Source organism: Zootoca vivipara, chromosome 7 (assembly GCF_963506605.1).
Source record: "Zootoca vivipara chromosome 7, rZooViv1.1, whole genome shotgun sequence".
Classification (NCBI taxonomy): Eukaryota; Metazoa; Chordata; class Lepidosauria; order Squamata; family Lacertidae; genus Zootoca; species Zootoca vivipara.
The window spans coordinates 91,070,161-91,357,933 of record NC_083282.1 but is presented as its reverse complement, the minus strand read 5'-3'; the positions used below and the strand labels follow the sequence as shown (position 1 = coordinate 91,357,933).

Genomic DNA, 287,773 nt, shown 5'->3' with positions numbered 1-287,773 from the left:
TAGGAAAACAATATAGACATCTGGGAGGCAAATTGCTAACCGTTGTTGCAAAAAATGGATGGAAAAGAGTTGCTGCAAAAAGAGGTGCAAAAATATGTGGGAACCTTCAAAGGAGGGCTGGATTAGAAAGGTTTGGCATGTAATGCTAAGAAATAAAGTTACAGCCTTTAATAAAATAGCACAGGGGGTTGGTCGCATTATCCAATTATAAGAAAGCTGGCAGCCAGTTATGGACTATTGGAACAGAAATAAATCACCAGAATCCATTTAAGACCAGGCTCTACTAGTGTTTTAGAATTCCTCAGTGGAAAACTCTTTTGCTTATAAAATGATATTTGGGTTGGGGCGGGTTTTTTTTCTTTTTTCTTTTCTTTTCTTTTTTGCTTTTCGGCACATGGAATTACTGCTTGTTTAATTCCCTTTTATTTTCTGTTTCTGGCTTTTCAACACCTGTTTCTTATTTGGGTAGCATATGTTTATGGGTTGTTGTTTTTATATTTTAAAAAATCATACAGTAATTCTTATTACTTGGCATACTTACATTTGTAAGAGATACCCTTAACACCAATTTCAAAATCATGATTTTTCACAACAGCTCAGCTGCAAAACCACTTTAAAAAGAAGAAGAACTCATGGCAAATCAGATTTGAGCTTACCAATGAATTCAGTCTGGAAAGCCTCTGCAGCAGTTGGGTAAGAGGTTCCCCCAAAGGTATAGTGCCCAATGGATCCGATGGGCCAAATAGAACCTGCTAGGATTCTTGCAGAAAATTCTGATCCAGTGCAACAATGTTATTGGGCAGCCAGGATGCAGAAGAGACAAGATTCATGAAATGTACTAAGATTGTTGTGCACCTACATTTGTATTGTACACTTAGCCAATGTGATGGCTTCCAGGCTTCCATATGTTTTGGAATAATAATTATAATTATAATTATACCCCGCCCATCTGGCTGGGTCTCCCCAGCCACTCTGGGTGGCTTCCAACAGAACATTAAAATACAATAGCCTTGTTGTTGTTGTTGTTTAGTCGTTTAGTCGTGTCCGACTCTTCGTGACCCCATGAACCAGAGCACGCCTATTAAATACAATAGCCTATTAAACAATAAAAGCCTCCCTAAACAGGGCTGCCTTCAGATGTCTTCTAAAAGTCTGGTAGTTGTTTTTCTCATTGACATCTGATGGGAGGGCATTCCACAGGACGGGTGCCACTACAAAGAAGGCCCTCTGCCTGGTTCCCTGTAATTTGGCTTCTCGCAGCAAGGGAACCGCCAGAAGGCCCTTGGCACTGGACCTCAGGGTCCGGGCAGAGTGATGGAGGTGGAGACGCTCCTTCAGGTATACTGGACCAAGGCCATTTAGGGCTTTAAAGGTCAGCACCAACACTTTGAATTGTGCTCGGAAACGTACAGATTCCGTTTCTGCAAGTGCTTGAGATTTCCTTTTGGAGGGGGATAATACCATGCAGGGGGAGTGTTAAAACATTCAAGTGTTGCCAAATTCTAGCCCTGAAAAATTACATGTGAGGCTTGGGGAGAAACCTCTTCTCTTAACACTGCACACTGGCAATTAAGGGTGCTGGGGTTTAATCGCCAAATAAGAGTGACTGCAGCACAGCTTTTTTAAACGAGGGCGAATTATCCATTGTAGAGGAGAAGCTAAAACAGCAGGGGGAGCCAGCTGTCTGCTGAGATTTGCTAATGCCTTCCACAGGAACACCACACAAAGCCACAGGTAGTAACAGATTTAAAGTGGCAGATTCTTGAGCGATACCTTCATCTTTCGCACAGGAATAACACACCTCCTGCCAGGTGCCAGATGACATTTGCCCACTGCTGAATTATTCCCAAATAATGAACACACACAATGACCCAATCTCAGGGGCGGAGAAATCGAAGCACAAGGAGCCTGGGAAGTGGCTGATCCTACAGAAATCTGCCGATTTGATAATTACAGGAGCTTGCAAAATCAAGTTAATAGCAGGTGACAATAAATGCCTTTGCTTTGACTCTTTGGGGAACTAATGGATCAAAAGGCGAACTTCCCTCCTAAGCCACTCGAAGGGCACTGTAGTGAATCCTTGGGGAAGAAAATGCATTAAAAAAGAACAATCGTGCCAATTCCCCTTTCAGTTTAAAACCCACCAGGAACACAAGAAAAGCTCTGTTGGCTCACCCCTAAGCCCTGTCTCAGCAGTGGGAGGAATTTTCCCGCCTGAGGGCCACATTCCCACCGTGGCACACTTCCAGGGGCCACAGACCAGTGGATCAAATTGGTTGGGACAAGAATGCTAATAAAGGTAAAGGTAAAGGGACCCCCGACCATTAGGTCCAGTCGTGACCGACTCTGGGGTTGCGCGCTCATCTCGCATTATTGGCCGAGAGAGACGGCGTATAGCTTCCAGGTCATGTGGCCAGCATGACAAAGCTGCTTCTGGCGAACCAGAGCAGCACATGGAAACGCCGTTTACCCTCCCACTGTAGCGGTTCCTATTTATCTACTTGCATTTTTTTTTTTTTAATATTTTTATTAACGGTTTTCTCAGTTTACAAAGACGTGTACAATGTCTCTCATAACATTTTTACAGATCAGTTTCAATTGTTGAGACATTGGGGAGGAAAAGGGGGGGAGCGGTAGATAAGGGAAGGGGGTGTGGCAATGTTTCTGTTTTACTTAATGTGTGTGTGGGGGGGTTGTCAGCGTCGGTTGTGCAGGTTCTTTGTTGTGCATTTGTTTTCCTTTGGTGGTGAGAGTTGTTGGGGTTGGCCTAGGATATAGTTTTCTTTTGTGGTTGGCTGTGGTGGTCTGTTTTATGTGAGTGGGGTGGGTGGGTGTTCTGGGTCAGGTTAGCCAAATTGATTTGTATGCTGTTGGTGGATTTCTGTCATTTTCTTGTTGGGCTGTGTATGTGATGAAGGGGAGCCATATTGGTGTGAAGCCGTCTTCTTCTATTTGTCCCCGTGTCAATTTCAACTTATTGGTTAATTTTTCTAGTAGGGCTGTTTCCCATACCGCCTGGTACCATTGGTCCATGCTTACTCCTGACAGGTCTTTCCAGTGTCTGGTTATGGTGCTTCTGGTTGCTGAGAGTAAGTGGGTTATGAGTTCTTTGTGATGTAGATAGGCGTTATTGTCCTGGAAGATGTTTAGCAGGGCCAGTTCTGGGGTAAGTTCTAATGTTTGTTGGGTTATTTTACCTATTTCTCTTACGGTTGTTCTCCAGAATTGTTGGGTTTTGGGGCATTCCCACCACATGTGGAAATATGTGCCTGTTGAGGTGCATCCTCTCCAGCATTTTGATGAGGTTCCTGGGCGTATTAGTGCTAGTTTTCGTGGTGTTAGGTACCACCTGTAGATGGTTTTCAGAGTGAGTTCTTTCCTTTTTGCTGATATGGATTTAAAGGGGGGTTTAGACCACATTCTGGTCCATTGAGTGGGGTTAATCTCGTAGCCTATGTCGTCTTCCCATTGTTTTTTTATTGTGTCTGGGGGGTTTGTGGGATTTTGGAGCAGTATTTTATATATTGCAGATACCATCCCTTTGCCGTGACCCTTTGTTGTTAGGAGGAGATTTTCAAAGGGTGTCAGGGGTCTTGTTGCTGCTAGTTTTATTGCTGGCTTGTTTAAGAGGGCATGTAATTGGTGTTGTGCTAACCAGGGTATTTGGGTGTCTTCTAGTTTATCTTGTATTTCTTGTGTTGTCAGAGGTGTGTTATTTTTGTAAAAGTCTATTAGGCGGTGTAGGCCTTTGGTTTGCCAAGTTTTAGTTTGGATGTTTTGTGCTGCGTGGTGGAATAACGGATGGTAGACCAGGGGGAGTAGTGGGGATGTGGTTGGGGATAATTTGTCCGTTTCTGTTTTCCATGCCTTGAACATGGTTTGTGTGTACCTATTAAGTGTTGTGGGGATCTTTCTTAGTTTGTTTGGGAGAAATGGGTATGCTGTGGTGCAGGTACTTTCAATTGTGTCTCTCTCTAGGTGTATCCATTGTTTTGTCTCGTCTTCCAGTATATATGGGATTATATGTCGAATTTGGTTGGCCCTGTAATATGTTTCTATGTTAGGGATTCCCCATCCTCCCTGTGAGGTGGGGAGGTGCAGGTATTTGGTGCTTATTCTTGGTTTCTTATGTGAGAAGATGAAGGAGTGTAGTTTTCTCTGCCATCTGCGGAGTTGGATTGGGGGGATCCAGATTGGGAGGGTTTGGAATAAGTAGGTTAGTTTTGGGAGAGTGATCATTTTGATCATTGCCATTCTATCTGAGAGGGTGAAGTTCATGTTGTTCCATTTCTTTAGGTCCTTGTTTATTTGTCGCCACAAGGGTTTATAGTTGTGTAGGTATAATTTGTTGAGATTTTTGGTTATTTGTACCCCTAGGTATCTGAACTTGGTGTGACAGAGTTTTATTTTGGTGATATTAGTGAGTTCTTTCTGGGTGTGGGGAGGGGTATTGAAGCACATGGCTTCTGATTTTGCAAAGTTTACTCGCAGGCCTGACACCGTTGCAAATGTGTTGAGTTCTCTGGTTAGGGAGAGTGCTGTGTTTAAGGGGTCTGATGTTGTGACCATTAGGTCATCTGCAAAGAGCCCTAATTTATATGTTCTGCCTTTTATTTCCACTCCTTTGATGTCTGTGGCCGCGCGGATTCGGATTGCTAGCGGTTCTAGGGCTAGTATAAATAGGAAGGGGGATAGTGGGCATCCTTGTTTTGTGCCTCTTTGGATTTCTATGTTATTCGAGTCTATGTTGTTGATTCTGCATTTTGCTGAGGCTTCGGAGTATATTTGTTTGAGGATTTGTAGAAAGTTTGGGCCAAATTTCATGCTAGTTAGTACTGCTAACAGGTATTTCCATTCTAGGCAATCAAAGGCTTTGAGGATGTCTAGAGACATAATTGTCAGTGGGGTTTTGGTTGCCTTGCTGTGTTCGATTAGGTTCAGCAGTTTCCTGATGGGGTCTGTGATATTGCGACCGGGGACGAAGCCGGTCTGATCTGGGGCTACTAAGTTGCGTAAGAAGTTTTTTAGGCGGTTGGCCAGGATTGATGTGAATATCTTGTAGTCTTGGTTTATTAATGAGATTGGGCGATATGATTCAACTTTGAGGTTGTCCTTCAGTGGTTTTGGGATGGAGACTATTTTGGAGTGGGTCCAGGTTTGGGGGATGGGCCCCCCTTTCATGTATCTACTTGCATTTTGACGTGCTTTCAAACTGCTAGGTTGGCAGGAGCTGGGACCAAGCAACGGGAGCTCACCCCGTCACAGGGATTCGAACCGCCGACCTTCTGATCAGCAAGCCCTAGGCTCAGTGGTTTAACCACAGCGCCACCTGATAGCAGGCTAACACACGCACACACACACACACACACACACACACACACACCTCTGCCTTCCATGCAGGCCAAGCAAGGAGCATTGTTGGAGTTCAGGGATATGTTTGAGACAGGCAGAAACACTTGCCGTCTGAAGCAGGGCTAGAAAGGAGTCGCACTGTTTGCTTAGTGGCCCGTCCCTACGGAACTCCCTCCCACTAGAACAGAGTAAAACAGCCCTGTTGTGTTGTTGTGCCCCTCCTGATCCTTCTGCTGAGTGGCGCCCTGGACCTCTGCCCCAAAGCCCTGACGATGCCACTTTCAGTGCAAAAATCCTCAAGGCACCAATAAAAACAACAAAGCATTACTAACCAAAAACAACCAGCAGCGTGCAAGGGAAAAACCTGTAGCTGGGAATCCGTAAAAGGATATCCATCGCCATTCAAAAGCATGAGGGGACAGAGCTGATTTCGCCTGGTACCTAAAGCGTAACAGGTGAGCACGTTTTCAGTTGGCTCTTATTTATTTCTTTAAAAACATTTTATATGGTTTTAATTGTTTTAAATAACATAGAATCATATGATTCTATGGGAGGTACCACAAGGGTCATCTAGCCCAACCCAATCTCAAGCATCCATATGTTGTTGTTGTTTTTAAGTTGTATTGTATTGACATGCCGATGTCTGCCACCCTGGGATCCTTTGAGAGGAAGGGCAGGGGACGAATTTAATAAGCCAATAAATAGCTAGGGAGGAAGTTGCATAGCTTGGGAGCCACCACAAAGGAGGCTCTCTCTTTAATGTCGCCTGCCTGACCTCAGAAGGTAAAGTTGCAGGGAGGAGGACCTTGAATGAAGAACATCATCAGTGGGCAGGTTCCTGTGGATTAAATCTGTCCTGCATCAGGAATTGCGCCTCTGAATTCATTTCCATTAGCACGAGCCGCTTCTCCTGAATACATTGTGATTCACTTCAGCCTTGGGGAATGGAGGCATGCTTGTGACGTTTTTCTCAGGGCTGTTGTGCATAGGAGGCTCCGACACGCCTGCCTTCGCGCCTGCGTTGCTAAGGAAGCGAAGCTGACATCTTGCAGGCAAGAAGTGACCCTGTCTTTGGTTGCTGCCATTTCAGGAAGCGCCAGAGGGAAGCGGGAGAAATAATAAGCCTTGAGCCGCTGTTATGGGGAGCACCAGCCATCGAAACACATGCATTTCTTTATTTACTAGCAAACTCCTTATCTCCAGTGGCAAAAGTAAGTCCTGAACAGGCAGAGCTTTGAAACATATACAGGGAAACAGGCAGTTGCAAGTGGGTTGTTGCTTTTTATGAATCTTGAAAGCTGCTCTACACTAGGTCCATCCAGCCAAGGGCTTCCCAAACTCGGGTCTCCGGTTGTGTTTTGGACTACAACTCCCATCATCCCTAGTTAGCCGGACCATTAGTCAGGGCTGATGGGAATTGTAGTCCAAAAACATCTGCTGACCCAAGTTTGGGGAAACCCTGATCTAGCCCAGCAATGCTCCTTTCAGGGATGGGGAACCTTTGGCCTCCCAGATGATGCTGGACTACAGCTCCCATCATCCCTGACCATTGGCTGTGGTGGCTGAGCTAAGCCATCTAAGCCGTTCAGAATCTCGCTTTGTAAGAATCTCAGTATAAGCAAGTTTCTGGTGCTTATGTGGTGCCTGCAAATACACGGGCCATCAGCAGATAGGAGAAGGGTTGTAGCTCAGTGGCAGAGCATCCGTTTTGCATGCAGAAGGTCCCAGGTTAAATCACCAGGTAGAACTGGGGATATCTCTTATGGGAAACCATGGAGCTATTGCAATGTGGACAGTACTTAAATGACTGTCAGGAGTCCAGGTTCCCAGCTTGATGACACAGTAAGCGTAGATAATTAAAAAGGAGGATTTATTGCAAAAAAAACAAACAAACAGATAGCTCTGGACGGCTCTAACAAAGCCTCCAGCATCATTACTCAAGATGACCCTTCTGAAGACTTCTTCCAGCATTGACAGAAGATATTGGAACTTACGACCTTTACATCTCTTGTTGCCCAGGTAACAAAAGGTCACACAGGTAACAAATGTCACACAGCATACCTTCTCTCTTTTTGACTTCCTTCGTCGTTGGAGCAGCTTTTTAGCTAGAGATGCTTTCAGCCAACAGAGGACACTGGGATTATCCCTACATGGGATAGATCCACACGTATATACTTTGTAACTGAGTCTGCCTTCAGGGATCTAACTGTGAACTGATGATGTGAGTAAACTTCTTTTATAGACTTTACACAAGATTGTGGCAGTTTATTCTTTTAAGAGGGGTATAAGGGAATTACCAGGAACCTAATATTGAGAGGCTTAAACAAGCCTGCAACCAGCTGTCTGCTGTGCGTTTAAAAGGGGAATGTAAAACTCTGCTAAGTTATAGAACTTGCTAGCGCAAGTTAGGAAGGATATTAATAAGCAATATATCCTCTCCTTGAACATTCCCACAATAAGGCTACCAGTAACTATTTAGCCACAATGCTTCCACTTTCAGAGGCTGTATGGCTCTGAATATCAGTTTCTGGGAACTGCAGGTGGGGAGAGAGCACTGTTGCACTCAAGTCTTGCTTGCAGGCTTTCCATGGACATCTGGTTGGCCACTGTAAGAATGGAGAGCGGGACTCAAGAGGCCGTTGACCTGATCAGGGCGGGCTCTTCTTATTTTCTGATGTTCATCCCCAGGAGGAGATGGGCTGGCTTAATCTGGAAACAAGTTGCAGAGTTGAAAGGAAGGATCCCCGACAGCCGCCTACAAGCACTCTTCGCAAAGGCTGTGCAATCTGCCCTTTAATCAGACAGAACTTCATTAGGCCGCGAGGCTGCCGAGTGATCCGTCATCAGAGAACAACTCCACTCCTTCATGCAAAATTAACTAGCCAAGGAGCTGCTGACTGTGCGAACGACTCTTTCCTGGCTTGTAATTACCTCCTCTTGCTTTTCAAAGTGGAGGGGGATGGGGGGAGGGAACCAGCTTCATCTCAGAGAAATCAAGAGACACCTCCTTCCTTGCAAATTTTTTCCATTTTTTTTCTGCCAGTATTCAGAGGGGGAACTCCTGGGGTCTTGGTGGATATGTCACCAAAATAATGACAGCTCAATGTGCTGCGGCAGTGAGTGCAGCAATAGGACTTATTAGGAATGGAGCAGAAAGGGAAAGTGCAAGAAGCATCGTGCCATAATGTATAGGTCTTCGGTGAGGCCACATTTTTGGCAATCCCATGGCCATATAGAAGCAAGTCCCATTGAACTCGGTGGGGTTTGTGAAGATGTCCTGTTAGAACACTGTACAGCCCTGGCCCCTCGTTGTCAAAAAGGGCCAGAAAACTTGCACAGGAAGGTGTGTCACAAGAGAAGGCAACTCCCCGGGCACAAGATGGAGTGATGGGCAACATCAACATCTGTAGGGTACCAGGGCAGAGCTGCCTGCTCTAATTCACAGGGACCATGCATTTGTCCTCATAAAAAGTTGCACCTTCTTTAATGCCCCTTTCTATGTGGATATTAAAGGGGTCCTTCCCTCGGTTGCTTCCATGCTAGCTATTTCCTCCAGAATGTCCAAGGGTGGCCAGAGGATGGACCATCATAGCATTCTTAGAAGGCTGCCACAAGAAAGATGGCAATTCGATAGCTCAGTCAGTAGAGCAGGAGGCTCTTAATCTCAAGGTTGTGGGTTCGAGTCCCAAATTGGGCAAAAGATTCCTGCATTGCAAGAAGTTGAACTCAATGACCCTCAGGGTCCCTCCAACTCTACAATTCTATGATTCTAAATATTTGTTCTCTGCCAAGGCAGGAGTAGATCTAATGGGCTCAAGTGAGAGGGAGCTAGATCTCAGCTGAATGTTAGGAGAAACTTATTGACAGTGGAAACCAATATTGACAATGGAGCCAATTGCCTATGGGGTGCTGGTCTATCACTGCTGGGGGTGCTCTTGTTCTGAATACTCTGCACTGGGTTGCTGGTCTAGACGAACTACAAGGTCACCTCCAACTTTCTGTTCTGATTCTACAAAATGGCATCATTTGCTCACTCGGTTTTTACAGAGAAGCCAGACATTTTACAGAGCACCCAGTTCATTCCACTGTTTCTCACATTATTCTCCCAACTCCTTTCAGATCTGATTTCCTTTCTTCTTCCTCTTCCTCTTCTTCTTCTTCTTCTTCTTCTTCTTCTTCTTCTTCTTCTTCTTCTTCTTCTTCTTCTTCTTCTTCTTCTTCTTCTGAAACTGCAGCATCAACTCATCCAACAGCAAAGTGCTACTGCAGCTTTTGGGGGGTTCCTGTCCCTTTTGTTAGAAGCTTCCTCCTTGCCCCTTTACACTTTGAAAGAAACATGATATTGACTATGAGAATGGGCATTGCTGTTGTTTTTAATGGGGAGCACAATGCTATTGCTTAGTGCCCTGTGGGACTGCTGTTTTCATTCAGCTTCCAGCTTAGTCCAAAAATAATCCTCCTTTGCATCCAGTCGCCTTACAAAAAGGCCCTTTGCAGCATGTGCTTTCTTTGTCTCAGCTTTCATGAGCAAATGACACACTAGGAATTTCTTGAGACACAAATGCATGCCAAGGCTATTTGTGCAAAGTAGCTGTTCACATGACCCAGGAAGCTTTCACCCCACCAAAATGCAAACCACAACAAAAAGGGGAGTCAGCACAGCGAAAATCACATGGACCACTTGAGAACTACCTTCACACATCTATTTTGTTGCATGGAGCAGCCATTGTCCCCGTTTTCCACCGTGTTTACATGCTACCATAATGTGTAGTCTGGCCCCTGATGTCTTCTTGATGGGAGGTATTTGTTCTGAAGTGTCCTTGACAGGAGATTCTGGGAAGGCAGTCCTTCGACAACATGCAACAAAAAGGCACAGATGCCACAAAGAGTAACCGTCACGAAATCCATTGTCCCCGAAAGCTTTTATAAGGAGCATTTCAATGTCACCTGAATGGAGAGAGAGAAAACCAACAGGGAAAGAACAGCTCTCACTCTGCTTTTAAACGCCGTGGCTGAGAAGGGTTTGTAACTTTGTGGGAATAGATGTAAGGAACAGCGTATTAAACCTTCTCCCTGGGAAGCAATAAGTACTAGGTATAATTAGCCACGGGGACGATTGTTAAAGAGCCATGGGTTAAGTGACTGGGCAGGGGCGGATTGTATAAAAGTACTGATTTACCAATTACAAGAATCAAAAGGCGCTTTGTGAATAGCAATTGCCACTCCGAAGCGGATTCGAGTCCCACTGTGTGGGTGTGGAAGCAAGCCATTTTACATGACCTCACGTCTCTGAAATATTGTGTGATATTGTGTGTGTGTGTGTGTGTGTGTGTGTTAATCATGCCTCATTGCCTGGGTTGTTGGGATTCTCTAAAGACCTAAGCAGAGCCTGTTAGATCAGGCCAGTGGCATGCTCAGCCCAGCATCCTGTTCTCGCAGTGGCCAACCAGATGCCTATCGGGAGCCTGAAAGCAGGACCCAGACACAAGAGGGGTCCTTCAGTTCCCAGCATCTGACATCCAGAGGCATACTGCCTCTCGCGGCGGAAGCAAGACACAGTGAAAGTACAGTGGTACCTCTGGTTAAGAACTGAATCTGCTTCGGAGGTCTGTTCGTAACCGGAAACTGTTCTTATCCTGAGGCATGCTTTCACTAATGGCGCCTCCCGCTGTGCACACACACCTCTGGCGCGCGATTTCCACTCGTATCCCGGGGCAAAGTTTGCAGCCAGGAACAGCTACTTCTGGGTTAGCAGAGCTCGTAACCCGCAGCATGCATAACCAGAAGCGTTCGTAAACAGAGGTACCACTGTAGAGTCCTCAAGACAGGGGTGGCTAACCCGTCGCTCTCCAGACAATTCTGAACTACAGTTCCCATCAGGCGCAGACAGCTTGACTGATAACCAGGAAAGGGCAACTACCGGATGGCTAGCAGTTAGGCACCCCTGCAGTAGAAACAGCAATGTATCTCTCATCGTAGCTAAGGGATGCTTTTGATATTAAAACAACAACAACAACAGCTGCTTAGAAAATGGGTAAAGAAGAGGGTACATTTAATGTTTATATCTTATTTGCTTTAAAAATGTACACCCTGCCTTTTCCCAAAGAGGCTCAGAGTAGCTTCACACAATTTCCAGCTGCGTTGGCATGAGTCTGTCTCAAGAAACGATGGTGTGCGCCTCCGGGGTGACTTCAAACCTCTTATGTTAGCAGCATCGAAGCAACCTCCCCGGAGTGCAAGCCTGGGCTTTGTGTCTGGAGGTCCTGGGCTGCCCAGATGACAAGACCCTCCTCTCGGCCTCACTGATATGGTCCAAAGGAAAGCAGCTGGGGTTTGGCACCAGCTTGGCAGCAGGAGTTGCCAGGAGGAGGCAGACAAGATGCCAAAAAAACCATCTTGGGAACTCCACTCAAGATTTGTGTAAGGTTATTAGATTTTTGGTGCTGGCACCTAAATCTTTGCATTATTGTCTTAGGGTAATTTAAATGTTATTACGCCAGCAACATCGCCTTGAATTATGCTTTGTTGCTTGTCTCTGGCATTTTGTATTGTTTTATTTTGCTATGGCTGTATGATAACGCAATAAAGGTTTGAATTGTGTAAGGTTTAAAGATAAAGGGACCCCTGACCATTAGGTCCAGCCACGGACGACTCTGGGGTTGCAGCGCTCATCTCGCGTTATTGGCTGAGGGAGCCGGCATACAGCTTCCGGGTCATGTGGCCAGCATGACTAAGCCGCTTCTGGCAAAACCAGAGCAGCACACGGAAACGCCGTTTACCTTCCCGCTGGAGCGGTACCTATTTATCCACTTTCAAACTGCTAGGTTGGCAGGAGCTGGGACCGAGCAACGGGAGCTCACCCTGTCACGGAGATTCAAACCGCCGACCTTCTGATCGGCAAGCCCTAGGCTCTGTGGTTTAACCCACAGCGCCACTCGTGTCCCTGTGTAAGGTTTACGTCTTAGTTTTTTCTTCTCCAAAAGGCAGTGGAGGTTTAGGACCTGAGTTTTCCTTCTCCCAGACAGTCTACCTTCCCAGGTTGACTAGCCCCGTCTGCCCATCACTTCCCTCTTCAGCCTTCTTGACAATATGGACCCACTACTGGTCTCATCCACTCAGTCTGCTGGAGCCTATATTCGCATGCAAGGGAAACCCCTAATTCACCAAGGGTCTGAGACCCATCGGCTCCCCTCACCTGGTCAAAGCTGTTTCCCGTGCTGTGGCCGCTGTCACATGCTAACAGCTTCTAGGAGCCACAGATGAGAGTTGAGCACAGGGTGGGAACCAAAGGTGGACGGTCTACCCCAGAAGGAGCACGACACCCCATACACTTCCATTTCCAGGTACTCCTCTGTTTTTATCATTGGGTACTCTAGCCTTAGTGATGATATTCCAGCTGAACTATCATCGAACTATCATCACGGGAGGCAGTGCAAGACAGGAGTGCCTGGCGTGCTATGGTCCATGGGGTCACGAAGAGTCGGACTCGACTAAACAACAACAACTCTAGCCTTTCTGGCCTGGTGTCTAGGATACGGTGATGGGTGATAAATGAGGCAGCACTGTGAAAGTTAATTAGTTACTCCTTTACTTTAAAAGTCACTCTGGGATTAATGTCTGCTAACTTCTCTGTTATTAGCTACAAAGCATGTGCTTGTCCAATTTTGGAGACCAGCAATAATCCCTGCGGTAGCATTCTAAAACCTGGAATCTGTTAATAAGGGAGCAGCTTACTCACCAATTAAAAGCTGCAAGGAGGCCCAGGTAAACCAAACAACTTTCTCTAAATTCTTGTTTATCAATGTAAGGTATAAAAAGGTTCCCTTTTTATATCTTACATTGATAGTAACCCAAAGAGGGGATTAAATAAGCCCTGTTCTGTATTTATTAATAAAGATTTACCATTATAGTGGTTGTACCTTATTGGAACTAATTATATATGTTTTAAAAAACTGAAGCAGAACCACCACTTTCAATGCCAGGAAACAGTTCGTTATGAGAAGTTTCTCTGCCCTTTAAACAAACAACAACAACTTACATTTGTAAACTTCAATGCACATTGTATAATAAAGACTTTCTTCTGCGGTGATCACAAAAGGTCTCAGTATATAGCCCCTCAAAAATTAGCCATGTTAATGTAAGAGCTGGTGGTTCCTGCAAACTGGCCTGCTACGCTGCTGTCTTCTCTCCCTGGTGGTTCCCAGGTGTCAGCAACGCTGATTCTCCTGAATTGCCCCTTGCTTTTGCTTCTTACCACTCAGAGATTGGGGTGGCATGAAATCCTATATTCCAGAGTTGGTGGTACCAAGTATCCGGTGTAATATTTGAGGATGTTTTCCATTTGTGTTGCAATTACTATTCATGCTGTCAAGATCATGTTGTTGTTTAGTCGTTTAGTCGTGTCCGACTCTTCGTGACCCCATGGACCACTGCACGCCAGGCACTCCTGTCTTCCACTGCCTCCCGCAGTTTGGTCAAACTCATGTTCGTAGCTTCGAGAACACTGTCCAACCATCTCGTCCTCTGTCGTCTCCTTCTCCTTGTGCCCTCAATCTTTCCCAACATCAGGGTCTTTTCCAGGGAGTCTTCTCTTCTCATGAGGTGCCCAAAGTATTGGAGTCTCGGCTTCACGATCTGTCCTTTTTTTTTTTTTAATGATTTTTATTGAGAATTTTCAGCTTATACATTTTCCATATCATCACATCATACAATATCCTAAGTACAATACAAAAAAGGCACAACCACAAAAAAGAAAAAAGAAGAAGGAAAAATAGAAAAAGAAAAATAGAAAAATACTAAAAAGAAAAATACTAAAGAGAAAAAACAAAAAAAAAAGATTCTTTGTTCACATCTAATATTGCTTAACATATCTGTGACCTCCCCGTTCCTCCCTTATCAAGTTCATTTTAAACCCAACTTTAACAGTTTCTTTGTTTTCAAATTATTCTTATATCAATAATCTAATTCATCATATGGTTATTTATATTCACATTCTTACAATATTCCCTCAATAATACTTAATCAAATATCTAAACTAAACCCCTTAGCCTATACTTTCCCTAAAAAATATTCCCCATTGGTTACTTTCAATGGAAGAAAAAAAAACATAGAAAAAATCTTAATTAATTTATTAGTCTCCCCCTTCATCCCCTAATAGGCAATTCCCTGTAAACCTCGACCAGTTCCTTGTAACAGTCTAATTTCCAACCAATTAATCCATCCCGTATTAAAAAATTCATTATTTTTTCACCCCACTCCATCTCTTGCCCACTCCATGCCCCCTCCCTCTCTCCAATCCTCTTTGTGTTGATCCAATCTCTTTCTCCAGCTCTCTTTCCTCCCTGTCACCTCTTTGCCCCCCCAAAGCCACCACTTGATCAGATTTGCGAACTTTCTCTGGTTATCCAAGCCCAGATTCTGGGCTCCCTCTCTCACTGAGAGTCCAGCATTCTGGATCTCTTGGACTGATGCCGTCTGAGTAGAGTCCATGTCCTTTGCAACCTCTCTCACAGGTTGCTCTGGTTCCTCCGTTTTCGGCTCTTCTTTGTTTTCTTCCTGTGAATCTAACGTATCCTTTAAGGGAAACAGTTGTATCTCCTCTTTAAGATTTTGTATCTGCTTCGTATATTCAGACACATCCTCTCTTAGTTCATACACAAGTTGTAGCAAAAGTTGCATTTTGTCCTTGTCCATTTTGTCTATTCAATTCTATTGTGTTCTCATATTACAATGGCGGGCGCATGTTGTTTTCCCAAAGATGGTGCACAGTTACTTCCCAGATTTACTTCAGTCCTTTTATCCAATTCTTTTCCTTTATATAGTTATAGGCTTGATTAAAAAATCCAATTTCACTGTCCTCTGTTTAATTCAATCACTTCACAAAATCTTGTCAAATCCGTACCCGACTTAATAAGCCAAGAGTTCTTTTTAACACATAGTTCCTTACCGGTGAAATCACAATGGCGACTGGTCTTTGTTCCCAGGGTCTCGCCCTCGGTTTAGAAGGGCTTGTTCCAGAACTTCAAAAAGTTTTGCAGAGATCCAAAATAGAAATTTCCTCTCCCTCACTTGGCTCTGCTCCACCGGGAGGGGGTCCAACTTAAATTTTTTAGCGGATTTTCCAGTCCGTTCCAGCGTTGCAGCTGCGGGTCTGGTGACTGCTTTCTTATCTCGATAAGGGGGGGAAACGACCTCCGTTTCCCTTTTAAATTCCCTTCCCCGGACCAAATCTTCTCTAATTTTTTATCCAAAAGAATTTTACTTACAAGTCCGATCTTTAATCAAATCGGGGGTATCTGGAGCTCAAAGTGGCTTCGGCACGGAGCTTCGCGTTCCAGAGGTAGCAAACTTCCCAAGGCTCCATCCCGCTCAACCGGCTCTTGGCGCACCTCAGAAGGCGCAATCCATGCGGCGAAACGGGACTTACGGGGCTCAGCTGGGTCCCACGCTCCCGGAAAGCTCAATCCGGGGGTTCTCCGGGGGGTCGCGGTGCCCGCGCGACCTCCCCCCTCCTCTGGGTTGCTGGGGACTTTCGGAGATCGAAAATCCCCTGCCGATGCCAATGGCTGCCAGACCGGAAGTCCCACGATCTGTCCTTCCAGTGAGCACTCAGGGCTGATTTCCTTCAGAATGGATAGGTTTGATCTTCTTGCAGTCCATGGGACTCTCAAGAGTCTCCTCCAGCACCATAATTCAAAAGCATCAATTCTTCGGTGATCAGCCTTCTTTATGGTCCAGCTCTCACTTCCATACAGCACTACTGGGAAAACCATAGCTTTAACTATACGGACCTTTGTCGGCAAGGTGATGTCTCTGCTTTTTAAGATGCTGTCTAGGTTTGTCATTGCTTTTCTCCCAAGAAGCAGGCGTCTTTTAATTTCATGACTGCTGTCACCAAGATCATACGGTATATAAGACCAATTCTTTTGACAATACGTTGGTATCACCAAAAAGATTTAGTAATGTTGATTTTGGACAACAAGCAATAGTTTCTTTAATAATATTTACATTTTGGTCCAAATTTAAATTTAAAAAAATATTGCACCAAATGACATTCCCACCACAAATGATCGCATGGGCCAAGTTTATTACAACCCCTCCAATAATTAGGTGGGAGAAAACATTTTTGAAGGAGTGCAATGCGATTTGTATAGTGAGAACATATTTTTAGGGGAGCAATTCCGAAATTTTATTCCAATTCTTGGGAAGAATTTGTGTCCAGTTCCCATATCTTTTTAAGGGGTTCCATAGATCTGTAAGTTACACTAAGCAATACAAAGTACAATTTAGAAACTAATCCTTTCCCCTCTCTTTGTGATAAAAAATAAATAAATCAGATTGTGTTAAGGATCTCGGAGCTTGTGCTTTTACATGTTCCTCTTTAATAAAACTTTGAATTTGATTGAAATAAATCCAGTTCGTGTTATGGTTTTGCAAAGTTAATTTCATTTCGTTAATAGAAATGGGTTGATCTGGGGTACAGAAATATCATAATGTATAGAAGCCTTTAGAATCTCAGTGTTCAAATAAGCACTGTTTCCTGATCATTAAAGCCAGCTAATCAAGTCAGTGCTGCAGGGAGGCCTCGGTTAAACCAACAGGCACCCTTCACAATTGTGTTCTGCGCCAGGGGTGTGTTGGGGGCACTGCCAGTCCAATAGAGTTCTGCACAATAAGATTAAGCAGCAAAGAGCAAATTGGCTTGACGGGTTTATTCAGCAATATTGAGCGAGTAAAGCAAATGGACTCCTTAGCGCATTTCGGAACACCTCCGGCGGAGGTTGAGCTATATATTAAAACAGAAGAAACATCCAACATGGCAGGGGCAATTGAGATTCAGTAGTGGCTCTGTTTGGAACAACAAACAGGATTGTGGCACCTTAATGACTCAGGCCTCATCTGCGCTATGCGTTTAAAGCATCGCCATACCATCTTAAAGGGTGATGGCTTCCCTAGAAACAACCGTAGGGTGTTGAGTGGTTAGGGTGCTGAGAGTGGTTTAACACAGTAGCGTAGGAAGGTAGGGGCAGGGCGCCCCGGGCAGTGCGATCCCAGGGGTGCCATCGCGGCTGCCCACCCCACCCCCAAAACGCACGTCCTGCCCTGCACGCGGCACACCCCCATAACACGTGCCACGTCCCTGGGGGCAGCACGCCTGCTCTCCGCCCCCGGTGGCAGAGCATGAAGCCCACCACTGGTTCAACAACAATAATAATAATTTATTATTTATACCCTGCCCATCTGGCCGGGTTCCCCCAGCCACTCTGGGCGGCTTCCAACAAAATATTAAAATACAGAAATCCATCAAACATTAAAAGCTTCCCTAAACAGGGCTACCTTAAGATGCCTTCTAAAGGTCTGGTAATTGTTATTCTCTTTGACCTCTGGTGGGAGGGCATTCCACAGGGTGGGCGCCACTACCGAGAAGGCCCTCTGCCTGGTTCCCTGTAACTTGGCTTCTCGTAGCGAGGGAACCGCCAGAAGGCCCTCGGTGCTGGATCTCAGTGTCCGGGCAGAATGATGGGGGAGGAGACGCTCCTTCAGGTATACTGGACTGAGGCCGTTTAGGGCTTTAAAGGTCAGCACCAACACTTTGAATTGTGCTCAGAAACGTACTGGAAGCCAATGTAGGTCTTTCAGGACCGGTGTTATGTGGTCTCGGCGGCCACTCCCAGTCACCAGTCTTGCTGCCACATTCTGGGTTAACTGTAGTTTCCGGGTCACCTTCAGAGGTAGCCCCACGTAGAGTGCATTGCAGTAGTCCAAGCGGGAGATAACCAGAGCATGCACCACTCTGGCGAGACAGTCCGCGGGCAGGTAGGGTCTCAGCCTGCGTACCAGATGGAGCTGATAAACAGCTGCCCTGGACACAGAATTGACCTGCGCCTCCATGGACAGCTGTGAGTCCAAAATGACTCCCAGGCTGCGCACCTGGTCCTTCAGGGGCACAGTTACCCCAATCAATCCCTCTTCCCAGAGAACTTAGGAAACTGTAGTTCTGTGAGGGGAACGGGTGCTTTCTCGTGTGGTGGCCCAACATTGCGAGAAGGCCCCAGCTCCACACCCAGGTCAGGCCTGACCCAGGGGCTGAAGCATCAGAGAAAAATGAACTGCCAAACTGCAGGCTCCCAAACCTACACCTCTGACAAAAGAGATATTTCTGCTTGGGTCTCTCCAAATTGATTTTCCAGATCTGAAAATGTGTAAACTGTGGGGTGGGAATATAAATATAGGTCACCTGTGTGGAGTAAATAATAAAAGAATTGGCTGGATCCCTTTATCCAAAAAGTGGGGCTAAGCACACTCTCCAGGAGAGGGCCCCTAGCAGGGTTTAAAATCACCGAAACATCCAGCACAGTGAAGCGTGGGAATAGCAGACCTTTTACATATCCTGTTCTACTCCACTTACCACACTTCCCCTCTCTAACCCTCTTGCAATGAAAAGACCACACTGTTCAGTAAGCTTTACTTACAAACTCCAAAAGTCAGATTCATGCTTTATTCCATGCAGCAGCAAGCAAACACAAGCAGAAATCTGGGGATACAATATAGGTATAGTGAAATGTCCTCTCTCGGTGATAGAGAGAATGAACAAAGGAGGAAACTTAACTTCCTTCCAGATGAGCGGCCTGACCTACCTGAGTCTAGGAATAAATTTCTATGATCTTAACCCCTTCATGTATTAACTAGCCTCAAACTTGCTAGTTATGTTTGAGTGTAATTTCCCACAAAAGCAACTCCAAACACTGGTGATTAACTATCAGGCAGCAACACAAAGTACTCTGTTGCCATCAGGAAACTTACTTAGGTGTGCAATGGAGCACTAAAGGCACAAGGAATGCCATTTACCCAGCACCCCAGATTTGTGGGCTCATCAGTAATATTATCCATCCCCACAGACAGAGATCACTTATATAAATGAATAAATCAGGAGAAGCCCTTTAGATACCGCTGTGTATCTCCTACAGTTATGGCTTCCCACTGCACACTTCCATGGATCTTACCGTACTTAGTGTGCAATTCAGTGTTATTCAGCAAGGTGTGAGCAGGTGGCCACATTGCATTTCCATGCCCCTGGTTCTAGACTCATGTTTCTATTCCTCTGCATGTGACCATGTTAGTGGAATGCTGCTTTTTGCCCCAACACATCTGCTTCCAGTGTGAGAGCCAGTGTGGTGTAGTGGTTAAGAGCGGTAGACTCGTAATCTGGGGAACCGGGTTCGCGTCTCCGCTCCTCCACATGCAGCTGCTGGGTGACCTTGGGCTAGTCACACTTCTTTGAAGTCTCTCAGCCCCACCCACCTCACAGAGTGTTTGTTGTGGGGGAGGAGGGGAAAGGAGATTGTTAGCTGCTTTGAGACTCCTTCGGGGAATCATAAAGCGGGATATCAAATCCAAACTCTTCTTCTTCTTCTTCTTCCTGACAAATACAAAGATGACTGCGGTGGACCAACAGGGCTCACCTTTTTTGGCTGTGGGTGGGTGGGTTTGTGTCACCATCTGGCCCTTTAAGAGGTCCCACCTGTGAGCAATGCAGCAAGGTGGGGCATTCTCAATCTTCTGCCTGATGGGAAGGAAGGAGCCAAGCTACTCTGCCTCAGGCAGAAGGAAGGGATGGGGATATAAAAAGCCTGGAGGCCTTGCAGAGAGGTGGAAGCCCAATGGAGAGAAAGGTGAGAATAGTGAGGCCCCAACATGGGGAGTTTGGGCCCCCACTCTCTTACCAGAAGCCATCTTTAGGCTGCCCCCACCCACCCACTTAAGTCCCATTGCATGGGGCCAGAGGGGGAATGCAAACATCCTAGGTTCACTGAAAACTTCTCCTCCATGAATTTCTTGACTTAAGCCTGTTGAGGCCAAAAGCACTGAAGCAAGACACCCCTAACTCTCTTTGGCGACAGCCTTCTCCAGAACCCTGAAGCCACTCTGGGAGGAGTGCACTGTCTCCGGGGATTGGGGATTTACTCTTGAAGAGGCCAGAGTGGGCAAAATGGAGAGGTGGAAGGTCTGGAGAAGGAGATAACACTGATGGAGCCACCCCTGGAGAGGAGGCCTGCTGGTACTTACCTGTGACAGTAACCCAAAACATGGGGAAGAAGGTGAGTGAAGCGATGCACTTGAAATGGAACCTGAATTGCAGGGTGCTACAGGGGAGCTGGTGCTGCCTTTGACCCTTTGGTCAGGCACGGCCCATGAAAGAGATGAACACGCCTTCTTTGATGTGTCCATTCCCCAAAGATCATCTATTGTGTTGAATGCATCTTTTTAGTTATTGCATTTGAATCTTCTAGGAGTGCCGCCTTATTCTTCCAGCAACACTGGTATGAGGCTAGGCCTTGACTTGCAAGAAGCAATCCAGTGAGCTTCATGGTTGATGGACAAGGGAAACCTTGGGTCAAATCCCCAAGTCCAACACTTTAACTTTGAAAAGTCAGAGAGGGCTTTAATCGCAACATCTTGAAATGTTTCCCAGAAGGAAATTGGTCATGGCTAGACTTGCAGAAAAATATGGTGCATTATGTTCTTGCTCCCTAACCTAACCTCTGCCAAGAGGTTGGTATTACGTAATCTGAGCCCTGCAAGGCCTGGGGAACCACCAGCTTCAAACCATAGGGCAGCCATGATGGATTAAAATGGATGTGACGAAGATCGAAAAGCTCTGTGTTAGTTTGTGCAGGCTGCTTGGGACTCCATGCTGACTGTAGGCATCCTGAAAAACACCATGCCATCAGGATAGTAATATGTTGGAGAACATTAAGAAAATGACAGTGGTGTGTCAGCAAAGGTGGAATCCTAACAATATGGAAAATGGAATGTGTCCAAGTGAGCTGAGTAAAGAAATGGTGGGAAAGCAAAGGTCCCAGTTTTACTTTCCCTCGGACAGATTACGGTGGCAGGTGAATTTGAAAGGCATGATATGTAGATGAGCTTGATCACTCTAGCCTGAAGCAGTTGCCTTGTGCAGAGTCGAATCCATTTTCTGTCTAAGCCAGGAGCAAGGGTACTTTTTCAGCCAAAAGGCCACATTCACTCCTGACCAGCCTTCCAGAGACCATATGTCAGTGGTGGACGTGGGCAGAGCTGTGGACGTGGTTCTTACCATCGTACACCAGGCAACATTCCATCCAAGCAAATGTCAGGAGGTTCTACATGTGCACACCAACATCCTTCCCTCATCCGGCCAAGCGGAGTCCAAGGACCTGTTCCAACCAGGCAAAAGCCTTAAAGCAAAGCAGGGCTAGTAATGGGTGTGGCCTGAGGAGGAGTGGCTTGGGGAATCCCAAGTACAAAGAGAGAGGCCTCCAGGGCTACATTCAGCCTCCTGGATCTGACGGTTCCCCCACTACTGGTCTAAGCCCATGTCAGTCTATTCTGCTTGAAGGTCACCTCTGCTACCTGAGACTAGGCTTTTAGCAGTGCTTTGTTGTGTTGAATTGATGAGACTCAGGCAGGTTCACGCCAACTTCATACTTGGCTCCCTTATACCAAGACTCACCATCTGGTACTGTCTAGCCGCCTTGGCTGACTGCAGCTCAAATCGAAGAGGCATTTCCTATTTTTTTATTGATAATATTAATATTCTCTATTTTTGTAGATTGCTTAGCCTTAGCGGGTTGGTGGGTTGTTGTTTTCACAAACAAGTCGCGTGCCAATTTTGTTAAATAAATAAATAAAAGCTATGTAAATTTGACGTTAACTGGGAGATTCTGGGGACTGAACTGTGGGCTCCTGCCCTATATGCAAAGCCCACACACTGCCTCACTGCCACAGAGCTATTAGCCCTCCCTTTATGAGGAGGATTAAGGCTCTGCCAATGAGCTGCCATTCCTCAGGTGACACCTCACCAAGTTGTGAGGACAAACTCGGCAAACTCCAAGCAAGCTGAGAGTTCCAGCACTTCTGTTGTGTTCCGCTTCTGGTTTTTATTTGGAAATGCAATCTTAAAAAATACATTAAAAAGGCATTTGCACTTTGGAGCACCTGCCAATAAAGCCACTTTGCAAGGTTGTCATTCCAAAACAGAAGTAACATCCCAAGGAAATCATGGTTAGGGTCAGATTGGCTAAAGTTCATGTAACCAATACATTCCAGAAGACTTGGATGTGCTCGGTTTTAAAAGCATCAGAAGAGCTTGTGTTTTATATGTAAAACTTACAACATAGTAACATAGACAGCTGCTTTATCGTTGGTCGATCTAGCTTGGTATTGTCTACACTGACTGGCAGCAGCATTTCAGTGCTACCTGGATTTATACAGCTCCGTTCCATTTGGGCTGTTGTTGTTTTTTTGTCATTTTATGATTGAAGTGGTTTCATATGCCCCCCCCTTTAATAATATAATTTATTAATTTTCAAAAGAAAGAACATAGGCATGAATGTAAACATTATCAAAGTACTAGATTCAGGTAGGTAGCTGTGTTGGTCTGACGCAGTCGAAATATATATATAAAATATCCAGTAGCACCTTACAGACCAGCAAGTTTGTTCTTGGTATAAGCTTTCATGTGCATGCACACTTCTGTCTCTAAGGTGCTACTGAAATTTTTATATATATATTATCAAAGTAGTTGGGTTTTCCCCAGAACAGATGATTGGTGCACAAAGTGTTCCCATAAACCTACATGTGTTGCTGGTGTGTGCCAGCCATCAGGGTGTTCATCTGTTTTATGGCAGCAAAGAAATCCTACAAATCAATAACAGCAGGAGTTGCTGGAGGTTGAAATCTGGGATCTTTTGCTTGCAAGTAATGCTCCACCATTGAGCTATGACCTTTCCTAAACTTAAGGGAAGTTTGCTTTCAGATTAAATAATTGCCCACCCACCCGTCACCCTCTTCGAATTTGAAAAACCCACCAAGGGAAAGAGGTGAGTGCCCAGGTTCATACCCCTGTTCCCAGGCAGTAGCGCACGCACTGCTTTTGGTGTCTCTTGGTGCGGATAAGCAGATGCTGGTTGCCTGCCTGCCTGCCTGTCCCTCTCTCCCCTCACCGGGGATGGCCAGTTGCTATTACATAAGGGGGCTTATGCAATGATCCCCTCCCCCCCCCACTCCCCGCCGTCCACCTCTTTTCGCTGCTCTCCTAACGACAGCATCAGCTAAGCTCCCAGCGTCTCTGCATCCATTCAGAGGTTCAGAGCATCACCCTCGCCTCCCTTTCTTCCTTCTCAGCTTGGGAACCGACACCTCCAACCACGCAAGCTGGGGAGGGGGCGTTCAGAGGAGGGACAGGGTCGTCTCCTCGTTCCAGGTAAGTCGAGGTTTCTTTACAGCCCAGCAGTTCCCCCATCCCCCCAAAAAAATCCAAGGTTGCAAGAGTTGTCAAGGAAGGGAGTAGGGAAAACAATACAATGGAGCATCTGAATGGGCTTATCTCCCGTTCCCCATCCCGCCCTCCCCGGCTCAAGCTGCAGAATGGACTCGGCCGCCTCCCTGAAGCTATGAATGAAATGTTTACAGTCCAAGAAGGGAGCAAGCTATTCCAAAGGGGGAGGTTGGTTTAATGATGGGTGCTCTCGGCTCACCTCGCGCTACGGCGGGGGAAAGAGTTTATCATGCGCGTTATTATTTAACGTCCCTTCGGCGAAAACAATCCGCGCTTGGGAGAACGGCGGCTCTCGTTCGGATTTTGAGAAGAGGTTGCTTTGTCCCCTCCCCCTTTCGATGAGTAAGGTGGTACGGCCCGCTTCTCTCCCCCGCCCCGACTTCCACCTGGTCGCCGCGAGCGGCGATTGGCTGCGCGCTTTTTAAAGGGGCAGGCAGGGCGCGCTTTTTTCCTCCCCTGCGACCTTTCGCTTCTCCCATCCCCCGACGCGCTTTCCTCCTCACTGACCAGCCGCCCTTGTGTGTGTTTCTCTCTTTTTCTCTCCCTTTCTCTCCCCCCCACCTTCGCCTCACACCCAACGCCACCCCCCCCTCCTCTCCCTTCCGCAGTTCCTTCGGCGGCCCGGAGGAAGCGCGTCCGAGGCGGCGGCGAGCCCGAGGACCGGCCGAGCCCCGTCCCGGAGCAGCCGGGCGGGCGGGATGAAGAGGGGGCTTCCCCGGCCGCGGCCACGACGACGGCGGCGGCCCCACCAGCTAGGCCCCGCCGCGGCGCTGCCATGGAAACGGGCGGCGACGGCGGCCGCCGAGGGACACAAAGGGTGCCGGAGCGGCGCTTGAGGCGCGAGCGGGCCGCGCCGCTGCTGAAGGAGGGAGCCGCCGCCGCTGCCGCCGCCGCCGCCGCCATGGAGATAGGAGGCGGCCCGAGCCAGGCGGCGGCTTCCCCGCCGCGCTACCGCCTGGTGGCCGAGATCGGGCGCGGCGCCTACGGCGTGGTGTACGAGGCCGTGTCGGGCCGCACCGGAGCCCGCCTGGCCGTCAAGCGCATCCGCTGCGACGCGCCCGAGAACGTGGAGCTGGCGCTGGCCGAGTTCTGGGCCCTGACCAGCCTCCGCCGCCGCCACCCCAACGTGGTGCGCTTCGAGGAGTGCGTCCTGCAGAGAGACGGCCTCGGGCAGCGCATGAGCCACGGCAACAAGCAGAGCGCCCTCTACCTCCGCCTCGTCGAGACCTCCCTCAAAGGTAGGCTGGGGAGGGGGGCGCCATATACCCCCGGGGGGGGAGGGAGGCAGTGGCCCATCCATGGAGGGTCCACCACCCCCAAAAATACCCAGCCCACGCCCCACCTCGGGAGTAAGTGGCCCACCCCAAGAGAGGCCCCGCCTTTGCTGGCGCTCCTCGGGAGTCGGAGGGGGGCGCTGGGCGAGGATCCTGTGCAAAGGTAAGGAGGCTGCTGCTGCTCTGTACAGGCCCAGCACACGCGCGTGCACGCTCCCCCTCGCTACAGCGGGTCCGCGCGTCCCTTCCCCCCACTTTCAGTTTGTTTTGCTTGTTAGATTTGCATGCAGCTCTGGGGAAATTATCCCCGGAGTAGTTTGCAAGTCGCTTGTGCCTTAAAATGGGGTGCTTAATGCACGGGGCCTAATGCTACCCATGTGTTGGGTGTCTGGGAATGCCTACTTCCTGCTTGCGAGTTTCCAGGCCAGTGTATTTTAATATTTTTGTTGGAAGCCGCCCAGAGTGGCTGGGGAAACCCAGCCAGATGGGCGGGGTATAAATAATAAACTACCGTATTATTTTATTTTTATTATTCCTTCTGGGGGGGGGGGTGAAGGCAGGAGGGTGGGACAGATGCCCCTTCCACCTTTAAAGGCCTGATCTCAACAGTCAGCCTCTTAATATGTTAAGTGGTGTCTGGTGAAAGGAGGGATACTGGAGCTTTGGTTCAGTGCAAGACTCTCTGGGGAGAGAGGGGGGAGCCCCCCCCCCATGGCTGCTAAACTTCCCCTCACTAAACTTAGGTGTGTATGTTCCTAGGGTGCCTTATGTGGAATAATCTTGTGTGGCTACATTCAAGGGATGGGTCCTGCAAACTGCCCTTTGTATTCGTAGCAGAAGCAAAGAGGTGTGTAAATAGAGGGGTTGTGTGGCACAAGAAACTTCTGTATACAGTATGCATACATTTCAAGGTCTTGTACCTTGTGGAGATGTTGGGGGAGGGACAGAGAAATCCCTATAGATGCCTAGTGCGTACATACACCAATGTATTGGGGCCCATGAATGGATCTTTATACGTAATAGGTACATATTTTTAAATCTGGTATGAGAAGGGGGTGCTAAGCATCTTGCTTACACATCCCACAATAGACTGGACCCCAGGGCCAGACCATCTGTGAGATGACTGCCTCAGGTGGCAGGATCCACTGGGGTCGCAGGTCTCAATGTAATACACACACAGTTTCTGATGTAGACCTTCCTTCACCCCTTTTATTGGACCAGCCCTGCTGGACTCCTTTGGTTATGGAAGTATAGTTCAAAGAGCCATGGGGAAAGATGGGCACATCCTCAGTGGGATACGGACAGTCTCTTAAAAAAAACTATCCATGATGGCTAAGTTCTACCTCCAGTGAGCTGCTGTATGCTAAACTAGATTGACTGTAAACATTTCATTCATAGCTTTTCTTATGTTTTTACCACTGAGCTGTAGCTATTCCCTGAGTATAGGAAATTTGCATGTGCTCCTCTTAGGTCCCTTCTCCAAATCCAAGTTGACTGAGTCATGTACAGAGACCTGAATCATTGTGGAGACCTTCCTCAGAGAGAGCACTCACTGTGTAGGCCAGGCATCCCCAAACTTTGGCCCTCCAGATGTTTCGGACTACAATTCCCATCATCCCTGACCACTGGTCCTTTTAGGTAGGGATCATGGGAGTTGTAGGCCAAAACATCTGGAGGGCCGCAGTTTGGGGATGCCTGGTGTAGGCCCTGCAGGGATGAGTGAATGCTCACAAAATACCAGCCCCTTAAGTGCTTTTTTTATTATTCCTCAAAAAGTTTGCTTAACAGTAATGCTTGTGTGTGTGTGTAGATTTGATGGTTCTTTGCAGTCGTTGTCTTTTCTGTGCCCCCGTTTTGCCTTCCTGACTTCGTAAGTTGAAGCTGCATCTCATGGTGGCTTCATAAAAAAAAGTCCTTCAGTAGCACCTTAAAGACCAACTAAGTTTATATTTTGGTATGAGCTTTCGTGTGCATGCACACTTCTTCGTATCTGAAGAAGTGTGCATGCACACGAAAGCTCATACCAAAATATAAACTTAGTTGGTCTTTAAGGTGCTACTGAAGGAATTTTTTTATTTTGCTTCGACTCAGACCAACACGGCTACCTACCTGTAACTAGAATGGTGGCTTCAGTCAGTGCAACAAAGAGCTCCTGGCACACCTAAAGATCTCAACATGATCTCTGGAATGAGCAATTAGCTTGCAGCCCATCTGTAAATGTTTTTCCAACTTTGTTCAGGCCAATCTAGTGTGTGAAAGAGTCGTTTTAATGTACACATGTGCACCCATCTGCTTGTCCCTCATCTCTCCTCTGATAGTAGTTCATTTCCTTTGGGATGAGTAGAGGCCTCCTGGAAGTAGCTTTATTTCTTTCCTCATATCTACCTCTTCCCCCCCCACACACACACACCGGTCTGTATTCTTGTCCCTAGTGGTCCACCCCCACACCAGTCAACCTCGTATGCTGTCAGAAGTCACTGTTGCCAGGCCCTTTGGAATAGCAGGCACCACAATTATGCCAAAGGCTCAGGTGGTGAGGGTGATCCTCTTGGGGTGAGGTGCCTAATAAGGAGGGAAAGAGAGCAAACAGCAACTGAGCTTTCTGTGGGACAATTCTTTAGCAGAATGTTGCCGCAGATTTTCTTTTATTATTTCTCTACATTTAGCGTAAGCCCTCTTTTAATAAAGGGCATTCCTTAGACCCAAGTAAATCTACCGTGCATGGAGAGCGGTGGGGGTGGGGAGAAGAGTGAGCATGTGTGTAGGCAATGTGCAGCCTTGGACCCAGCAGCATCACCCAGTCTGAGCTTGTGCTGGACTGTGTGCTCTTCGCAAGGCATACTGTCAGTGTAGAGAGCTGGCTTATTATAGCTAAGCCAAGCCCCTTCACATGTCGGCTGGCGTGCCACAGAGCCTGCTCTGCTGCGTGCCATGCGGGAGCTCACAAAATGCCCGAATGGGCACCATGGAAAAATGGTGCAGCATCCGTTTGCTGTGCGTTGGCAACCTTTGAGTTTCTTGCCTTATTGCCTCGAACTCACGGTTGTCACTCACTGTTGCCTCGTCAGCACAACATGGGGGGTCACTCAACATTGGAAAGAGAAGGTGATCACTAACTTTCTAGTGTGTCTAACATGGGAGAGGGGTGCTTTTCCCATAGCCGTTTAGCTAGTTTTGACGAATTTTCTGCTAATGTGCACTAGGCGTCTTAGCATAAATGAGGGATTTCACAGTCCAATCCTACACACATTGACTTGAAAGTAATTCTAATTGTGTTCAGCTAGGCTTCCTTTCAGGTAAGTGTGCATAGGGGTTACAGTTTCTGTGTGTGGCTATTTATACCATGAGGCTGTTATTGCAAAGCATGCTCTAAACGGATGCTTATTCCTCATGGCCCATTGATGGCCATGAAATTGCTTACCGTAGTTAATACTTGAGACGGAACAACTGAAACATTAAATTGTTTAGTCTCGGTTATGTTACAAACTTTTTCATGTTTTTCTTTAGACTGAAAAAAACCATGTTTGAGGCATTAATATAACAGAAGGAGCACCTGTGTGGCTTGTAATTTAGTTAATGGAGTGACCCCCACAAGTCCTTCTGATTTTTATTTTCTGAGTGCAGCAACAGTCTCTTCAGTTTCCATTTTCTCACTGCCTTCCCTCTCATCCTCTTGTTCACCTCCAGCTTATAACAGGAAAGAATACTCTCTTTTTCCGCCCGCTCCCCCTGTATACAATCAAATCCTTCTAAAGGCCCACACCCTTGTTGATGTTTTTTTTTTCTTTGTAAAGTTTTCCCTACTTGCTGTTGACAGGGCAGGACAGCCAAGTGGTGATATAGCCTTCAATTACCATAGCAGTAGTCATGGGGACAGACTTGTTTATGCAAATAGCCTGTGTTCCTCACTATCAATCTGCTACCCATTAGGGAGGGTGTTATCAAAGACCTGGAAGCAACTTATCTCTGGTTCTGTTTGGTCATACTTGGCTTCTTCTCTTTGGAAAGGTCTCTTTTGCCCTTGGCTTGCTGCAAGGTGGAGCGACAAGATGCGCGAGAGCCCAAAAGACATTTCAGTAGGAAAAGCAGAAGCAATTCAAAGCTTACATGCAGGAGTGTTATTATGTCATATATTTATATATCACTTAATACTGTCTTAAGTGGTTTCCCAAAATATAAACATATATGTAATCCAGTCATACCTCATGTTACATCCGCTTCAGGTCGCGTGTTTCTGTCTTGCGTCCGATGGCAACCCGGAAGTACTGGAATGTGTTACTTCCGGGTTTCGCCACATGCGCAGAAGCACCAAATCGCGCCGCGCGCCTGCGCAGACACAGCGCTTCGAGTTGCCGTCTTTTTGCGTTACGGATGGGTTTCCGGAACCAATCCTGTACGTAACACAAGGTACCACAGTAATGGAACTAAGAGGCTGTAATACCAAATGAAAGAATAGCATCTCAGAATAATAAAAACATAGTAGCATACTTAGACTTTTAATATGTTTTGAGGGAAATGATTCAGTAGCCTGGCAACAAAATACCTGTACAGTGGATGGAGGATTGAAAAAATGTATGGTCCACAAACATTTGGACCCTTCCCCTCCAACCATAACCACAGAAACAAGAGCACCATCCCTCTCTCCCTCTGGCTAAGGTACATCCACCCCCACAATGTGCAACACTCATCCCACAAAAACATGCACACCACAGGAAAATGCACAGCGCATAGCCTTTGTAATATGGTATAAAATGCTTTTCGTTTCAAAAGCGAAACCAGGTTAGCTTGATTGAACAATAACTTGTCTCCTGAATTTAATAAATTCCATCTGCTGATGGGCTGCATGCTGGTGAGGACTATCTGCCTTCCCATTTGAGCAGCCAGTTCAGTCAGATGGCTCCCAGTCATTGTTTGCAGTGGAACACACCCTGGCAGCCATTTTTGTCATGCTTTTGTGGCTAGAGGCCTTGGAAGAGGGTGCCTAGGAGATAGCTGCTAGTCAGCATGGGAGAAAGTGTATCAAAATATTGCCCACGGGATCTCAGAGTGTTGCTGGAGGTCTGTTCCTGTGAGATCTGAAATCTCGCACAGAAGTCAAAAGTGTGTCAGTCTTTAATAGCTCCCACAATTGGAGAGATTTCTGAAAGCATCTCTAGCTATGTTCATCAAAGAGCCAGGGCATGTCCTGACCTGTTGGCATGGCCTCTAGTGATGGGTTCTACTACTGCAGATCCAGTTTTCACAGAACTGGGAGCCAGTGTGGTGGTGTGGTTAAGAGCGGTAGACTCGTAATCTGGTGAACTGGGTTCGATTCCCTGCTCCTCCACATGCAGCTGCTGGGTGACCTTGGGCTAGTCACACTTCTTGGAAGTCTCTCAGCCCCACTCACCTCACAGAGTGTTTGTTGTGGGGGAGGAAGGGAAAAGGAGATTGTTAGCCGCTTTGAGGCTCCTTCGGGTAGTGATAAAGTAGGATATCAAATCCAAAATAAATCAGTGCAGTTTAGCACTGGGACAGTGCTAGGAAGATGTGCTGTCCAATTGTATACCCCTTTCCCAGGTTCTGATTAATCTTTGTATTCCCCCCATCTTGCTCATTCAGTAATCCTTCTCCTTTCTCTTCCCCCGGCAAGGTGAGAGGATCCTGGGCTATGCTGAAGAACCTTGTTATCTCTGGTTCGTCATGGAGTACTGCGAAGGGGGAGACCTGAACCAGTACATCCTTTCCCGCAGGCCGGACCCGGCCACCAACAAGAGTTTCATGTTGCAGCTGACGAGCGCCATTGCCTTCCTTCACAAGAACCACATTGTGCACAGAGACCTGAAGCCGGACAACATCCTCATCACGGAGCAGTCGGGCGCTCCTGTCCTCAAGGTGGCAGACTTTGGGCTCAGCAAGGTGTGCGCCGGCTTGACTGCTCCAGGCAAGGACGGGGGGAACGATAACAAAAATGTGAATGTGAACAAATACTGGCTGTCTTCGGCTTGCGGCTCAGACTTCTACATGGCTCCTGAGGTCTGGGAGGGGCACTACACTGCCAAGGCAGACATCTTTGCCCTGGGCATCATCATCTGGGCAATGATCGAGAGGATAACGTTCATCGATGCCGAGACCAAGAAGGAGCTGCTGGGGACCTACATCAAGCAGGGGTCTGAGATTGTGCCCGTCGGGGAGGCGCTGCTAGAAAACCCAAAGATGGAGTTGCACATCCCCCAGAAACGCAGGACTTCCATGTCCGAGGGGATCAAGCAGCTCTTGAAAGACATGTTGGCTGCTAACCCGCAGGACCGACCCGATGCCTTTGAGCTTGAATCCAGGATGGACCAGGTTACTTGTGCTGCTTAAACTCAGGTCAAAGTGTTGGTGTGCTTTGAAAACTGGGGTAAGTGCTCTGCAGTTTCTCTCTTCTCTGCACAACTTAGTGGGGCAATGAAGCCATTTTCTGTCTGTTAAGCTGCTTGGGGCTATACAGTGGTACCTCTGGTTAGGAACTTAATTCGTTCTGGAGGTCCGTTCTTAACCTGAAACTGTTCTTAACCTGAAGCACCACTTTAGCTGCGCCGCCAGAGCACAATTTCTGTTCTCATCCTGAAGCAAAGTTCTTAACCTGAGGTACTATTTCTGGGTTAGCGGAGTTTTTAATCTGAAGCGTTTGTAACCCGGGGTACCACTGTATAGACATTCAGTTGCCTACGAATTTCTTCCTTTGATAGCATTTCCACCTGGTTTACCTTGCTTTTTCCCTTTAACAGCCATTGAAAAGATTGTTCTGTGAACCACCCTGAGGACTCCAGGTGTAGGGCGGTATATAAATTCAATAAATAATAAAGGATAATAAAACATAACCTACACCTCTGCTCTCTAATGCTGCTCAAATGGTGCAAGAGCAGTTTGGTGCATGTCTGCTCCCTTCCTTTCTACCTGAATAAGATGAAGTTATGTGCAGTGAATGAGATTAAGGAGCAAGATGCTGAACCACTAAAAATTGGATCCTTGTTGTTACAAGGGTACCATGAGCACTGTATACAAAGGCAAGTATTTGTATGAATTTGCATACAGGTAAAAAGCATTGTTTTTGAAATAACTGCAGACATCATGTTGAAAGAGGCATTCATCCTGTATTCAAGAAAAGGGAGAAAGCCTCTTCCAAGATGTTGCTTGCCACCTGCAGTTTTTATAGTCATGTCAAAACCTTTTTTTAAATGCTCAATTAATCAGGAGTATGTTTAATAGATAAAGACATTTAACCAATGCTCTAATTGGTTAAACATTGCAGCCCTAAAGGCAGCATACTTGATTGCTTCTATGAGAGCAGTAAGCTGCTGTTTGTAAGAAAGGTTGGAGCACTCCCTTCCTTGCAGATACCTTTTACCCTAAAATTGTGAATGCAGTGTCTCTCCTGGGTCAATAACTTCATAGAATCCTGGGTCAATAACTTCATAGAATCATAGAGTTGGAAGAGACCACAAGGGCCATCCAGTCCAACCCCCTGCCAAGCAGGAAACACCAGTGGGTCCTTTGAGGTGGTGGGCTTGCTCTCAACTTTTTTCGTATTGGTGATATGAAGCAAATATGTGTTGAACCCCCCGAGACACTAGTTGCCTTCGGTAGCCAGCAAAGATTTGTGCTTGCAACAAGCAGCAGAGGAAAGGTCAGAGTCTGGTTTGACACCGCCCAGTGCTTAAGGCTCAGGGAAAGTGGAGTGAGGGAAGTTGCTCCTTCCCTCTCCAGCTCTGAGGTGAGGCAATGAAGGATGGAGGGGAAGGGTCACCCCTGTTTTGCACAGTCACAGCAACACACCAAGAGCTGTAAGAAAGCCTCAGTGCTTTCCAAGCATCTCTGCAGACTATTAGGCAGCGGACCCCCATTCTTCTGCAGACTCGGGGCAAGGATGGCAGTGCTCCAGGTTAAAAGATACCCTCTGCACCTGCCAATGACTGCAGCTGTGAGCCCTTGCTTGTTGGGGTAGTGGTCCTGTGATGGTCTGGGTCCTTAAGTAATGGCTTGGGCAATTTTGCCAGACTTTGTTTCTTATCTCCACTTAAGAATGGTGGCTAAGTTTTAGAATTGCCATGTTCAGAGGCAGTGTATCCCTCTAAATAGTGTGTGCTGGGGACAGCTACAGAAGGCATCGAAGTTAGCTGCTGCGGGAAATGAGAATCTGGACTAGATGGACCTTTGGTCTGATCCTTTAGGTCTCCACCCCCATAGTTCTGCCCGGACACTGAGGTCCAGCGCCGAGGGCCTTCTGGCAGTTCCCTCGTTGCGAGAAGCCAAGTTGCAGGGAACCAGGCAGAGGGCCTTCTCGGTAGTGGCGCCCGCCCTGTGGAACGCCCTCCCATCAGATGTCAAAGAGAAAAACACCTACCTGATTTTTAGAAGACATCTGAAGGCAGCCCTGTTTAGGGAGGCTTTTAATGTTTAATAGATTATTTTATTTCATTTTTCTGTTGGAAGCCGCCCAGAGTGGCTGGGGAAACCCAGCCAGATGGGTGGGGTATAAATAATAAATTATTATTATTCTTTATTATTATTGTTATTATTATTCAGCTGTTCCCAACGGGGGTGAGTGTTAATGGCCATTATTAGCTCTGTGATTTACACCTTCTATCCCATGTTCAGGTTCACTGCAGAAAAGGGGCAGTAGCTTCTGAATATGAACATACGGCATTAAATAAAAAACAGCTGAAAGCTTGTCTAGTTCAGGCATCCATTCATTAGCAGCACCTTTGAATTACTGAATTGGGCATTTTTAAGAGCAGAACTATGTGCTTCCCCAACACCTGAGAAGTCTTCCATTCTCCTTAGTTTCTTCACCCAGAACCAATGTTCCCACCCTTCCCTCAGTACAAATTACCCATGGTGCAACTGCTTCTGGAGAGTCCCTCATTAACTTCCTTATAGAGGCTTCCTTCTCTTTTGGCTTCACCAGTCAGGAATGCAGTTGTCCTTGTTTCGCTTCACCTTCGCAGGGCTGAGCGAGGGCCATCCTGCTCTTTTTGCACAGTGCACGCACAGTACTTATAGCTGTGTCCCTCTCACGTACTTGGAGCAAGAAGGCAGAAGCCTCCTATAGAGTAGATGCCAGCACTCCTGACAAATGGCTGCCCCTCTAGCCATTCAGCAGGGCTCGGTCACCATGCTTTTGATTCGACCGAATCCTGCCACGTGCTCCTGAATTGAAAACACAGCAGAGACAGGAATCTTGCTTTCCTTCCAAGCACTGCTTGCAAAACACTTTCACATTTCAGGAATGGGAGGACCCTTGAACCATTTGCAAAGCTATATACAAACAATCTGTTACCAAGGATGTGCAGAGAACTTGGCTGAAATTATGGAAAATGGTTGTTAATTTCAGTAGGCGATCAGAATGCTGCAACAGTAGTTGAATGCTACAGCAAGTGAAGTGATAAATTTGTCTTGGCAGGCCATTTCTTCTCCATTTCATTACACTAGATTGGCACAAGCCAATATTTAATTGGACTGCAAAATGCAAGTCAGTGTGATCTTTAGAGCAAGTATAGCATGAAAAGATGACTACTTAGTAAGTAGCAGTGAGACTTTAGATACCTGAAGGACAGAGAAAGATGAGGCATGATGGGAGCGCTCTCTGCCCAGGGCTGCCTTGCACAACTGGCTAAATTCAGCCCACCAGCCATAAAGGGTTCAAACAACCTTCTGTTTGGCGACTTGCCTGAGACCTCCAAAACAAGGGATTTTTAGGGACCCAACAGACCACCATAAGTGACTCATGGGCTGCGTTTGGCTTGCTGCGTCACAAGTTGTGCAGACCATTGAATTGGCTTCCTAAGAATGAATCTGTCTTCATGGTGCCTCCTCTCTCTGTGCTGAAAGCGACCTCATTCATTCCTACCCAGGAAGATTATGTGAAAGGTGTTCTTGGCAGCCTTTGCCTTCCAATTTCCTTCAGCTGTCGGGACTGTCTTGCCCTCCAGCGTACATTCCAGAAGTTACATAAAAAGGAAAAGGGATGTGCTATTCTTTACGCTCACCAGTTCAGAATGAGCTTAGATAAGAATGTTGTGTGGGGTGTTGCCTAGTGGTGCCTGTTTAGCTTCAAAAAAATCCCTATTGAACGGTTACTGTTCTAAAATAAGACTTGTGCACAACTTTTCCATGGGTTGGCCAGGCTTGGTGTCAGGGCTGTGGCCTATAATTTAGCTCAGTTCTGTCTGTGCTGAACTGTCAGCAGGATTTCAGGCGGAGTTTTATCCCAGACGGTTACCTTCTAGTCATTAGTTTGAAGGTGCCAGTCTTGTCCCTATGACCATCTACCTGCCTGGCGTGCTCTTCTGCATACCTTTATCCAGTCCTATCTTTGATGCAGCCTTTAAATTCCAGGAAGAAAGTACTCTCCAGATGGTGGATTTCTTTCCCTCTGCCCTGGTCAAAATGCACCCTGTGCCCCAAGCTATAGCTCAGGCACCTCCTAACTTCGGCCCTCCAGATGTTTTAGACTACAGTTCCCATCATCCCTGACCACTGGTCCTCTTAGCTAGGGATCATGGGAGTTGTAGGCCAAAACATCTGGAGGGCTGCAGGTTGGGGATGCCTGCTATAGCTGTTAGGAGACATTGCATGCATCTGTGCCCTCAGTACCACTGTGAGACCATGCTTGATGTGGGAACTATACCTTTAAGAGTTCCTAACATCCTCTTCTTAAGCAATCTTCTCCAAGTTTTCTAAGAAATGAACTAAAAATAATTCCAATCCTTCAACCTCCGTGGATAAGCACATGTTAAAATTTCGTCTCAAGTTTTGATCCGTAAGCTAGTCTCTGATGTAATGGCAGCCGTATCTGAAACTTGTAGAATAATAGGGCCATAAGTGAATCCAGTGGGCATGACAAGGATCAAGGAACTTGCAGGCCAGTTAATGTCTGCTCTGCCTAAACTGGTAGAAAGCATTCTTAAGGATAAGAATATTGCATATAGAAAAATCGGTTTTGGCAAGGAATAGCTAACAGGACTTTATGGGCTTTTCCATAGCCCAGTGATAATCTTTAATCTTTTTACAGGGTAGAGGGCACAGGTTGAGTTCATGGAAGGGGGGATGGGGAGGGTTGGCCCCCAAATGTTTGGGAACCACAGAGCTACATAAACCTATGATCTTGATTCAGTATAAAGCAGTTTACTCTGCTTGCAAAGAGGAAGATCTGTCTCACCAACCTTTTAAAGTTCTTTGGGAAACGGGCAAAAGGAAGTACTTCTCCACAGCACGATATTAAACTATATTGCAAGATGTAACAAAGGATTAAGTGGCTTTTAAAGGCAATTATGCTGATTCATGGAGGATAAGGCTATCAATAGCTGCCAGCCATGATGGTTCTATGCCACCTCCAAAATGATGAGTACCAGGCATTGGGAACAGTAGGAGAGGCCATTGCCCCCATGTCCTATTTTGTGGGCATCTAAAGACATCAGGGTAGGTGATCTGATGTGGATGGCTTTTTTCCCCCCTTGCTCATGGGGGTTTGAGAGGGGTGAGGGTATTGGCATCCAAGAACCTTTCAGTTTTCCCTCCTCTCTCTTCTCTTCTCTCTCCCCCCCCCCCCCCCCCGCTTTGGGCAGCCTGTGTTTTTGCCATCTGCAATCACTCGTGCTCTGCTAACATGATGCTGCTGAGTTGCGTAACCAGGCTGTGCCCTCTGGGGGAAATCCCTCCTGCACATCGCTTCAGAATGGTAAAATGCAAACGTAATAAGCACTGCGAGGGCACAGACCTGCCCTGTGGCTGTTTATTCTAAGGCCCAGCTGCCTCTTCCACCCACCCTGGGCCAGAGCTGGTAGCGTCTCCATCCCAAGCGCAGCTGCAGTGAAGAAGAGGCTGCCCTGTTATGTAATGGGCAGGAGACGTGCCACTCTGCATATCCCCCTTGCTTGCTTCTCAGCAAAGGGCCAGCCGTGTGCTCTTAGAAATGGGTGTCGTGTTCTTTGATGGGCACTGAATTCCCGCGGCTTTCATTGGTGAGCTGCTGGCTTCTCATCCTGAATGAATACCCTGGAGAACAGAGACACAGAAAGCTGACTTATAGCGAGTCAGACCATTGGTGCATCTAGCTCAGTACTGTCTACACTGACTGGCAGCGGCTATCAGGATTTCAGGCAGGAGTCTCTCCCAACCCTTCCTGGAGAGGCAGGGGATCGAACCAGCAACCTTCTGCTTGCAAGGCAGATGCTCTCCCACTGAGCTATGGTAGCTGAGGCCAGATTTCTGCAGGCGCTGGAGTTTCCTTGTTGCAGTGCTCTTAGCATACTCATTTAGCCTGGGCCACAAGCCTATGGAGCTGCCTTATACCAGACTATTCAGTCCATTAGCCCATTCATTCTTCCTCGTGAGTAAGAGGTTTGGGGGGTGGGTACATGTCCATTACCTGCTCTACTTACTGAAATACCTTTCATGGAAGAAGCCTGGATTTGAACCTGGGACTTCAAGTGCGTATTGGTCTTGTCCTTAATGAGTGAGCCATATGCCCCTCCTCTTGCATGATTCATTTGCGTTCGAGGGTTGATGTGAGCTGAAAGTCACCAACCTTTGGCTCAGTCGGGGCAATGCTTGTCTCTCATGCTTGTCCTGGGATAAGTAAATAATGTAAACACTCCCCACCCCCACCCCGGTATTATCCCTGCAGCACAATTCCTCAGAGATTCACACTGAACTGTCAGTGACCTGGAACAGGCAGCGAGGAGGAGTGGTTGGAACACACCCTACAATCCCTTGTTAATGTAAAATGGGGAGGCTGTCCTAACTATGAGAGAAACAGAGGCTTGCTTGTTCACATGAGCTCCTGCTGAATCAAGTTTCAGAACTGGAGGCAAGAACTGGTGTGTCCAACCAACAGAAGATGGAGATCTGCTGAGCCAAAACGCCTCTCTGTATCTGCAGTAGGGTTCTTTCCCCCAACTCAAGCTGAAGGGGGAAACAAAAAGATCTCAAAGCTTTGCATTCGCCAGAGCTACTGCTCTGTAATGCCTTTTCTCTTGCTAGTGGTGTTTGAATTCACCTAGACTGTTGCCCTCTGTTTGCTCTGCAAAAAGTGTTTTTTGACACGCAGGAGTGTCTGCCTGTCACCTGTACCCACTTGTATATTAGGCAGGACTGATCCTTGGCATGGCCATTCTTCTCACATGGTCAGGGCTAGTGACTAAGCCTTTCCCTTCCATTGGCAAGACCAGAACCATTAATCTTGCAAAGGCTTACATAAGACTTATTGCCATGATCTAACTTGATGGTTGTCATGTTCACTCCTGTGAATTGCAAGGGTTTGAGTAGACCACTGGGGGGGGGGGGCTGTGTGTGCACGCACAAACATATTGATGCAATTTAGGTAATGGGGTGTTTTTCTCCCCACCCCACTGATTTATACCGGTAAGCATAGGCTGTGTGTGAGATACAGCAAACATACTAGTTTGGGATTATTTCAGTATTTGGAGTTCTGTAAAATTCAGAATTTCTGGGAAGGATCTGAGGTGATGAAAGAGATGAATAGGATCAGGAAGAGTCCTATCATGTTTGCAGGAGTGGGATATATTTGCAGTGACACCAAGTGCACAGCCATGTACATAGAAACCCTCGATACGTCAAAATTAGAGCTTTCGAAATAACGGCGCATGCCACAGGGTCTGATAGGTCAGGCAGTATCTTAAGCCAAAATTTACCTGTCTTTCTGCTTCAGCTGATTTTGTCAAATAGGTTGCCCTGGCTGTTTAAATGTTGTTCTAATTGCAGCAGCCTCACCTGAACCCTCCTCTCTTAAGGGGCCAATTTTAACTGTATCTAAGCTCCGTTTATGAAGCACCTTTGCCAAATCCAACTAGAAAATTGGAGCCTGGGAAAGTGCATTGCCAATTATCGCATACCCTTTAACCATTGTTTTCTGCTTGCAGCTTCCTCCAACTAATTGGGCTTTCCACTAGAGAGTTTGTCACAAGAAACTTGGTTGCTGAGTTTGAATGCTGAAGCGAAAACTAGCCCAAACCTTACTCTCAGGTGCATTTTGTCAGCGAGGTATGAGGCAGGTTGCCTGAGTTATGAGCCCAATAATTGGTTTAATGGCTCTTTATGCTCCCAGCCAGGCTAACCTGAGGTCTGTGCAGCGGTGGCAAAGCTTGCCTTGTCCTGCTAATTCAGTACAGAAAGCAACACCTGGAAGCCCTGTGCCTTTTAGAACTATTAAGCTGCAGGGCTGTTAAATAGAAAATCTGACCATGCTCATCAGTTAATTCTCACCATTGGGAGCTAAGGGCTAAGTGACTTAGATGTGATGTCATTTGTGTTATACTTAGCATTTATAAAGGACTTTGTGTACAAAAGACTGAAAACACATTCTAGGCAACCCCTACAATAGCCCTGTAAAGGGACTGACGAAATAGTGATGTTACTTTAAGAGTGAGCTGGGATGAGATTTGCATTGGGAAAACTCTCCTTCACTTTTACAACACACCAGCTCTCACTGGGGGTATTTTGCTGGGTATAGACTTGTGCAGTTGAGTCCAGCTTAGGGTCAGTTTCTCATGAGATGGCTTTGAGAAGGCGCAAGAGGACACTATGGCATGTTCCCTTCAGTTTATCACTTTATGACTGGATCAAGACAGACACTGTTACATTCATGCAAGTATCAATTGCACAAAATGACTTTTTCAAAAGAAAAAAGTAAAAAAAGCAAGCCCAGCAGGTGCCATCTATTGTCAGTGCTGTAGTACAATATAGGACTTGTGTTTTGTACATCCTGGACTTGGTGGTCAACTGGAAAGCTACATTTTAATATATTACGTCACGATGTTGATTTTGGCATTCTAAGAAGCTGAGTCTAATTTTTGAAAAGTAGTTTCAAGCAAATAGCTTTGCAATTGTTACTATACGGCCTATTACGTTTACGTGTTTCTTTAATAAGATTCTTACCCAAAAGACGGTGACACAAAATGGGGAAGAAAATGCAATTCACAGGGAAGAGGAGGTCAAGGTCAAGGCAGTGTAGCTGCCTGTAAGCCCAGGCCACAAGGTGCTTGAGCAGATGAAACCAGAACTGAAACACTGCGTGTGCACTGGAAGAGGCCAAAATTAGCAGTTCGTTGGGGGACTTTAACTGAGCATGTAAAGCACCATGTACTAGCCAAGTGACAGCGGTGTTGGCGCAGCTTGTATCTCCTGCCATTTAAGGTGGAGGTGAACTGGAACGGTGCAGACGGTTTAATTGTGTGGAGGACAGGACATATAACAACTATATAGAGACTCTTGATTTAGCCTTTGGATGAAGCAAGTGCTCTGAAGTGCTTCTTCAGTGCCTTGCAGCAGTCAGCCAGCTTCCCCTCCACCGTCTGCAGTGTAGAGAGGAGCTGGTGTTTGGCTGGGAAATCTACAAATGCTCACTTTCGGCACTCGGGAGAGAGGTGCCCCCGCCACCAACCATTACAACTCCGATGAAACACTATAATTACACACAGACCCCAGAGAGTCGCAGCGGAGAAGTTACAGGATAAACTGTAGAGCAAAACAACTCAGCCAGCTTTGCAAATAAGTCTGGTGAGACTGGTAGAATGCTGATACACTCGGCCAGAAGCTTGTCCCTCTAATCTCCAAGGCCCTGGGAGGATCTCTTTGCTGTTTCACTGGGACCATTGCCCAGCCTTCTTCTTCTCCTGCCTTAGCAAGCAGAGCGGTGGCTTTGCTCCACAGAGGCAGAAGCTGGGTCAAGGGGCCTGTGGGCGAGGGCGCAGGTGCAGCAGCCAGCACTGGGGAGGTCTAATCTTAATCTGGTTCATTGTTTAAATTGGGCTTAAGTGTTTTGTGCACTGCCTTTGGGGCCCTTGCTTAGGGCTAAAAGGTGGTTTACATATATTTAAATTAATAAATATCACCTTAAGGGGCAGGTGGAATCGCTGAACAAAAGCCAAGGACATCCCTGCCTTGTTAGAGGTGGAGGTGCCTCCCTGATTTCTTATCGCCCACAGTTGCTGCTGGCATCTAACTGAGAGACCTTTATTTCCTGAGGAAGGAGATAGGACCAGAAAAAATTGTTTAGACAAGCCTACCCAGATATTTAGAAAGTTGATGCGTGCTTTAATCTGTTTTTAATCTATTATTATTTTCACTTTTTGATAGGCTGAAATTATTGTTGCTAATTCTTCTCGTTGATAATTTCTATGTTTTATCTTTTTTTGTAAACTGCTTCGAGGATATGTTTCTACAATGAGGCAGTGTGTACATATTATGAAATGAATCATAAAATCGATGGACTTGGTATGCCTCTTCTCTGCCAAGGCTGGTTAGTTTGTTGCCAAAGGAATGCAAAGGGTTTGGAGGCCAACAAATGTAACCAGTATTTGCTTGACCAGAGTTGTCATAATTCATTTTCTTTTTCTCTTTCTTGATTTCTTACCAGGGACCTACAATCTCCACGACTTACATGCCTAGAGGAAAGCTGAGGAGGATCCAGGCCAATCACAAGGATCTCTGGAGACGTTAAGCTTCGAGATTCTTCTTAAAAGTCACATGAGACACCTATGGGGAGCAGGAGCTGTTGTAACCCATTTCATTATTGAGACTCCTAAAAGTTTATCAAATTTATGTTTCCCCCTTCCTTTCCCCTTGTTCCCTTTCCCCTCCTTTCTGCTCACTCAGCTTTGCTGACCAACTAAATCTGTGCACATACTTCTGGAGGATTCCTTTTTTACCTAAACAAAATACGGGGTTGGGATATGCAAAGCAATTTTTTTCTCTACTGCTGCTAAACACCAGAACTCTGGGTCCAAGATCTGTTTTTCTTAGTGTTTGTTTTTAGCTGGAAGAGATTCAGAAAGGATGTTGGGAGACCTAGAGCTGAACACAAATTGTCAGCTCTAGAGGTTGCTGCTTATTTGGGGAACAGAAAACAAGGTGGGATAAACCTTTCTCCCTCTCCCTTTCCTAAAAGTGTTCTTCACCAGTGGAACCTGGCAATAAGAAGTCATGATTACAAGAATAAACGCTCTCCTTTTTTTTTTACGTGGCCACGGGACTACATACAAGCTGTGTGGTGCCTGAGAAACACCTGCAGTTTTGCATGCCAAATTTCACAGGTCAAGAACATGGTAGTATTTGGAGGCGATGAAGAGAGCCCACACGTGGGCAGGTGTTTTTTCTGCCCTTGGAAAGTCCACCAATGGGTTTGGTGGTTTGCTTGGCTGCTTAAATGACCGTAGAGCCTGGACACATCAAACTGATCCCTTAATTTTGGGCTTGGTAGATCTGCCTTGCTGTAAAGAGAGTGCGTATTAAGCCTAGCCCAGCTTGCCCTTGGGGCGTGCTTGTACTAGCAAATACCTATACATAAACCCACTCAAACTCACACTGAATACCCTCCCTCCTCTCCTGCAGTCCTCTGGTTTGAAACACCCTTAACTCTTCCAAATATCCCATTTCCTAGCTGGCCTTCCAGCAATTGTTCTTTAGCTGATCTCTTCCAGCGATGAGCGGGTCTTTACACTAAACTTACCAGCTGCCGCAGAGGGAGCTTCTGATCCTGTCCATCTCTTCTTCCGTCAGTCTTGATTGGCGATGGTACTACTACTATGGGGATGAGGCTGTTTGTTCCAGGCACTGTCCAGACCCATGGAAGTGAAGGGAGCGGCTTGGCCAAGGCAGTGCAATTCAGTCAACACTTGTTGGCGGTCCACTTGCTGGGTTGCCCGCATACCTCCACACTACTACTGAGGCTGATGGCTGTGGCCGTGGCCAGGATTTGTGAGACTCTGGAGGAGATGCTGTGTTGTTTATTCTGCAGCTCTTGGAAGGCCACAAAAGAAGTCTCTGCTTTGCCACTGCTATCTTGCTCTTTGCACACACACCCTCTTTCTGGGTTGTGGGCAGCCACAACCAGGGCACGAATCAACCAGATTCTTCCCTGGATGGTTATTTGTGGCTGAGAAGGCATGCCTGCTTATTTCAAGGCCTACCATTTGCAAGTCCTGGTCTCAACTGGATTTCCCAACACTGGGGATAAATTTGTGTTGAACCTCCTTTGCACACTACCCAGAAAAACCCTCATTTAATTAACTTTTTTTTTTTTTTAGAAAAGAAGGGGGAGCTTTGTTGCAAACTCAGAAGGCCCAGACAAAAGGAGTGAATAGTCTTTGCTACTTGGTAGGTAGGAGAACCAGAGCTGCAAGAAATCTCGGTATAGAGTATAGACTTTTTGCTCTTGATCTACCCTTCAATAATTCCCTTAAAGTGAAGGGAATGGCTGGCCTAGAACAGGGCTGAGGAACCTTTGGCCCACCAGAGGTTGTTGCAGTTCCTATCATCCCTGACCACTTGCCGTGCCACTTGGGGCTATTCTAGCCCAACAATACCTGGAAGCCACCGGTTTCCTTGCTGCTGAACTAGAAGGCTCCAGGTGATGCACAGGTCTTGCTCCTCCTAACCAGGAATACATTTCAACCGGTTAGAACAAAGCAGCTTGAAGTAGGCGAGTCAACCATAAAACAGCCGGAGTCTCATAGCTGCGTTTCTCTTGCTCAGCAATTTGGCCGCTGTTGCTGTTCCACACAACTGTGCTCATGGCCAGAACAGCAAAATGTGTTGATGAGGAGAAACAGTCTGTCAAAAGTTTCATCAAGGGTTGCCTTGAGTTTGCAACTCGGCTAGCTGGCAAGTTTTGAAACCAAGAGATCAGTGAGCTCCTTAGGCTTCCTGCGCCATCGGCTGCTGCGGTGCATTAGTAGGGTGAGGAAGATGGCGTTCCGATTTGGCTTCCCTCAAATCAGAGAGGTTGAGGCACTGGTCAGCCTAGCGTTGACACTACTCCATCAGGCTTCCTCTGACATAGCCTGTGTTAACCCTTTCATATTTCTGAATGCTAGCAGATAGGCGGTTTCCCTTCCCCTTCGCCAGAGCATCTGTGCGTATCGGTCTTTGTCAGAGTAGATTAGTCCTTGCTTCTCACGCCTGCGCCTTTGAGGTGGGGGCAGGGAGGAACCCACAGGAGCGGGTGCTTGACGCAGTCGCTGGGAAAATCTCTGCAGGCAAATGCCAACCCGTAGCCCAGTTCATCCTCGCTGCGTCTGGGACTTCAGGCATACATGCCCCTCTCGTGCTCACGCTGCGGTGAATGCTTGTGGTTTAGTGGTATTGGCTTGACCATAGTGCCTTTATTTGGAGGGGGTGGGGCTTGAAGGAGTCTTGCAGGGGCAGCATTAGGCCAAGGAAGGAGTTTCCCCCTCTCACTTGTATTCCATTGTTGCCCCCCAAATGTCATCTCTTCCCTCTTATTCTCTGGGGCAGCTTTGTTCGGTTGCCCACGAAATACAGCTAAATCTCTTCGGAAAGACCTTAAATGTTTTTGCGTTGTCCTTGTGAATCTTCAGCACACTTCTAGAGGCAGGGCGGGAGATTTGCAAGGTGGCGTCTGAATGGGAGCAGCGTTCCTTCTTCTTTTTTTGAGGAGAACTTCTGCCCGATGAGCTGCCCCCATTTCTGGATGCTGTCCCGTTTACGGTTGTTTGAGTGGAGTCCCATACTGTAGCCTGGTGTTCCACACAGGTGTGTCTCCCAACTTCACTCCTATAGGGATGGGTGGCAAGAATCCTTCAGCTTGGATGAATGTGGCATGGGGATTGCTAGCTTATTCCTGAGAAATGTGAAATATAACTGAAGATCCACATCACAGTTGTTTTGGAGGGGTTGACTGACATCACTTTCATGCGTCGTGTGTATGACTCTACATTAAAACTGTTTACATCCATGTCATTCTAAGCTGGCAGTGTGGGCTCAGACCTGCCACAGACATTGTCTCGTATGGGTGCGGCAAGCAGCAGCAGAAGGGGTGAATTTCACAACTGGCTTCAGCCCATTCCAAAGTCCCCGACCACGACCACCACCTCCCCTTCCTTGACTCCTTCCTGTGTGTTGCAGGCATAGCAGACCCAGCCACAAAACTAGCAGCATTGCTGGTTTCAGCCATCTCTTTTGCAAGCGCGCAGTGGGTGCCGTCACCTTCTGCCGTCACCTTGGGAGGGAGGATGAGGACAGGGTGACGCCTAACCTCACCACAGGGTACAACTGTCCCAGGGGCTATTGCTGAGCAGTTTGTTGTAGCATTCCTGAGACTTAGGACTGCCGCCACCTTGCAGGCTATTTTGGACGTCCTTTTGGGTGACAGCACCATTGGTAGAAACAGGGCCCCCTCTTGCCCTCTTTTTTCCTCCTCCTCCTCCTGCTGCTGCTGCTGCTGTTTTCAGGACTGAGGTGCTAATAATGGGTGGAAATTGTCTTCCTTTTCCCCTGACGCTTTGGTTCCCTCAGGATCCCACTCAGACATCTCCAAACACTGTCAGAGTAGAGCAATAAACATCCCCCCCACTCCTGGTGGGAGAGAGAACACAGTCTCTGTGAATTCCTTGTCTTTCTCCTCCTCTCTCCGTATATGCATTTGTCTAGTCTGAAATTAACCTTGCTGGGTTTCACTCTAGCATAGCTTACAGTTTAAGCCAAGGAGTACTTTTCGCCCGGGCTGCTTTTGGCTGCTGCGCCTGGCTTCTCCTTTCAACAAAAACACATCTCTGAAGCAAACGCGTCTAAGGGACAGGATTGCTCTTACATTTAAACAGACTTGCACCCCTTCTATCAGAGGTTGTATTTGGAAGGGCAGAGGCACAATGAGGGACTTAAATCCCCTCTCTCAGAAATAGACCTCTACCATCCACCATTGGCTTGGGGCAGAGGCTGTTGGACCTCCCTCTTGTGACATATGTCACCGTCTGTTTTCCCCCAATCTCAGTGTTTCTCAAACTTTGGGTCTCCGGCTGTTGTTGGACTACAAATCCCATCATCCCTGACCACTGGTCCTGCTAGCTAGGGGTGATGAGAGTTGTAGTCCCAGCAAGAGCCGGAAACCAAAGTTTGAGAAATGCTTTCCTATTTACTTGAGTCCAAGGTACCTAACTGAGTGTGGGTGACCAGATACCTTGAAAGCTGTTTTTTGGGTGCCCAATGCCATGTGTCCACTCAGCTTGGACCGCTTCCTCGGGATGAGACTTTACCCGGACGACCCAACGCAAGCAGCAGCTTTCTGCTGACTGGAATGAAGGGTCTGTTGCGGAAAGCTGCCCAGAGCTGCCATCTATCTGGGTTGCTTTTCTGCCAGGCGTTTTTAAGTCATGGGACGCCAGTGCTTGATCAGCAAGACGGAAACGCCACCTCACCCCTCCTTGCAGACGGGTGCCCCTTGCTTGGTTGTGTTTCTCTGCTGTAGAGCTTTCCTAGTTGCAAGGAAGCCAAGCAGAAGGAGAATGGGGGACGTATGTATCAGAGGCACAGCTTCTCGCTCAGGTAGCCATTCTGCATTTAGCTGTACCGTTTAAGAGTGTAGGTGAGGTCTCATTTAGGGAAGTCACTTGTTTTCTTTTTTAAAAAAGAACCACCACCACCACCACCTAGGAAACTGGCATGTCGTGGACAAGAAGATCTAGCCGCCTCTGCCCTGGACCAAGTTTTCTGAGCAGAGGGCTTGAGGAGCACTCCATTATGCACCCCCCCCCCAAAAAAAAACCCATCCACACACACTTGCAGTCTGAAATGACGCAGCAAAGGTAGCCCACCTTGGTCTGAACTTGCCATAGTCCAGCCTTCCCTTCCCCCTGCCACCAACCTCATCCCTTTCCTCCCTTTTTTCCGTTTGGTCCAGTTGCGAATGTGGCCCACCTTAAGCTTGACTGGACATGGGTCTTCTTAAACCTGGAAAACCTGCACACACACAAGGGAAAGGGGCGTAAACCCAGACTCCAAAACAGAGTTTCCAATTTTGCAATTTCTCATTTTCCTTTGCACAGAAGCTGGTAACCTAGGACCTGTGTGTGTGCGCGTGTGTGTGAACAACTTTATATGTTGTTGGTTGTTGTTGTTTTTTTAAAGCTATTTGGTTTACTTGGGTTGGTGTGCGACCTTGTATTTAAGTTTCTTGAACACTGTGGAAACCCTGATTGTGTATGAATGGCAGCAGTTTTGTAAATTAAAGAAACGTTTGTGTGAATAAACGTAGAGGATGGGGTTGAAAAGCCATACCCAGTTTTGAGATGAAGTGTCTTTGTCTTTGTGTTCATTATTCCTTTTACAGCTATGTTTGGTAGGCGGGGATCCAGCCATGAGCACTGGGGCATGGGGTGCCACAACACACACTCACTTTTTTTTTATCTTGACCACCTGCAGCAGTGGAAGGGCTTGGATTAACTTCTCTTGGTGACAAGCTTCCAGAAGATGAAAAGCTGCATGTGTGATGCAGCAGCAAAAAAAGCTAATGCTATTCTAGACTTCATCAACAGAAGATTAGTATCCAGGTCAAGGGAAGTCATAGTGCTGCTCTATTGTGCCATGATCAGATCACACTTGGAATGCCCAGTTCTAGGCACCACCATAATAATAATAATAATAATAATAATAATAATAATAATAATAATAATATTTAAGAAGGATGTTGACAACAAGCTGGAACAAGCTGGACAACAAGCAGAGGAGGGCAACCAAGATGTTATAAAGGTTCTGGAAACCAAGCCTAATGAGGAGTGGTTGAAGGAGTTGGGTATGTGTAGCCTGGAAAAGAGGCGACTGGGAGGAGATAGGATAGCCGTCTTCAGATATCTCAAGGGCTGTCAATGGGAGATGGAGCAAGCTTGTTTTTGCGTGCTGTGGGGGGTAGGACTCAGGTTAAAGGAGATGTCAACTAAACCGGGAGGAATTTTCCTGACTGTCAGCTGTTTGACAGTGAAAAAGTCTCCCTTGAAAGGTGGTGGACACTCCTTCATTGGAGGTTTTTAACCAGAGGTTGGATTGCCTTCAGAGAAGGATGCTTTAGTTGAGATTCTTGCATTGCAAGAGGTTGAACAAGATGACCCAAGTCCACAATTCTATGATTCTAGGCAGGGAGGTACACACAAATTGTGTTGCTCTGCATATCTCTACAAAGGGTTGGGGTGGAATTTGGTTAATGGGGGAGAATGGAAGAAAGGGTGGGCATAGGGATTTGGAGAACGGAAAGATCTCAGAAGGCAAGTAAGAGCCAGAAAAAGGGGTGCGGCGAGAGTGTAAGAACAGACTTTCTGATGCAGCAAATGGGGCTGCAGAACCAACCACGATTTGCGAGCTAAAAATGGCTTCATGCACTCTGGGAAATGAACCAAGTGAAAGGAGTTACACAGTGTTGCCTCCAGGCCCTCCCTTGCTTGTCTAGTCTCCATTGGAAACAGGATGCTGGGTTCTTACAGCTGATCCAATAATTACGTTCTTGTTAACACTAACTTTTAAATAGCAGTGGCAGGTTGCAGCGAGGCTTTGGGGATTGTCTAGCTTTCCCTTTGCGGAAAGAATCAATTAGGCCAGGACTATAACAGGCTGAGTAGCATCTGATCCAAATCGGGGCCATGAACCTCTGGAGGGAAAGGTGCAGGGTTGGGGCTCTCCTGAGCTGCTTCAGAAAGTTGCTGCTAAATTTGTTTTGGCCTGGTATGATGCAGCTTTCACTTGCTGCATGCCACCGTAAACGCAAAAACCTCCATCCATCTGAATCTATTTCAAGACGAACCCCTCCTGCTGGCATTTCACAGAATCGGAGAGTTGGAGGGGACTGCCTAGGGTCATCTAGTCCAGCCCCCTGCAATGCAGGAATCCCAACTGAAGCATCCCTGACAGATGGCCATCCAACGTCTGCTTAAAAATCCCCAAGGAAGGAGAGTTCACCATTTTAGGGGAGTGGGGATGCAGACACTCCCAGTTTGCCTCGGTTTGCCCTATCCTGGCCTCTGTTATAAGAGACTTTAACACATTTTACATCTTTTGGGGTGTTGTGAAGTATAACCCCACAGACCTGCAATCGGAACACCTTTGTTTGCATACCACATTTCAGCTTTCTACTACAGTATCTTAGCCGTGGCAATAATCTAGAGCAGGCATCCCCAAACTTCGGCCCTCCAGATGTTTTGGACTACAATTCCCATCATCCCTGACCACTGGTCCTGTTAGCTAGGGATCATGGGAGTTGTATGCCAAAACATCTGGAGGGCCGCAGTTTGGGGATGCCTGATCTAGAGTGACTAGAGATGCAAGGTGCTGTACAAAGGTTTAGAATGGGGGACCCCAAACTAAGGCCCGGGGGCCGGATGCGGCCCAATCGCCTTCTAAATCCGGCCCGCGGACGGTCCGGGAATCAGCATGTTTTTACATGAGTAGAATGTGTCCTTTTATTTAAAATGCATCTCTGGGTTATTTGCGGGGGCTGCCTGGTGTTTTTACATGAGTAGAATGTGTCCTTTTATTTAAAATGCACCTCTGGGTTATTTGTGGGGCATAGGAATTCATTCATATTTTTTTCCAAGATATAGTCCGGCCCCCCCACAAGGTCTGAGGGACAGTGGACCGGCCCCCTGCTCAAAAAGTTTGCTGACCCCTGGTTTAGAAAGATCATTTGTTGCTCTGCTGAACTTTTCTCTGTCCCCAACCACCACTGACATTTGGTCCTCAGGAGGCTAGCCAGAAGCAAATGTGGCCCTCCAGCTACAGAAGTCCCCCCCCCCCACATTACCCTACAAAGACAAGTACTTTCTGATGAGCTGGGTCAAAAGTGCCCCTACCTTCGTCCTCTCCTAAGGTCCTTTGTCTTCTCCTGCATTGTCTTCTGCATTTTTGACCTCAGGGTGTTTGGCTGCACAAATATACCCTCCAAGTCTACAGTGAAACCAAATGGCTCTTACCAACTGCCTTGGGTAATAAAAAGCCACATTAGAAAAAGATAATTGTCCTTTTATGCCTTTAGTTGGGGGGGGGAGCAGATACTCCCAGTTTGGCCAGACAGTACCATAGTTCCTCCAGCTGCTTGGATTCCAGAACTCCACCCTGTCTCGAGTTGAAAGAGGTTAGTATAAACTCATGCCATAACAACCACTCAATTTTTTTCTCTCTCTCTGTTTAATTTGGATGCAGTTTTCCTAGTTGTTCACAGCTTAGTTGGCAGAGCAGCTGCCCTTAAACATGCCAGGATGAATTATATCTATCCATCTATAAACAGAAGGTTCCTCGAATCAGCCAGTTTTTTAAGGGAGGAGAGCTGTTTTATTTATTTGTTACAGACACTTGTATACCGCCTTCCTTTCTCCACGTAGCTCAAGGTGGTATACATGGTTGTCCTCCCCACAACAACCCTGTGAGGCAGGTTAGGCTGAGAGATGGCGACTGGCCCAAGGTCACCCAGGGAGCTTCGTGGCTAAGGAGGGGTTCAAACCCTGGTCTTGGAGGTCATAAAGGTAAAGGTAAAGGGACCCCTGACCATTAGGTCCAGTCGTGACCGACTCTGGGGTTGCGCGCTCATCTCGCATTATTGGCCGAGGGAGCCGGCGTATAGCTTCCAGGTCATGTGGCCAGCATGACAAAGCCGCTTCTGGCAAACCAGAGCAGCGCACGGAAACAGCCGTTTACCTTCCCGCTGTAGCGGTTCCTATTTATCTACTTGCATTTTTGACGTGCTTTCGAACTGCTAGGTTGGCAGGAGCAGGGACCGAGCAACGGGAGCTCACCCTGTCACGGAGATTCGAACCGCCGACCTTCTGATCAGCAAGCCCTAGGCTCAGTGGTTTAACCACAGCGCCACCTGGGTCCCTTGGAGGTCATAGGCCAACACTAACCACTGCAACACTCTGGCTCTCTTTCAAGGTGTAGCTCAGAGCATCCATCAATTCTTGGCACACTTACTGTTCACTCAAGGGGCAGGTGGCACTCATCCACCTGGGAAGGAGAAGGAAAACTCTGGTCCTAAGCCACCTCTGCCTTGCAGGACATCTTCAGGAGAAGAAAAGGCAAAGGAGTAAAACCTACACAAATCCAGCGTGGAGTCCCTAAGACTGTTGGATGGTGCCTTGTACGCCGCCACCTGGCAACTCCAGCAGCCAAGCTGGTGACAAATGTCTTCCTCTGCTTTCTTTTGGACTGCATCAGTGAGGCCGAGAGGGGGGGTCTTGTCTGGGCAGCCTAGCACCTCTCAAGACAGTTGGATGCCAACCTTATCATTCACAGATCAACCGTGTTGCATGAATTGATTTGGCTTTCCCCCATTTAGCTGCCCCACTCAAATGATTTGCAGGGCGTCGTCGTAATGGGTTTGTCCTAACCAAGTAAAACCATTGTTTTTATGTTTGGGTTACAGGTAGGTAGCCGTGTTGGTCTGGATCGAAGTAAAATAAAAAAATTCCTTCAGTAGCACCTTAAAGACCAACTAAGTTTTTATTTTGGTATGAGCTTTCGTGTGCATGCACACTTCTTCAGATACAGTGAAATGGAAGTTTCCAGGCACTTATGTAGAGAAGGGGTGGGGATGGGGAGGGGAGGGGGGATCACTCAGAAGGGTGGTGGAAATGGGTGATTGACTGACTGATAGCTGTTGATGACCGCAAACGACTGCAAATGGTTTTGCATGAAAAAGCAAGGGTTGAGATGGCTGAAGATCGCTTATCATGTATAATGAGATAAGAACCCGATATCTCTGTTCAAACCAGGTCCCTCCATGGTTTTGAGCTTGGTGATAAGTTGCAATTCAGCAACTTCTCTTTCCAGTCTATTTCTGAAATTCTTTTGTAGTAAGACAGCTACTTTGAGATCTTGTATAGAATGTCCTGGGAGATTGAAGTGTTCTCCTACTGGTTTTTCTGTCTTCTGGTTCCTGATGTCAGATTTATGTCCATTTATCCTTTGGCGTAGGGTTTGGCCTGTTTGTCCAATATAGAGAGCTGAAGGGCACTGTTGGCATTTGATGGCATACACAATGTTAGAGGATGAGCAATTAAATAGTCCTGAGATGGTATGTTGGATGTTGTTGGGGCCAGTAATGGTGTTGTCTGGGTGTATGTGGCAGCAAAGTTGGCATCTGGGTTTATTGCAGGCTCTGGTACCAGTGTCCACCAGACTTAACATGGACACTGGTACCAGAGCCTGCAATAAACCCAGATGCCAACTTTGCTGCCACATACACCCAGACAACACCATTACTGGCCCCAACAACATCCAACATACCATCTCAGGACTATTTAATTGCTCATCCTCTAACATTGTGTATGCCATCAAATGCCAACAGTGCCCTTCAGCTCTCTATATTGGACAAACAGGCCAAACCCTACGCCAAAGGATAAATGGACATAAATCTGACATCAGGAACCAGAAGACAGAAAAACCAGTAGGAGAACACTTCAATCTCCCAGGACATTCTATACAAGATCTCAAAGTAGCTGTCTTACTACAAAAGAATTTCAGAAATAGACTGGAAAGAGAAGTTGCTGAATTGCAACTTATCACCAAGCTCAAAACCATGGAGGGACCTGGTTTGAACAGAGATATCGGGTTCTTATCTCATTATACATGATAAGCGATCTTCAGCCATCTCAACCCTTGCTTTTTCATGCAAAACCATTTGCAGTCGTTTGCGGTCATCAACAGCTATCAGTCAGTCAATCACCCATTTCCACCACCCTTCTGAGTGATCCCCCCTCCCCTCCCCATCCCCACCCCTTCTCTACATAAGTGCCTGGAAACTTCCATTTCACTGTATCTGAAGAAGTGTGCATGCACACGAAAGCTCATACCAAAATAAAAACTTAGTTGGTCTTTAAGGTGCTACTGAAGGAATTTTTTTGTTTTTATGTTGTTAGCTTGCAAAGGAGGAGATGTCCAGAAAAGGAAGGGATGTGGTAGGGGAGCTGGTCCAGGGTTAGGGAGCTGGCTAGGCTGAGAAACAGTGACTGGCACAAGGTCACCCACAGAGCTTCATGGCTGCGTCTCCCAGGTCCTAGTCCAACGCTCTTAACCACTACACCACGCTAGCTCTCCCATTTCAAACTCAGCACAAACAGACCACCTTCCTGCCCTCCAGCATAGAAGATCATGGATGTTTAGTGCTGCGTTGCAAAGCCCAGGCAGGAAGAGAGAGGCCAGGGCCATGGGAGCCTGCCAGCAAGCTGGACAGCCAGGCGTTGTGAGGATACCTACGTATTTCCATATGGCTGCAGTTATAATTGGGGTGTGACTCTGGCAGTGTGAAAAGGCCGAGCCACCTCAGCTGGGACGTAACCCTGTGCCTCCAAGGAGGCATTGCACTGCACTAGGAGATGCTTGGAAAGAGGCTCAGCTACACCTGTGGGATTGATGAGACCTAAGGCTCCTTCCAGGCACATCCTTTTGGCGGTGTTGCTTTTCAGCCCTGGGAGAATGGATGCTGCCCAGTTTCAGGTGCCTTCTGGATGACATCGTGAATGCCCTTTGTGGGGGGGGGGGTTGCTCACCAAAGAACAGGGCAGGCAACCTAAGGCCCATGGGCTGGATCCGGTCCAATAGCCTTCTAAATCCGGCCCACGGACGGTCCAGGAATCGGCATGTTTTTACATGAGTAGAATGTGTCATTTTATTTAAAATGCATCTCTGGGTTATTTGTGGGGCCTGCCTGGTGTTTTTACATGAGTAGAGTGTGTGTTTTTATTTAAAATGCATCTCTGGGTTATTTGTGGGGCATAGGAATTAGTTCATTTTTTCTTCTTCAAAATATAGTCTGGACCACCACGTGGACTGGCCCACAGCTGAAAAAGGTTGCTGACCCCTGCCAAAGAAGGTGGCTCACACCCAATAGTCACTTTGGCATAGAGTTGCCAGATCAAGACCACCCCAGCCCCTGAGATTTCAGGGCCCAAGCCTGAGACCTGGGTGTGGTCCCTGGTGCGGATACAGGAGAACGTGCCTTGGAGACAGAGGTTAATTGGGAGCAGGGAAGGACACAACACACCTATGCTATAATTTGCAGCCAGCTCCTGCCAGGCTGAAGCTTCCAAACTGCATGTGGAGTCTTAATATTTTTGTTGTTATTTTAGACAGGGGTGTTGGGGAGGGGTACTACATCTGGTGAGCAATGTGTCATGCTTCTCTTGTGACCTTTGGTCCCCACCCTGCACTCAGCTCTCACCTGTAGCTCCCAGAAGCTGTCGGCATGTGACAGCGGCCACACCCCAGGAACGGCTTTGACTGGCCGGCCAACCCAGGTAAGGGTAGTTGACAGATCTCAAACTCTCTGTGGGTTAGGGGCTTCCCCTGAATGCAAAGGATTGAGTGGACATGACCAATAGTGGGTCCAACAGTCACGAAGGTGATTTCTGCACATGCTGCAGAGGGAAGTGAGGGGCAGGTGGGGCTCGTCAACCTGGGAGGGGAGCCCATCTAGGAGGAGGAAAACTCGTCCTAAACCCCTGCTGCCTTGCGGAATATCCTTGGGAGGAAAAAAGGCTGAAAACACTATGCAAATCTGGAGTGGAGTCCCTAAGGGCAGTTGGGTGGCACATTGTATAACCTCCTTTCTGCAACTCCTGCAGCCAGTCGGGTGTCAAACTGAAGTCACTTTGGTGCTGCTAAAGCATTGGTTTCGCTTCACCCCTGGAGGCTCACTCCATTGCCTTTTGAGACAGATGGATGCCAGCAACAAATTAAAGACCACCTAGAAATTAAAGCTTCCCTCCTGCTTCCTGGAGGGTGCCAACCAACCCAGGAAAGTAACACTTTCATGTGTCGGTAATGTTCACCGATACAAAAGCACATTAACAGCAATATGTATGCTGCACAGGGGAGTTGTATAGGCTGCAGCTCACATTGCGTGGCAAAGCTGCGCTTGCGTCCACATCATGTGTGAACCAGCCCTACACGATCAGGGTCTCAGGATGTGCAGAGGGGCTGGCAAGCAACCATAGTGCTGCCCGGAGGGCCTGCACCACGCAGATCGGCGTTCAGAGTCGCGAACGGTGGCAGCTCAGGAGAGCGCTGCGTGACGCAGACTTCCAGGGGGGTTACATAACTGGCATCGCAGCTGGCAGCTCAGTTGCCTTACGTAATCTGCCAAAGCCGCACATCCCTGGGAACGTGGCCGGTTTGTTTTGGCCGTGCTTAGTGGGCGGGCTTTTGTCTCCCGTCCTCCCATCCCACCCGAGCCAGGCGTTGGAATTGACCAAACACGCAAAAGGCAGCAGCCTCCAGCTCCCATGGACAGACCTCGTCAGCATTGTGTCCTTTAATGGTTTCCGACAATGATCTGAAATGGATTGATTCGGCTCGACTCGGCTTGAATGCTGCTTGTCAATCCCAGCAAGCTGCCCAGCGAGACAAGGCCCTGGCGTGGCTCCGAACCTGGGCCACAGGAGACTTCGCTCGCCTCCCCAGGGCCTCTGATTTCCACCAAGTCGAGCTGGCCGGGGGGGTGGGGTGGGAGGTGGAATCATTCAGTGCCTTGGAAAGCTGCTGTTTATCTGCTCCACTCAATCTTATATCACAAGGGGAGCCTGCAGGATCCGGCCATTGGCCCATCTAGTCCAGCATCCTGTTCTCACAGGGGCCAACCATATGTTTGAGGGAAACCCGCAAGCAGGATTCAAACTACAAAAGCAGCCTCCCCTTCCCCTGTCTCCGTGGAAACTGAGTACAGCCACCTTGTCTAGTAGCCATTGATAGCCTCCTCCTGCATTGCAGGGGGTTGGACTAGATGGCCCTCAGGGTCCCTTCCAACACTACAATTCTGTGATCCTTCATGAGTTTGTCTAATCCTCTTCCAAAGCCATCTAGCTTGGTGCCCATCCCTGCCTCCTGTGGAAGCGAGTTCCACAGTTTAACTACTTGCTACATGAATAAGTCCTTTCTTTTATCTGAATCTTCCAACATACACAGCTTCACTGCATGCCCACGAGCTCTAGAATTAGGAGAGAGTGAGAAAAACTTCCCTCTATTTTCTTTCTGCATGCTATGCACGATTTCATAAACTCCCACCATGTCTTCTCCTACTTGACTTTTCTCTAAACTTTGTTGTTGTTTAGTCGTTTAGTCGTGTCCGACTCTTCGTGACCCCATGGACCATAGCACACCAGGCACTCCTGTCTTCCACTGCCTCCCGCAGTTTGGTCAAACTCATGTTCGTAGCTTCAAGAACACTGTCCAACCATCTCGTCCTCTGTCGTCCCCTTCTCCTAGTGCCCTCCATCTTTCCCAACATCAGGTGTCTTTTCCAAGGATTCTTCTCTTCTCATGAGGTGGCCAAAGTATTGGAGCCTCAGCTTCACGATCTGTCCTTCCAGTGAGCACTCAGGGCTGATTTCCTTCAGAATGGATAGGTTTGATCTTCTTGCAGTCCATGGGACTCTCAAGAGTCTCCTCCAGCACCATAATTCAAAAGCATCAATTCTTCGGCGATCACCTTCTTTATGGTCCAGCTCTCACTTCCATACACCACTACTGGGAAAACCATAGCTTTAACTATACGGACCTTTGTAGGCAAGGTGATGTCTCTGCTTTTTAAGATGCTGTCTAGGTTTGTCATTGCTTTTCTCCCAAGAAGCAGGCGTCTTTTAATTTCGTGACTGCTGTCACCATCTGCAGCGATCAAGGAGCCCAAGAAAGTAAAATCTCTCACTGCCTCCATTTCTTCCCCTTCTATTTGCAAAAGTCCTAAACCAGGGCAGTCAAATTTTTCACACCAAGTGGTCCACAAAAATACAGAACCCGCAGGTCGCACACTGAATTAAATTTCCATCTTGTAAATTGAAGTGTTTCCAATATATTTGACATCATTTAATATCCACAATATATTTAACTAAATATACCTAATTAAATGCACAATTGATTTAATTATCAAACAAATTTAATGCACAAGCAGATGTAAGCGCTTCCATTAACAAGGCTTTCCCCCCCCCCTGGGATGTTGCTATGAGCCGCAAAAGGAGGACTCGTGCACAGCACCTTGACCCGGTCGCTTCAGCCCCTTGATCATCTTCTTGTTCAAGAAGAAAAAGAGCGAAGTTGGCCTGGAAGCTCTTCTTGTGGAGGTGAGGCCTTATCATAGATGATGACAGGGAGCAAGGGCACCTCATCTTAGAAATTATGGCGGAATGTAAGGGAGGAACCTCAAGGAATTAAAGGCGCAAGATGGAAACGCCCACCCGGTTGTTGCACACATGGCTTCTTTGAAACATGGCCTCCCTCCGTCTCTCTGTCCCCTTTCGAACAGGCGGCCTCCCTCTGCTCTTGTTCTCCCAACTCTTGTTCTTTCTTCCCTTCTTCCTCCAGGTGCTGGAAGACCGTAATGCGAACTGCCATTAGCACCGTCCCCCTAATGGCTTCTTTCCCCAGGTCCCTGCATGAGCGTGACGTTTATTCCCTCCAAACCCCTCACAGATCATTAAGCACAAAGGCTCAAAGAACAGGAGCCCTGCAAGGCCCTCTGGCTGGCGTTTTATGAGTTCTTTTCTAGCACCAAAACAAGAGCGAAGAAAAAGTCGTGAAGAATAAGGTCTCTCTTTCCCCTTAAGGTCATCAGGTCTATCCAGCATCGTAACAACGTGAGAATGTAAGAATGGGTCATCTAAGTCGGGCATGCTGTGCAAGAGAGCAACTCTCCCCTCCTGTGGCTTCCAGTAACTGGGATTCAGAAGCATTGCTGCCTCTGATTGTGGCGCCAAGATAGAGCCATCATGGTTAGTAGACCCAGGCCGCCTCAATGGTGCACCTGGTCTGCAGCAGGGGCGAGGGCCGACTTTACCCAGGGGTGCAAGGGGTGCAGGGCACCTGGGTGCCAAATTCTGGGGGGTGCCAAGCGCCCACTGCTGAAGCCACCTAAGCTCTTAACTATCTACCTGTTAAAGGTAAAGGGACCCCTGGCCATTAGGTCCAGTCGTGACCGACTCTGGGGTTGCGCGCTCATCTCGCATTATTGGCCGAGGGAGCCAGCATATAGCTTCCAGGTCATGTGGCCAGCATGACAAAGCCGCTTCTGGCAAACCAGAGCAGCACATGGAAACGCCGTTTACCTTCCCGCTGTAGCGGTTCCTATTTATCTACTTACATTTTGACGTGCCTTCGAACTGCTAGGTTGGCAGGAGCTGGGACCAAGCAACGGGAGCTCACCCCGTCACAGGGATTCGAACCGCCGACCTTCTGATCAGCAAGCCCTAGGCTCAGTGGTTTAACCACAGCGCCACCTGGGTCCCTTTATCTACCTGTTATGAAATAATAAATAATTTTGATCAAGATAGAAAAACAAAATACATATATACCTAGGTATTACCAAAATGTATGCCATTTACCAAAGACTCAATGACAGCGCTTGTCATTCTCAATAGCACCGTGTGCATGAAATTAACTTAATTTGGGGGCGCTGGGCAGATCTTTGCACCCAGGCGGCGCATATGCTAAAGACAGCCCTGGCAGGGGCACTGAGGTCCTGAGGCCAGTCAGTGTCTTCTTCATCAGTCCCTCCGAGCACTATAGAAGCAGAGGAGATTGTGCAGCCCAGTCTTCCACCGCTGGCAAACATTTTGCTTGCTCCCTTCAGTTCACTGAAAACACCTGTGGTCAGGCTGCGTCCCGTTTCCTGGATAGAACTTGGAAAGTTCTGGCGCCAATCAGAATGAAAGGAGGTGGGTCAGCCGCTGAGGATTGGCTCCTAGGGTCACTCCAGAGTAAGCGCACAGGAAGAACACGGGGGAGGAATTTGTTCTCCATGCTCCAAAGCTAGGGAACGGAAGTGCTTCCGCTTCCGGAGTAAGGTGCACATGTTCCGTTACACACAGGAACTTCAAGGGAAACACAACTTAAGTCAATCCGAAATAAGAGATTGGAGCACTCCGAAATAATTGCCCATGAATGTGCAAGGATAATAACAATAATTTATTATTTATACCCCACCCATCTGGCTGGGTTTCCCCAGCCACTCTGGGCAGCTTCCAACAAAAGATTAAAAATACATTAAAACATCAGTCATTAAAAACTTCCCTAAACAGGGCTGCCTTCAGATGTCTCCTAAGTGTCAGAGAGTTGTTTATTTCCTTGACATCTGATTGGAGGGCGTTCCACAGGGCAGGCACCACCACTGAGAAGGCCCTCTGCCTGGTTCCCTGCAACCTCGCTTCTCGGAGGGAGGGAATCGCCAGGAAGCCCTCGGAGCTGGACCTCGGTGTCCAGGCTGAACGATGGGGGTGGAGACGCTCCTTCAGGTATACTGGACCGAGGCCATTTAGGGCTTTAAAGGTCAGCACCAACACTTTGAATTGTGCTCGGAAACGTACTGGGATCCAATGTAGATCTTTCAAGGCTGGTGTTATATGGTCTCGGCAGCCGCCCCCAATAGCACATCCAGCTGGAAGGCTGCAAATGGAGACCTGCATTGATTGTTGCAATGCATCCCTAATTATTATTATTATTACTGCATGTGGTATAAGAAGGGGGCGTGGCTGTGACTATCATGAAGGGACCCTGCACTTCTGAATGAGCCACTACGCAACTGCTCTCTGCGCTGGATCAGACAGACGCATTCAGCTATAGGCAAAGGTGCCACAATGCCCATTCCCAGCATTAATTGCCCTATTGATAACAGAATAAACACCCGCTGCAACAGAGGGGGTAGCAGCAAACCGGTGTGCTTCCAAGCCAGTCCTCCCCTCCCTTGCCGTGTTGCTTATATCTCTGCATTTTTCATTGTTTAACCCTCAAGTCGAGATTGACAGAGACATAACTTTAACCGCCGCCTCCCAGTTGAGGACCAGCAGGGTTGCCATGCCAACAGGAGCACCGTTGGGCTGGCAATTTGTTAGCTCCATCCTCACAAACCTCGCAGGTCACCTCCGTCTCCTCACATCCCGCACAACCTTGACTAGATTCGTTCATCTGTCGCGCTTTGGAAAAGTCCAGATGATTTTTATTTGTTATTGTTTTCATAGAATCATAGAGTTGGAAGAGACCACAAGGGCCATCCAGTCCAACCCCCTGCCAAGCAGGAAACACCATCAAAGCATTCTCGACATATGCCTGCCAAGCCTCTGCTTAAAGACCTCCAAAGAAGGAGACTCCATCACACTCCTTGGTAGCAAATTCCACTGCCGAACAGCTCTTACTGTCAGGAAGTTCTTCCTAATCTTTTCCTTCCTTAACAGCTGCTTTCTTGGTTCAGTTCTGGTTCTTTAACAACTCTGCAGCAGGGAAAGAGTAAACAGTGTGAGACTCTCCCCAGCCCCTCCTACTGGAAAGAAGCTTCACCTATTGAATTTCTGCCTGCAAAGAGATGTTAAAGGAACAGGAGCACAGTCAGGGTTGCGGGAGCAGAGATTCTACCATTTGCCTTGAGCTAAGAGTCTCCACTGTTTTTGCCCTAAATGGATGCAAAAGGCGTTCAGTAAGGCCTTCCAGAATGATCCCTGTTAAGAAATATAAATCATTTTGATCTCTTGTGCTTTCACAGTCTACACTTAGGGCTGACTTCTTGCAAAGCCTCACCCTCCTGCTCTTGAAACTCAGCAGTCTTTATTTTGCAGCTCAGCACTTGCAAAAGTGTCTCTTATCGGCCAGTGTCTTCAGAGAAACAATTCACAGTTTTAGACGAGAAGGGCAAAAGCAAAAAAAAATTAAATGTGGAGATGAATCATAGAATCATAGAACTGTAGAGTTGGGAGAGACACCTGAGGGTCATGTAGTCCAACCCCCAACAATGCAGGAATCTCAGCTAAAGCACCCATGACAGATGGCCATGCAACCTCTGCTTAAAAACCTCCCAGGAAAGAGAGTCTACCACCTCCCGAGGGAGACACTTCCACTGTCTAACAGCTCTCACTATCATAAAGGTGTTTTTTTATATACAGTATATAAAAAATGATAATAATAACTTTTAAAAAGTAGCAGAGATAAAGTCCATTCACTGATAGCATCCTTTGGTTCCTGAATCCAGTCTCATTAATCCAGCTGCTGCATAATGCCATAATGCTTACCTGAGCAAGGAAACTTTCCCACAGTGAAATGACTCACAATTATTCCGATCTTTAACCAATGTTCATGCTCCCCCTTGTGGACATGTGAGTGCCTGCAACCTGAAGCCAAAGCAAGAGGTCAGAGGCTTTTTTATTAATTGATGTATTTTTGTAACAATCATAAATAATTAAGAATAAAAATTTGCACCCCACCAACAAGACCATTCCATTGTAACCATCCAAACTCCCAAAATTTCAACACCCCTTGCGATGGTTTGACCCCTTTCCGTTTTAACAGTACAAATTATACAAACACCCTCCATATCTCCCCAAAATCATTTCTCCTGCATATCCCCCACCTTACCTTAATGGCACATGTTAGTTTATCATTAATATCTGAAAAAGTGTGCATGCACAAGAAAGCTCATACCAATAACAATCTTACTTGGTCTCTAAGGTGCTACTGGAAGGAATTTTTTAAAATTTTCTTTTGACTATGGCAGACCTACCTGTAACTAGAGCTATATCCCACACCTCTTTATACCATTCTTCCATTTTATATTCTGCTTGCCCCTTCCATTTCCCAGCAATAATAATTCATGCAGCTGTCAATAAATTTGTGAGCAAGTCCTTCCTAGCCTGCAAACCTCCCACCCCATCATAAATTTCAGTCAGATTTGTGATTTCTGTTATCACCTTAAACACCCTTTGCCAAAAAAATGTACATATTTACACCCCCACCACATATGAACATAATTCCTTGTTTCCTGGCATCCCCTCCAACATAACACTGAATACTCCTTGTTAATTTTTTAATTGTCACACTTCCAAAATTATGTTGCATGCAAGGGTTTAAAGCAGGCATCCCCAAACTTCGGCCCTCCAGATGTTTTGGACTACAATTCCCATCATCCCTGATCACTGGTCCTATTAGCTAGGGATCATGGGAGTTGTAGGCCAAAACATCTGGAGGGCCGCAGTTTGGGGATGCCTGGTATCGAAAGCCCTGGGGCGAGGACAGACCACAACGTGACTGTCACCCATCACCACTGCCTTGATGTGTCTTAATATTCTCTTATTGTCAGCGGCTGTCCCTGGTCTTAAGGAGGGTCATTTCTGAGCCATGCTACCTGTGGAATTATATGGGCCATTGGCCTGATCCAGGAGGTCCATCTGAGTTTGGTCCTTTTAGCTGGCGTTGGGTGGGACTCAGCCTGGATGACAGCTCTGCCTGTGCACACATCACCTGGCCTGGCCCCCTTTCAGCTACACCTTTGCAGGGGAAGTTGTGGCATCCCTCCCTGGCATGTCTCTTCTTCTGCCTCAGTCCAGGTTCCAACCATCACCCCAGGTTCTCTTACGAGTAGGCAGAAGACCTTTCAGGACTCTAGCTCATAGCTGCCAAGTATCCCGTTTCCGCCGGGAAAACCCCTTTTTTCTTACCGTTTCCCGGCGGTCTCCCATTTAGTTCTTAATCCCGATATTCTCCCTTAAATCGGCTTCTACCGGCGCCGGAAGTCGCTTCCGCGCATGACCGGAAACGCGTAAAAGCGACTTCCGGTGGCGCTTTGCCCTTCTATGGGCATCAGAAAATGGCGCCGCCGGCGCCGGAAGTCGCTTTTACGTGTTTCCGGTCATGTGTGGAAGCGACTTCTGGCGCTGGCACCGCCATTTTCTGGTGCCCAGACTTGGCCGGTATGCTCTAGCTAGAGTTATCTTTTTTTAAAAAAAAAAAGCAATTTATTAAATTTTCAAATAAACACATTAAACAATAACAAAACAATCAACAACAAACACAACCACACACAATAAACACAAAATTTTCTCCTTTTAACATCTATTCAACTATCTCAAATTCCCTGTGCTCTGTCGAGCTTTGACTTCCCTCCCTCCCCACATCTGGTTTTCTTATTCACTCCTATCTCACAGTTCCTTCACTCCCTCTACTTAAAGTCATTTCATAGGATTTATTTCAGTCCTGCAAGTGTCTTTAAACTTCTACAGTTTCTCTCCATATAGTCCACAAATTTACTCCAATCCATAGCTGCCAAGTTCTCCCCTTTTTTTAAGGGAAATTCCCTTATGCTGAATAGGCTTCCTCGCGAGAAAAGGGAAAACTTGGCAGCTATGCTCCAATCTTTTTGGAACCTTGCCTCTCCCTGGTTTCGGATCCTGCTAGTCAGCCTTGCTAATTCCGCATAGTCCATCATTTTCGTCTGCCACTCTTCAATCGTCGGTAACTCCTGAGTTTTCCATTTTTGGGCTAAAAAAGTCCTAGCCGCGGTTGTCTGGACTCTAGCTAGAGTTTTCTGCCCTCTTCTACCACTGCTGCTGCTTATTGATCCCGGATCATTCCCCACCTTTCCCCCTTTTAGTTTATTCATATCAATTATTTGTGCCACACCTTTCAGAATGCAAGTAAGAAAGACACATTAATAAAAGCATTGCAGCATTGTGACAGGATTGGGGGTCAGTCTGGATGATATCCATGGGTCCCTTCCAGACCTGTGATCCTGTATCTGTGAGGTTTAGAATCTACTAGAAGTAAGCCAAGGAACTGGTCAGGTGATGGCCTTAGCTGGCCAGTTAAGCACCGCTATTTACATGTCCAAAGGAGTTGCTCTGTTGCCGTAGAGACAAACGGGAGGGCTTTTCATCAACTTGCCCAGCTGGATGCCACATCATCCTAAAATGAAGAACAATAGGCCAAAGAGAGGTTGAGTTTTGGCTGATGCCAGAAGTTTGCTGCATGCTAGACCCATAACTATGGTTTAAAGATCTCCCTGGGAACCTAACAGCGAGTCAATATATTTCGGGGTGTTAATGTTGAATTATGGTGCTGGAGGAGACTCTTGAGAGTCCCATGGACTGCAAGAAGATCAAACCTATCCATTCTGAAGGATATCAGCCCTGAGTGCTCACTGGAAGGACAGATCCTGAAGCTGAGGCTCCAATACTTTGGCCACCTCATGAGAAGAGAAGACTCCCTGGAAAAGAGCCTGATGTTGGGAAAGATGGAGGGCACAAGGAGAAGGGGACGACAGAGGACGAGATGGTTGGACAGTGTTCTCGAAGCTACCAACATGAGTTTGACCAAACTGCGGGAGGCAGTGCAAGACAGGAGTGCCTGGCGTGCTCTGGTCCATGGGGTCGCGAAGAGTCGGACATGACTAAACGACTAAACAACAGCAATGTTGTGAGCCCTCCTCCATCCTATGCTCAGGATATATATGAGTGTAAACAAAACCATATGAAGACACCACAGTCCCACTGATCTTTGCTCAAAAAAATCCCCAAACCCTGGGTAAGCACTGGAAAGCCTGGAGTCTCTTGCTGCTTGGAGACTGGGGGGCAGGCAACAGTATTAACATAATATGTTCATTGGGATCTGCCCTGTAGCAATGGGTACCTGTATTTTTTTTAAAAAATGTAACCTGGACCAAAGTGTGAGATGGTACAACTAATTATTTCTGCAAGGTCTGTAGCAAGCAGACTTCTTGGAAACCGAAGACAAAGTTTTTTCTGCTTGGTCTGAAGCCCCAGAGGCTGCGATGCACGGGGGCGGGGGTGGGGGCGGGTACAATCCACTTGACACAACAGGTACCAGACGCCTTGACATACACTTCTGTAGTTCTGTAAGCTGATTCTGACTCAGTGGGGAAGCAGGCTGACAAAACTGTTCCCCAGCAGAGCTCTTTTTGCCATGCAGGATTAATAGCCTGGCTCTTTGCTTCTGCCCGAGTGCTGAGAATTAAGCACCTGTGAAGAGAAGTTCTAAAGCCCGGAGCAAATGAGACAATTAAAACCTCATTCCCTTGGCAGAGAACAAGCAGGAGCCCCAAACAAACTCTGGGGTTTTCTTCCTCCTCCTCCTCCCCTCCAGCCTCAAGCTTTGGTTGTTTGATCCCTGGAAGTTCATCTGCCTTTGGAGTATTTTCATGCTACTGATGCTTGCTGGATTGGGGGCAGGGGGCGGAGGAAGGGAAGTGCAGTGGGTGCGAACCGCCCCGGGTGTCACTACTGAGGGGGGTGACAAAATGCCAGGCGGCACTCATCACGGGGCTTGCAGCGCGCCTGAGCCACGTGGCTCTCCTGCGAGAGACGCCGTGGCTTGAGCGTGCGCAGGCTCCGCGCTGCCCAAACAATCTGTCCACTGCCTCCCCCCCCAACTGTAGGGTGGCTGAGTGGGAGGAGGCAGGCAGACTCCAGAGGCCCCGTGGTGCGCCCCGCCTTGCCCCTGTGGGCGGCTCACCCCACCCCTGGGCGCACCGCCCCAGGTGCCCGAGCGGTTTCCTCCGCCGCTGATTGAGGGGGTGGCTGCTCCCCACTTTTCGAATGCTGGGGGGGGGGACATATCCAGCATCATTGCTGGCCACATTCACACCATACATTTTAATTTACTTACTGTGTTCCTTTCACTCTTTTTTTCCTTGGGCGCAGAATTTCAGTGTCGATTTATGCTGCTTATACAAAGGTGCATTTGGGGTAGTAAATTAAAGTCTCGGCTCGGATGACGAGTGCAAAAAAAACAGCATTGCAGAGAGTGCTGCAAATCAAGAAATGGGCACTTTGGCTGGCTTAGCCTGGAGGTGGGAAGCTGAGCATTTCATCCTCAGCTGGTTTCGAGTTTTGCAAACAGGGGCCCACCAGTTACCAACCCCTAGACCCATAGTTCCCAAACCTTTGGGGGCCACTGCCTCCTTGGTTCCATAAACCCATCCCCAGCAGCCCCCTACCCTATAAAAAGCATCGTTCGGAATAGCACTTTGCACGACCCACTAAGGAAGATAACAGCACCATGGAATTCAAAGCGGTAACAATTGATTGCACATTTATGCAAAACCCGATTAAAACTATTGAGTTTAATTACAGTGGTACCTCAGTTTATGAACACAATTGGTTCCGGAAGTCTGTTCATAAACTGAAGCGTTCATAAACTGAAGCGAACTTTCCCATGGAAAGTAATGGAAAGTGAATTAATCCGTTCCAGATGGTCCGCGGAGTAAGCATTCATAAACTGAAGCAAACTTTCCCATTGAAAGTAATGAAAAGTGGATTAATCCGTTCCAGACGGGTCCGCGGAGTACTTAAACTGAAGCGTTCATAAACTGAAGCATGGGTGTAATTGGTTCTGGAAGTCTGTTCATAAACTGAAGCGTTCATAAACTGAAGCAAACTTTCCCATTGAAAGTAATAGAAAATGAATTAATCCGTTCCAGATAGGTCCGCAGCGTTCATAAACCGAAAATTCATAAACCGAGGTGTTCATAAACCGAGGTTCCACTGTAATTCAATAAAATGGATGGACTTGATCCAGTGATACAAGCTTTCCAGTACAAGTCCAATAGCCATTTGAACCTCCAGCACTGCCCCCAGCCGCCCCGTTGCCTCTTATTCCCCCATAAAATACTTGCAAGAAGTAAAAATCCAGACGCAAAAAGTTGCGAGTTTTTTTTTTAATCACCCAAAGAAAGTTGTTGAACTTTCTTGGGGAAGTTTTTTTGTTTGTTTGTTTTTTAGGTGGAGGGGAACTTCCGAAAACCCAGACATTTTGACAATTTCCAGAAATTTCCCACTGACACTAATTCCGTCACTGGGATCACATATGTCTGGACGTTTGGCAACCCTATCGTAAATAGGGTTTGCAACTCCTAGCAAGCCCAGAAATTGGGAGTTGTAGCCCAAATGAGGGGTGGGTGGTCTTTAGGCTTGGGGAATTCATCCCCAAAAACTAGAACCCTGAGATGCAGGAAGAGGAGCCTATTGCAAAAGTACTTGCTTAGAATTTTAAAATCCTGAGCCCAGGCATTTGGGTAGCAGGACCAGACAGGACAGAACTACCACCCAGAAATCCACTTCTGGGTGGAAACTCAGCCACTTCCTTCCTTCCAGCAATATAATATAATGTATCATTGGGATAGGTGGGAGTTATTCTGTTGGGAGTCCTTGCTAACGTACTTCAAAACACCCAGAGATCTAAAGATGTATCTCCTGCCCACCCACCTGTCAGTCCAAGATGTCTGCAGGGCAACAGGTTTGGGGACAGCCACCCCAGATTATTAATCCCCCCTAATTCCTGCCCATATGGATTTCCCAAATCATTTGTCTCTCTGAGATGTAGGTCAAAAGGTGTGTTATGTTTATCATGCCAAGAAGAAGAAGAAGAAGAAGAAGAAGAAGAAGAAGAAGAAGAAGAAGAAGAAGAAGAAGAAGAAGAAGAAGAAGAAGAAGAAGAAGAAGAAGAAGAACTTGATACAGCTACTTTTAGTCTGAAGGCAAGACGACTGAGGACCTCCCCTCATAAACATCCCCTCCCAGCTGTCGCTCGCACCTTCAGGGTCAAATATCAGCCAAGGAAAAACTGGCACACATATGGGCCTCCATCCCTTGGTTCATCTATGCCAGGGGTGGCCAACTCCCAAGAGACTGCAATCTACTTACAGAGTTAAAAACTGGCAGTGATCTACCCCCTTTTGGGGGGTTCAGGTCAAAGTTGTTGAGCTTTTTTGGGAAGGAAGAAGGCCCTTTTTTAAGGCATTCAGATCAAAGTTGTTGTTGAGCTTTTCTTTTTAGGGAGATGGAGAGCACCATTTGGGGGGGGGGTGCAGGGCAAAAAAAAATTGAGCTTCTTTTAGGGGAACCAAAGTTGTTGAGCTTCTTTGGGGGGAGCCAGTGATCTACCATTGATCTACCACAGGCATCCAGTGATCTACTGGTAGATCACGATCTACCTGTTGGACGTGCCTGATCTATGCCAAGGATGGAAACATTAGGCCTGAGGGCCGAATGTGGCCCTCCAAGCTTCTCCATCTGGCCCTTTGGACTCTCCCCAGCCAGACACCCCTACTAGCCCAGCTTTGCATCCGCCTTGAAGGCTTTTGCCTGACTGGGATTTGTCCACGAACTCAGAAAATGCCTCTTGTTTTGCGTTGATTGCTCTGCCCACTTGTGACTTTGTCCCCACCCCCACCCCAAAGAAAGGTTGCCCAGAAGATAATGCAGCCCTTAGGCTGCAAAAAAGGGGGTGTCTCCTCCCCCCCCATGATCTATGCTCTTGACAGCTGGTGCAAACTGGCCCTGTAAAATTGTATTCCAGGTAACATGGAGGTTCTATTTGTGGTGTTACATATCTGGCATGGTCTGCTTCCACATGGAAGTCATCCCTTGATGTCGCAGTCATCCAGTGATGGGAAGCCAGCAGCTTCCCCCTCCCAAGCACGCCGTCCCTCCATCCACATAGAACCACAGAATTGTAGAGTTGAAGGGATCCTGTGGGTCATCTAGTCCAACCCCCTGCAAAGCAGGAATCATAGCTACTCACCTGCTTCTCTTCCTCTCCGACATCCCGACGCCAAGGACCCCCCGGGCACAGCATGCCCCCAAAATGGAGACAGAATGAAGCCACTCTGTCAATTATTTTCCTCTCTCTGTTTTCCCGAGCGCTCTGCATCGCTGTCCCATAAACTCAACTGACATGAACTACGAGGGCAGAGATTGCAAGAGACTTTTAATTTGGGTTCAGCTAGTTCTTCCACCCCGAGAGATCGATTTCCTACGAAGATGAATCGCGGGTGTTGGGGCCCGGCAGACAGGTGGCATCCAAGCGTTTTTGCTTACTCCTGGCATGAGGAAATATGTTTTATTAAGTGTCAGATCAGAGAGCAAGCAAGAAAGGAGGGGAGGGGAGAATCAATCCAGCTCCTTTATATTTTGATCCCGAAGGCAGGAACGATGACACACACTTAATTTTGATTGCAAAAGGTCGGGCTGATTAATGCCTCGGACAACGGCAAGCAGCTCGTTGACAGGGAGATCTCGCTGATAAAGGGGAGCGCGTGGGACTAGACGCCTTCATATAAATTTATATTTGCATTAATTCCCAGAGACTCATAGCCTTGTAAAATTTACTGGGCCAAGTGGAGGTCTGGTGTAATGTCTCTGAAGTTCATTTGTGTGCTGGAACAGGCCCTTTCACATAAATTTATGCATACCCCCAGAACAGACACCTCTGCAAACCTGCAAACCAGCCGCTCAGCTTGAATCTCCATGTTCGCTTCCTACAGATATTTCCAGTTACAAGGCCCATGTCTGCCTTGCAAGCAGAAGGTCTCAGGTTCAATCCATCGACATCTCCAGGTGGGGTTGGGAGATACTGTCTACCAGCTCCATCTCGTACTCAGGATGAGACCCTACCTGCCCGCAGACTGTCTTGCCAGACTGGTGCATGCTCTGGTTATCTCCCACTTGGACTACTGCAATGCGCTCTATGTGGGGCTACCTTTGAAGGTGAATCAGAAACTGCAACTAATCCAGAATACGGCAGCTAGAGTGGTGACTGGGAGCGGCCGCCGAGATCACATAACACCGGTCCTGAAAGACCTACATTGGCTCCCAGAATGTTTCCGAGCACAATTCAAAGTGTTGGTGCTGACCTTTAATGCCCTAAATGGCCTTGGCCAAGTATACCTGAAGGAGCGTCTCCACCCCCATCATTCTGCCTGGACACTGAGGTCCAGCTCCGAGGGCCTTCTGGCGGTTCCCTCATTGCGAGAAGTGAGGTTACAGGAAAGGCACAGGGCCTTCTCGGTGGTGGCCCCCTCCCTGTGGAATGCCCTCCATCAGATGTCAAGGAAATAAACAACTCTCTGACTTTTGGAAGACGTCTGAAGGCAGCCCTGATTAGGGAAGTTTTTAATGTCTGATGTTTTTGTTGTTGTTGTTGTTGTTGTTGTTTAGTCGTTTAGTCGTGTCCGACTCTTCGTGACCCCATGGACCATAGCACGCCAGGCACTCCTGTCTTCCACTGCCTCCCGCAGTTTGGTCAAACTCATGTTCGTAGCTTCGAGAACACTGTCCAACCATCTTGTCCTCTGTCGTCCCCTTCTCCTAGTGCCCTCAATCTTTCCCAACATCAGGGTCTTTTCCAAGGATTCTTCTCTTCTCATGAGGTGGCCAAAGTATTGGAGCCTCAGCTTCACGATCTGTCCTTCCAGGGAGCACTCAGGGCTGATTTCCTTAAGAATGGATAGGTTTGATCTTCTTGCAGTCCATGGGACTCTCAAGAGTCTCCTCCAGCACCATAATTCAAAAGCATCAATTCTTCGGTGATCAGCCTTCTTTATGGTCCACCTCTCACTTCCATACAGCACTACTGGGAAAACCATAGCTTTAACTATACGGACCTTTGTCGGCAAGGTGATGTCTCTGCTTTTTAAGATGCTGTCTAGGTTTGTCATTGCTTTTCTCCCAAGAAGCAGGCGTCTTTAGGACTGAGCTGGATGACCCAATTCTCTGACTTAGTGTAAGGCAGCTTCCTATGTTCCTACGTCTTGCTCCTATGATCTTCGGTCATGGAAGAATGAAAGGCACGAATACAGGAAGGGAGACACCTGGCTTGAGAGCAGTACATGTGAAAAGGATCTAGGAGTCTTGGTAGACCACAAACTTGACATGAATCAACAGTGTGATGCAGCAGCTAAAAAAAGCCAATGCAATTCTGGGCTGCATCAATAGGAGTATAGCATCTAGATCAAGGGAAGTAATAGTACCACTGTATTCTGCTCTGGTCAGACCTCACCTGGAGTACTGTGTCCAGTTCTGGGCACCACAGTTCAAGAAGGATACTGACAAGCTGGAACGTGTCCAGAAGAGGGCAACGAAAATGGTCAAAGGCCTGGAAACGATGCCTTATGAGGAATGGCTTAGGGAGCTGGGTATGTTTAGCCTGGAGAAGAGAAGGTTAAGGGGTGATATGATAGACATGTTCAAATATACGAAAGGATGTCATATGGAGGAGGGAGAAAGATTGTTTTCTGCTGCTCCAGATAAGCGGACACAGAGCAACGGATTCAAACTACAAGAAAGAAGATTCCACCTAAACATTAGGAAGAACTTCCTGACAGTAAGAGCTGTTCGACAGTGGAATTTGCTACCAAGGAGTGTGGTGGAGTCTCCTTCTTTGGAGGTCTTTAAGCAGAGGCTTGACAGGCATATGTCAAGAATGCTTTGATGGTGTTTCCTGCTTGGCAGGGGGTTGGACTGGATGGCCCTTGTGGTCTATTCCAACTCTATGATTCTATAAGAAGGAAAACTGCAGTTCGAAAGAGAACTAAGAGCTTGTCTCACCCTTTATATATTCAATTGATCCCTGCGCTCTGCAGGAGGGGGCCTCCTGCGGGTGCCACCTCACCAGGAGGTCTGTTCCATGCGATGCAGGAACTGGGAGCACCAACCCTTTGGCAGTCTCTCCCGTTGCGCATCAGACAAGGCTCCATCTTTCCTGTCATTTGGCTGCCTGCTGAATACCTTCCTTTTCGCCTTTTTCCGGTGAGCCTTTCAAGCGGAATTCTTATCCTAGTTTGGATCTGTACTGAAATTGTCCTAGACAAGTTCATTACATGCCACCCCAATCTCCAGGAGGCAAGAAAATCCCGGGGTTCCCAGAGCTTCCTTGGGGGTTGGTTTCTTTGGAATGAAGATCAGCAGAGACTGCGGTGTCGAAGGTTTCATTTACACATAAATACAAACTGAGCATAAGACGCAGGTGGTGCTGTGGTCTAAACCACAGAGCCTAGGGCTTGCTGATCAGAAGGTTGGCGGTTCGAATCCCTGTGACAGGGTGAGCTCCCGTTGCTTGGTCCCAGCTCCTGCCCACCTAGCAGTTTGAAAGCACGTCAAAGTGCAAGTAGATAAATAGGTACCACTCCGGCGGGAAGGTAAACGGCGTTTCCGTGTGCTGCTCTGGTTCGCCAGAAACGGCTTAGTTATGCTGGCCACATGACCCGGAAGCTGTTTGCGGACAAACGTCAGCTTCCTCGCCTATAGAGCGAGATGAGTGCCGCAACCCCAGAGTCGTTCGCAACTGGACCTAACAGTCAGGGGTACCTTTACCTTTACTTTTACAAACTGAGCATAAGATGGGGGGGGGCTCAAAGCATGAACACCCCCCCAAGAGATCTTGCTTTCCATTAATTACATCTATGGGTCCAGAAAAGAGAATGTAGGTCTCTCCAGGATGAGTCCAGCAGCCTCCTCTCTTAAATTCTAACCTTCACTGGGGTACAGGACCCCAAGAAGTGGAAAGAGCTCAGGGCTTCATTCAGACAGACACCCCCAAAACCACACCGTGTTTCTATTGTTCATGATTTTGCTGTCGAATCACTTGGCGATGTTTCATGGGAAGGGAGATAAATAAGTTAGAGCTGTTTCACGGTGGGACGGACTCCCTCGGGAGGTGGTGGGCTCCCTTTCATTGGAGCTTCTAAAACAGAGGTTGGATGGCCATCTGTCATGGGCCCTTTAGTTGTGATTCCTGCATTGCAGAGGGTTGGACTAGATGACCCTTGGTGCCCCAGCCCTAAGATTCCATTATTCTAAGTAGGTAATAATTGCTGGTGCTCCCAGAGATGTGTCATAAGCACCCATTTATTAGCTCTAAGAAGAGTCTGCCGGATCAGGCCAATGACCCCGCCTAGTCCAGCATCCTGTTCTCACAGTGGCTAACCAGATACCGGTGGGAAATCTGCAAGCAGGATTCAACCACAAGAGCCCTTTCCCTTCCTGTGGCTTCCAGCAACTGGCAAATGATGAGGGCACCCAAGGCAAGGGATGCAGTCCATGCAAAAGGCCACAGGCTCAATTCTTTTCATTACCAGGTTATACAAGACAGAAGTACTGTTTGGGGGGGGGGGACAGGGGGCAGGCAGGTGTGGGGTAACTGTGCCCCTGAAGAGCCAGGTGTGCAGCCTAGGAGTCATTTCAGACTCACAGCTGTCCATACAGGTGCAGGTCAATTATGTGTCCAGGGCAGCTGTCTACCAGCTCCATCAAGTATGCAGGCTGAGACCCTACCTGCCTGCAGACTGTCTCGCCAGAGTGGTGCATGCTCTGGTTATCTCCCACTTGGACTACTGAAATGCACTCTACGTGGGGCTACCTTTGAAGGTGACCCAGAAACTACATCTAAACTAGAATGCGGCAGCTAGACTGGTGACTGGGAGCGGCCGCCGAGACCACATAACACCAGTCCTGAAAGACCTACATTGGCTCCCAGTACATTTCTGGGCACAATTCAAAATGTTGGTTCTGACCTTGAAAGCCCTAAATGGCCTCGGTCCAGTATACCTGAAGGAGCGTCTCCACCCCCATCGTTCAGCCCGGACACTGAGGTCCAGCGCCGAGGGCCTTTTGGTAGTTCCCTCCCTCCCTCTCACACGAGCCTACGCAGGCAGCTGCCTCTGCTCTCCAGAAATAAAGATTAACTTGGCAAGCTTCAAGTTCTCACAGCTCAGCTAAAGGAAAAACCTCCCAGGAACCAGAAGCCTAGATAGGCAGCAGCGATCCTTCTCTCTGGGCTTTGCAAGGCGAAGAAAGAGGCAATGAGATGAAAGACTTTCTGTTTTGGAGACACTGTCAGATCTTCCCAGGGTTGAAGTTAAGCAGTTTGAAAAAGAGGATTTTGGCATGACATCTAAGTTGCTTGTAGCTGTTCTAACTTGGACCTTAACTGATTCATGGTGGGATGTGTGCCTTCATCGAATACCACCCGTTATGACCATCGTGGGCAGAGTGTCTATTCCACAAAGGCGAGAAGAATAATTCCTGGACAGAGGGAGATTGCATTTTAGTCTGTGCGGCTCACACTGACTTAGCAGCGGTCTGTTCCTGGGCCACGGGGAACCTTTCGCTTTTGATGAATGCTCCCACGCCCTGTCAACGTCCAGATACATGCTTCAAGCTGTCAGCTTCAAAGATAACGACGACGTCCGAGTGGCGCAAAAAGCTGTATTTGCACTATCTCTGATAGGTGTTTACTCTCCACAAGTGACTTGCGAAACAGCTTACTGCGCTCAGTCATCGCTACTCTGAGTGATGATGGGTCAGTGCCCCAGGATGTCGCCGGCTCAATCTAGCCGAATGCAGGATCCGTCGGGTAAAGCGTGGACTGCAGTACAGGGAAAATATATATATATATTATTTGTTTAGCGAGTCTATCTCCTGCCCTTCGAGTTTTTAAATGCACAGGGCAGAAAGATCAAAGAGGTGCAAATTAAAAACCAATAAAACCATAAACCACAGCAATTGTGCAATCACCATAGCAGCATCTGAGATTGATTTCGGCATTCTGTTTTTTTTATTATTAATTATGTTTCTACACCACCCATCCTCCTGAAGGAGCTAAGAAAAAGATATTTAAAATATAAAACCTTTTTTTAAAAAAAGTACGACCAAGCTAAGTTCCGTAACACATTGGAAAAACCAAATTGTTTGTCATTTTTATTCCCCTACTTCAGGGATGGGGAGCTAATCAATGGCCCTCCAGATGTTGCAGGAATCCAACCCCTAGGACTTCTGACCCTTGGCCACTCTGGCTGCACGGCATAATGGGAGCTGGGAGTCCAATAGTAGCTGGAGAGCCACAAGATCTCCCTGCTCAGGAGAACACGAGCGTCTTGGGGAGATGCCAGAATGTTGACAGCTGGGGGGGGGGGGGAGAAGTGCCAGCTCACTGGATGACCTTGGGTCAGTCTCTCTGCCTCTCAACCTAACCTACCTTGCAGGGTTGTTGTTGTTGTGGGGATTAAATGGGGAGGGAGAGAACCATACCCACCACCTTGAGTTCCTTGGGGGGAAAGTTGGGCTATAAATGCAACAAATAAATAAATCAGGGGGGGGGGGTGAGGGTGCCAATCAGGATTCAAGCTACAAGAAAGAAGATTCCACCTAAACATTAGGAAGAACTTCTAAAGAGCTGTTCGACAGTGGAATTTGCTGCCAAGGAGTGTGGTGGAGTCTTCTTCTTTGAAGGTCTTTAACCAGAGGCTTGACAGCAATATGCCAGGAATGCTTTGATGATGTTTCCTGCTTGGCAGGGGGTTGGACTGGATGGCCCTTGTGGTCTCTTCCAACTCTATGATTCTATGAAATATTCCTCCTTGCTCTGTACTTTCTAGTTCTTCTCATGCCGCTCTGCTTCACCACATCAGGCACCTGTAACCCTCATCCCAATACCTGTGCTAAAGGTGTTCTGGAGCCTCCTCCACTAGAAGCAGGTTTGGGACATCGGAATGGAGGCTGGTCGATTTGGTACTCCGCTTGTTTTGCAATATTTGTAAATTCTGGCTTCCACTCAAACTGAACTCGGAAATAGGACTCAGCTGCCTATATATGTTTTCTGGGGAACTGTTGTGGCCAAACACAGCTCTTCAGTTTGTTGAAACATCGCTTTATTGCATTGCAACTATCACTGTTTTGATTATATAGCAGTGAGCCATATGCTGATGATGTGTTAAACTGAACATCTGGTAGGTAAGCAAACCCCTACGAACACATGCTTTTAACAAGAATGCAAAGGGGGCTTTCCCTTTTCTGTTTTGTTTCACACATAGTCAGCCTTCCTAGACTGCCAGCTGCAAGCAGAGGCATACCTGGGCTCCCTTGCACCCTTAGCAAGGAGCTGTATTGGCGGCAGCGCCACCCCAGTTCCTTGAACCCTTGGCATGGAGATGTATGAGCACCTCCAAAGCCAGAAAGAGAGAATGGGCAGGTGAGCTCCTAGCCAGAGTGGAGAGGTGCCAATCTATCCAACCTCTAGGTGCACCCCTGGCTGCAAGACTAGCACCCACACTTATGCTTGTCGTGTGATTTCAAGTCACTGGTTTTCTGCCAATTGATGTCTGCTCTGATTCAGTGGTAGACAGGTTTTCCCAGAGAAAGTGGCAGGAGGAAAAGACAAGAATGCCCCTTGGATCCTCGACTTGAAATCAGGAGGGCAAACGAAGTACAGGTGGACCCTAAGTCTACCTGTTGAATTTGTGGCAGAGGTGAGGTTTGATAGATCAGTCTTGTCTGCAATGACACTAGGGTCCTTCCAGGGAGGTAGGTTTTGTGTGTCCGTGTCTATGTATTCTGCAACATGTCACTGAAGCAATAATAGGGAGTTAGTGGTGGATTTGCACCGGACCGTATCCACACGTCATTTCCCTTCCTTAGCTGTTCTGTGGTCCTTCCCCAACTTTACAGCATTTTTGCTTTCTGGAGGGGCTGTCAGGTTTCAGGGAATCCTATCCCTCCCATGGTGGAATGCAAATAAGCAGATAAACCAGAAGAGTTCTTAGCAAGTAGTTTATTCAATATTCACAGAGAGAGACGAATGAATGTGGTCTCTCTTAGATAATGGCGTTGCTCCAAGTAAATTCCCACCCCCTCAGTCCCTCCTATTCTACGTCACCCCTGTGCCAGCTGATCTTTGCTTTCTGCCTCTGAGCTTTCTGTTCTACTTCTCTCTAGGCACACCTGGTCCTGGGAGGGGGGGGGGTCAGGAATGCTTTCTAGAGACACTGAGTCTGTCAGCTGTCTCTCCCCTGCTGCTGCTTCTTCCTGCTGCTCTCCCAATATTTCCCAGCTTCTCCCCACTGCAGCCTCTGAACCGTGACCTTCTGCAAACCACTGTTCTAAATCTACACTGTCCTCCTCTTCTTGGCAAGGTGCCAGGGAGGGAGGGGGGTCCCCACCATCCCTTCTCAGTCCAGTCCCTGACAGGGGTCTCTTGAGCTATAGCAACAAATAACAGGACAAAACATTAACTGGAACCTTTGAAGTGTAAGTTATGGGACATGCGCTGATTGGAAATGAAGCTGCCTGTCCACCCTGAAGCTTTCGTAGGCACGAACACTTAAACTGGGATAGCCTAAAACCACCTTGATACCATCAGCACACTCTTAACCCTACTTGCCTAGGAATAAGTCCCACCGTATTCAATGGAACTTACTTCTGAGTAGACGTGGTTAGGACTGCCCTGTATGCCAGCTTTCCCCCCTCCCCAATTTGCCTCGATCTCTCCATCTCCCACACAAGTTGTCTTTGGAAATGGCATCCGTTTTCGTAGGAGTTCAAAAGCACACACACGCACACTCGGATGCGGTCTGCATTTCACTCACTAATGGCGATGGAGCTGGGGGGAGGGGTTGAAACAGTGATCCAAAATGTGTTGTGTCAAAGCTGTGGGTTGGAGGTGAGGGGCACCAAGCAAGAACTCCGAAACTGACAAGGGTGGGTTAAAAAGAAAAGAAAAGCGGTGGGCGGGCGGCTCAGAAATAGAAAAGAAAGCATCAGTCAGGTGCTCGGGGAATAGAAAGGTGAAGTGAGTGGGCTCTGGATAAGACATCCAGAGTGGCAGGTGCACGATGGAAACCAATCAGAGGGGGTGGTAGCAGAGGATAAAAGTGTTAAGTCCCCTAGTATGGCTACCCTAGGGTGCTGTTGGTGGGTAATTTCCATGGTACAGCTACTGCCATTTCAGCCCTGGCTACATCCTTTTTCTTACCATTTTTCCTTTGCCAATTCCTTTGCTCCCTTTCCCCCTGCAGTCAATGAGAAGGTGTTAGGACACCTGTTTGTGCAGGGATCTCCTTGATCTCTTGAACCAAGTATCCTGCTCTGGTTGCTGTGAGTTTTGATTGTGTTTTGTATTACAAGAGGAGGAGGAGGAGGAGGAGGAGGAGGAGGAGGAGGAGGAGGAGGAGGAGGAGGAGGAGGCATAGCTGAGAGCTCACTTCCGATTGTGCCAAGGGAATAAGGGCACTCAAGACCCTGTTGATCCATGGCTGCCCCTTCAGCCCTAGCGCCATTTGAATGCCACTAGTGGAACGTCTATACCCGCAGAGTTTTAAATACAACCTCCTAACTTTAAAACAACCATAAGACCACCACCACCCCCGGCATACAAAGAGAATTTTTGTCATCAACACCAGCAATAAGACTTAAAACACGAATGATGCCATCCACCACATCCACAGCACATAGACAAAAATATTTTGACAAAAACATTGCATGCATGACATCTTGCACAAAGTCTCCCTCAGAAGCCTGTACTGGGCGCAGCCTGAGTTGTGTTTGATATACAGCTGCATCTTAAGGAAGACCAAATCTGGCAGAAGAGAAATTAATAAATTAACTTTTAGGATAATTTACTATCCTGCTCTCCTGGCACACAAAATTCTCAGTGGTGCAGGATCAGAGTACTGAAATTTTTTCCCCCCTGGTTTTTTTAAAACCTCTAAAAATCGTTAACTAAAATGTAGCCCTTTTCCTTTTCCCCTTTCTTTCTCTTACAGATATACCTGCACTTAGAGCCGAATCAAACACATCCCCGACACGCGGAAGTGATTTGGAATCCACGTCATGAGACCGTGCTCCAGATGGGCATGGTTCACATTTTATGCAGCTTGGTACGTGCTTGGGCATAATTGCATGTAGGTGTCTCCATGCCAACACCACCCTGGAAGATGTGGCAGTGACATGGATAGATCTCTATGTGATTGGGACAAGAGCAATGAGCATCATCGTGCAAAGGTGGGGGGTGGGAATGCATCCACAAATCAAAGAACAGGTGTGCTCAGAGTATTCTGCAGTTCGTTGCAGCTTCCTGTTACCAATACATCATGGGATAAAGACTCAGGTGAGTGGGAAATAATGTTGCTGTAAGAACATCCGAGCCCTGTTGGATCACACCAAAGGCCCATCTACGGTAGTCCAGCATCCTGTCTTCACAGTGCCCATAAAATAAGCCGAAAAGCAGGGCATCAGTGCTCTATGGTATCTGCCACTGCTGAAAACCCCAGCAGATTTTGAACCCATGTGTGGGACAAGGCTTCCAACAGATGATATTCCTGGCCAGCTCTCACCAGGTCCTACATTTTGGAAGTTCTTAAAACACAGCTTTTTTCCAGGAGGTCCACTGCTAATTTGAAATCCCCTTCATGAGGATCAGAGAGATTCCTTTAAAAAATACACAAAGAGCTCTGCAAGATCACACCGAAGATCCGTTTTGTCCAACTTCCCGTTTCCGCCAAATGCTTTTTGCGAAAGCCCACAAGGCATGAAAGGAACAGGTTGCCCGTGCTGTGAGCCCTCTGGCAAATGGTATACTGCCTCTGAACGGGGAAGCTCCATTTAGGTATCATGGCTAATAGCCACTGATAGGCCTGTCTTTCAGGAATCTGTTTGTCTAATCCTATTGTGTTAAGCAGGTAGTCTATTATTTTAACCAGGACACAAATGAACTTCAGCAGGGCCGTCTTGAGCAGATCACGCGCCCTGGTGCTGAGGGGCGGAGATCGCTCCGCCGCCCGCCCCGCCCTCGCAGGGCGCAATTGGTTTCCGTGCGGCTTTGCCACGCGGCGCCCTCCTTGCCGGGCCGGCGCCAAGCTTACCAGCCCCCCGCCATGGTGCACTGCGCCACCGGGGGTCTACGTAGAGCCGGCCCTGAACTTCAGGGTGGGAATTATGGATTCCCACATTTCAAATTCTAACATGTAAAATGCATCATTGAAAACACTCATTTTCAAAATGCCCTGGATTTAAAACTCATGCAAAATGTCTGGCTCCACACCCCCTGACATTTAAGACTGCTTATTTTCTTTTCTTTTTTCAATGAAGCCACAAAATCATTAAGGCTACAAGATCCTGGAAACAACCCAACATTCAAGGCCAGTTCAGAAGTGGAAAAAGAAAACTTTGCTGCCCTCTTGTGGGAGAAAAAAATGTCCTTTTGTAATCCTTCTGGTAATCCAGAAGGATTTGCACAGAAAAAGGCTTTGGGGCACAAACGGACCCTTCTACTTTTGCAAGAGGTTTTGATGACTATGATGATGGGCGTGGTCAGGATTTTCGTTGCAGGAGCAGAACCTCGCTCAGTTAAGAATTTTTATTGCTATTGATTTTTATTGAGCGCTCCCCCTCCCCCCCCCCCGCTTGGCTAATCCCATGATGATTATAATAATGGGTGTAGTCAGAATTTTGTTAGGAGGGGTAAAATCTCAGTTAGTTAAGGATTATGGTTATTATTTTTTACAGGTTTTAATTGATGGAGGGCAGCTGCCGCCACCCCACCCCACCCCCATGATATTGATGAAGACAACAACTGAATTTTCCAGTAATTATGATGATAACTGAGTTTTCCAGTGAGTCGTAAATCAAGCAACCTGCATAATAATAATAATAATAATAATAATAATAATAATAATAATAATAATAACTGAGTTTTCCAGTGAGTCATAAATCAAACGACCTGCATAACAACAACAGAGTTTTCCAGTGAGTCGCAAGTCAAGCGACCTGTATAACAACAACAACAACAACAACAACAACAACAACAACAACAACAACAACAAACAGAAGAGTTGAAGCGACCTGCAACGACACAGACGGACGGGCCCCTTCCTCATGCCGCCCCCTTTGAGGCCTCCCCTCTCCCCGCCCGCACACCCCAACCCCCCGCCGCCGCCGGCCCCGGGTTCAAGCGCGTGCCTCCCTCCCGTGCGCGGCCTCGCGAGGCCTGCGGGCTCCAGAACGCGGCCGCGCGGAACAATGGGTTGCCATGGCGACGGGCGAGGCCTGCGCGCAGCCCCGAGCCTGGCTCCGGCCCCGGGCCCGGCAGATGGGGGGTGTTGGGTGAGCGGCTGCCCCGGGAGCAACCATGCTAAGCCACAGGTAAGGCTCCCGGGGGGGGGAGGGGGAGAAGCCTCGGGACCCCGGGGGGGGGGCGAAAGCGATGGGGGCTGCATAGGTGGAAGGCAGGGGAAAGGGGCCGGTCATCTGCCCCCACGGTCATGTCTAGGGCATTGGCCATGGGGGGGGGTTGCTCCTCGGCTTCCTAAACTTGGGTCGCCAGCTGTTTTGGTACTACAACTCTCATCATCCCTAGCTAGCAGGACCAATGGTCAGGGACGATGGGAATTGTAGTCCCAAAACAAGAGTCAGCGACCCAAGTTTGGGAAACCCTGCTTTATGGGGGTGGGTGGGAGCCTTTGCAGGGGTCCCCCCTCAGATAATAATAATAATAATAATATTTATACCCCAGCATTTTAATTATTATTAATAATAATAATTTCCCCAGTAATTCATCAAATATTAAAAGCTTCCCTAAATATGGCTGCGGGCGTCAGAAGTGGAAGTAAGGCCGCCTTTTGCAGAAAGGACCTCACCTGTCTCACAGGTAGGGAAGGAGTCAGGTGAGGGAGAATATCTCTTTCCACCTCCACCCAAATCCATAGAGGGGTTCAGGGGGTGCAAAGTGAGGTACCCGCTGAGCCGAAAGCACAGTGGGGCTACAGAAAGCAGGATGAGCCCCTAGGCTGCAATGTTTTGTTCGTTTAATTTCATGAATTGATATGCCGCTTGGTTGTAGCAGGGGGACAGGGATGGGACCGGACCTGACAACAGCGGTGTGCAAAGAAATAGGAAAAAAAAATCACACACAAAAAAAATTGCAAGCATAATTTAAAACATACCAAAAGGTTAAAGCCACAACTGGCACGGATTAAAACAAATTAAAACTGATGCATTTAGTACAACATGGCAGGAATTGTAACTAAATCATACATGACACCTGGGCAGGCTTGTCTAAATAAGAAGGCCTTCAGCCTGTGCCATATATATATATATATATATATAGAAGGTGACTGCCTGATATCAGGGAGTTCCAAAGTGTTTGTGCTGCCACACTAACAATACCACACATCAATATATGGGGGAAAGGAGGGGGCCTCAGATCCTAGGAGGTGGTTCACACAGTCATTTTGCCCGCTGTATCCTTGCATCCATTCTTAATGGGGAAATGTGCCATGTGAACAAAGGTGTTCACCAGACAGTGGCAGGAAGTACACCTTGGTTGTGATTTTCACATTTCACAGTTTTCCCAAGGATTGGCTGGCAGGCAACCACAACTACAGTACTTTCTCCCCCTATGGCTGTGATTTTGATGCACAGGGGTAAAAAAAAAAAAGACTGCAGGCTGGCCCTATGTGCCCTCTGGTTAAATGACCATTGATAAACTAGCAGGGTCCAGTCTGGTTGTTGCAATAGATTGCAAGCTGAAGAGTTTGTGAGCTTGCAATAGATTGCAAGCTGAAGAGTTTGTAAGGGCCTTCTTGGTAGTGGCACCCGCCCTGTGGAACACCCTCCCATTAGATGTTGCATCTTACTTTTAGAAGACATCTGAAGGCAGTCCTGTTTAGGGAAGTGTTAATGTCTGGTGTTTTATTGTCTTTTTAATATTTTGTTGGAAGGTGCCCAGAGTAGCTGGGGAAACCCAGCCAGATGAGCGGGGTATAAATAAATTATTATTATTATTATTATTACTACTACTACTACTACTACTACTACCACCACCACCATTGGAGTTTTACTGAATGGAGGTTGTCATTGCATATGCCATCTTATTAAAAAAATATATCCTACTTTTGTTTTTTGTTTTTAAGGGAATACAGTATATCTCTCTAGAGATCATGGCTGTGGAGATGAGTAAAAAGCTGAAAATACTGAGAAGTGAGAAGGCCTGAAAGAAAGTCATGGAGTTACCATGCAGATGATCCTTGTTGATCTCCCTAGGCTAGCTTTTCTCTACATACCCAGACTTTATCATCTTGTTTTTTTGTATGCCACTTTCCTGCACAATTGTGCCCAAAGTGGCTTACAATATATCAAATGAACAATAGCAATTCAAATACATGAAATAACCATAATCTTTATAAGTTAATGCAAAAGAAAACCCCACATGCAGCATTGCATAAAATAATCTGAATCGCCTAACCTAATTTATTCCCACACTTTAGCCTTTAAGAAAGAGCGCTTTCCACAGGCCCAGGTAAACAGCTGCCACAGAATGCCTCTAGTTTCAAGGACATGGTGCATCTTTGCATCATAAGCTCATCTTGCTGGAAAACCTGCAGAATGTGTCATTCAGGGTCATGTCATCTGTCAGGCTTGCAGGAAACTACTAGTTAGTGCCTGTGTTTCAACTGAGCTAAATGCTCAAGAGTATGTGCCCCTAGTGCTGCCGAGAGAAGAAAACATGCTGTCACAGGAATGTGCATCAGAAACATCTTGCAGCCTTTCAGGGTTGTCCATGGCAGGGCACACACAAATGTTTGCCAGGGAAATACAGTCATACCTCATGTTACGTCTGCTGCAGGTTGCGTCTTTTCAACCCAGAAGTCCCAAAATGGGTTACTTCCAGGTTCGGGACGCACGCACGCGCAGAATTACTAAATTGCGCTTTGCGCATGCGCAGAAGTGTTGAATTGCGTCACACACGTGCGCAGACACAGCGCTTCAGGATGCGGCCTTTTCATGTTGCAAACGGGCCTCCATAACGGATCCCGTTCGCAACCCCAGGTACCACTGTACCTTGTTCCAGGATGAGCAGCGGACATTATTGTAGCCTTGAAGGAATGTTACATTTTGTCTTTCCTGCTTCTGCTTCCCACAAGAATGTGTAACACATCATACACTGTAGATGCACTAAGGGATTGTCTGATGGTGGTAAGGTAGCCTCCGGGAGGAATTAGCTTAGTTACCTACTGGTCACTGCAGAGCTACCGTACATAGCCAGAAGGCCTCTAGCTCCTATTGGTGCAGATTCTCTGTTATCTAAAGGCTGCTGCTTGTCTATGGGCCATGCATCTCTTTCCCTAAGCATGGCTAGTGGACTGGAAGTACACATTGACAGAACTGCTCAGATCCTAGAAAAAAGCATGTGTGGCTTTCCATGTATATTGCTTGACTCCGACTCCCATCAACCACAGCCAGCATGGGTCAGTGGTCAGAGATTATGGGAACGGCAGTCCAACAACCTGTGGACGGCCACAGGCTCCCTACCCCTGCCTTAGGCGCATAGACTAAGCAAGGGCCTCAGAAAGGGGGAGGAGAGAACAGCAGCCAGCCAAGGGATTCAGAGGGATCTAGGGAAGTAGGGTTCCCATAGGGAGTGATCCGGATGAAGTAAAGGGTCAGTAGGAGAAGTTTGAGAGGCAGAGAGAAACCAGGAGAGGAATGGCAAGTGTCCAGGAGCTTCAGAACAGAGGAAGACCCTTATCACATTTGTAACTGGACAAACTTTTGGCTGCAAGCCTCTGAGAACCAAAATTAACAAGAGTAAGAGGCGTTCAGAAGCCACCGCGATTAGTCTTTCAACTGACCTCTTCTTCCTTTGTGTGCCTGTTTCATTCTTGTGTTGCAGCCCAGGCATGATGAACATTGGAACTATTGATGTCTATTTGAACAAGTTAGGGGCCAACCTCCAGACGGTGGTGTACAGCGAAGAGGAGCAGGAGAATGAAGCCTGGAGGATGTACATGGAGAGGAAGAATGTCGTGCTGGAGTTCCTGCACTCAGACCTAAGCCTCCACCTGCTCAAGCGCCATCACAAGAGGATTGAGCTTCTGAAAAAGTGCTCCTACTACATTGAAATCCTGCCTAAGCACTTGGCACTGGGAGATCAGAACCACCTGATGCTCCCCACCACCATGTTCCAACTGATAGACCCCTGGAGGTTCCAGAGGATGAAGAAAGTGGGGACCATCCAAACCAAAATCCAGCTGCTGCTCCTGTCTGACCTGTTGGAAGAGCTGGAGAGAGGTCGGGAGGAGCTGGTCCACTTCCTGGAGACCTACGACATGATGACTTTCCTCTCCAGATGGGACGCTGTCAAACCAAGGCTGTCGAGTCTCTCTGAGCAGATGGATTATTTCCTTGCTATGCTGGTACCTGGGAGGCTGTACGTCAAGCACCGCCTGGTATCGGACGTCGGGATTACCAAGATCCCTCACATCAGGCTTGTCCTGAGCACAAAGATGCCCGTGATGTTTGACCGGAGGGAATCAGTGGCTCACGAGGACTGGGTGAGTCTCAAGTGGTTCGTTACCAGCCAGCAGCCGCAGCTTGAACAGTACGAACTCAGCTTTAAGCTGCTGGAGCCCAGAACACCCCAAGAGCGAGTCCACTGCGGAATCATGCCGGTCACATCACACACATGCGAAATCCACAACCTGTTGCCTGACCGTTTGTACAGGTTCACTGTCAAAAGGGCAGAGACTTACACACTTGTCTATGAACAGTGGCACGATTCCATCCTGCTTAAGACAAAACCGTACCTTGAGGAAGAAATGGAGACTGCTATGTCTGAACCCTGACTTTCCCATCGTAGCAATTCACAAGGAATGTAAAATAAGTCAAATTAAAAACTTATTTTTAAAGGTTTTGCATCAAACCACAAGCTTTTTCTGGTCTTGGGTGGAAATTTGGCAAGCCTCCAGCTGCCAAAACAGTAGTCTGTAGACCACTGAGGTGTCCACAGCAGTGGGGGGAGAATGTCACCCAGTCCAGATTTACCCCCTTTAAGGCACCAGACCCACATCCAAACACCAGCCACCCACACACAAGAAAGGAGTCAGTAACAGTATACCTATGAAGGTAATTTTTGGTAATTTCATGGTGCTGACTGGTAATTCTTAAGGTTTTAAGGGGGACAGACAGAGAGAAATGAAATGAACTTCTGACATTTCCCCAAAACTTTCAAAGCCAGCTGCCTTCAGTGAAGGTCCAGATATCATCCTCATTTCTATTAGGAACTGGCAAAGATGTAATTGGCAAAAACAAGCTTCACAGTGCATTTCTTAACATTTCCTTCCAGACTTCCTGAGATTGTACCAATTCACTTTTTCTTTTTCTTTTTAACTTGAACATGTAGATAGCAGGGAAGACCTCGTTTTGTCTCCTCCTAGTTGGATGGTTGGCCTACGAAATCCTATCCAAAGGGCTTTTGAGTTAGGATCCTATATATTGGTTTGGGGAAAAGGGTTGGTAGTAGCCTTGGTGGGTTTCACTTGTGGACCACATGCAGCTCTGGGTCACATAAGGAGATGTTCTTGGTCTCACCTGGTGTAAATGGAACTCAGCAAGCACCAGTGTCTTTTGTTCTGCAAACTCACCACTGTCTTCAAGATATAGCAGTGGTCTTTAAGATGGCTATTAGTGGTTAGTTTGATGCTCAGAGGCAAAAAGCCATTGAAACGACAAATGAGGAGGCTTGTTTTCACGACCCATTTCAGGACTTTCCACAGACATCTCAGTTCTTTGCAACCATGACATTTTTTAGCCATGAGGGTATTTGATTGTTTTCAATTTATTTAAAAAAATATTTTGTTTGGTGTCACCTTGGGCTCCTTTGGGCGGAAGGGCAGAATAAAAATCCAAACAAATCAATAATCTAGTTTGCCATAGTGAGAAATGGATTTGATGGGGACCTCTGATCTAAATCAGCAAGCCTCATCTTGGGACACTGCCAACCTCCTTTAAACTAGCGACCCAGTGTTTCTCAGAGAGATGCTGGAACTTAAACTGATAGCCTGGCTTGCCTCTTTCCTTCCAGACATGGGGAACATACTCCTGACATGCTCTAATGCAGAGATGGGAGAGCTGTGGACCCTCTGATGTCATTGGAGTCCAGCTCATCACACCAGCCGACATTGCTTATGGTCTGATGATGGCAGCAACACCTGCCTTTTACTTGTGGTCCAGGAAAGAGATTATGGCTTGTGCTCCCTCTTGTCAGCCATATTTAAACATGCTGTTCTGTTTATTCTGCCTTCTCTTGGGTCTCCTCCAAAATTCGCACCAGCTTTATAGGCAACTATAATTTAGAGCATGGTTAGAGCATGGTGCTGAAAATGCCAAGGATGCAGGTTCACTTCCCATATGGGACAGCTGCATATTCCTGCATCATGGGGTTGGACTGGTGATCCTTAGGGTCCCTTACAAATAGTGTTTTATGATTGTTGGGTCCTTCCACCCACTGTGAAGTGTCAGGCGCTTGTTTTATTTCTGAGCCTCTCTAGGCTCCAGACTGGAGGAAAAGAGCAAAGTTTAACTTAAAACACCTCTCTCTTTCACTGGCTTCCTACAAATCACTATTGTTACTTCTCCTGAGCACCCGAAGAGCAGGCAGGTCACTAGTTCTAAATACCGAGAGCCAAATTCTTAATACAGATCTGGTTATATCTCCAGTCCCCAAAAGCATCCATGGGGCTACAGGGGTTAAGTAATTCCATTCCAACTAAACATCCGGAAGAACTTTCTGACAGTAAGAGCTGTTTGACACCCCCCACAAAATGTTTCTATTGTTCATGATTTTGCTGTCAAATCACTTGGCGATGTTTCATGGGAAGGGAAATGAACAAGTAAGAGCTGTTTCACAGTAGAATGGACTCCCTCAGGAGGTGGTGGACTCTCTCCTTCACTGGAGGTTTTTAAGCAGAGGTTGGATGGCTGTCTGTCATGGATGCTTTAGCGGAGATTCCTGCATTGAAGGGGGATGGACTAGATGAACCTTGGGGGTCCCTTCCAACCGTAGGATAGGACTAGAAGAGAGGGAGATCAGCCCTTTCACTCAGCATCATTTTGCCTCTGAAGATGCTCATAATTATAGGTGTCTGTAAATTTCCCCTAAGTGGGCCAACAGCAGTTTGGGGGACAAGGGATCACTGGGAATATGGCGGGTGGGTTTCTCTCGTCCTCCCCCAGCGCCATAGTCCCAGTCCACATGCCCCATTGCCCCAGTCCAGCTGCTTTTTGCAAACATCCAAGGAGGGCAAAGCTATCAAAGGCTACTTTGATACAAAATACTACAAAGCCAGGATGACTATGCCCTCCTTCCACCCATTATGCCTCTGAATCACAAGTGAGCAAAGTGCATGTCCAGCTTGCAGGCTTCCCTCGGACATCTGGTTGGTCACTGCGAGAACAGGATGCTGGACTAGATGGGCCCTGGCAGGTTCCAGCAGGCTCCTCATGTTCTTAACATGTACAAGAACTTCCCAAATCCAATCATAAATATCGTATAATTATTATTATTATTATTATTATTATTATTATTATTTATTATTATTATTATTATTATTTGTACCCTGCCCATCTGGCTGGGTTTCCCCAGCCACTCTGGGCTGCTTCCAACAAAATATTAAAATACAATGGTCTGTTAAACATTAAAGGCTCCCCCAAACAGGGCTGCCTTCAGATGTCTTCTAAAAGTCTGGTAGATGTTTTTCTCTTTGACATCTGATGGGAGGGTGTTCCACAGGGCAGGTGCCACTGCCGAGAAGGCCCTGTGCCTTTCCTGTAACCTCACTTCTCGCAATGAGGGAACCACCAGAAGGCCCTCGGTGCTGGACCTCAGTGTCCAGGCAGAATGATGGGGATGGAGACGCTCCTTCAGGTATACTGGACCGAGGCCGTTTAGGGCTTTAAAGGTCAGCACCAACACTTTGAATTGTGCTCGGAAATGTACTGGGAGCCAATGTATTGTGGGGCTCTTGTGTTGTTGGCTGTTGATTAACAATTAAATAAGCCTGTGTGTGCTAAGGGCATAAACCCTGTAGCTTGGAGCAGAGTTCCATAATTTAACAATGAACTATGTAAAGAAGTTTTCTTTTATCCTGATCCTTCCAACATTCAGTATCATTGGATGCCCATGAATTCTTATTTTACTGTCTCTGCTCCATGCATAATTTTATAGACTTCTGTCATGTTCTCTCTTACTTGCCCTTTCTCTAAACTAAATTTTTTCCCCCAAAGCTGGAATTTTTCCCCATAAGGGAGTTGCTCCACCCCTTTGATTATTTTCGTTGCTTTTTTCTGAACCTTTTCCAACTGCAATACCCTTTTGGAGGTGGGGGTGACCATTACCTTTCACTTTGTGGGGGGTTTATTTAGTTTGGAGCATTTTTTAAAAAATGTGATCCCTCAAGTGAAGGGGCCTTGGCTCAGAGGTAGAACGCTCCTTCCTTTGTATATGGAAGGTCTCAGGTTCAATCTCTCGCCTCTCTGGAGTTTGCTGGGAAGGACTCCTTCTCTGACACACACACACACACACACACACACACCCCAAATAATTCATCACCCCAATCAGAATTCAGAAAAGTTTTATTTCACATAATACAATCAGCATCATTGAAAAAGTTAAGGTTCATACAAACATCACAGAAGTATTTTAATCATCCTGAAAATTGAAACAAAAAAATAGTACAAGGAGCCATAATTTATAGATATTAAAACTTCAAATCTATTAAATTTAATTTCAGGCCCTCAAAAAGGGTGCTTAAGAAATTGTACATGCAAATCCAGTTTTTTTTAAAAAAATACAGTGCATCCTAAAAATGGAATCCAACAGATACAATCAAAACTCAACAAGTAAAGATAGCAGTATATGTATAAAAGCAGCATGTAACTTAGTATTTCTGGGCGTTGGGCTAGATGACCCTTTGGGTCCCTTCCAACGCATACAATTCTGATTCTATGGTTACGGCTCATCTGTCTTTTAGTCCTTTTCACAGAAAAACAACATTTCATGCGCAATCCAGCTGGAAACTCATGAAATGCATGGGGGCTGTGCAAGAGCCGGGCCCCACTCAGTTCATTTGCGGGGCAGGTCTGGACTGTGTGCTTCATTTGTGTTTAAACAACATTTATTGCACTAAAAAGTTTTTTTGTTTCGTTTTTAAATTGCCTCTGCCTTTATACTGATTGTCTTAAGTAGAAATGTATTGGGACGATACACGGCACAAACCTCTAAATACTTTTTAAAATACTCAGTGTTGAACATCTTTTTGAAGCACATACATTGCAGCTATTTGAAAATAAAATTCTACAGACGAAAAGCAAGTGAATTACTTGCAGTCGCTGGATGCTGAGGCTAGGACACAGCCGATTACTGCTGCGTTTTCTCCTCACAATAGACTCCAGGAGGAAGTTCTCCTTTGCGAGCTCCACTGAAATGAATCGGACTTGGAATCACAGAATTGTGGAGTTGGAAGGGACCCCCGAGGGTCATCTAGTCCAACCCGCTGCAATGCAGACTTGTGCATAGGTCCCCACTTACATACACCCCATTCATTTCAGCAAGTATGTGCAGTAGAAGAGCCCAGGGGTTTGTGCCTAGCGGTGCCTTTCCAACATCAGACCCAACCACGTAGAACTGTGGACTACAAACTTCCAGCAGGAATGTATACCCGAGGTCAATGCTACAGGGAAACACAAGATTTTTACCTTATATCTCCTTGCTATAACCTAGCTTGTGTCCTCTGGATAAAGATATTGGTCAGATGGGGGAAAGCGGGAGTCAACAGCTCGCTAACCTAGCAGAAGGGTGAGGGAAAGGTGAGGCAATTGTGGTTTGGGAAGGAGCAACGGTGCAGGTAATAGATTTCTGCCAGGTATGCAGCAGCCACTGTATAAGGCACAAAGTTGGAAGTGGAAGGAAGGAAGAAACAGAGTTGGCCAGGAGCAGAGTAGCTAATGTAGAAGGGGCAGAAAGAACAGAGAGCAGCCCCCCCCCCAAACCTGGTGTCTCCCATAAGAACAGCCCTGCTGGATCAGGCCAATGGCCCATCTAGTCCAGCATCCTGTTCTCACAGTGACCAGCCAGGTGCCTGTGGGACAACCTGCAAGCAGGATTCAAGCACAAGGGCCCCCTCCCTTCCTGTGGCTTACAGCAACCAATCTTACTGCCTTCCCAAGAACTCCACGTTTGGGGCCGCAACTCTCACTGGCCATGTTGGCCGGAGTTGCCAAAACATCTGGAAAGCACAAGATTGCAGAAGGGAGACAGGATGCGGGCGGGGAAGATATCAAGTCAGGGCACAGAGGGGGGGGGCGAGTTTAAAATGAAAATGTACACAGCCATATGCCTAGTCACCTATGACGAGTAAGGATCGCCCTCCGGGTAGCCTGCGATGAAAGCTTTATTTTTCTATTTAATAAAATGTGCCACTTATTTTCTTTTTATGCCGCTTACTACCCATGTAGTAAGCATGAAGGCTAGTGAAAATGGGCTGGCGGCTTTAATTTCCAAGGCTGGCTTAAAAGCTTCCATCACCGTTGCACAAAGAAAGGGCGAGTGAGTACCAGGATACGATTATGTCTGTGTACCGACTTGCTCCTTATTTATGCATCCGCTGCTGTTATTACAAGATCAGGACTCCTGTCCAAAACTTCCTTCCCGTTCCAGAGCAGAATGATTCACGAAGCTGCATTTGCACTAACAAAGTTCAAACATTCACATTTAAAACAATCGAGGTAGAACTAAGGGGCAAAGAGTCTCTCCCCCCCTTTTTTTTTATTGCTATTAAAGACTGCTGGCAATAAGTAAACATTTCTAGGGGGAAAACCCTCATGCTAAGGGAAAGGGAATTCCAAAGGTTTGCACAAGAATTAGGTTTGCTGCTTGCAGAATTCTAAGACCCTCATCCCATCCCACCTGCTGTTAAAAAGCAGCCCCATATATACATCACCAAAAGTGGAGAGGTGCCCACAACCCTCGCTGTTGAAGAAAAAGTAGTCCAGCTTCAGTATGGTACTACAAACATGGCTCAATTCACCTCCGTGGGCTTTGCAGAGCTGGATGAGGCCAGGCCAGAACAGCTAAGTCCAGCAAAAGCTGACTGGCAACTCAGTTTGAGCATCAAGGTCCCTGTGCATTGAGCCTCATGCAGACTTTCTGTTTTAAGGTAGGCACTTAATGGAATGATAAAAGGTAAGCCTTCTCTTCTCTCCTATCGTGCAGTTCACACAACCCGTGTGGAAACAGTGCAATGCACATGGATCCGTTGAACTAGGTTCTCAAAGCCATGCAATATTGGGAGACGGTACCCAGCAAAGCTGGGCAGCTACATTCAGTTATCCTAGCCTGACCCGGCACTGGATTGGAAATGACACCATCAAGGCCCGCACAGAGATCATGGGCGGTGTGTGTGTGTGGAGAAAAGGCTACTTTGCAACACCTGGTCATTCTTGGCACGCCAGGTCATTTTCTGGAGATTTGCACTGCATGTCCAGAATTGCTGGTGGGTCGAAAAGCACAAAGTGTCACAGGGTTTGCAGTTCTACAGTAGGTGCAACTTTTTAAAAGCCAAGCTACAAAAAATATACATTATATTCTTGCCAGGAGGAAACACTTTTCAAGTAAAATTTAAAATGGCCGCTTTAAAAACATTTGTACAAAAAAAGTTCCCCAGGAGAGAGGCCACCCTGAGTAAGTGATTTGGGTTTAATGGCTGTGATGGCCTCATTATTAAAAAAGCAAAAACTTAACCTGGTCCTCTATACATTGTGGTGTCTCTCGTCCCCAATTGCACTAAGCTGGTCTGCTCGTTTTGAGCAAGGAATTGGTGCGGCAATTGGAGCTGGGCTGGTGCAGTTTCCTTTGGCAGGCAGCAGGATCCTGAACAATCCATTTAGGATCTCCTTTTGGTTTTCTACAGCATCCATTTGGACCCCAAAGCAAAAAAGCTAAGATGCACTTCCCAAACTGGACAGGCGGTGTGTCCACAGAGCCACCCAACATTTCCCCCCCTCCCCCAATTCTAAAAGATTCTCTACACATATACACAAAATCAAAAGGAATGCATTCAGAAAACGGCACGGTGTGGCAAGTGGTGCCATCCAGAGAAGGCCAGCTTCCAAGACCTCATGCAGCCCCCATGACCCTTGGTTTACGAGAAGGCAGCATGTCAGAGTCAGGCCCACCCAGGCCCACCATAAGCTCATGCTGCCTGAGCCATATGGTGCTGTGCTGGCCCACAAACTAGTGCAATCACCAAAATAAGGTTGGAGGTCGTTCGTTGTGCTTTCTTCCCGGCTGAATGGCTAAAACGGTAGCGCCTTGCATATTACCACAGAGGCATGTTCTTTGCACGGTAGCCATCTAAGTAGCCGTTCCCATGAGCTAGACAGGCCACTGATTCTGCCTCTGCCAGAAATTATCGTGTCTGTTAAAAAGGTGCCTTAAAAACGCAGATGGGTTCCCCCCCCCCAAAACAGCCATTTGTTCTCATCGGCGAATTGCCTGCGCCTTCATGACCTGGATCTCAGTGGCAGCCGTGAAGCATTTGCGGGTCCTGTAGTGTTCGAGGAGCCTGCGCCACAAAGGGTTGCTCTCCAGGAGGTATCGGTTTCCTGTAAGCAAAGCCGGAAAGGGGGGGGGGTTGGGGGAAGAGAGAAGAGTTAAGCAACAATGAAAAGCAGTCCATCCCTCTCCTCATAGCTTCCTCCTCTTAAGAAGCTTACCTTCCAAGTCCCGGACTGCAGAATCCGGGACCGGCAGCCGTGTGACACCGGAAGTTGCGTCGACGTAACTTCCGGTGTCGCTTTGCCCTTCTATGGGCACCAAAAATGGCCACCGCCGGCTTCAAAAGTAGCTTCTACGCATGACCGGAAGTGCGCCGACGCAGCTTCCAGTGTCGCCCCGCCCATTTATGGGCACCAAAATGGCCGCCGCCGAAACCGGAAGTCGCATCTACGCACTTCCGGTCATGCGTAGATGCGACTTTTGAAGCCGGCGGCGGCCATTTTTGGTGCCCATAGAAGGGCAAATCAGGGGGAAAAATGGCCGCCAGCAGGAGAAAATAACGGAGAAAAACGGGAGACGAAGTGATACGGGGGACCACCGGGAAAAGGTAAGTAAAATCGGGGGTTTCCTGGGGAAAACGGGAGACTTGGCAGCTATGTTAAGAAGGCATCTTTTCAAGCAAGAAAGAGGCTCCACAGCAACGGACTTGCCCACCTCTCACTGTTTCCCTTAAGCCCAACGTGCCTTTACAGGTCACCTACCTATAATGCAGAGCCCTTCCTGTGCCCGGGTGATGCAGACATTGACCTGGTTCGGGTCGGTCACAAAACCCAAGTGCTTCTTCTGCCAGCTTTTGGTAGGCTTCCGGTCAACGTCGGAACGGCCGCAAGACCGCACGGTGGAGACAAGGACGTACTTCCATTCGCTTCCTGGAGGCCAGAAATTGCAACACGGTGAGCCCTGCTCCACCCAGGAACTTTGTAGGAACGCGAGAAGAGAAACCCTCCCACGGTTCAGGCCAAAGTGTCTTCTAGCCCAGCATCCTGGCCTCACAGTGGCCAAGCAGATGCACATTTTGGGGAGCGCATAGGAGTGCAACAGCATCCTCCTCACTTGGGGTTCACTTGGTACTAAGAGGAGAACTGGATACCTCTGAGTACTGACTCAGAGGCATACTGAATACCCCTAACTCACTAGCGTGGGGTGGATGACTCTAGGCCAGTGACTTTTCATCCACAGTTCTGCTCGCCGGCGAGCACGATGAGCACTCCCCAGCTCTTCCCTTTGCCTTGCGCTATCAGAAAAAGATAGCCCCAAGTGGGGTGCACTTAACCTTATCAAGAGCAGTTCCTTGCTGCAGCAAACGGAAGTTACAATCTTTGTTCCCCTGCATTGCTTACACAGCTATGTAGCAGTTGGGAGTGGGAAGAGCAGGGAAGATTAGCCGTAGGGATAATTATAAACGCTTGTGTGCAGACACAGGATGTTTTTCCCAGTGCAGGGTGGCTGCCTCTCAGGTCATAAGAGCCTACTGGGCCAGGCCAAAGGCCCTTCTAGCTCAGCATCCTGTTCACACAGCGGCTAACTAGATGCTCGTGGGAAACCTGCAAGGAGGACCTAAGCACAAGAGCCCTCTTCCCCCCCCCCCGTGGTTTCCAGAAAGTAGTATTAAGAAGGATCGCTGCCTCCAACAGTCATCACGGCTAGTTGCCACTCATGAATTTGTCTAATCCTCTTTGAAAGCCACCTAGGTTGGTGGCCATCGCTGCTTCCCGTAGCAGAGAGTTCCACAGTTAACTATGCACTGCGTGAAGGGCATTAACGCCAGGAAGGTCGTGCTGGCTAAAACGCAGTGCCCCGTGTCACACGGGCGCGACTTACCTTGGCTTTTTTTTTTTCAAATAAATTTTTATTCCAATTTTCCAAATTTAACAAATTAAAATAAAATAAAACAATCTTTTATACCAAACATCTTATATTTCCATCTTATACCTTGCTCTGCCGAGCTATGACTCCCCCCCTCCCTCCATGCGGGTTTCTTATTAAATCCCGTTTTTGCAGTTCCTTTTTAACTTTTTAGTCAATTCGTAGGATTTATTCCAATCCTGCAAGAGTTTTTAAAGATCTACAGTTTTTCTCCATGTAGTCCACATATTTACTCCAGTCCTTTTGAAACCTTGTCTCCCCTTGGTCACGGATCTTGCAAGTCAATCTAGCAAGTTCAGCATAGTCCATCATTTTTATCTGCCACTCCTCAATTGTAGGTAGTTCCTGTAATTTCCATTTTTGGGCTAACAATGTCCTAGCCGCGGTTGTCGCATACATAAACAATACTTGATCTTCTTTTCTAATCTCTCCTCCTATTATTCCTAACAAAATTACCTTGGCTTTTCATGATGGTGCAAACGGTGACATCTCGCAGCCCTGCCTGGGAAAGTTGTTTCTTGATTTCGACCACCTGAGCATTGTAAGGAGTCAGGATGGCAATCTCGGCAGGTTTGGTGGTTCTGTCGAGTGTCAGCTGCTTTGCTATCCTCACCTGAAAGGCAGCGAGAAGACAACATCTTTGTTCACTTCACCCACAACAGCGTGACTCAGAAACAGAACCCAAGATGCACCGGGCAGATGGAAACCTGCTTGAGTCTCCAATTTAAGTCTGGCTCTCCAGATGTTGGGACTACAACTCCCATCACCCCTGACTGCTGACCAGGGTTGATGGGCAATGCAAGTCCATCAACATCTGGCTGCCCCTGCAAAGCTATCCCGAAGCTCAATTTATTTTTATTCATTTATTTTGACAGCTTATACACTGGCTAATTGCAATACTCTCTAAGTGGTACACAAGGAACTTGATGAAGATAAAAATGAGTCAAAATTGTAACAGCAGAGAGCCTGCTGCAATATTTAAAAAAACAAAAATCAAATCACACAAGGAAATAAACTTTAAAATCTGGGTTCTTAACTTCTGATATGTAACTAGCTTTTTCTTTGCAGGCTGAAAAGGGTTTATGCCGGTATATACTTCTTTGGTTCCTCTACTTTAATGTCTTATTTCTTGTGAGTCACAGAAATAGCATGTTACTAGACGACCTGTATAAATACAGCAAATAATAGTGGTACCTCGGTTTAAGAACAGTCCTGTTTATGAACGATTCGGTTTAAGAACTCCGCAAAACCGGAAGTAGTGTCCCGGTTTGAGAACTTCACCTCGGTCTAAGAACGGAATCCGAATGGTGGAAGGGCACCGGCAGCGGGAGGCCTCATTAGGGAAAGCGTGCCTCGGTTTAAGAATGGTTTCGGTTTAAGAACAGGCTTCCGGAATGGATTAAGTTCGTGAACCAAGGTACCACTGTATGAATAACTGCTGGATGGTGGGTAGATGTTGGCATTTTGGGGGTGAAGTCAAACCGCTGGAGAATCACAGCGCCTGCTGTGGCTGGTAACTTGTAACTGCTGCCTTCCATGCTGTTTTTGCTGCAATTGGTAGCACCAAGGATACCTCCCTGGGGTGCAAGACTGGGCAGTGTGTATGGAGGTCCTAGGCTGCCCAGACAACAAGAACCCCCTTCTCAGCCTGACTGGTGTGGTCCAAAGGAAAGCAGAGCAAGACGTTTGGCACCAGCTTGGCTGCAGGAGTTGCTGGAAGGAGGCAGACAAGGCGCCATCCAGCCACCTTAAAGGCTCCAATCCAGATTTGTGTGGGGTTTACCAAGGGTGCCCAAACTTTTTTCAAAGAGGGCCAGATTTGATGTAGTGAACATGCGTGAGGGTCGACATGGTCAATACTTTATTACGGCCATAGGCCCATATCAAGATATCAACACAAAACAATGTACATCGTACAACAGAACAAAACAAAACAAAAGTGAGGGTCGACAAGTTGTTGAGCAATTTTTAGGATTGAAGTTGTTGAGCTTTGGGGGGGATTTTACCCCAGGAAATAAACTGCCACAGAGGCCAGATTAAACCGACTGGCGGGCCGGATTAGGCCCCTGAAATGGACTTTGGACATGCCTGCCTTAGCCTTATCTTCTACCCGAAGATGTCTGTAAGGTAGAGGGTAGATTTTTTCCCCTCGGGGTTTACTCTCAGTGCATTCCTCACAAGGGGCAGCCGAAGGGAGCCAAACCCTGACTCCTTACTCACCACTTGCTCCGCTTCTTCCAAGTTGGCCCGAGAGTTCTCATTGCCATCCTCTGTGGAGACCATGAGGCTCCTCTCTCTCCCCTCTATGTGGCCAAAGATGATGGCGCAGCAGCCGGCCCTGTCCTTGTGGAAGAGGGTGCTGTGGCCTCGGGCAGAGTTGGCACAGGTCTTCAGCCTCCTGTTGTAAAACTCCTCGGAGGGGAACTGGCAGATGTCCTGGTGCTGATGGGATGGAAAAGGGAGGCATTTGTTGTTAGTAGCAGCAGCAGCAGCAAATTTATAAGCCGCTTATGTGCCAAAATGGCTTCTAAGCAGTTTACAAGTCTAAAAATCAGTTATAAAATATCCACACATCATTAACATCCATAAACTATAGGGTTAAACGAGCAAGTTTGGGGGGGGGCACACACACACACAACCACCAGTTAAAGTAACAATTAAAACTATTAGGTGATAAAGTCCAGTGTGGTTGCAGCACAGGCTTGTATAAAGGCATCAGTAGTTTTATTTTCAATCTCTCTCCTGAGGATCCCGACATGGAACCAGCCCTTTCCACGATGCCGGGCATCTCTTAGCCATGACCACTGAACGGAACTGCCATATATAGTGGCATTCTACCTCTGAATACCAAATGTTGGAGAAAGTGGTAGCAAAGGGCTGCAATAATTCATTTGCCGTATTGGCCTGAATATAAGCCGCACCCACAAATAAGCCGCACCTTTAAAATTTGGTGGCTTGGGGGAGGCTTGGGAGTGGCGGGCAGGCTGGGCAGGGTTGCCCCACGCTCCAGGGCTGCTTCCGGGGGGGGGGGAGGTGTGTCGCTTTGCCGGCAGCGTAAGGTCGAGAACATAAGCCACACTTTAACTTTTCATGATCAGAATTTGGGGGGTGGCTTATATTCGGACCAATACGGCATTTACTAGTGTCCTCCTGCGACCCCAGGGCAGCTATCAGCACTAAAACTCATGCCGAGTAAACAACCATATTGGATATGTTACCATGTGAGAAACAGATAAACACACACACACACACACACACCAATGATCTAGCATAAACCAGCACAAGGGGACAGATCCAGCAAGAAGCAAAAGGCAGAACAGGTGAACACACTATTGTGCATCCTGCTGCAATTCCTCTTTTCCTCCAAAGAATTCAGGAGGGGCCACGCCATGCTTTGCCAGCCTCGTCTCAACTTCTCAACAAGCAGCTGTTGTCCCTTACCATGCGGTACTGGGTATCCAGCATCAAAGCCCAGTCTTTGTAGCGTTCAAAGAGCGACGTCTCCATCCCGAGGGTCTTGCAGAAGTCATTGTGGACCACGGGTCTCAGCTGCTTATGATCCCCCAGTAGGACCACCTGGAAGGAAATAATTGTGGTGATGCCCGCTATGTTGAGGAGGAGCAACCTGGTCAACTGCAAAGCGGGCGAAACTTGTTGGTGTGATGTGAATGGGGGGAGGTTGGGGTTTTGTCTATTTGCTAATTAGTGAGTCAGGGTATTGCTTTGTTTATTATTTGAGAGCTGCTAATGTGCATTGACGGGAAGCAGGTGGCGCTGTGGGTTAAACCACAGAGCCTAGGGCTTGCCGATCAGAAGGTTGGCAGTTCGAATCCCCGCGATGGGGTGAGCTCCCATTGCTTGGTCCCTGCTCCTGCCAACCTAGCAGTTCGAAAGCACATGTGTTTCCATGTGCTGCTCTAGTTCGCCAGAAGCAGCTTAGTCATGCTGGCCACGTGACCTGGAAGCTGTACACCGGCTCCCTCGGCCAGTAAAGCGAGATGAGCGTCGCAACCCCAGAGTCGTCCACGACTGGACCTAATGGTCAGGGGTCCCTTTACCTTTAATGTTGTTTGTTACTATTTATATGGCTGCTATGGGGTCATCGTCCCCATGGAGTTATGGGAAAAAAAGTAATGGATTATATCAGTTGTTCCCAATTAGCTAAGTACTGCAGACCTCCTTTTTTCTAAGTACTGCAGACCCCCCAACTTCTGCAAATATTGATACCTCCTGTGGTAGTTTTTGGTATGTGAGTATCTTGATTTTATTCTGTGAACCACCCTGAGACCCATGGGGTATAGGCCGGTATATAAATTCAATAAATAATAATAATAACACCCTCCAACATGTCCCAGCACATGTGCAAGTCACATGAACCACAAGAGAGCACGGAGCCCAAAAAACACACATTTTTGGGTGCCGCGATCTCACAGCCGCCAAAAACAGGAAGTTCCTGACAATAGACAGGTATGTGTCATGGACCCCCGTGGTCTGCGGACCACCAGTTGAGGACCACTGTATTATATGATTCCCTCCCCGTCGTATTATGTATTGTGGATTTTTATTTGCTCTAAGTCACTTGGATACCTTCGGGTGACTGGTGTAATAAACTGAACAAATGAATGAGTAATTAAATCGGCGGCTGGCAATGTGCCGCCTGCACATGCCCCCCCACACACACACACTTTGCCAACTCCCAAGCAGCCTGGTCAGTAGTCAGTTGCAGGAGCTGGAGCCCAGCAGCCATCTGCAGGGGACCCTGGCGGCAACCTCAAGAAATAAAACAGAAGCCTGTCTGGACTTTAATGGATATCTAAATAAACGAGCCCTCAGCATAACAGCCGTGGCTGTAATCGTAAGCGGCAGGCTCACCTTCTCCATCTTCTTGTAGCTCACCAGCGGGATGAGGGTCTCTGGCTCAGTGGACATGGCGCACTCGTCAATCAGCACTTGCTTCACCTGCAGGTGCTCCACCAGGGCTGGTCCGGAGGCAGTGGTGCAGGTGCACAGGATGACGTCATGGCGCTTCAGCTCATGCGACCGGGCTTTGTTTAGCAACTGCTTATAACTGCAAGACCGCAATGGGGACAGCTCAGCGCCTCGACATGACCCAGAACCATACAGGGAGGCAGATGCCTCTACCTCCCCTTTAAATCCATTTTGCACTCTATACAATTCTGCACTCTGGCAGTCTAGCTTCTGCTCCCCTACGCCGAAAACCTCCCATTATAGATACACAACTGAGCAACTTAAGAGTCCCGTTGAATTACAGCAAAGTCCATCTAGCCCATTATCCTGTTTCCCCACAAGACCACAGTTCTTTGTTATGTCCGTGCTTGGGAAATGGTGGTTTGCTGAAACTGGTTAGTGAGAACAAACCAGAATCAAAGTGAGGTTTAATAACCTGGCTTGTTGTCAAAACTATAGTTCAAGCAAACCACAGTTCAAGCAAACCATACTTCTCCAAGTGAAGACATCACAGGCTACTGTGGTTTGTTACAAATCACTAGCAGGAGCTTTCAGTCTCCTATTCTGACACACATTAGAAAGGGAGCCCAGAGAGTGCAAGGCCCCCAGGGCTCATTCACATAGTTATGGTTTCCCATTATATTTGAACTGGGCCCATGAGACTGCCTATCACCAAAGGACTGTTTGAAGGACTGATTCTGAAATCTCAGAATGCAAATCAAAGCAATAATAAGATAAAATGTTTCTCCATCGAAGGCTTGGCAGAAAACTCGGTCTGTGCTGCACTCACTGGTTAACTTCATCCTCTGCTATCTCCTCTTCTCTCTTCACACGTGCATCGAATTCACAGATTTCTCTCGCAAAAGGGTTTGATGGACGACGGATCACGTAGTGTAGAGTTATGTCCCTGTGCAGAAAGTATTACCTTTTAAGTTAAAGACTAAACACAATGCTCAAGCAATAAGAGCTGTCCCTTGCGAGTTTTCTTTCAAATCATTCCAAGTTACTAGGGCTACATATTTTAAGATCATTTAATTACTCAATTAAAGCTTTAGACAATCAACAGGACCAGTTTATTGACAAAACTGAGAATCAGGCTCCCTTTTCATTTTTTAGGGCTGTTTTGGATTCTGATGTGTTGTTGCTAGACAAAATGGAAAGATATATGAAGAGGGCCTTTGCCTGTAAGTTGGTAGCCTGGGCTCATTAAGTTTTCTCCAACCCGCTTCAGTATCTCAAAAAGCACCTGCATTTAGCTTTGCTAAAATGTCATTTGTTTTAATTTGATCTGTAAAAATGCAGAGGCTGCAATCCTAGCACACATATGTGGGAGAAAGCCCCAGAAAACTTGGTGGAACTTGTTTACAAATGAACACGTGAAGGATTACACTGTAAATCAACTAAATGCTATTTAATCTCAAGTCTGGAAGGAATATTGGGCTCATTTGCAACACTCTCTTTCCACCCCCACCCCACCCTCTCTCCCCCACCCAATGTTCTTGGCTTATTTGGCTTCTTCCTGGTTTGCACCAAAATATAGGTTGCCACAACATCCAGATCTGCAAACTTCAAACTGCAGTTGCAACCCTAGTCTTCAGGGTAAGCACACACCAGAGTTTGTCTCTTCAGAATGCAATGGGAAACCATGGTTTGCCAGAAACCTGGAAGGAACTAATTCAACACAGGGACAAGGAAAGGAAAAGGGGAAGTGCACAAGCCAAATATTGCATCCAGGATCAACCTTGTAGCACCAAACTATGGTTTGGTACCCCATCTGTTCTATATATATTATTCTCACTAGAAATGAAACATTGAGCTGTACCAAATCATATAAATAAGCAGGTTTAACTTTAAGCACCATTAGAAAAATGTTGTGAGGAAATTGAAGTTCGAACCTGATCTCCGGCTTGGATTTTGAGTCCCGCTGGGATTTCCGGGACACATGTAGGCTGCTTCCTGGGTAGGGGAAATCCATGGTCTCTATAGTGTCTCCATACACCCTCAAGGGCCTCAGAGAATTCCTCATCTTCAACAGCATCTCTGCAGAGGCAGCAAAACAGCTAGGCTGAAAAATGAACTCTGCAGGCTATTAAAAGCAACCCCAAGCTTAAGATGCTACAGACACTAGGCTGTTCCTATGCAACAAATTAAACTCGGCTGTCAATTGAGAGGGCCTGCTGTACAATCTGCTACGAAGTCGCAGAATATTCGCAAACATTCCAACCGTGCAGTCAAAACCCACCAGCATGAGTGTGTTGGGAATAGGTGGATCTTGGGCTGTTGGGGATAAACTGGGGAAACAGGGTAGTAGTAGTAGTAGTAGTAGTAGTAGTAATAATAATAATAATAATAATAATAATAATTTATTATTTATACCCCACCCATCTGACTGGGTTTCCCCAGCCACTCTGGGCAGGCTTCCCTAAACAGGGCTGCCTTCAGATGTCTTCTAAAAGTATGGTAATTGTTTTTCTCTTTGACATCTGGTGGGAGGGTGTTCCACAGGGCAGGTGCCACAACCGAGAAGGCCCTCTGCCCGGTTCCCTGTTACTTGGCTTCTTGCAGCGAGGGAACTGCCAGAAGGCCCTCGGCGCTGGACCTCAGTGTCTGGGCAGAACGATGAGGGTGGAGACGCTCCTTCAGGTATACTGGACCGAGGCCATTTAGGGCTTTTAAGGTCAGCACCAACACTTTGAATTGTGCTCGGAAATGTACTGGGTAGACTTTCAATGACAGAGGGGTCTTAGCAGAAGGATGGAGCACAGCTGAGATGGGAACAGCCCGATCAATTTACACCCCAGATAATCTCCACTTTGGCTGCTTCTCCATGATGCAAGAATGGATCTTCTGCACTCAACAAAGACAATTACCAGCAACAACATCGACGGATTTGTTTGACGGCCCACAGTACATGATGTGGCTCTTCGCTTTGTCAGGATCCAGAGTTGGGTCCTTCCCTTTATCTTCCAGATTCAGCTGATGGAACCAGTAGACGATATGGACACCAACCACGGTCTTGCCAGTCCCTGGATGAGGAGGTGGGAGGGGGAAATAGCAGTGAGGGGCCTGCCATTATAGAATGATAGAGTTGGAAGGGAAAACAAGGGTCATCTAGTCCAACCCCCTGCAATGCTGGAATCTTTTGCCCAACATGGAGCTTGTACGCGCCACTCTTTGAGACGAAGGGTCTCATGTTCTACCCACTAAGCTACCAATGTAGATATCCCTGACTTGGCGCTGGTTCTACTGAACTACTAATGGGATTTTTAATGAGATATGTATAAATAAAGTCATGGAACAGTTGGGGCAGATTTAATAGCAGTGACACCCCACTCCGCCAAGACTCAACTGTGCACCCCCCCCCCCGCCCATGCTGTCAACTCACCTGGCGGGCCTTGGATAAGTGTGAAAGGCTTTCTCAAGGCCTCTGAAATGGCATGGTTCTGGCTTGGGTTGAGTTTCCGGAAGCTTCCAGGAAGATCAAAGCTTTTGAGTGTCCAGAACTTAGACTTCTTCACTGCTGTGTATTTTTAAAACAACAACAACAAGGTAAAACAGACATCAAATCACCAAAACATCAATTGCATCATTTTCGCGTGCACTCAGTCATAAATCTGCTCCACCCCGCTTTTAAAAAGTGCATGAAAATTTCACATTTAAATGGTATCACTCATCCCTAAAGTATCGCTCAACACTAAAGTATGCATCTTGAGGACTTTGCATGTTATTCAATGCATTATTACATATTACAACAGTCCCCACTGTTTAAGAATAGAGCAGGCATCCCCAAACTTCGGCCCTCCAGATGTTTTGGACTACAATTCCCATCATCCCTGACCACTGGTCCTGCTAGCTAGGGATCATGGGAGTTGTAGGCCAAAACATCTGGAGGGCCACAGTTTGGGGATGCCTGGAATAGAGTCTGACCAGAGAAATGGATGTTAAGCCTCTGTATTTGAATCCCCAGGAGAAATTTCTCCCACGCTGAGCAAATTTGTCCCCCACCCCTAGTTCCAAGTTGGTGCCTCAAATTGACAGCAAAATTCTGATCAGCGTGCATGCAATTGCACCCTGAATCTTGCAAGCCCTAACAAAAGTGTTAAAGATTATTATTATTTTGAGCGTCTCAAAATAACAACTAATATGAAGGTTCTGGTGATATACAAACTCATTTGTGTAGATAACAGGTCAATCGGTTAAAAGGCACATGAGTCAATCAACCCTAGTAATTATTGGAAAATACAGACAGTGACAATATTGGATAAGATTTCTGATGCAAACTTCAACATAAAAATCCCAGGGGCGGGTTACAACAATGTAAATATGCAATGTTGAAATAATGTACAATCCAAATAATGGTTGCTTTTGGAGCATCGAAGCCTATTATGGATATTATTAAACACTATAGTTGGCTTCCACTTACGTTTTTCAGAGATTTCCTTGCCGAGGGCAATTTGCTTAGCAAGCTCAGTCGCGTGCTCTAGTTTCCAAATGGCATTCTCCTTCCGGCTGCAGGAAAAGGAAGAAATGTTGTGTGGGGTTAAAGCCACTGAGAAGCTGGATGGCATGGAAGGGGGGGGGGAAGGAAGGGACGAGTCTGGAGAGGTTCCAGCTAGGGGTGGGAGAATGTGCAGATTTCTCGGTTTCTCGTTTTTCTAATCTTGTATTTGGTTCCTCACATTCCCTGTGATTTTTAAAAGAGCTCTTCGTGAAAATTCACCGGCAATTTAGTGTGAATTTCTCCAGATATACACATTTGTGTGTGCAATTTTTGCATAAAAGGCACCTTCCTGCAAGCTTATTTTCTCTAAGAGCATGCATTCGAGAATGTTCCCTTCACAAACATATGCCCTTTTTATGCACACGTTACTTTGCTGGAAAAGAGCATTGCACAATTAGGGAGAAGTGCAAATTTTGAAAGTTGAAACTGCTGATTTGTTAGGTTTGCCTTTAAGTGGCCAATAAAACTGAGATTCTCCCTTGTGCCAAATTCTCCCTGTATTAAAATAGCCATAGAATGGCCTTGGAGGTATCGCAGGAGAGGGCCAATGTTGCTTTTGCATAAAGAGGAAGAAGGAACAATCACCATATGTGGTGGAAATGTCTCAAAGTGTGGATATTTTGCTTCATGGTCATTGGTGCCCACTCCTGATATGTGAGGAGGGGCCCTGCTGCTCTGCTGGACTCCCAGCTGTGACAACACACTTGCTCACCATGGCAGTGAAGGCAAGGGAGCAGCACCACCATGCAAACTGCACTCTCCCGCCTTTGCTGCAAACCAGTTGTGCCCCGTACTGGCAAGTTGTACCCTTTGCTGGCCTAGTGCCCACCCCACATTTTGGACTACAACTCCCATCAGCTCGGCTGGGGCTGACGGGAGTTGTAACCCAAAACAACTGGACGGCACCAGGTTAGCAAAGACTGATTGTAGCATTGTGAACTGTTGACTATCCGTTATGATCCGCAATGATAAAAGTTCTTGGAATTTGACTGTAGAACAACCCAAAATGGTTCGGAGCAATGCAGACTTACATATCAGGCAGCAACTTTGGAATCAGCTCCACGGTGAACCTTGACGTCTCCTGGGTGACCTCCACGGGGATCTTTTCCATGGACATAAAATGGATGCTGAAACGCACCATCGATGCGCCTCGCTGGTCAGATTTCTCGTTGTCTTCAAACTCATCGGTCCGCCCGTGGGCCACCCAGGTGTACGTAGCAGGATCGATCATGAATTTGCCAGCCTCAGCGCTTCCCTTAGTCAAGCTGAGCTGCTGGAGGCCACGGCTGAGGGCTTCTGCATCGTCCTGGACCCCATCAGCTTTCAGGCCCGAGAGGCGGACACAGAGGTAGCAGTGGCTCAGGGACACTTCAATGGCACACTCCTTCATGAACTCTTTGGTCAAGGAGAATGTCCCCATGAGGTGTCCTTTCTTTGACCTCTGCTTCTCCCAGGAGATCTTGATGTCGTGCAAGACAATGGAGTCGTTTTCTGCCACAGCGCATGAGGCCGCTTCCATGTCGGAGATCGGCAGCCACACCTTGCGATAATCAGAGGCGTCCTTGTAAATCTCCTTGGATGCCAGAGTGGCACAGTTGGAGAAGCAGTCGATGGGCCTCTCGGAGTGCTGCAGACATACGTCGAAGCCTGGCACCACCGTCCACAGTTGCAAAGACGGCGCCAGGAAGCCCCGATGGACATCTGTGGTGAGCTGGAGGCACAAAACATCTCCAGCGCTGATCTCCAGTGACAGTTCTACATAGTGTGAGCACTTGCTTCTCTCCATCCTGCCCATACTTCTCAGCTGTGTGCTGTGGCCTTTCTCAATGAGTGAGATCATCTCCTCATAATCTTTGTTCCTGACGGCTGTGAGGATGTTGCACCAGGCCTGCACGTTGAAGAGGGAGACACTCTTGTCCCACAGCACTGGTGACTTTGGAGTGCACTCCTTTGAGGTCACCACAGAGTAGATCCTCTTCTTCCACGTCAGCCTCACGCTGTTCCGTTCCTCGATGAAGGCCGGTTGCGCTACCAGCTGAAGAGCTCTGTAGTTGATGAGTTGAGGTTCTCGAAGGCTCTCCTTGTTCAGAGGAAACATGATTCTGAAGTTCTTGGCCATCCCTTCCACGCACATCACAAAGGAAACCTTCTGTTGGGCTTGTTGCTTCAGCTGAGTTGCCATCTCCAACGTGTGGGCCTTCCTCTCATAGGCATTTGCCATGCTGTTTTTCCTGTTGAAATCGTGGCAGAGGAACTCAATGTCGTCTGAGGAGTACTGCACTGGCGTCTTTAAAATCACAGACAGGATGTGACGCTGGAGGATCAGGTCCATGTAGCGTCGGATGGGGGAAGTCGCCCAGGTGTAAGAGTCCACGTGCAAGGAATAGTGGCCCACTTTGGACTGAGGAGACGAATTGGAGCGAAGGAAATATGAGCGGGACAGAAGCTTCCGGAACTCCATGTTCACCGGGGCCAGCTTTGGGTGGATGTCATCCGTCGTAATAAGATCGAGCATCTTGGGGACATCGCAAGCATCGGCAGCTGACTTCAGGTGGTCCCACAATGAAGTCAGGAGGGTAAACTTCCCACCGGTCCCCACATGGACCCTTGTGGCTGGAGCTCCCAGATGATGCGAGAGGTGGGTGGACAGAGGAATTATATCACTGTATTTGTCCCTCATCTGAGCCATCTGTTGTGGGTTGGGCTCCCCCTGGCAGCGCAGAGGGGTTCGATCTCTGGTGGAATCCTTGTTGGTGAGGAACTCGCCCACAGAACTGTTGAACATGATCATGAACTCCTCAACCATCTGGTGGGAACACCTCTGGCCCAAAGGGCATTCCTCATCCAGTTGATCATAATAGCAATCTTCAAGAAGCCGGCACAACCGATGTACGCGGGAGAAGTGGTACGCAACCGCAACACAATCCTCCAGGGTATCAAAGTGGAGGGATGGAGCCTCTGCCTTGTAGCAGTTCTTGATGATGCCCTCTGCCTCCTCATAGGTCAGCTGCCGGTCTGAGCGGATTGTGGACACAGCAAAGGAGACATTCGCCATCTGGTCCGTCTTCTTATCCACCATGACGAAGAGAGAGATCACAGGCCTATCTTTCTGAGGCAGGAGACTACATAGGTCTTGGCTTAGCTGAGGTGGGAGCATGCAAACCGGCTCCTTTCCAGGAGCGTAGTAGGTGGCTCCCCTGTTCTTCGCTTCCATATCGAGAGCGCAGCCTTTGGGGATCACAGAAGCTACATCGGCAATGTGGACCCCTATCTCATATTTGTCACCCAGGTCTCGGACACTGATGGCATCATCCAGATCCTTTGCACCTGGGGGGTCAACGGTGAAGGTGAGGTATCCCCGAAGGTCTTTCCGGTTGCCCTTTGTAAGAGAGAGCTTGCTAGAGGAGAATGTGGCCACCTCTTTGTTCACTGAGGGTGGGTGTTTGCTCCTGAGGCAGTATTCAATGTCAAGGATACGCAACCCTTCCTCTAGGGTCTTAGCCAGAGGAAGAACCTCCGTAATAATCCCTAAGGGGAAGTAGAAGCCATTCCGCCAATTGAGGACTTGGACCACAAAGAGGCAGTTCCTCCTCAGTTGTTGGGTTACCTTCTTGCAGGTCTTCAGCTTGATCTTGCCCCCTTGGTCCACCCTGCGGATGGGAATGACATTGGGTGCATCTCTCAGCCCCGGGACAAAGATTTTGGTGACGGTCTGGTCAATGGGGACCATGACGCGGGGATCGAACTCGTCCATCATGCAGGTGAAGATGCGGTCCCGGTCAGCCTTCTTCAGAACCCCCACCACTTTCCCGCGGAGACTTCCCTCGGCCGTGGCCTTCCCCAGGCTGGGCTGCAGGATCTCCACCAAGACCTGGTCCCCAGTAAAGCCCACCCCACAGTGAACCCGGCCTTTGATGTGGATGTTCAAGGGAGGGACGTCGTCCAGAGTGAAGGCAGACGCTCGGTTCGAATTGCTCCTTGATGAACTCACATCGCTTGTACATGTTGGGGTTCATGCGCAGACACTCCTTCATGGTTTGTGGGTGGAAGCTGACGTACTCCTGCCTGCTGCTTTGGACGGTGGCCACCTCGGACTTCACGTTCATCAGCCCTTCATCAGAGACCGTCACCACCATGTCTTTGCTCTCGTCCAGGAGCTCCTGCAATATGGGGTCGTCGACGTTCAAGCTCTCTGCATCCGACAGCCAGGATTCGGTGTCGCTGCCCTCTTCCTCGAGCTGGGGGCTCCCCCTGTTCCAGCTGGCCCGGTCGCACACCGCCTGCCTTATCTCCTCCAGCGTCAAGGTTTCAGGAGTCACGGTCTTCTTGTCAATGCACTCCTTGAGAAAGCCTTTCCAGACTTTGCTGCACTGCCCGAAGGAACACAAAGCCACTGCATCCCCCACGACAACGACCTGGGACTGGGCCCTCGTCATGATGGTGTTCAGCATCCGAGCATCGTTGAAGAATTCCAGGTTGGAGCAGTTGACGTGGCAGAGGCTCTCCCTGGTGTGAATGGTGCTGATGATGATAACGCGGAACTCCCTCCCTGTTAAAAAAAACAAGATAGAATTGCAAGAAAATGGAAAGGGCTGCGGCTTCCAAACGGAGACCATGAAGCAGAGGTAGATACAGTCAAGAGTCCCTCGAATGGCACCCAGATTTGCCACAATCTGATCATGGAGGGAAAGGCTAAAGGTGGGAACTGAGAGGTGGTCTGAAACAGATAATTCGATCCAACCAAGTCCCGTGCAACCTGGGCTTGTATCGCAACTAAGCCCTACTCACAGCATTTCCATCGATTTCAGCAGGACTTAGCTGGATCGAGACCATTGGGTTCATGTAGCTCAGTAATGTCTAAGTCAGGTCAGTGGTCCATCTAGTTGAGCATGGTCTACACTGACAGGCATGTTAGAGATTCATTCCCCGTGTTTGCATTTGTGGGATTGTTGTCTATCACATGACAGTGTATGTTTACATTCCACAGTGTGGGAAGTGACGAAGACAGGATGTTTGTGTACTGTTTCCTGAAGTTGGGACTATTGTCCTGTGTTTGTTCTCTTTGCTGCCTGATGCTAGAGAGAGCGGGCACCATGTTGCAGTGCTCCGCGTGTGTTTATATGCAAATAAACGCAGATTAGCCAAAACGCTGGGTTGCTGAGGTCTGTTACACAAAGCTGCACAAACTCTGCAGATCTGTAAGTGTGCTGATGTCAGTTGGCATCAGTCGCTGTGATGTTCGAGCTGAAGAAAGCTTTTGAAGCTCCCAAACGATTGACCAGGAGGGAGAGAACATGCCAGTCGGGCATGTGTCTCTGCCAGGGTCCTACTTGTGAGTAAGAGATGCTAACAAGGCAGTGGAAAAACATGTGCTCTGTCACTGAGCTGTGGCCCATCCCTGTGACAGGGAGTGGCTGCTTGGAAAGGGTTATGGGATAGCATCCTTATTTCTCATAAGCTGTGGTTCCTTCTTTGGCTTCAAATACACCTGACACCTGGGCAGGTACCAACCTGGCAGACTCTCTTGGCTCTCCACCATCACTTCCCCCAGGCGCTTCTTCCTCAGCTCCTGCCTTATTGCTCTCATCTGGTGAAAATCAAGAGGAGCCGGTCAGTTCACCAACAGGCAGGTTGCTTCAACAAGGCTGGTTGCATTTTCTGCAGCAAGGGATGTACTTTTTTGCCATTACTGGTCCTGCTGCATTTCTGCCTATCATGTAGCTGTTGGAAGCATGCGAATCATCTCAAGAGAGTGGGGAGCTGGCACTGTTTGCTATAGATTTATTGCTTCAAAGGAGTTTTAAACTGCTTGCACAGTAAATATCAGAGCAGTGCACAGGGAACCAAAAATAACCATACAATATGGAACATAATCAGAGTTAAAATAACAGGACAATGCCCAAAGATGATCAGTGGGGATTAATTTAAAATGTTGTTGAGAATAGGCTTGGGCAAATAAAAAGGTCTTAACAGGAGCACTTGTAATTAGCAGTCTCCATATCGATACACAAAGCCATTTGTTTGGGATAGATAGTTATCCTCATCCTGTTGGGTAGGATGGAACTTTGCTCTCACCTACAATATTTTTTCCAACTTATTCTGCATGTGGTTATTTTACATGCTTGCGAGATTTGGCTTTGGAGAGCACTGGCTTTGGTCTTGCTGCGTACACACCTCCTGGCTCATAAAGCAAGCATTTATTTATTTTTAAGTGTCTTGGTGACCAGGCAATAAAGTTTCCATAAAATGGAGAACATTATACAACGCAGGTGGGAAAATATTAACAATGGAATCCATGGAGGGAAGTCCAAGGATTATGATTTCTAGGATTATGATTTATGTATGAGTGTAAATGTTCAATGTAAAACTAAATTTAAATTTGTTTAAAAAATATGTGGCCCCTCCTGTCACTGAGCACATGCGCACAGTGTTAGGATTCCTGCTCCGTGTTTGCAGTCAAGGGATTGTTGTCTATCACATGATGGTGTATGTTTTTATTCCAGAGTGTGGGAAGTGACGGAGACAGGATGTTTTGGTATTACTGTGTTTCGTGAAGTGGGGCTATTGTCTTTTGTTCTTTCTCTCTTTGCTGTCGGATGAGAAAGAGGAAGGAGCTAAAGCAGAATACTCCGAGTGTATTATATGTAAATAAAAGCAGATTAGCCAAAATGCTGTGCTATTGGTTCTGTTACGTAAACCACAAATACTCTGCAGGATTGTAAGTGTGTTGATGCTTCTTGGTATCAGTCGCTGTGATGTTTGGGCTGGAGAAAGCTTTTGAAGCTCCCGAACAATCGACCAGGAGGGAGGGAACATGCTAGTTGGGCATGTGTCTCTACCAGGGTTCTACACAAGAGTAGGACAATCGTAACACACAGTCCCAACCACGCAGTAACCCTCATGACGCACCTGTATCCCATAAGAGACCACGCATATCCTCTTGAAGTCCCGCTGTCCCCATTCATCCGGCCACCTCTGGGCCATCTCCTCCACCTTCTCAACCACCTGCCCGATCTCCGAGGCATTGCGCCAGGAGCTGAGGGCGGCATCCCACTCGGCGGAACCAGCAACATGGCAGAACATGAGTGGGTGGAACTCGGGGTGTGGAGGGATGTTCCCCATGGCGCGGATGGCGTCCCCTTTCCCAACGTAGAAGTGCCTGGAGACGAAATCAATGATGCTCGCTGTGGAGCGGTAGTTCTCATTGAAGATGATCCTGCTCTTCAAGGCCACCTCATGCTTCTCCTTCTGGTAGTATTGGAAGAGGCGGTTCAGAAGTGTGTGGTCGGCCGACTGCTCCCCCGCCTGCAGGCAGAAGAGCTTGGGGGTCGTCTGCATATGGTCCCCGGCGAGGATGATGCGGGTCTCGAACGTGGCCAGGGAGAGGGGGACCAGGGCCTCGCACTCCAGCATCTGGGCTGCCTCGTCTATCAGGATGTGGCTGAAATAGCCAGGGGGCAGCCCAAGCTCCCGGGAATACTGTGAGGTGGTGATGATGATCCTGTGCCGACCCAGCTCTTCCTTCGTGGGGAAGCGGAAGGAGTCTCGGTTCTGGGAGAAGCAGCAGTAGAGCTTTGTGGTGGCGTCTACCACACTGATTTTACGCTTGGTGAACATAGCCCTTAACGGGATGGCCTCGGGGTGCCCAGATGTCACATAATCATGGAAATACTCGCGGATGTACATATCGGCAGCACTGGAAAAAATAAGACGGGTTTACTGCAACAATTAAAAAACATAAACCTTGTAGCAAATCAGAAGCTGGAAAATATTGGGAGAGGAAAAGCAGGAGGAAAAAGCACCAGGGGAAAGGCAGCTGACAGATTCATTGTCTTTGGAAAACATTCCTGACCCCTGTCTCCCAAAACCAGGTGGGCGTTGAGGGTGATAGAACAGAAAGCTCAGAGGCAGAAAGCAGACACAGGGATGACGTATAATAGGAGAGACGGAGGGGTTGGGACTTTATTCAGAGCAACAGCCATTATTTAGGGAAGACTGCATTCTTTTACTGTTCTCTGTGAATTTTTATTTTTTTATAGGCTTTTTTAAATGTTGCAAGAGTTACAAAAAAAACTTGTTTACAAAGCAACACCACACCGTATGAAAGTTGTGTATAAAAACTACTTAACTAGTTATGATGTCAGTTTTGTGAAACATTAGTGCGACATTTTGGTGGGAGTGTAAAAGTTGTAGATGTTTTTAAATGTACAAAAATCCCTTTCAAGCTGTGTAGTGGCCCTCCTGAAATGGCAGCTGACTGACTGCGTAACACCAAGCCAACATTAAAACTGCCATTTTTATTTATTTTAAAATATTTTAAATTGAATTTCATTTTATGAAACTACAGAAACTACTGGGTCTTTTGGCTGTTGACTCACCGTATATTCCGGCGTATAAGACGACTTTTGAAACCAGGAAAATCTCTTCAAAAGTTGAAGGTCGTCTTATACGCTGGGTATAAGACCTGCGGTTGCCGCATACGGTGGGGGGAGCTCAAAAACGGCCACGGCCGCATCCCCACCATATGCGGCGACCGTGTAAGCAGCTGCCGCTTTCTTTCCATGCAGGAAGAGGGGAGGCGTGGGGCTTTCCTCCCTCCTCCCTGAATGGAAAGAAAGCGGCAGCCGCTTACTCTCTCTCTCTCCCCCCCCCCACTCGCCTCAGTGCGTGGAAGAGATACAGAAATATACGGTACTAACCAAAACCTTTGGGAAAACCTCCATGACAGTTGACAATGTTTCTCATTGTTGACATTTTATTCCATTTAAATCTTTGGACTGGAGAGAAGATTTTTGTAGTGTGCGTTGGAAGTTTGGGATATACTATTTATGGCGAGTATATCCCAAACTCTATATTTTGACTGGGAAAGTAGGGGGTCGTCTTATACGCCCAGTCGCCTTATACGCCGGCATATACGGTATATAGTTCTCTGTGAATTATTGAACGAATTGCTTGGTAATAACTTTTATCATTTCTCTGATTCTGGGCTGCCATCATGGGAGGGATCTGATTCCCCGAAGCCTGACATCACCTCTCCTGCGGTTTCCAGCCCCTGGCATTCAGAAGCAGAGCCCTCTCCTCTCCAAGGACCCAACTTACCTGTTGGTGTGGGTGCAGATCAGGACACGGGTCTTTGGCTGTTTGATGATCTCCAAGGTGGCCATGGCCAAGGTGTAGGTCTTCCCGGTCCCAAACGGCCCATAGATCAAGAGAGGCGGCACTTGCCGGACCCCAGCCGCCTGCCCAGTGATGAAGGAGATGGCTTGGCTCTGCTTCTTGTTGGCCCTCTGCAGGTGAACCTGCCCGAGGGGTCGCGGGACGGAGCAGGCCGCAATGTCAGGGAAGACGAGCTTCTCGTCCTGTAGCTGGTCCACGGCCCAGTGCCACTGTCGGAACGGGAGCTGATCGATCTGAAATTGGACCTCCACCTTGAGGGACATCTCTGCTTGGAGACCCAGCTCGACGCAGCAGCGCTTGGGCAGGAGAAGCCAGATGCTCTTCTCGGCCTTTGTCTCAAGGAAGACCTCAAAAACGCGGTTGTTGGCCGGAGGGTCTGGGGCCAGGAAGGCAGTTTCGACGGAGCGGTAGAGCAGGTAGCCTTCATCGGAGTCTGGGGTCAGGGAGTAAGGGGTGGGGAGGTGGGCATATAGCTCTCCTGGGGGTGCACACTTCATCCCCATGAAAAGGGTCTCCATCATCTGATGAATGGATATGGTGACTTGGAAGTTGAGCCTGTATATCAGAACAAGGGGGAATCAAAGAGTAGGGGAAAGTTCAAAAGAAAACACTTGTTGTTGTTGTTGTTGATGATGATGATGATGCCCATCTGACTGGGTTACCCCAGCCACTTCTGGGTGGCTTCCAACAAATTAAAGCACAGTAAATCTTCTAAGATCTTTGTAGTGTGGCAGCACCTACACTTTGAAACTCCCTGCCTATTGATGCATACCTGCCTAGTCCTTCGGAGAAATAAGCAGACCGGAAGTCGCACTGCAGCCATTTTGTAACTGGGCAGAGCAGCATCAAAAGTCGTTTCTGAGCATGCTCCGCCCAGTTCCAAAATGGCCGCCGCGCCAGAATAAACCGGGGGGAAACAAAAAAAACCCGATTTTTCAGCTAAGAACAGCTGGAAAACGGGGATTTCCTGGGGAATACGGGAGACTTGGAAGCTATGTATTGATGTCAGGCAGATGCATTCACTGTACTCTTTCCGGCACTGGCTAAAACATTTTTGTTTAGACAAGCCTACCCAGGTGTTTAGAAGCCGAGGTCCAGCTCTGAGGGCCTTCTGGCGGTTCCCTCACTGTGAGAAGTGAGGTTGCAGGGAACCAGGCAGAGTGCCTTCTCAGTAGTGGCGCCTGCCCTGTGGAACACCCTCCCATCAGATGTCAAGAAAATAAAAAAACTTCCTGACTTTTAGAAGACATCTGAAGGCAGCCCTGTATTGTGTTTTTAATACAGTGGCTGGGTATCATATAAATCATAAAATAAGAATAAGAATTATCATTTAAATCTGTTTTTAAGTCTATTGTTAACTTTTCAAAAGTTTCTTTTGCAATCAAGTGGTATGACTTATGAAAAAGCTAAATAATAAATTAAGACACCACCACCCAGCCTTTGGCAATTTAGAAACTCGCTAGGCCAGCCATCTACAACCTGGTGCCCCCCACACCCGGGTTGGGGGTGGAAGAGGAAGGATTTGGACTACAGCTCCTATCAGCCCCTGCCGGGATGACCAGTGGTTGAGGTGATGGGATTTGTAGTCCAACAACTTCTGGAAGGCACCAGAGTTTGGGACGCCTGCTGTCAGCCCTACGCTGGGAGTTGTAGTACGAAACAACTAGAGGGAATCAGGTGGGGAAAGGATATTACAGAGCCTGGCCACCTCTGCAAAAGGTTGGGATGTGCAGCATAATTCATCCCCCCCCCCGACTGTAGCTTGGAGGGCAGTGCATCTCCGTAAAAGCAGACGACTCCTGATGTAGACTAGAAACTCCTGCCAACAGAGACACACCTCCTCGCATTGGCCAGAACAGGGGTAGGCAACCTAAGTTCCATGGGCCAGAAGCGGCCCACGGAGGCCATTTAACTGGCCCATGAGCCCCCCCACTAACTGAGCCGCCCGATCGGGGAGTCCCCACACTCTGCGCTAAATCGTCACAACGTGATGCAGGGACTCTCTTCCGCGGCTCCAGAAATCGCTTCTGCGCATGCCCAGACGCCAGAAATCGCTTATTGACTTATTGTTTATCTATTTTTGCCCCCCTAAGAAAAGCTCAGCAATTTTGACCTCCCTCCCCAAATAAAGGTCTACAATCTCTACCTCCCCACCCAAAAAAAACACTCAACAACTTTGACCTGCCCCCTCCCCCCAAAAATGGGTAGATCACTGCCACTTTTTTATTCTGTGAGTAGATCACAATCTCTTGGGAGTCGGACGTCCCTGTATTACATTATCTCCTAGAGACAACAACCCTGCATTATTATCCCCATAATGCAGAAGGGAAAGCTGAGGCTAAGAGTAAGCAGCATGTCTCAGGCCACCTTGGCCTCACTCACTTGGCGATCAGCGCTTCCTGCGCCTCTTCCTCCCTGAACAGGAAGTTGTGCATCTGCTCACGGTAGTTCAGGCGGGCGATGGGCTTGCCCTGAGCGCCACGCTGAAAGTCCAGGGAGATCGACGGGGCCTTGTACTTGGCCAGCAGCTCCAGCTCCTGCCCGGTGCGCTCTACGCCGGGCACCACCATCCGGTTGCCGCTGTGCCACCGCTCAAAGTCCACGAAGCGGCTGCTCTGCCCTGTGGAAGATGGGTCCACTTGCCAGGGGGGCTCCTTCTGCCCCACCCGGGCCTGCAGCTTTCGGAGCAGGACCGGGCGTGCACCAAAGTCGAACACCAGCCACTGCTCGTAGACGCCAAAGGTCTGGCACTCCAGACACACCTCCACCTCCGTCGCCGGCGGAGACGCCCGTACGACCTTGAATCTTTCTCCCGAGGCGTAGGTGAGACCTCGCTTGAGCCCGCTCCCTGCCAGGTAGAAGGCAGCGCCAGGAACGCGCTTCAGCAGCGCCACATGCACCAGCGGCTTCTGAAATTGGAAGGCGGCCATGTTATCTCACGTTACGTATCGCAGAATCGACTTGGGATGGGGTCCCCTGAAGGTCATCTAGCCCAAACCCCATCAATGCAGAAACACAGCATGGAGGAGATCCTTCTGCGAGCGAAAGCATTTCTGCTTGCCCAACAGAAACATCTCCCCTTGCTGGAATCCTTGCACTGACTGCTACACGCAGAATGGGGTGGCTTACCAATAATAATAATAATAATAATAATAATAATAATAATAATAATAATAATTTATTACTTATACGCCACCCATCTGGCCAGGCCTCCCCAGCCACTCTGGGCAGCTCCCAAAAGAACACTAAAAAAACGATAAAACATCAAACATTAAAACAGGGCTGCCTTCAGATGTCTTCTAAAATTCTGATAGTTGTTTGTTTCCTTGACATCTGATGGGAGGGCATTCTACAGGGCGAGCTCCACTACCAAGAAGGCCCTCTGCCTGGTTTCCTGTAACCTCACTTCTCGCAGTGAGAGAACCACCAGAAGGCCCTCGGAGCTGGACCTCAGTGTCCGGGCCGAACAATGAGGGTGGAGACTCTCCTTCAGGTATACTGGACCGAGGCCATTTAGGGCTTTCAAGGTCAGCACCAACACTTTGAATTGTGCTCAGAAACGTACTGGGAGCCAATGTTGGTCTCTTAGGACTGGTGTAATATGGTCTCGACGTAGAGCGCATTGCAGTAGTCCAAGCGGGAGATAACCAGAACATGCACCACTCTGACACTAACTCCCACCTACTGAATGGGATGGTTTAATCCAGCCCTATCTTCCTAAAGTAAGGATATGAGACCCCCTCCTTCAACATCTCTAGGATTTATTTTGCCTTCTCAAGCTTACCTTGGAATGAACAGTGAAAACCCATTGATAGCGCATCTTCTTGTCCTCCGACTGCACACGCAGAGGTTGCGGACAGGTGACCTTCACGCCGTCAACATCCTCGGAAATCTGGTGAGAGAGGCAACCAGATGAACCAAGCGGCCAGTAGCCAATGGCCTGGCCAGGGGAGATGGGATCCTTCCCCCTTTTCGTCAGCGTTCAGAAAAAAGATCCCTCTGAGATTACTTATAGAAATTTATTAAAACAAGAGGGAGGAGAGTATGAATTAAAAGAATTTAAGGAATTATCAGGGAAATCAACAACATGGTTACAATATCATCATTTGAATGAGGCATTTAAGAAAGACAGGATATGAGCGTTTGGGGAACAAATATCTCAACTAGAGAGAGAATTGTTGGAATGTAAGCTGTCTAAAATGTATAAAATATTATTGGTATGGGAGACAAAGGACGAGCAAGGAAAATTCTCAGTGATACATCGGGCGATAGATATTGGCCATAATATAGACAGGGAAGCATGGGAGCGATTGTGTAATATGGTTGTAAAATTTACAGCATGTTATGGTCTAAGAGAAAATGATATATCGTTGGTATCTAACACCAAGTAAACTGGCAAAAAATGTATAAATCTAAAATCAAATCAAATCAGTGTTGGAAATGTAAAGAGAAAGAAGGTTCTTTTTATCATATGTGGTCATCTTGTAGTAAGGTTAAAGCTTACTGGGAAATGATATATAATGAATTGAAAAGGATGTTTAAAATAACTTTTGTAAAACAAAAACAAAAACCCAGAAGCTTTCCTTTTGGGAATTATACCTAAATTGTAAAGAATGTTTTTCATGTATTTGACTCCAGGGGCAAGAATGTTACTTGCTCAAAAATGGAAAGAAGCAGAAGTCCCAGCAAAGGAAGAATGGATACAAAAACTTATGGAATATGCAGAAAGGGCGAAACTTACTGGAAAAATAAGAAATCAAGATAACAAACTTTTTATAAAAGAATGGAAAGGGTTTGTTAAATATTTACAGATAAATTGCAAAACAGATAAAAACATTGGCAGTATACAGATTAAAAAAATATTGTAGTAACCTGCAGTTTCATAAGAGTATATATTTAAAGTAGATAAATAAATGAGAAAATTAAATGAATTTGGATATGCAAAAGGTATTAAAAAATAAATTTAAGGAACCGCCAAAAGAGGGGGAAGGGAGTCAAGTTTTGAAAAGTTAAAATGATAAAATGATTGTAAAATTAATGAAAAGTATAAACCTGTAAAGTATAAATATTTTTTTGCCTTCTCTGAAATTTTGAATGTGTTTTATCTGTTGGGTTCTCTAAAACCCATTGGCCCCTAAGTGATTTAAAAAGTACAATCTAATATATCCAGATATTTAGAATGCTGCTGCGTTTTTAGTTTATTGCTGGTTTTAAATTTGTGAGTGTTTTGAAGGTTTTCACTAATAATCTTACTGCTTTACCCTGTTGTGTAATCTGCTGTGAGTTTTTCCAAAATCAAACGGTGCATATGTAATAAAATAAGCAAACATTAAAAACAAATCGGCATTCACATTTTATGTGTAAATAACAATAAAAATATTTATTTATAAATAAAATCGGCAATTTTGAAACATAACGATGCATGCTAAAATTACTTGTTCAATCTGCATGTTAGCATGACAGGCCCATAATGTGTCTGCAGGATTGGGCAAGCTGCTATGGACTTTGCCTGGGAAAGCAGCATATAAGCATTTAAATATAACTAGCACAGTGAAATAAAAAGCATCTGGCCCACCCACCACCCACCCCCCCAGCCTGCTGCCTCCCTTCTTGCCCAGCCACTTACGATTAAGACTTCGTTGTGGCTTTCCTGGTATTCAGCAAGAAGCCGGTCCTGATATGAAAGGAGGCCATACTGCTTGGCGGTCCGCTTGTTCTTCTCAGAGTCCTTCGCCCGCTGGATCCACTCTTCCAGCTCCTGGGCGGAATGGGCATAGATGCAGTCCTCCCCATATTCACAGACATCAACTCTGCAGGGAGACACCAACCCAAAGGCAGCCGTTTAATAATAATAATAATAATAATAATAATAATAATAATAATAATAATAATATACTCCGCCCATCTGGCTGGGTTTCCCCAGCCACTCTGGGCAGCTTCCAACAAAATATTAAAATACAATAGACCAGGCATTCCCAAACTTCACCCCTCCAGATGTTTTGGACTACAATTCCCATCTTCCCTGGCCGCTGGTCCTTTTAGCTAGGGATCATGGGAATTGTAGGCCAAAACATCTGGAGGGCTGCAGTTTGCGGGTGCCTGCAATAGACTGTCAAACATTAAAAGCTTCCCTAAACAGGGCTGCCTTCAGATGTCTTCTAAAAGTCTGGTAGTTGTTTTTCTCTTTGACAACTGGTGGGAGGGAGTTCCACAGGGCGGGCGCCACTACCGAGAAGGCCTTCTGTCTGGTTCCCTGTAACTTGGCTTCTCGCAGCGAGGGAACTGCTAGAAGGCCCTCGGCTCTGGCCCTTTATTCCTTTATATGGGATAAGGGAATAAAGACAGGCACTTTTGGCAAAGCCACGTCCCTTTAATTTGCATAGCCACGCCCAGGGGCGCCGAAGAATCATAGGTGGCTGGGTCACCTTTTGAGTGATGCAAAAGTGGAATGGGAACTGATCTGCAAACTGTTCTGGGTAATCTGAGTTAAACCCATCGTTCAGCCCAGACACTGAGGTCCAACTCCAAGGGCCTTCTGGCGGTTCCCTCCCTGTGAGAAGTGAGGTTACAGGGAACCAGCCCTCCCTGTGGAACGCCCTCCCACCAGATGTCAAGGAAATAAACAACTCTCTGACTTTTAGAAGACATCTGAAGGCAGCCCTGTTTAGGAAAGTTTTAAATGTTTGAAGTTTTATTCTGTTTTTAATGTTCTGTTGAAAGCTGCCCAGAGTGGCTGGGGAAACCCAGCCAGATGGGCGAAGTATTATTTATTTATTTATTTATTTATAATTAATTAATTAATTAATTTGCACTCTGCCTTTTTCCCTGACAGAGCATCAAGGTGGTTTACAGTTAAAAGTAAGAACTGCTAGAAACAAAAAAAATCCATCATTAATAAACAATTAAATATGTATGTATGCTGAGATTCCTGTATTAGATAAGGACCCTTGGGGTCCTTTCCAACTCAACAATTCTATGATTCTACGTATGTCATACATGTAAGTGCAATAAAGCCCGTCATTTTATTAAAAGCAATCTGTCCCCCCAAGCCACTTAGAACAAGAATACCATCACCTGCCATCGGAAGGACATGGAGGGAGCCAGTCTGGTTTCTCAGGGTGGGAGGAGATCCAAAGTTTGGGAGCAGCCACTGAGAAGGCCCTTCCTCTGTCTCCACCAAACATGCCTGTGATGGTGGGGGGACTGAGAGAATGCCCCCCCCGCCCCTTTAACATGTCAGGGCCTGGGCAGCTTGGACCTAAGCCATGCATCCCCAAACTTCGGCCCTCCAGATGTTTTGGACTACAATTCCCATCTTCCCCAACCACTGGTCCTGTTAGCTAGGGATCATGGGAGTTGTAGGCCAAAACATCTGGAGGGCCGCAGTTTGGGGATGCCTGACCTAAGCCTTTTGGGGCTTTATAGGTCCTAACCGGCATTTTGAATGGTGCCTGGAAACAGACCAACAGCCAGTGGAATGGTTGCAAAGAGTTTCACCTGCTCCCTATAACCAGCCCTGAGCCAGCTCCAGTTTCTGAACATTTTGCAAAGGCAGCCCCACTTGGAGCATATTGCAGTAATCCATAGAATCATAGAGTTGGAAGAGATCACAAGGGCCATCCAGTCCAACCCCCTGCCAAGCAAGAAACACCATCAAAGCATTCTTGATATATGCCTGTCAAGCCTCTGCTTAAAGACCTCCAAAGAAGGAGACTCCACCACACTCCTTGGCAGCAAATTCCACTGTTGAACAGCTCTTACTGCCAAGAAGTTCTTCCTAATGTTTAGGTGGAATCTTCTTTCTTGTAGTTTGAATCCATTGCTCCGTGTCCACTTCTCTGGAGCAGCAGAAAACAACCTTTCTCCCTCCTCTATATGACATCCTTTTATATATTTGAACATGGCTATCATATCACCCCTTAACCTTACATCCAGTCGGGATGTAACTTTTAACTGTGCAAATGCACTCCTGGCCGCCAGAGAGACCCGGGCCCAGGAAATAATAAAACTGCAGCGCTTACCTTTTGCAAAGGGCGAAGGCTGTCCGTCCGTAGGGAGGAGCACGGTGAGCCCACTCGGTCACGGGGTCCGTGGCAATCAGCTGCGTGTGCTCCACAGAGGAGCAGTGGTTCTCAAAGCACTCCTGGGAGTTGCAGGTCACCAGGCAGACCCTGCAGTAGAACTGCACGCTGGGCTGCAAGACCTCCTCGGCCGGCTTGCTCTCCACCCCCAGCGGCTGGAGGAGGTCTCTGCGCACCAAGCCTTGGTTCGCCTCTGCCTCCCAGATGGCCTGCTCCACATCGCTGTGGGAGTAGTTGCACCGGTGAACAGTGTGCCGGCAAGGTTTCCCAGCAGAGACAAATTTGCAGTAGCTGAACTTCTTCATGCCTCCTGGGCAGGGGCGGACTTCCGTGTACTGCTCCTTCTTGCCGTCGGAGATCACGTGGACCAAAAGGGACCCCCAGTGCCCCTGGCAAGCCGGAGCCGAGTCCTTAACAGAGATCCTCTGTGGGATCTGGTAAAAACAGACCCTGCAGATCTCCTGGAAACGGCCCCCGAACTCGCTCCGGATTTCCTCCGAGATGCTGAGAGCCGGAGGTTTGGAAAGGCCGTTGGCAGAGCTGCCGACCTGTGCCTGCTGCACCAGCCTCTTCAGGGCCCGCCTTTCCATGTTGTTGGCGCGTTCGAACGTCCACACTAACACCTCCTCCCAGCTCCAAGCGAAGGTGCAGCGGTTGCGGTGCTTGGTGCAACCCAAGCCGGCAATGTAATACCTGCAGACGTCATAGTGTGTTGGGTTTGGGAAGCTCGGCCGCCTGTCTACCTTTCGCCACAGCTTCCCCCGTTTGCCTCTGCGCCTGCCCAGGAGAATCTCCATCATGCAGCGGTGAGCCACCTCCTTCAGCCTGTAGGTGCTCTCGTTCTCCTGCTGGGCACATTTTGAGCAGGCCAGGTGCAAGGTCAGTTTCTGCTGGAGACCGTCCAGCGGTATCACAACCGCCCCGTTCAACAGGGGCATCTTTTGAAAAGGTCCTATGCGCTCAGTTGGCAGAGAACAATCAGTTCCGTGAGATGTCGATCCAGGCAGCTACGGATGCCTAGCCAAGGGTAGCTCCCGTCGCAGCTCTCAAAACTCCTAAGAAGAGAGGAGAATAAGGAATCTGCCTTGCAACGAGTCAGCCCTTCTTTTTAATAAGCAATTAGCGTTTTATTCAGAACCGTTTTTAAAAGTCCACAGTTTTAAGAAGCCCTAAACAGCCTCAGGGAGAGAGCACCTCCGCCCCCATCATTCAGCCCAGACACTGAGGTCCAGCTCCGAGGGCCTTTTGGCAATTCCCTTACTGGGGAAGTGAAGCTACAGGGAACGAGGCAGAGGGCCTTCTCGGTAGTGGCGCCCGCCCTGCGGAACGCCCTCCCGTCAGATGTCAAGGAAATAAACAGTCAGATGGGTGGGGTATAAGTATGTTGTTATTGTTCATAGAATCATAGAACGGTAAAGTTGGAAGGAACCCAGTCCACCCCCCTGCAATTCAGGAATCTCAACAAAAGCACCCATGACAGATGGCCACCCACCCTCTGCTTAAAAGCCTCCAAGGAGAATCCACTCAAGGAAGTCCATTCCACTGTCAAACAGCTCTTACTGTCAGAAAGTTCTTCCTGATGATTAGTCAGAATCTCTTTTGTTGTTACTTGAAGCCATTGGTCCGAGTCCTACCCTCCAGAGGAGGAGAAAGGAGGAGAACAGGCCACTGTGAGAACAGAAGGCCAGACAAGGTGGGCTCTCTTTGGTCTAATCCAGAAGTCAGGCCCTTATGCCCTTTAAAGTTTTGCAAGCAACTTTGATTTCCCTTGATAGCAAAGCAGGGTTAGCAGTTCTTTGAAATGTTTTAATGGAAGTACTGAGAAGTACTGAGAATGGCCAGCAGTGGATTGGAGGGGTAGAATTGGGTTTAACAAACCTTGCTTATGGACTACAAATGCATTCAGAGGCAACTACGGTATATGCAATGGCACCTTTAAGGAGTGGGCAGCACACAATACGAGAGAGAGAGAGAGAAGGTACTGCGTCTTGCCAAGTACAATATCGGGATCATTGCTGTGACCGAAAATCCTCTCCCAAACCTTCCTTGCCCCCAAACCTGGCTGACTTCCATGGGCTTCTCAGAACCCTGCTCCACCAGGCACTGGTTTCTCTGCCAACTGCATTGCACCAGCTCATCAGAGCCACGTCCTGCTTACAGAAAAACAGGAACCAGCTCTCCTAGCTTTCTTCCTCCCTATACATCGCCCTAAGCCAGCAATGCTGATTTGCTCCATTCTGCTAACAGACTAGTGTTAGAAGCTCAGATATATAAGCCAGGTGCCAAATGGCTCCTTAAACCAAGGTTACAGTCGCCAAAACGGAATGTCTAGTGGCCATTTTGGGGCATGGTGGCTCTAAAAGTCTTATTTTTCAAAGGATGGACTGACTGTGAATGATCAGTTAAAGATCTGGCTAGTTCAGATGACAACAGTGAGCTACCTTAAGAACTTTGAGAACTCAAAGAAGAAAAGGCATTTGATCCAGGGATAGTCCACATGTTTTCCAACCTCTTTTCCTTAATGGTGCCTGCTCCTGCTCTGGCTGAACAGAAAAGGCATTTTGGTACCTGAAATTCAACAGGATGGGGCCTTAGTGTAGGAAAACAGTCCAGATCTAAGGATCCCCAGATGGTGGAGGTGTCAGGCACTGTCCTGGCGCCAGCCATCTTCACTTGGTGGCAAGTGCTTGACAGCTAGCTGCAAAAAGGGCCTGGTACCTGGCTAATTTCAAATACTGTAACAGAGATATTTGCGCTGGAGGGACCAAGGACTTAATTTGGACTTTCTGCGTGCAAAACACATGGTTCTGCCCTCTCCCGATGTTTTGGACTACAACTCTCATGAGACCTTCCACTTCTCCAGCAAACCATGGGATGTAAAGCCAAGAACAAGCCATGATCCCCAATTCAGACATAACGCTAAGCCATGTCAGGGAAAGCAAAATGTCACCTAGAGAAAGATCTGAGATATTTTCCTTGAAGGCTGCATTTGTTTTATTTGATGTTTCAATGTGTTGCAAACCACTTTGAGGTTTTCTCTTTAAAATCTAGAAACAACAACAACAACAACAACAACAACAACAACAACAACAACAACATTATTAAACAACTTTATGGGGGGAATGGCACCTAAAAATTCTTGTTGTGGCGACCGTAACTTGGCTTAAGGTGCCACTTGGCAATTTGCTTATACAGTAATACCTAGCGTCCATTCTGGTGAACGTACGTGGCAAACCCAGAAGTACCGGAACAAGTGCTAAACCGTTCCGTGCACATGCGCAGACACAGCACTTTATCCTGCGTTTGTTTCGGCTAGTGGCCGGGGCTCCGGAACAGATCCCGGTCGCTAAACAAGGTACGACTATATACCCAAGTTTCTAACACTGTTTGCACTCAAAGTAACTAGAAGAGGTTTAACATCGTACACAGCCCTGAGAGTAGCTAGCATTGCCCTTGGCCCAGCCCCAGGATGGCTGGTTGGGGAGAAGGAGGAACAAACCAAGGAGACCAAGCAGCAGATGTGAGCCTGAAGCAATGACTATCGGTTGAGTCATTCTCAAAACCGAAAGGGAAATGTCTCCAGCAAACAAAACAAACAAAATTTAAACAAATAGGGAGTCCCAAGAAAAGCCCTCTGAAAGTTAAAATGCAAGATCTGTGAGTCACTGGCAGCTCGACCCAGAAACTGGGTGGGGCAAGACCACAACATCATTTGTTTGCAGAGATATGGTGCCGATGTGAGATGAGATTTGCCCTCCAGCTGGGCAAACAAGTCACTCCCGGCAGACAAATGCAAAGCTCTCTTTTGAGGGCCTCTGAGAACTGGACAAAAACTAAAAACAAAGGTGGACATCCTCACCTGCTTGGCACTGGGGCACCCCCAATGCAAAGGAAAGCCTCGGTGGTTCTGGTCTGTATACTGGGCACAATGCAGAAAGACCTAACGTCAGCAGCTCTGAAAATGGGCTTCTTTGTCTTTCACAGACTGAAGGGGCCTAACCGTGCGCTCAGAGAGGGCAGCCAATGTAAACTGAATCCTGGTCGATAAGTACCGGGCAGTGACATTTCAACCCAAAATGTCACAGTTCACCAGGCAGGCTGCCCTTTTCGATAGCTGCTTTTCACCAAGTCAACTCTGCCAGTTTAAACCAGTTTAAGGGACATCTCTTTCCCCGCCAAGTCCAAAGGAACTCGCCAGCTTACTGTTGGCGAGCGCATCTTTTCGTCTAGAGAATCGGAATAAGCCTCTGCTCTTCACTACTTTCAGAATACATTCAGGGACTCTCTCTCTCTCTCTCTCTCTCTCTCTCTCTCTCTCTCTCTCTCTCTTTTACAGACTCTTTCTTGCTGGTATGATCTTAATATTTATAACCAGATGAAGGTTCATTTTTGGAATAATAAATTTTCAGAGTAGTTTTTACAGTTATATCAAAAATTACTGATTTGGTTATATTAGAAATACATAGACCAATAATTATGAAATTATTGTGAGGTTTAATAAGTTAACTGTATATATTTGGACAACTTTTCTGCTGTACTTTATTGGAATGATAAAAATAATCATTTCCTTAATTATGATTTAAACAATTTATTTAACTTAAACAATAACATTATAGCATATGTATCCCATGTTTGTTAACTGATGTGGTTAAACGATTAAAAAAAACTTGGGACTGAGTTTTAGCACACATGAACAACTTAAAACAAATCTTTATTTCCTGATGTATAGCCTTTGTCCATGGAGTTTTCTTGGCAGGGATACTGGAGTGGCTTGCCAGTTCCTTCTCCAGGTGGATCACGTTTAGTCAAAACTCTCCACTATGACCTGTCCATCTTGGGTGGCCCTGCATGGCATAGCTCATAGCTTCTCTGAGTTATTCAAGCCCCTTCGCCACGACAAGGCATTGATCCATGAAGGGGCCTTTGGACTATAATGTAACTTAAATAGAAAACTATCTTTAGAAAGATTTTTCCTCCAAAAACATTTTATTTTAAAAATCCAATTTAAATCAAAACAATCCAATTTAAATAAAAAAAATCCAATTTAAATGAAAAAAAATCTGTGGGCTTTTTTAAAAAATGAAAATCATTTATTTTTATCCACCCTGCTCTCTAGGCCAGCGTTTCTCAACCGCTGTTCCGCGGCACGCTAGTGTGCCGCAACATGCGGCGACGAGAAGGGCGATTTGCATTGTCACGTGCCTGGCGGCCGCCAATATTCAACACTGACCCACCAGAAAGAAATATTTCTCCTCCTCTTTCCCAAAGCTCAATGCAAACGAGCCTGGCGGCCGCCAATACACAACACTGACCCACCGGAAAGCAATATTTGGCAAGTGTTTCTTACAGTCATAATTATAATATAGGGCGGCACAGAGTTAAATTTTTAAACTTTTTTAATGGTGGTGTGCCTCGTGATTTTTTTCACGGAACAAGTGTGCCGTGGCCCAAAAAAGGTTGAGAAACACTGCTCTAGGCCATGGGTAGGCAAACTAAGGCCCAGGGGCCAGCTCTGGCCCAAATGCATTATAAATCCAGCCCGTGGACGGTCCAGGAATCAACGTGTTTTTACATGAGTAGAATGTGTCCTTTTATTTAAAATGCATCTCTGGGTTATTTGTGGGGCATAGGAATTAAGTTGAAGACAGGAGTGCCTGGCATGCTTTGGCCCATGGGGTCACGAAGAGCTGGACATGACTAAACAACAACAACAGGAATTAGTTCGGGGTGTTGTTTTTTTCACCGAGGGCGAGAGCACCGAGGGCCTTCTGGTGGTTCCCTCCTTGCGAAAAGTGAGGTTACAAGGAACCAGACAGAGGGCCTTCTCGGTAGTGGCACCCGCCCTGTGGAACGCCCTCCCAGCAGATGTCAAGGCAATAAGCAATTATTTTACTTTTAGAAGACAACTGAAGGCAGCCCTGTTTAGGGAAGTTTTTAATGTTTGATGCTGTACTGTTTTTAATATTCGGTTGGAAGCCGCCCAGAGTGGCTGGGGGAACCCAGCCAGATGGGCGGGGTATAAATAAATTATTTATTTATGAGGGACAGTGGACCAGCCCCCTGCTGAAAAAGTTTGCTGACCCCCCACTCTCTAGGCATCTTCCTGCTTCCTGAGTGTGTCTGCCTCCAGACCAGCATCAAAAAGAGAGCCTGTACAACCTCCCTCTGCAGGGTGAGAGCAGCACACACAAATTTTGTCCGGCTGTCTGCTAAGTCAAAATATGTGGACTCCTAATGTTGCCATCTCACCAGCTGCACTGTGCTATCTGTGGACCCTTCTGCCACATTCACACCTTCCCCTGTGTCACACTGTTGCCAAGGGAGGACAGCTTATTTCAGGCTCAGATTCCACCTGGGGCACTTGCTGCCCAGACCCAAGCACTCCTCTCATCTCACAAGGTGATAAATGCCACTTAAGTTTTCACTTCCTGATTCTGACTGCTTTGCCTGGGATCAGCCAAAGATGCAAATCGTTTTTGTGTGAGTGGGGGTGGGGAGCAGAGAACCACTAACAAACGGTCTTTTGTTTCCGAGGCAAACTTGGATAATAAAGGTAAAGGGACCCCTGACCATTAGGTCCAGTTGTGACCGACTCTGGGGTTGCGCGCTCATCTCGCATTATTGGCCGAGGGAGCCGGCGTATAGCTTCCAGGTCATGTGGCCAGCATGACAAAGCCACTTCTGGCAAACCAGAGCAGCACATGGAAACGCCGGTATAGCGGTTCCTATTTATCTACTTGCATTTTGACGTGCTTTCGAACTGCTAGGTTGGCAGGAGCTGGGACCAAGCAACGGGAGCTCAGTCACAGGGATTCGAACCGCCGACTTTCTGATCAGCAAGCCCTAGGCTCAGTGGTTTAACCACAGCGCCACCTGGGTCCCTAAACCCCAGCAAACCTGAGGTCACATTCGAGGACACCTCAGGAGGTGTCCTATGGGATTGTAAGCGAGTTGTTGCTGGAATCCCAACTCCCATCCGTTCTAAAGCCACACTGGCTGAGGCTGATGGGAACTGGAGTCCTTCAACATCTGGAGGGTCGAAGTTCCCCAGCGTTGCTTTACAACAAACCTGTAAAGCCAGGCCGTATCTTTAACCTCCTCTTGCAGAATGCGGGTGAGTTGCTTAAGGTCGCCTTCTGGGCTCATGGCACAAGCAAGATCTGAAACAGGGACTTCCTGATTCAGAGCTTACACACTTTTGCCACTATTTCACATGAGGTTCCACCCCCACCTTTGTCACAAGACCAAGGACAAAAATACCAAGCGACGCTCTATGCCAGGGGTCCCCAAACTAAGGCCCGGATGTGGCCCAATCGCCTTCTAAATCCGGCCCGCGGATGGTCCGGGAATCAGCATGTTTTTACATGAGTAGAATGTGTCCTTTTATTTAAAATGAATCTCTAGGTTATTTGTGGGGCATAGGAATTCGTTCATATTTTTTTCTCTCCAAAATATAGTCCGGCCCTCCACAAGGTCTGAGGGACAGTGGACCGGCCCCCTGCTGAAAAAGTTTGCTGACCCCTGCTCTATGCAATAACAAAGCCCGAGCGAATCTAGCTCTGCAGACAAAGACCCACAAACAGCCACAGAATGCAGGCTAGGAATAAAAGGCTGTCCGGTTTGCAAATATTAACAGCTCCTGTTGCATCAGGACGAGCCTCCAGGCACTGTGTTTCCAAAGAAACTTTCCTTGGGGGAGTTGCCATGCATGCCTCTCCCCCAGTTCCAGCCCACCTCACTCACCCCCTCCCTTCCCAACTGCTTTGACTGTTATCAGTCCTGCAGCAGGACAGGGTTTGAGGATGGCTGTCACATAGTCTGAACAGATGCAGGGGAGGAGTTATTTAGACAGCCACGTGCCAGATCTGAGTGGCAAGAGCAAGGCTTCTGTTTGTCAAGGCAAGAGGTGCTCTAACCACTATACCACCCTACGCCAATGAATAAATGGACATAAATTTGACATCAGGAATCACAAGGCAGAGAAAGCAGTAGGAGAACACTTCAATCTCCCAGGACATTCTATACAAGATCTCAAAGTAGCTGTCTTATTACAAAAAGAATTACAAAGTAGCTGTCTTATTACAAAAGAATTTCAGAAATAGACTGGAAATACGGTAGAAGTTGCTGAATTGCAACTTATTACCAAACTTAAAACCATGGAGAGACCTGGTCTGAATAAAGACATTGGATTCTTATCTCATTATACATGATAAAGCTATCTTTAGCCATCTCACCCATTGCTTTTTCCTGTAATACCAATTGCAGTCGTTAACAGTCGTCGACAGGTTTACCACCCTCTCACGATATATAAGGGTCTGGTGACTTCTGTTATCTGAAGAAGTGTGCATGCACACAAAAGCTCATACCAATGACAAACTTTGTTGTTGTTGTCTAGTCGTTTAGTCGTGTCCGACTCTTCGTGACCCCATGGACCAGAGCACGCCAGGCTTAGTTGGTCTCTAAGTGCTACTGGATTTTTATTTATTTATTTATTTATGGTTTAAGGTGCCATCTGTCATGGATGCTTTAGCTGAGATTGGGTTGGACTTGATGACCCTTGGGGTCCCTTCCAACTCTACAATTCTATGATTCTATCTTAATTTCTAACACTGCTTCCCTCCCCTATGGTCCCTGCATTCAAATCATTGTCAAGTGGCTTCTCTCTGTTACAATACGGACGATTCCCAATGCTTCCTTCCTAACTTATCACCCTCTGGCTCTCACATTCATGCTGCTGAGCACCGCTGAGTGGTGCATAAATAATCAATAAGAAGTAGCTTATAATAAAATCTCTGCAACACTCTTCACTCTCCCCAGGGTATCTCTCTGTCCAGCACACAGAGAACGACTCCTTTAGCTCTGGAGAGCAGATAACAGAAATATTGGCTGTGGAAACACAACAGTATTTAGGGAGCAGGCTTTGAGCACGAACTATCAGGATACAATTTCTTAGCTCCTGGTCATCTAGTGGAAGTAACTTAAGAAACAATGGGTGTTGTGCAGGAGGGGGAATAATAGGACCCTCAACCTTATCTTCTTTGCGGTGGGGGGGGGGAAGAGAGAAAAGGAGGATACGCATTTCTGGAACTCAAAAGTCAGCCCCCCTTTTCAAAACTTAATTACCACGCACTGATAACTGGTAGGAGTGAACATGCGCTCACTGTTTGGCACACCCCAAAGCAGAACTTATCAGCACAGCCACAATTCTCTGCAAAGCCGCAGCTGGACATCCTGAGGCACCCAGAAACAGGAGCTGCAATTTTGTGCAGGTTCCCACGTTACACATAGTGAGAACATTCAGAGGCATGTGACACCTTTTGCTCTGCTCGCCTTTGCCTCTGGCGCTGACTGCCTTGGCCTTGGGGCTGGAAAAGTTTCCCACACCCTGGACTCTAGAGAGCCCCTCATTCTGGCATTCCCTACCCCCAGGCCTAAATGCCCCCACTCCACACACACAAAGGTCTGTACGTGGAATGCAAACAGCCAAAAACGGAACCCCCCCCCCCCTACTTCCTAATAATGCAAGGCGGAAAAAAGCCCAGTGCTTCTTTTCTCTGCAGAACCTTTTCCGTTCCTTAACTTCACCAGTCAGCGATACTGATCGGATGGCTTTGCAAACTGCAAATACAGCGTTGAGCAATCCTGGCAGTCTCAGGGTTATTAGCTTTACTTGGGGGAAGACAAAGTAAAATAAACATGCTGTCATTTTCTGATGCAACCGTCTGAGTTTTATCGGGGGAAAGAGGAGCAAAAAGTCGCTGCTGCAGGATTGCACCGACAGAGCCACATATTATACCTTAGCTCAAAATCTATAAATTATCTTTGTTGGGTTTACATATTGCTATCTGTGTATCTGTATCTCTCATTTTTTTCATGATGTGGGGGTCCAGACTATATTTGGGGGGGCGGGATATGAACGAATTCCTATGCCCCACAAATAACCCAGAGACGCATTTTAAATAAAAGGGCACATTCTACTCATGTAAAAAACACCGCAAACCAGATTTAGAAGGCGATTGGGCCGGATCTGGCCCCCAGGTCTTAGGTTGCCTACCCCTGGGTTAGGTAGACAAAGGCACTCGATTCCTGCAATGCAGGGGGTTGGACTAGATGACCCTCGGGGGTCCCTTCGAACTCTACAATTCCATGATTCCCCACTGAATCACTACTACTGCCAGCAGTTCAGCCTCCCTCCTGCTTCAGCATGTCTGCTTGCACATTACACGCGAGTAATGCATAAACAGAAATTATTGTGTGGGGTGAGGGTACATTTGCAATTCATTTCAGATGCTTCAGCCTACTTTGCAAACAGCTTTTGAGCTTTGTTCAAATACAAGCAGTATTAAAAAAAACAACTTTCCGCATAGCATTTAAAAATAGGATGAGCCCTTTTGTGATCACTGTCTAGCACCCACGTTAACCGGCAGCGACAAAAGTATTAAAACTGAGAAATTCATTGTGGATTTCAGGAAAGGGGGAAGAGTCAAGGGGTTGTGGGGCAATTACAATTGTGCTTTCCGAGGGGGGAATCCTGAGATCCATGGGAGAAAATGCGGAAAATAAAGTTTTTGTCTGTTCCAGCAAAATTAACAACCGGACACCACAGTGAATATAGAAGCCTGTTGCCTTAATGATTTCTTATGGCAGCTTGAAGACTGATATAATTATTGTGGCACTTGAAAGCCCTCTTTGCCAGGTGAAATGAGAGAGAGACAGGATGGCTTCGCAGCTGGCATGCCGGTCTAGACTTGGGAAGACCCCGATTTGAATTCCCACCTTCCTGCAAAGCTCAGAGGGTGACCTGGGGCCAGCCACTGTCGATCAGCCTAACCTACCTCTCAGGGCTGTTTCTGAGGATAAAATGCAGAGGGGAGTGAAGAGGATGACCCAAAGTCACAAAGTTCCCCAAGTGACCTACCTCACAGGGATGTTGTGAAGATAAAACGGTCAAGGGAAGAACCATGAATGCTACCCTAAAATCCTTGAAAAAAAGGGAGATTGCAAATATATTCATATGATTTTGGGGGGGAGCATGTTTTTACACAATTTTGTTAGAGGCAGTGTTGTGTAGTGGTTAGAGCAGTGCTTTCCAAACTCGGTTGCAAATATATTCATATTATTTTTGGGGAGGGAGCATGTTTTTACACAATTTTGTGAGAGGCAGTGGTTAGAGCAGTGCTTTCCAAACTTGGTTCGCCAGCTGTTTTTTGGACTACAACTCTCATCATCCCTGACCAATAGGGATGATGGGAGTTGTAGTCCAAAAACAGCTCAGAGATCCCAGTTTGGAAAGGGCTGGGTTAGAGTGCCAGACTATGACCTGGGAAACTGGGGTTAAATCTGCACTCAGCCATGAAGCTCACTGGCCAACCTTGGGCCTGTCACTCACTCTCTATCTCTAACCTACCTCACAGGGTTGTTGAGAGGATAAATGGGGAGGAGGAGAATAATGTAAGCCACTTGGTGCTCCTTAGAGGAAAGGTGGGGTAGAAATGTAACAAAACCACAAACCAAAAAAAAAAAATCCTCAGGCAGCAGTGGGGAGTGGGTAGAGAATACATGGAAATCCTTCCTGCCACAGTGCGCAAGCCTTTGGGTGCCACAGAAGTCCTTGTTGCTGCTGCTGCTGAAGCCCAGCCAGGCTCCACTACGTCACCCTGTTGTTGTTCAGCCTTCAGAATAAACACTAAGCCTTGGTAGGAAGGACCGCCCTCAACAGATGCGGGCAAGTCTTGCCTGGCAACCTGAACCATCTCGAAACCTGGAGGCAGGCAAAGTTCCAGAGGCGGGGAGAAGCAAAAACAAACCCACAGGTGGGGGGGGGGAGAGTGACCTTGCAAGACTCTCAATGGATGAGGCTGGGGCGATTTCGTCAGACGCATGCAAAGAAGACTAAAGTCTGGCAAAGTCCACAGGGACAGAAGCACACCTGGCAGGTTTGCAGCCTCCCCGCCCCGCAGCTGCTCTGGACTGTGCCCTCCAGATGTTTGGGCCATGCCGTGGGGGAAAAGACTGGTGGGAATTGTGTTCCAAAACATCTGGAGGGCGCCAGCTTGGGGGAAGGCTGCAGGGCGCAGGAACATACGAACCTGAATAGAGACCAGTATACATCTTTTCTATTTTTTTTAAAAAAATTAAGGACGGTAAAAGTTCAAGGGAAGAGAGACAGCGCTGAGAAAGACCTCTCGCTCTGCGAAAAGATGAGAGGCTGTCTCGGGGAGTTCCGCCGACTGATCTCATCATCACCCGCACGGAGACTAACATAGAGACGCGCTGGGAGCTCCTCGCTCTCCTCCGCGCGCCCCGAGGGCTGCCTCTCACCAGCCTCCCTCCTCCGTGCCATCCTAGGAGATGGATCGGCGCAAGCAAACCCGCTTTGCAAGATCGCGCCTGGCGCTCTCAACTCTCCCTTCCTTTGTCTCTCCTTTCCTTTTCTCTCTATTGTGGAGAGGCAGGGAGGGGAAGCAGAGACTCGGCGGAACCCAGACCTGGGGAGGGTGGGGGTGGCGTGGGGATGGAGAGCGCATCCCGGCACCAGGCTAGAAGCGGCACCGTCCACCCCCGCGTGAATGCCTTCACTCTCGCCCGCCACGGGGTCCACAGCAAGTCCGTCCCAGCTTGCGCTCGCCACGTGGGGAATCTTGACTCTCCCCACTCCCCCTCCCAGCAACAAACCCCCCCCCGAGCCGCAACCCCGGCTCAGAGCAGCGAGCAGCCTCGTGATCTCGTTCCAAGCCCCCCAGGAGGTGGTGGATTCAGACGATCGGCAGACACGGGTTGTGCCTCCGCTCCGGTTCCCACGCGAGATCCAGGCTCCCTACGGGCAGGAGGGTGGCGGGGAAGAAATTGGGGCGGCCAAGATGCGCCCCCTGGAAACGCCGGCGGAGGAAGCGCCCGCTCGCTTGTCCCGCGCAGAGCCTTACCGTGAGAACGCGCCCGAATCGCGATGCGCGTCCGATGCCCGCGACCAGCTTGGGATGAAGTTGAGGGCGAACGAAAAGATGCACCGATGGAGGGGGAGGCAGCCGGAGAGTTATTTAAAGCCCGGCCACGGTTTCGTTTTCTGGGGCCTCGCCGCCGCCAAACCTATGGCAGCGCTTCTCGGAAATTACATCAGGCGATGCTCCAGCCCCGGGGCGGGGCAGACCGGCAAGCCGCGCCCGCCCCTGCTCGGCCCCGACGGCGCATCCATCCCAGCGCAGCCGGCTGCCTCTGCGCGCGCCTCCGCCTTTCTGGAGCAAGTTGGGGCAAGAGGGCATTGCACGGACGCGATGGATTCCCGGCGCCAGGATGACCCGGGAGGCCTTGCATCGTGCTTCGGCGCGTGGCCCTTTCCTCTCCATCCCAATGTCTTCTTTTAGATAGATAGCAAATTTGCAATGCAATAATAATAATAAAATTCCTTCCAGTAGCACCTTGGAGACCAACTAAGTTTGTCATTGGTATGAGCTTTTGTGTGCATGCACACTTCCAATGACAAACTTAGTTGGTCTCTAAGGTGCTACTGGAAGGAATTTTATTATTTTGTTTCGACTATGCCAGACCAACACGGTACCTACCTGTAACTAAAAATAATAAGTTACAGGTCTAACCTGAGTCATTGTTCCAGTATATGGTGGGGGGGGGTGAGTGGATCAGCATTAAAATCAGACAAAGAATAAGCAAAATGACCAAATGATATGTTCACAGTGGCCATGTTATGGAAGCAGCCTCGCACCCAGATTTTTCCATAACAGGCCATAAGAACCAACTCCTAGGGGCTGAGGTCCCTTTGGTCCCCCCAATAAAATGTTTGAGAGGGTGAGGGGCCCCCAAAGTTGATGGGCATTGCCATTCAAATAGTGTGTGCGCATTGCATCATGTGATAAATTGTGTGTGCCCCCCCTAATATTTTATTCAAGTTGGGGAAAAGATTCCAGCAATACAGGGGGTTGGACTAGATGACCCACAGGATCCCTTCCAACTCTACAGTTCTGTGATTCCCAAACCCAGCAGTGGACAACTGGAGATCAGGAACTCTCAAGAGAGAGGCAGCTCGGGATATGTTGCCCTTCTGTTTTTAATTCCATAGGAATGCAGAATGCTTTCGAGTGAGAACCATGTAGCTCAGCAGGGTCTACATGGGTGGGAAGTAGGTGGTCCATCTGAAGACCTCCAGGAAGGTTTTGTGGACTACAAATCCCATCAGCTCCAGCCACCACGGCAGGTGGCCAGGAATGATGGGAGATGTAGCCCACAACTTCTGGAAGCCACCACAGTGCCTCCCCCTGATCTACATTGATTGGCCGTGGCTCTCCATGCCTCCGGAGAAATCCCCAGGCCTGCCTGGAGGTGCCAGGGATTGAAGCCAGGGCCTTCTGCATCCGAAGCAGATGCTGAGCTTGCAATAACACGGCTTACAATATCCCTTCCCCCACCCTACCCCAAGATACCCTGGAATATATTATTCATGGGGGTGTTCAATGTTCCAGTAACTGACAAATAAAAGTCCACCTTTCCATAACATGATTGGTCAACGTCCCATCACAGAAACACCTGCAGTTTGTTAATGAAAGTTATTGTCCAAATTCTAGAGACAGGTGAGCAGAAAATTTTGAGATAGTGGGTTTGCTGCTATTTTCCACGTTAGAATGGAAGTCAATAGTAAAAGTGATAGGCAGAGCCAATGAATTCTACTTTTGCTCCCATTCCAAGGTCTCTCCCTACTGAGCTCTACAAGGGCAACACTGTCTCTAAGGGGTATCATAGAATCATAGAACTGCAGTTAGAAGGGACCCCGAGGGTCATCCAGTCCAACCCCCTGCAATGCAGGAATCTCAACTCAAAGATGCCCTGCCACCTGCCGCTTAAAAACCTCCAAGGAAGGAGGGCCCATGTTCAATAGCACAATGGGAAATAGCTCAGAATAATATGTGCATCTATCGGGGCAACAGGAGTAGCTTAGCTTAGCTTAGCAAAAAGTCCTTTCGCTTGAGAGAATTGGCAAGATAACTATAATCACGGTTAAATCCACACACACACACACCACATACATGGAAGAGCAATCATGCAAGGCGTAAGAGAGGAAGGGTGAGCCTGTGACACAGGAGACAAAGCGGGTTTTCTGAAGGGAAGCCCCCTCACCTGTTCTCTGAGCTGACATTGCAGGCTAGACCGGAGTCATGCATGGTTGGCATAATAAACTCAGTGGAAAGCTGAGTTTCAGGAAGACCAGAATGCTTGTCTAGTAACAGGTTTAAAATATTGCAACCACTCTCAAAGATAGGAAACCAAAACCATATCTAAAGCACAGCCACACAGTTAAAAATAGGAAGAGGGAGCAAGACGTGAAACCTACAGAGAGACAAGGAGTGTGGTGGAGTCTCCTTCTTTGGAGGTCTTTAAGCAGAGGTTTGACAGCCATACAGTATGTCAAGAATGCTTTGATGGTGTTTCGTGCTTGGCAGGGGGTTGGACTGGATGGCCCTTGTGGTCTCTTCCAACTCTATGATTCTATGAGGAAGACGATGAAGGCAAAGCAGGAGAAATAATGGAGTCAGGACCCTCAATAGCTGGGTAGCTCAGTTGGTTAGAACATGGTGCTGATAATGCCAAGGTTGCAAGTTTGATCCCCATATGGGGCAGCTGTGTATTCCTGCATTGCAGGGGGTTGGACTAGATGATCCTCAGGGCCCCTTCACTCTGCGATTCGATGGTCCTAATTCTGTTCTCAAACTTCAGGCACCAAAGTCATTCTCAGCAAGGAATGCTTCAGCTGAGCAAATGGGGATGGGCTTCAAAGAAGAGAAGCATTGGCACCCACCCCCACCCCACTTCACCATTCCACCCTCCGTCTCTTTCCCCCTTTTCTTCCTAGCCTAACATTGCATGCAACACTAATGTCTCGCAGCAAATGAAACTGATCTGTAGAAAACGCAGCTTGAAAAGAGAGACAACACACGTATTTTGGTAAACTAATAATAATATTTTCTTTTAAAAAATCTATACACTTCCTTTAGGCTAGCAATGTTTGGAGGCCCTTTGGCAGGATGAAGACGAGCCTCTCCCCTCCCCTTTAATGGGCTACTCTTTTGTTTCTTTATGAGATGAGTGGTCTTAACAATCCATTCCCCAGTGTGATTGAATTTAGGCTCTACGTTAATGGGCCCATCTCTGGGAGGGGCACCCTATTCTTATGTTGGCTTGATGGAATTACCTTTGAACCAAGGTGACCTTGAATGACCACATCAACTTCCATTTAACTATACAGTGGTGCCTCGCTTAACAAATGCCCTGCTTAACTAAATTTCCGCTTAACGAAAGGTTTTTTCGAGAGAAGGTTGCCTCGCTTAACGAATTGTTTTTCCCTGGCCGCGACTCGCTAGACGAATTTTTCCCCTGATTTCCCCCCCCCTGATTTTCCCGCCTTTTTCCTCCTTTGTTTTTTTTTTTTTTTTGGAACGGAAAAACGGCCCAATACCTTTTTGCCCCAATACCTTTAGAAAGCCTCCCCAATGCACCCTGGGCTCACTTCTCGAGGGCAGTTCCAGTATTGACTTGAGGAGAGAGAGTGAGAGAGTGTGAGAGGATAAAAACTTTTTGGAGGATTTCTACAGTGTACAATACTGTACAAGGTTTCCAGCTTTTCAGCACTTAAGGTAAGTTTATTTCAACTTTTCATAACTTTTTAAAACTTTTTTTAAAAAAACTTTTAAAATGTTTTTAGTGCCTTTTTAGCTCTGGTTTGGTTGCATGGGGGTTTTGGGCCAAAAATCTGCCTTTTTAGCTCTGCTTTGGTTGCATGGTTTTTTTTTTGGGTAAAAAAATCTGCCTTTTTAGCTCTGCTTTGGTTGCATGTGCCTTTTGGGCCAAAAGTCTGTCTTTTTAGCTCTGGTTTGGTTGCATGTGGGGTTTTTTTGGTAAAAATATGCCTTTTTAGCTCTGGTTTGGTTGCATGGGGGTTTTAAGGTAAAAATCTGCCTTTTTAGCTCTGGTTTGGTTGCATGGTTTTTTGGGGGTAAAAAATCTGACTTTTTAGCTCTGCTTTGGTTGCATGGTTTTTTTGGGGGGAAATCTAGTTCTGGTTTGGTTGCATGGGCCTTTTGGACCAAAAGTCTGCCTTTTTTGCTCTGCTTTGGTTGCATGGGGGTTTTAGGGTAAAAATGTGCTTTGCTCAGACTGCCTTCTAATGTTTACTATTCCTTCCCTTTTTCCTCAGGTTCAGACTGACTTGGGTGACTTTGAAGAGTTTGAAGATTTTTGAACGGTGTTCAGCATCTACAGTCAGGTAAGTTTCTTTGCACTTCTTAAAAACTGCTTTGGTAGGGTTGATTTTTTTGGATGAAAAAAGTGTTCCTTTAAGACTGCCTTCTAAGGTTTCCCATTCCTTCCCGTCATTTTTTTTTTCAAATGTAGGAACATGGGTCCCAAACAAGCAGTGGCTGAGAAGAGGACCAAGGAAAAGATCACCATAGAGATGAAGAAGGAGATCATTTGGAAGCACAACGAAGGCATGCGGGTGACAGACCTCGCCAGGGAGTACGGGAGGAGCCCATCCACCATCGGGACCATCCTGAATAGGATGGAGAAGATCCTTGCGACAGATGCAGCCAAGGGAGTCACCAGGATCATGCCTAACCGGCCACCTGTTCTTGAGGAGGTCGAGAAGCTGCTGCTCACCTGGGTGCAAGAGAAGCAGCGTGCAGGGGACACAGTGACCGAGGCTGCCGTTTGCAAGAAGGCCAAGGCCTTGCACGCAGACCTCGTCCGGCGACAGGCAGGATCCTCAGATGCTGTACCAGAAGTCTTCAAGGCGAGCAGAGGCTGGTTTGAAAGATTCAAAACCAGATCCGGAGTTCACAACGCCGCTTCGGAAGAGGAAGAGGCGGAAGTCGAGGAGCAGGTGTCCTCCAAGGAACTGAAGGACGTCTGCCGACAGTGGGAAAACGTGCAGAGTTTTGCATGCCGCCACCACCCAGACAAGAGCCTGGCACGTGACCTTGCGAACACTTTTGACACAAGGGTCGTGTCCTCTTTCAGAGGGATGCTGAAAAGGTGGCAGAAGCAGCAGTCTGTGGACAGGTTCATCACGAAGAAGCCAAGAGTGGAAGAGGAACCTGCTGCTCCTGAGGCTAGCCAGCCTGAGACCGTTGCTGCCCGCTCTACAGCGCCTTCAACCAGTTCTACCAGTTGAACAGTGTCCCCAGAGAGACTCTCCGCAGCTCTGGGTAGGTGCTGCCTCATGTTTCCTTATTTTTAAATGTTTTTCTGTCATGTTTATAAAGTTTTGCACTTTAAATTTTTGGCATGCTCTGTGCAGCATGTATGCCTTTAAAGTGCACTTTATAAACACTTTGAAAACCAAAGTTGGCTTTATTGTGACCTTTTTTGCCCATAGGAACGCATTAATTGATTTTCAGTGCATTCCTATGGGAAACCGCGATTCGCTAGACAAATTTTTCTTTATACGAATTTACCCGTGGAACGAATTAATTTCATCTAGTGAGGCACCACTTGTATATATTTCTCTTGGGACTGGTTTCCTCCCTGCTTTGACTGTAGACTGGAAGACCTTTAAACTAGTATCTGGATGGAGTGCCCACCCACCCCACCCCCCGGCTCTTGTAGCCAGCAACCAGCCAATAATTTGCATTGCAGCAAATAAATAAAAAGGGGAGGGAATAAAAAGCATGCTGTTAGTTTGCCTTGCTTTGCTTCAAAGGAAGAAATGGGGGGGGGGAGAGAGCACCTTGTGATGGTCAGCTGCTTATTGATTGGGTGGGGGTAGGACCAGGGGTACTGCATGTGAGGATCGGGAAGGTGATCTCCTGCAGAAATAAACTGTTGCCTTTACAAGGAAAAAGGAGAGATAACATCTACTGAAGTACATCTACCGAAGGCACCCACACCTAGTTGGATGTGAGAATTTTTATTCCTTTTTTTTACGCTTGAACGTCAAAACCGCCAAGTACTTTACATAACATATAAAATGCACATTAAAATTATCATGCTCAGTAGTTTTGGGCTGTGATCCTTACTGACCTGGGACTGAGTCTCACTTGTTCAATTCTACGGGACTTCTGAGTAGACACAGTCAGAATTAAAATGTGACATCATATGAAGGGTGACAGTACAAGAACAGTTCTTTTCTGCAATGACTCCCCATTTGTGGAATTCTCTCCTTCATTACATACAGTATCTTCAGTTACATTGCATATCCTCCTCTATAACCAGGCCTTTGGCTAATTAAACAATCGATAATCTTTCAAATTGGGGGTGGGGTTGTTGTTTGTTATGTATTTTTTTGTGTTTTTGTACTGTAAACCGCCCTACGATCTAAATTTAATAATAATGTATTTACTTCATTCTGATCTTTAGTTGCGTTATTTGCTTTACTCCGATTTTATAATTTCCGTAAACTGCTTAGGGATTCTTGCTGGAACTATTAAGCACAATTGAAATTCTGAATTAATAACTGAAATATAACATGAACAATGGTCAAGTCATTGTACCTAGTATAAAATTCCCCCCAAATAGCTTACTGTCTGCATTAGATGAAAGAAAAATAGGGGGAGGGGGTTTGCAAATGAATAATAGAATTGTAGAAATCTTTTGCCTAATGTGGGGCTCAAAACCCTGACCTTGAGGTTAAGAGCCTCGTGTTCTACTGACTGAGCTACCCCTTGGATTGTCATTCTGAATCTGATCAAACCATTTGCGTGGATCCGAGCAGGTCACTTGGGTCCTGGATGCTGAGATGCACTTGTTGTTATTTATTCCGGTTCACGGAATAAAATACAGGATAAAAACAAGTAAATATGTAAAACAAAACAGCAAAACAATTCCCCCTCCCTTTCCATACATTTAAAAGACTGTAGAATATTAATCAGCCAAGTCATTATTTACACATCCAAACTGTTTTCATCCATTCCTTTTCTTCCTCCAGGGCTGGGTTCTATTTTCCCTTTCCATTTAGTAAGGCAAACCACCACAGCCTTAGTCCATTTCGCTTTGTAATTGTCCTGAACGTTCCTTTCTCCCAGGCATTTTCAAACTGTTGCAAGGAATTTCCTGCAGAGGAAAATGTTGCAAGTCTGATGCAAGAAACCTTGAAAGTAGACTGAAGACTCTCAAAAGAAAAGCCAAAACAATGCAGTCCTGTAACCTGCAAATTTATTTTATGCCCATTTCACTTATCTTTTCCTGCTGTGGATTTAGCTAGTGTCCTCTGGTAGTATTACTAACCTGCTCATTTATAGACATTTACATTCTGCTTTTTCTCCGAAGTGCTCCAGGCAGTGAACAGCATTCTTTCTCTCTCCTTCTCCCCCCTTCTTGTTTCCTGCTTGGAAGGGGGTTGGACTGGATGGCCCTTGTGGTCTCTTCCAACTCTATGATTCTATGATTCTATCCTGACACGGGCTGTGTAAACACTCTCAATGCTTTTTTTGGGAAGCAGTGAGCCCATATGGCCAATGTTAGCTGCCCTCCATATTTATCCTGTTTTTTCTTATATGTATATTTTCTTATATGTACCACATTTCAATGTGTTTACCCCAAAACCAGCTTTGATCTGAATTCAGAAAAATGAACCAGCATGTTAAGCCTATACTGTATACGGTGACATGGCGTCTCTTAATAGCTGATAGGAGAGACAAAAAAAAAAGAAAAAGAAAAATTATTTCCAGTAGCACCTTAGAGACCAACTAAGTCTTCAGAAGTGTGCATGCACACGAAAGCTCATACCAATGACAAACTTAGTTGGTCTCCTAAGGTGCTACTGGAATGAATTTTTCTATTTTATTTTTATTTAGTTTCGATGGCAGACCAACACGGCTAGCTACCTGTTAGGAGAGAGACCGTCTACTGAGGAGACTAATATTTAGAGTCCATTTTTCAGTACATGGTGAAAGGTCTGGAGACTGATGGCGTAGTAGAAGGAAACAGATGTTCAACCTGTTACCTTACCTGGGAGTAACCCCCATTGGATTCAGTCTTGAGTTTGCAAAAAGAACAGATACACAAAATGTCCACGACTCACTCCTCCCCTGGAGGAATGGGAAGGGAGGTGAATAAGCTTTTCTGTGGAAAGGATCCTCTCTCAGCCCTGTTGCTCAAGTATGATCTTAACAGAGGAAACCAGGTGAAAACAGCACCTTTAATAAAGCTCAGGAGGCACTCTGCACATGTTCAAAGCAACTTAAGATTCCTGCATCGCAAATCTACAATTCTATGAACTGCATCAATGGTTATGCCTGGCTGAATCTTGGCATTTAAGAGAGATTTTGGATGAACCCCAGCTCTCAAGTGAAGCTCCAGCCTTATCCTCCCCCCTTTTTTATCTTGCCTCCTCCTCCAGGTGTACTGAAGGAGGTCGGAGCACAAGCTGAAGGCAGCCGCTGCCAGGTGGAAAGCCTGGAAAGCCCCTGGCTTGCCACTGCCAGGTGATACTGGTCTGGAGAGATGGACAGAGTTTCACCCGGTAATTATCTGGCACCCTGCAGTGTTTTTGCCATAACTATCCCGTCCTTCTGAATGGGATTGCTCCTAATGGGAGGGAGGGAGCCAGGATCGATGCGCAGAGAGCAAAGGGCACTAGGAGTTTAAGCCAGACGTTGCTGCAAAGCCGTTAAGTTTCGGTTTCCATTTCCCCTTTGTGGTTCTGCCTTTCACGGGTTTCCAGTGACGTCTCTCCGCCTTGCAGTTCCGAGTACAGTAATGACACAGAGGCTCCTTGCTTTAGCCTGCCTGCCTGTTGCAACCAGGAGAGGGAGGGGGGGGGAGAGAGAAGCTGTACAGTACAGTATGTTGTTATTTTGGACGAGAAACGACTTCCTGCTTACCATAGTTTCAGAACGATTAAAGAAATACATGCAAAAGGATTTGGGTGAAAGATACTGGCTTTTTGTAGAGCAGGGGTCTTCAACCTTTCAAACCCAAGACCTGCTTCTTATATCCCATTTCGAGACCCCTTTCTTCATCTTTTGCCATATATTTGCATGCTGGTAGTGCTCCTGTTGTGTGACCCACCTCGGATGAGGTCAGGATCCACAAGCTGAAGACCAGTGTTTTTGGCAGAGCTCCGGCAGGGAAGATAGAAAGCCAAAAGGCAAAGCTTCCACAATCTGTACATAAGGTAGAAATTGCACCTGTAGGATTTCAAATTACTGCACCTGTTGGGTTTCAAGAGCGATGCCTTGTGAAAAACAACAACCACCCATCCTTTCCCCCCCTTTCTTCTGTTTTCCATTTCTGTATGGTAAGGCACAACTCAGCACTTAATTTCTGTAGAAGGAAACTGATGGACAACTGAGGCAGAGAGCAATCCATTTCCACCGCATCTTTCTTCCAATGACCCCAAGGTGGAGTACATCATGGGTGTAGCTGGGGGAGGGGCAGCTGCCCCCCAAATCAATAAAAATACATAGCAAACTGAGGTTCTGTCCCCCTCCCCAACAAAAGGCCTTCCCCCACCCACTAAAATCCTGGCTACGCCTGTTGTAAGAATTTCAAGGTCTTTGATATATAATAAATGTTCATAAATGTACCAAGCAAACACGTACATAAATATATAAAGCACATGTCTGAAGCAGCACAGGAAGACAGTCCTGAAACCATTTTGACCCCTAAGCTGATCAAGTGTTTCTCTGCAAGGAGGGAGGGGGTGAAAGAAACCTTCCCATGTTCTCAGGATTTAAGTGATTACCATCTCAAAGGAATGGCCAGACTACCAGGAAAGGCAATTAGATAAGGCATTATCAGAAAACCTGGCAGGCAGGAAAAACAACAACATTCAAATGTCTGCTGTAGACCGCCTCTTCTGCTGATGTATGTATGATGTATGGAGGGGTGGTCTTGAGCTCCAAGGCAGGGAATTTCAAAATGGCTATATAAGGGCAAGCACACATGGTTCGTGGTCCTCCACCTCTCTCCTGCGTGTGAGGGGAGCATCCTGTTGCAACAGCTTTAATAAAGATCAGGCTTACTACCTGGTTACAGGTAGGTAGCCGTGTTGGTCTGGATCGAAGTAAAATAAAAAAAAATTCCTTCAGTAGCACCTTAAAGACCAACTAAGTTTTTATTTTGGTATGAGCTTTCGTGTGCATGCACACTTCTTCAGATACAGTGAAATGGAAGTTTCCAGGCACTTATGTAGAGAAGGGGTGGGGAGGGGTGGGGATGGGGAGGGGGGATCACTCAGAAGGGTGGTGGAAATGGGTGATTGACTGACTGATAGCTGTTGATGACCGCAAACGACTGCAAATGGTTTTGCATGAAAAAGCAAGGGTTGAGATGGCTGAAGATCGCTTATCATGTATAATGAGATAAGAATCCGATATCTCTGTTCAAACCAGGTCCCTCCATGGTTTTGAGCTTGGTGATAAGTTGCAATTCAGCAAATTCTCTTTCCAGTCTATTTCTGAAATTCTTTTGTAGTAAGACAGCTACTTTGAGATCTTGTATAGAATGTCCTGGGAGATTGAAGTGTTCTCCTACTGGTTTTTCTGTCTTCTGGTTCCTGGTCAGCAACACAATGAACGCATCTTAATTTTGAAAGTGTATTACATTTCTGTGCTGAATTTCCTCCCAAGAAGTTCATGGGGCAATTCACTGGCTCTCTTCAGAGGGCAGCTCCAATAGGCTCATCCATCCATAAGCCAACAGCAGCCATTCCATCAGGGTGCAGCAGAGAGAAGAGAGAAGCAAGGCCACTCCATCGCACAGCAACTTTTGGTTCGCCCTCGGGCTGTTTCCAGCGTGGCTGGTTGTTCTAAAAACTAGCGGCACTAGCGTTTGTCCCCTCTCCCAATCGCTTCTAAATTCATTTTGCATAATGGTTTTAGATCATAATCTTGAAGATGCATATTATTAGATCATAATCTTGATTATTAGATTAGATCATAATCTTGAAGATCTTTTTTATTGATCGTTGCAAACCACTCTGGGAGCCCTTTTGGCGGATGAGCAGGGCAAAAAAATGCTCTAAATAAATATGCTTAGGTTTGCAACCCAAGCGGGGATTAGTTACCCTTTAACAACCCAACGGCAGTCAGACTCGCAATGTTTGGACAGCGGTCAAGGGTCAGCTATAACACCATTTTGTTTGTGGCCTGGAGAGGTCATTCTAATCCAATTCGTTGGTTGCACTCCTTTTGAGAAAAGGACCATCTTTTGGTTTACCAGAGTACAAAGAATGGGGCACAAGGTAGCTCAGAGTATCGGATCTAGCGCAAACGTATCACTTTACCTGCATTGATCAAGAGAATTTGATTTGGAGCTGCTCACCAGACAACTTGCCCTGAACTATCACCACCCCGTGAACACACCAAGCTATACTGAGGACAGAAGATGCGGTCTCCTTGCCAGGGTTAAAGTAAGATCCAAGTGCTAGTTTACTTGGCATCTGTACGTTAAATGGTGGTAAGGTGGCATCATCCTGTCCTCTGGGCACCTAGGCAGGCCCTAATGAGAAAAATAGCCCAAAAGCTATATATCAGGCATGTCCAACAGGTAGATCACTGGACGTCTGTGGTAGATCACCGGTAGATCAGTGGCTCCCCCTAAAGAAGCTATAAAACTTTGGCTCTCCCCAAAAAACTCAACACCTTTGGCCTGCACCCCAAAAATGACCTGAACCACCAAAACAGGGCTTTCCTTCCTAAAAAAAAGGCTCAATGTCGCTTTCCTCCTTCCTAAAGAAGCTCAACAACTTTTACGTGAACCTCAAAAAAGGCTTTCCTTCCTAGAAAAAGCTTAACAGCTTTGACCTGAACCCCAAAAAGGGGAGTAGATCACTGCCAGTTTTTAACTCTGTGAGTAGATTGCAGTCTATTGGAAGTTGGCCACCCCTGCTATATATTACTATAGGAAATGCCCTCTAGCAAATGCCAATGCTAATATGTTTATATTCCACTTTTCCTCCCAAGATCTCTAGGTGTCATATTAAGATCTCCCCCCCCCCTCCCATTTTATTCTCACAACAATCCTGGTTAGGCTGAGAGGCAGCGACTGATCAAAGTTCACCAAGCCATTAATAAAGCTACATGAATAAGTGATGGAAATATGTAATATATATATAAACTGTGCGAAAACATCTTAATAATAGGCAAAATACAGCAAGTTTAATTGGAAGTCATTTTTAAAATTTGGTTAATAGATTATAGGTTGGAAAGTTACAGAATAATTTGCTTTTATATTTGTTATTTGTCATTGTAATGTATAATTTGTGTTGGTGTGTATAATATATGTTTGTATGTAATGTGTTAATGTGTTTGTCTTATAATTTCTAAACAATAAAAATACATTTTCTATATATTAAAAAAGCCATTAATAAAGGGATATCAGGTTCTGGGCAACACACCCAAAATTAAAATGGAGATCATGTTAGTAATTTCTCAACCAGGAGAGAAGCCTCCTTTGGAGGGGTAGAACCAGTACGAGCATCAGCTCTCGCTTCTGTGTCATCTTTCCATAGGGGAAAAGTACCGTATTATTTGAGGGCATTATTCCTGCTTAAAAGCAGCAGACAACATGGTAACATCAGGGCAGGGAATTACTCTCTATTCAGTTCTGTCAAACAGAAAAAGAAATTAACAACCATTTTAATGTTTTCAGTTTCTGAAAGGTAGTGGGGAAAATGAAACCTTTGTTGTCCCATTGCCCCCCCCCCCTGAACTCAGATCTTGAGATGAATCAGGCAGCCTCCCAAGTTATTCCAGCCAAGGTGAGTTTCCCCCCAGGGTTGAATCAGGATTGATGCTGAAACTTGTGGTCAATGCACACCCCTGATAGTTTATTATGGCATTGCATCAGAAAAAAATGCAGCGTCATAGCAGGCTGTGTTGTTGTGTATTAATGTTTGTGTTCCAGACTTTATCTATTTCCTTGTTTCGCTTAGCAATGATGTTTTGGAGAACTCGAAAGCTTGCTCACTACTGGGTGACATTTAAACATCAGTCCCTCCCCAATTTTAAGATTCAGTCTGGATCTACTTTTAGTTATTTTTGTCCAGAAGCTTCTCTCCAGCTACACCCAGTGGATGCAAAAGGAAGAGTTTCTCTTTCACATCAATTCTCTTACACATCAACTTGGGACATGCCGCCTGCCTCTGCACTCCACACAATGTATGCATGCCCCTCTCCTAGACTACAGGGGTATTTATTCTAATAAATAAACACAGGATAATAAATAAGCACAAGTTACAGATAGGTGGCCGTGTTGGTCTGACGCAGTCAAAATAAAAAATCCTTAGAGACCAACTAAGTTTGTCATAGGTATGAGCTTTCGTGTGCATGCACACTTCTTCAGATACACTGAAACAGAAGTCACCAGACCCTTATATATAGTGAGAGGGTGGTAAACCTGTTGACGACTGTTAACAACTGCAATTGGTCTTACAGGAAAAAGCAATGGGTGAGATGGCTAAAGATAGCTTTATCATGTATAATGAGATAAGAATCCTATGTCTCTGTTCATACCAGGTCTCTCCATGGTATGTATAGTCAGAGGGTGGGGGTGGGGGTGATGGGAATGGGAATGGCTGATAGGAGTGGTAAACCTGTTGATGACTGTTAACGACTGTTAATGACTGCAATTGATCTTGCAGGAAAAAGCAAGGGCTGAGGTGCTAAAGAAAGCTTGATCATGTATAATGAGATAAGAATCCTATGTCTCTGTTCATACCAGGTCTCTCCATGGTTTTAAGCTTGGTAATGAGTTCCAATTCAGAAACTTCTCTTTCCAGTCTGTTTCTGAAATTTTTCTGTAATAAAACAGCTGCTTTGAGATCTTGTATAGAATGTCCTGGGAGATTGAAGTGTTCTCCTACTGGTTTCTCTGTCTTGTGATTCCTGATGTCAGATTTATGTCCATTTATCCTTTGGCATAGGGTTTGGCCTGTTTGTCCAATATAGAGAGCTGAAGGGCACCGTTGGCATTTGATGGCATACACAATGTTTGAAGATGAGCAATTAAATAAGCACAGGATATTCTATTAAATAAGCACAGGACCCAGGTGGCGCTGTGGGTTAAACCACAGAGTCTAGGGCTTGCTGATCAGAAGGTCAGCGGTTCGAATCCCTGCAACGGGGTGAGCTCCCATTGCTCGGTCCCAGCTCCTGCCAACCTAGCAGTTCGAAAGCACATCAAAGTGCAAGTAGATAAATAGGGACTGCTTTGGCGGGAAGGTAAACGACGTTTCCGTGCGCTGCTCTATTTCGCCAGAAGCAGCTTTGTCATGCTGGCCACATGACCTGGAAGCTGTCTGTGGACAAACGCCGGCTCCCTCGGCCTATAGAGCGAGATGAGCGCCGCAACCCCAGAGTTGGACACGACTGGACCTGATGGTCAGGGGCCCCTTTACCCTTTATTCCCAAAATGGAAGAAAGACAGACACAGAAATCTGGGGGAAGCTAGCAAAGATGTCTGCAGATGACCGCAGAGCCTGGAGACAAGACAGCCAAGGTGTGCATCCATGGCAATGGCCAGAGGAGAAATGACCGCTGGGAGATGTGCAGGGAGAAGAAAGGCCAGGGTGCATCTACAGCAGCAGAACCAGACACATTCACCTACCCCAGCTGTAACAAAACATGTCTCTCTCGTATGGCCTCTACAGCCACGGCAGGCACTGTAACCTTCCAACAGTTTGACTTCATCCCAAAGGGCACACTCCTCCATTTGTCTCCTAGAATCATAGAGTTGGAAGAGACCACAAGGGCCATCCAGTCCAACCCCATGCCAAGCAGGAAACACCATCAAAGCATTCTTGACATATGCCTGTCAAGCCTCTGCTTAAAGACCTCCAAAGAAGGAGACTCCACCACACTCCTTGGTAGCAAATTCCACTGCCGAACAGCTCTTACTGTCAGGAAGTTCTTCCTAATGTTTAGGTGGAATCTTCTTTCTTGAAGTTTGAATCCATTGCTCCGTATCCGCTTCTCTGGAGCAGCAGAAAACAATCTTTCTCCCTCCTCCATATGACATCCTTTCATATATTTGAACATGGCTATCATATCACCCCTTAACCTTCTCTTCTCCAGGCTAAACATACCCAGCTCCCTAAGCCGTTCCTCATAAGGCATAGTTTCCAGGCCTTTGACCATTTTGGTTGCCCTCTTCTGGACACGTTCCAGCTTGTCAGTATCCTTCTTGAACTGTGGTGCCCAGAACTGGACACAGTACTCCAGGTGAGGTCTGACCAGAGCAGAATACAGTGGTACTATTACTTCCCTTGATCTAGATGCTATACTCCTATTGATGCAGCCCAGAATTGCATTGGCTTTTTTAGCTGCTGCATCACACTGCTGACTCATGTTAAGTTTGTGGTCTACCAAGACTCCTAGATCCTTTTCACATGTACTGCTCTCAAGCCACGTGTCACCCATCCTGTATTTGTGCCTTTCATTTTTTTTGCCCAAGTGTAGTACCTTACATTTCTCCTTGTTAAAATTCATCTTGTTTGCTTTGGCCCAGTTGTCTAATCTGTTAAGGTCATTTTGAAGTGTGATCCTGTCCTCTGGGGTATTAGTCACCCCTCCCAATTTGGTGTCGTCTGCAAACTTGCTCAGGATGCCCTCAAGCCCATCATCTAAGTCATTGATGAAGATGTTGAATAAGATTGGGCCCTGAGACAGACAGATGCCAACCAACCGATGGCTTGCTCACAGGTGCCTCATGTTCAGAAACAGGGCATGCCACAAGAAATTGCCTATAATTATCCTGACTAGCCAAGGAAACGAGACAGCCCGCCTTCACTTTTCATTTACGTTACTGTCACCTACTTTCAGCTCAGTTCATAAGTTTACTATTGTTCTACCCAATGGCCACAACAGACTTGTAGCAATATTAATAAAATAATACTGAACATCCTTAATATAAACTGACACCCATGTTAAGAGAGAAGAGATACCAAAGATACCAGTCTAGCTTAATTTCAGATTAATTGACTTAAAGCGATTTTATTCAACTCCTGAATTTTAGTTATTCAGTTCCTGAACTTTTTTTTTTGCAGCCAATGCATATAGAGCCACTTTGTGTGTTATGCAGCTATTAATCAAAAGAAACCGAACCATTTCTGCTGGGATGCACCTGCTTTCTTGAGAGAACAATGATTTCAGAAAGCTCTTGGTCTCTACATAAGGAGCAGGTTAACAGATGAGTGATGTTTTCCATCTTAGGTTGACCACAAATACAAAGTCTGCGTATTGCTAGAGCAGTGGGCATCTCTGCAGCTCTCTGAGAACATTTCTTAAGGAAACTGGGGAAAGTTTGATATGGTCACTAGCTCTAAAACACTGTTTTCAGGAGTGGGTTCCAAAGGGGAAGGGACGCAGGTGGGGCTGTGGACTAAACCATGGAGCCTCTTGGACTTGCTGATCAGGTTGGCAATTCGAATCTGCATGATAGGGTGAGCACTCATTGCTCTGTCCCAGCTCCTGCCAACCTAGCAGTTCGAAAGCTTATCAGTGCAAGCAGGTACCGCTGCGGTGGGAAGGTAAACGGCATTTCCGTGCGCTCTGGCTTCCGTCACAGTGTCCCGTTGCACCAGAAGCGGTTTAGTCCTGCTGGCCACATAACCTGGAAAGCTGTCTGTGGACAAACGCCGGCTCCCTCAGCCTGAAAGCGAGATGAGCGCCGCAAGCCCATAGTTGCCTTTGACTGGACTTAACTGTCCAGGGGCCCTTTACCTTTTTACCTTTACCTACTAAAGGGGGAAATTGGTGGTTGTCTCCTACTTCCTGTGGTGTCACACCAACAGCTACCTTACATGGCAAACCTGAATAGCCAGAGTCCAAATGCACATGAAGGATCCAGCTCCTGCAACATCTCCTCTGCAGGGTAAAAATATTATGCCCAACAGCAAGCGATGGAAAACTACCTTTTGAACAATACTGAGTGATCCTTGTTCCTCACAAGTCTGAGATTTCTTTTTAAGACTGCCTAGGCTAGCTAGAGCTTTGAACTGCTTTACTGCTCATCTTTTTTTTTATATTGTTGACTTCATTTACCTGCAATGAAGATTAAAGCCTTGGAATAATCAAACTGGTTTCACACACAACCCCCCCCCCCCATCTGACTTTATAAACGAAGCAAAAAACGGATAACTTGCTCTCAAGCCCATTTGCAGGAACCGGCGAGGCTCCCTTCCAGATGCAGGTGTAAGACAAAGGCAGCCAATAAACCGCAGGGTATGTTTTCAAAAATATTTAATAGGTTATTCAAGAACTCTGCATTTGCTGCTCTCGACAAAGCCTCAGTGCAAGAACCCATGACCTTGGCGGCAGCAGCATGTCACCCTCACAAGCACTTCTTTGCTGGTTCTTCTTCTTTTAACTGTATTGTTATCAGTCCCTCAAGCCAGTTAGAGCAATCCAAAGCTAGCTCAGGAGCTGAACATTTTTGTTCTCCTTTCCCGCCACACACCCTTTCGGCTAAAATGCCCTTTTCAAGGACAATACAGCAGTCTGAGGTTCTTGTGCACAGGGGATAAGGCTCACTGGCAGCGGCAGGCGGCAGGACGAGTGGACACAGAATCAGCCCTCCGCTGACATGGAAGAAGCTCAGGCATTCAACATTCAGCAGAATGCGCACCTGCCTCATAGCAGGAAGGACTAGAAGGTGTGATGTCCTAATGAAGGTATACAAAGAGGCCCATATACCTCGAAGGTTATGGGCTTTGCTATGCGAATGGGTTTCTTCCGGTCCTGCATGCAAACCCTCCTGCTGAACACCCCAGGTCCCGAGGCTCACTTAACAATTTTATCCCAACCAGCTTGGTAATATGGGCAGATCGGGGCCGTGCCCGCCACTGCGTTTAGGAATGAGCAAATGCAAGCAAGCCTTTGAAACCCTTTCTGGTGCGTTTTGCCCAAGTCCACCTGCCAGAGCCCTGCTCTTCTCAGCTGCTCTCCCCCACACGACAGAGAAGCAGCCACTCACGAGCATGAGGCAACACACAGCCCAGCCTGAACCCAGAAAAGGTCCCTTTGGCTGTGTGCCCTGTAATTTCTGGAGCTCAACGTGGCTGGCGAGCTTTCCTCCTCCTTGTCTCGCCTACCTCAATCTCTCTGCCCACGCTCCTCGTTCCAGCTGGGGGTGGCCAGATATGGTACAGTGCTAACAAGCCGAGGATGGAAAGGCTGTAGCTTTTAATGGTTCCTGTGGAATAGTGATCTCTCTCCCGCCTTTTCAGTGGTGTCCTCCCCTCCACACCTCACTCTAGGATCCCAACCTCACTATCCTCCCATTAGCCGATCTTGCTTCCCTTTCTCTATGCCCAATCCCCCCTTCCCTTCCTCCTCCTCCTCAGAGGGACGGCCGTGTGAGCCCAGAGCACACCTCGGAAGGTGGGTCAAAGTCTCTGCTTCATTTCTGCTCAGGCTCGTCCCCCACTGTGGTTACCTCAATGGTTGTGTGGTCTTCATTTGCTGCGGTGCCCTCAACAAGGCTGGATGGCACAGTCATGATGGTGCTCCCGCTGGGAGACATTTGCGTAACGTTCTGAATGGCCGTGCCCAGTCCTGGCAGGGTGAGCAGCTGGAAGGGGCTCACCACTTTCAACACGGTGCTGCCATCCTGTATGGCCGCTGTGCTCAGGACCGTGAGGTTGGAGGCATCCGGGTGTATTTCAACGGCGTTGGGAAAAGCGGAGCCCGCAGAGGCCAGGACAGTGTATCCGCCCAGCAGGGGAGAAGCCGGGGAGCCAGCAGAGGTAACCTGCGCCGCGGCCTTCCCGAGAGCGGATGCCGGGAGGGCGGAGACCACTTTGCCTATGGGCAGGTTCGCCAGCTGCGTGACCGGCATCCCTGGCGCAAGGGCGATCTGCGCTGACTGAGTCAGGAGCTGGGAGGTGATGGCGGGAGGCCCCGAGGTGGCTCGGGTCAGCCTGGGGCGTTTCAGAGGGGAGGGGATGGAGACTGGCGTCAGGGTCATCAGCACGTTGTTGAGGTGCTGCGATTTGTGCTTCAGCTCCTTTGCTCTCTTCCGGTGCTCATCGCACTGCTGCTCCAGAGCTGGAGGGAGAAAGAAACAGCAGCGGATAAGGAAGGGCGCCCACCGAGTCCAAACAGCTGGGGACGGAGGCTGGCCTCCTCTTCTTAAATGACACGGCCACTGTGGTATGGCATGGCAAGGATTGCTTTAAAAGAAGGTGGCTTTGATGTGGAAAATGTTTTAAGCAGAACATGCCTATGCTGAAATATACCCCACCCCACCCCAATTTACAGCTGCCAGTTCAAGAACTAGAAAGCTGAAGTATTTTCCCTTCAAGCTGGGGTAGAAAAGTATTGTTGAACAAATGTGGTGTCTAAACTAGAGTCACACTTGTCTCAATGCTCTGAGTTTTCTACAGGCTGATCCAAGCAATTTATTAATTAACTGCCGTTGTTTTTCAACACCCCCTCCATTAATATACAGTTGTATTTCGCCGTTCCTCCTCCTTCCTCTTCTCCAGTTTATCCTCATAACAACCATGTGAGGTAGGCCAGGCAGAATGCATGTAACTTCACTGCTGAGTGGGGATTTGAACTTGGAACTCCATGGTCTGAATCCAACATTCTCACCACAACCCAGCTGTACCTTAGCCTTGGGAGAAAGCTCCAATCCAAAGGTAATACTGAAATATACAGGCCACACTTAATGGAAAAGAGAAGGGAAGGTACCCCTGCTGCGGGAAGAAATAGCTGTGTTTCTATTTCTCTCTCTCTATCCTTGCAATCATCATTTTTTTGGAGAGATGGTGTGTGCTTCAGCTCAGGAGACGAAATGGACAAGTCTCTAGGTAAGGTCGAGAGAAGCCCCTGCTTAGTGAGTCAAGCTGAAGTAGAAAAAGGAAAAAGCTGAACTGAAGAATTCCCCTGCAAGAGTCCTCTCTGCAGGCCAAGTACTGGTATGCTAATTGCAACAGGGTACAGCAGTGGAGAGGGACGCGGGTGGCACTGTGGTCTAAACCACAGAGTCTAGGGCTTGCTGATCAGAAGGTCGGCGATTCTAATCCCCGCAATGGGGTGAGCCCCCGTTGCTCAGTCCCTGCTCCTGCCAACCTAGCAGTTTGAAAGCACGTCAAAGTGCAAGTAGATAAATAGGTACTGCTCCGGCGGGAAGATAAACGGCGTTTCCGTGTGCTGCTCTGGTTCGCCAGAAGCGGCTTAGTCATGCTGGCCACATGACCCGGAAAAACTATGCGGACAAACGTCAGCCCCCTCGGCCAGTAAAGCGAGATGAGCGCCGCAACCCCAGAGTCGTCCGTGACTGGACTTAAAGGTCAGGGGTCCCTTTACCTTTCCCTTACAGCAGTGGAGGGGAAATGGAGCCCACTTTTCACCAATGACATCACAGGCACCCGGCAAGCTAGCGACACATGTGCATTTTAGGCAACGCTTAAGGAGGGGCACGTCCGGAGCCTGCACAACAAACCAGTGACAACTGTATGTTTATTGTGCCATCAACTGGTTGTGCAGGAGAGATTCCTAGGTGACCACCAAATCATCCTTGAGGATCATGTTCTGAAGGCCAACTGGCATTCAGGGCTGTGCTTTTATTTTATTTTTTTACCTTGCTGTTCAAAAGGGGCCAAGACGTCAGGACAGGTCACACTAGATTGAGCTGTGAAATACCGCAGTGGGGGACATATGCAGACGAGAAAGTATCACATCCATGCATTTCAGACAAGATGAAAGGGAATGCTTTTCTGCGCAATGGGACTGCCTCTACTACAAGGAAATGGCAATACTCAGTTTATAGCATTTCTCAGGACGTGAGTGCTACATTCCCCTCAGTTCCTACAAGCCATGTGGAGCCTGTGCGTAACCTGAGGAGGACGTGCCTGCTGCTCTTCCCATGTAGAGGGCAGGTGTAGGGAATCAGATGCTGACACAACTTATGGATGCCGACGCTGGCATGTGCAAACCTCCCCATGCCGTGCTGTCTTTTCACTAGTACTACACCCCACGATTCTGGCAACAGAACACTGACTTCAGAAAGTCCTCCTGTGGAGGTTTCATTAGAGTTTATAATGGAACTGCGGCATCTGGGACTAAGGAACTGTACCTGCCAAATCTCGCGTATACTGCTCTCGGGAACGGTCCATTTGGCACTTGTGACTGGCTAAAACTTTCTTCACCAGGTCCAGCATGCCAAAGTTCTGGACTGTATTGTTGAGCAAGACAGCATCTGGGGGGGGGGGGAAGCAACAGGTTAAAAAAAATCCTAGCTGATGAGACTGGAGAAAAGCACAACAATGTGTCTTTAAAAAAATAAATCATTATTTTTCTTATTCTAGAGATGAGAGAGGGAAGGAAGAAGTGGATCACAATGCTGGGATTTTATTTTATCATGATATAAACTCTCATTTCCTCAACCCAATGAAGACTAAGTCAGTATCACTCCATTTGTCTTTAAGTTGCAAGCTCTTTGGGGCAGAGACCTGAATCATTTTCTTCTGCTTATGATGTTCTATAAAGTGTCATACACACTCATTGTTAATTGTGTTTCTCATCCACCCTTCATGTTAAGGTCCCAGAGTGGGCAGAAACATATTAAAACTCAATTAAAACAGCATAAAACAGCAACCCCAACCCACCCATAACTCCCAAATCCCTAATGGCATAGTATAATGCTTTCCAATGATGCTTATGTTATTTAAAGTATTCCCTCCAGTATCAGCAATGAATGTTTAATAAAATAAAAGTAGGTATGATTTTTATGATGCACCTCCATCTGCTGATATATACAGCTGTTTGTACTCTGTCCCCAAACCATGCAAATTCTGAACTTTACACGCAGAATAAGTTGCACTAACTGCATTGATACATCATCACTATCATGATAAATTATGCATCCCAGAATCAGGTTACGAAGGAATTTGGAATAGTTATGGTTATTGACCAAGGAGGCAGGTAAGTGCATCAAAGGGCGTGGGCAGGTGGGAAAGTAATAGCCATTACTGTACAGTGGTACCTTGGTTTGCAACTGCTTTGGATTACAACCATTTTGGATTACAACCACATCAAACCCAGAAGTGTGTGTTCCTTTTTTTGGATTACAACCCATTTTTTTGGGAGGCCCCATTGGCGAAAGCACGCCTTGGGTTACAACCTGTTTTGGTTTACAACTGGACCTCCAGAACGGATTATGGTTGTAAACCAAGGTACAGTGGTGCCTCGACTTATGAAGGCGATCCATTCCGTGGCGCTCTTCATAAGTCGAAACCTTTGTAAGTTGAGGCATTCGGAAGTCGAGGTACCACTATACCACTGTATAGAAAAAAGAACAAGACACAGGGCAGGTCACTGAAGCTCCATATCCCACCTACCTGAAGCCATATGCAAGATGCCCCTGATATTGCAATGCATAGAAGATATCGTTCTTTGGAACCATGAGAACTAGATTTATCGTTAAGTGAAAGCTGAGAAAAATCCGCATGTCAAATCCTGCACCACTCACCAGCTACAGAAGCAGGTAGCACACAAACACAAACCCTTAAACGCTGTGAGTACAATCTTCTTTCATCAACTTCCTAATACCTGTATTGTTAAGTCAAAAAGTGCATAGCAAATGCTAAAATAAAATAAAAAACCTCAAAGCCTAAAATGCTGGCCACAAACCAGGCTTCCCAATACTGCCAGCACTACCTTTTAACACCCTGCACTCCTTAGATGTGCTAGCATCTAAGGAGACTTAAAAAGAGGGTGCCATTTATTTGCAAGGAAGGGCACTGTGCCAGCCAGTTCGTACCGCTGAGTTGCAAAGGGGGATCCTGAATCCTCTGCTGCAGGCCCTTCATGGTCTCCATGAGCTCCGCATGGAACTCTTGAATCACCTCTTCCAAAAGACCGGCTTCCTTTAAACCTCGCCAAAATGTAAATGTATCATCTGGAAGAAAGTGAGAGAATCTTGAAAAACCTGCAAGGAGGCAGGGGGAACGAAGCTGACCGACTGTTTGATAGACTCACCCCAGGAACATAACATTTGCCAAAGAGCAGCCTTGCAGTGATACCACACAAGCAAGAAGTCACATAGTAAAACAGTTCCTGGAGTCTACCACTTCAGATTAAAGGAGGGGTGTCATGTTTCAATTCCTCTCCCCATTAGAAAACTTGCATGCCAAACAGAACTCGTCTTTCTGAATCCTGCAGGTGTTGAGTTATTTTACATGCAGGGAAGTTTTAAATTATCCAAACTGCTCAACGGTGGTCTGAAGTGGTAGACCCCAGGAACAGTTTTTACAGCAGAATCTGCTATAATAACAAGCTGCCATTATTGCAGGACAGGTAATGTGGTAACTCTGACTGAGCCAACGTCGGACGGTTTAAGAATACGCAAGTTCCCAAGCTATGCAGCCTCCTTCCTCAGCAAAAGTTGGACCAGTAAAACAAGTTATTACTAAGTATGTTACTACCAGCATGCCAGAGGCAAGACACAGCTACGCGAATAGATTAATGGAATCACGGACAAAGCTTCAGAAGCTGGCTTACACTGAATCAGACCACTGCTCCAGTCTAGAGTTTCAGACAGGGGTCTTTTCCAACCCTAACTGAAGATGCCAGGGACAGAATCTGGGGCCTTTTGTGCGCAAGGTGTGTGCTCTGCCACTGAGGCATGGCCTTATGCATAGAGATGGCAGTGCCACACAGCTTACAACCTACATGCAAATTCCTTCGCACAAGCCTTTCAGATTTAGACAGCCAATACGGAACAGAAGTGGTGGCACAGACGATGTAGTGGGCTGAGGCCAGGCCACAGGAACGCTCTGCATGTGAAAATCACCTCCAATAGCAGTGGTCCAGTCCGTGGAGTCTTCACACGTTTCTATGGTGATCGTGGCAGGAGACCCATTTACTGTGATTGAAACAAAATCAACATTCAGAAATCATCAACAAAACCGCTTTTTCGTTGGCATGCTGGCGAAACAAGTCAAGATGTGCCCTTCCAAGATATATCCATTCTTCTATTGCTTTATCTTGGTTGTAGTTGCTTTACGTTTTTCTACAATTTCGGTACAATTGCCAGACAAAACCAAAGAGACGTCTCCCCTGCATTTCTAAACCTAGCACAAATTTCAAACAAACTTCTAAAGATCTTAGCATTCTGTTTGTAGGGGCTGGATTTTTTATTATTGCTATTGTTATTTATTAATCCATACACCATCTAATGCCAAATAGGCTTTGAAGTGGTTTATTTGATAAACCATCCTGGAATTACAAACCATGACGAGATTCCGTTTATTCTTCATAACAACCCCAAGCTAGGGCACCATGACTAGCATCAGATCAGTCAACAAGTTTCAAGGCTGGGTACCATGGAGTTGGGTCCCAATATTGGTGTTTTTGTTGTTCAATACAGAGCTTGGTTGATCCCCTACTTGGAATCAGAAATGAACTATCAACATAGGAAGACACCCCTTGGAACTTCACCAAGTGTCTGGTGAACTGCTTGTACTACTCTATTACAATTAGTTCACCAAGGTCTTGGGCAAAAATCTTTCCCAGCACTCATGCCAGGGATGGAAACTTGGACCTCACGTATTCAAAGCACATGTTCTACTGGCCCCACTGGTGTATGAAAATAAGAAATTGCCTTAGACCAGGTCAGACCATTGGTTCATTTAGCCTAGAACTGGTTACTTCAGCTGGCATACCTCCTTGATTGGAGTGGTTGGTGAATTGAACCCACATGCAAAGCATGTATACTGCCAGCTTCCAAGCGAGTACCAACCTGCCCCTAGGAAGACTGGCTACCAATGGCAAGGTTTTTCTGGCTTTCCCCATACTCACTTGGCTGAGTTGAAAGCCAGTGTGATGTAGTGGGTAGCATGCAACACTCGGACAAAGGAGACCTGGGTTCAACAGCTTGCTCCGCAGGGAGGCTTAATAAGAGGTCTTGGGAAAGTACTGTCTCTCAGCCTAACAAAACTGTAGAGTGCTCAAAGAGGGATATACTCTTTGGGAGATAGGATAGGACACAAACACAGGAATGCTTTGATGGTGTTTCCTGCTTGGCAGGGGGTTGGACTGGATGGCCCTTGTGGTCTCTTCCAACTCTATGATTCTATTCTATGATTCTATGATATTTATCAGTAACGATCACAGCTGTCTGCTCTGCAGGCAGCCTTCTGCAAGACACCTGTCCTCTTACGAATGATATCCCAGAAGCTGAAAAGCATGAGTTGATCAACAGGGACGAATGCGTTGGTGACTGTATCGATGACCACAGAAATATTTGAGTCTCTTCCAGTTCTAGTAGAAGCTTGCAGCCAAGAAACAGCCGGTTAATTCAAATCACCACAGGGAAATTAAGCCTCACCACCCACCCTCTACTGGGCTGTTATTGCCCCCCCCCCACACACACACGGCAAGGCTGGTAAGATCGCAACAGTGCAACGGTGACAAAAGGAGACACAACAAGGATATTCCTCTTCTGTATCATTCTAACAAAGGTACAGCGAGCCTTATCCCTTATCCCTACCTGCCCGCGGACTGTCTCACCACAGTGGTGCATGCTCTAGTTATCTCTTGCTTGGACTACTGCAATGCGCTCTACGTGAGGCTACCTTTGAAGGTGACCCGGAAACTACAACTAACCCAGAATGCGGCAGCTAGACTGGTGACTGGGAGCGGCTGCCGAGACCACATAACACCGGTCCTGAAAGACCTACATTGGCTCCCAGTACATTTCCAAGCACAATTCAAAGTGTTGGTGTCGACCTTTAAAGCCCTAAACGGCCTCGGTCCAGTATACCCGAAGGAGCGTCTCCACCCCCATCGTTCTGCCCAGACACTGAGGTCCAGCGTCGAGGGTCTTCTGGCGGTTCCCTCGCTACGAGAAGCCAAGTTACAGGGAACCAGGCAGAGGGCCTTCTCGGTAGTGGCACCCACCCTGTGGAATGCCCTCCCACCAGAGGTCAAAGAGAACAACAATTACCAGACCTTTAGAAGGCATCTCAAGGCAGCCCTGTTTAGGGAAGCTTTTAATGTTTGATTTCTGTATTTTAATGTTTTGTTGGAAGCCGCCCAGAGTGGCTGGGGGAACCCGGCCAGATGGGCGGGGTATAAATAAATAAATAAATAAATAATTTTATTATTATTATTATTATTATTATTATTATTATTATTATTATTATTATCAGGGTCTCAATCGGTGGTCCTCCAGATGCTCCCAGACAACCCCCATCAGCTCCAGCCAGCATAACCAGAGGTAGAATTCGTGGCCTAGTGGAATGCAGTTCACATTACCATCTGCAGAGGCCGGCGTGAGAGGTATGTATTCTGTTGACGTCTGGCTTGTTAGGGGCACTCTGGCTCCGGTCAGGTCGATTTTAGTGCTTCGGCAGGTATTGGAACAAACTTTCGTATGCTCGTAAAAATCCAGCTTCCCTGAATCCATTATCTTCCTAAAACACACAAAACCAACATGAACGTCCACCTCAGTTTTATTATTATTATTTAAAACACTCTGAAAACTCCCAAGAGTTGCATGTTCGTGCTTCAGCTAGCAGCACCGAAATTCATTTCAATGAAGCCGACCTAGGAGATACTCCCAAATGGACACCTCATTTAGATACCAGATGGCATAGGTTAGGGCCTTGTGAATTCTGCCTCCCTAAGGCAAGAGGTGGGACACACACACGCCCCAAAGATATGTTTCAGTTCTGCGTCTGCAGGCAGGCACACAAAGGCACTCTCACACACAGGCTAACCTTAGCATGATCCCATTCATCCGGATTGCCCTCTTCCAGTCCTTCAAGGTGGACTTGCCAGCCAAATGGACAAATTCCTTGGGACTTATCAAATGGTTGTCATACTGGAGGGAAGAGAGACATGTTGTGGTATAGGTTAATTATTCTAAAGGTATTTTGCTGTAATTCCTTTTATAAACCTTTGCATGCCACATAGTCACGTTCAATCTTTTCCTTCTCCCAATTTCTCTTCCCTTCCATCTCATTTTTTAAAAATTTTAGATGATGAGACCGCGGGGCTGGGATCTGTGTGCTTTTACAATACGTAAGATTAGAGAATGGAGATGTTACACATTACAGGATATAAAGCCATCTCACCTGGACACATTTCACGTTGATACCGGGGCAAACAAACTTCCTCCATATTAGGTTGGCTTTGCTATCTCCGCAGGTGATGGGATAAACAATCTCGGCTTCTACACAATCATCACCTTCAGCCATCTTCACTTCAGGGAGAGGGATCGGGAAAGATAAATTTTTTGAAAAGGTTACAACCATGGATTGCTGGTTGGCAAATCAAGTTTGGAATACAGTTGAAAGGAAAACTGAAAACAGGATGAAAAAGTATTTATTACTGAGCACCAGCCTGATTAACTGCTTCCGTAAATGAGATACATTACAATTATCAAGTTATTGACATAGAATTTTTGGGTACAACCAATGAACGTGGAGATACTGTTCTATGTCCTGAGCAGCTAACAATCTAAATTTCACCAAATGGGTGAAACACCAAAGTGAAAGTGGTAATTGTAAAGACATAGATACCGGAATTAAAAACACACAAACTGCTTTTTACCTAATAGGCCTCTCTATTTTTGGCATTTTACCTGTCCTGCAACAAGTGGTAACTCGGAATGAGCCAACTTCGATTGGTTTAAGAAGACGCAAGTTCTCAAGCCAGAGAGATATGGGGCACAAACCTCTGAGGTGGCAAGGGGGTCAAAGGGTGGCATTTATCCACTGCACACCATCAGCACAGGGATTTCCACTTGCATGATGGGAAATCATCGCCATCGCTGCCATCGTGGCCTCCCCAAAACTTATCAAGGGTTGGGGGAAGCCCTACGGTTTAGGGGTTTGCGTGGGGGCACCTGGGAGAAAGTTGGACCATTCTGCACTTTTTCAGAATAAAGGAGTAGTGAGGGGAAACAGGCAGTGAGGTGTAACAATATGGGAGGAAGAAGAGAGCCGTGGGATAGGAAGGAAAACTAATGGTGAATATCTTGAGTCGGGGTTAATGGTCTTCAGCACATGGGCACAACACTGGCTCCTTAATTTTCCCCCTGAATGCATACCTACAAAATAGGCAAATGATGACAGAAAGTGCCCAGGAACACAGTTACTGCCTCCATCAAGGCTGGGGAGATCCCTCCAGATGTTGTTAGGCTACAGCTCCCATCATCCCTGAATATGCTGGCTGGAGCTGATGGGATCTGGAGTCCAGCATCTGGAGAGGCACAGGCTCTCTATCCTGTTCTTGACCTATGTGACTTTCCCATACATTAGAGGTCTTCTATTTAGGAACACTGAAACCTATTGTCCTTCGGGAAAGGGCAGATCCCCAGCAGTTTCCCCAACCTCAGAATGCTCATTCCAGGATCTGGAAACCCCTCAGCCTAAGTGCTCTTGAGCCTTTCCCCTGGCAATGCTACCTGCTAATGCAAGTGACTGTGATACAAAAGAGGCAAACTTCTGTTACTCACCCCACTTACCTAACAGGGCTTCTTTCAAATGTGCAGAAGCTGTAAAAGCAGCAGCAGCTGCAGCGGCTGCATTTTCCGTCTCCAGGGTGTCTTCATTTAGGTCATTGCTAGCAAGAAATAAAGACACAAACAGTTAAAAAGAAACAGGGAAGCTGCCCACGCTATGATAAGGCTTGCTCTGGAGAATAACTCCAGAGCAATTCCAGCTATAATGCAAAAATGCAGCTCTTCCCTTTAGGTAGGAAGTTGTTTACCCCTGGAAAAACAAAGTTGTACACAGTGCAGCAATTTCAAGATTGCAACCCGCTGATTCATATGGTTAAAACAAAATATTAAGCACAAAGGAAAAGCAGTTGTAAGGAATTAAAGCACTGCTGCTAAGCTTAGAAATGCAGAACTGGAAGTAGCTTCTGAAGCCTGGGGACCTGATCTTTAGTTATTTAACAACAATTTCATAGTTTTCACCTTTTTTAAAGATGTGTGTTCTGTTTCTTCTAAACATCCTAGAATCTAGAGGCACCTTGGTAGTTTATAGCAATTCAGGCAGAGGAATGGATCTTAATTCCTTTGGCATGTCTCAAACTCTCCACATGACACCCAATAATATCTGTACCCCAAATGAGTCCCAGCTTACTTTCCCATTTTTTATGTCTATGGGGGGGGTGAGGTGGGGTGGATACTGACTTGCACTGGGACTGAAACTTTCCTATATTAAAACAAACACAAACAAAAAAACCACCTTCCAAACTCCAGAATAAAACAATGAATATTAACTTGTGCAAATGAGTACACAGCCTCTTTTTTTTAAAGTATAAGCTGTAAAGTCCCCTTGGTTTTATACTGTACAGATGCCCAGGAAGTTATCAGCCTCGAATTTCTATCTCTCTTGGTAGTGGTGAAGTAGGAAGGAGTGAAGAAATGTAAATTGGAGATCAAATAGCATGCAGTTGGATGGATCTATTTTTCCCATCTGCATCACAGCGTTGTTTTGTTCTCTTTTTTTTCTTCTAAAACAACAAAACATTCATTTTTTCTAGCATAGGCAGTGCTGCTCTGTTCTTCCAAGAAGATGGCAATTACTCAGGCAGATCCACCTAATCCTACCATCAAAAAGCCGTTTGCACGGCTGGTTTCCATGACAAAACTCGTGGGTGGAAGCACTGCTCAGATTTTTTGCATGGAAGTCATGCTCCAAAAGTTTTTTTCCCCCAGGAGGTTTCATCAAGCAGGCAGGAAGATGATAGAAACAAGCACCACGGAAGCAGCAGGCTTGCTTCCGTTCCTGAAATTACTTTTACTGATCACTGGAAAGGTTTCTTTCCCAAGCAAAGGACAACATAGAAGGAATTGCAGTAAGAACTACAGGTTAAATGGTATGTAGCCTAGTAAACTACTGTGGCTTCAGAGCCCTCCTCAAACAGAGAAAGGAAAAATGGTGTACATTAGTCCCTGTGACTGGCAGGCAGGATGAAGCCTCTGGATTAACCAACCCTGATAGAAGGACTAGTAGCCTGACCAACAGAGCAAATCCTTCTATTTGTTTCACTTCCACTACCAAGGGGTGTGGGGTTGGAGAACACAAACCCTCCACTCCTGGATTTGGGTATGGCTGTCATCAGCCTTAACTTGACATATATTGCTGACCTCAGAGTGTTCCTTCCCATTTCACAATGGTGAATTCAACACGCTAGAAACGGCCAGGGTTGACCTTCTGTTCAATTTCTTTCTGTTTACAAACATTAGATGCACATGCCTGCTAAAGCCTTCTAAAGCAAGGGTGGGGAACTTCCAGTCCATGGAGGAGGCCACTTCAGCCAAGTCACACCCACTGCCCTTTGACCTCAGGTGTGGGGCAGGTAAAGACCTGGCTCAGCAGAAAGAGTGCTTTTGGGCACCGTCCAAAGCAGTGTCTGCACCATCAGCAGTGTCTGCAAACCCCCTTGCAAAGTGCTCTGCAATACTCATTCAGGCACCTAAGAGCATGAGACTCCGAATCTCAAGAGTTGTGGGTTCAAGCCCCACATTGGATGGAAGATTCCTGCATTGCAGGAGGTTGGACTAGATGGTCCTTGTGGTCCCTTCCAACTCTACAGCTCTATGCTTCTAAGTCACTGTGACATCGGGTAATCACAGGTTGGAAGCGGAGGGAGTGAAGAAAACTGTCCAGCACTCTAGCCAGATTAAGTGCCACACCCCCATGCTAGAGGTTTCATGAAGGGGTTCTCCTTCTTCCCTTTAATAACAAAACTCAATTCACTGTGATATGTACAGCATGCAGAGATCTGTCTGCCCCCCCCCAATTTTAGGTTGCTGGCTGATTTTTGTGGATGAACTATATTTGTTTCGTTTTAATGGATTTTTATTGCATGTTGTTGTCCCTGTAAATTGCTTTTGGACTCATTTTTATGAAGCTGTACATAAACTGAACAAATCTTATCCAACAGAGGCTGCTTTGGGTTTCCTTTAAATGCAGTTATATGTTCTGAACTGTGTTTCCCCCATCCAAACTGAAGTGAAATGAACAGGGTGTGTGCAGCAGCTTAAAACGCTAATGTTAGCCACCCCAGAGGGTAAATAATTACCGTTTGCTTACCTGTGCTGGGAGAGATTGGTGGTAACTAGCACAGTTTTCACTTCTTCCATGCCACTGCTGTCAGCCATGTTGTCTGGAGTTGTTACCACAACCACCTCCTCCATGTGAACACTCACATCTGGGGTTGCCATCCGCAGGAAGGCCCGTGGGAAAAGCCCCTCCTGGAATCTTCACTCTGCTGTTATAGAACCAAAGAGTGAAGAGGTTATCACTCTGCCAATCTGGCCGGCAGAATTTGGTTTTCTATATCTGAATGTAAAAGGAATCAGGTCCGTATAGTTAAAGCTATGGTCCGTATAGTTAAAGGTCCGTATAGTTAAAACTATGGTTTTCCCAGTAGTGATGTATGGAAGTGAGAGCTGGACCATAAAGAAGGCTGATCGCCGAAGAATTGATGCTTTTGAATTATGGTGCTGGAGGAGACTCTTGAGAGTCCCATGGACTGCAAGAAGATCAAACCTATCCATTCTGAAGGAAATCAGCCCTGAGTGCTCACTGGAAGGACAGATCGTGAAGCTGAGGCTCCAAGACTTTGGCCACCTCATGAGAAGAGAAGACTCCCTGGAAAGACCCTGATGTTGGGAAAGATGGAGGGCACTAGGAGAAGGGGACGACAGAGGACGAGATGTTTGGACAGTGTTCTCGAAGCTACCAACATGAGTTTGACCAAACTGTGGGAGGCAGTGGAAGACAGGAGTGCCTGGCGTGCTCTGGTCCATGGGGTCACGAAGAGTCGGACACGACTAAACACCAAAAGGAATCAGAAGTACACACACACACACACACAAACAAGATCCAGTGCAATTTCAGAAGGACAGGCTGCTTAAGAGGACGATGGCCCAACAAAACAAGCACATAGCGGCTCTTTCTGTGAAAGCCCACATCTTAGATGAGTTAAATGCCAGAGAACTGGATCCCAAACAGATGGCTGCTTGTGCATGTGATAGAGGAGCCAAAAAACTTCTCTAAAAAGACACAGTGAAATTCTGAAGGGTCTAAAACTCCATTCCCTGGAGTAGATATTAACATACACCAGGCAACGCACGAAAAAGCTCTGCTGGACAGCTCCTGCAATGGAGGCAGAGAAGCAAGGTACACTGGTTGTCGGACGAGTTAAGACATTTAAGCTGAATACTGTACATGAAACTATCCTATACCAAGTCAGAGCCTCGGTCTACATAGTTCAGTACTGCCTACTTTGGCTGTGACTCTCCAAAGCCCTTTTAATCCTTTAATGCAGGAATGGAGAACCAGTGGCCCTCCAGATGTTGGTAGACTGTAACTTCTGTCATCCCTGACCATTGGCTATACACACAGACACCATGCCTCCTGCTACTAACCAGCATCCAGTTTCAGGAGCTTACACAATCCTGGATTTTTCACAGACCATGCACATCCCCATATAGTTTTGGCAAGCACTTTTAGAAAATTAATTTGATTCAGCGTTTGTCATTTACTCTGCTCTACAATATTTTAATGACTTTATTATACAGTGCATGACTTTATTTTTTAAATGAGACAGCATTTTAGAAATCCTCTCACAATAAACCACTATATAGCCATGTATCTGACAATGTTTGTGTCCCCATGAGAGATTTATATGCAAGGCTGAAATAAAGTAAAACGAGTAAACTGTAAGTGGCTAATGAACAAAGTTTAAAATTGGCAATGTGTTCCCAAGTCATGAGGTTCCTGCCCCCTGTAAAAGGAGGATGTTTTCTTTTAAAAAATAATTTTTATTAAAGATTTTCTTAACTTAAAAGCCAGAATCGCAGCACTGTAGCACTGAGCCAAGAGGGGGTGCATTTGAAGATGGGAAAGAGGCTGTATACAACTTTTAGATAATCTGGAGACTCACCATATCATGCTATGAGGCTGTAAGCAGAGGAATGAAAAAACAGGAAGGAAAAAACACTTCCAGCAGCACTTGCAATCTACATTGAGCAAGATTTGACATTTCACAAGCAAGGAACTGAGTAAGCAGATTTAAAAGGGGGGGGGGATATCTGAGCATTCTTTTTAAATGAAGATTTAAGAGTGACCTCCAGTGCTCAGCCTGGGATCCTGGGCAAACTAAAGAGAGAAGTACAAGTATGCAGCAAATGGTACCCATTCAAGGGTTTGTGTCTGCAAGGTCTGTGAAACCCAAAACCAGTCATTCCTGCACGGCTTGGTTGCAGTCATGTTTGCTGCTTTGCCCACCCTGTCTCCTGGCAAAGACCCTAATTTAGTCTGAAAGGGAGACAGGTCTCCAGATATGTGCAGCGGAACTGCAACTGGCAAAAGGCAGACTGGAAGCATCTGTGAAACAGGTTACTACACACTCACTCTTTCAATAAAGAAAGTATGCTTTCGGTACCCAATAAGAAGAAACTGGAAAAACCACATGCTGTGAGATGAACTCGGGGATAATGCAAAAATACAACTGGTTTGGTCCACCATCGTACAGCACTTTAGCAATCTGACATAGAAGGAAGTTTAAAAAGCTGCAGTCATCTCATTTTTTCCCCTGCCTGCCACTAAGTTCTATCTACAGTATTACATAATAACCTGAAATGGTTTATCCCCTTACAGTGGTTTATATGCAGACATTGAGATTCACAAAATACAGTAGGTGCAAAATTGCTGTTAATTAAGCAGAGGCTCTTTCTGCTGCAAATATTGCATGCATTAACTACCAAACAAAACTGACTTGCCTGTACTTTCTGAGCTTTGTGAATGATGTTTCTGCTGTTGGTTTTTATTTTATGCTACTGCCTTATTGTATTTTGGCTATTCTAACAATCTGAGATTGTTTTAAACCCTGCCCGTATGAAGTAATTTATTTTATTAACCCCCTTCCTTTATGTTCTCCCATGTCAAATTGTAAACTGCCCCAGCAACCTCCTTTTTTTGGAAAGCACAATGCGCATCAGTTGGCGCTATACAAAGAATAACATTGATGTGGCCTTCATTTTTGATTTTTTTAAATAATAAAAACCCTGCTTCACAATTATTTGCAATTTTTAAATCTCATTTTGTTGCTTCCCCTCTTTCAAAACTGCAGGTTGCAAGGCCCTTTAGGGGAGAGAACTGTACTCTTGCGCTTTGCAAAAAGGAAGAAGCACTTGTAGTACTAATGTATGTACTGTATCATGAGTCTCATGACCAGAGGAGGAATGACCACTGGGAGGAACAGAGGGGAGAACCACCACACCTGCACCTGCCCAACTGTTCTGCCTTCTTCTGCCCTACCTGCAACAAAACATGTCTCTCCTGTATGGGTCTCTACAGCCACAGTAGGCGCTATAAAACTCTCCATGGTTGGACTCCATATCAGAAAGCGCACTCTTCCACTTATCTCCTGACTAGAGATGGGAAGGCCGCGGGGGGGGGGGGGACTGGGAAAATTGGGGGAAAACCAGGTTTTTCCCCTAATTTCCCTGGCTTTTTTCCCTTTCCCTAACGTTTTATTAAAATGTTGCAAATGAACAGGCTGAAGGCAATTCTTTAGTGTATTACAAAACAATTTACATATAACATAAACAGGACAAAAAAACCCATATAAACAGAGACAATAAAAATGTATCATTAAATTCCAATTCACCTCATTGTACTTTTTACACCTTAATCTATACACACTTCATTGTTATTATTATTATTTTCTGTTACGTATCAAAAGAAATTTTACTTTTATAATTTCCTTATACTTCAAGATTAAATCTGTCAGCAGATTTGCATTACCATAATACTTTCTAAGGTATTCTTTAAATATTATCCAATCTTTCCCTGGTCCCCCCCCCCTCCGGCCTTCCCATCTCTACTCCTGACACAGATGAGTGCTATCACTGTTGCAAACAAACCACGTGAAGAGGGCCAAGAAGCGGCATACAAATTCTGTTAAAAAAAATCGCCATCGAGAAAAAGCTCGGTATAAGTTTTCTGGGTTTTTTTGTTTTGTTTTAAAGAAAAGGTTAAACAAAAACAAGACTTATATGTACAGTATTTGGAACCGGGCTCGAGGCGAGTAAGCAAAAAAGAGGCGAGCCTCCGTGCACCACGCGTGCATGCCACGGTGCACGCGCGCATATGCAACAGCGCACGCGCGCACGAGCCTCCCTCGAGCCTGCCCCTGGAGTGAGGAGAAGCGCGAGGTCCTCCTCCTCCTCCGCTTTCCGCGGAAGGCTCCGCGACGCAGGGGAAAAGCCATCCAGCCCTTTAAAGCTGGCTCGCGACGCCGACTGCAGGCACGCGCACGGGACCGCATCTCCCCCCTCTGTCTCTGCGCAGTGCGTGAGGGGGGGGAGGCGCGCCGCAGAACGCGAGGAGGAGGGCGCGCGCGCGCCTGGCGCCACTGGCAGCGCGAGGGAAATGCGGGGCGGGGGGGAGGGGAGGGTGACGGCCGAGCGTTCCTGCCGCCGCCGCCGTCACGTCCTGACGCTCCGCAGGGACCCGCCGGCTGACGGACCGGACGGAGGCGGGAAGGCGGGGAGGGGCTGCCTTACCTCAGCCGCTTGCCGTCCGACGCCCGGCCTCGGGTTCCGTCCGAGCGGGTGGGCAGAGGAGTAGAAGAAGGTGGGTTTTGTTTGTTTTTCCCCGCGGGGCGGGCGGGGGGGGGATTGTCTGAAGGGAAATGGCTGCCTTGGCTTGTCTATATATATCTCTGAGGGAAGCTTGGGCTGCGGCGCGCGCGCAGGGCGCCTCGGGTCCCTTCTGCGCAGGCGCAGGCCTCCTCTCCCCCTCCCCCCTCCGTCCAGCTACCTAGCCGAGACTTATTTGACACGGTAAGGGCGGGGCGGGTATGGGAGGCTGCTGCTCTCAACTACTTTTCGGGCTCGCCCGAGTGAAATAAGTCCCGCCGGGAGCGCAACGCGCCTGCGCGAGGTGGAACGCGGGGAGGGGGAGAGCTGGCTTCGCGCGCGTTGACGAGAGAGAGAGAGAGAGAGAGAGCCCGAGAGCACGCTTGTGTTTCGGGAGCGCGCCCTGTGAATACTCGGGGCGGCGTGCTTTTATTTATTTATTTATTTAGGCGGGTTTCTGCGCTGCCCAATGAACAGCGTCCTCCGCCTCTGGGCATTCACGATTCTAAAGCAAATTCGATACGCAAGTGCATGTTTTGTAAATAACGTCAAGCACGGCTTCCGTAGGGTGCGCGTTGCAAAAATTTATATATGGAAAAAAGCTAGTAAGGAATTGGTTTATTTAATTAGGGTATTTACACATTATGCTCCCCCCCCCCATGTTATTACAGGGTCAGGCCGTCAATTCCCGCCTTCCCTCCTTCTCAAAGGTTTAGGGTAGGTAGCAAAGGGGGGGGGAATCCACGTGAAGCAAAACAAATGCTCGATGAAAATGTGGGCAATAAGAAAAATTAAAACCTGCACGTCTTGTGTAACTTAAACACCAAGCCAAACAGGACAGTGTTAAAAGCACTTCCTGCAAAACAATACTTTAAAGCATACCAGATTTATTGGGGGGTTATTTTGCTTTTCAGAAAAAACAAACAAATGCAGTCAGGACATCTCACAGTTTTTATATTCTCTCTCTCTCTCTCTCTCTCTCTCTCTCTCTCTCTCTCTCTCTCTCTCTCTCTCTCTCTCTCTCTCACACACACACACACACACCTTCAAATGAAATCAAGATGTAGTGTTCCATGGGCCAGAAGCTCTGCATTGCTTAATCCAGATATGGTCAAGCATGTTACAAAGTAATCATGGCATTGCTGCTTTTGTGGATGATTTCAAAGCCTTAACACTTCAGACAAGGCTTTAAATCTTGGTGTTGCAGCAGGTAATAATGATAATCTTGGCGGGTGATGAATCACCCATGTATTTCAGTCCTCTTCTTGAGAAAAAAATATCCTCTCCTGCTGTCCTGTTATTGCCAAGCGCAAGGGTTCTGAAACAGCTGTGTGTTTTCTGCTCCAAATTGTTAAAAAACACAAGAACAAGAAACGAAAGTTAATCCGTTATGATTAGAATTTCACAGGAATTGTGAAGGCCTATGTGAAGATTCCAGAGGCTGAAGCCATGTTTACAAGAATCTGTGGCAATTGTATGATTGCAAAGGAAGTTTCCTATCATAGGGTGTCAGTAGCGGAAACAAACTGAACAGCTTCAGCTCAGGTGCCATGCAACCTAGTTGAAAAAGTCTCTTTGCAATGGAGCAATGGATTCAAACTACAAGAAAGAAGATTCCACCTAAACATTAGGAAGAACTTCCTGACAGTAAGAGCTGTTCGGCAGTGGAATTTGCTACCAAGGAGTGTGGTGGAGTCTCCTTCTTTGGAGGTCTTTAAGCAGAGGCTTGACAGGCATATGTCAAGAATGCTTTGATGGTGTTTCCTGCTTGGCAGGGGGTTGGACTGGATGGCTCTTGTGGTCTCTTCCAACTCTATGATTCTATGATTCTTACAAATTTTGCCTTTTCTGATTGTGAATATGTTATTATTACTAATAATATATTATTATTTAAGTAAAAAAAATATCAAGTGGAACTCAAAGAATAGGAGGGAAGAGAAGCAAGCCTTCAGGGCAGTTGAATTGGTGTTCTGAGTGACAGTAGTACTCTGTTTATGCCTATGTTGGAGTGACTGTGGGCCAATAAACATTTGTTTGCATCTCCCTTGACTAGTGTACAGTGGAACCTCGGTTTATGAACACCTCGGTTTATGAATTTTCGGTTTATGAACGCCGTGGACCCATCTGGAACAGATTAATTCATTTTCCATTACTTTCAATGGGAAAGTTCGCTTCAGTTTATGAACAGACTTCCGGAACCAATTGTGTTCATAAACCGAAGTACCACTGTATAGCAATGGCACACTGGGTATGTAATACCGAAGGATGTGGACTTTTCAAGACAGGTAAATTTCAGGCAGGTGTTCCATGAATGTAGTTTTGCTGCAGAGAAAAACATGGGGCATTCCTGTAGTCTTTGCTTTGTGCAATGACATAACAAACACAGAGATATTCTCTTTTCCAGATAGCATGCCTTTGGCAATGTTCTTCAGGAACAAGCTGCTTCCGGATTACTGAAGTTGGAGAAGGGAGGAGTTGCTGTGCTCATTAGGCCTGGCCTCCTGCATGGTATTGTTCCTTTTCATTAAGAGAGTTAACTTCACTGACACTGTGGGTTACTGTTGATCTACTCTTGACACCCACCCTGACAGTGTTCTAGGCTGTCTAGCAAAAGCTTTGACCTGTATGGGGATGTGGTTGCAACTTCTTAGTGTGAGATTTCTTCCATAAGCTGATTAAGGAGTTTGGTTAATATTTCTCCAAAATCTGCATATGTCAGTTGCTGCTTTTTTTGGACATATAGTGGGGCTTTGCTGTCACTACAGTGAGCAAAGGACATGCTTGAATAGGAGAAAATTGATAATTGTGCTGTCTTGCAAGGCAGCTGAAGAGCTTCCCAGAAAGAACTGCTGCGCTGGAAAACTTAATTGTATTAAATGAATTAATAAAAACAGAGTTGTGGTTTCATACCAAGTTTATTTCTTTTTTCCTCATTAATCACTTCTTTGCACAACAACAACCTCAATTTGACAATGAAATGCACGTGGTAGATTTAAAGGAATTGGACGAGGCTTATCTTAAGAGTGAGAAAAGTCCATTCATGGCACTATTACACATTCTTTTTTCCCTGTCTATTTGGAAAGGACAAAGAGCACATGCTGCATCGTAAGAAGTGAATCTTGTGCAAGGCCAACAACTTTCAAACAGACTATCAGGAGGGAATAGGAGGGCAGGTCTGGGGGGAACTGAAACACCATCTAATTTTAAACAGCTACCTAGGTAGATTGAGCCTCCTTTTGCATGAATAGGAGCTTATTTTTAGGGTCATAATTTTACATAATGCTTATCAAACAGCAACCTTTACAGTTCACTTGTGAAGAAGGTCTCTCCATTTTATATATGAAAGGTGCTTGCCAGCCTTGTAGCTCAGTCATGACCATGTCTGCCCAGGTAGTAAGCTTGTTTGGTTTGATTGGACTTCCTTCCAAGGAAGTGTAGCCTTAATAGTTGTAGTGAGTTGATCCACCCATCTGCTAACTAGAATAAGAAATCCAGCAAGCTTGCATCCTTTCTTCACACATCTTATGCATCTCTAGCATCCAGTGGTCACTACTCTCTTTCCATCACAGTAAGCTTATGGATTGTAGAAACCCAAATGCTGAGATGTGCCTGTGTTGTCATTGCTCAAGAGAGACAAGACCACAGAAATAGCTTTATTAGTGATACTTAATATTAAATCTGCTGCACAGTAACATCAACAGGGCCATAAAGAGTCATTCCTTGCCTCTTCCAAGTGTCTCTCGTATCTATGTTTGTGTGTGAATTTTGTCACATGCATTTAGTGATTTAGTACTTGCTGGCTATAAGTGTACCTGAATGGAGCCATTTGAGCTAGAGCTACTATAAGGATATTCATGGAGCAGCAGGAAACTTCCTTTACGCTGTGATTGCAGTTCTTGGGCAATAACCACTTTGCAAGAGGACATTTAGGGAAGTGGTTCCCAATTAGCTAAGTACTGCAGGACCCCCCCTTTTCAAAAGCCAAGTCACGGACATACTTTTGATTTTTTTCTTATCTCTATGGCAGCTTAATAATAATAATAATAATAATAATAATAATAATAATAATAATAAATACCCCACCCACTCTGGGTGCATTTTATTATGTGAATGGTGCCACAGACCCCGTGGGTAGGTGATGCAGACGACCAATTAGGAACCACTGATTTAGAGTACCAGTAAGTCTCCCCCAACAAGAACACTGGCTTTGTTCAACAACACAGCAACCAAATAGTGCTTGAAATGAAAATTTCCTAAGTATGCATGTGCAAAGACCATTAAGTCATAGAACTCTTGAGTCCTTACAACCTCTCTCTTCACAGGTCTGTGGCTCTCTTAAAATAAGTGGAAGATTTAGTGCTTGGAATATGATACAGAACTGTTGTAGCCCTTCTTTGGATTTACTAATAATAAATTGCAAAATTTATCTTCTCTTTTACTGAGCAGGGTACACCAATATGCATATGGAAATGTGGCAACTCAGCTTTGAAAATGTGTAAAGCCACTCTGGGGCTCCTAAGCATTACTTATTCCCTGTCAGCTGATTCCCTCCCTCCCCCAGCCTTAATTTTAGTTGATGTAACAGTTAATTTGGTTCATAATCTCTCAAAGCAGCATGCATTTCAGTAGCACACTTAAATGTTATTAAGACTGAACTGTTATCTAGGCACGGATACATAATGAAGAATTTCCAGTTCCATTTAATATATATATATATATATATATATATATATATATATATGTAGGATCTGCAACAAAATGCAGTGTAGAACACTCCTGTTCAGGATACTTTCCCATGCACATGCTGGTCTTTGGTCCCCACAACTGTTAGCCAGTGTTCTACAAGCACTGAGCATGCCAAGTCCTCATTGCAGACTGGTTTTAGGGTTTTTTGCTTACTCCTTTAGGATCTCCCAATTTCTTTTGGGGGGGTCCCCATGGCTACGGATACCTCTGGCTCGTGTCATTTTGGCATTATAAGGAGTGGTAATCGGAGAATTGAGTTTGCTACTGCTATAGAGTGCGGGGGGGGGAGTATTTGATCCCCTGCCAAATTTGCCCATTTGCCCTCTGACAAAGAAATGACCAGTCCATAATTTTAATGGTCGGTTTATTGTAGCTGTGAGAGACAATAACAACAAGAAAAACCCCAGAAACCCAAAAGACAAAAGTCAGAGATTGATGTGCATTATAATGAGTGAAATAAGTATTTGATTCCCTATCAACCAGCCAGATGTTAGGCTACCTGGTACAGTATGTTCACTGTATGTAACAAGCTGAGATTAGAAGCACCTGCTGTAAGGGAGTGGTTTTACCTGTAATCCCAGCTCATTACAGTACCTGCACAAAAGACACCTAGCCAGTCTCCAGACCTTAATCCCATTGAAAATCTGTGGAGGGAGCTGAAGGTTTGAGTAGCTACACATCAGCTTTGAAATCTTACTGACTTAGAGAGGATCTGCAAAGAGGAGTGGGACAAAATACCTCCTGAGATGTGTGCAAACCTGGTGGCCACCTACAAGAAACATCCGACCTCTGTAATTGCCAACAATGGTTTTGCCACCAAGTACTAAGTCATCTTTTGCAAAGGGATCAAATACTTATTTCACTCATTATAATGCACATCAATCTCTGACTTTTGTCTTCTGGGTTTCTGGGGTTTTCCCTGTTGTTATTCTGTCTCTCACAGCTACAATAAACCTACCATTAAAATTATGGACTTCTCATTTCTTCATCTGAGGGCAAACGGGCAAATTTGGCAGGGGATCAAATACTCCCCCCCCCCCCGCACTGTATATGATAATAGTGTTGATTTGTAGAATATTGCCAGCAAACAAAAAATTGGATTGGGAGTGCCTGAAAAGGGGCTTGACACAGGAAACTCATGAAAGGCAAAATATTGCATTTCTAACACCCTTGATAGTTCTAGGAATGAAACAGAAATGAATTTAATTTGTGGATATGTGCACCACAGTTAAGAATTCTCCATAGTCAATTCAAGTGGGTACCTGACCATTTTATTAGCCCCCTCTTGATTTGTTTGCACCATGAGTAAAATATCCTTATAAGCACCCATTGTAATTCAAGTTATATCCAGTCCTATAGAAAAAGTAATTTTTTGGATATACCCATTGGCGCTGGATAAACTCATCCCTTGGCTTCCCTGATAACATCCAAATGTAGAGATCCTGATACATTTGGTATTATTTTCTTTACACAACATATTGCATCTGTACTGATAACACCTGATGCAAATTTCCACCTGACAACATGCCTGTTTTCTCTGATAACATCAGTGTACCCTTGGATATGCAGGCTCAAGGCAGGATATCTCAAGGCACTGAAAGAGTTAAAAGTGAAGAAAATAAAGATCCCATTCTTCATATCTAAGTGAGCACCACTGGCAGAATTGATTGACTGCCTAAGGCAGTCTTCCCTAGTCTGGTGCCCCCCAGATGTCTGGAAGGCACAAGGCTGGGAAAGCCTGGCCCTAAGGGCTAAGCCCTTTTGTGTGTGTGTGTGCATTGGCCATTTGGATCTAATATTGCAGAACTTCCAGAGACAGCCTTCCAGATATTAGATTCTCGCTTCCATCAGCCCTGGCCAAGTCAGGGGTGATGGGAGCTGTAGTCCTACAACAGCTGGAGAGCACCAGACTCACTGTCCCTGGTACAGTGGATGCACACATTTGTAAATCAAGCCTAAGACTTCCAATGACTGCACATATTAGAGTCTCCAGAACACAAATTATTCTTCAAGAACAGCATCAAAAAATCAGGGCTGGTTGTGCATCTGCTATGTAGATCTGAAATGGTGAATGGGACCCAAGGAGCAGCCACAGAACACACTGAGCTCAGTGAACGTAGGGTCAGGAAGTGGAAGGAACCACCTACAGAGAACAGGACACCTCTCTCTAGTTGAAGGTTGCCTCTACCTTAAGAGGCAGGCTGGATCATTTGGACCTCAAGGCTGTAACAGATGAAAACGAAAGTGGACCCTGACCAAGACTTCCTTGAATTCCCCCCACTCTGCCCTTTTCTTCATACCATCCTTGGAACAGTTTATTCCAGTACCTGCTCAACCTACTATTGAATTCTCACACTTCTTTTCTTGTTTTGATCTGTGTTTATTTCCCAAATCTATAGATTTCTTCGTATGTGAAACAGCCCATTTGTTCCAGTAAGCAAAAAAGACTGAGAATGCACTGATATTAACTCTTGCTGTTATTACTCTAGCCTAGTTCTCACCAAGGCAGTAAACCTGCGGCTAAGCTGCACAACTTCAGACTGTAGGTTGGGCTTCATGATGGAATGCTCAGACATTCTTTACTATGAAATAGCCCTGCACATACAAATCTAGGTATCGGGGAGAAGAGCTTTAACCTCCCTCTATTCCTGAAATGACAGCTTTCCATATGCATCAGATTCTGTTTTTATAGGGAGGAGCATTCAATCATGTGAGTCTCCAGTTGCAGCCTGAAGTGGTACAGCTCAGATAGAGGTTCTCCAATGGCAAGCTAGGTTCAATGCTTGACTCTAAATGCTTTTGATGCAAAACGGATAACTACCAGAGTGAATGCTGCTTTTGAGCTTGTGCTCATATGACTATGACATTTTTAGTTGTTGTCACCATTATTATCAATATCAGCCATCATAACCATAGTACTAAAAACAGTATTTACAGCAAGTCAGAATTACACACCAAACACCCAGCACCACAGCAAATAAGACATCGTTAACATCTTGCAGTCATTTTCCCAGGTCCCACCAGAGGACATGGGCACTGAGGACTGCAACCACTTCTTACACACAAACTCTATTTTTCCTTAAAATTTATTTAACATTTTAAACTCTATCATCACTATAGCATGGATGAGATGATTCTGTATTATACACAGGTGCTTGTCTAGGATTGCTGCTATTTAGAAACTGATTCAATAGCTCAGACATTCAAGCCCAGTTCTTTCCTGGCTCCAAGCACCTGTCTTGCCACCCCTGGGATGATGCTTCTATCTTCTTTCTGAGCCTCTGAACAGACATTTCTTTATGACATGGCCCCTTTCTTTGGAAACAAAGCTTTTCTGCTAATGCCTTGGTACTCCCAAGTGGAAGGCAGGATGTGTGCTGGGGAAGGTGCACAGTTCCACCTGACTTCCAGCCAATTTTTGTCTGTGCCTTGACTGGATCAGTTGGCTGAATGCTCACCTGCCCCGGCCCAACAGATGGCTTCCCTAATGGTTCTATGGACCTTGGGGGGGGGGGTCTATCCAGTCTAGATTTTTCTTCTAATGAATCTAGGAGGCACACGGTACTCATGCTTGAGAACTATGGCTCCAATATGGCTGTAAAGGCCTTTTCTACTAGAAAAGAAAATTTCTTATCCCATTTCTGAATTTCAAAGAGAAGAAGTTCCCATAAGAACCCTTACCACCAATACCACCAAAGGGGAAGTAATAGCACAATCTAGACAAGAGAGACACTGGGAGAAGGAGGGGGAAGCATCTACAACATGATGTCACTGACAACATTGGTGCCCCCAAATGGCACATGGGTCATCAAACCGCTTACCTGATGTCTGAAAAGGCACAAATGAGTTCCGACCAGAAACCTCAAAGAATGGAATCATTGCAGATCCAGGAAAACAAACAAAAAAGGAATAGGCAGAGGGAGAGATACTAGGCTACTATGTAGTAATACCTACTCAAGGACAAAATACTTATTTGCCACTGTTGGGGCTGGCACTGGAGTAAGTTTTGGTGCTCCACAATTCAGGCCCTTCCTTCAGTGGGAACTCTTTAAGATTTCGGAACCAATGTGGATCTATGGCCAATGCAAGTTGAACTTCGTTTGATGTAGGCTGAATTGAATGTTTGATTGTGGACAGTCATTGTCCCTCAGCCTTAGCTTTCATCTTAAAAACTGGAATAAGGATGAATTTTTTACAGGGCACAAAAAATTGCATTGCAATGCAATGCCCTAAGAGGTACATAACAGCAGCCAAAGGAACAGCCTTGCATACAGGTAGGATCATTCTCCTCTAGCCCTCACAGTAACTATTTAAGTAACTGGAGTGTCATGAGATTAACTAGGGTGATACTGCTGGAACTGGCAGGAGGCAGATTTTCAATCTGAACTAGGTTATATTACTTAAAGAGATTAAAGGCCTCCCCCCACTTTCCATGCTTCTGGTGCACTGAAGAGGACTGTCTTAGTGGTTAACAAAGCACCTTTTGGCTTATGGGACATGAAGGATTCATCATGTGACAGATGAAAAACTCCCAAGCTACCAAATGGTCTCAGTGACATATCAATAGGTTAGAAAGAGTTGTTATAGAAAGGGATGTTGATAATCCTAGTATTTTGAAATACCACTTGTATTTGTAAACACTTTTCTTCTGCAGGCTTCCCAAGTCTTGTTTTAAAATTAAAATCCATCTAGCACACCCCGATTCCTTTGCACTACTCTCTAGTTTTGGTCCCATCTTTGCCCTGTACACATGCACTATACAATATGCCAGAAATGTATCTTGGACAGTAGCAGCAGATTGACATCATACTCTGCCCCAAATTGTGCCAATTCCTTTCCTTCCTACAGAGCACTGGCTCTCTACACTGTTCATTTTTATCTCATCTGTGAAAACTCACTCCACAGGACGCATTTTTGAAGGAACAGACCTGGGTCTCTGACTTACCAAAAAAATGCTTTAAAAACACAACGTGTTTAGCTATGGGCACTGCAACGTTATGCACACAAAACTAAGATACAATCTTCATTGAACTCAGTGGGCCTTACTTTGGAGCAAATATGTATACAGTTGGCCCTACCTTAAAGCTCTGCCTACAATAAATCTCGCCGAATGGTGCATTGGAACCAGCATTCATCCAACCATGTCTGTGATGGGGCACAGAGCCTTGTTAGACCTTTGCCAGTACTTTAAGAATGCCCCAGTCCCCACCACCAAGCGCCAACCATGCAATGGCTGCTGAGGAGGTGATAGTTGGACATTGCCAGGAGGTTCCACCTGTGCTGGAAGGAGCTAGGCAAGGCTCTTATTCATCTGCCTGAGGGAGGGGAAGCAGTGCAGCTGCTGAGCCTCAGCTGGAAGGAAAGGCGGGGGGACGTGGAGGATATTAAAAAGCCTCAGAGATGGGGAAGTGGGGCAGTAGAAGTTCAGCAGACAGGCTGCCCTCGTTCCCTTGCCAGGGGCCATCTTCAGACTCTCCTTAAGCCTCACCGAGTGAAGCCAAAGAGGGAATAGTTTACCTGGCCTCCGTTCCTCCACACGAACACATTGAAGTCCTGGGCTTAAGTCTGCCAAGGCCAACAGCGTGGAAGCCAGGCACCCAAGGAGAGGAGGTCTATAGAAGGGCTGCACTTGCTGTTGAGAGCAACCTGGGGCGTGGCAGAGGCTGCCCTGCTGAAGCAGCAGACCTGAAATAAAGTCATTCTTGCAGCAGACTAGAGGGGAGCCAGTGCCTTCTTTGACCCCCTTAGCTGTGGATCCACGGGGAAATAGGGAGCACCCCCCTTCCCTGGGTTATGGCACAATGTGCCACAAGGCACATCATTTCTATAGTGCTTGACTTTGTCTTAACCCTCACAAGCGACCAATTGGCATTCTTTAGGCTGAGAGACAATAACTTGAAAAGGCCGCCCACTGAACTGCAGAGTGGGAGGTTGACCACACATACCTCACCCCCAAGCCAATGCCATGTCCAGCCTAATGGGCGAGGCATGCTTTATTTTTTAAACTCCACTATAAAAAAGAAAAGTTATCTGGATTTAGCAAAAGCTAGGAACTTATGAAACTAACTGCCTTATAGTTACAGGTAGGTAACCTTATACTAAGTCAAACCATTGACCCTTTGAGCTTAGTATTCTTGAAACAGACAGGCAGCAGCTCTCCAGGAGTTCAGACAAGGCAAAGGGATGCCAAGGATTGAACCTGGGACCTTCTGCATACAAAGCAGATGCTCTAAATACTGAGTGATTGCCCTTTCCTTATGTTGTTGTTTAGTCATTTAGTCGTGTCCGACTCTTTGTGACCCCATGCACCAGAGCATGCGAGGCACTTCTGTCTTCCACTGCCTCCCGCAGCTTGGTCAAACTCATGTTTCCTTATATCTTTTCTCAATTGTGGCTGCTTCTGTTAATTGAGAAAGGGGGCTGAATCCAGCTATTTAAACATGCATGTGCTATAAAACCTTTATTTTAAATTTGTTTACTGTTTTACTTTTGAAAAAGGCAGGATAAAGCCCTTTTCTCCCATCAGGCATTTAGGGACCGAGGAAGATTAGGATGGTTTTGGTTTTTCTGGTTGCAGTTTTTTTGAATTTCACTACAATTTTGGAAGCATAACATTGCCTTAATTTCTGCATTTTGATTGTTTTAATACCATGAGCAAGACGGAGGGTTACTAATTAAGTGAATAATATTGACAACTGATGGTGCCAAGCATCTATTTTGCTATTTAAAGTTGGGTAATTTTTGGACCCATTGGTCCATAAAGTTGGGTAATATTTTGGGGGGAATGTGTATATTGACTCAACAGACTTTTGGACTGAAGATTGTATTTGAACATTTCTGCTAGCGGGTGGCGCTGTGGGTTAAACCACTGGGCCTAGGGCTTGCCGATCAGAAGGTTGGCGGTTTGAACCCCCACGACGGGGTGAGCTCCCGTTGCTTGGTCCCAGTTCCTGCCAACCTAGCAGTTCGAAAGCACGTCAGAGTGCAAGTAGATAAATAGGTACTGCTACAGCGGGAAGGTAAACGGCGTTTCTGTGTGCTGCTCTGGTTCGCTAGAAGCGGCTTTGTCATGCTGGCTACATGACCTGGAAGCTGTATGCCGGCTCCCTCGGCCAAAAACACGAGATGAGCGCTGCAACCTCAGAGTCGGTCACAATTGGACCTAATGGTCAGGGGTCCCTTCACCTTACTAGCTATACAGAATCATACACTCTACTTTTGGTGGGGAGGCTATTGAAATAAAAATATTCCGTTGCTTTCACGTTTGTATCTGAAACTGCACAATTAACACAGATGCACATGTTCTACCATGCCTCCCTGTTACTTTTCCTAGGCAGTCTCCCCTCCTTACTTATAGGAAGTTACAACGATCAGAGATGGTGATAGAGGGTTCTATGTCTTTTACATTATAGTACCTGAAAAAACAAAGGTGTGTGATCTGTACTCCAATTCTGCCTCCTGTAATGCTACAGGATGCTTCCATCCTTAGGGGGAGGTGTGGCTTACTACCATATTTAGCTAAAGCCCTGCACATTGTATCTTTTGTGATGATGTGAATAGTCAAAGTGAAATAACGGTATCTGAAATACTCCAGATTTCAAGATATCTCTTGTTTACCACAAACCTTTTGATCATGCAGTGGCCTTGCCTAGCCAGAGTTTCTTTGCCCTGAAAGAAATCTTGTCAAAATAAAAGCATAATTCAATTCATAGGCATGATTAGGTCTGAGGCTAAACAGGGTAGCATTCGTGTGTTCTCTAGGCTCTGAACTACTAAGTTAATTTACCAACAGCTCCAAATCAGACAACAGAAAGCAGGAATAAGCTGCAAGAGGCTCTTTCTAACCAAACCCCTCAATCTCCCAGATCCTACTTCAGCTACAGAGAAAGCTAAGTAGGTCCTTTTCACACATTGCAGAGTGACAGACACATATTTGCCACTGAAGCAATGCCCAGCAAGGAGACATAGCCAATCCTGGTTCAACTGTGTTGCCCTCACTTTACATTTCAAGTGTACTTTTAAAAGCTAGATTTATGTATTAAAAAAAAAACCTTGTAACATGTGAAATTGCCCATTGCCCTACTTGTCAAGGCTTCTCTTTGTCCATCTGCACACTCTTGCTTCACTTGAGACAACTACCAAGAGCAGCCCATGCTTCGCAGAGAACAGTCCTCACCTTCACAACATGTCATTGCCAAATATGTTCAGCGTGTCATCTTAATTTTTGTGCATTAGTTTAAGGTTTATCTTTTTTTTCCTGAAGAAAAGCCCAAAGAGAAGCTGGTTTATGGATTCTATATTTAATGTTTGTGGACTAGTTGCTATTCTGCTGAGAGGCCCCATGAACCCTCACGAGTTAAGGATACAGAGAGGGGAGAGATATGAAGCTTGGTACACCAGAGGGAAGGGTGGGTGGGGAGAGGGAAATGGAAATGGAGAAATCAGATGTGTTGAGTTTTGTTTGTTAGTTATTAGGAAGCAGGTGCTAGTTGTGTAGAAAAGCCCTTTATCCAGAAATCTCTTCCCGCTGCTCCTTGTTTCTGCGCACCTCAGCTGCGTGCAATTCCTGAAAGAGACAGAAATGAGATGCAGTGTGAAAAGTATCCATGACAGCTGATGCTTCCTTGCTGGTCTCAAGCAAATTTCATTGGGGCAAACTTGCTAGTCCGTTGCAGAAGAAACAGGGGTATTTAGGCATATTAAAGACTAAGGGTTATCGCCAACTAAGACCTACTCAGAGTAGACACACTGAAATCAATGGATTCCAGTAACTTAAGTCCTTTGACTTTAATGAGTCTACTCTGAGTAAGACTTCATTGGCGATCACACTAAAGACCAAACTAGATCTTCTAGTGTGAGTTCTCCTTTGGTTTTTAAAAAGGCAAATGCACTGGGAAATGGGGTGGTGGATCAGGGCTGTGGTACTAAAGGGAAAGGGGCTTGACCCTTTCTCATGTGTATTTCCCCCATCAAAATCACTCACTGTAAAGGAGCTGCTCTGTGTTTCATCATAGTACCTGAATATTTTTCTCCATGGGAAGCACCTTGGGGGATGGGGGTGGTCTGTGTATTTGGATCAGGGAAATGGGGGTGGGGGTTGTAGCCTGGGGAAATGACACAAGGGAGGCCCATCTGCATCTAACCATTCTGTTATAGTACTGTAGTTGCATTTGCCCTTTAAACCTCCCCAGATCATTTATTTCAGTTGATTTGATTTCCCAAAGCTTATATACCGTATTTGATTACAGTATAATAAAACCTCAGAGCAGTCATGGGTCTCTAGCTGTCTCATCTACTTGCACCCTAAATCTAATGCAGTGTTTCCCAACCTTGTGCCTCCAGCTGTTTTCGGACTACAATTCCCATCATTCCTGACCACTGGTCTTACTAGCTAGGGATGATGGGAGTTGTAGTCCAAAAACAGCTGGAGGCACAAGGTTGGGAAACACTGATCTAATGTATGAAACACTTTAATTTTTTCTCAACATGCAACAGCTGCAGCAAAAAGTAGAGTTCATTTTGTTAACTCGGTCTTTAAGGTGATTGAGTAGAACAAAGGGGCCCCACAGAGGAGGCTCACGGTCCCTGGAATCACCTGTGATATGAAATGAGCTGGGGCATGTTCTTCATATCAGAAATTATCCTGGGAAGTGTGGGATTTCTTTGGTGTGAGCCTCTGGCACTTACCTTCTCACGGAGCCGCTCCCTCAAGGCAGCTAGATGAGCTTCACGGATTTCCTTGCTCAGCTCCATCTTGTAGTTGAGCTTCTCCTCAGCCAGCCGGCTGAAGTTGTTGTTCTCTTCTAAGGCCTTGTGCAGCACCTCCCTCTCATGCTCTCGCTTCTCCGCCAGCTGCTTCAGGACTTGAGCCTCCTGGCTCTACAACGCAACCAGCAAACCAGATTAGATTAAAAGGCTCCTGAATAGCCAAGTGTCAATGTGCCTGTGCATCATCTTTTTGGATGGAGATTTATCACAATGCCTGCCTACCCCATACCAGATAATATTGTATATGGTATCTATTACACATGCTCTTATTTACACGTAGGTAGCCGTGTTGGTCTGACGCAGTCAAAATAAAAATAAAAAATCCTTCCAGTAGCACCTTAGAGACCAACTAAGTTTGTCATAGGTATGAGCTTTCGTGTGCATGCACACTTCTTCAGATGCTCTTATTGCAAGGGTGGCTAACCCCCAGAGGCTGCGTAACCATTGTGGGTGTGACCACCACCACTGAGTACAGGACACACGAGTCCTGCTCCTCTGCTGATCTGTGTAGATCAGCTAGGGAGAGGGGATTATCACCCCCTTCTCTACACATTAAATGATGGTTCTGATGTCTAGGAAGGGGGGAAATTGCACCCCCATGAAGGTGCTGGGTTGAGTGGAGACTTTCAATTCTTTCTGCCTTGTCTACTTTACTGTGTTCCTTTTCTCCACTGCTGCAAAAATTGGTGGGGTCCTGACAGAGGTAGGGAATTTACTTGGAGGTTAGCCACTCTGCCCTGTCAGTTCCTCTGCTGCTTCCCCCTCCCCTCAGCTCCCTTGCACGTGTGGTGGAGCCTTATATGTTTATCCTGTTTCCCTAATAGCCTTTAAATGGTTTAAAACATTGGGTGTTTGAATGTCCATAATACGTGTCTTTATAACGCTGCATTCGCCAAATTTATACTTGCAAACCAGGCGGGTAGTGTTTGGAAATAAAACAGGTATCTGGAACTTTGCTCTCTATCCACTGAATTTATTTATATTACCGTCTAGGGTTTGTCTGTTTCTTAACATTACTAAATTATTTTAATTCCTTCTGGGTCAGTTAATCTTCCAGCTTATTTCTTTGCAGTAGATGTAATTTTACTCATGACCAGAGTGCAAATGAGAAAGGGATTGGGGTATGAATATTCAGTAACAATCCTGCCCATAAGCTGCAGCATTCACTAGGTGAAACACTTCAGTCACATAAGCCCTTCATGTTATTGATAATGCACTAGTAATATTTATGACTTGGTTAGTCTCCTTCAAGAAAGAGAGACAGATATTAATTTCTCCTCTGCCCACATACAACATTTTGGAAGACTCTGAACCACAGAATTGCAAGGATTTTCATAAGCCCTCACCAACACAAGATTTTAGCTCTAGTCAAAGCATTATTAGAAGGCATTCTCTTGGGCTCACTTCAATGGCAATTCCTTGACAATCCCATTACCTTCCTCCTCTCTTCTGCAGCCTCCAGCCTCTTCTGCAGCTCTTCCAGGGACAGGTCCCTCTTCTTGGGGGGAGAGGAGAGGACTGGGCTCTCAGGGGACAAATCAGAAGGTGACTTCAGAATCACTTCAAAGCTCTGGCCAGAAGCCCTCTTGTCCAGCTGCTTGACCTCCATATCTGAGCAAGAAGAAGACATGTACCAAAAGGATGAAGGGGTGTAAGCTGTAGTGTCAAATCTAGCAGCTTAGGCCCTGACTATCTGAAAGACTGCCTCCTCCTTCTTTGCAGATCCTCTCAGGTTTCAAGATCAGCGGAGGGAGCCATCTTGATATTCTGAGGGTTGCAGCTCAGGAAAGAGCATTCTGTGTGCCAGCTCTTAAGCTGTAGCATTTCCTCTTCAGAGGTGCATCTGATACCTTCATTGCATAGCTTTTTTCATGCTGAAAATGTACCTCTTTACCCTAGACTTTGACACATGAGATATGCAGATATATTTTAGAACCCACTCTAGTCTTTGGGTTGTAAATTGTTTTAACTGACTTCAATATTGTGCTTTAACTTATTGTAACGCACCCTGGAACCTTATGGAGAAAGGCAGGTAAGAAATCAAATAACTAAATAAAGCTGGAGCAATTCTAATGGTCTCTCAAATACTCTTTCCACATGTATGAATCTTTAGGATTTACGTAAGTGCAGAGTCCTCCTTAAGTATTAAGGCTGGTTGCAACTAATCCTGCATAGCTGATTCAGTTCTGAATGCTAATGGAACATATGCTGTACAACCAGTGAAAGTTATCAGCTAATGTGAGTGTTGTGCAGCAGCTGTGGCTTCAGACTATGCCACCAATGCCAATCATGATATATCTCCATCTGCAGTGGGCTGGCAACTCTTGGGGAAGGAAAGAAAGCAGGGCAGCAGGAGAGGAGACTTCCAAGGTGCAGTAGGAATTTGAAGTTCATGAAGAACTGACCCAATCTCTTCAAAAGATAGCTTGTGTGCTCTCTGATACTTACTGATAGAAATGCCACGGATCAATATATTGTTCTTAGTGCACCCTTGAGGTCTCCTTCCCTTTTTCCTATCACAAAATGGGCTGCCTGACACTAAAAAAACACCTTGCAATATGATTCTATGGAATTTCGAATACAGTAATAAAATAGCACACCTCCACAGTATACAAAGGCTACAATCTTGAGCACAGTTGGGACACTAAATTCCCACTAGCTCTAGTAGGATTTAAGCAGACAAATGCTTGAATAACATGTGTATGTACATCACTGGATTACTCACTGCTTGATGACTTGCAACTGAATGTGCGAAATTACTTGCTTTGTTTAGTTATTCTATTTATATCACATCTTTCTCAACAGAAAAACTAAAAAATAATAATCAAAAGAATGTAGAAGAAAAAGTGGGTCAAAGTAGGCTGTGAAAGGAGCTTCGTTTCTCCTCTTCCTCTGTTTGCTACACTTCAGAATGGCGGCCTTCTAATGGAATTGGAGCGGAGTGGGAACTTGTGGGCAGTTGTCTGCCAGGCCCCTGGAACCGCCTTGCTATCCCTTTATCTCCTGCAGAATGGCCAGCTATGTCTTAATTTAACATACATACTCCATATTACATGCCCATTCCACCACTTCCGAGCGCAGAACTGGCACTTTTATGAGTAGTGCTCATTCTGCACTTGTAAGGAATTGATCTTTTAGTGTGGCAGCAGCTACCCACTGGAACTCCCTGTTCATTGACATTAGGCAGGCAACTTCACAGTACAGCTTTCAGTATCTGTAAGCCTACCCAGATATGGAAAAGTTGGACATCTGTTTAAATGCATAATTTTATTTTATAACCTATACCTTTAACTGCTGATTCTATTTGTATTTTGAATTTATTTTTTTTAGGTTAACTTGTTTTTAACCCTGACTTTTAGTGATTAGTCAGGACAGCAGTATGAGATACTTACCTCCATATTGGTATATGGTATTTGGGTGTGGCTGGGTGTGGAAACAGGAACAGATCAATGAAAGCAGAGACAGTTCCTTCATTTTCTCTTTGTACGCTAGAAAGACAAAACAAAAAAACAACAGTGAGCAGAAAGTTCTAATGGCAGCCATTTGCTATTTTCAAAGGACATGGAGTAAAATGTTGACCCACCCCACAAGCCTGGGTTGTTCTTTAGAGCTATTTCCAGAATCTCAAAAGGAGAAAACCAATAGTGTTTGGACACTTTCACCATAAAGCAAAATGGTAAAAGTAGCTTTCATAGGTAAGAAAAGAGTGATCATTTGAATGCCTCACATGCATCTTTGAGCAGTTCTCAAACAGCTACATTCCCTCGGGCCTACAAGAAAATACCGTGTAGTTAGAAAAATAGATGGGTTGTATCTTTTAACTAACTTTTACTCAGTGCTAACCCACTGAAATAAAAAGATAAAAGATAGTCATGTCCATTCATTTTGGATACAACCCAATGACTCTTCAATTCATTTCCATGGGGCACCTACATGGGAAATTCATTGTGGGTTGTGCCCCTGGGTATTCATCTCCTTGCTCAGGTAAGCTGTTTTTCTCTCTATAGAAACAGCTTCCTTTCTGTCCATTTCAAAAAACTGTGTTGTCCTACCCAGTGCAATCCACTCCTCCCCTCTCCCATTTTCTAATTCCTCAGACAAATATGATTGCAATTAAAGGTGCACTATGGAACACAAACATGAAGCAAATATGCGGGCCATTGAGAAACATCTGACTGAAGTAACAGGGTGAGTTTTCTGCTTCATCAGCTCAGACCCAGGGATCAGGGCAGCATCACAGTCAGCCACTTGCCAGGTATTTCTTCCTGGGTGAGTAGCTTACCAAAGTCATCAGACAAACTGCTATCTGATCCATGCAGTGGGATTTCTCTGGTACTTCTCTCCAGCATTAGGCTAGTGGTCTGTTGTTTACCCTTCCTTATAACACAAAAACAAGGAAGAGTAAAATGGAAAGAAATGGGCACCAGAAAGAGAACTGCCAAAATGAGCTAGTCAATGGACAGACGGTTGAATTATGAATTGGTTCTAAATTGCTTTTGCTGAGGGCATGTCTGGGTCCTATACTACTCTTATAACATCTGTTGAAGAGGAGTCCTAGTTGGGCAACTTTCCACTTTGCTCCTGACTTAGTGTTTAGTGACAATGCCAGTTGCCAACCCTTTCACATTGGCATTAATGTAACAATATGAGGTTCAACTGTATGGAAGCGGCTCCCCGTATCCTTGAGGTAATACCCCAAAAATGCTTGTGGTCCAGGGAAGTAGGCTCAAGTCTGTCCCAAGTCATTGTTTGGTTCTGGACAAGTTACTTTCCATTCTGTGAAATGGGAATGGCAGTGACTTACTTTGTGCAGACAGGGAGGGGATTTGCAAGTTTAAGATAAAGCACTTTGCAAAATAAGCAAAGTTATAAAACAATAAGCAAAAGGATATTTTCAGACAGTGTAACTGCAACATATAGAGTTCAATGTCATAGAGTATGAATGGCAATCTTATGGAGTTCATAACGGATTCTACATAACCATAATTAGTGGTGAATAGTCGCTTCAGTAATCTAGTAGCCAAGATAATCTGGAGATCTCATGTCTCTCGGCCTCTTATCTACCAAACGTTGTCAGTAAACCAGAGCACCTGCTGACTGCATCTCACTCTATTAACAGAAGATAACTATAGTGAGATGCTGGCAGCCAGTGCTCTGGTTGCTAAGTCTCATAGATAAGACACAATGACTAATTACTGTATTTTTCCGTGTACACTATATTTCCCCCAAAAAAATTTAGTTTAAAATTGGGGGTCATTTTATACACGGAATGTTGCAATTATTTATTTCTTAACTTTGGGCTCAAAAAAATAGGGGGCGTCTTATACATGGGGCATCTTATACATGGAAAAATATGACAAATTTAGTAAACATACAACATCCAAAATTTGCTTTTAATGTTTGGCTCATCTCTAAAGAGCGTTCTTGGCTGGATACAGCACTGCCATGTGTGACCAGCAAACCAATTCCATCAGTTTCCCTACTTCTTTTGTTTATTTTTGTGTAAGACACTAAGAAGAGCAAGTGAGTCAGTTTAATATGTACCGTATGTGTGTGTCACATGTGAATGTACATAAATTCAGGAAGGAATTTTTAAAAAAGAACCAAATGCACCTTATTGCCAATGTAGGTTTTAGGGGCCAACTTAACTCATCTGATTTAAGCTTCACATGTGAAAAACAACTCAACTGTCTGCCAGTTTACTTTTATGGCAGGCACAAGCAATGCATATCAAACCTGCATCTGCAGCTGGAGGCAACATATGAATAATGGATTTTTGAAAAAGCTGGGCTGAGCAACTGTCCCTGCCCCCTACAATCCCCATTTTGGTCTTGTATTTAAAAGGTCCTGCCAAATACTGCATAATCTCAGCTGCTGTGTCTTCTTGCCTGCAAGCCCAATGCTGTGGCATCTTTCTGTCTCAGCCCCAGCCTGTCCCCAATTTTGCCTTTTGTACTCTCCTCCTGTCATGTAGTGAAGCCCCCTTCCCCTTCATCAATTAAGATAAAAGTGGGAGGAAGACAAATGCATCCCAGCTGCTGTCAGCAGCCTAATGAGATGAGGAAAGCAGGATGTGTACATCTCCTGGCATTTCAGACTCTCTAACTCCATCTTGGCGCCAGCGATCAGCAGCAATTAGCCGATTCCAGTCAACACAAATTGAGGGAGGGGAGGAGCAGTTCTCTTGGCTTTGGATGTACTGGAGAGTCAGGGAGAAGCCACAGGGGAAGAAATTTGGAGGTGCTTTTGCTCTGAACTCAACCCCTTGCAATTAAATGAAGTTTTAGCCGAGTCTTCCAGCTGGAGCCATGTTTTGTCACAAAGCAGCTTTGGGAAACAGGGATGCAGAGAGAGAGGCTGTCCTTGCTCAGGGCTGCTTTCTCAGAGCCACCTGGCCTTCCCCCCACTCCTGCTGATCTGCTCCTTATCCTCCTCCAGACAGGACCCACATCTCTGCAGGCACAGAGTCCCTGCACAAAACCACTTTGGTCTGCCATCCACTTCCCTTCTGATTCAGCAAGCAGAGCTCAAGGATGAAGGTGAGGGAGCTGTTCTTTCAGCACCACTTCTGGCTGAGTCAGCTGCCACACAAGCCTGACAAAGGGCCATACTTAATGAGTTTCTACCACAGATGGGTATAATTTCCATGTAAGAAACGTCAAATCACTTGCATATGCATTGTTATGTGTGTTTATTTTGCAGCTTGTACTGTCTGGATTCACTCAGTGTTAACTTTGGCTTAAACGTAGCTCACTTTGGCTTTAATGAATGTTGTATGCCACATTAACAGCAGTCACACACAAGGCACAAACAGCAGCAGAGCTCCTCAATGGCCATGAAGGTCCACTGGAGCTTCTTGTGAGAAAACAAACCTCTTCTCTTTTGCCTTGATTTAGCACTTGCACTATCCCCCTCCCCCAAAAGGAAAAAGAGCAACTAAGGTTGCAATCTCATGTATACACATTACTTAAAAATAAGACCCAGTGAAATAAGTGGGACTTAATACATTTGAGTAAACATACACAGGACTGGGCTGCATGTGTTTCCCTGCTTTTAAATTTTGAAATGCTCTCATAAGCCTACCATAATTTATCCACCCAACAATATTTTTTTCTCACGTTTGATAACACTCTGCCTTTTAACAACTCTCTGGAAGTTTTGAGTATTGTACTCTTTAGCCACCTTGTTCAAGAAAACAGGGAAATAAGGTGTTTTAATGAGAAACTCATAATATTAAGAGATCTTGTGAATGGTCCCTGGGGCAAAATATTATTCAGTAAGGGTATTTGAAAAGGCCTCTAGCATATTGTCAAATCCCAGACAATATCCCAATCAATAAAAAATAACAGTAGCTCCCTTAGTGTTTGGTTTTCTCTGTTCCAAGGTGGTTAGCTACTGATTCATTACATTGCCCAAATGGAATTTCCCTGCAGCAAGATGCCCTCAAATCTAGTTACTCATGTAATGCACAATTTTGTGGCAAGATCTGTAGTCACCTCTTAAGGGACAGTCTGATATGTACTTTAGAAGGTGCCCTGAGTGGCTGAGGTAACCCAGTCAGATGGGTAGGGTATAAATATAAATATTGTTGTTACTATTACTATACAGTGGTACCTTGGTTTAAGAACAGCTTAGTTTATTAACAACTTGGATTAAGAACGCTGCAAACCTGGAAGTGGGTGTTTTGGTTTGTGAACTTTGCCTTGGAAGCAGAACATGTTGAGTGTGTTCTGTTTGTAAATTGAGTCCCCTCTGCTATGGGAAAGCATGCCTTGGTTTAAGAATGCTTTGGTTTAAGAACGGACTTCCGGAACACATTGCCGGTAAGTTCGTAAACCAAGGTACCACTGTAATTATTATTATTAGGCAATCCAAGCCAGGCCAAGTTTTTTTGGAGGTTGTTAGTACCTAAATCCATTGATGAGTTGGTTTGGAGCCTTGTTCCCTTCCGAATCTACAATTCTATGATTCTGTGATCACAATTCCCTAAATAACATTGATCTTCACAATCATCCTCTAATGCAAGCCAATATTAGTACCATTTTACAGAGGTACAAACTGAGGCTATTTGCAACTTGCTCAAAGCCACCCAGGGAAGCTAAATCTGAGCTGGCATTGGAGTCCAGTTCTCCAGGGTCTGAGCAAGACCTTGTTCAAGACCTTTGCTCTTGCCTTCCTTTGTAGAAGTGGGGTGATTGGAATGCTGTGAACAGGCTATGCTTGCCTCAGGGATGATACAGGTCAACATATGTGTAGGGAAGGACATAGGAGCCTGATGGAAAACTTAGTGTGCTGGTTCTTTGAATGTGGTAGCCATCTCCAGGATTTGCAGAATTGCAAGGTCAGGTGCCTAAGATCTGATAATCCTCTGGGGGCATAACTGAAGGCAACAAAGCTCCAGTTCAGAAGCACTTATAGATTTATAGATCAAAAAGTCAATAATGCATAAATGGGGGCGGGGGTGAGAGGACAGGAACAAGGGAGGAATATGAGCATATGAATAGTGATCCCTAAGGGAAAATACACACATTGCTTTGGAGTCCTTGTATGATCAAGGTAGAACAACGTAAGAACTATGCTGGCTCTATAATGGGAAATGCATTAATCGTTACTTGAAGAGATCTATCAAAGTCATCTTGAGGGGGAACTAGTCAATAGTTCACTTTTCCTTTAGACAGATGGACACAGTAAAGGCTATCCAGGAAGCTTCTCTGACCTTGCGATTGATTTTCTTTGTAAACCACACAGCTTTGCTGCCTCACTAAGATGCCAATGGGGCAAACTGCTGCAAATGCCTGACTGGTGCAAACTAGCAAAGTAGTCCATGTGCATAGATGCAGAAGATGTGTTGCTTGGTCCTTCAAGATGCTGGGCAATGTACTTGCTCAGTTTCCAGCTGTTTCAGTCCAAAGAGGCTCCATATTTCTTCAGGGTCCTAGACATTGCTCCTGCAGCTACTGATGCATTGTGAAAACACAGATAATGGATCAGGATCATTTAGCAAACTGTGTAATAAGTAGTAGCCCAAACAAGGTGCTGGACAGACTAGCTGGGGAACCTGTACTTCACCCACATTATTGGGACCCATACTACTGGGGAAGAACGTCCTAATGGCATAAAGGCCCATCCAAACATTTTATATTTTAATTATGAGCAGCTGCCAAACTCCTTCAGATGTAGAGCCCAGACAGCTGCATTGGTCACCTGCACAAAAGGTCATGTGCATTTTGTGAATATATGAAACTGATCCATGAATAAAACAAGTTTATGGCTATGATTACTACAGAGAAAACCTGGATGGTGTGTGAACAATGCCTGGTAAAATTTCAAAACTTAGAAGAGGTCTGGAACAGCCTCCCAGTGCTGGCACAGCAAACTTTTCTGTCCCCACAGCTTCTGTTCCTTAGTTCCTGCTGTCCATCTGGCTCAATCACCATGCCTCCTCATCCTTCCATTTCTTCACTCATTGACAAGCCTTTCAAGAGCCTTTGGTAACTTGGATATTATAAACAGAATTATGCAAAACAAGAAAATACACAATTTTATTCTGTCACAGAACAGAGAATGCCTGTTTTTGTCTGTACCAAAAGACCCTTCTGGTATATCAAAAAGACATACTGGGGTTCTAAGCTGATAGAAATGACTTAGTTCATAGAATTGTAGAGTTGGAAAGGACCATGAGAGTCATTTAGTCCAACCCCCTGCAATGCAGGAATCTTTTGCCCCACATGGGGTTCGAACCCATGACCCTGGGATTTAGATTTTCATGCTCTACCAACTGAGCTATCCATTCACTCTCAGCCTTTATGGCCTTGGTAGAACACCTCCATCTGTGTGCTTTTGTTTCTGTATCATTCCACTTTAAACAATCTATTTAAATTCTAATTCTTTTAGTTCATGGGTAGGCAAACTAAGGCCCAGGGGCTGGATCTGGCCCAATTGCCTTCTAAATCCGGCTTGTGGATGGTCTGGGAATCAGCATGTTTTTACATGAGTAGAATGTGTCCTTTTATTTAAAATGCATCACTGGGTTACTTGTGGGGCATAGGAATTCATTCATTTCCCCCAAGAAATATAGTCTGCCCCCTCCACGAGGTCTCAGAGACAGTGGACCTGCCCCCTGCTGAAAACATTTGCTGACCCCTGTTTAGTTCAATAACTACCGTGGTACCTCGGTTTATGAACACAATTGGTTCCGGAAGTCTGTTCATAAACTGAAGCGTTCATAAACTGAAGCAAACTTTCCCATTGCAAGTAATGGAAAGTGGATTAATCTGTTCCAGACGGTCTGCGGAGTACTTAAACTGAAGCGTTCATAAACTGAAGCGAACTTTCCCATTGAACGTAATGGAAAGTGGAATAATCCGTTCCAGATGGGTCCGCGGAGTACTCAACCTGAAGCGTACTTAACCCGAAGCATGGGTGTAATTGGTTCCGAAAGTCTGTTCATAAACTGAAGCGAACTTTCCCATTGAAAGTAATGGAAAGTGAATTAATCTGTTCCAGATGGGTCCGCAGCATTCGTAAACCGAAAATTCATAAACCGAGGTGTTCAAAAACTGAGGTTCCACTGTACTGGGGTTTTTTAGTATTAGGAACAGCAGACTACATGCCAAGCTGGGGCTGACAGATCAAGGTGCATACAAGGAAGTTGAACAAACCTTGCAGAGGGAAGTGTCTTTGTAAAGTCCAGTGAAAAATGTGCTTCTTCAAAGAAAGAGAATGTCAACAATGAGTAATAGAAGAATGATTCTCATTTGAAATTTAAGCCAAAGGCTATATTGAATTTTCTCAGAACAAAGATAACTGTATTTGTAACTAAATCCACTGAAAAAACCAAAGCATAAATTCAGAATACAGGGGAAAGATCAGTTAAGGTAAAAAAAGAGATCCAGTTCAACAAAACTGCAGTGTTTAGTAGACAATACAGACATGTTCAGACTTCTTCTATAGTTTCCTTTTGTGTGAGATTGTTATAATAAGCCTGCAATAATCAGTGGCTCTTTTAGCCAAAGCCATGCTTAAAACATTTCACCTGTAGAATATTATGGTAGCTCTCTAAGAAGGATACATTGGCAATGATCATGTGACTTATCTTTATCTGCTACAATCTAGGTCAGGTGATTCGGAAACTGAATGACCCAGATTTTTATTGCCAGCATTGTACTAAGATCTGGACATTTGAATGATTCTCCCAAGACATCTTATCACAAAAGAAACTCAGCTTATGTGGAATCAAATGCAGGGCCCCCATCTTGATAGATGAGGTGCACCCCAATATACAGACACTTCCCAGCCCATATTCTGCTCTTCAACAGACAGGACAGGCACAGATCCAACTGTTCTCCAATATCACTGCTGAAGAGATGGTGCAAATGGATAGCAACACATTCCCAGGACTGCCTTATGTAAGTAGAAGAGTGGTCCAAGTTGTCCACTCAAGGCAGGGTCAAACCTCACCGCAGAAAGCATACTACATAGTACAGAAAGCATAGTACATTTCTGAGGATGTCTTTGCCTGTCAATGAGTGTTCCAAAAATCTCTGGGGACAAAAGGCAACATTGAAAGGTTGCATGTGTTGGAAGGCTCACCTCCTGCTGAAACACAAAGCTAAACAGAACCATAGCCATGCAGGAGTGGAGGAAGATGAAAATATGTAGTTGGGTGAGTTTATCAAAAAAAGAAAAGAAAAAGAATAAAAATGACCTCACTATTTAACTGATAGATATTCAACTGATAGATTGCAAGTGAGCTTGCAAAATAACTAGATTTAAAGGAGGGCAGTGTTCTTGCACTTTGAATAGTTATGAAGAAAGAGAACTTTTAGCAAGCACAACTTGTCATACAGAGTGAGAAATCTGCACCTTCCAGATTCTAAAAACAGACCCATCCCAATCCTATTGCTTGAGAGCCTTTAAATTTAAATTGTGATTTTGCTGCATAGAAAACATTTATTTTTACATGTGTGCAGTTTACAGGCCACCCTACAACCAAAGTTCTCTGGTTAGCTTAAATGGATTAAAACCAACAAGTTCAATAAAACAACAGATACAGCTAACACAACATAAAATTATTTTCAAACACTGAACTTTGCAGCAGTGTATCAATTCAAAACTGAGGGTGGGGGAATAAAATTCTAGAACAGTATTAAATTATAACTTGGTATAAGAGACCTGGGGGGAAAGTAAAAACATATTTGCTTGCTGCCAGCAGGATATTGAAATACCGGTAGGTGCCAGGTGAGCCAGGGGTGGGGAGGGCCTTTCACTATAGAAATGGCCCATTCTCTCATAGCCACCTGGTGTACCTTGTGTTGTCCCAAAGGGCCTGAGATGACAACGTGGGACCATGCAGGGCTTTAAAGATAAAAAAGCACTTTGAATTGAACAAGTAACCAGTGAAGTTGCAAAATGCCCCTCCCAGTTAGTATTTGAGCAGCCATATTTTGCATCACGTGACGTTTCCAGAACATTTGCAGATGCCCATGTGCAATGCGTTGCAGTAATCCAAACAGGAATTTATCAAGGCATCCATGATATCTCTGTCCAATTTTTGTTAGGTTGGACACACTAAAACTAAGGTGGGCACGTTGAGATTAAGTAAGGCACTAAAAATATTATTTCCTAACCAGAAGATCAGTGCCTGAAGAGTATGTGATTTAAATCAAAGGACATGGGTAGGATCTACCTGGGAAAACATATGAAAAGCTTGTCAGATCAGGCCAAAGGCCCATCTAGACCAGCATCCCGTTTTAACAGAAGTCAAATGATAAAATGCGTGCAAGCAGAACCTGAGCACAACAGTAATCCCCTACCAGCAATTCCAAGCAGGTTTCATAATATTTTAAAGTCTTGCAAGCTGGCAGTCATCGCTACCTCTTCTAGAAGTTAATTTCATAGTTTAGTTACAGGTACGGTAGGTAGCCGTGTTGGTCTGACGCAGTCAAAATAAAAATAAAAAATCCTTCCAGTAGCACCTTCGAGACCAACTAAGTTTGTCATAGGTATGAGCTTTCGTGTGCATGCACTGTGTGAATAAGTACTTCCTTTTATATGTCCTGAATCTTCCAACATTCAGCTTCATTAGATTTACATGGATTTTAGCATTATAAAAGAGGGAGGAAAACTCCATATTTACTTTCTTCACATTGTGCATAAACTTATACAGCTCTATTATATGTCCCCCTTCTCCACTTGTGATTTTTATAACTTAAAAAGCCATGTTGTAACCTTTCCTCATAGGGGAGTCTCTCCAGCCCCTTGATAATTTTGGCTGCCCCCCCTTTTTTTAGGTGAAACAAACAGAACTGTATAAAGTACTTCAAGTGTGGTTGCATCATAGATACCCAGATATGGAAAGGGACAGAAATAAATCATTATCTGGAACTCATTTGTCAGGGAGCAAGCTGCAGGGAAGACTGAAGAATTCCAGTGGTTTCTGAAAGATTCTTTCAGCATGATTCTGAAAGTACTTGCTAAGAATCACGTATCAGAGGGAAAATCACAGCCAGTCAATGCAGGGCATGTGCAGACTATTTGTTATTTAAATCCTGAATAATAATTCAATGTATAAACAAATACCTGTCTGTTAGCTGTTATAAACAATAGGTTGAACCGAGGTATTCATAACACACACACACCTTGATATGTCATGTCCACTATGGCTCCTATTCTCTCCTACCTTCTGAATATAACCAGAGAAGCACTCTCTCACACTAGCACAGCAATTACTCATTAGGGAGCCAAGATGGTATGTTGCTGGATTCCAACTTGCATTACCCCTGACTGTTGACCATGCTGTCTGGGGATGACGGAGTCCAACAACAACATTTGGAAGGAACCACTTTGGCTGCCAGGGGTTTAAATATATTAAGAAAACAATGCTTGAAATCTTGGGGGATAGGAAGAAGCCCAATCTAACTGTTCCCTTTTCCTTCCTTCTCAACCTCTCCAACAACAGTTTTTCATTCTACATTCAACATTGGCTCTAATTAACAGGAAAGTGTCATCCTTAAGTCTGGAAACACATAAGATAGTGGACCAGCTCATTATATTGTGTTCCTATGAGGAATGGCAAAGAAAGACTTATACAACTGAGGGTATTTATTTGGGTTCGTTCTCCCCCTTCTCCACACAGCATGTATCATTGCCAAAAAGTTTATTTATCCTCTATGTATAAAAAGTTTATTTATCCTCTCTGTATAAAAACTCAGCATTTACTTGCATTAGGGTTGCCATACTTCAAAAAGTAAAAACTAGGACACCCTAACTTGGCAGCCCTAACTTGCATGGACTTGTCTCTTGAATTCCTCGACCAGCTGCTGGTCTGTAGCCACATCAAGGGGACCAGGGACTGCTAAACATACTATGTGTTCCATGGATGGGCTGACCAGAACAAGAGGCATGCATTCACTACACAATAAAAGTCCCATGGGTTTTTCAACATATGGTACAAAATTAATTGATAATTCTCAAAGAAGGTCACAGCTATTAATTCCCATCCAAGTACTGCATGGGGATCTGCATGTGCCATAGGTGAACATAGTGTTGTGTGGCTTTCTGCTTTCTGTTGGGGGAGAATGTTCAAGAAGCCATGGCCTTGTTAAGCCAAGGGACTGTCTGGGGCTAAATGCAAGATGTTTGCCTGAGCAGAATCCTTTGGCACAGCTCAGCCGCCACTGCAGCTGAGCCAGCACTGAGCATGTGCTGTTGCTTCCCCTGCTTGCTAAGTAGAAGTGATACTATTCTGGCGAACGGAATATACTTGGGAAGCAAGAGGGACCAAGGCACAGAGAACCTGCTCCTCTTCCAGGTGTGGAAAAGGATATACAGAAATCTTTTGAGGCACACATAAAAATACAGCTGCCCTCCTTATCTTTCTTCAAGTGTGTTCTGCTTTTAAGAAACAGGGTGGAACAACCAGGCAAGATGAAAAGAGAGGAGACAGGCAGTGATAAAATCTCACCTATCAGCTCTATGGTTTGCATGTCTGCAACCAGGAATTAGCAAGCTGCCTCAAGCTCTGGTCCACCCTTCTCTTTGTCTTCTGCAAACACCTTTCTTCTTTCATCTCCTTGTTTTGATCACACTCCTGTCACCCCAGAACCTCTGTTCTTTGACATCAGTCTTATGCCAAACCTAATCCAATTGGAACGGGAAAAGGATCGGAAATAGACCTCCGAGGCAAACTGTTCAGCTTTAAAAGCTGCGTCCCACTGTCAGGAAATTAAAATGTATGGTTGGGGTGGGAGGGAAAGGGAGAAAGTACCATATTGTTTCAGAGCACCATATGGGGAAGGCACCTGGTACCCAGACATATCATTCCCCCTCCCAGCTCCTTCACAGCAGGGTTCTTTCAGCCTTCTTTGAGAACCCTGACCAACCCTGATGTTGCCATTTATTTAATTTGCACTGATTCTGCAATAAAATAATAGGAGAGGAAAACGCCTACTCCAATAAAAAAACATTCCTAGTTTTACCTTTGCTTTTGCTACCTCTGTCTCTCCCATTCAAACACAACGCACACCCACCCACACTCCCGCACAGATCAAACATATTATTTGTAAAAGGTTTCTGGCAAATTTCTTATCTCATGCAAAGCTGGCTCTGCACATCCTCAGACGGGATCACATATACCTCCCCTTGTATTTTAAAATGAAGCACCTCAGAAAAGGAACTGCAGGCAACAGAGGGATGGGCAATCCCAGCGAGTACAGCAGGCAAGACTGAGCTTCTCCACAGCTAGTTTGTTGTGTTTATGAAAGTACATACATACATTTTTCTTCCCCCCTTTCTCCCCATCTATAATGGCTTTCCTTCATTTTCATTTTTTAAAAATTCAGTAAATAAACATGACCAGTGTCTCAATTTATAAAAGGTTTAAAGACCAGTAGTGAGTGGACATCACAAGTCATCTATTGTCTATGTAAAGAGACAACACACTTCTTCCCAGCTAAATTCCATACACTTAGCCCTAGCCTTTAAAAAGAAAAAAAAGGAGAAGAAAGATACATGTTTAGAAACTAGAAAGCAGGTGCATGCACACACAAGTGATGGACACACTCTGAGCAAAGGTGTTCCTTCACCTCACCTACCAGGCCTTGTAACCTGGGAGGGCAACAGGGTGCAGCTATGCAGTAGTGTCACAGCCCCTGCAGGAAAGGATTGTCTAACAGCATTGGGTTTCATTCAGCGCCATGGGCGGACCACTCCCTCTACAGCAGCTGCTGGCTAAACAACCTGCCCTGATTTTACTAACCCAGATGTACAATTATTATTATTAAAATGTCTTTGCCTCTTTGTTCTTTTTATACCCTTTCTTTCTACCATTGCCAATCTACTTTTACAGAAACTGGGTTTAAAAAAATTAAGACAAACCACAACCACTCAGGTAAATGGATTTTTAACCATATGCATCAGAGAAAAAGAAATGATTTGATAACATGTATCAAAGCTTTGAAATACACAATTCTGAAAGCAAGAGAAGATGACGATGCCTGCCCGGCTACCATCTGTATAGCATTGCAGACAAGCCCCACCTTGAAAAGAAGAATGGAGAATAACACTGATCATTGCAGATGGGTTCCTTCTCAATGATGTAGCTGCATATAAAGAGGGAAAAAATCCTTGCTTGTTTTACCTGAGACAGTGCTGGCCATGATTGTGAGATGGGTAGTGGAGAGGATGCTGCAAGGGAAGATTCAGAGGCAGAGAGGCAGGAGACTGGCTTTTCTGCTGAAGTGCTGCAATGCTGTGGAAGAGAGGAAGGTCTGACTCAGCTCTAGGGGGCTGTGGCTATCCAAGAAGGGAGGAGAGAAAGAGAACGAGAGGGGGAGAGGGAGAGAGGCAAAAGAAAGAAAGAAAAGGAGAAAGGGCTTGAAATATAGAAAATGAGTTCTCAGTTCAGAATATCAATGGGCCTCGGGAGGGTAGCTTTTGATACCAAATTCTTTTACAATGTCAGGAGTCTGAGAAGAAATGCAGAGCCTGTTAGCAAAGGGGATAGTTAGCAGACACGCCCAAACTGGAGATTTACCTCCTCCCTTCTCTTGTCTGACATGTATAGTCTAGAAATCAGCTGTTTCATTTTATGTTAGGGAGTTGAAAACAAAATTTGAAAATGCACAGAGTGAACTGAATTTAAGAGAGAAAAAGCTTTTGGAAGCACAGCCATTCACAATTTCACAGACCTATTTGAAGGATGTGTCAGGAATTCAAGTTAACCTAGCACAAAAATACCAGCTCCTATTCTCACCTAGGGTTGCCTTTTCACTGTTTTAATCACAAGCCCAGAACTCCAGTTCCAGTTCACAACCTAGTTAAGCTACAGTACCTGAATTTAACCCCACTGGCATCACATGATATGTGTCTTTAAATTTATCACTGTTACATTTAAAACATAGCAGGATTGAAAGCCAAAAGCCAAACCAAGGAGTACTGTTTATAAAATTAATGCATACTTTGCATATTCTCAGATATGCAAATAAACATATTATCTTTCCCACCTTTCATAAGTCAAACATTTGAAAACATGTCATATATATGCTATATATATAACTATCTATCTAATCTCTCTCTCTCTCTCTCTCTCTCTCTCTCTCTCTCTCTCTCTCTCTCTCTCTCCATATCCTTTCTTCAAGGAGGTATAGTGGAGCATGAGGACTTTTTAAATTAAATAAGTCAAGGCAGATCACCATCTTTTTTAATTCCATCAAATGTATTAATTCTCATCTATCATCACATTAACCACCATGTTTTGATCAGCACTGCTTTCTGATAAGCCTAAGAATCAGGGCAGCTGTATTAGTAGTCCCAATTCTCAGCATCAGCCCCATTGCACCTGTGCTGAGGGAACTGCACTATTTGTTGATCACCTATCAGGCTATGTGCAAGGCCTTGTTACTAACATATAAAGTGCTGAACAACTTGAGACCAAGTTACCTGAAAGACTGCCAACCCCTGTATAGACCTGTTAGATTACTCAGATAAATTTTATTCATAACACTGCACCGTAAAGAACATCACAGGGCAGTGACCGAAAACCCATTTCCCCAAACCCATTTTCTATTATTGACCCTACGCTATGAAATACCTTCCCATCCCCTGCCATATATGGAACATAATCTATTAGCTGCTTCAGCCATCTTGGGAAGAAGGCAACATATCTTTTTGCCTAGGATTTCTGTGACCCAATAAGATTGGACTCTTACTATTGCTTAATTCCCGTTTATACCTGTTGCTCTTTTTAATCAGTTTTATTTACTGGTTTTATGATACTTGGTTTTAGTGTTAATATTTACAAATCTTTAAGTAGTATAGGAAGTGACTTAGAAATGCTTAAAAATAAATAAATAAATATCATAATAATCAGCACCCTTCATATTTTCTGAGGTTCAAAGCACATTACCACATGCACTGTCTCAGCCATTTTTACAACAGCGCTGTAAGGCAGGTCCATATTATCGCTATCACCATGTTGCAGAGTTGGGATTCAGTTTGAGACTCGCCTTAGCCTACTGTGATGTCTTCCTTTTTTCCCTCCAAATAATTTTTATTCATTTTCCAAATACAAAATCACAAAAAGCAAAACAAAAACTCAAAACAAGAAAACAAAAACAAAAAAAACAAAAATAAAACCTAAAAAAAGACAAACATCTCAAATCTTATATTATTTACTTAACATTGTTGACTTCCTCAACTCCCCCCTCACTGGGTCCATTTTATAATTCCAATTAAGCAGTTTTCATCTTATAACTTAAATTAATCTAACACATTTTATCATTAACACTCAAATATTCTGAAAATATCATCTATTCTCCACCAATAATTAATTTATCCAAATCAAAAATTATTTTCCCTTCCTTCTATCTTCTGTTTCTCCCCTTAGCCTAGAAATTTTTACCAATAAATTTCCATAAATTCAAATATTAATTCTTATATTATACTAACATTTAGAGACATTATAGCAAATTCAACCCCACTTCCCCTGAACTCGAGGTCTCCCAGATTTTTCAGCGAGTTCCATGTCATTCCAGTTTCGGACCATCTAAATCAATCAAAAAAGTTACATCCATTACTACCCCTCACCCCACTCCCACCCTGTCCCAACCTACCCACCATTCTTCCTCAATCATCCCCTGATGCCTCCCCAATTCTTCAAATGCTGTAGTACAAACCCATCTAGCAATAATTCCATTTTCCAGCCCTTTTCCAGTTTTTATTCCCTTGGAATTCTGAACCCAGTATGGATCCTGCCCTCCCTCTCTCACTGGGAGGACATTACTCCATGCTGGTTCTTCTTTGGGGACTCCTTGGATCAAACAGATGTTCTGTTCCCCCCCTCTCACCGGGGGAACAATGTTCCATGTATCTTCCTCCTTTTTTAAAAATTCAGTTACACTGTCCAAGACTGATGATTGTTCCTCTTGCTTGACTTCGCTCTCTGTTAGAGTTAATCCTTTTTCTCTATCCTGACAATTCTGATTCCTTTCACGCCATTCACACAACTGTGTATTACTTTCACGCAACAATATATTATTTTGCCGCAATTCATTTCTCAAGTCCAAAAGCAATTCCAAAAGTTCCTTCTGAAAGTCCAGGCCATCAGGTGATGTTGTGGCTACAGGCATCCTGTTCATCTCAGATTTCATGGGAACAGAACAGAGCAGGAAGTTGAGCAGATTGTATTTCAAAAACATCAAAAACCGAGTTTATGTCCAAACTGGTTATAGTCTCATTATTTAATTCTTCTTCATGTCTTAAAATTCTTGTGTCCATTTATGAAAAGAGCAATTGTCAAACTTCTTATACACAGCCTTATATTTTACACTCTCTTCACAATTGACAGTTCTCAGTCTCAAAGAGATAAACAAATTCCTTTCTATTGTGATGTCATAATGGCGGCTCGCTGCTTCCTCCCGGGACCCGACTTCAGTTTCCCGGGGGATCTTCCCCAGTCCAAATTAAAATAAATTTGCAGGGATTTTGATGAATTTAATCCTTCTCCCCTTTACCCTGCCTCCAGGGGGAGGTATTAAGTCCAATCCTTGGTAATTAATAGGTTCCTTTCACTTTTCCGGCTATAGGCAAATTAACTGCATTATGATCCTCTCAATGGGGGAGATCGATTTCCTGTTTGAATCTCCTCCCTTGGCCAATTCATTCCAATTACTAAAAATAGTTCTTAAATTTCTCCTTTTACTCATGGTATCCAATGTCTTCAATTTTTTTCAATTTTCAGGAAAAACCGATCACTGTTGCCTGGCAGGATCGCAGCTTTGTGCCTCCGAGATAGCTATGCTCCGATGTGCCGCGTTAGCTCAAAACCCCCTGCTCTTTCGCCGCCCAAAAATAGGCTAGCCGAGAGGGGGGGGGGAGCTCGCTTCTGGCGTCTGCCGGATCTACGTCCCCAAAACGCTTGATTTGAGGTTTCTTCTGGGGGGCCGCTGTGCTGGAGCAGTCCACCCTTGCCTCGGAATCACCACGTTCCCCTCAGCTGAGGAGAACGGCGCCCGCCATTGCTGCGCGATCGGCCGGAAGTCCTAATGTGATGTCTTCCTGACAGGCAGCTCATGCTCTAACCATGGCAGTGCCCCAGCTTTCAAAAACAAATTACCCCTCATGTTTGAATATGCCTGAAACATACATCAGGCTTGACTGGTGATACAATAATTTAGGATTCTGAAGAGCCAACAAACTGGAAATTACTATCTCTATATTGTTGAGGTGATGTAGTCTGCATAAATTATATTATTTACTTTCAGCAGCTTTCCATAAGGAGAAAACATCATGCCAAATAAACTGTTCGGCTTAGATGGAGTCATCTATATATATAAAAATGTACCTGTGCAAGTTTCTTAGTGAGGTTGATGGACTTCCATCATACGCAGTCAAAATACCGGCCTGATGGGCGGGGTATAAATAACATTGGCATTATTGGCATTTTAGAGCTTCCTGAATGTTGTAGAGAGATTAAAAAACAAAATATCCCCCTACCCTCAGGTTCACACTCTAAAAGGCATAATACAAAAGGAAAGAAGAATGGGAAGGAAAGAAGCTATGGCAGGTTCGAATCTCTGGTCTCCTGTGAGGCATACCGTGTAACCTTGAGTCGGTTACAATTTCTCAAACTAACCTTTCTCCAAGAGTTGGTGTAAGAATAAAAGGGGGGGTGTTATGATATCAGGTGCACTGTCTTGTCTTTTGTGGAGGAAAGGAAGGACATAAATGCAATAAATTAGATAAATAATACATAAATATCAGGAAAGATTAAAATGTGTTGTAGAAATTATTGGCTTTGTGGTGTCTTCCAACTCTACCAGTTATATAAAAGCCAGCTACAGCTACACTGAGTGGAGTATTCTTTCCCATCTTGAAGGATTAATGCAACTCGTCACTACACATGGAGCATACATTTTACACAGAGATGCAATGTGTGCAATTAAGCCAAATCTACTCTCTACTTCTTTTGCACTTTACTTTCGTCCTTGAGCTGTGCCTGGCAAAGGAAAATGCGTTCTCTTCCTGCTGCAGGGAAATGGACTTGGTTTCCCTGAAGGTAAGCCAGCCATGAAGGGATAGGCCAGAAATCTAGACAGCCAACCTGCTTCCCTCTCTGCACAGTACGACCCTGCTGACAGGGATCTTACAATGAATGAGCCACATAAAACATGGGAAGACACAAAAAGGAATGGATGCAGCATTTCATGGACTTGATAAAACCCTACTGTTTCCAGTTTTTTCCATAGCCTTGTTTTTTTAAAGGAACAATCTGGGCTTAAATGTAAGTACCGGTATTTGATGCATTCAAAACCTCCCTTTTTATTCAGGTAACTATCCCATACTTCAGATTATTCTCCCTATTGAAGGTTGCAATCCTAAACACAGAGAGAATTACTCGGACAGGACTGACCTGCAAGTATCATTGTGAAGGACATCTTAAGGGCAAACAATGCAAAGCAGCATGCAGCATTTGGGGGGCTCTTGAGAAAGTGATTTAGAGAAAAACCAGTGATACTGCTATGCTAGAGTTGCAGTATTGGTAAACTAGGGCAAAGATACAATCCAATGGGAAGACAGAGAAGGATCCAGCCAGAGCTGAGTCACATCAGAATCTATCTATAAAAATAAAGCAGTTCCTGACTCATTGTATTTGCTACTTGCATTTGGGAGCTGTCCAGGATTCCTTTTCCCTCACCGAATTTGCTTTCTTGATAATTACTGTAGAATTTACCCATGCTTGATGTAATGAAATTCCCTGAAAGATGCAGTAAGATAATACAAAAGGAACAAATATGAGCAATATGTCCTGGAAGTATCACTATAGCATGCTATATGGCAGGTGTGAAAGAGGTATGGACATTTTTTAAACTGGCACCTCAGTTCTGCAGATATATGTATCTGAGATGCAGAATGACTTGATAGGGCTGCAGTGTAGTCAAGTGGATAAAAGGTTTGCTCTGGAAGATGTGCCTTAAGACCTACTTTTCCCATTGAGTGACCATGATGCCTTGGGAAATTGGTAAGCCTGCTATCAGTAACTCAAGGATTGTATAAACAATGATTGTATGCCTTTCTGTTGTTTTTAAAAGGGACTGGAGCACTATATTTTGTTTTGCTACAGAAGATGACAACAAATTTCAAATAAGCCCGCAGACACCCCTGCTGAAAATCTGCTCCCACTTCTCTCCCACCACTAGTACTCAAACAACTCCCTCATTCTAATCTTGCCCCACCCCTTGCCTCTGACTTCCCTTCTTCCCACATTCCTGATGCAGCTGGTGCTGGCAGAGGCTCCTCTTGCTAAAGGCTGACTTGAGCAGAAATAAATGACCATGACTATGCTCTCTCCCCTCCCGCCAACAACCTCCACTGCCGCTGCTTGTTTCAGCCCCAGGGATTGACTAGAGGGTTGCTGATCCCTGCCTCCGGACATGCTTGAGAGCAGGAGCATACTCCCTCCTCTCTGCTTGCAAAAGTGCCTGCATGCTGCTCTTGCTGCCAGGAATATTCTCTGCTGTCATCATGGAAGCTAGGCAGTGGGAAGCAGAGAAGAATCTGACCCCCTGTTGTTTCTTCTTGCTACTGTGGAAGGTTGCTATTCTTGAGAATCTTTTCCATCTTGCTGCTGACACAGACATTCATCTTATAAACATAAGGACTGATACTCATAGAAGTATAGAGTGGGAAGAGACCCCAAGGGTCAACTAGTCTTACCCATTGAAATTCAGGTACCACATAGAATCTCTGATAGATGGCCATCCAATGTAATGAGGAGGCGTAGTTCAGGCTAAAACATACCCAACTACCACAACCATTTCCCATAAAGTTTGGTTTCCAAACCATTGATCATCTTGGTCACCCTCCTTTGCATACGTTCCAGCTTGTATCCTTCTTAAATTGTGGGCACAGTATTCCAGGTGTGGTCTAAGGAAGGCAGAATAGAGCGGTACTATGATTCCCCTTGATTGGGACATTATATTTCTGTTGATGCAGCCAAGAATAGCATCCACTTTTTTTGCTGCTGCATCACACTATTGACTCATGTTCTACTCGCGGTCTACATAAGACCCCCAGCTCCTTTTCACATGTACTACGGGCAAGCCGGGTGTCCCCCATCTTATATTTGTGTAGCTGGTTCATCCTGCCTAAGTGTTGTTGTTGGCATCTGTCTGTCTCAGGAGACAATGGAAGAGCGACAGGGGGACGTGGACGGGGGAGAGGGACTGGGGTGGGAAAGCTTAAGTTCTTTTATTTAGTGTATGCTTGGGGTTTTTCTGTTGGCGTCACTTGGGGAAGTTCTCTTTCTATTCGCTTGTTATGTTTCCTTGGTGGTGAGAGAGGCTGGGGTGGCCTAGGGTGTGTTTGATCAACTTTGGCTGGCTGCAGTGGGGTTTGTTTCTGCGTGGACGAGGGGGGTTGTCAGGTTAAGTAAGCCATATTAAATCGTATGCTGTCAGTGGGTTATGAGCTCTTTCTAGAGTGAGTGGGCATTGTTATCTTGGAATATGTTCAGTAGGTCCAGTTCTGGGATGACTTCTAGTACCTGGTTTGTTATTTTGCTTATTTCTGGTATGACTGTGCACACTCTAACGTCCGCCCCCCCCCCCCCCCGTTGCTGGAGTTTTCACAATGAGTACAGGACTGGGCGAACTTTGAATGCTTCTGTATTACCAGTTGCAGTGCTTCTGATTACCAGTTGCTGGAAACCGCAAAGTGTTCCTCTGCTCAAATCCTGCTTACAAGTTTCCTGCAGGCATCTGGTCGGCCACGGTGAGAGCAGGATGCTGGACTACGTAGATGAGCCACTGGCCAGATCGAGCCGATGCTCTTCTTATGTTCTTAACAAAGCACATTCATTGTGTGGAAGCAAACTGAGTGACCGCGGAGAGCCAACTTCAGCTGTCAGGCTAGCCTCCCTCGCGGGGCTGTTGTGTAAGGATGAAAAGGAGGAGCCTTCTGGGGAGCTCCATGGCATGTTGTTGTGGCTATCCGTCTGTCTGGGGAGACAATGGAAGAGGGCGCGTAATTCAAGGCAAACTTATGCGTTACAGTTTTTGTTCCTCTGAAACGTGCGGCCAATAATGCGAGATGAGCGCGCAACCCCAGAGTCGGTCACGACTGGACCTAATGGTCAGGGGTCCCTTTACCTTTACCTAAAGCGCTATAATAGGGGAGGGCAATGCTTTTCTTTGGGGTGGGGAGCGCTGAGAGGGGGGTCGAATCCCCCTCCTTCCCTCCATTTCTGACTGGGGCGACTGAGGGGAAGCCCCTTTGACTTCCATGGCAACGACGCCAGGGAAGAGAGAGAGAGAGAGAGAGAGAGAGAGAGAGAGAGAGAGAGAGAGAGAGAGAGAGAGAGAGAAACGGCTGAAGGGAGAAGCAGCCGCACCCAGGCCTTACTCCTGCCGTTGCCGCGGCAACGCCTCGGGGAAGCCTCGCGAGATCTTGGGAAGCCGGCGACTCCCTCTCTCGTGAGCGGGAACAGGAGGAGAGCAGCTTGGCGAATGGGGTTGCGGAGGAGGTGTCACGTGGCGCGGCGCGCGCGGGCTCCAAGGAAAAGGGGAGGGGCTGACTTGGAGGTGCGTGCGGGGCATTTATGTTACCGGCGGGTGGCGGGAGGCGTTTGAGGCCTACTCGAGTCTGCCTCACCTCAGCGGGCCGCCTTCCCCGTACCCTCCGGTCCTTTGCCTGAGGTGCGGCGAAAGGAGCCCGGAGGTGGAGGTGGCGGAGGGAAATAGCCCCGTCCCGTGATAATTAGGACGAATGTATGGAGGAGGAAGGAGGTGGCCGTGTGGGGCCAGGGGTGGCGGGGACCGATGGCCCCCTCAGGATGTTAAATCCATCCTATCGGGGCGGTGTAAGTCGTAGGCCAGCAGCGCGTGAAGGGCCGCGAGTTTTTGCAGTGTAGGGGGTTGGACTAGATGACCCTTGGGGGATCCCTCCCAGCTCCCTGGTTCTGAGATTCCTCCGGCCGCCGCCACCCTCAGTCCTGGCGGTGATGGCTGGGCTTCGCCATGCCCAGCCGGAGGCGGCGATGCTTCTGAATATTAAGGAATTCATTCTAATTTGATTTTGATGCCGCCCTTCGAGGTCCGCAGGGCTGTTTGCAGGACACCAGGAAGTGGAGGGTGCTGCCCCGAGAGTCAAACCGTGTATCCATCTAGCCTCATTATGGCCTACTCTGACTCAGTAAATCCCTTTCCCAGCCTTACTAAGTGAGATGACAAAGGAGGACACAGGAACCTTTTATGTGATAAGCGTGTGTTCTACCACTGAGCTGTGCTTCCTGTTTAAATGTAAGCTCATGAAGCTCCCTCACATCAGATCAAACCTATCGGTTCATGTAGCACAATTGCTCCAACTGTGAGTTCCTTTCCAAGGTCTTGCTGATTAATATCCTGTTACCTGGAAATGTCAGGGATTACACGTGGGTGGTGCTCTACCATGGCACTGTGATCAGACTCCATTTATTGAACACACATAGAACAGCCTTGCCAAAGTTAAGCAAGGCTGGGACTGAAGATCCAGGGGGCAGCAAAACAAGAATGGGCATTTTTGGTACCTGCTGGTGGAATGCTCTCCCCGGGAGGCTTGCCTGGTACCTTCATTACAAATCTTTAGGCACCAGGCAAAAACATTCTCTTGCAGGCCTTTGGCTAATTAAACAATTTATGGCAATTTAAACCTGTGGTTTTTATATTGTAAACTTCCCAGTGATCCTTTGATGAAGGGCAGCATGGGAGCCAGCTCCTAGGGCTTCAGGTCTCTTCAGCCTGCCCCCCCCTAAAACATTTGAGGAGGCCAGGCATTACCATTCAAATGGAGTGTGTGTGCTGTGTCTTGTGATTATTAATGTGAGATGGGGCTTACCTGCCTCCCCTCATATTTTATTCAAGTTGCCACCCCGAAGGGCAGTATAGAAATATAATTAATAAATAATAATAATGTCTGGGCAACTGCATTTCTTAAGTTCCATGGAGGAAAGATGAAATATAAATAAAATAAAATTGACCAGATTTACACACCTTCAGGCAATACTGTAGCATTAAGTGGGCCCAGACCATTCATTTGGTATAGTGATATATTTTGAACATTAAAAAGTCATAGTTTTTCAAAGTTAAATCTTGCCAGTTGTTGTTTCTGGAATGCTCAAAATAACTAGCTGCTATGCATAAAGAGATAATCTGCTTTAAAGGTGAAGCAACAGGCTGCAATTCAAACCCCTTTTGCACTGGGTGGATTGGGCAATGAAGAACTCATCATTCTGCCCACCAAACATACGGGTCGATAGAAGTATTGCCAGTGAAAACCCCATAGCAGCCTGTGGAAAGCCTCAGAATTGGCAGTTCTGGGGAACTGGGAGGGGCTGGCCTGGGATCCACTGGATCCTGAGCCAGCCCCTCTGCTATATTGTTTGATAGCATTGGCAACATGTCCAATGCAGGACTTTCTGCCCTGGTTGGTGTGAGTGGCAGGGGCAAAGATGGCAGCGGCCTGATTGGGATTTGGATTGCAGTGATACACCACAAATCTATATGATTATAAGTGTCTCATTGAGTTCTCTGGAGCTTACTGTATTCCCAGGGAAACGTCCAGAAGGTTGCAGACTTGGACCATAATCCTATGCATGCTTATTTGGGAGTAAATCCCATTGGATTCAGTGGTACCTCTGAATGATTGTGCACAGAATTGAACTATGCCAAGACTAAAGCGCACCTAGTCAGTTGACAACATTGTTTGACTATGGTCAAATACAGTTGTACCTTGGTTTTCAAACAGCTTAGTTCACAAACAACTTGGAACTTGAATGCTGCAAACCTGGAAGTTGGTGTTCCAGTTTGCAAACTTTCCCTTGGAAACTGAATGTCCAGTGTGGCTTCCACAGCTTCCGATTAGCTGCAGGACGCTCTTGCAGGACGCTCCTGCAGCCAATCGGAAGCCACGCCTTGGTTTCTGAATGTTACTGAAGTCGAACGGACTTCATTCTGTTCAAAAGCCAAGGTACAGCTATACTGCAAAGTGCTCCAGAAACATTACTTTGTAAATGGCAGGTGATCTTTTTGTTTCATCATTGTGTTGTTTGTTAGCAAGTCTAACCTGTGTTATTCCAGACTAAATGGGTAGACTGCAAAGCAAAGTGTATGGTCTTCATCATTTGGAGAAGGGAGGTTCTAATGTAAGCCTAAGAAACTAATCTTATCCCATTATGTTGCTGACTGGCTGGGGTTAAGATTGTGAAGGTGTCCACACCTGCAGAGAGCTTGGTGGACAAAAAACTGCTGCCGCCACCAATATTCCCACAATTAATAGCAAGCAAAACGTCACAGAATGGACTGTTGCAGGGGCAGAGGCAGAAGCAACTGTGGGTTTGCTGGATCCAAACTGGTTCTGTTCCTTGAGGGGCTTAGATTTACAGGATTGCTCTGCCCAGTGCCCGCCTCCAAAATAGGAATTGGGAGGGGGAGTTTGAAAACACTGTCCTTGTTAATACTGTTATTTTAGCAAAATGATACCTTGTACTTAAGGAAGCGTGCTGTTGATTTCAGACTCTGAGATCCTGACATGTCTGGTGAAATATGCCCCAAATAAAATTAAATGGCATCACTGTGGACTTCCCATTTCAACCCTACAAATGTCAGGAAGAATACATGTCTAAAGTGCTGGAATGCCTGCAAAAGGTAAGTAATCTGAGAAATCACAGCTGGAGACCTCTGGAGGGCACTTCTTAAACACTGTTTAATAATGTGTGTCAAGAGTAGGAAATTTAGAGACTAGTCATGCTAACATCTCTGAAATAATGTAAGCTCCAGCATTTGGGATGTTTTGTTGGGAAATAATAGATTACTCCTGGTTACCATTCGTTTGCTCTCAGACATGGTTGTAGTATTACACAATACATAATATATAGGGGGGGATGTTCATATATTATGCATAACACCATGAGATTGCTGACCAAGCCATTGTTTTAAAAGTTTTGAATGTTTCAAGTAGATGCAAAAGTTCGAAATGACATCTTGAAATGAGTTTTATTCTATATATGTGTTCAGTTTTGGCTCCCATCGAAAGAAATGCAAACTTGGCATGGTGAATGACACAGTTTGTTTTACCTAAGTGTCTTTCGGAGGATTCAAAGACAGCACAACATATATACTTGTGGCCTGCTTGACTGAATATCATGGACAAAATTAATTTTTTTTAACTGGATAAGCTATTTTAGGATTTTCATGTTATATTGCATTTTTGAACCAAATTTGTTCATTTGTTTTGTTCATACTACAAAAGTATCTGCCTAATAATCACTGTTGTAAGTGATAGTTTAATGTTCTGATTAAGTAAATGAAGTATTACGAGCTTGGAAGTAACTGGGTCATTTCTCAACTCACTCATGAAAATGGACAATGCAGTATAATGCTAAAAAAAGCCATGTTTTAAAGATTACTGTTGTTATAGAATCTGAAGTGCTGAGAGCATTCAGGAAAAATGCTATTTACCGTGTTTCTCATATTTTAAGGCATCCCTACAAAATAAGGCATGGCAGGATTTTCCTAAGGTGGAAAAATATAAGGCATACCTCGAAAATAAGCCGTACCGGGTGGTGGAAGAAGGTCTGTGGCAAATAAGGGTTGCTGCTGCCGCGTTAACCCCCGAGACCTGGCTGCAGCCTCAGCGCGCAGCGCGTGCAGCCCCAGAACCCGGCTGTAGCCTTTGCGCACCGCGCGCGGACACCCGGGACCTGGCTGTAGCCTCAGCGCGCAGCCCCAGGACCCGGCTGCAGCCTTTGCGCGCAGACACCCGGGACCCGGCTGCAGACTCAGCGCGCAGCGCACGCAGCCCCAAGACCTGGCTACAGCCTTTGCTGACCGCGCGCGGACACCTGGGACCCGGCTGCAGCCTCAGCGCGCAGCGCGCGCAGCCCTAGGACCCGGCTGCAGCCTTTGCCTGCCGCGCGCGCAGCCCCAGGACCCGGCTGCAGACTCTGCCTGCCGCGCGCGCAGCCCCAGGACCCGGCTGCAGCTTCTGCCTTCCGTGCGTGCAGCCCCAGGACCCGGCTGCAGCCTCTGCCTGCCGCGCGCGAAGACCCGGTGGGAGCAGGTCTGTGGTCTGTACAGATACCGGTACCGGTACTTAATTAAAAAATAAGACATCCCTTGAAAATAAGCCATGCTGTGTTTTTTTCAGGAAAAAATTAATATAAGACATGTCTTATAATATGAGAAACACGGTAAATAATAAGAGTTTTTATTAATTTTCCAATAAAAACAGCCAATTAACATATCCATCAAATCATAATCATAATCCAATTAAAAACAATAAAATAAAAAACAATGAAATTACAATCCAAATTATTAATTATTAATTTTTCCAGGCTTTCCATAGCCTGGACCTCTGAAGTATATCTCCAATATCTTTGTTCCTGCCTTCTTGACAAAAATCATACATTCTTGATTTTAGATGCACAAGTTTCACGGTAAGCATCTTAGACAATGTTGCTTTCCACCTGCAATTATAAAATTTCAGGATGGTGTCACTCACCATGCTGTTATTAATAATCAAGAAACTGCAATCCTAACCATTCTATTTAGAAGTAAGTCCTAAGGCAGCAAATCATATAATCATATACTGTTGTCAGTTTCCTGGAAGTAAGTGCCATGAAACTCAATGGAACTGACTTTTGGATTAGGATTGTGTTGAGGAGTATATCTAAAGCTATGTTCACGTGCAAGTGGAATGGACTTCTGCTTGTGCCACAGGGTCTTGCCTTCCCCCACCCCTTTACATCCTCTGGAGCACCTTCTGGGGAAATGTGGAAGTTTGTAGTGGGGAGGAGAGGAAAGTGAAGTCCCAGTGCACAAGGAGAAATTCCCAAATAAATATTCTTTGTAACTTAAAATCTTGCATTAATTCCTGTTAGTTGAAATTGGCGAAATTCAAGACATTGACTTCCATTTCTTGTTTTTGAGATTTATTTTTATACTGTTCAGAACAGAGGCATTTTGAACATATGAAACCTGCTTAACACTTCCTGAAAAGAGGCTATTTTGCAAACCCTTCTCTTCTTAGTGCCAGACGTATTGCATTAGATTTGTTTGTAGAGAATTGGGCAGGTGGGATTTCTCTTACACTTGCAGATGAGGGGAACGAAGCAAATAAGTAGACCTTATGTTCATACAATCTGTTCTTAAGGCTTGAGAACTGAGTTATCTCCTTTGCACGCCTGCAAGAAAATCTCTTAAGGAACCATTGTGCTCAGAGGCCATTTTGTAAATCTTTATTATTATCACTGTCCCACACAAGTGCTCCAACATCTGTTGGAGAAGCAAGAGGATTTGTTTACAAAGTGACAAGCAGGCCTTGCCATTGCTGTAAAGCTGTACATGGGTTTCAGGGACACTGTTCTGTAAAAAGTGTGCATAATTTCAAACGCAATTTATCAACAAAGTTTTTCTCTCCCCAAGAGTTCCAAATCACAGAGTTCCTGTTGTCAGACTTGGAGCAATTGTTTAACTCTGCCTCAACACCAGTTTGAAGTGCCAGCTAATTTAAACAGATCAATTAAAACTTGTAATCATAATATTAGTGTGTAAGAACTTTGGCATATTTGCCCTAAAACTGAGTCTGTCAACTTTCCGACCCTCTCACTATCACCAGCAATGTACTGTCACATGCCTGCCTGCTCCTTTCTTAAGCATTTTAATCAGAGATGGCTCTAGAATAACCCTTGGAGCTCTGTCCGTCTTGTTACATTTCCCTTTTCCAGTCTGGTAAAACAACAAGCCAGAAAGAGAGCTTTGGTTGAAGTTTCTAACGTCATAGAATCAGAGTTGGAAGATACTTCTAGAACAGGCTGCTCACAGCAGGGTATTAAATTACTCTGGACCTATAAATTCTCCAGTAAATGCTGAGTCAGATGATTTATGCAAATTAAGCCATACAGTGACAGATAGAGAGAACATTGTTCTTGTTCAATTTAACTAAACCATACAGTCCAGATGATATGTGTGCATCATCCTGTTTAGAGTGGTAACTTCCAGAGAAGACCAGGTAGCCAGCTGTGAGCCTCATTACTAGTTTGGTTCTCTCCTTAAGAGTTAGGTTCTAACTGAGCAGCTAGAGGAAGCTGCCCCAGCTTTCCCAATTATAGCTCACCCTGCCTAATCTGCTACCTAGTCCTTCCTAGCAACCTGTCTTCCATCCAGGCTGCCAGCATTTGTCAGCCACTTATTTGTTTCTGTACAGACTCATGGGGAAAATGCTTGACAGTTAGCTGGCACTTAAAGTGAATGTCCCGTTTTCTAACTGTTTCTTTTCTCTACTTGTTACCATTATTCAAGCAAGTGAATGGGATTTTAGAGAGTCCCACAGGCACGGGGAAGACACTATGCCTCCTTTGCGCTGCTCTGGCTTGGCGGGACCACTTCAAAGATGCCATCTCTGCACAGAAGATCGCCCAACGACTGAATGGAGCAGAACTCTTCACTGACCGGCCAATGTCATCCTGGGGCAATGCTACCACAGGTGCTGATATCCCAGGTAAGTCCTGGGTCTTGTGGTTCTGTAAGTAATGTCATGTTCATTTGGGAGCCACAATGTGAAATTACCAGGGTTCTTAGACTGGAGTGTTTGACCTTACAGAAGAAGTAGAAAATGAGATGTGACAAGCTGGCAAACATTGCAGTTGCCCAGCCTCAATAGAGTCCCACACTCTGGTTGTGGAAATTCAGGTGCATGGAAGGTTCGGAACATGTGAACCTATGCAAACATTGCTGAGTGTTATGTTTCTTTTGTTTATCAGAAGCAAGAGAAAAACTTGGGGACTCTGTGTTAATTTGATCATTTCATCAGTGTTGGAATTTGTTCATTAGCAATCCAGTGGGACAAAGAGTAAAGCGTAATCAGTGATTAAAGACCACAAGCTCAAGATTGTCTTTGAAACAAATCAGTTTATTGATGTACAGTGCTTCATTCAATCGTATTATCTTCATATGGAAGTTAATGATATTCTAATCTTGGAATTATAACATAAAACATAACATTAAAAATGATATTCTAAACTTTGAATTATTACATAAAAATAAAGTAATGTAAGAGAGCGAGCTAACACTTAGAAAATAATATAGAGTAAGAACAGGCTAAGATTATCATTGTAATTACATTGATAATGGAGCCAATCAGAGTTTGTTTTTCCCCCATTCTAACTGAAATTTTGGCCTTCTAACATCCTCCAGCTCATGTAGTTGCTAAAGTTTCATAGCATATCTGGATTTCTAGGTTTTCTACCATACTTAACATTTTGGAATAAAAGTCCTAGTTACTCAACCAGTGCAGGGAGGGAACATATAAAAAAGAGTGGGAAAGGCAGCAGCAGCAAGGAAAGAAGGAAGAGAGTGAGAATCAATTCTCACTTTTGATAGGGATTAGAAACTGGGCCAGGAAGATTAGACTTCCCATCTTTTATGTCAATTTGATTACTTGCGTAGGTGATTCCACATCAGATGTAGACCAGGGGTTGTCAACCTGGCCCCTACCGCCCACTAGTGGGCATTTCAGGATTCTAGGTGGGCAGGAGGGGGTTCTACAGCACAAGCTAAATCCTCCTTCCACCGAGCACTGGTGGGCGGTAAGGAAATTTTACCATCAAGAAAGATGCATTAGTAGGTGGTAGGTATAAAAAGGTTGACTCCCCCTGATGTAGACTCTGGATATCCATAATCTGTGGGTGAACATTTTTTTTACCAAGGTCAGGCGCATCCTGACACATTCCAGCAATTCCTTTGAAACATTCTAGCAGTATCTATAATTCCACATCAGGAGCAATCCCATTCCTCCTCTCTTTAGGATCTTCTTATACTGGTGGTGTGATGTTGTATTTAACATCATCATTAGGTTTTCGTCACCCAAGATGCCATGATCTCACATGACTGTCTCTGAAATTCAGTAAAAAAATTTCAAGGAGCCTGCACAAAGTGGCACAGTGTTGAAATCCATTTCATCTATGTTGATCCATCATGGTTGCTCTGCTGTAGTTGTTCACTCCTCAGGTCTGGCAGGGCCCAGATTTGCACTCTTTCTTACATTTTGATCTTTTTTGGGGGGTGGGGCTCTTTTGCTTACTAACTTCAATCTATAAATCAGGGCATCAGTTTTCACTGTCATGTGCAGATGCTTATCCTACAGGTGCTTCATAGAATGACTTGGCTAAAGTGATTAAAACTATGCACTCTTGTTCCTTATAGGTGAGTGGTTGAGTTGCAAAATCTGCCACTGCCTCCGCAGGCTGAGTTGTTACCATAGCACCAGAAGGGGAAAAGCAGACTGATGATATATTTAGCACTAAACAAGAACTAATTTTTTCCCTTTCTGCTTCCTCCCTCCAACCCCCTTCTCGCCTTCCCCACTTGACAGCTTATTACACTGACGTTCCTAAAATAATTTATGCCTCCAGAACTCATTCCCAGCTTACTCAGGCCATCAATGAATTAAAGAACACAGTTTACAGGTAAAGAAACTTAAGATATTGATGCTCACTCCAGGTGTGAAACAGCTTGGGATGTATGTGTCTGGCCGTTTTTGTTTTAATTGTATTATTGTTGATAGGAATGTTTTTGAAAACACTGGTTATGTAAGCTGTTGCTGAGACATTTTGCAGCCATAGTAAAGGAGCTCTGAGCCTTCAACTCAGAGGGAATATAGCCTTTTCGAAATATACTGCCCTTTAATGCTGAAAAGCTTATGCATTGTGCCCTTCTTCATTTCCATGTTTGAAATGCTTGCCACAACCCAGCCATGTATATCTTCAATGTCTTGTCTTGATTGGTATGTGCATATAAAACGTCAGTGCTTGTTCCCCACCCCCATTTAATAGGCCAAAGGTATGTGTATTGGGTTCCAGAGAGCAGCTCTGCATCCACCCTGAAGTTAAAAGACAGGAAAATAACCATACGCAGGTAAGAGCATAAAAGTAAAACAGCCCTGACTCTTGTTCATCCAGTGAGTGCTGTGGGCAGTGGGAATTTAAATCCATGTCTCCCTCACTAATACTTTACCTACTTCATCCAGCCCATTTCTGGGCCCATTCCACCCCAATTATTGAATGATCTCACCTGAAAGGTCTGCCTGAAAGAGAGGTCCGCCTGAAACCTACTTTGTCATTTTGGTGCCAGACAAAGACCTTTGTATATTCTCAGGACTTTCAGTCATAAATTTAAATCCTGCTGATTGTTTTTGTTTTGTGACCTTTAAACTCTCTTTCTTTTGGTGACTATTTGGACATTTTGGTTTGTTTAAAGTAAACCAGAAACATTTTTTCTTTGTTTGTGAGGGGGCAAAAGCAGGTTGTGATTGGAGAATCAACAATGGATATGAAATAAATTGCTATGGAGCAGTCAAGTTCCATGGCTCTTGTTCTATGAATTATAGCATACTCCCTGCTGCTTAGTAGGGATGGATGTTTTTCTCTGTTCATTGTCCAGCAAAGCTTTTCTGAAAATTGCCAAATAACAGCACTGTCTATTTGAATATTGTAGGAGAGCTTGCAGAACCATTTTTCTCAAATCCAGTTATCATATGTTGCTCTCTATTGAGAGCTACTTGTGGTGGTGATTTATATTGTCCCAGTAATGTATATGGTATTTTAAAGAGTTGCATAAATTAAGCAGATGGCTCCCTGCTGCAAGGAACTTACAATCTAAATTCCAAGGGAAATAAGGAGTGAATAGGAGCAAGTGAAATTATACACTTATTTGGGTTTCATTATATTATGGACTGAATTGGAATTTATATTGTTTTTCAGATCCACATGTGCCGTATGAAGGTAACAACTCGCACGTGTCATTTCTATAACAATGTGGAAGGTAGGAATAAATGTTTGTAAAAGTAATTCTCAGTTTGGGAGTCTGGTTTTATGTCATCCTTTCTGTTGACTACTTGCATGTAACTGTATCTTCCAGGCAAAACTGCCAGCCTCCGCTTTTCATTTTTGTTAGGTTTGTAAGCATCATTGACTAGTTTAGATTATACAAACCCATACTTGTCTGTGTGCTTGCAAATGCTTTGCTTTCAGGTAAAGGTAAAGGGACCCCTGACCATTAGGTCCAGTCGTGACCGACTCTGGGGTTGCGGCGCTCATCTCGCGTTATTGGCCAAGGGAGCCGGCGTACAGCTTCCAGGTCATGTGGCCAGCATGACAAAGCCACTTCTGGCAAACCAGAGCAGCACATGGAAACGCCGTTTACCTTCCCGCTGTAGCGGTTCCTATTTATCTACTTGTATTTTGACGTGCTTTCGAACTGCTAGGTTGGCAGGAGCTGGGACCAAGCAACGGGAGCTCACCCCGTCACAGGGATTCAAACCGCCGACCTTCTGATCGGCAAGCCCTAGACTCTGTGGTTTAACCCACAGTGCCACCCACGTCCCATTTGCTTTCAGGTAGATATTGGCAAATTTAGTTCTCAAATTGCTGGCTGTGGAAACTGGATTCCCACCTAAGAAATTGACCTAAGAGTTACAGATGTGGCAATTTCCTGTGTTCAGTAGGCTCCATTCCAACTAGGAAAAATGTAAAGGTTTTTAAATATATCTCCATGCACACGTCTCCCTTACCCATTTAGGCAGACAATAGGTATAATTGTAGCCAGGTAAAAGCACACAAGGAGAATGCTGCAAACCAGCACTAATGAGTGAATTGACCTGGTGAGGACGTGTGGGAAAAGTCCCAAGGGTGAATAGAAGCACTTACAGAAGGCTGCATTTCGGCCCTGGGCCTGAGGTTCCCCATCCCTTACATTGAGGAAGGAACACTACTGAAAAGCACTCCACCATGCCACCATAGCGCTAGTCCACAAGAATTCAGTTATAAGTGCAGGTGCTGCAGTATCTAAAGTGAGATTTCTCAAACATAGTGCTGTGGGAAAGTACATCATTTACATGCAGAAGGTCCGAGGTTTAATCCCTAGCAATCCAAAGGAGATGGGGCTGCGAAAGTCTCGTCTGAAACCCTGCGAACCACTGCCAGTCAGTGTGGATGATACTGAAACAGATGAACCAAAGATCTGACTCTGTATAAGGCAGCTTGCTATATTACTAAAAAGTAGCTGTGCAACGAGGTATCATTATCCCAATGGTTTCTGAAGTTCTGATCCTGTCAGAAAGTCTTATATTGGATTCTTATTCAGTATATCAACTTCACTTGGAAGGTAGCTTCCAAGAAGTAAAGCTGGGGGAGCCAGGCAAAGGGCCTTCTTGGTGGTGGCGCCCATCTCCCATCAGATGTCAAGGAGATGAGTAACTATATTATGTTCATGAGACATCTGAAGGCAGCCCTGTATAGGGAAGCTTTTAAAGATTTAATGTTCTACTATGTTTTTATATATGCTGGAAGCTTTTGTGTGTGTGTGTGTGTGTGTGTGTGTGTGTGTGTGTGTGTGTGTATATATATATATATATATATATATATGTATATGTATATGCTGGAAGCTGCCCAGAGTGGCTGAGGCAACCCAGTCAGCTGGGCAGGGTACAAAAAAATCATCATCATCATCATCATTATCATCATCATAACAGTGTTGAAGTTCAAGCTTATGGCTCTGGTAGTCAGCTGGTTTTAGAAAGCCACTGACTATTATACCATGCACATTCAGCTATAGTTTGCATTATGTGAAGTGACCTGCTTACACATTCAGAGACAATAAGGCCTAGGAAGGTAAAAGGCTTGCCTCCCTGTATAAGGAATACTAAGAGCCCAGAATTTGGGGACCATAGAAAGTGGCATGAATCAATAATTTCAGGTTAAAACACACACACACACACACACACACACACACACACACACACACAGTCACATACATAATGGGAGGGGGGAGATGGTGGCATCCATGAGCATAGCTTGCAAAGTGTGTCATCTGCATGTAATGTGGTGTCTTATGAGAAACATAATTAAGCACTAAATCAACAGATGTTCAGATATTTTTGGAACCTTTCCTGGAATGTGGAAGCAGCAGGCTCTTATGTTCATATAATCATGTAAGTTAAAGAAAGAAGGAGCAATCCATCAAGTGCTGTTGATGCGCAACCTGCATTAATTTTAAATGTGATTTGTGCAGGAAATGGGCAGAGGTTGCTTAGCAGCAGTGTTGGGTGGTTGCACCCAGAAAATGATAATTAAGGGTGCACATGAAAGTATATAATTTAAGCAGCAGGGTCATCGTGGAATCGTACTCACTACATTTTGTTCACAAGTAGAGCTCAGAGGAAATGCTTCTGCTTTTTGCCAAGTTGCAGCAGAAGCCAGCTGTGCACTACACAAATTAGCTGGTGCCTCTGATGTCGTGAATCCATGTCTTGCCCCATCGCAGGCTGGGTTTTTTTAAAATTAAAAGGGGGGGAGGACTTGGAGGTTTACTTGTTTTAGGGCTGCAGTATTAGTTGATTCATCAAATGAATAAATTAAAATGGTAGAACTCAATTAAAATTTTAGGCCTGATTAATTGGGCATTGCCGCTGTATCATCCAATCTTCTATTAAACCCCTAAGGGCATCACCCTTTCTCTTCTGCTCAGCTAGGCACTGCTTCTAGTGGAAAATAGGATATCATCCCAGAGCCCCCTGCGATGATGAAGGGGCCTCCAGGATGACATAGCATTCCTCACTGAGAAGAGTGTTTGGTGTAGGAGGAGTCTTCTCCAGTCTAAATATACCCAGTTCTTTCAGACTTGGAGATCCCTCCGTGGAGATCCCTCCGTGGGCTGGATTGCGTGTGTGTGAGCGCGCCCGCCTGCGATTTTCTGCGCCTACGCAGACGCGATTTCTGGTGCTGCAGAAGTGAATCCCTGCACCGCGCCGGTTTAGCACAGCGTGCAAGCCAACAACTCAGTTCGGGGGCAGCTTGTGGGCCGGTCAAACCCCTGACCTAAGGCTACAATCCAGGGAATTTGGATTGGGCAAAGGTGTCCTTTGCCCAGTCCTTCTGGCCACCCAGCTGTGGATTGATGCCAACATTTCTCTGCTAGTGTGGAACTCGGCATTCTACCTGCTGAATGGGTGGGGAGGCCCAAAATGGGATGTTCAAGGAATCGGGAATAGATGAGCCAGCCTGGGATCTGCTGGAATATGCTAACTCCTCTTTTCATTTCTATAGAGAAGAGCACTGAAAAAGACCTGATCAGCTCCATCTTGGATATTGAAGACCTGGTTAAAAATGGGAACAAGCACAGGTAACAATTCCTCTGCACTTTCTCTTTCTTTATGCCTCTCCCCATATGAAACAACACGGACCCTATGTTCATCATCTGAGGCCCGTGTTCATGCACCTCCTTCATGACAAATCCAGAGGGTGGCAAAATGAGAAGGAGCCTTTTCTGCAGTGGCTCCCCTTTTGTAGAATTCTCTCCCCTGCAAAGTTGCCAGCTGCCTTCATTGCATATTTCAGGTGGCAGGCAAAACTGTTTCTCTATAACCAGGTCCTTGGCTGATTAACATTCTACGGCCTTTTAAATGAGTTTGTGGGAGGAGGGGTTATTAATTTTTGTTTTATGTATTTTGTGTTCTTATTTTGAATTTTTACGTTGTGAACCGCCCTGTGACTGAAGGACAGTATACAAATTTCATTAATAAGCAATTATTAATAATAGTAGTGACATATTCTCAGTAGATAATTGCATTAGAGCTGAACTGAAATGAGGAAAGGATTCAGTTTTGACAGTCCTTTTCAAAATTCAGTCGTTGTGCACAATAAATTTGTGCATGTATTTGTATATAGGAAATGTATATGTGCATGTATATAGGAAAATATAGGAAACTTTTCTTGTATACAGTATTAGGAAAATGCAGGATAGGCTTAGACTCAGATGTAGTAGTTTGATTTAATAATGCCCAATGAGTTCATGACTAGGCTGAAATTTGAAGTAGGGGTATTGTCATTTGTTGCTCACACCTTCAACCACCATACTATGCCAGTTGTTGTATGATCTTTCTATGAATAGAAAGCGCTGGCTGCATTCACTTATATCCACATACTTGAATCTCTATTGCACAGAGAGTCAACCCAAATGTTTTATTTGCTGGTGAAATTTATATCTTGCCCTTCCTTCCAAAGGAGCATTAATCAATCATAAATAAAATCTGTATTGCAGAATTTAGAAATTCATTAAAGAATGGCATGGAAAAAGAAAAACCCATTGTTATATGAAATTACTGCTTCATTTAGTGCAAATCTGTCATAGAAAGATTTAGAGACTGAATTGCATTCCTTTGGCTAGGGAATTCAAAATCTCCAGTGCAAGTCTGTGTACATACCAAGGCATCTAAGACTAATTATCAAACGAATGCTGTTGGATCTATACCACTGTAGCTGATGTTCAAACAGTGATAAACTCATCAGGTGGGAGATAATTCCAAATCTCCCTTTTCTATACTTTTCAAATCATGAACAATCCATCTTTGTAAACATAAGCCCCATGACACGTCTAATTAAGTAAACAGATATAAAGCTGTGGTTGAAAAATGACTACATGATAAGCACCCCCCTTTGTTTAATGCTTTATCAAGATTCCGTTTCTCTTTTACAGTTTATTTTCTTGGTTGAAGCCCTGGTTAATAATAATAATAATAATAATAATAATAATAATAATAATAATAGATTATTTACTATTTATACCCCAGCCACTCTGGGCAGCTCCCAACAGAATTAAAAGCACAATAAAACATCAAACATTAAAAACCTCCCTCAACATGGCTGCCTTCAGATGTCTTCTAAAAGCCAGATTGTGTTTATTTCCTTGACATCTGATGGGAGGGCATTCCCCAGGGCGGGCACCACCACCGAGAAGTTCCTCTGCCTGGTGCCCTGTAACCTCCCTTCCCGCAGGGAGAGAACTACCAGAAGGCCCTCAAAGCTGGACTATGTCAGTGAAAAAGTTGAATGCCTTAAATCAGGCATAGGCAAACTCGGCCCTCCAGATGTTTTGGGACTACAACTCCCATCATCCCTAGCTAACAGGACCAGTGGTCAGGGATGATGGGAATTGTAGTCTCAAAACATCCGGAGGGCCGAGTTTGCCTATGCATGCCTTAAATGCTAAACTTACTAGCAGCCTTTGGACCACCACCTTTTATCTCGCACTTGCAGGGTCAAGGATTTATTCTCAGCATTCTCTTTTTATCATATGAGAGAGGAGACGGCCCCATGTAAACCCACCAGACCACCTGCCTTTAAGACTAGCCCATTAAGAAGCTGTCAAGAAACTCCTGAGAATCTTAATGACTGACTGTGGAAAGCATTTTGGTTGTCTTACAGCACTGTGTACATTTCTCTCCCTCTCTCTTTAAACAGAGTTTGCCCTTACTATCTTTCTCGGAGTTTGAAGCAGCAGGCAGACATCATTTTTATGCCTTATAACTATTTACTGGACCCAAAGGTATGTGGGGTATTATTTTAAAATTCAAGTCAGTTTTACTGAATATTTTAAGAGGATTTTAGTGGATATGCCAGTAAATTGATTAATTAATTACAGATGCTAAATGCTTATCACATAAGGCAGATATATATGTGTGTGTGTGCGTGCGCGCGCGTGTTCATGCGTGTGCATGTTTCTTTTATTTTAACATACTTCTCAGAAAGGGAGATAGTTTTGTTCACTAGTTTTTGTTGTTGGAAGTCATCGTGTAGCATTTCCCACTTTCTTCCATCCTTCCAAATATGCTGAATATTGTTTGGTTTGTTGAGCTTCCCTGCTGGGCTGGGCATACAGGGGAGAACTTCAGTTGCTTTCATAGAATCATAGAATCATAGAGTTGGAAGAGACCACAAGGGCCATCCAGTCCAACCCCCTGCCAAGCAGGAAACACCATCAAAGCATTCCTGACAGATGGCTGTCAAGCCTCTGCTTAAAGACCTCCAAAGAAGGAGACTCCACCACACTCCTTGGCAGCAAATTCCACTGCCGAACAGCTCTTACTGTCAGGAAGTTCTTCCTAATGTTTAGGTGGAATTTTCTTTCTTGTAGTTTGAATCCGTTGCTCCGTGTCCGCTTCTCTGGAGCAGCAGAAAACAACCTTTCTCCCTCCTTTATATGACATCCTTTTATATATTTGAACATGGTTATCATATCACCCCTTAACCTTCTCTTCTCCAGGCTAAACATACCCAGCTCCCTAAGCCGTTCCTCATAAGGCATCGTTTCCAGGCCTTTGACCATTTTGGTTGCCCTCTTCTGGACACGTTCCAGCTTATCAGTATCCTTCTTGAACTGATCAGTATCCTTCTTGAACTTTCCTTTGTTTTCATCATAGAAACTAATTTTCATAGAAACTAATTTTCTCCCTTCTGTATAACTAATTCACAGGAGCCTTTTAAGATTGTTTTTGCGTATCTCCCTGTACTGACTAACAAGGCTAGTTTAGTGGCTGTGCGACAGGCAAGTTAGAGCCATGTTGTCCTTGATCCACCTTGAATATGGTGCCATCTACTGAGTATTAGAAGCCTCTTTGAGCTCTGCTTTTAGAAAAAAACTGCTTGCGTGGCTTTTATTCTCTCCTACCCCCTTCTTTTAAAGGCTAAAAACCTTTTATTTAATCATTACTGCAGGTTACCAGTATTCGAGTGACCTGTACTGGGATCTCATGGTGAAGTGTGGATAACAATGAAATCCCAGTACAGCTCACCCTAGTAATAGGGTTGTCAAATTTGCAGATGACACAACCATGATCGGGCTCATCTCTGATGAGGAGAGTGAAATGGACTATAGAGATGAGGTAGAGCGGCTGACAGAGTGGTGCAGAGTTAATAACTTGCTCATAAGTACAAAGAAAACAAAGGAGCTTGTGGTGGACTTTAGGAGACAGAAGAACGAGGTCCAGCCACTTTTGATTTACTGAATCTGTGTGGAGAGGGTAACAACGTTTAAATTTCTAGGCATTGAGCTACAGGAGGATCTGTCCTGGAGTGTTAATACAAGGGGGTTTGTGAAGAAAGCACAGCAGAGACAGACTGTACTTTTTGAGAATTCTAAGGAAAAGCCATCTTTCACAAAAGCTGCTGCTTGCCTTCTATCACTGTGCCATACAGAGTGTGCTCATGTATGGTTCATGTGTGTGGTACGGAAGCTGTACTTCTCAGGATAGGACAGGGCTGTGCAGAATTATGAAAAGAGCAGAGAGCATTATTGGCTGCTCACTCTCCACCTTAGAACAAATCTATACCACCAGGTGCCATAGAAAAGCACTAGACCCTAGATCCAACGCACCCTGGTCACCGTTTCTTCGAGCTCCTGCCATCGGGACGGAGATATAGAACAATGCAGGCAAGAACGAGCCGTTTCAAGAACAGTTTCTTCTCTAGAGCGATTTTGGCCTTAAATGGAAAGTCTGGACTTTGAAGTCATCTAATTTTATTTGTTATATTGTACCGTATTGCACTGTTTTAATTAGGGTTTTGTAGTAATTTTGGATTATGTAGAAAGCTTTATCTGAGTGGGTGTGGTAACCGAGTAATTTCGTTGTTCCCACAAGGGGCAATGACAATAAAGATTATATTATCTTATTATCTTATCAGTCACTATTTTGGGATTGTAGCAATGGAGATTTATGGATCATTTTCTAGTTATGAGGTTCATTGAATAATAGAAGTTACTCATGTGCTGACAAAGCTGTTTCACTGTTTCTCTTCGTGAATTGTGCACTGAGGAAACAAAATGACATGTTGCTTTGGTTTATTGGCATTAACTGTTCCTCAAACATGTGTGTGCAACAGATACACCCACCCACAACTTCCTGCTTGTTGTGGGATTTTAAAGGATATTTTTATGGATTGCCTTTACTGCTTTTGATTGTACTTGCTGTAATTTTTAAAAATATTGTTGTGCACCACCTTTAGATGCCGGCAAAACAGGCAGCATATAAAATATTTAATAAATAATAGGTTCGCAAGGAGCACCTCTGTGACTGCCATTGAAATGGACTTTTACAGCAGGGGTAGTCAACCTTTTTATACCTACCGCCCACTAATGCATCTTTCTTGATGGTAAAATTTCCTTACCGCCCACCAGTGCTCAATAGAAGGAGGATTCAGCTTGTGCCGTAGAACCTCCTACCGCCCACCTAGAATCCTGAAATGCCCACTAGTGGGCGGTAGGGACCAGGAGGACAACCCCTGTTTTACAGGATCAGGTTGCATGGCTTTCATTGGGCCATGTGTAGCTGCCATACTTTGAGACTGCTTTGTGATGGCAGACGCTTAAGGGTGGTTGCAAGTAATTGTAAACAAGTTGTCCCTGCCATCCTGCCTCACATATCTCCCTCTTTTTTTAAAAAAAAATAGAGTCGAAGAGCTCACAACTTGGACTTGAAGGGAGCTGTAGTGATACTTGATGAAGCTCACAATGTGGTAAGAAAAGATGCATCTGGCTTCTCTCCATTTTTAACAGGCAAAGAGCCTTCTAGGTATGTTTTCATATAAGAATTCAAGTAATCTGTGACTAAGGAGCATCCCCCCCCATTGTTCTGCCCGGACACTGAGGTCCAGCGCCGAGGGCCTTCTGGCGGTTCTCTCATTGCAAGAAGCCAGGTTAGAGGGAACCAGGTAGAGGGTCTTCTCGGTAGTGTCAGCTGCCCTATGGAATGCGCTCCCCAGATGTCAAAGAAGTAAACATCTACCAGACTTTTAGAAGACATCTGAAGGCAGCCCTGTTTAGGGAAGCTTTTAATGTTTGTCTATTGTATTTTAATATATTGTTGGAAGCCGCCCAGAGTGGCTGGGGAAACCCAGCCAGATGGGCGGGGTATAAATAATAAAAATTATTTGTTCCCTCAATCGTATTGAGCAACTGAGATGATAGGTCACTGGTGTTATTTTTAAAAGAACTACTCTCTTCATTTGGTCCTTTGATCACGTTGTCTTCCTAGAGCACGAATTGTCCTGACAGACAGACGCAAAGTGTATGCCTAGCTGGTGTGGTTAATAGTTTACACTACAAGTGTAGTTTTTTTTGTCTACACCCATAGGAGAAGATATGTGAAGAGTTGGCATCGTTTGACTTGACACCTTATGACTTAGCTTCAGCTGTGGATGCCATTAACATAGTTCTGGAAGAACAAGTGAAAAATGTCCAGCAGAATGAAATCAACTCTGAATTCAATGTGGAGCCTCCCAGTTCAGGTAGATTGTCTGTATAGGGCAGTAATTTCTAGAATGCATCAAGAGCTTCATTGGGCTGCATGCGTTTAGAAATTACTCTTGAGTTCTGCTAAGTCAGTCTTCAGAACGTGGACTTTGGTTGCTAGGCAGTTGATGTACAATATTAGGATTATTGCTGGCAACTCTTCTGTGAAAACCCCAATGAAAGAAAGATGCTTGTGCAAGAACATGAAAATCTTTTGTGCAGCTGTGTATTAATGCCAGTGAGGCATCTGCAAGAGTTTTTTCAGTGAATTCATTGAGCTTGTTTAAAGGCGTGTATGTTTTCCATGCCAAGCCAAATCCAGTATAAATTGGGTACTTAAAAGCAAATTGTTTAAATGGCGCTTTTGATATTTGTGCTTTGGATTTCTGGATTTTGGTTTGGAGAATTGGCCAAGGAGGGAAATGAAGAGCACATAAAGCCTGCAGGATAGCCATCAGAATACTTTGCAGCCTTCCCGGCCTTTTCTCTTCCACTCATACGCAATATTCATCTGGAGCAAAGTCCAATAAGCATTTAACAGGCAATGCATGTACATTGCACTTGGAAAGGTACATTAGTTACAATCTAAATATTGAGATTTATACAGGATGGGCTGGGGGAAGAGACATTGATACAGTATTGCCCTGGAAACTGTCTGAATAAGAATTCTTTCTGAAACAGGATTAAACATGGAGCTTGAAGACATTGCAAAGATAAAGCGTATGTACAATTATTAGATTCATATTTTGTCTATACAGTAGAGAGGTTTTTTAAAAAAATGTTTTGGCAATGGGTGGCTTTCATTTTAGCCAAGAGGATCATGTAGCTGATTACTGTATTGCACAGATATTCCAAATTTTGTACTTTATGCACCACTTTGGTGCAATAAATTAAAGATCTGTCAACGTATGTAGTATGTGAAAAACAGAATGCCTTGAACAACACCCAAAGAGACCAAAGGAACATTTATTAATGGTTGTGTGTGTGTGGGGGGGGGGGAATGCACAGTAGGCTATCCTTTGTGGAAGCAAATTCCTAATCATTTGGCTTGAGAGAAACATACATGGTGGATGAGAAATACTAGCTAATTTACTGACAACTTGTTGAATACTGAAGGATATTTCATTATGCATTTGGCTGGCAAGCTACTCCTCATTTGCATATTTTAATTGCTTGTAAACAATGTAATTTGCCTGTCATTTTAATAATATTGGCATATGGCAGATCATTGGTTGACTGGATTCTACTTATCTTACTCAGAACGTATTACCCCCCAAATGTGAAAATCTTGCTTCAGCCCTAGAAAAAGTCCTTTGCTTTAGTTCTTTAGTTCTTTTTAAAAGTTGTGTCCTGCTTTTCAGCAACAAGCCCACAGAGGTGGCCTGTTGTATAAGTGTGGCATTGCAACCTCCCCACCCTAAGGGAGTGTGCCGCTTAGAAGGAGCCCTTTTCTTGTTGGGAAGGCAGTGAGGCAGTGCCTGTGTTGCAGTCTCGTCTGAGGAGGAAGAGCAGGACAATTTGGTTATATGCCAGCTGCATAACATTCCTCTTCTTCCTTTGTTTGCCTTCAAGAGATTCTTCTTCAGCTAGAAAACGTTATAGATGCTATCGAGCTGCCACCAAGTGGAAGTGGACTCACTAAGGATGGAAGGTATGTTTCAGGAGATACAAAGCGTGTGCCAAGTTGGCATTTCTTATTTTCGTGTGCTTGCCCATAGACTCATAAAATTGCCGTGTTGCTTGTTTTATGGTGTAGGGTGTGTCCTTGAGAATCTTGGGGCTGAGTCACCCAGATTTTCTGGAGCTCAATTGTGGCTGCTGAAAATTGTAGCAGCAAAGATGTTGCTTGATGAAGCAGGATGAAGGGTCAGACTGGGACACTCAGTTCAAACCCTTGCTTGACTGTGAAGCTCACTGGGTGACCCGTCAGGTCAAGTAGTACATATAATGGTTAGACTAGTAAGCCGTGAAGCTCATTTGGAGGCCTTGGGGTACCTCCTATCTCTCTGCTTAACATATTCTACAAGGTTGTTATAATGATAGGGAATGAACGAGCCATTTATGCCACCTTGAATGATAGATGGGATATAAATATAATAAATTAATGAAATATTGCTTAGCCTGCCCTATCTCGCAGGTTGGCTTTTAAAAGAAGGTTTCTAGCCCTCATGTTTATGGAGGCTCTTCAAACTTTGGTAGGAGGTGGCGGATGGTATTCAACCAAGGTTAAAGGTAAAGGTACCCCTGACCTTTAGGTCCAGTTGCGGACGACTGGGGTTGCGTGCTCATCTATGGGCTGAGGGAGCCGGCGTTTGTCCGTAGACAGCTTCCGGGTCATGTGGCCAACATGACTAACCCACTTCTGGCAAACCAGAGCAGCGCACAGAAACGCCGTTTACCTTCCTGCCAGAGCGGTACCTGTTTATCTACCTGCACTTGACATGCTCTGGAACTGCTAGGTGGGCAGGAGCTGGGACCGAACAACAAGAGCTCACCCCGTCGCAGGGATTCAAAATACTGTTAAGTAAAACATATTTGATTACCGCTCTCTGTTACGGAATAGGTTATCCATACTTACAGGGAAGAATTCAACATGGCATTAAGCAGATTGCTCTTTCAGTGCAAGCTTTTCTGCTTGTCTGATGGAATGATCTGCCTTTTCCTTCCCCCACCTGCTGTCCTGGGGGGTTCTCCCACTCTCCCCAAAGCTTGTACTGTCAGAGCTCATTAGCTGAATCTCATCCACATTATTTTTGCACATGCTTTGTAATAATTCTCCTTCTAGCTGTTCCTTTTTGTTGATTCAGATCTAGGATTAAATATTATTTAGGCTTAATCCTAGTTCCTTTAGAATTTATCTGAAATCCCGGGTTGATTCTGAGTAGTTCTTCTAACTCTGTATACATAATGTTTATATGTGCTGAGAACCCTAGAATACCTTAGTGAGAAATGGAACGAAACTGTCTTGTATTTTGTACTTTGGTTAGCTACTAGGATAAGGCTCAGTATTTTGTTTATGTTTCTTCTTGAAATTACAGTTATATATTTGACCTGTTTGAAAAGGTCCAAATCACATCCAAAACCCAAGCATCTCTCCTTGAGTCGCTGGAACAAATCTTACAGTATTTAGCAGGCCGTAAGTGTACACATTATACTTTGGAAAAATAGGGGGTGGGGAGAAAGTTTGAAAGTAGAGTATAATATTGTGAGAGTGCACAGCATTGCATGAGCCCAAGAAACAGACCTGAAAATCGTTACACCTAGAGAAAATGAAACAAGGTGGGAGACAACTAGAATACAGGTGAAAGATTCATGGTGAATATGATTGAGCACAAGAACTCATTATGAAACCTATTCTGTGTGGTGGGGGTGGTGAATATGCAACAGAGGTCCATGGGGAGAGATCCCAGAATCTTCAGAGGCATCGTATGATAAGTTTGCTAAACATTTTGAGTATACAGTGGTACCTCTACTTACGAATGGAGCTCCGTCCGCCATCTTGGATGCGGTTTAGATAGGATTTTTCTACTTATGAATTTTTAGATAGGGTTGCTTCTACTTACGAATTTTTTCTCCCAATGCATTCCTATGGGATTCGACTTACAATTTTTTTTTGACTTACAAATGTGCGTTTGGAACGCATTAAATTCGTAAGTAGAGGTACCACTGTACAAATTTTTGTCGTTTTGAGTTTACTTTTGTGGGAAAAATAGTGACTAATAAATAAGAATATGTAATAAAATTGCTTATATCCTCTCTGACCTTGATGCCTCATTTGTAACTGTGTTTGGGGCTACGCATTACCAGAATGCCATCAGGTCCAAGTTCATGGGATGAGTTTCAGTTGATGTGTCCTGAGGATGTAGAGAGGGTACTCTGTGGCTGATCTTTTGTGTCCTTCACCCTTGCCCATGATGGCTAATTATTTCTAGTAAAAGGAGATTGAGTCCAGGAAGTAATTAATGCCTGATTTGTCCCTATTGGAATTCATTTTGTTAGTTTCCGCCAGGGCCACTGTAGCAGATGCCAGAATCTTTGCCCAGTGCCTCCATGTCTACAACGCAGTGTTCATGAATGGATTTTTGATGATTGTGAGAAAAGTTATGTAAAAATGTTACAATATTCTCCTCTGCCTTTAGGGACTGGCGTATTCATCAATACAGCTGGGTTGCATAAATTTACAGACATAATTCAGGTAAATATATGTTGCCTCCTCTTTTGTAGTTTCAAAGACTGAAAGGCACCATGGAGAGAGTTATAAATTCAGTAATAACATTCCAAGTGAGGTTTTCATGTTGTTCTGTGAATATCTTCATAATGCACTTTATGTAAACCTGGGACAAGTTGGTAAATAGAGAATAGGATGGTTAAAATCACTTTACAGAATTCTGCTGCACTCTCATGTTCAACCTGCTCAGGTCTGAAGCTGCGATAAGGTAGGGTAGTTGGTTGTGTCTGTGTAAATTTATTATGATAAAGGAAAAAGAAATTCTGCTTGATGGTGGCAGCAATCAAGGCTGTGGTCATTTCCACTTGGTATTCTTTGTCTTTGAATGCCAATTTGCTGTGCACAATGGAATGAGAGTTCCAAGGGATGTGGTCTGCATTTTTCAGTTTAGAAACTAGCATATTTATGATTCACTGGAACATAATTGGGAGAGATTTAAGGAGGCAAGATTGAGCTGGTGCAGTGTAAACCAGGCATAGGCAAACTCGACCCTCCATATGTTTTGGGACTACAACTCCCATCATCCCTGACCACTGGTCCTGTTACCTAGGGATGATGGGAGTTGTAGTCCCAAAACATCCTGAGGGCCGAGTTTGCCTATGCCTGGTATAAACCTTTCCTGCAGATCAAGAACAAATCCTATGGGAATTATATCCTTTAGACTCCGTAACCTCTATGTTTGCTTTGAGCACTGGATGGGTCTTGACAGGAAATGCCTGGTGACCAGGATGATGATAGAGTCTGGAAACAAAGAGCAGTAGAAAAATCTGGGTATGTTAGAGGAGGAGGATGACCAGGAAATTGACAGTGTCTAAAACCAAGAGGTTGGGTATGTTTAGTCTGCAGAAGAAAAGATTAAAAGGAGATGCATTTGCTTGTGGTATTTCCACATAGGTTTTCATTTCAAGTCTTCCAGAGTCCAGACAAGTCATTATCCACCCACAGTTGTACATTTGGATACACTGTATATTTTAATAAATTGCAGTTATAGGAAATGAACTAAGACGTATTTAACTTGTTCATAAACTTAATGTAAATGAGTTAAATTTTTTTGTACGTGGGTTAAGTTTTGATAGCCTCTTTCCACAGTGCCATGAATTATATTTAAGAGTACTGAGAAACCTTTTGCTCCTCAGGGTACCATCCTTTCAGCTTGCCTAAACTTGCTTCATATTAATACCTTATGATATAGGAAATGTCAATCTATCCAAACTGTTTTATCCAACATATTAGCAGTGTTTCTTGGCCATTTCCCCTACCACAAAACGTCCAACAGCATCTTCTGCCCAGCTACTAGTAATGATGAAATTAACTGTATTTTTATAAACAAAATTGTAGTAGGCCATTCATTTTTATTAACTTCTTGAGCTCTCTGTTGTAGTTGTTTTAACTTCCACTAGGGGGTGATCACTCTCCAAGCTATAATATACGGTATGCATACTTTTCCGTGTATAAGACTAGGTTGTTTTTTTTTTTACTTTAAAATAAGGTTAAAAATGTGGGGGCGTCTTATACACAAATAGTGCATATGCCCATTTTCTAAATTTGGGGTCCCCAAAAGTAGGGGGTGTCTTATACATGGGGGCATCTTATATATGGATAAATATAGTACTTTTTAAAGATATTTGGATAGTAGGGCAGCAATAGCTGTTCTAATAAAACACATCATATTGTCATTGTATCTCTGTATATGTTGATGTTTACACATTTGTAAAGTACATTTATTGATGAATAAGGCATGATTATATGTCAGTTAAATTATATACGAGTGAGGCGGTTTGGCAAGGTTTGGCAGGGTAGAGTGAGTCGGGGGGGGGGAATGCCCCCCTAGTAATACTATAAGAAGGTAAAAAGAGCCTGGCTGCTGGATCAGGCCAATGGCGCATCTAATCCAGCATCCTGTTTTCACAGTGGCCAACCAGATGCCTTAGTGGGAAACCATCAAACAGGACCCAAGCACAAGAGCACTCTCGCCTCCTGTGGTTTCCAGGAACTGATATTCAGAAGCATTAAGCCTCCAGCCATGGAGGCAGAGCACAACCACCGTGGCTAGAAGCCACTGGTAGCCTTCTCCATGAATTTGTCTAATTCTCTCTTAAAGCCAACTAAGTTGATGGCTATCACTGTCCTCCTGTGGGAGCAAGTTACATGGTTTTTCTATGTGCTGCATGAATAAGTCCTTTCTTTTTGGTCCCGTGTGCTGTATAAGATACACCATTCATCTCTTATACACCAATATCATGTTCCCCCTCAGCTGCCTTTTTTTCTAAATTGAAAAGTGGCTATTTATGTCTACTCAGAAGTAACCCTATGGAACTCTAGGAGTAATCGTTGGCAAAATGGGAACTAAAACACCCACAAATTGCCCTTCTGCACACTGTTACCCTATCCTGTGCTTTCAGCCTGGTGATAGAGTTGGAAGCCTTGCAAAGGTGTTGCGGATAACCAGCAAAAATCCTTTTTTATTTTGAAATTATTTTGTTATGATGAAGCCATTCAGAAGCATGCCGAATCTTATTTACCTTGCTTGAAAGGCATGGTGGGTTTTCCCTCCCCATCTTACATTTTCTCCCGTCTTGTTTCCTAGACTGTTTTTAACTTCCGTCCATCACAAGGCACGTCTGGTTGGGTCCTGGGCTGCTCAGTTTCGAAGTATTATAAGGTATGCTGTGCTGTTCTGAGGCTGATTTCCTACTTTAGCTTCCCTGAGATGCTAAAAAGTCAAAAGATTTTAGTTTTTTATAGGCTTGGCAATAAATGGTTGAATTAAGTTTGAGGGAAAAGAGGGCTGCATGAGCTCACCATACTATAATAATTAGTGACTTTATACCTTTTCAGTTGTAAGATACTGCAAAAGAGTAAGTTAACACCTTCTCAAAATTTGCTCAGTTCCTTGTTCAAACTGCATAGGCCCACTTACAACATGTTGCCTGCTATTAGAAGCTGATTCTGTTCATTGCTCCCTTACAAACATCATTGTGGTGATGCAAGTACCATAGATGTCCTATTCTTTTACTTCATATTTATTGATTCTGCTTCTTAGGTCCACATCCATCTAGATGCAAGTAATCATAAAAAGAAGCAGAGGACAGACCTGTGGAACTCATCAGCAACTAAAAAACAAGGTGATGATGCTAATACGTTGTTTAGATCATGTAAATCTTTCAGCCCAGGTTTCTTCAACTTAAATTAGAACTGGAGGCAGCTGTGTGTGCCAAGACAGCGATCTAAATTCTCATTTGGCCAGGACATTTTCTAGCCAGCTTTTGTGAAACCATTGCGTAGTTTTGTCATTGCACTGTATAATTGTGCTTCCAAAATTTAATGTTGTGTTTGAAGGAATTGATGTTGTGCTGTTGATTTTGGGAAGAACTGAGGGGGCAAAGGTAGGCAAAAGCAGGACAAACAATGGCATGACCATGTGGGTTAGGTAGTCAAGGACTGGGAGTCATAGACATAGGAAGGAAGCTAGGAGGACCAGTAGCTTCCATTTTCATTCCCCAGATGATATGCATCAGCCTTTTGACTGCACTCATGGACTCCTTACCTCCCCCTTTGCCCACAAGTTGCCATTAAATCAGTAAACATGTTTTCCCATTTTGCTGCTCTCTTTGGAATGAACTGACTTCAAACTGTGGCTTAATATTCCGGCTTGTTCTGAAGTTTGCAACCATGGTTCCCCTGCTTTGGACAAAATGGGAATCAATGCTTAAATTAGACCTGTGGCCCTCCAGACATTGCTGGACTACAACTCCCATCATCCTTGGTCATTGGCCATATCAGCAAGGGATGATGGGGGTTGGAGTCTAACAGCATCTGAAAGGCTACATATTTCCCCTCCCTAAATTAGAATTAAGTACTGATTTGTTGGCAGCTTGAATGAAAGGAGGTGTACCAAGAGCAAAGGTTGTGTGCATATCTCACATTATTACAATAGCCAAACTTGGTGTGTTCTAAAGAGCAAAAATGAATTCATTTGACATTTAGCTTCTAATGATGCTGATGCAATTATAAAGGTATCTTCCCATATAAATATTTTTTCCCCACAGTTGTTGTCGTAAGTAATTTGGTAAATTATATTTATCTTACACATACCAATTCTGAGTGGGGAAAACTATTGTTTAGGTTTACTTCAAGTACTTCTTACTGTTCATAGCATGTCCTTGTACTTTAGTTCCAGAAACTCTTGCGGGCAGTCTAGGCAGTACGCATTTTCCTTGTTTAGAAATGTGGTGAATAGTACAGAAAACAAAGAAATAATTTGAAGCGTTGATAAGAGAACCTTGAGAATTGAAGTGACAATGGCATTGCCTAAAAATACAAATCTCGCAATTCCTTTGCTTGTTCCATGCTCTGTCTCTACTTTCTTTTGTGTCAGAAATGTGATACTGAGTAAAGTGCCAACCTAAATGGTCACCTTCCCAAACTTGATATCCCCTCCTCCCTTCCATGTAGAGGAAGAGCAAAGTGAAAGAGGTTCTCTGAGTATACTCTCATGATTTTCACCCCTGGCAGGCAACTGTGCCGTACATAAAATCTGTAGGTTTGGTGAATTCATCTCTCAGAGCCCATCATTCAACCATCTCAGCATTTTTCTATCTTCTCATGTCCTACAGCTAAGCACTTTTTTGACAGTGCTACCTGCCAGTGATAGAATACATAGCTGCATGGTATTTTTTATTTTGTCCCAAGTCAGCCAATGGCTAATTCTAGTCAATGTGTTCATCCTTCAGAACAGTTTTTCTAGAGGCGATACGGTGAGCTGTCTGCGCTCAGATCTGACTCTCCTTGTATCTATGCAGTTCTGCAATGAAAAACATTGAAGTACACCCAGATACTGCTTTCCTTCCTAAGATAGAATTGTTTTATATCAGTCAAGAACTTGCTCTAACTTCTCTTCTCCATCAGAAGGGAAACCAGTTCTGCACAAGACATTAAAATAAAGTTGCCTTTCTACTTGAAAACATCTTCCAAGGCTCTAGATGCGTTTATCAGATACTGCTCTGTACAAATGACCACTCAAAGGGTCCTTTTAATAGTGTTTACATGTTTTAGGGCATTTTTTAAAAAAATTAACAACTTCTGTAAAAGCGTTTTGGAAGTCACAATTTCTTAATGCTGTGCATTAAGGTTGTCTGAGAAGATGGTAATTAGTTCAAAGCCTGTGGTTGCGTACAAGTGGGCCGCTATACCTGCTTGCAGTAACTTACGGGTCAGTGCTCTTTGCTCAAGCCACAGTGAATACCTCTTAACGTTTTGCCTTGGTGTTTTGTTTGATACAGGAAAGGTCTTGAGCTATTGGTGTTTCAGCCCTGGATACAGCATGCACGAGTTAGTTCGTCAGGAAGTCCGAACAATCATTCTCACTAGCGGGACACTTGCTCCACTGTCGTCTTTTACAATGGAAATGCAGATGTGAGTCTCTTTCTGTTATTCCTATGACAAAAGGCAGCTTGAGTTAGGTCATATCCTGCCCTGGGTTTCAATGGAAGTCATTGAGCAACAAGTACGGGATTTTCAGGTTCAAGGGCGGTGCCTTTATTTCTTATGTGTGGGATGCTTTTGACAAGGTATTTGAAGAAACATCACACATTTCCTGTGATGCAAATGAGCCCTGAGCACCCCAGTGATTGGCTGTTCTTGGAGGTCAGTTTCAGTACATGTGGAAGTGCCAAGGGAAAAGTCCTCCCTCTAAATCGTTTGGAAATTGGCACTGGTTTAAACCTGCCTCTTGAATTTACTAATTTGTCATTTAATTGTGATCTGAGGATGATGATGATAATTGGTTGCTCGCTCTTCACCCTATTGTCCCAGGGCAGATTACAGCAAGTAAAACACAAGCTTAAAACAACCTACAATCACAGAAATAAAGTGGGTCCTAAAAGTAAACGTGGCAGAGAGATGCCAAAAAATTTTACTGAAGAGATACATGTTTTTTTTCCTTCTCTTTTCAGTCTACTTACTTTGAGGCAATCGTTAATTACATACTGGACCACTATTTATGTTCATATTAACAGATGTACAGTTTTAGATGCTGTACTGCGATAGATTAGTCCACAGTGACCAACCAGATCATAGAATCTAAGAGCCGGAAGGGACTCTGACTTTCTCAGTTTTTTGCTTCTTGCGTATTCTCCTCCCCACAGCTCAAACCACCAACCTTCTGGTTAACAGCCAGGCACACTGGCCCATTGCGTCACCTGAGTGCTCAGGTGGCTGAGGCCAGAGGACTCGTTCTTTAAATTTCTGCCTGTTTGCTAAATGCACCTTTTTGCTTGGGCTTGCCTCTTCGGTGTTGTGTATTTTCACATACTCTACCTCATTATTTGGGGGCATCCCTGTTTCTACATCATTCCATACCACCTGGGTCAGTAATTTGTTTTAGCTGATCGGACTCCTTTTTTCAAAGGACCTATACAGTTTGGAAGACTTAAAAATATCCTCTGGCTTGCTGACATGTGACGCATCCGCATGAATGGTTCATTTGCCCAGGCTACACAGGGATCATGTGACTTTGATGGTCAACATAACAACCTCTCTCCAGTTTCTTGTCCCTGCCTCTACCCATGCAGTTTGTGTATAGCCTCCTCTCTCTATTTCTGGATTGTGCTTTGTTTCCCCCGCTTCCATTTTTGACTCCACCTCTTACTCAGTTTCTTGCTCCTTGACTGTTCTCCACGTATTTGTATGTGTGTGAAAAAATCCTTACCTTTGCCCGCTTAGTTATATCCCCTCTTTTTTGCTGCTATGGTGCCTGCAGGCAAAGATATGCATAGTTCTCAATCTGAAAAGTGGGATGATGAAGACAAGTGCCTTCCAAATCGTCCTGTAGCCAGACTGGCAAAAGCAGGACCCAGTGGTGCCCCATACTTGGTGAAAGGTTGCTATTCAGTCACCCGGTCAAAACACCTCACCCATGGGGCCTGTGCCAGTGCTGGCATTGCAGCAGGCAGCGTTGGAAGACCCAAGTGCTTCCAGCCATGAATTCTCCCCATGTGGAATCTCTCTTGGCCACCAGGCTTGGGGTTAGAAGAGCACAGGAGGCTGCATGAGGATTTGGCAGCCAACAGGCCCCACACTTCACAGGCCTCCCCTGAAGTCCGCTGCTCAAACCCCAGCACCCTTTCCCCCACCTCCACAGTTGGAGCAGCAGCCATATTCACTAGGGCAGGGGTCTGCAACCTGCGGCTCCGGAGCCGCATGTGGCTCTTTTACACCTTTGCTGCGGCTCCGGAGCGGATACGAGGGGAGGAGGCGCCCGAGCCATGCGCCGCCTGAGCCATGCGGCAGCGCCCGCCACGCCCGCCAGACACTCGCGCGGTGCCTGCCGCCGCCGGAGCACACAGCTGCGGCGGCGCGCTGTGCGCCTGCGCCCCGCACGGCGCCCGCCGGAGTCCACAACTATGCTGTGCGCGTGCGCTGTGCAAAAAGGACGCAAGGTGACGTTAGCAGCCCGGGGAGCGTGGTCGGCCCCCTCCCTGCATCAGCCCCTCCCCGCCGCATTTCTGCAGCCAATAGGCTCACGGGGGGCGGGGGCGGAGTTATTTATTTTTTTAAACGGGCGCGCTTCTTCCCGCCCAGCAGCAGAAAAGGCTTGCGGGCTCGGAGCGCGTGTTTGCTGCTGCTGCTCCTGCCTGCGGCCTGCCTGTGGCCTCCTGCCAGCCTGGTCAGGAGATTGAGGTAGATGTATTAATCAATGGGTTGATTCAATATGAGGAAATTTGAGGAAATTTTATAAGTTCACTTGATGGGAGCAACACACATGAAACCATACAGGTGTCCTAATAAGGGAGTCAGAGTTTTGCCCATTCCCAGTAATCAAGGCAGCCCAAACTCAAAGTTATTTTTATAATGACGAGGATGACATTGGGCCCTCATTATTAATTATTATTTACATCAGGCACTGATTATGATTTATGGTACACTGGGGCCCTGATTAATTTTCTATGGCATTTTGGGGCATTGATTATTGGGCATAACAAATTTTGCTATGGGGCCCTCTGATTTCTAATTACGTCCCTGTTTTGCGGCTCCCAGTTTATTTTTTTTCTTCGGAAACGGGTCCAAGTGGCTCTTTTTGTCTTAAAGGTTGCAGACCCCTGCACTAGGGTCTTCAACTGCTGGATCAGGACCCTCTATCAAGCCCCAGCCTGATCTAAGGCAGGTCACAACAGCAGCATTGCTGCCATAAAGTACATGGTAAAGAATTGGGTCCCCAGATGCATGTTTAAGTTAAAGTTGGGTCCCGTCTCTGAAAAAGTCTGGTGACTGCTGTTCTCAAAGAGTTAGGCTGCAGTGTTTTCTTTGACCACCAGAGGCCATCAAAGGACACGATAAGTTTAGTGCTGTCTCTTCTATTACAGGTAATAGGGGAACTTTCCTTTCTAAATGGCAGCAGAGCCCGGTAGGCTTTACATTTCCTCTTCAAGTGGCATTGCCGAGGTTTTGTCTTCCCTCTCAGATTTTAGAGCTTTATCACAGACCAAAAACAAAGAAAAGGAGGGAAATTGGAGGGAGGTTGTTATACTAATAATCAAAGTCGCATGATCCCTGGGGAAATCAGAACATAAAACTCCTCATACAAGTTCATTATACCAGCCTAGAAGGTCTATGCATGGTAAGTGACCTAATGTTCCTTTCTGGCTTCACTGGAGGTAGAATGCACACATATAACTTTTAAAAGAAACTGCAGATCTCTAAGAGCATCATTCTCTTTAAAAAATTTTTTTTAAAAAATGATTTTCCAATATTGTTCCAAAAACAGCCTCATTATAACAACGGAATTGGGGATAGTCACGGCAGCCAGAGTGCTCTGTGCACTTTGCCTGCCCTTGCATTCCATGGGGAAGCCGAGTGCCAGACCGCCAGGCAAACTATGGATGGGAGCCTTGTTCCTCTTCCAACCGAAGAGGAATGCAGATAATGGAATTCCTTCCCTCATCATTATCTGATCAGCGTGTTGGGAGAGACTCTGTTCCTGGAAGCAGGAAGCCCAGAGCATCATTCTCTGAATAGGAAAATTGATTGTCAAGTGTGAAGCCTGTGTGCTTGGAGATAGGATTAAGTTGGTGTCCTCCTACCATGGATAGAATTCCTTGAACAACCAAGATGGTTCCTGACTGCTGGAAGGAATATCTATTTAATGTAGTGCAAATTGCTCCAATGTTAGTTACCGATTGCCTACAAATGGTTGACATACTAACTGACATCATATGAATACATTATAAAATATAAGCTTTTTAGATACGTGGGATGTGGGTAAGGTATGTATGTGCATGTATTGTATGTGGGTAAGGTATGTTCGTGTGTGTATAAATCTTTGTCCATTCTATGTGTGATGTATGGTTTAATAGGTTTGTATGTAAATGTATCATTTTTGTATTTCATTTTTTTGTACAATAAAGATTTATTAAAAATTAAAAAAAAAAAGAATTCCTTGAACAACCAAGATGGTTCCTGACTGCTGGAAGGAACATCTATTTAATGTAGTGCAAATTGCTCCAATGTTAGTTACCGATTGCCTACAAATGGTTGACATACTAACTGACATCATATGATGGTCCTGTTGCTCAGGATTAAGCCAAGCTATAAACTCTATAGCTGACAGATTGGTGAAGTCTGATTGTCTTTCTGTTTTCCTTTAGTCCCTTCCCAGTTTGTTTGGAAAACCCACACGTTATCGATAAACACCAGATTTGGGTGGGGATAATCCCTAAAGGACCTGATGGTGGTTTGCTGAGCTCCACCTATGAGAAAAGGTAATAGGGGGTTCCTTCCTTCCAGTTTAACAATCTTGTTGTTTTGACTTGGGTACTGCATCAATTTCCTGCACAAGCGCTCGGCACAACTTCTCTGCAGAAAAATTGTATTTGTGATTTTGGGGAATACAGAGCCCAAATTCATACATAACAGAAAATGTTTTATGAGAATGTGTTATAGTGAGACTTGAATTTATCCCCTCCCTCTCTTCACTCCTTCAAATGTAAAGGGAAAACAGTTAATATTTTCATTTTCTGTTGTGGAACAAAGCACAGTTTTCTGTTACTCTAGAATACAATTTTTTAGATCCAGCAACTAGACCTGGGCAAGGTATTCCAAGTCTGATTGCACCAGATTTTGTACAATGGCATAATGATATTGGGAGTTTTTGTTTCATTCCCTTTCCTAATAACCCCTAATATTTTTCACAGCTGTGACACGCTGGGTCAATATTTTCATCAATATATCCACAATGAGCCCAAGATCTCTCTTTCTGGATCAGTCACCTCTAATTCAGAGAGGAAGGTGTGGGAGGCAAAAACAAAAGAGCCAGACAGTAGAGGAAACTTGTGAGAAGTTTCTGTATCAGAGTTAGAACTTCACCTTATGACTCTCTTTGTGGCCAGAGATAAGAGTCCACTCCGTGTAGGACAATAAGCATGATTTCTGAGGAAGGCTAAACTAGGCACTGCACTCATTTCAACCCCAGCCACCCCCTTTAATTAGTTTAATGACCATGGGGGGCGCAGGGAAGGCAAGCACCCTTCTGCAAACAAAGAGATTCCGTTCCTCTATTTGCTGGACTTCCATTAACATATCCTGTTAATTTTTTCCAGTGACCTTAACATGGGCACAACACGCTCACCTAGAAACATACTTTGCCTCTTCTGTCCCGTCCCCCCGAACATTATTTTCTAGTGCCGACACTGTTAATGCCTCAGCTATTTAAACTTTTGTAACTTCTGTAGATGATTCTTTGGCTAATATGACTAGATGCATTGTAATAAATTACAGGGAGCTGGTTTTTTTCAGTGAATCAGTCAATAGGGGAAAGAAGAGAGTGAGAGTCATGTCTTAAGGGTGACAAATGGTCCGTTGTATTCCTTTGGTGATGACTGTGAGGGCACCAGGCAGTCTTTACTTTCCAACATGTAGAGGCTGGGTGCTGACGGGTAGTTGTTGTTTTTGCAGATTTTCATCAGAGTGTCTGTCATCTCTTGGGAGAACAATAGGTAAGACCAGAGAAGACCTTTTGCTCCAGCATGACTGAAATCCACACTGTAGCCGATCCAGGTTTTAAATCAACACTGTGCACTTAGCCAAGCAATGTAGCTGCTACACCCATTGTGCCTCCCACCAATTGAGGCGTTAAATACTTTAAACGCCTTTACTCCACCCTTGAAGAGCTGCTGCCAATCAAATAAAATGCAAATAAAATAATTACTGTATTTTTCTGTCTATAAGACGCCCCCCCCAATGTAGAATCATAGAATCGTAGAGTTGGAAGAGACAACAAGGGCCATCCAGTCCAACCCCCTGCCGAGCAGGAAACACCATCAAAGCATTCTTGACATCTGCCTGTCAAGCCTCTGCTTAAAGACCTCCAAAGAAGGAGACTCCACCACACTCCTTGGCAGCAAATTCCACTGCCGAACAGCTCTTACCGTCAGGAAGTTCTTCCTAATGTTTAGGTGGAATCTTCTTTCTTGTAGTTTGAATCCATTGCTCTGTGTCCGCTTCTCTGGAGCAGCAGAAAACAACCTTTCTCCCTCCTCTATATGACATCCTTTGTATGTAGAAGACAACCCCTATTTTTTGAGTCCAAAATAAATAAATATTTTAAACATTCTGTGTATAAGACAACCCCCAATATTAAACTTTAAAAAATTGGGGGGAAATATAGTCTTATACATGGAAAAATATGGTAATTAAAAAAAAATACTGAAGTCAGGGTGAACTTGGTCTTAATATTTTTTCGTTTTCTTTTGGCAGGTAATCTTGTTCGAATCACACCACACGGCCTGCTTGTTTTCTTCCCTTCATATCCTGTCATGGATAAAAGCCTGGAATATTGGAGAGTAGGTTTCCATGGCCTTTTCTGTCCTATAAAGCGACATTAAGCAATATGCATTGTTCCCACTACTTGTCATTAATGAGAACCTATACAAACAATATTAGTGTTTAAGTCGAGTGGACTTGTGCACAGTTTGACAGATGGTAAGGAAATAATAAGATTTCTCCGCACAGTCTTCAGCTCAGTCCTCATTAACTGCTGTCACCGCATTGTTGCCAAAAACGGTGACATGGCTTGAAGCTGTAACTATTGGCAGCCTGAGCATCTTCCCCATCTGATCTGAAGCTATACGATCAGATTCTATACAATGAGGAGTTAGGAAAAATAACTTGTTCATCAGAGGGCATAAAACACAATTGAGATGGCATTACCTTAACAGGTTCCAACTGCTATCGCATCTCTTTCATGTTCTGGCTTGATTCAAATTAGTGCAAAGATTTGCAATAATTTTAATTTAAAACTTTCTGGCTTGTGGCTTTGGAATAAAGCAAGAGACTATATTTCTTGTTTAGGAAACCTTGAGTTTCAAGAATACTATGTTTCTTGTTTAGGAAACCTTGAGTTTCAAGAATACTCACATGTTGGAAACATGCCCCAGGGTTCTTGCTTGCTTATCCAAAGAATCAGAGCTTGTTGTCTGGTGCTAACAGGCATGAAACCTTAGTCTGGTTTTAGTGTGGAGGCAGGGTGGGTGTGTATTAGGTCATTGCACACCTGCTTTTGTTCCATCAAGCAGGCAGGAAAATCCCACACCTTGTCCGAAGTTGTTGATTCACTTGCTTGACTCACTTACACTAGTCCCTCTCTTTCTCTCTGTTTTCTCACAGGAGCATGATTTTGCTGGAAGAATTGAAGCAGTTAAACCAATGTTTGTGGAACCAAGAAACAAAGGAACCTTCACAGAGGTTGGCAAGACTTTACACTGTTGTGCTCCATAGTAACTTGGTTCCTGACTGCTTAGTCAGACTGCTAGTGAGCAACCTTGAGCCTGGTCCTAGGGAAAAGAGAATCTGGTTGTTAGTGATGTCCAATATACAGCTTGAGATTATCCTGGATTTTAAATAACTGTAAACTCCCCCATGCTGGTCTATGACCGTAATAAATATTTGATTTGATTTGACCCCTGGCAGAACCACTTTGGAAACAGTGCAATGTTTTGAATAATCTGCTAAAAATCTCTGGAACTTCATTGCATAGACCAGCCCTCGCGCCACCCACCCCCCAATGAATTCTTATGTATCACACCTCATGGGTGAAACCCTTTTACAGTTACAGGTAGGTAGCCGTGTTGGTCTGACGTAGTCAAAACAAAAAATAAAAAAAAAATTCCTTCCAGTAGCACCTTAGAGACCAACTAAGTTTGTCATAGGTATGAGCTTTCGTGTGCATGCACGAAATATTTTTTATTCTTATTTTTATAAATGCTTTCTTTTGGAAATTTCACAGTAATAAAACAAATTGTATCTGAAGAAGTGTGCATGCACACGAAAGCTCATACCTATGACAAACTTAGTTGGTCTCTAAGGTGCTACTGGAAGGAATTTTTTTTATTTTTTGTTTCGACCCTTTTACAGGAACGTTTTTGTTCTACCACAAGTGTTCTGAAAAAGCAGTGTGTACCCTGCAGATAGGGCTTCCTTCCTTCATCAGTGCTTTTTCTTCTTGGTGGGACCGCACGTTCAACTCTTCTTATCAAACAGACATGCTTGAATTCCACTGAAAACAAAGTGCAGTGGTGGGGTTTTTAAAATAACTTTGTTTATGAACTTTCATTTTAAAATCTCAGCTCGATTCATAAGTAAACCCACCATTCTCCTAACCTTGAAATTTCTCTGCCAGGTTATCCTAATTTTCTGAACATTATGTGCAAATAAAATGTTACATTTTTCCTGTTTATCTTGTCTTGAACATAATTAGCGGGAAGATAAGGAACGGGAGTACTGAAGGTTCTTTGTGTTGTGTTCCATGGAAGCAGCTGTCTCACATGGCCTGATATGAGATTTGCAGGTTTCTCGTAATGAAGGGTGGCTCATTCATGGAACAACATCTGCTCAATTGAGCACAGTTAGCAAGATACTGGGATCCTAGTTCCTGTATATTTCAGTGGAAGTTGGAAAGCTGTTGTGCTCCAGGGGGTGGGGCCACAACCACAGAAGCTGTAAGCCTCTATGTACAGGTGAAACTCGGAAAATTAGAATATCGTCAAAAAGTGCATTTATTTCAGTAATGCAACTTATTATTTTTTCTTTTTCTTTTAATTTTTATAAATGCTTTCTTTTTGGAAATTTCACAGTAATAAAACAAATAGTTACAATAATACAAAAATAAACATCACTATTACATTTCATTCATTACATTCCATTTATAATTGATCCGCCTAACGACAAATAATTACAATTACAACAAATAAAGGCTTGACATATCTTGCTTTGCACGTCATGCATCTATCTCATATATTGGTTTCATCTTTTAAGTTGTGTTACTGAAATAAATGCACTTTTCGATGATATTCTAATTTTCCGAGTTTCACCTGTAATGACAGGACTGCAGATGCAGTACGTTCTAAGGAAACGAAGAATCAGTGGAAGGCCAAACATGATTCAGAGACAAAGTTAGGCAACAGTCTAAGCCAGGGGTCTCTAAACTTACCCGGCTTCGGGCCAGTGCCTGCAGTGCCGATCGCACGGCATTGGATTCAGGGGACCATGCCTGCTCCTCAATGTCCTGTGGAGTGTCTTGAGAACTCTGTGTCTGGTACCAAGCCAGGGCTGGGCATGACACAAGTTTGTCCTTAAATTTTCATTTACATTTCCCCCCCTCTCTCCTAGGTCATAAATGCCTATTATGAGAAGATTGTCTGCCCCAAGTCTAATGGCGCTGTTTTCTTGGCTGTGTGCCGGGGGAAGGTATGTGTTAACCGATTGCAGGTGTCTGAAAGTTAGACTCTCTGCAGAAGCCAACTTGTGCAGAGCTATGAAGCTCACTGGGAACTTTATGCTTGAAATCTCTTGGCCTAATCTATTTTACAGGGTTGTTGTAAGGATAATAGAAATCAATTAACAGAATCTGAGCAGTTGTGTTAAGTAGTGGAAATTTACTTCTGTGAGTTGTTATTACTGTAGTTACATTTTTATACCAACTCTTCCAATTCGCTCAGGGTGGTGCGTGTATATGGTTCTCACCTGGTCATTTTTATCTCTGCAACAGCCCTATGAGACAGTTTAGGCTGAGAGAGATTGACCGAGAGGGTCATCATTGAGCTTCATCACTGAGGATTTGTAGCTCTAACCACTGTACCACACTGCTTCTGGAGTTCCATTCCACAAATGGAAATAATATAAGAATTGTTGGCTGTTACTATGCCATTTCCTTGCTAGTTTTCATAAGTAAGATGGGGAAACTCAAACTCATTTCCTGCTATCTGTTCTTGTCTTTCACAACCCTACCTCCCACAAAGTTTCTACTTTCAGAGGAACTTTAACACACCAGCTTGTGTCAAGTGGAATTTGCATGGGTGCCATGAAGCTTGTTTGTGTTGTATTGCCAGACTGTGGCAACTTCTCGTCTGCATTAGCTTGTTCAGCTGTCTTGTGTGAACTAAGATAATATCCTGCAGCATTTACCAGCTGATGTGTGTTCTAAGGAAAGATTGGTAGGAGTGGGCCTTTCAAGGAAGCTATTCCAAAATTCCTGATCTTTCTGCTGAGAAACTCGTGATAAGCTTCCAAGAAACCTCAGGATATCCTGGAACCGTTTGAAAACCACATAACCTTAACTTTGGAAGAGGCAGCATTGAAGCAAAAATAAAAAAATAAGCAAAACATGTTATCAGCATGCTTTGAGACACATAATAAAGCTGGCTTCCTGTATTTAGGCTTGGGGTTTTTGTTTTTTTGCTTCTTATGAAAAGTGAAAGTGAAAATGTTAGGCATGTTTCCTGACCATTGTAATACTCAGGATACATTACATACCGGTACCTTATTTGATACCCACAGGGAACTTCCCAGTGATAAGGCTCTACACAGAAGAACAGTAACTTTCATTACCTTTCCTTTTTTTATTTGTTTATCCATTCATTCATTCCTTCATTTACCATATATGATCTTTTTTATTAAAAAACAATTCCCCCCCAATGGTGGAGCTATGCTACAAGATAAAACATAAACATATAATAATATACAGTACTCAAGCTACAAAACATTGCAGTGGCAAGTTTTAAAGGTCTAGATAAATAAAATGCTGTTGGTGAAAATAAAAACAAATGTTGTGAGAGACACCTCTGGAAAGGGTGTTCCATAAATAGGGTGCTATAGCTGCAAAATGCCAGTTTTTTTATTGCCACCCTCCTTAGTGTGTGTCCTGGTCCAGCCTTAGAGAGCTCTCTCCACATCCCACGAGGCCACTGACTTGCTCATGTGACACCTTCATGGAGTGCTGCTTGCAGAATTTTTGAACCTCTGGATGTGGAGATTGAATGGGCTGCTAAGAGCCAACTAGTGTGTTCAAAGCATAAATGAGATTCTAACTCAATGCTTCCTAACCAGCAGCTTACTTTCATTGTTCCTACATCGCACTAGTATAGCCACGAAGTGGCCTTTAGACTGAGGCATCCAGAGAATTATATCATAGGCCTTGGCACCATCAAGCAGAGAGACACAGCTCAGATCTTAAGCACCCCCTGTTTGCAACCTTAAATTCCGGCAAGTAGGCACAGAAGCCTTGCAGTGCTGTGCTTGAGGTCGTGCCCCTGCCAAGTGGCTCCTCTTCCAAAGATGATCTGGAGCCCCCAGAAACTCAGGAACCAACCCAGAACAACAGCTGAAGTGGGTTCGGGACCCTCAGGGAAGACTGGAGAATCTGGAAGCAGAGCAGGAATTTGTCTCTGCCTGTTCTAGTGACAGACATCATCCGTTTTCAGGCCAGCGAAGGTTTGGACTTCACTGATAGGAACGGTCGAGGTGTCATCATTACAGGCCTTCCTTTCCCCCCTCGCATGGACCCAAAGGTCATTTTAAAGATGCAGTTCTTGGATGAGATGAGGTCAAAAGGTGCCGCTGGTGGACAGGTAAGAAGGGAGCCCTCCCATTGATATTATGGATATTTGTCATCAAAGCGGGCCCTGCCATTAGGCAGAGTGAGGGGGCAGGTAGCTGTGATGAGGTGTGGGGGAGCTGAACTGTGTGTGCTACATGACACGCCCTGCTGCACCCCTTAACCTAGCTTCCTGCTCTTGGGTCTGATCCATCACCAATGCTGAAATAAAGACAAACTAACAGTCCAGTTGGCATGTAAAGCGAGTGGGGCATCATGTCCTTTGCCTCAGACAGCAAAAATTATTAGTCTGACCCTGTTTGTCTGTGTTCTCTCATTGCAACTTTTCTCTATGGATATCAGTCCCAATTCTTGGGGCCACAGGAATATTTGTTGAAAGCTTCTAAAACTGGCTTGGTTATTTATGAGAGAATTCTCCGTTGGCTGGTGTTTCTTCAGAATTTGTAGACAGTTTGCAAGTGGCAGAGTTAACCTTGTACCGGTATTAATGCATATCTTTCATCTATCTAAAAGGAATGTTGCAAATGTCTGAAGCACAATGCACAGTGATTAATCCAGATAAATCTTCATGGCAGGGAGTGGCCAGCTGGCTGGGCCAGTGGGGTGATCAGTTCTTTCAGAAAAGAGGGGGTCCTAAGCTACAGAAACAGTGGGGAAGGGGAGAACCAAGGGACAGGCAGAAGAGGATTCTTTGCAGATGTGTTTCCAGGGCGTCTCCTTCTTAAAGGACGGTATTAATTTTGGTCTGCTGTTTGATACACTTTCTTTGACATTTAGTATTTATCCGGGAACAGCTGGTACAAACAACAGGCTTCTCGTGCAGTGAACCAGGCCATTGGTAGAGTCATCCGGCATCGACAGGATTATGGCGCCATCTTCCTCTGTGACCACAGGTGACCTTCCTTCCTGCTTGGGTAGAGTTCTCGTGTCATGTAATCTCCCCCTCATCTCCATCCACTTGAATTCTCTACCATTGCTGCCATCTCCTTGCTTTGCTACTGTGGAATAGGCCTTCAGAAAGTAGGAGAAAATGGATACTTTTCCAAATGGAGGAATGTAGAAAGTTGAATCACCCAGAGTTTCATACAGTGGTGCCTTGCAAGACGAATTTAATTGGTTTTGCGAATCGCGGTTTCCCATAGGAATGCATTGAAATTTCTTTTTTTGCCCATAGGAACACATTAATTAAATTTCAATGCATTCCTATGGGAAACCGCGATTCGCAAAACGAATTTTTCACAAAACGAATTCATCTTGTGAGTCACCATCAGATCGCAAAACGCATTCGTCTTGCGAAAAATTAGTCTTGCAGGGCATTTGTCTTGCGAGGTACCACTGTATTGGGATCTGTGTTTTTAAATTAGTTCATAAACAAGCTAGAGCTAGGGGAGAGTTGTTAGGTGGCCATGTTTGCTGATGATACTAAATTGCTCAGGGTAGTTAGAACAAAAAGATTGTGAATAGCTCCAAAAGGACTCTCCAAACCGAGTGAATGGGCAGCAGATTAGCTCAACTGGTGCACCTCTCTGATTTCCTTTCTTGCCTTGTTACTGTGTAATTCCAGTGTAATGGGCCACCATTGTGACCACCCTTGTGACTTCTGAGCATGCTTGGTTCCCATTTTTAATCTGAGCATGGATGGAAGAATGCAGGATGGCTGTGCTGTTCAGATTTATTTGTTTCTAAGGTGTCTGTTCTTGGGGAAGGGTTGGGTGTGTTGAGTTCTTTTCTTAATGTTTTTGTTTATTCTAGGTTTTGTGTGGTTTTTGTGTTCATATATTTTTTTAAAAATAATAAATTTTATATTTTTAAAAATCAGATGTTTAAATTACTTTAATAAAACAAAACAGAATCAAAATATATACTTTTAAAAAGTTGTTACAGCAATAAATAGTCTTGAGGCACCTCAAAGACTTAACAAACATGGCAGAAGCCTTTTCTTTGTTTTCGAGAAAAGGCAAGTCAGGGGTGACATGATACTGTAGAAGTGTATAAAATTATGCACTGCATGCAAAAAGTGGATAGAAAAATGTTTTCCTCCTCCTTTCATGTTACTAGAACTTGTGAACGTTCAACAAAGCTGAATGTTGGAAGATTCAGGAGGGACGAATGAAAGTACTTCTTCATGCAGTGCATAATTCAAGTATGGAATTAGTTCCAACAGGAGGCAGTGATGGCCACCAACTTGGAAGGCTTTGAAAGACAAACCTGGGGAGGTAAAGGCTACCTGGGGCTACCAGCCACCATGGCTATGCTCTGCCTCCACAGTCAGAGGCAGAATGCTCCTGAATACCAGTTGCTGAAAACTGCAGGAGGGGGAAATGGTCTTATGCTCTGGTCCTGCTGTTGGACTTCCCTCAAGGCATCTGGTTGGCCACTGTGAGAACAGGATGCTGGACTAGATGAGCCATAGGCCTGATCCAGCAGGCTCCTACTTTCTTACGTGATATTTAAAAATAGTAATGGGCAACCACAAGCCTGCAGGATACAGCTGCGCCTGTGACTAGAATTAGGCAAATTAATGGGAGCAGCTATTCAGAGAAAACTCTTGAGTTGTTATTCTGGCCAGTGGAAAGGAAAACTGTTTACCCATGTATCCCTTGGTTCAAAACCAAAATAAAGAAAGAAATATGATCTAACCAAAATATTTATCATGTGTTGCTGGACTGGGTTTCTAAAGCCACAGCAGTAGCCTTTGAAAAATAATCCAAGTTAAACGTATGCTTTAGGGAGAAATTGCATCACCTTTTCATGGCTTTCTTTGAAAACAGGAATGCTCTGACTGAGAACTGGGGGATTCTATCTCACCACTTGCCACCATATGTGCAAAATGTGGGTTTTATCCCACTGCAGTGACGTCAGATGTGAAGAATGTCACTAAACTGGAGTATGTGGTCCTTATAATTGTACTCCTATCATAGACAGACTAATAAATTTATCTCTGTAGTGCACAATCTAAAATGGGGTATTAGGTTATCGGCATGGGATGCAAATAGATAGAGAATGGTTTATTCAAAACTTACTTATATTGCATATTAATATCTATTCCTAAATGGTGTATAAGGGACACCTCCCAAGTTTAGAGGGGATACCCACAAACCTGGAGTTTCTGCTTGAGGGCCTAGGGAAGGCTTTCAACACCAAACCCCTTAAAAGTCAGGTTGTAGTATTCTCTGCTGTGGGAGAGAGGAATCTGTTTCAGGCCACTCCCATGTCTGCATGGTAGTGCTAAGTAATCCTCTGGGAATGCACTATTTTTTCTAAATGGAACCTGTAACTGGTAATTGAACGATTCCAGATGAGCTATTATCTGCCCCACCTTATTCTGTTTGTGAGAACGCAACATGCGACTGGGGCTCTCTTCTTAGGAAAGGAATGGTTTATGAGATCAATCTATTCGTAACATCAGCAGTGGAGAGTTAAAAAGCAGATCTCATAAGCTGTATAGTTCAGTCTATCGATACTTTAGACTCTTTGTAGGAGTTGCAAAGGAGGCTGGCCTGATCCACACATTGTGGAGGGGAGCCTGGCAATGACTGCTTTATCTCCCACAAGTGGCAACCCCCCCAAAAGGGGTTTTGGAACTCTTAGCTAATTCATGTGTGATTTCTGGCCAGCACTTCAGCTGACTCCCTTACCTAGCACTTGCAGTCCCACAATGTTTTGCACCTTACCATTTCACCTTTTGCTGTTTGGAAGATGAGACAAATGTAAATGTAAGGATACTGTTTATCCTCTTCTATTATTTTTGATGAAACAAAATAAAAAAAATCCTTCCAGTAGCACCTTAGAGACCAACTAAGTTTGTCATTGGTATGAGCTTTTGTGACAAACTTAGTTCTTTGTTTCGACTATGGCAGACCAATTCAGCTAACTACCTGTAACTATTATTTTTGTGATGGGGATAAAATTATTATAGGGTGCTATACCCAAAGGTGTTTTTGTTTACCAAATGTTGCAGAGCACTTAGACACCCAATTCCATCTTTCTTCTGGGTTGTTTTGGTGGGAAAGGGTTACAAACATTTCTAGGCATGTCCTGAAACTGTTTTTGACAGAGCTTACCCCACTTTCCAACAGGTTCACGAATACAGATGCAATAGCACAATTGCCTTCCTGGGTCCGTCCTTACATCAAGATTTATGAAAAATTTGGACATGCTGTCAGAGACGTGTCTCAGTTCTTCCGTTTTGCCCAGGAAACTGTAAGTTTCAAGCAACTAGGGGCGAAAGTGATTAGTCTGCAAAATGTCTGAGAGTTACCTTATGACTGGCACTCCGGAGGCATAAGGCTGCCCAGCCAATGGTTCACAGACTGCTTTGGGATCTGATACACTTTGGCTTAGCAGCATGCTGTTCGTTTAGAACAGGGGTGGCCAACTCCCAAGAGACTGCGATCTACTCACAGAGTTAAAAACTGGCAGTGATCTACCCCCTTTTTTGGGGTTCAGGTCAAAAGTTGTTGAGCTTTTTTAGGAAGGAGGAAGGCCCATTTTGGGGGGGTTCGGGCCAAAGTTGTTGAGTTTTTTCAGGGAGGAGGTAAATTTTTGAGCTTTTTTTAGGGGAGCCACAGTTGTTCAGCTTCTTTGGGGGGAGCCAATGATCTGCCAGTGATCTACTGCAGCTGTCCAGTGATCTACCGGTAGATCACGATCTACCTGTTGGACATGCCTGGTTTAGAAGCATGAGCAATTGATGAGTTTTCCATCAAAGTACATTTATATCCCCTGAGCTAAACTTTTGAAATCTTTGCATCTCAAAGACTGCCCACTTCCCCACACCTTTCTATTAAGGCTAATCAACATAAGAGTAAAATAAAAAAAATTCCTTCAGTAGCACCTTAAAGACCAACTAAGTTTTTATTTTGGTATGAGCTTTCGTGTGCATGCACACTTCTTCAGATACAGTGAAATGGAAGTTTCCAGGCACTTATGTAGAGAAGGGGTGGGGAGGGGTGGGGATGGGGAGGGGGGATCACTCAGAAGGGTGGTGGAAATGGGTGATTGACTGACTGATAGCTGTTGATGACCGCAAACGACTGCAAATGGTTTTGCATGAAAAAGCAAGGGTTGAGATGGCTGAAGATCGCTTATCATGTATAATGAGATAAGAATCCGATATCTCTGTTCAAACCAGGTCCCTCCATGGTTTTGAGCTTGGTGATAAGTTGCAATTCAGCAACTTCTCTTTCCAGTCTATTTCTGAAATTCTTTTGTAGTAAGACAGCTACTTTGAGATCTTGTATAGAATGTCCTGGGAGATTGAAGTGTTCTCCTACTGGTTTTTCTGTCTTCTGGTTCCTGATGTCAGATTTATGTCCATTTATCCTTTGGCGTAGGGTTTGGCCTGTTTGTCCAATATAGAGAGCTGAAGGGCACTGTTGGCATTTGATGGCATACACAATGTTAGAGGATGAGCAATTAAATAGTCCTGAGATGGTATGTTGGATGTTGTTGGGGCCAGTAATGGTGTTGTCTGGGTGTATGTGGCAGCAAAGTTGGCATCTGGGTTTATTGCAGGCTCTGGTACCAGTGTCCATGTTAAGTCTGGTGGTTGTATTATTGTGGGTGAGGAGTTGTTTAAGATTGGGTGGCTGTCTGTAGGCAATGAAAGGTCTTCCTCCCAGAGCTTGAGAAAGGGAGCTGTCATTGTCCAGGAGAGGCTGTAGATCTCTGATGATGCGTTGTACTGTTTTAGCTTGGGAGCTGTATGTGATGACTAGTGGTGTTCTGTTATTTTCTTTTTTGGGTCTGTCTTGCAGCAGGTTCTCTCTAGGTATCTGTCTGGCTCTGTTGATCTGTTGTTTAACTTCATCAGGTGGATATTTTAGTTCTAAAAAGGTTTGCTGTAGATCTCTTAGGTGAGATTCTCTGTCTGTAGAGTTGGAACAGATGCGGTTGTAACGTAAGGCCTGGCTGTATACGATGGATTGTTTGGTATGTTTGGGATGGTAGCTAGAGGCATGTAGATATGTTTGTCGGTCAGTTGGTTTTCTGTATAAGGTGGTGTCTATATGTCCATCCTGTATTTTTATAGTAGTGTCCAAAAAATGTATTTCTTGTATAGATTGGTTCATTGTTAGGTTGATGGTGGGGTGAAAGTCATTGAATGTCTGGTGGAAGGTTTCCAGGGTCTGTTGTCCATGTGTCCAGATAATAAAAATATCGTCAATGTATCGCAGGTACAGGAGAGGTTTGAGTGGGTAGGAGTTAAGGAAACGTTGTTCTAAATCTGCCATGAAGATGTTGGCATACTGTGGGGCCATGCGGGTGCCCATGGCTGTGCCGCTGATCTGGAGGAACAGGTCATCACCAAATTTGAAGTGGTTGTGGGTAAGGACAAAGTGGCAGAGTTTGGTAGCAAAGTCCGCTGTGGTTTTATCTGAAATGGTGTTCCTTATGGCTTGTAAACCATCATTGTGTGGGATGTTGGTGTATAGAGATTCCACATCCATAGTGGCTAGTATAGTATTGTTAGGAAGATTGTTCAAATATTGTATTTTCCTCAGAAAATCTGTGGTGTCACGTACGTAGCTGGGAGCACTGATAGCATATGGTTTCAGAACAGAGTCCATATAGCCGGAAACACCCACTGTAATGGTGCCAATACCTGAGATGATGGGGCGTCCTGGGTTTCCTGGTTTGTGTATTTTGGGTAGAAGATAGAAAGTTCCTGGCCGAGGTTCCGCTGGTGTGTTTGTGAGGATCTGTTCTTGGATGTGTAGGGGTAGCTCCTTAATAATCTTGTTCAGTTCTTTTTTGTATGCTTGTGTGGGGTCTGAGTCCAATTTCATGTAAAAGGCAGTATTGGAAAGTTGTCTGTGGGCCTCCTGGATGTAATCAGTTTTGTTCATAATGACGACAGCTCCACCCTTGTCTGCCTCTTTAATTATAATGTCTGGGTTGTTCCTGAGATTTTCTATGGCTCTCCTTTCAGCATGGTTTAGATTTTGTAGTAAGCGATGGTGTTTTCTGGTCACATCCGTTTGGATTCTGTGGCGGAAGCATTCGATGTACAGATCTAGTGTGGTATTGCGTCCATCAGGAGGGGTCCATGTGGAGTCCCTTTTTGTGTAACTTCTTTTCGGTGGTAGTTGGTGGTCAATGTTCTGTTCATTGATGCGTTTGGAGGGTGATGGTTGTTCCCCAGTAAGTTGAGAGGTGTTGTGTTGTGGGGATGTAGTTTGTTCTACTTTGTCTTGTTCTTGTGTGTGATGAAAATACTCCTTCAGGCGTAAACGGCGGAAAAATGCTTCCAGGTCCCCGCAGAACTGAATCATGTGTTGGGATTTGGCAGGGCAGAATGATAGTCCCCGTGAAAGGACGGATTCCTCAGCTGGGCTGAGTGTTTGCTGTGAAAGATTGACAATGTTGTTGATCTTGTTTTGATTGGTGGCTTGTAGGTTGGAAAGGTTGCAGAGTTTTTTATTTTTCTGGTTCTTCAGTAACTCCAGTTGAGAGTGGTAAATGGTTTGTTTTTCCTTGTGGAACTTCTGCCAGGCCGGGTGATTCCTGATGGAGTTCTCCAGTGCAGAGAGTTCCTCCTTTATTAACTTCTGTTTGGAATACAGAACGCCGATAAGATGTTTCAGCAGTTTCTTAGATAAAGTGTGGCATAGTTTTCTGGCATATTCTGTGGGATAAGTTGATTGAAGAGGGTTCTTAATTCTAAGACCCTTAGGTACAATGTCCAGGTTTTTGCATTTAGATAGAAAGAGGATGTCAGTTTGTACCTGGGCAAGTTTCTTGGTGAGGTTGATGGACTTCCATTTCATGCGGCTCAATGTGGTGCCTTCCATAGTTCTGGTTACAGGTAGGTAGCCGTGTTGGTCTGGATCGAAGTAAAATAAAAAAATTCCTTCAGTAGCACCTTAAAGACCAACTAAGTTTTTATTTTGGTATGAGCTTTCGTGTGCATGCACACTTCTTCAGATACAGTGAAATGGAAGTTTCCAGGCACTTATGTAGAGAAGGGGTGGGGAGGGGTGGGGATGGGGAGGGGGGATCACTCAGAAGGGTGGTGGAAATGGGTGATTGACTGACTGATAGCTGTTGATGACCGCAAACGACTGCAAATGGTTTTGCATGAAAAAGCAAGGGTTGAGATGGCTGAAGATCGCTTATCATGTATAATGAGATAAGAATCCGATATCTCTGTTCAAACCAGGTCCCTCCATGGTTTTGAGCTTGGTGATAAGTTGCAATTCAGCAACTTCTCTTTCCAGTCTATTTCTGAAATTCTTTTGTAGTAAGACAGCTACTTTGAGATCTTGTATAGAATGTCCTGGGAGATTGAAGTGTTCTCCTACTGGTTTTTCTGTCTTCTGGTTCCTGATGTCAGATTTATGTCCATTTATCCTTTGGCGTAGGGTTTGGCCTGTTTGTCCAATATAGAGAGCTGAAGGGCACTGTTGGCATTTGATGGCATACACAATGTTAGAGGATGAGCAATTAAATAGTCCTGAGATGGTATGTTGGATGTTGTTGGGGCCAGTAATGGTGTTGTCTGGGTGTATGTGGCAGCAAAGTTGGCATCTGGGTTTATTGCAGGCTCTGGTACCAGTGTCCATGTTAAGTCTGGTGGTTGTATTATTGTGGGTGAGGAGTTGTTTAAGATTGGGTGGCTGTCTGTAGGCAATGAAAGGTCTTCCTCCCAGAGCTTGAGAAACATAAGAGTGATCCACTTCTGACACCCTCTCAGTCCCCTGTGCCCTTTGCATTGCTTCCAAGAGTTTTAGAGCTTTCTAAGGCATGCCAAAAGTCAAGCAGTGCCTGTCTGGAAGCGCCTGAGGGCGTGCCCTCGATGGACTCTTTGAACTTAGAATTGTTAAGAGGCGTGTTCTCAGCCAATCTGCTTCTGTGTCCCATTTCAAACCCAAAATAGCACACAGACTGACCTGTTCAGGTAACATGAATCAACCAGACAGCTGATCCATCTAGCTGTGCACTCCTCTGTCTACCAGAGGTTCTCTAAGGTCGCGTGCGGGGGTTTCTCAGTCATGGTGCCTGAGATCCTTTTGATAGAGGTATCTTGATTTGAACCAGGGATTTTTTGTTTGCAAAACTTGTGCACTTCTCTGAGCCACGGGCTTGGAAGTTGGTTCATAATGTGGATCCATTAGAACTGTAGTGTACATATTGAGCAACCTTTGGCACTGTTTTGTTAGGGAAAGGGAAAGGACCCCTGGACGGTTAAGTCCAGTCAAAGGCAACTATGGGGTGTTGCACTCATCTCACTTTTTAGGTTAAAGGAGCTGGTGTTTGTCCACAGACAGCTTTCCAGGTCATGTTGCCAGCATGACTAAACCGCTTCTGGCGCAACAGGACACCATGACAAGTGCCAGAGCGCACGGAAACACTGTTTACCTTCCCACCACATGCACTGGTGTGCTTTCGAACTGCTAGGTTGGCAGAATCTGGGAAAGCAACAGGAGCTCACCCCACCGCACAGATTTGAACTGCCAACCTTCCAATCGGCAAGCCCAAGAGACTCAGTGGTTTAGACCACAGTGCCACCTGCGTTCCACTGTTTCGTTACAATGGTCTCATGCAGCTGCCATTTCCCCACACATTTTGTCCCACATTTTCCACCTGATGTGTGGTAAAATCCTCACAACTACTTTTCAAAGGGCGTTTTGCTGTCTCTTCTCTTGCTCCAGCTGGCTCACACCGCAAGAGAGCTTGCCCCATTTTTATATGGCCACCTGCACAGAATCATGGGTTGCCAAGTGAAGGGAGAAGTATTTTCAGCTTACAGGTATGCAAACATGCAGCATTTTACACAGAAAATCAAATTCAGGCAATTGTCTTTTTGCTTTTACTACTCGTGGTTCTCTAACATTTGTACTACAAGTCGGAAGAGGTGTAGCACCCTAATGTACAAAGTAATAAAAGGCTTCCCGGTGCTGGCTAAATCTTTTTACAAAGGAAGCTTTATGCTGCAGCTTTTTTTCTCCAGATGTAGAAAATTGTACAGTTCCGAATATAGTGTGAACCTTGGACTGAATAAATATTGCATGCGTCTGCAGAAATCTCTTGCTTCTTGAACTGTACATATGTAAAGTGGTTTACGATCCTAATCTCTCACCGATTTCTCACCATGTGAGAGAGATTACAATTACTTCTATTTTACAGATGAAAATACGGCACAAAGGGAGTTTCCAACAGAACCCCTTTGCTGCGCAGCTGTTTTGATTGGGGGGGGGAGAGAGACCTATTAGCAAGTACAGTACAGCTATAGGATACATCATGTAGTTTTCTCTTTATTAGTTATTCTCTTTAGTCACCAGTTGTGTTTTTTTCATTTGGTTATTCTGAATAGCAGCTCTATTATCAAATGGATCATACACTTTGATTTTAGTGCACTTCAAAAGGCATAACCCCCCCCCCAAAGGTTTTAACTGTTCTATGGTGTTCATGCCTATCATGGCTTATTATGTCTCATTTCATCAATACAGAATGTTTTATTCATTTCATTTATATCCTCACCTTTTCCTGAGAAAACTCAAGTTGACATTTGTGGTTATCTTCTTCACCACACCCTGAGAAACAATTTCTTCACAACAGGCCTGTGAGATAGGTTAAGCTGAGAGAGAGTTTCAGTGAATTTCATGGCTGAGCAGTGATTTGAAATTGGGTTTTGCCAGTTCTAGCCTAGAACCATTACAGCACGAGGACGTTCAGCGCCAGCAGCACTTCCTATGAGCAGTCCTAATCTGGCTGCTTAGGGTCAAGCTAGACACAATGGCATGCACACCTTTTCTATTTAGGCACCTCTCCTTTTCTCATATAAATTGGGGATGGGTCTATATTTTACATCAGATAAAACAGTCTTCATCAATCTCGTGCCCTCCCAATGCTTTGAACTACAACTTGCACCACAGTTCTGCCTTCTTGCTAGGATTCAAGAATCCTTTGTCTTGGCACTGGTCCAGATCCCTCACGGCCTTTCCTGATCCAAATAGCATGAGAACTGTCTCCTATGGGTGAAGGGCTGGACCAAAGGAGGGAAAGGAGAAGGGATCAAAGTGGGTGGTTCCTACAGCACTTGCTCAAAAATGCAAAGGCCTAAAAACGTTGGTGACTCCAGTTTTAAAGTGATGTGTAAATCAGGCTGTAGAGTTCAAGTAATATATTTTATTTAGGCAGGTTCTTAAGATGTTGGAAGTTGAGCGGTTTACATTTTTCTTGCGTCATGCTTCCAATTTCTGTGCAGGTGCCTCCTCCCCCACTTCGAGACCCCTCTTGCACCACCACTGGAGAAGAAGGCAGCTCTACAACTTCGGCTTCATGTGAGAAGTTAGTTTCTGTGACCAAAGCCAGCAACATGGACAACCATGTTCCTAGTTTGAAAAGGAAGAGGATTGGTAAGTGGTTGCCTTTTCCTGTTGTGCAAAATAGGCACTGGAGTCATTTCACCTCAGAATCTAAAAAGGCAAGGTGTGCTGAGGTCATAAAATGTCAGCAAAATGAGCTAGGGAAAGTTGAAACACTGAATATTTGTCTGAAGGCAGTTCTGGCATGGGGGAGGGCAAAAAAGCCAAGGCTTGAGAATTGCTGCTGTTAGATAAGACATCTCATGTAGATAGAAGCTTGTAACACGTATGGGTGTTTTCCAGGGCTTGCTACTATCTATGGAACTACATAGGAGTACTTTTAGGAGTACTTTTTACCATCTTCATTTTGTTCAGCAGCAGACCTGGCCTGAATTACACATGCCTTGGTTAAATCTTGGCTATATTAGAGCAAAACACTTTCGTTTTGCTGCCTCTAAAGACAGTATTTATATCTCACCTTTTAGATTAAAACCCTCACAAGGCAGCTTACAGCAGCCATTAAAGTAGCAACGACTAAAACATGAAGCCAGATAAAGGCACCAGTGAAAAGCACACTGGAATTATAAAGTTAATTTAGGAACCTTCTTTAATGCCACCAACGAAGGGCCCATGAACAACTCCTAGCGGAGGGAATTCCACAACAGTAGGGCCACCACTGAAAAGACCCTATCCCTTGTACGTGCTAAACTGATGCTATTTAGTGATAGGCTAGAAAGAAGGCCCTTTGACGCCAATCTCAGGACCCAGTCAGGTATAATATGGGCACAGATTTTCCTTCAGGTAGTCCTATGCCAAATTAAAACAAAATAATTTAAAACAAATCAGAAGTAAATGAGACATCTGGAGCCAAACATAGGAACAGACCATACCAAAATAAAACATAATAAATTAATATCACAAAGTATTAATACCCAAGTAACACAAATGGGTTTACATACTTATGTACTTTATTAGCATTTGAGATCAGTTCCAGCTTAATTATTACTTCCCCCACAGCTGTGGTTTGCTTAAAGGAAGTCAGTATGAACCCACAAAAAATGTTAATCACAAAGGTGGTTTCCATATATTTAAGACAAGCGTCAGCATTTAGTCAAATATACTAAATGCACCAGAATGATTTGAATGGGGAGAGCCTCTAGATTTACCATATTTAACAATGCTCAAAAGTCCTCTATGCAGTCTATGTCATATATTATTCAGCTGTCTCTTTTGAAAACTTCTGCAGGAACATAATCTTTACCCTAATAACAAAACTTTCCCTAAAACTTAATACATACATGCTTTGCTTTTTAGTCCCAGATTTTTGTTTCATTTCCGTGTCCATGGATGGAGAGGGCATCTTTCTGACACTTTTGTGGACTGAATCTTGCTGCCAAGTCCCTCAAACTTCTGCTTTATTGTTTGTTTGTTTAACTTTCAGACTGCCTTTCATCCTGAAGGATCCCAGGGTGGTGCACAAATAAATAAATACATAATAATAATAATAATAATAATAATAATAATAATAATAATAATATAACAACAATGATAATAAACACTTTTGAATATCCCTTAACTGCCCGGTTGATCACTGCACTCTGAAAGTGGGGACTTCCTGCACTTACCATCTTATCAGGAAATCCCTTCTGCACAATTTGGGAATCTGCTCATTAGTGTTATGACATCTGCACTTTGGAATTCCCTCCCCTTGATGATGATGATGACTATTATTATTTTCAACTTATACACCGCCCTATACCCGAAGGTCTCAGGGCGGTTCACAACAAGACAACTTATAAAGTCTAACCAAAAGCAGTAACCCAATAAACCGCCCCCCCCCAAAAAAAATCCACATTCTAAAAGGTTGTTGGATGAATATTAGGCACCCTCTCTGTTGTTGTTTTCAGTGTCTACTGAAAACCTTCCTCTTTCAATAAGCTTTTTAAGTGGGGGTATTTCCTAGTCTGCAGCTGTATTGGAATTGTTTGTAAGATCTTTTTATTGTTTGCTTGTGGCCCACATGCTCAGAACATTTTGGCCCCAGCTGAATTTGAAAATAGACTTTTCGCTGGTCATGCTTTTAAAGTGGAGGATGCTTACCTTCCAAGGGCAGAAGTTGGTATAAATTTTAGGATTCTTCTCATTTTATTCCAAACATCTAAACTGGATATACTCTTCTTTTTACTCCTCCTCCTGTCTCAAACTGATCTAACTCTGAGCAGAGAAAAATGAGTAGGGACATTCAGAATCTTACAGGCTATGTATCTTGTCTCAGATAATGGAGTGGCCAGCCTGTGTGTAGAGTATGAGCAAAGGCCGTCTACCTCACAAAGACAACCTGGTAGCCTCTTGGCTGCACTGGAGTGCAATGAAAAGAACTGCAGAGAGGCAGGTGAGGAAGACAGCTTGCCAGGAGAGGAACAGGTATGAGAGCACAGTTTGAGTTTCTAGTCCCTGCTTTCTCCCCACCCTCACCTAAAACAGGTAATAGACTAGCGTGCTTCTGTTAGGCAGATATCTCGGGCTACAGAGGTGTCACTCAAGTGCCGCTTCACACCTTTGACGTTTTTACATGCTACAGTGAACACCCAGAGTACACCTGGGTGTACAGGTGTGTGCCTAAGATCCCCATAAGCGAGGGCTTCTCGGTTTTCTTCAAAGCCTGCATGTTTCTTGTTTATTATCTGTTGACAAAGAGTATTTGTTTTGTTTTACTGCCGTAGACAGAGTCATATAACAGCACAATATTGCTGGAATTAGGTGTGTCTATTCAGTTTTCTCAGATTCTTTGATTCTCAGGTCAAAGCCAGCTCTTCTAGACAAGGCACTTGAGGTCCATTTATTGGCTGTCCTGTCCCTTTAATTTGTGAAGGTAAAAAAGCAGACGGGGAGATAATTCACAGCATAGTGCTGTAGGAAGGGTGTTTTCCAGATAAAAATTGCCTGTGTGATTTGACCCACTGGAGAAAACTTAAGCATATCCACGTGTTTTCCCTAAAAGGGTGTTTTCCCGCTCAAGGAGTGGGGGGAGCAGGGTGTAAAAAAACCAAAACACTTCCATTATTATGATTACAATCTGAATCTTCCTCACCACACATCCACTTATTCCTTAGTTACTTAAAACCCTCGTACCTACAGGACCACCTCTCCTGGTATGCCCCATGGAGGACCTTAAGGTCCATAAATAACAACACTTTGTAGGTCCCAAGCCTCAGGGAGGTTAGATTGGTTTCAACTAGGGCCAGGGCCTTTCCAGCACTGGCCCCAACGTGGTGGAATGCTGTGTCACAAGAGACTAGGACCCTGCGGGATTTGACATCTTTCCGCAGGGCCTGCAAGATGGAGCTGTTCGCCTGGCCTTCGGCTTAGACTTACTCTGACCTCTTATATGGGATTTGGTATATAAATTTTTCCTTGGCTTTTTTGCTGGCCCATGTAGGACCAGCATGGATAGCTGGCTCGGGTGAATATCTGATGTTTCCTCCCTTTATGGTCTTGATTTATGGGCTACTACTAAAATGAGGCTGCATTTTAAGCTGTGTTTTAAGCCGTATTTTAATTAACTGTTTGTTTGTTGTTTTTCCTATTACGTTTTATTGTAATTCATATTTGGTGTTAGCCGCCCTGAGTTTCAAATGTTAGCAGCCTATTTTTTATTTCTGTCTCTGTTGAATCCCCCGCCCCCGCCCCCGACCCACCTTGAATGTGAGGTTACTAGGAGATGCAGAAGAGATTGACCATAGCTTTGAAGTGCTAGTATTACTTTCCAGTCAGGGAAACCCCACATTTCTAAACATTGGTTGCTTTTCTGCCACATCTCCAGGACAATGACTTCCCTTTGTTCTCTCTCCATTAAGTGAGTGTCTTCCCAGAATTGCGAACATCCTTTCATGCACGGCAGAGCAAAGGTTGCTTTTGTGTTCTTGAGCATTGTTGGGAGGGCAAGCCAGCCTTCAGTGTGGAATTCTTCTGAAAGAGAGGGAGGAGATTGCATTAACACTGTTAACATTTACAGGCAAAACGTTTGTCAACTCTCTCCCTTCGATATGAGAAGAAGCTCATGGATGAGCAGAAAGGAGGCAGGAAGAAAATCAAGATAGTCAGCAATCCGGTATGTTTCAAGGAGTCACCGAGCTTTACGAGAAATCAGATAATAGGAGAAAGATGAAGCCAAACGCAGGTGTTCTCGTTTAGTCCTCAAATGCGTCATTGTTCAAAAAGCACAGGTGCCTTCTTGAAAATGGTGGTCTCTAAAAGCCAAAATGCAGATGAGTTGCTTGGGGAAACCTTCGGCATAAAGGTTTAGGTTAGTAGTGGGAAACTATTTCCATCCCCAAAGCCACATTCCTCGGCATCCTTTCAGGGGCCTCATGCCAGTGTTAGGTGGGGCCAAGTGCTAAACCAGGCACAGTGATGCATGGAGCTGTTACCTTTGAACAGTAGGTTCCATTCCAGTCATGCAGAAGTCAGAGGAAAAATTGGGGCCAGAGAAGTGTGTGCAAAAAGAGCTTGCTTGTGGTTCGTGCTTACTTAAATCTCTTTGTGTTTTTTTTTAAATTTCAGCAGGCTGGCAAAGCCCAAGATCTCTCAGAGACTAAAACTGCCAGGGCTGCAGCTTTCATTGCAACAGTGAAGCAATCTTTGAGCCAGCTGAATTTTAACACATTCTCAAAGGCTCTGCAGCAGTACAAAACCACAAATGATTTCAGTACTATGTTGTGCCAGATGAGCGCACTTTTCGTGGAAGACCAGAAAAAACATGTCCTATTGCGAGGTACGTTGGCCCCTGGACATCTCTTCTGGGCACCTGCCGGTTTTCATGCATAAATTATTATGGTTAATGAAAGGTCTTCTGCAAAGTGCAATGCAGGAGACATCACCCGTGTGCCGCTTGCACTTTTTAATCATCCTTTTATTGTTATTCCTTCTGCTGTGCAGACAGGTAATGTTGGCTGTTTTTATTGTCTTTGCTGAAAAAATCCACATGGATTTGTGATTTGCAATTGTGTATCTGTGATACTAGGAAAAACAAGCAGTTTCCTCGCTTAACCCTAACTCTTTTAGGAAGCAGATGCATGTCCTTTCTGCTTGGTTATATGGGGGAGGGGGGAAATAATCCCAAGAAGTTTTATGATCTAAAGCAGACACAAGGAGACATCAGAAGGGGGGAAATGGAGGTATTGGGACAATGCGGATAGACACCTTGGAATAATAATAAAAATAAAATAATCAGGCCAGTGGCCTAACCCTTTTGTCCATGTGTTATTAGAAGATGTGGTGGTGGCCACTGGCTTAGATGCTTTTAAAAGGCGATTGGACAAATTCATGGTTGGAGGAGGGTGGTCTTTCAAAAGCTAATAGATGTGATAACTAGATGGAAGCTCCAGGTTCAGATGCCTCCAGATACCAAAGCGGGGAGAGGAGGAACGATGAGGGAGGTCTTGCCTTTATGCCCCGCTTATGGGCTTACCAGAAGCATCTGTCTGGCCACAGCTGGAAATGAAATGCTGGACAAGACAGAGTGACCCTTGGATCTAATCCAGCAGGGCTTTCCTTTTGAAGATGATTTTGAAAGAAATTTGGTATTAGCAGCAGGTTCCACTTGTCAGAACTTGAATAGACTGTAATTTGAGCTTTGGAACATTAATCTCAAGGTGGCAAGCCTTTTGTCAATGTGCTACCGTTGTTCCCTGAAAATACTTTGGAACAGGCAAGTGGGGGTGACAAATTTCTAGGAACGTATTGATGCCTTCCTGAATAAAGCACCTTTTCAGTGTTTGATTCTATGAACTTGCCCTTTCTTCTTTCCTATGCAAGAATTTTACCAGTTTGTTCGGCCGCAGCACAAAAAGCAGTTTGACGAAGCTTGCTGTTCCCTGACGGGAGTGGGCTGTGGCTACAAACCTGAGCACAGCCTGAGGCTAGAGGAGAGGCTGCGGCTGGCCAAGAACCCAGGTGAGAACAGCCTTACTTTTGAGGAGCTGGCAGCCCTCTGAGAGTTCCTGCCTCTCTGTATGTTCTCAATCAGGATCAGGGAGGGATTCTTGTCTTTCGAATGCTTGCATCATTGCTCTGTCATCCCAAGTTGCTGCCTGTCTGATCATTAAGCCCCTTAAAGATCCCAGTGACTGAAGGGAAGAGCTGGGGTTGAGGAATAACTTTTAAGCCACAGCCTCTGAGCCCTGGCCGTTACCTCCATTGCTGCTAGAGTAGCCCAACAGCTGAAGGGGCAAATCTGTTCTTATTTAATGACCCAGGGCCAGGTCTTCATAAGTTCACTCTCATAGCCATGCATACTGGAGTTGCCAGTTGGAATGCTGTTCAGTTAGGATTGCAGGAAGCTGCCTTACACCTAGTTCACCTAGCTCAGTGTTCCCTGCACTGACTGCCAGCAGCTCTCTGGGGTTTCAGGAATTGAACCTGGAACCCTTTGCAAGCAAAGCATGTGCTCTGCCAATGAGCTATGACAGCTTCTTTGGAAGAAGCGCTAAAGACCCTCAATGCTAGAAGAAGCTTATTGCCGGCATTGTCCTCCTTGAGTCCTAACCATTTTGTGGAAGCTGTCAATCAGGGACAGGTAACCTGTGATCCTCCCGTTCTTGTTGGATTTCCAACTCCTAGCCAGCGTAGCCAGTAGTTTACCTCCTTCCTATAAGTCCTAGAGGAAGCCAAGGATAAAAGCCTTCTTAGTAATGACCCTGGGGGTACCCTACATATTCCATGTAGGGGCTGTATTCAGTTATTCCCAACCTGGTAGGACCTTACATTGCATCATGGGTTTCTTCATTAACAAAGGACAGGTTTCTAGAGCAGCAACACGGAAATCCTCTCTTCACTTTCTCTGTGCCATGCATAACTTTAAAAACCTTGATTATAAACTCCTTTACTCACCTTTTTTTTTAAAAAAAACTAAAAATCCCCAGATGATGTAACCTGGCCTTTTAAGGGAGTTGCTCCAGCTTGCAAGAGGAAGAAAATCACCCCATGTCAATTTGACTTTAAATGTTTCCCTAAAAGTAATTAAAATATTGTATAAACCCATGGTCCCACTGGTTTCCTACCTGGACCCTGACCTGAGCTTTCCAGTCTCTTACTAAAGCTCCATTTGGCCCATTAGACCAAATTCCCATTGAATTTCCCTCCTAGAATATCATTCTCCACCTAGAACTACCCTCTGCTGGGTGGATAGCACAGTTGGTTAGACTAGAGCAGGCATCCCCAAACTGCGGCCCTCCAGATGTTTTGGCCTACAACTCCCATGATCCCTAGCTAACAGGACCAGTGGTCAGGGATGATGGGAATTGTAGTCCAAAACATCTGGAGGGCCGAAGTTTGGGGATGCCTGGACTAGAGCCTGGTGCTGATAACATCAAGGTTGCAGGTTCGATCCCCGTCAGGGAGAGCTGCATATTCCTGCATTGCAGGGGGTTGGATTACATGATCCTCAGGGTCCCTTCCATCTCCATGATTTATGGTATTTTGGATATGTTTTCAGTGACTTAAGATGCTTTTGTGTTTCATTCCCTAATCTGGCTTTTCTGTGGTGAATTCAGTCTTTCATAGACCACAAGACCTCACCTTTGCACTGATAGGAAATATTCCCACAAAAAAATCTCTTGCATACTCAATATTATACTGATATCATATGACTCTGCCAGACCATTTCAGCATACTTGTTATGTTTTTTGTTCTCTAAATAAGTATGTCTTGCTCAGACCTAATTGAGGAGGCCTACTGCAACCATGACCAAGTGCCATTTGGGGGCACTGCTACTTCAGCAGCCTAGTGGTGCTGAAAAGTACCTCAAGGGTCATCTAGTCCAGCCTCCTGCAATGCAGGAATCTCAACTAAAACATCCGTGACAGATGACCACCCAACTTCACCTAAAAGCATCCGCCACCTTCCAAGGGAATCCATTCCATTGTTTAACAGCTCTTACCATCAGAAAGTTCTTCTTGATGTTTCATTGAAATCTTTCTTGTAACTTGAGGCCATGGGTTCAGGTCCTACCCTCGGGAGCAAGAAAGAACAGTTGAAGATGGCTATCATGTCTCCTCTTTTCCAGGCCAAACATACACAGCTCCCTCAACCCAGTCCGATAACCTTGCCATGCCACTGGAAAACTACCCTTCAGATAGGCACCAATTGTACTTCTTACTGTACACCACTTCCGTATTGTTTTTAATGAGATACGGTATATATGGCATACAAATATGTGGTATATTTTAAACAAAAATGGTAAGAATTGGCCTCCCTCAGGAAGAAGTTGTTACTCTGTTCATTCTTCCTATCGTTTGGGAAAGTGATTTCCCTGTCATTTTAGGATTAAGAATAAGGATACTGTACATTGCAATGATTCCGTTGGACTTCCTTTCTTTTGTTCTTAACATACTCTCACGACTTCCCACCTTCATTCAAGCAATGTTTGTATCTTGTCCTCTTTGATATTAGAGAAGAAATGCGAGGAGAAAGCCACCTTTTCGGATGGTTCAACTGGGCAGCTGAACACTGAGCAGCATTTGAATAAAGGAGGTTCCCACCTAATTTTTGGGTTGGACGTTGCAGGTATGCTTCCTGTAAAGAAGAAATGCATAAAGTATGTTAATGGCAGGAGCAATATAACTTGATTTTAGTTCCTATATGTCAATGAAAGTATGTGCAGCTTGTGACCATTTAACAAAGTAAAGAAAGAAAAGTGGTCCCTTGAATCACACCTTCACATGTTCATTGGACTGATGTTAAAATCACGAGATTGCACACAAACTCCCCACCCCATCGAAAAAACCCTATGTTTTTAATTTTATATTGCAATGAGGTTTTTTTAAAATTTAATTGTATTTTAATGGCTTCTATCGCAATCGTGAGCTGCTTTGGGTTTGTTGTGAAAGGCAGCAAATAAACCAGGGATGGGGAACTTGTGGTCCTCCAGATGTTGTAGTTCAGCAACTCCCAACATCCCTGACCACTGGCCATGTTGGCAGGATGGATGAGAATTTGAGTCCCAAAACTTCTAGAGAATCAGAGGCTCACTAACCCAAATATCAGGGTTAAGATTAAATAAATCTGTGAGTCACTATTGACTCATTGAGTTAGTTTTGACTCACACATGATTTGCTTACCTGGTACCTGTTAAATTTCATTTTTGTTATCGTTTTGAAGCATTGCACATCCATCACTAAGGAGGAAACTTTTCCTATGGCTTACATCAGTGTGTATTAAGAGATGTTGGGCAGTATGCAAATAAATTGCTCTGCTAGCAAAACAGGACCCCACCTCCTCCAAAAAGGGGGAAAACCCCCAAAACCCTAACAAGGAACATTCTTAATTTTGCTTCATTTGTTTCAGACGGCTACATTTAGGATCCTGTCCTACATTTAGGATCCTGTCCTTATGTGCCTTGCCTTGTGCTTTTTAACAGGAGGAAACAGTGCCTGTGTGACTGCTGAGCCCTCCAAAAAAATGCTCAGCTCCCTAAAGGAGAGCCGCAACCAAATAATCCGATCAGCCTACCTTAGTGACCTCAAGGTGGCTCTGGACCAAAGCAGCTTCAGCAGTTTCTTTTCAGCGCTATCAGCATACAAGAAGACTGATGACTACGATGCCATGGTGTCTGTGGTTGCAGCCCTCACCACAGAGAAACCAGAACATTTCCATCTGCTACAAAGCAAGTATCTGCCTGATGGTTTCTCAGAGTGCCTTGCTGCCTGCATAACTCTGCTCTTTCCACCCACAGGTTACTAAGCCTGTTCCTCGGTGTGGTGGGCCATATCACTAACAAGCTGTGTGTAACAGCCGTGGCTGAACTTCTTTATGGCACGTCAGTTTCAGATACGGATGGGGGAGAAGTTCAGCCTGGTTTGCATTTTGATCCGAATTTATTTCATTTGCACTTCCTGAAACGGTTTGCAGATTGAAACACATCTAGTCTTTGAAATTCACCTTTCCAACCAAAAAGCATGCTGGGAAATACATATGTTAAGGGCATTAGTTCATATACAGTGAAGGCGCCTGCTTTGATATCAACAGGCAGGGAGTTCCAAAGTGTGGGTGCTGCCACACTAAATAATCGAGTTCTTACAAATGCAGGTATTGATTTGGAGAGAGAACAGTTCCGCTAATAAGCTCATCAATCTCGAAGGAGGTAAAAGATTAAGTACCATGCGGAAGAGGCACTCTGTCTTTTCATCTCACTAGATTATTTTAGAAGCACCTTTACACTCAGACAAGTTGACACAGCAGGCCAGCTCTGGATCTTGTACAAGTCATCCTTGGCACTAGACATATTTAACCAGAAAATTGCAAGGCTTCAGACTTGTCCTAGTTCACCTCTGTAGGTCTAAGACAGGCATCCCCAAACTTCGGCCCTCCAGATGTTTTGGACTACAATTCCCATCATCCCCGACCACTGGTCCTGTTAGCTTGGGATCATGGGAGTTGTAGGCCAAAGCATCTGGAGGGCCGAAGTTTGGGGATGCCTGGTCTAAGACAATCATGCAATATTCCAAACTGGTTCCCAAGTGGATTTCCCCAGCATGTGTTTTTCAGGGGGCAGACAAGAAAGCAATCCTTTTTCCTGCTCTTTTTTAAATATGACATTCAAAGAGTCTTCCTGACTATTAAAATGACTCAGCCACAGTAGCTGGAAACCAGAACAGGCTGGATTTAGTGATCAGCTAAGAGGGTTTTTTTATTGTTGGTCTTGATCATTTTGAAGTAAAATGTTTCCCCATTCCCCTGGAATTCCCTGGCTTATAACAAGCTGGCTCCAACTGTGTGGGCATGTCATTATTTGTTTATGTTCACAGGGTTCTCCATGTTTGTGCGTCCCCATCACAAAAAACAGTTCAGACAGATGTGTAAAGAGCTGACTGGAATGAGTTGCCCTGAGGAGAGAGAGGAGGCTCTGTTACCAGCACAGGAGGAGGGCTCCCTTGGCTTGAGAGACTCAAACTGCACGGTGGAAGAGAGTAAAATCCAGGATAAAGCTGCCAGCCCGACCCCAGGTTTGAGTTGCTTGTTTCAGTACAGTTTCCCCTCCTCCCCAAAGAAGTCTGCTCCAGGTTTTCTTCTTTCCATCCACCAATAAGGGAAGTAAAAAGAAGCTGCAGCCTTCTCCTGTTCAATGAATCAGATATGTAGCTGTAGCCACAAATCTCACCCAGATTTTTAGATTGTGAGTATACTATTATAAAACGGCCAGAGCAGGCTGATGAAGGCTGAAAGTGTCTGAAGCTGGCAGTTCACACTGCATCTGATGTGTTACATATTTTTGTTACTGCCATAATGGATAACTTAACTTTCAGTGACACATCTAGGCCAAAGTGTTCTTATCCACTGTTGCCCCCCCCCAAAAAAAGTTTCCTGATTACTCATCCAGAGAATACAGATGCTTTTGCCCCACCTACCAGAAGGAGGAAGAGCAGTTTACAAGTTTGACTCCCCCGTAAGGATGTTTTCATCTTCCCAGACCAGTCCTATCGCTCTCTTCTTTCACACTACAACAGCTACCTAAAGGCAGTTCACAGCCCCAGATCAGTCCTGTCTCATGGTACGAAACAGGTTCTGTGGTAGAACTTTTTCCTTTTCTTGGAAGTGTATGGTGGGCATTCTATCCAACACTGCTTCCTTAGGTAGTATCAGTGTAAATTATATCATTTTGCTTATACAGTGGTACCTTTAAGAACAGCTTAGTTTAGGAACAACTTGGATTAAGAACGCTGCAAACCTGGAAGTAGGTGTTTTGGTTTGTGAACTTTGCATTGGAATAAGAACATGTTTCACTTCCTGTTGAGTGTGTTCCATTTGTAAAGTCCCCCGCTGCTATGGGAAACCACGCCTTGGTTTAAGAACACTTTGGTTTAAGAACGGACTTCCGGAACGGATTAAGTTCTGCTCTTTGTATTAGCGTTTGTGTCCCCCTGTGTCTCTCCCAGCAGTGTTTATCCCATTGGACAGCCGAGATAGTTTCCATCCCAAATCCAAAACTGAAGCGCAGTTAAACTGGACCTAAATAATTTTTTCATCTGAGTTAAACTGGAGTCAATTGGCCATCCCTCTCTTGAGTGTCCAGGAAAGGAATGTTGGCCATCAGACCTGTAGTTATTTAAATTGTGGAGCAAGTACCATGTGTCCTAATCCTGGAGGATGGGTGGTATAAATAAGCAATAAATAAATAGAAGAAAAAACTGCCCATACATAGTTACATGTGCTTTTTGAGATGTAATTGTAAGATCTCCTCTGCAGGTTCCTCCAAGAGCGAGATGCTAGAGAAGATCCTAAGTGATGCCACCCCTATAAGTAACTTGGAACCACAGAACTCCAAGGGAGGTCCAAGCAGTGTCCGCACACCCATGGATTCTGACACCGTGCCCATCTCACCATTAAGGGGTATGTAAATATTGGATCAGGTAGAAGCCCTTCTTCCTTCAAAAGAAAGGATACCTCAACTGCATCAGAAATACATTATGAATGCAGTAGCTCAGTGATAGGGCATATGCTTACATGCACCAGATCCCAGTTTCAGTGTGCTGCACCATCAGCTAAAGGACCTCACATTTGAAGGCTACCTAAAGCTTTGGAGGATGTATAAGTCAAGAGTAGACAGTAACAAACTGGATGGGTTAATGACCTCATTAAGTAAATAAGAGCTTTATATATTCAGTTGTCTAGCTAAAGGCTTTCCAACCTTGCCACTAGCTTCTGTTGCCAAAATTTGAGAAGAAGACAGTTCCATTAGTTAGTTCCCATCTGTGTTCATTCTGGCTTCTTCCCAGAAGAGGCTGTTGGTCAGAGTGTGTTTTCCTTCATCTCTGCAGTCCTCGGGGAACTATAATATCAAACAGCAATAAATCTGACAGCTTCTGTTGTATGTATTTTATCTGTGCAAAAAAGGTCATTACTATGTAGGGGGGCAGTACTTCAGCTGCCAAAAGGAGTCTGTCTCTTAACAGTCACACTCTCTTTCAATTTTCCAGAAGGGTTCCAGTGTGGGAAATGCAAATCTGAGCATGGTGTGCCTTTTAAATGCCAACTGTGCGACTTCACTTGTTGCAAATTATGCTGGGAGAGTCTCCTAAAGGTCGGTTTTGCTTGTCCAAGTTTTGCTTTCTCCTTTCCTCAAAACAACACTGTCTGATTGGTTTCCCTGTTCACTGGTAGAGCAGCTACTTCATAATATTATAATGGAGCCATTTCCCCAGTCATGGCTGGCAGGGTTAGTGCCAGATTGGCAATGTGTCTGCACCACCAGCATCACAGCCTTGTCCCTCCTGGTAAGCCGTAGTAACAGTCTGATAGGAGGTCAGGTAAGCAGCTGCATCCTGGCCCACTGACCACTACTGGCCATTACTTACTTTCCCTGGCTCCAAAGATGTGTGACTTACACATTTTAAAATCTGTTTTCAACTGTGGAGTTAGATTCAGGTAAGTAGCTGTGTTGGTCTGGCACAGTAGAAATATATATATATAATTAAAAAATTGTCCAGTAGCAACTTAGAGACCAGCTAAGTTTGTTCTTACTGGACTTTTTAAAAATATATATATATATATATTTCAGCTGTGGAGTTGTTACAGTTTTCCTCTACCAGAAAAAAAAATGGGTGGTTCTTGTGGTCCATTGCATCCACAGGCATCCTCTCTCTTGTGAGGCAGTGGCACAAACAGGCATGCACAGAGCTTTCAGAAGGTACCAATAGCACCTGGCCATTCAGCTTTACTCAGGGAGGGTGCATTGCAGAGACGGACAATATGTGGTTTTCCATGTTCCTGCTTTGGAGCACATGAGTCCGTCATCTGGTCACGCATTGAAATGGTATGGGTTGCAAGCTTTAATCTCTTGGATCAGTTTAAATTGTATGAAATTACAGTTGAGAAATGTCCCCCATTTCATGGGCCTTAAAGCAAATTAAGTATATGCAAATGCAATTCTTCTCGGAGCTATCATTGTTCCGGTTAAGCTGATTAATTGGGATGACTGAGGGAGCAGCAAGTACAGCGAGTCCCCCCCCCCTTTAATCATGGAATTGCAACAGTTCCAGAGAAAGAAAACCACCAGAGTTTAGTGATCCTTTATGCTTTTTCGAAACAGTGCTTGTTGAGTAGGGGCTCCTGCCAACCTCCCACCCCCCTTGCCAACCCCTGTCCCTCAGAGTGTGAAGCCAACCCCCTTTCTTACAAGAGTAATATATAGTAAGGAATGTGTCAGGCATGATTGCAGTGTCCTCTGGGTCTTGAACCAGGCAGCCCTGGCAGCCAAAACCTTGTCTCACTAAGGCATGTAGGTCATCAGGAGGTATCGAACCAGCTCTCTGCTCCTTTTGGGCACCAACAAGGTAGTAAGAGAAACACCCCTCCCTCTACCCCTGACCTATCCTCTATTGCCAAACCCCTTTAACGAAGGGGGGTGCTTTAGAGAGTCATTTGCAAAAGTGCTCTCTGAAGTGCCTCCCTCACCCGTTCAACCCCTCTGGGGATGCATGTAATGGGGGGTGGGGTGGGGAGGTGATTCAGAGCAAACTGCTCCCTGAAGCATCTCTTCCCCCCCCCCTCCATTAAACCTTCCTTCCCCAGTCATACATCCTTACCAGATCTTGGAAGCAGAATGAGTGATGTAATTCGGGTTAATCGTGTGTGAGTCAGATGCCACAGTTTGAGCACCAAAAGCTTACATTTTGTTTCACTTGGCCCTTTGTATGAGTTCTTGGCAGAATGGCAAACGTCAAACATCTTTATTGTTCTTAGTGGAGTTGCTCATGTGATAAATAAATGTTGGGCAGGGTTCATTTTTTCCTGTTTTCTTCTTCACCCCCACCCCACCCCTCAGGTTGACAAGAAGTGCCCGGAATGCAAAGTTGATACCAAGAAGAGACATCTATCTATGAATTATTGGCCAGATCCCCAATGAGAGAGTCAAAAATAGCCCAGGACCATGGAAAGGAAGCAAAGTGTACATTTGTTTTAAGCAAGCTGCTCTTTGTTCTCTGGGCTGATGTTGCCACCTCATGTCGCCACGCTCTTGCTGAAGCTCCTCCATCAGAAGAGATTTTCAATGCACAGCAGAAGCTTGGAGAAGAAGCATGGTCTTCACAATGACAAATGGCAGCAGAAGGTGAAAGGACAGAGTAATCTTTAGGATTACAGTTATCCTGATACTCTCAAACATTCTAACACTTTTGCAGCTGTTGGGCTCTTAGAATGACATTTTTACACAAAAGCATAAAATCATTTTTCTTATAACAGTCTCTTGAGTGAGGCAAGATGATTATGGCTTGTCTCCCTATGGACAGTTTGTTACTTCCGTGCCTGCTTTGTAAAAGCAATCAGTTTGTAGGTGCTAAAAAAAACTCTTTGAGGTGTTGGCAGGCCTTGTGATCTACTGTATTTGCCAGCTGCCTACCAAAAGAGTTCAGAGAAACTGACCAAATGAAAACCTCAAATTGAGGTGGATTATCTGCTCATTATGAAGGTTGTGTGTATTGATAGTCAGCTGTCAATTTTGATAGTTGATAGTCAATGTAATTTTGGTGAGTCCTGAGCTGGTGCTCCAGCTAATTAAATAGAAAGCCTCTGAATTTCGCCACTTGTGCCTCATGTCGGAAACTTCTGCTGATAAGAAGGGATTCTGCTCTACTCTGCTTTCTGATGCTTCAGAAGGAAGTCTTCAACAACCAATTGGTTCTGCTGAAAAAAATAGAAAATAGATGGAATAATTTTAAGTATATCAAGTGCTTTTATATTTTTATAAACTGCAAGTATTTTTGTGAATTGAACAATTGCATCAGTTTTCAAAAGTGGGAAATAGTATGTGTTAAACTATGTCAATAAATAAATAAACGCATTCGCCTTGTGTCTTCAACATCAGCAGCATTCCAAAAATTTTGGGCAGCATCCAGTGATGGCCACCCACTTGCACAATGGATATCTGCTTGTATAATCAGACTCCTGGGTTCTCTTTTCCCCACTCCAGTCCTCCACATAATAAAATTAACAGTTTTTTTGCTTATGGTGTGTCAATTGGCAATAAAGCATGTGAGTTAGTAATCATAAAATTAACAGTTTTTTTGCTTATGGTGTGTCAATTGGCAATAAAGCATGTGAGTTAGTAATCATGGCTTCAGAGGTAAAGCTAAACAAATTGGGTTGCATTCACTGACTGGAAACAATAATGCAGGGTTTTGTGGGAGATACTACATACGGAGGAGAAAAAAATGTGTATGGAACAACTGATGAAAGGAAACACGGAATATTTTAAGACTACTGAATTCTAGGGAAACAATTATTTGAGGAGGGTGAGCACGGATGTGAGGGGGAAAGAGTACAGAGAGCCCCCCCCCATCCTGAGGAGCAGCTCCTCCACCAGCAGCGGCGCCAGCGGGGAGGGGGAAGAGTCCAGTGAGGAAGGAGGAAGAAGGAGACGGGGCTCTGGCAGGATAGCAGAGCCCCTGCTGCACGTGGGAGAGGAAGAGAGGGGGGGAAGAGGGGGAGAAGAAAAACATGGAAAGGAGACCCTTTTTCCCTCCGGTTCCGGAATTACGCAGGAGGAAACGCGGGAGGAGATTTGGGGTGCCCAGACTCTTATGTTGGAAGAAGATGCGGAGCGCGCCATTCCAGGGTTCTGGGTCAGACTGAGAGGATGTATCCTGTATAGCTCTAGCACTGTAAATAGCCTGCACTCAATAAAAGCATGAAAAGGCAAAGGTCTGGAGAGTCGTTACTCTAGAGCAGGCATGTCAAACCTGCGGCCCTCCAGATGTTTTGGACTACAATTCCCATCTTCCCCAACCACTGGTCCTGCTAGCTAGGGATCATGGGAGTTGTAGGCCAAAACATCTGGAGGCCCGCAGGTTTGACATGCCTGCTCTAGAGTAGTTGCAACGCATCCCCTGTGACAACAGCCTTCCAAGGCCTTTGGCATCTCTTACACTAAAATTTAAGACGCCTAGGCATCTGGTGGGCAGGGGATCAGTGCTGGAGTTAAGGCTACAGTGAATGGGGAGCAGGTCTGTGCACCACCTCTGATTCAAAGAAGTCTCTGTATGCAAATAACTGTCCTTAATCATGAGAAAGGCTAGAACAATTAAAAGAGTCCTGTGCTTTCTGGCTACAGACCATCTCCTCCACCTCTCCTGACCAAGAGCAGTAGGTTCAATTCTGCAGGGTGCTTCTTTGCAAGCGGCTTTCCTGTAGGAGAGGAGGAGCACTTCGCAGGACTAATACCTCCACTCAACAGACGTTGCACCATCAGGCTCCTACCTTCTGGGAAGATGCAGCTAACGGTTAGGCAAGTCTTGACCTTTTCATTGAGTTTTCCCACCTCTTCCCTGCTTTGTGCCCCACTCCTTGACAGTCTCAGATTGCTCTGGGCCGCACATCCCAACTCAGAGCAGTCCACAGGGGTCTCAACCTGACTCTGCTGACAATGGAATCTCTTTATAGGCCCAATTTGGCCCTAGCCAAATCCACTGCGCAGTTCTAATAACTAACTTACAGAACACAAATACGCACACACCTAATTTTGATCCCCTTGGAAATAAGTACCATAGGTTGTTCAGTTGCTTTCAGGGAAATTGGTGAATTCTAAGAATTTTCAGGGTGTGGTCTTAACCTTCGCAAAGTAGTAGAGGCTTTTTCTTTGATGCCATTTTGCAACAAAGAGAAAAAAAATTGCTTCCAAGCAGCAGGTTGGCTGGCCTCAAGCAGCATGGCCAGATTCCTGGTGCAGAATGCCTAGTGGGAACTATGCTGCACCATGGCATTGCCCTGTTCCCCAGTGAATTCTTGGGTGGTTTTAAATGGGAACTGGATCAAATCATGGAGGATAGGTCTAGCGATGGCTATATTGTTCATGACAGCTAAATGGAACATCCACATTCAGAGACAATATACTTCCAGTAGAGACTGGTTCATTAGGGCAAAGGGGGCAGTGCCTGACCAACCACAATCTGCCCTCAGCCAGCCCCCTACTATGACCATCCAGGGGTGGCATTGGCAGTCCTCTTCCTCCATAGACTCAGCGTTGCACTTGTGCAACTCAGCAGCAGGGAGGATGGGAATGAAACCAGAATTTGTTGGCTCTGGCTCCATCTACTGTTGGTCTCCCTACACACTCCGTACCTCCCAGGCTCCACGGTGTATCTGAATACAAGCCACCGGGGGCGAGCAACTGGAGAAGACAACTCTTCATGCCCTCCTTGTGAGCTTTGCAGAATCACCTGGTTGGCCATCCTTGGAAACAATTTTCTGGACCAAATGAACTGTTGGTTTGCTGCCGCAGGGCTGCCTTATGTTCTTATAGACTTAAAGGGTGCAGATTAGGGGTTTGCATGCTCCTTTACTATCACAAGCTGGCATCTGGGAGAAACCCCAGGTTAGGACCTGTCTCCTCAACATACCCATTTTCCATAAAGGCTGCATTCAATAATGTGATCTAATGATCCGCATTCTGAAGTGAAACAATCCTAGCAAAGTTGTGCATGATTCCTCTAAATGTAGACCAGCTCTTGGAGAAGGTGAGAGAACAGAGAACAGTGAAATACATTTTAATATTTCTATTTAAATGGAAACCTTGTGAAAAATAATCACACCCTAAGATTTATCATTTATGCACAGAGTGTTCCTCAAACAATCCTGGCTTGCTTCGTAGAGTAGCAGCCCAAGTTAAAACAGAATGGCAATATTTTTAGGTATGCCTTTTGAGAGAGTGCTGAGAACTGGCCCCAGAGAATCTGAGAACTGGCCCCAGAATAGAGCACACTTCTCGGGTGATTTGGTTAGGTCAGCTTGGTCCAGAAAGCCTCTCTTAGAAATTAGTTCTATGTCTTATGCCTTTTTCAAATGATAAACAAGCCCCACATCTAAGACCAACTGCAGAGATCAGAAGGACCATTCTATTGCAAAAGAATAATGAAGATGTTGAGGGTTTAAAGCTGTTTGTGATATGCATGCATTAGGAATGGGGGGAGGGGGTCATTTTGTTCATATTTAAAGGCCAAACTGCCAAATTCTCACGTTCTGAGAATACATCCATCCTTCACTATTCAAACTTTCTTGAATTTTGTGATGCAGTTCAGCAACCAAGTAATTGTGCAAGGATCCATATGGTGGGATATAAAGTGTGCATAAACATTTGTATGTTAGTGAAAATAATGTTGCATTAGGGGAAATTGCTTTGCAAAAATGTGCATATTGGACAAAATTGTATGTATTGGGAGAAATGTACACTGCAGTGCTGCTGAATTTTCAAACTGATGTGGAGAACTGAACTTTAGATTGGAAAAATGAACAATTCAGAAACCAAAACTGGCCTATTCATGCATCCATGGCACACACACAACCTTCCACATAAACATAGGCTAGCCTACTGAATGACTGACCCAAAGCAACTCTTCTATGAGGAAAGATTTTGGCGCTGAAAAATTAGTTTGGCGCTGAATAATTAGGGACCCAGGTGGCGCTGTGGTTAAACCACTGAGCCCAGGGCTTGCTGATCAGAAGGTCGGCAGTTCGAATCCCTGTGACGGGGTGAGCTCCTGTTGCTTGGTCCCAGCTCCTGCCAACCTAGCAGTTCGAAAGCACGTCAAAATGCAAGTAGATAAATAGGAACCGCTACAGCGGGAAGGTTTGCCAGAAGCGGCTTTGTCATGCTGGCCACATGACCTGGAAGCTATACGCCGGCTCCCTCGGCCAATAATGCAAGATGAGCGCGCAACCCCAGAGTCGGTCACGACTGGACCTAATGGTCAGGGGTCCCTTTACCTTTACCTTTAATTAGTTTCTAGTAGTGTTTACTTTCCATATTCATGGGAGACTTTGACATATCAGACTTTGAGAAGCTGGTATAACTGGTTAAGTACATCAGTTTTGTTGAATTAACAGCTAAATATTTTAAAATGGATTTTGAATAAATGCACACCATTTTGAAAATTAATTGTGTTATTCTCTTCCTTAGTGGGTCGTGCAAACTGCTTTTCTCATTGCAGGTCTTTGTTGCTTCTTAGCTAGGAGGGTTTTTGCAGTTGACTGAACCAGAAGGGGGAGGGTCTGTTACTGATTCTGCTCTCTCCATTTTGAGCGTGTCCCAAAAGCTTTTCCTACGGCTGACTTTAAGCCTGTCGTGGTCATGTTGATCGCACCACACCCCTGTCTTGGGATCCAGAGAAACAATCACAATTCCTCGAGGAGATTTCCCCACCTGTTGGACATAAACGCCATCAAACCAGTAGCTCGCTCAGAGAGCAAGTCGGGTCTGTTCAATTCTGTCCTTCCACAAAGGAACAGTGACATCAGGGCCATTTTCAACTTGAAAGTGGGTTAAACAAGTGGGTCACCAAGAAACACCTCAAAATACAAGATTTTGAGACAGTGGGTAGAGAAAAGCTTTTCTCTCCCTCTCAACACTAGAGCTCGACCTCCAGTGAAGGTGAATGTTGGGAGATTCAGGACAGATAAAAAGAAAGGACTTCTTCAAGCAGCGCATAGTTAAACCATGGAACTTGCTCCCACAGGAGGTAGTGATGGCCACCAACTCAGATGGTTTTAATTCATCTGACAAATTTCATCTGGACAAAATTCATGGAGGAGACTGATGACTAGCTAGGATGGCTATACAGTGGAACCTCGGTTTATGAACACCTCGGTTTACGAATTTTCGGTTTATGAACGCCGCGGACCCATCTGGAACGGATTAATTCACTTTCCATTACTTTCAATGGGAAAGTTTGCTTCAGTTTATGAACGCTTCAGTTTATGAACAGACTTCTGGAACCAATTACACCCATGCTTCGGGTTAAGTACGCTTCAGGTTGAGTACTCCGCGGACCCGTCTGGAACGGATTAATCCACTTTCCATTACTTTCAATGGGAAAGTTCGCTTCAGTTTATGAACGCTTCAGTTTATGAACAGACTTCCAGAACCAATTGTGTTCATAAACCGAGGTACCACTGTACTCTGCCCTCCACAGTTGGAGGCATCGGTGCTTCTGAATGCCAATTGATGGAAACCGCAGGAGAAGAGCTCCGCAGGAGAAGAGTATTGTGCTCAAACTTTTCTTGCGGGTTTTCTGCAGGCATCTGGCTGGCCGCTGTGAGAACAGGATGCTGGACTAGATCCTGCTGGCTTTTCTTATGCTCTTACAGGAGACCCTAACGTCCATAATCGTGGCACAAAGGAAAGTGGCCGTGGGCACATCTAGCTCTGTATAGCTGAGCCATTGGTTTGTAGCTAACAATCCTGGGGCACCTTGGCCGTCTCTGATCCTCTACATGCTTTCTGCTCATTGTGCACCAGAACAGTAAATACCCTGCTCATCTGATGCTGGCTCATAAAAATACCATACTTGTTTTTCGGAATTTAATCCCCCCCCAGCTGTGTATTGGAAATAAACATGAGTGTAAAATACCTGCTGAGCCAGGGATAGGCAAAAATTGGGGTTTTGCTCTATGTAATACTGGAAATCTGTTTTAATGTGTGTCTGACTGGCTTCCTCTTTGTGTTGTCTTTCACAGAATCATAGGCTCATAGAGTCATAGAGTGGTAGACTTGGAAAGACCCCAAGGGGCTTCTCGTCCAACTCCCTGCAATGCAGGAATCTCAACTAAAGCATCAAAGACAGATGGCCATCCAACTTCTGCTTAAAAACCTCCAAGGAAAGAGAGTCCACAACCTCCTGAAATGTAGAGTTCACACAGATTTTGTGGAATTGTATGGGCTACGTGCCTGCATGTTGTCGTTGTTATATTTATTTATATCCTGCCTTTCCCCTGTACGTCCCTGTTTTATGAGATTTTTTTTCAATAGGCTACATTCCTTAGTGAGAATGGACAAGAGAGAGAAAAAGTGGTGGGATAGGTTTTGCAGGCTTCCCACCCTTGTTACTACATATTCCTGCTTCCATTCTGGATCTTAAGTGTGCTCACTGAGTGCTCACATCTGTAGCTTTAAGATCAGTCACAAACAATTTGGTTGGTTCACTTATTGTTAAAATAAAAGGCTGCTTGTTGGACTCCAGCAGTAATAACCACTTGGATCAAGAGATTATCTAGCAAATTTGCCCTGGAACAGTGTCTCTGTGTAGAGAAACCTCTGGCTTTTGTGTGGTTGGAATATAAAGGGTAAAGGTAAAGGACCCCTTGAGGGTTAAGTTCAGTCAAAGGCGACTATGGGGTGCAGTGCTCATCTCGCTTTCAGGCTGAGGGAGCCGGTATTTGTCCACAGACAGCTTTCCAAGTCATGTGGCCAGCATGACTAAACAGCTTCTGGTGCAACGGAACACCTTGACAGAAACCAGAGCGCACAGAAACGCCGTTTACCTTCCCGCCACAGTGGGAAAGCACTGGCATGCTTCCGAACTGCTAGCTTAGCAGGAACTGGGACAGAGCAACAGGAGCTCATCCCATCATGCGGATTTGAACCACCGACCTTCCGATCCGCAAGCCCAAGAGGCTCAGTGGTTTAGACCACAGCGCCACCCACTTGACAAAGGTATACATTGCACCTGTTGCTCTGCCCACCTTTGCATGTGGAAGGTTGCCTATGAGAGAATTTAAACTGCAAGTTGGAAAAAAGTTCCTGACTCCTGGTGTGCACTGACTGCTGGTGGCTCTATCTGGAGATTCTAGAGATTGAACCCTGGGATCTTCTGTGTGCCATCCAAGTGTGGAAAGCAGGCATGATACAGCCAATCAGAGACTTCTGAAGATGTGCAGGTGTGTTTTGTTGTAGTTGGTGAGCGGCAGCAAAAAATGCCATCTTGTGCATGCACCAGCCTTTGGAGAGAACCAGGGTGGTCCAGCAGAAAGAAAAAAGTGGGCAAGTTAACTTGAGTACATCTTTAATATATCTCTAGGTGAGCAACTGAAACGAAAACTAAACATTCCACATTCCCACAGGGCTCGCTTTTGACCTTTGGGATTTTACATACCATGAAATCTAAACAAACAATATTCATTTAGTTATAACTAATGAAAAATACCATGAAATAATTACCTGTTCTAGTACAGATTATGACAAGGCACATAATGGTGACTCGCAAATTCTTGTTCCTATTTCAAGTGCTCCTTATCGCTCTCCATCCTGCTGTGCTAAAAAAATGTCAGGAAACTATGTCTAATGTTGTACATCAGGAAAAACCAACACTAGGTTAGTGTTTAACAATTGCTATACAAAGGTGGATGGAGGAGGCTGGGGGCTCCTACGACTAACATTACACCACGACAAATTTCAGTTGAGTCAACTCAGTTTTATTTTAGGAAGACTAATAAAAAATTGGATTTCCATTAAACAGGAAATGTTGCCACAGAGAGAACTATGTGTTATAAGAATTTTGAGGTCATATATATATATATAATAATTGTTCATAAAACATGTACATGAATGTACAGAAACATGTCTGAAGCAGCACAGGAAAACAGGCCTGACTGACACCATTTTGACTCTCTCTGACCAGGTGTTCCTCTGCAAGGAAGAAGTGGGGTGGGGGGAACCTTCTCATTGTCTCAGGAATTAAAGTGATAATCCCTGGCATCCTGATACCTGACTGCCAGACAAAAAGGTGTGATTAACTTGGCTGGGAAACAGGGAAATGTAAATATCTCTCAATTTTGTTGATTAGGTTTTGGGGGCAGGGGGCAGGGTCCAGGATGCTCAGATTACTGCCACCAGACCTCCCCTTTCATGATGTACCTATGATGAATCTAGGGAGAGGGGTCTTGGCCTACACCCCTTCTGTGACATATGGATGATGCTTCTGGGGGGTGGGCTGAAACCAATTTCAAATCTCTTTTTAAGGACAAGACATCTTTGTTTGGGGTTCCTTCCTTGTTCTCCTGTGTGAGAGGAAGGACCCTGTTGCAACAGCAAAAATAAAAGTGCCTTGCTTCGCACGTCCTGGTTTGGTCTCTGTTATTTGGTGGGCAGGAGACGCTTAAACTTTGTCTGCTTGCCAGGATACCTGGACTCTTCCTGGGTCGAGGATCCACTTAATTCTAGGGCCGTGTAGCTCTGCAAAATTTTTACAACAGTTTGGCGACCACTTCGGGGACCCAGTTTTGCCTTGAGCTCCGGGTTCACTGAGGAAGGGGAGCCCAGCGCGCCCTTGCCTCTTTTGCAGGGGGGTAAACCAACCTCAGGACCCGAGGCACTTGGTAGTAATTGAGAGTCCAAGCGGGACCCCCAGGACGAAGCAACGTTTAAAGGGACAAGGCTGTTTTTTTTTAGGAACCAGTTGGAAGCTGGAGACAACGGGATTCGACTGAAAGGATCGGTCGTGAGTATTAAAAGGGGACACCTTGGGTGAGCTAAGAACCACAGCAACTAAAAATCTATTTCTCCACTTGGACTATCCTTTTCTACTCTCCTCTTTGGACCTTAGTTGCAGCAAGGCTGCCAGGCACAGTTACAGAGTAGAACTGAGGTCCCGGGCAACAGTCTTTACGTTAAACGCAGAGCTTAGAAAGACTGTCCCAGCTCCCTTCTGCCAAACTGAGCAGAAGTCTGAGCAAACTGTCGCTTTTCTACCAATCTGGGAATCTGGCTATCCCAGCTCTGTTTCCTATTCCTCTGCTCTTAATCTTCGGGTGAAGACGCCCCCCTGCCATGGCGACCTTTGTTAGGAATGACCCATGACCAGAGATTGCAAGTGCGCCCGTTCCTTTCTACTCTGTATTCCTCAGTTCCGACCTGACATTGCGTAGGCAAGCGTTCAGTAGGATCTGAGTCTAGTGTGTAAGAGGCAGGGAAGTTGCTGTGGAACCCTCAGGCAATTGATGACCAGTGGGAGGGTTCCAATAGGGTTTTAGCTGCACCAGGCTGCCTAGTAGTTAGTGCACGCGAACGGCAGGCAGGAACACCACTAGGACGTGGGGGTGAGTCATAGACTCGGGAAGTTAAGAGTGTCCAGGAACAGGGTCGGGGACCCAGAACTGCAGTATAAAAAGACAGAAGTAAAATGGGTGCAACCCACTCTAAGGAATTCCTTTCCCAGACTCCCAACCGAGGCAAAGCACAACTGAGGCTTTGCTCCGGTAAGGACTTTGAGGATGAAAGTCCACTCCAATTCGTTCTCTTAAATTGGCATGAAATCCCCGGGGCGGACAAGCTTGAAGGGAACCAATTGCAAAAACTTTGTAAGAAAAAAACATTGGGTCCGATTTACTATGGACCACCCAGATGAGGGGAAATGGCTACCAGGAGGTTCCTTTAACATACAGTGAATCTCCGCTTTAAAATTAACCCTGGTGAACTCTGAATGGGAAAAGTTTTGTGAGGAATCCTGCAAAGTATGTTATGGTATAAAATTATATATGTTTGCATGTTACATGTTGTCTGTGTTGTCTGTTACGTGTATGTGCGTCTGTTCCTTGTGTCTGCTATAGATAGTTGTTTCCTTTAAAGTAAATGAGAGATATAATCCAGGTTTAGGAAATTAGGGGTTTGTGTTTAAAATTTGGCCATGACACCCACAGACTGCCTTTTTTAAAGCATGCATAGTTTAAAATAATATAAAAATTAAGGCAAGCTTGCTTAAATAATCTTATGTAAGGGCTTGATCAACCCAAAAACATGGCAAATATTTAAAAGAGTGGAGGTAGTGTGTAAAGGTTTGTTTTAAAGAGGCTGTAGAAGGCCATTGTTTCCTCTCCAAAAGTAAAAAGAGGGGGCAGGATGAAGGAAAATAACGAGCTGTAAGTTTAAAAATGCTTGCTCAATGCTTTGAAAATATTTTAAACTTGAAAATGTTCATAAACTCCAGCTATAAGTGGATAAGAGATGTACTCAAGGTTTAGAATGTTATGGGGTGTGTTTAAATTGGCTACAACATCCATAGACTGCCTTCTTAAGTGTGCATAGTTAAAACTGCCAACTTGTTTAAATTTCTAGTATAGAAACAATGTTGAACCGATCAATCTTAAACATTATAAATATGAGAATGAGGTGTGCAAATGTTTGTTATTGAGAGAGGCTCCAAAGGGGAGTCTTTCTCCAAGTGACTAGATGAATATTGACTAAAGGAAAATTGAACAGCTATTCCAATAAAGGTGATTTGTTTGTCAAAGGTAGAGCTTCCATAGCCAGGAATTGTCTATCTGAGTCTAGTTTTAACTTCAATTGTGTTGGACAGAAGGGTTATTGTTGGGCTCCTAATATCAGTCTCTTAAGGAAAAAACTCATCTGCTAAAGGGTTCTGTATAAAGTTGGTATTTTTATTCAAATCTTGTGAATCCTGTATCTTAGAGGGTTAGACTAAATGACCTCAGGGTCCCTTCTAACCCCCATTTTAGAGCTATGTGAAAGGCAATGTGTCTGATGTGGTGATGGGTTGAAATTCAGCCCAGCTCTGCTTTCTGGCAAGGAAAGATTATTGGTTTTCAGAGTTGGAACAAGAGTGTAATTGTTGTTTTTATGGAGTGATTATATAAGTTTTTATCACTTTCTCTATTAAGGTTTAAAGTTTAAGCACATATGAAAGTCATGAACATTTCCCAATCTTTCTCTAGAGAGTGAAAGAGGGGTGTATGTGCATACCTACCCCTTTCACTACAGAAAGGGGGAGCTGGAAGGGAA

The 287,773-nt window shown here is 45.3% G+C and overlaps 6 protein-coding genes across 14 annotated transcripts; 3 read left to right on the top strand and 3 right to left on the bottom strand.

Moving 5' to 3' along the window:
- Nucleotides 1-24,057: 24,057 nt before the first annotated feature.
- LOC118089019 (serine/threonine-protein kinase 35) lies at nt 24,058-47,023 on the top strand. The gene is made up of 3 exons (XM_035123352.2): nt 24,058-24,912; nt 30,581-31,330; nt 41,351-47,023. Exons 1-2 carry the CDS (start codon nt 24,450-24,452, stop codon nt 31,291-31,293), a joined length of 1,176 nt encoding a protein of 391 aa, XP_034979243.2. The 5' UTR covers nt 24,058-24,449; the 3' UTR covers nt 31,294-31,330; nt 41,351-47,023.
- A 33,123-nt stretch (nt 47,024-80,146) lies between these two features.
- Nucleotides 80,147-84,744, top strand: FNDC11 (fibronectin type III domain containing 11). Its single transcript, XM_035121563.2, has 2 exons — nt 80,147-80,219; nt 83,749-84,744. The coding sequence occupies exons 1-2, from the start codon at nt 80,206-80,208 to the stop codon at nt 84,698-84,700; spliced, it is 966 nt and encodes a 321-aa protein (XP_034977454.1). The 5' UTR covers nt 80,147-80,205; the 3' UTR covers nt 84,701-84,744.
- A 7,622-nt stretch (nt 84,745-92,366) lies between these two features.
- HELZ2 (helicase with zinc finger 2) lies at nt 92,367-134,161 on the bottom strand. Its single transcript, XM_035122776.2, is given in 21 exon segments — nt 92,367-92,516; nt 93,171-93,338; nt 94,792-94,948; nt 96,556-96,777; nt 97,777-97,911; nt 99,208-99,403; nt 100,094-100,210; nt 101,199-101,343; nt 102,174-102,329; nt 102,689-102,823; nt 103,727-103,812; nt 104,836-107,768; nt 107,770-108,353; nt 109,316-109,391; nt 110,714-111,500; nt 112,904-113,536; nt 115,364-115,890; nt 116,766-116,873; nt 118,608-118,791; nt 121,003-122,117; nt 133,986-134,161. Coding segments are annotated over 20 exon segments (8,472 nt in total). The 5' UTR covers nt 122,001-122,117; nt 133,986-134,161; the 3' UTR covers nt 92,367-92,391.
- A 17,066-nt stretch (nt 134,162-151,227) lies between these two features.
- On the bottom strand, nt 151,228-169,657 carry GMEB2 (glucocorticoid modulatory element binding protein 2). 3 transcript variants are annotated; one of them, XM_035124216.2, is made up of 10 exons: nt 169,552-169,657; nt 165,068-165,245; nt 162,475-162,581; nt 161,090-161,217; nt 160,733-160,836; nt 160,269-160,426; nt 157,804-157,875; nt 156,772-156,909; nt 155,086-155,208; nt 151,228-153,050 (listed from the first exon to the last, which is right to left on the bottom strand). In XM_035124216.2, the coding sequence occupies exons 2-10, from the start codon at nt 165,196-165,198 to the stop codon at nt 152,404-152,406; spliced, it is 1,608 nt and encodes a 535-aa protein (XP_034980107.2). In that variant the 5' UTR covers nt 165,199-165,245; nt 169,552-169,657; the 3' UTR covers nt 151,228-152,403. The 3 variants fall into 3 exon arrangements, with proteins under 3 accessions (XP_034980107.2, XP_034980109.2, XP_034980110.2); XM_035124218.2 differs by having other exon boundaries at nt 162,484-162,581; XM_035124219.2 differs by lacking the exons at nt 165,068-165,245; nt 169,552-169,657 and having other exon boundaries at nt 161,090-161,212; nt 162,484-162,577.
- Nucleotides 169,540-277,252, top strand: RTEL1 (regulator of telomere elongation helicase 1). 7 transcript variants are annotated; one of them, XM_035124213.2, is made up of 36 exons: nt 169,540-169,621; nt 212,187-212,318; nt 215,973-216,171; nt 218,044-218,137; nt 218,504-218,585; nt 219,431-219,491; nt 222,773-222,848; nt 224,966-225,050; nt 227,951-228,016; nt 228,634-228,787; nt 229,473-229,511; nt 230,364-230,442; nt 231,830-231,927; nt 232,931-232,986; nt 235,607-235,681; nt 236,063-236,144; nt 238,302-238,434; nt 242,664-242,777; nt 243,970-244,010; nt 244,771-244,856; nt 245,680-245,757; nt 247,681-247,758; nt 249,771-249,917; nt 250,682-250,797; nt 253,984-254,107; nt 261,117-261,267; nt 263,492-263,640; nt 265,232-265,327; nt 265,780-265,990; nt 267,034-267,171; nt 269,668-269,781; nt 270,635-270,880; nt 272,022-272,219; nt 273,460-273,603; nt 274,191-274,294; nt 276,038-277,252. In XM_035124213.2, exons 2-36 carry the CDS (start codon nt 212,217-212,219, stop codon nt 276,116-276,118), a joined length of 3,897 nt encoding a protein of 1,298 aa, XP_034980104.2. In that variant the 5' UTR covers nt 169,540-169,621; nt 212,187-212,216; the 3' UTR covers nt 276,119-277,252. The 7 variants fall into 7 exon arrangements, with proteins under 7 accessions (XP_034980104.2, XP_034980103.2, XP_034980102.2 ...); XM_035124212.2 differs by lacking the exon at nt 169,540-169,621 and adding an exon at nt 209,200-209,219; XM_035124211.2 differs by lacking the exon at nt 169,540-169,621 and adding an exon at nt 209,228-209,936.
- STMN3 (stathmin 3) lies at nt 182,415-201,006 on the bottom strand. The gene is made up of 5 exons (XM_035124220.2): nt 200,780-201,006; nt 187,533-187,628; nt 185,576-185,751; nt 184,060-184,251; nt 182,415-182,938 (listed from the first exon to the last, which is right to left on the bottom strand). Exons 1-5 carry the CDS (start codon nt 200,796-200,798, stop codon nt 182,879-182,881), a joined length of 543 nt encoding a protein of 180 aa, XP_034980111.1. The 5' UTR covers nt 200,799-201,006; the 3' UTR covers nt 182,415-182,878.
- Nucleotides 277,253-287,773: the final 10,521 nt, after the last annotated feature.

Excerpts from the sequence above, each read along its gene's own strand:
- LOC118089019 (XM_035123352.2), top strand. The coding sequence starts at position 24,450 with ATGGAAACGGGCGGCGACGGCGGCCGCCGAGGGACACAAAGGGTGCCG. Across the intron at positions 24,913-30,580 it reads CGTCGAGACCTCCCTCAAAG|GTGAGAGGATCCTGGGCTAT; the intron begins GTAGGCTGGGGA and ends TCCCCCGGCAAG.
- GMEB2 (XM_035124216.2), bottom strand. The coding sequence starts at position 165,198 with ATGGCAACCCCAGATGTGAGTGTTCACATGGAGGAGGTGGTTGTGGTA. Across the intron at positions 160,427-160,732 it reads ATGAATGGGATCATGCTAAG|GAAGATAATGGATTCAGGGA; the intron begins GTTAGCCTGTGT and ends TGTGTGTTTTAG. Across the intron at positions 155,209-156,771 it reads TCCCCCTTTGCAACTCAGCG|ATGCTGTCTTGCTCAACAAT; the intron begins GTACGAACTGGC and ends CCCCCCCCCCAG.
- STMN3 (XM_035124220.2), bottom strand. Across the intron at positions 185,752-187,532 it reads TACCATATACCAATATGGAG|ATATGGAGGTCAAGCAGCTG; the intron begins GTAAGTATCTCA and ends CTTCTTGCTCAG. Across the intron at positions 184,252-185,575 it reads CTGCAGAAGAGAGGAGGAAG|AGCCAGGAGGCTCAAGTCCT; the intron begins GTAATGGGATTG and ends GTTGCGTTGTAG.
- RTEL1 (XM_035124213.2), top strand. The coding sequence starts at position 212,217 with ATGCCCCAAATAAAATTAAATGGCATCACTGTGGACTTCCCATTTCAA. Across the intron at positions 216,172-218,043 it reads CACAGGTGCTGATATCCCAG|CTTATTACACTGACGTTCCT; the intron begins GTAAGTCCTGGG and ends CCCACTTGACAG. Across the intron at positions 270,881-272,021 it reads ACATTTCCATCTGCTACAAA|GGTTCTCCATGTTTGTGCGT; the intron begins GCAAGTATCTGC and ends TTATGTTCACAG.